Genomic DNA, 288,358 nt, shown 5'->3' with positions numbered 1-288,358 from the left:
AAAAAATTCTCCTGAGAATTTTTCAAAGTTTTTTAAATTCCTTTTTTTCCCTCTAGCTACAAAATGCATTTATTTCCAGCCAGATAGAATTCTCCAACTAAGTATGTGTGCACGTATTCTGAAGACCTTCTTGGATACATATCCTGTTCATCAGAGCCAATTCTGATTATTCAAATGTATACTGAGCATCTCTGACTCTTAAAATATAATGGAGAAAACCATGGGGGGGTGCACCAGGGGCTCAGTGGTTGAGGGTCTGCCTTCAGCTCAGGTTTGATCCCGGGGTCTTGGGATCAAGTCCTACATCAGGCTCCCAACAGGGAGCCTGCTTCTCCCTCTGTGTCTCTGCCTCTCTCTGTGTCTCTCATGAATAGATGAATAAAATCTAAAAAAAAAAAAAAAAAATACCCTGTGTGTTAACGCGTAAGCTCTAGGTCTGTCATTGCCATGAATGGCACGCGATTCTTCACGGATGAGTCCAGAGCAGTATCCACACATCACCCACTCCCTTTTGAGACTGTTTTAACAAGAATCTTTTACAACTGTCTCTTACAAGTCCTGGTTCCTCTGGCAGTTTCCTTCCTGCACCCCCGGCAAGGCAGAGGTCACCTCTCCAGGGCAGAATTTGTTCTTCCAGCCTCTGTAGCTCTGGTTCTTCTGCAGGGGCTCCGGGAGACAAGAGGAAAAATTATCAACCCCAGAGGAGTGAAAACTGAGCTGTTTTGCTTATCATTTAAAATAAGGGGTTTAGGGCACTTGGGTGGCTCAGGTTATGATCCCGGGGTCCTAGGATTGAGTCCCACATGGGGCTCCCTGCAGGGATCCTGCTTCTCCCTCTGCCTGTGTCTCTGCCTCTCTCTCTCTGCCTCTCATGAATAAATAAATAAAATCTTAATACAATAAAAATAAAAGAGGGGGGAAACGAGGCAAAAAGAAATCATTTGCTTTTGCCTGACTCTACACAGCTAGAGAGCAGTAGGACTCCAGAGCACTTGGCCTTCACTGTTACTCTTCCAAGCTCTCAGGAAGCAACATAAAGCTGTGTGCAGCAGCGAAGGGAGTGAATTCAAAGTCACAGTCAAGTGTAAACTCTGTAACCTGACAGCCAGCAGTGTATTTGGCAGCGCATGCAACCTATCTGAGCCTCTGTTGCCTAACCTCTATAACGGGGATATTCATGTTTGCTTTGCATACCTCACCAGTGTGTTGCGATGCTCAAACAAGATGTGTGCTAAGAGACCAGCTAAAACAATAAAGCTCTGTGCACAGACTCTCAATTGGCAGTTGACACAGAGTAGGGGCTTAGTACTGAGGATTGAAGGAACACAGAGGTCCTGTCCCATGCCCTCTGCTGACACTAACTGCACTTGGGGGTAATTTTCTGTTTGGGAATCCGTCTCCCCCCCTAGGCTGCTTGCCAAGGGCCAGGACCAGAGCTTGCCATCTGTGTCTCCACCGCACCTCGCTCGGTACCTGGCCCGGAGGGAGCACTCGCAAAATGGCAGAGACGGTAGAAGCGACAGCGCTAGCAGCACAGCGGGAGCAGCCCCTGCGGCGGCGGCGTAAAGGAGGCACCTCCCGGGCGCCGACAGCACCAGGCTGCGGCCAGCAGAGAGCAGCAGAGACCCCCGAGTCCGGCCCCCTCTGCGCGCAAGCCCCCACCCCACCCCCGCCCCCCAGCATCCGGGCCAGGCCTCCTTCCATCTCTAACCTTGCACCGCATTTGGCCTCTCTCCAAAGGGGTGGAAATCGGGCCCGGTTTGACTAAAATGTTTCCCCGAACCTAAGCAGTTTGCAAATTTCGGCCTGAAACTAGGGCAACGGGAGCACTTTTAGTCACCAAGGCCATTCCCAGTGTTAACGGCGGCACAGCATCCATGCGGTCTGAAACTCTGCGGGGCCGGACCGCTTACCACTTGAATGCGTTTGACAAAAGGTCTCACGGAATTTGGAAAGAATGCCTGGCTTTAGAAGATTGAGAACTGGAGAGTTCTGCTTTTTTGTTGCTGTTCAACGGCGCTTTCAAAGGTCCCTTAGAGGGGGCTGCCTATCTACATATAATTTGATGTTCTACAGTGAAGTAGAGAGCCGAGTGAAAGCCGCCCCAGCCCAGGTTGGGAGTCATTAAAGTGGCTGAATGAACAGTAATTATTTTAGCTAGCAGAGGGACGAAGGACCCAGCATATTGGTAAAGTGGATCACCGGCTTTTACTAACTGATGGGCGGACCTTATTATCTTTCCCATTTGACACCAGAAGACCGCTGGAACTAATGGCCTTTCAAGAGAAAGCAAAAGCTTTCTATTTATTTACTTTATTCTCTGGCTTTTACAGGGTTCCATTTTAATGCTTTTTAATTACGCTACAGCTAGCCGTTGAGTGTAGGGGTTAAGAGTATGGGCTTTGGAGGCAGACAAAACCGGGCTTCCATCCCAGCTCTGCAGCTTCCCAGCTGCGTGGGCTGGGTCACTTGCTTGAGCACTCCAGAGTTTTATTTTCCTTTCTCTGCAAAAGAGTGACTCTAATTCATGACTCGTAGGGTTATTGTGATGATTCAGTGAGCTGATGCATCTAAAGCACTTAGCCTGGAACCGTAGTGCTCGGTGGGTACGTGGTAAATCGGAGCCGTTATTACTCAAATATTTTAAGAATTTTACGCACGGCGCACGCGTGCATACATGCATAGAGTTATGAAATCACCTTGAGGGTGGTCCATGGCAGTGATAAGATGCTCACAACAAACCCTGACAAAGAAACGAGGCTCAGAGGGATGCTGGTCATAAAATGCTGGAGATGAATGGCAGACCCTGTGTGTCTGAAGCCAAAGGCCTTACTCCTAATGACAAGAATGAAATCTCCCCTGTCAACTTTTTTCTAGAGGGACAACCTGTTTTTCTCCACAGCTCTAGCTCTTTCTGAGCCCATGTGTAAGGGAAGGCCCAGTGCCCACTTGAAGGGCCATCTCTGAACTCAGCATTCTGACTGAGGCTGGCTCCCAGAAGCCAAGTTATTTGTCTAAGGTCACACAGTTAGCTAAGCAAGGAGACCTGGAGAAGGAGTAGTAACTCCATTATTCCTTAGCCTTGACCTTATACTACTGGAACATGGAGTATGATTAATATCCTACGCATTCTGTTATTCATAGACATGGCACTGGGAGTGTGGTAATGGTCAGGTCAGAGCCAGCTCATGGTCTGGTGAGGACCACAGACAAGGGAACAGTCAAGGAGGATAAACACGGAGTGACCAGTGCTGTAATAATGGAAGCCGAGCAAGCTGTGGGAGCCTTGGGTGGGGGTGAAGGTGGGGTTCCAAGAAGGATCCGTTAAAGTTCACTTGTTGTCCTTGTCAGCCAATAGTAATAGCAATTGGTCAGTGGCAAAATGCTATTTTCATTCATTTATTTATTGGACAAAAATGTACCAAATGAAGTCCCTGTGTCAGGCGCCATGCTGGGCATGATAAAATACAGAGATGACTCAGACATGAGGATTGCTTTTCTGAAAGCTGGCTCTTTTCTTTGGAAGTGGCAGCAGTAATGCTGTTTGGTTTATTCAGAATGATCAACTGGATCCACTTCAGGTAACATAACACCAGAAGTAATCTGAAGATTTCATTGGTTGGATTTCTATCTGACTTAAACATCCATTGATTATTTGTCCTTTTTGCATCCCAAAAGGCTTTGGTTCTTGAGTAGGAAAGTGTACCTGAATTTCTAGGCATGGTTGTATTTACGATATTAGCTAATGGAGTCTTGAAGACCAACCTCCAGCTTTTGAGTGTGAAATCAAGTTCAGTGTCAGTGGTATGAGGAGACATGTTAACACTGAGGTTTGTCTTTTTGTTTTTTGGTTTCATTTTTCATTTTTTAAAGATTTTATTTATTTATTCATGAGAGCAGAGAGAGAGAGAGGCAGAGACACAGGCAGAGGGAAAAGCAGGCTCCCTGTGGGGAGCCCAATGCAGGACTTGATCCCAGGACCCCAGGATCACCATCTGAGCCAAAGGCAGATGCTCAACCACTGAGCCACCCAGGCGCCCCTGGTTTCATTTTTCAGTTCTAGTCTTATGCCTTTTAAAACCTTGGCATTTTATGCCATAGGTTTGTTCTGCCTGGCTTTTTTTTTTCTTTTTCTTTTTTTTTTCTGTTTTTTTTTTTCTGCCTGGCTTTTGTTTTTAAACTGTATATAAATGGAATCCTGCTACTTCCTCTTTCAAAACTCCAAAGTATTTCTTTTCAGTACAAATGACAATATCCTTTCAAGGTACCAGGCTCTTCTAACCTAGAATTGGAAAGCCTTCTTTCATAAGTTCAATAATTCTAGAAGCTGCTGAGGTGAGGCCAGTTAGAGTGGACATACCACCATTGCAATTAAAGTTTTGAGACACAAAATCCCAACCAAAGGGCTGAAAATTTTTGAAAATGAATCCCAATTGTCTTCCCCCAAAGTGCTATTTTTGTCATTGGCTAGCTGAAAGCAAACTAACAGATGACAGATTCACAGTACTCCAAATTAAATACACTGCTGTTGCCTTCACAACGTGAGCAAATCATTACCAGAAATCTAGGTTTTTGTACCATCTAGTGGTGCATCCCAATACGGCTGACGTGTAAATGTTTTTTAAGTTCATGATTCTTGATGAGAACCTCTGAGGGCTCAGTGGGTTGTTTCAAATAGAGGTTACAGGTGCAAGGAGATGGTCAGCTTCCTCACCCTGCTCTTAATCTGAGTTTTGTGGCTTGATTCATCACCTGTCACAAGTAGGATAGATTCAGGCCTACAATCTGCAGATTCCAGGTCTGCACTCACCACAAGAGAAAGACCATGCGACAGCAAAGAACAGAACGTGTTCTCCACCTCGCTCTTTTTCTTCCTTGGACACTGTTTAAAAGCACCCAGAGCTCTCTAAGGGGTTTTTTAAAACCATTTTCTTCAATGTGGTCAAAAGCATATAACATAAAATTGACTATCACAGCCATTTCTGAGTGTGCAGTTCAGTGGTATTAAGTATGTCCACATTGTGCAACAGATCTCTAGAACTTTTCATCCCACAAAATGGAAACTGTTTCTGGGGAAACACAGCCCCCAATTTCCCCTCCTCCACTAACCTCCTTTACCAATGGATCACTCCGGAGGCAAACATTTCTCTAGGGGCCCATGTTTTTACCATACTTATTAAATTATAATATATGTGAATAATGAATAATTGTCATGAGAAAGCAGTCATTATCACAAAAAACAAATGGTTCTCTCCTATTCCCCGGCCTGCTACCTTGGGAACAAAAGGATGATTCTGAAGTCATGATTCCTTATCTTTTGTTAACCAAATATCTGAGCTGAGTTCCTGTTTGCCCACCGTTCTTGCTCAGGAAGGCTGGGAGCAGGGGTTTCAAGACCTTTAAATGCAGGATTCTATAAAAAGAAAAAGTTAAAATTATTTTTTTAATTGCAGGATTATATCAAAGGAACTCCAGGCTCTCCAGGGAAAAGCTAGGGAGATCTCTGTGGGCTAATGGAAGGAAAGGGCCAAGTTTCCAGCTGTGTGGCTGCTATAGCCAGAAGATTTTTCTCTCTGCACCCCGCCCAATTTCTAGGTGCCCCCCCCCCCAAACTTCTAGGCTTTAACCAAATCCCTGAGTAGTTAGTGATGGTATTTGGAGGTGGGGCCTTTGGGAAGTGATTAGATCTTAAGGGCAGAGGTTTCATGAATAAGGAACTGAAATGTTAGGGAAGAGACCTCAGAGAGCAGCCTTGGCCCTTCCCCCTGTGAGGACACTGCGAAAAGATGGCCACTTAAGGGTCACCTAGGACCCAGGAAGCGGGCTCTCACAAGCTACCAGATCTGCCCATGCCTTGAACTTGGGCTTCCAGGCTCCGGAACTGTGAGACATAAATTTCTGTGGTTCATAACCTATCCAGTCTGTGGTAATTTTTTGTGGCAACTCTAACGGAGTGAGACAGGGGCCTTGAGGTAAATTAGTGAGCCTCTGACAACCTCAATTTCCTCATCTGCCAGATGGGAATGACAATGCCTACCTGTTGTGAAGCTAAAATGAAGTAAGTTATATACCATCACCGGCACATAGGAGGTGCCCATTAAATACATTCCCTCCTCTCTCCCATTTTTGGTACTATGTATACGTATCTCCTTGAACCTCAGTTTCCTTATCTGTCAATTGCACAGGTCCCTGTGAGGTTCAAAATGAGGCGATGCATGTGCAAGTTAACTTCATAACAGACGAGATTTTTTTTAAAATGTATTTTTATGTCTACAGAGCACTAACTAATCAAGAAAGAAAACTCATTGAATACAGGTGATTAGTGTTCCCCAAAGAAGGTTATTAATATTGTCCTCATAAGCAATGATTTGTCTTGAATCACTTAAATACTGTATACCTCTGAAGGCAGGGGCCTGGCCTGGCCCGGGTCATCTCTTGAAGCTGTGTCTTCCCCCGGGGAGTATATCACTCTCTTCCAGTCTCACAAAGGGAACAGGACTCAAAAAGAGAATTGCTCTGGGTTATCAGGAAAGCTTTGAAAGAACCAAACATATGTTGCTGCTTCACAATGTTCACACCACTCAGAGAGAACCACTGTTCATTTCCTAAGAATGTTCTGCATAGGGACACCTGCGTGGCTCAGCGGTTGGGCGGCTGTCTGCCTTTGGCTCAGGGCGAGATCCCAGCGTCCTGGATGAGTCCTACATTGGGCTCCCCGCAAGGATCCTGCATCTCCCTCTGCCTATGTCTCTGCCTCTCTCCGTGTCTCTCATGAATAAATAAATAAAATCTTTAAAAAAAGAATGTTCTGCATAAGACATGTATGAAATAGTATGAAAACTATTTTCTCATGAAAATGACACATACTTGTAAAAGGCTCAGAGACCAAAAGAGTATAATGTGAAAAGTCAAATTTGCCTGACCACCACCACCACACACAGATGTATACTACATACACGCATCAGCTCCCCCAACCCACTCCTCAAAGGAAATCACTTTTGAGGTGTCTGAGTGGCTGAATCAGTTAAGCCTCTGCCTTTGGCTCAGGTCATGATCTCAGGATCCTGGGATCCAGCCCCACATCAGTCTCCCTGCTCTGTGAGGAGTCTGCTTCTTCCTCTGCCTCTGCCTGCTGCTCCCCCTGCTTGTGCTTTCTCTATCAAAAAAATAAACAAATAATCTTTAAAAGAAAAAAAAGTAAATTACTGTACACAGATTGTCTGAGCCTCTCCCAGTAATTATCTATGTAGGTTCTACACATGTACAAATACACGTATACTAGATACATATATACATACATACATGTGTGCATGCCTGCATACACACACACACACACATCCTGTGTTTCAGAGAGAGCCTTAGTCAGGTACAATATCATGATAAATGTGAGTAGTTACCCTGAAATTGTGTAATCTTGTGCAAAGCAACAACCTGCCCCTCACCACCACCATGCTAACAACTCCTTTTCCAAAAAGCACAGAGAGATAATACCAAACTGGCTATTTTGAAACTTGCTTTTTTCAATTAATAATATAGCTTTCCATTTAAGTGTACATAAGTCTACCTGACTGTACCTGCTCCCCAGTGTTCAATTGTATAGATGTATTATAATTTATTTAGCCAATTTGTTGTTGTTGTTTTTTAAAGATTTTATTTATTTATTCATCAGAGACACACACAGAGAGAGAGAGAGAGAGAGAGGCAGAGACACAAGCAGAGGGAGAAGCAGGTTCCATGCAGGGAGCCCGATGTGGGACTCGATCCCGGGTCTCTAGGATCAGGCCCCAGGCTGAAGGCGGCACTAAACTGCTGAGCCACCTGGTCTGCCCTGTTGTGTTTTTTTTTTTTTTAAGATTTTATTTATTTGAGAGAGAGAGCACAAGCAGGGAGGAGAGGCAGAGGGAGAGGGAGAAGCAGACTCCCCGCTGATCAGGGAGCCCTATGTGGGGCTTGATTCCAGGACCCTGGGATCATGACCTGAGCCAAAGACAGATGCTTAACTGACTGAGCCACCCAGGTGCCCCTAGATAATTTGTTTTTGACAGAAACTGGGGCCACTTCTAATTTTTTTGCTACTACTAATATTGTAATAAACAATTATGCCTATTTGAATTATATGTGTATATTTCCCAATGAGCTTTGAGTACCTATGTGTGTGCGGTGAATGTGTGGACAGCTTTTTAACTTAATATGCATTTTCATGACGAAAGATCTATTGTGTCATTTTTTAAAGTTTATTTATTTAAACGCAACGTGGGGCTCAAACTCACAACCCCAAGATGAAGAGTCGCATGCTCCACCGACTGAGCCAGCCAAGAGTTCTATAGCACCATTTTTAAAGGCTGTATAAAAAAAATAATAATAAATAAATAAATAAATAAATAAATAAATAAATAAATAAATAAAAATAAAGGCTGTATATTGGGACACCTAGGTGGCTCAGTGGTTGAGCGTCTGCCTTTGGCTCAGGGTGTGATCCCAGTGTCTGGGATCCAGTCCCACATTGGGCTCCTTGTGAGGAGCCTGCTTCTCCCTCTTCTTGTGTCTCTGCCTCTGTGTGTCTCTTATGAATAAATAAAATCTTTTTAAAAAATAAAGGCTTATATTGTATAGTATTGGATGAATGAAACATAATTTGTTTCACAGATGCCCTGCTGTTGGGCATTTATATTGTGCCTGATTTTTCACTATTAGAAACAATGTAGTGGGGCAGCCCTGGTGGCGCAGCAGTTTAGCGCCGACTGCAGCCCAGGGCGTGATCCTGGAGAACCTGGATCGAGTCCCGTGTCGGGCTCCCTGCGTGGAACCTGCTTCTCCCCCTGCCTGTGTCTCTGCCTCTCTCTCTCTCTCTCTCTCTCTCTGTGTGTGTGTGTGTCTCTATGAATAAATGAATAAAATTTAAAAAAAAAAAAAGAAACCATGTAGTGTTGAGCGCCTATGTACTGAAATCTTTGTGCATTTGTCGAATTATTTTCCACGGGTACACTCCTAGAGGTTAAGTTGCCAGGTATAGGGTATGCCTATTTTGAAGAGTAGCTGCTTCATTTAAAAGAAAAACTGCCAATTCTCTCATGCAGATTTGCTACGCAGAGGTCCTCAGATATGATAGCCTCCGAGGGGAAACATGTATATCAGATATGTAGGTGTTTTCCAGACCTGATATGGCAGGGCAGGATAATAGCCCCAGCGAGGTCCTCATCCTGACCCTCAGGCCCTGTGACTGTCTTCATTGACAGGGCAAAGGGAAATGAAGTGTGCAGATAGTATTAAGGTAGCTAATCAGCTTAATGTAAAACAGGGAGATTATCCTGATTCTTTGTTGCCCAATGTAATCACAAGGATCCTTGACAGTGGAAGAGGAAGGAGGCTCTGAGAGTTCGGGGTGTGGACTTTTTGGGGGAGCCTCAACCTGTGAAAGATACAAGGGGGGGAGGAAGCAGAGGTGAACAGAGACTCAGACCATCATGGGGAATCTCTCAAAGTCTTGGCCAATTCAACAGGAATCTGGAACAAATATCACCCAGTAGAGGAGCCCCACAATGGGCAGAAATGGCCAGGCACCAGTACCTCTACAATGCTTGGTTACTGGTTGGGAGCTACCCACAAATAGCATGGCTGAAGCAGATGCTAAGTCTCCAACAGGTAGAGACACTCAATGAAGTGCACTTCCTGCAGCTGAATGGCAAATCTGGGGCCACCTCAATTCTTCCTTCTGTTCTTCAGCTGTCCAGACCCTGGCCTCTTCTTTGAGCCCTGGTATGGCAACTGTTGATAGGCCTTTTTGAAAATACATTTATTTCAAAAAAGATTTTATTTATTTATTTGAGAGAGAGACAGTGAGAGCAGAGGGGAGGGGTAGAGGGAGAGGGAGAAGCCGACTCCCCTCTGAGCAAGGAGCCCATTCAGGGCTCCATCCCAGGACCCTAGGATCATGACCTGAGCCAAAGGCATATGCTTAATCGACAGAGCCACCCAGGCACCCCATAGATACATTTATTTCAAAATGTAGGCCATCAGAGCTGGAGATGACTTTAGGGATCACCTCATTTTCCACAAAGAAAAACTGAGACCTAGCAGGGTAGGGGCCTATTCAAGAGAACAGCTAGCACCAACAGCAGAGCCAAGACTGGAACACAGGGGTCCTCATTCAAGGTTTGCAGTATCATTAATAAAAGGCTGGTCAGGGGCACCTGGATGGCTCAGCAAGTTAAGGGTCCAACCCTTGGTTTCAGCTCAGGTCACAATCTCAGGGTCCTGAGATGGAACCCCCCTATGGGGCTCCCGGCTCAGCTGGGTATCTGCTTCCCTCTCCCTGTCCTTCAGCCCCTGCCCCTACTCACATACTCTCTCTCTCAAATAAATAAATAATTTTTTTAAAAGCCTGCTCATTTGGAAAGATTAGTAGAGGGTCACCATTTTCACCAAAAAAGTAATGGTCACTGCTATAAATAAATACTCAACTTGCGTCAAAGTACAGAATCATTAAAAGGAAAAAACATAACCAGCCTGATCTTTGAGAAGACCTTTGAGGTTTAAATTAATCTTAATTAAGTTTATTAAAAAATAGCGATAAAACTCTAAGCCTTATAAAAATGTTAGAGCCCACTTCATCCCCACTAATCTGCAAAAATTCAGTGACATACAGTTTTAAAATCTTACACAGTAAGGGAATTAAGATGGGGTACTGCATTATTACTGCACGGATGGAAGATACAAATGGTTTACTAATTATTTTCAATTTATGATATCAAGCTAGGGAAACATTATGGAAAGGGCAGAAATTATGTATATGGGAAAGAATGATTATATTCTAGTTAGCATTTACTTGTGGAGAGATGACTTTATTTCCAGTGTTACCGGTGGAGTTGTAGACTGGAAAAGTGCTCCAAACCCGTCTCAATTGGATCTGCAAACAACATTCTTATTTGGAATTCTTTTTTTTTTTTTAATATTTGTTTGTTCTTTATTTTATTTTTTATATTTTTTTAAGGTTTTATTTATTTATTCATGAGAGACACACAGAGAGAGGCAGAGTCACAGGCAGAGGGAGAAGCAGGCTCCATGCAAGGAACCTGACGTGGGGGACTCGATCTGGGGTCCCCAGGATCACACCCTAGGCTGAAGGCGGCACTAAACCGCTGAGCCACCCGGGCTGCCCTGTTTGTTTTTTAAAGTAGTCTCTACATGCAACATGGGGCTCAAACTCATGACCCTGAGATCAAGAGTCTCAGGCTCTTCCAACTAAGCCAGCCAGGTGCCCCTCTTCCTTGGAATTCTTAAGATGGTCTTTGCTACTAGAAAAAAGGAGTTGTCACTTTTTCAGTACAGGTATCATTCAAGTATGAGAGTTTCCCATTTGAAGCAATTCCAATTTTCCCGACTGTCAAGTTCAGAAATGGGTGTGTTTGGGGGGAGGGACGGCAGCCAGTGAGTCAATCAGGTCACTTGTCCATTTCCCAAAATTGTAGAGAAAGATGTGAATGAGATTTGTGAACTCAAGCTCTGTTGGGCCCTGACTTCCCTGGTTCAAACCTCGATCCATCTGCTAATTCTACACCCCCACCCCTAAACTAGCATCTCACAAGATCATCAGCTAGGAGTGTAGATAAAGCCAGGCAACACATGGGGCCAGCCACCCCACCTTTGTGTGTGAAGAGTGACACACATCATGTGCGTGCATGTGTGTAGATTTTTAATTCCAAGAGTAAAATGCCAAAAGTGAGTCAAAGAAATGTTTTTTGAGTTAGCTTTTTGGAAATGAGGTGGGAAAGGAAACAAAGGATGGGTATAGAAAGTCAGGAATCTAAGACTAGGATTAAGTGGTTGATCTGCGCAGGGATTTCCCAGCATGTGTCAGAGAAGCAGGGGTCTCTCAGAGGCAGGACGCCTTGTCTTCCCCCTTTATTACAGTGGGTAACTTCAGTACAGCTTTCAGTTTCATTCAAGAGAGAGCTTCGGAATTTGCAAGGAAATGTTATCAGATTTTACCAGGCTACAGAAGATGCCAGCCTTCTTGGAATCATTTCTTCTTTTTCCCTAAAGAGTATATATTAAGGGTTCAATCCTGATGGCACATATTATCTTTGAGCACAGATGAATCTTTCCAGTGTGAGCCAGAAGAAATACACACTTGGATAATTATGCATCACAAGCCTCCACCCTGAACTTCTCTCAGCCATCACCTAAAAGAGAAATGGCTTTTGAAGGTAACTTTGAGAGAACCTGTATTAGCCAAGTTTCTTTTCTCTTACTAAATCTAGGAAACAGAGACACCTGGGTGGCTCAGTGGTTAAGCACCTGCCTTTGGCTCAGGGCATGATCCTGGAGTCCGGAGGATCAAGTCCCACGTCAGGCTCCTTGCATGAAGCCTGCTTCTCCCTCTGCCTGTGTCTCTGTCTCTCATGAATAAATAAACAAAAATCTATAAAAAATAATAAAATAAAATAAAGTAAAATAAAATAAATCTAGGAAACATATGTAACACAATGTCTTGAGACCGAGTTACTATTATTAAACTGCCAAGGTCATGGACTCACTCAAGCAAGAGCTGTGGTCTTTATTTACACAACAGATGGGAGGAAACATATCCAAGAGCCATGCTGATGTTAACCCTTGAAAAGTCATATGGTGGGGAGACCTGAGCAGGTCATTTACCAATGCTAAGCCTCAGTATGCACATGGATTACGTGGAGATAATACCAGTCCCAGGGTTACTGGGAAGTTGGCATGAGATTACGGATGTGAAAGAATTTGAAACAGAGAATAGCATAATCCAAAAAAGTAGTTTTATTGTTTATTCACCCTCCGAGCTATTACATAGGAGCAAGTAGGGGGTGCTGTGTGGACAGCCAACACTGCCAGCAGGGGATTCTGAGGTTGTCACAGGCTACCTGCCAAGCTCACGCTGACTGCAAGGCTATCTACTAGATTAGAGACATGAGGGAGTTCAAAGAAATTTGTCATTTTATCTGGAACAATCTGTAGGGAGGTCCTGCTGCCACGTCTTGGACTAAGTCTTGTCTTTCACCTCCAATTTGTCTAAGATGCTGTGGGTACCTATTTGGGTTGGCCCCAATGGCTCTGTGCCAAAAAGAGAGCTAATGGCTCCCAGATGTCACTAACAGTGAAAGAGCTAAGGGGCAGGCTTCATGGTTTGTAGAAGCCAGTAACGTGTCACCAAGGTCCAGATAAACACCTGCAGGGGGGTCAGATGCCAGAGTCCTCATCCTCAGAGAGAGGGCAGAAAGCAGGTGGATCCACAGCTAAGAGATGCTCTTGGCACAGAACTGTCTAGGCCCAGCTCAGGACAGGGCAGTCTGTTCCCTAACTTCCAATAAGTCAGCTCTCAGGTTTCTCAGCAACTCTATTTGGAATCCCTTTTTCAGAACTGAAGAATCAAACATTCCCAGCGAAAGTACTTCATTCATGAGAGCCCTTCTGAACCTTTTCTGCTTCTTTCCAGACTCTGAGGATGCTGGCAGAAAATGCCCAGCCTCAACTTCCTCAGTGGGTCTTGCCCACCCCTGTTCTCGTTTTGCCTTTGGTGGAGGCAGGAGTGCAGCCCGCCACAGTCTGGGCTCAGGCTAGAAAGCTTCAGGCCATTGCTGGTATGTCGTCCATTCAGTTGGCAAAATAGGACAAGCCCATAGGACACCACACGGTCAGTCTCGGTCTGAAAGACTCTGCTGGTAGGGGGTAAGGAGACTGATTTCTAAGTAGGGAGGCAGCAGGTACAGGGAAGGTAGGATAAGCAAGCAGGGGGCCCTCTAAAAGTTCCCATCACTGAACTGCTCTTTTAACCATTTCATATGCTGAGGAGTCACTGATGTTTGAAAAATTCTTGCCATAGGTCACAGGTGCCAGGGAAGAAATGTGTAGAATTTTAGGGAGAACATCAACTTGCTCCTGGCGCAATGCTCTTTAGTGACGGAAAGAGAAAAAGGCGGTGCAGTCTCTAGGCCCTCTAGATTCACAGTAGAAAATCATGAGCAGGTTTGGAAAAAAATTATCTTCTTCGTACTGAGGTTCAATAAAAGAACACATCTCTTCTCTCTGGAGACTGGCTTTCTGAAAAACAGGATAAGCATGATGAGGAAGAAGCTGGCTCTGGGGTCAAGTGAGCCCAGATCTGAATCTTGACTTCACCACTGCCTAGTTGTGTGACTTCAGGCGAGTTACCTAGCCTCACATTCTCATCTGTTAAATGGGACTACTAATGCTACCTTCCTTCCCAAGATCCTGGAAGGGATTAAGTGAGTTATTTATTTATTTATTTATTTATTTATTTATTATTTATTTTTTATGATAGTCACACACACACAGAGAGAGAGAGAGAGAGAGAGAGAGAGAGAGAGGCAGAGACACAGGCAGAGGGAAAAGCAGGCTCCATGCACCGGGAGCCCGACGTGGGATTCGATCCCGGGTCTCCAGGACCGCGCCCTGGGCCAAAGGCAGGCGCCAAACCGCTGCGCCACCCAGGGATCCCAGGGATTAAGTGAGTTAAACACATGGAAAGCCCTTCAAACAGTGCCTGGAACATGTATGCTCAATAAATGTTAGCTATTATTTTGAAAGAGGCAGTGTTGGGCAGCCCGGGTGGCTCAGTGGTTTAGCGCTGCCTTCAGCCCAGGGCCTGGTCCTGGAGACCTCAGATTGAGTCCTGCATCGGGCTCCCTGCATGAAGCCTGCTTCTCCCTCTGTCTGTGTCTCTGCCTCTCTCTGTGTGTGTGTCTCTCATGAATAAATAAAATCTTAAAAAAAAAAAGGAGGCAGTGTCTTTGGGGCACCTGGGTGGCTCAGTTGGTTAAGCATCTGACTCTTGGTTTTGGCTCAGGTCATGATCTCAGGGTTATGAAATGAAGCCCAGTGCTCAGCGGGAACTCTGCTTTTGATCCTGTCTCCCTCTCCCTCTGCCCCTTCCCCCTAACCCCGAATGTGCATGCTGGCTATCTCTCAAGTAAATAAAATGTTTAAAAAAAAAGAAAGAGAAAGAGAGACAATATCTTTATATGTAGTGGAGTAGAATTAGCTTTGTAGGGAAGACCAAGGATTTGGAAGTCAGAGAAAGCAGAATCTGGCACTCACTCAACATTGACCTTGGGCAAATTTACTTAACCTCCTTAAACCTCAATTTTCCTATCCTGTGAATGAGGATAAAAATAGTACCTGCCTTGTAGATAGCTACTGGTTCTTATTTTGCTTCACTTCCACGAATCTTATCATTCTCCTCATCTCTAATGACCTTTTACTTCCTTCGACCTCAGCCAGCCATTCCCATGGCCACACACTAGACTTTGTCATCACCCACACGTGGTACCCTTGCCATTTCAATTTCAAACATCTACTCTCCACCCACCACCTCCCACATTATTGGTGTAAGTAGTCTTAGCACTACATGTTTCCATAACCTAATGCTCTGGTCCATCAACCTCCACTACCCCTCTTCCCCATCGGCCTCCTCCTTCTTTGTGCCACTCAGAGACCAGGCTCCCTTGTTACAGTCACTCATTTGCAAATACCCTCAGCAATTTTTCCTCTCACCCCATCCATCACGCTTAGCTGCCAAAGCCAAAGCCTCCATCCCAGATGAACCTCGGATGAACCTCACCATCTTCCTTCTATGCATCACCCTAACCAAACAGCACTCAGGTAAATCACACCACCCAGCTCTTTCTACTTGTGACTCTTGACCTCAAACGTCAGCTGGGAACTCAAGAAGCTGACAACTTTCATACTTGCCCACCTTTCAACACTCAGATTCATTCTCAGCTGATGTTCTTGCCCCAGAGTTGATGGAAAAAACAGAGGTCATTTGATTAGTACTCTTCCAAATCCCTACAACAAACATGCAAATTGACTTGTACCTGTGTTCTTATTCTCCTTTTGTACAGTTTCAGTGCTACTATGCCCCCTCTTTCTAGCCATGTCAGTACTTTCACATGGCCCTTCTCTGGTCTCAATGACCCCCCCAACCCCACGAAGTTATCCTCATCCTCCTCCATCATTATTTGATCTCTTCATTTTCGTTTGATCATTCCCATTACCATACAGATAAAAGGCAAATATTAGAGCCTTTAAAAAATATTTTATTTATGCATTTGTGAGAGAGCCGGGGAGGAGCAGAGGAAGAGGGACAGCAGACTCTACACTGAGCACAGATTCCATGACCCTACAATCATGACCTGAGCCAAAAGCAAGAGTTAGACGCTCAATGGACTGAGCCACCCAGGAGCTCCTGCCTTCTTTTTTTTTTTTTAAAGACCCTCTCAACCCCACTAAGTCTCTAGCAACTACATTTCTACTCATTTGGGGCTAAACTTCTCTGAGGGGCTGCTGGTACCTATAATCTCCACTTTCTCATCTTCCATTCAGTCTGCCAGTCACTGCTCCCATGAGGAAAACTGTTCTTTTTAAAAAAAAAAAAAGATTTTATTTATTTATTCATGAGAGACACAGAGAGGCAGAGATACAGGCAGAGGGAGAAGCAGGCTCCCTATGGGGAACCCAATGTGGGACTCGATCCTGGGTCTCCAGGGGTTAGGCCCTGGGCCGAAGGCAGCGCTAAACCACCAAGCTACCCAGGGATCCCAGGAAAACTGCTCTTTTTTTTTTATGATAGTCACACAGAGAGAGAGAGAGAGAGAGAGAGAGAGAGAGAGAGAGAGAGAGGCAGAGACACAGGCAGAGGGAGAAGCAGGCTCCATGCACCGGGAACCTGACGTGGGATTCGATCCCGGGTCTCCAGGATTGCGCCCTGGGCCAAAGGCAGGCACCAAACCGCTGCGCCACCCAGGGATCCCTGGAAAACTGCTCTTAACAAGGTTATCAAAATCTGATGCCACAGGCAAGAGAAATTTCTGTCTGTATCCAGGAGAATTTTCCCACTCTTCTTGAATATCTCAGGAGCCTAGGGCAGCCCAGGTGGCTCAGAGGTTTAGCACCGTCTTCAGCCCAGGGCATGATCCTGGGGACCCAGGATCAAGTCCCACGTCAGGCTCCCTGCATGGAGCCTGCTTCTCCCTCTGCCTCTCTCTCTCATGAATAAATAAAATAAAAAAAAATCTCAGGAGCCTTTGACCCAGTGGATCATTCTCCCTGTTTTGAAACATCACTCCTCAGTATCCTCTGCTGGTTCCTCACAGCCCCACCCTCTGAACATCTGCACACTCTTAGTCTCTCTTCTGTCTTATCTACACTTTCTGCTAAGGTGATCATTCAGCAACTTGAAGTACTGTCAATTTATATATTGATCAACCTCAAAGGTTTACCTAGGCTTCCCTTCTGAACTCCTCACTTATATACACAACTATTTAAGAGACATATCCCCTTGGATGTCTTATAGGCACCTTAGACTTACACGGCCAGAGTTGAATAGAGTCAACAGAATTGTGTTCCCCTACAATTTCCCTTGTTTTGATGCATGTACCACTATCCACCCAGTTGCTCAAGCAGGAAACCTAAGAGCTATCCTAGATTCTTCTCCTTTCCTCAGCACTCCCATCTAAACCATTAGCAAATCCTAACAGCTAAACCTCCCACATAGGTCTCAAATGCATCAACTTGTCTCCATTGCAGCCACGTAAACCAAGCCGCCATCTTCTCAGGTGTCTTCCCTCCTAACTAGTCTGTTTTCTTTCTTGCCTTCCTCCAGTCTGTCATTTCCATGATGGCTGAGGTGACCCTCGTAAGTACAAATTGGATCACACTTAAAATCTTCCCATGGCATGGCTTACCAAGTCACTTAGAGCATAAAATCCAAACCCCCAATATGACCCATTAAGATCACAGGTCACCTGGCTCCTGTCTACCTCTCCAGCCTGGTCTTGTGCCACACAGCCCTTTCTCACCAAACTCTGGCCACACTGATCTTTCTCCATTCCTCACAGACATCTAGGCCTTTGCATGGCAGCTTCCCCCACCCTCTCCATCTCCATGCCAACTCTCCCTCAAGCTGGCTCTCCCCTCCCCCTTTATTTGGGCCCCTGATCACACATCACTGTCTTAGAGGAGCCCTCTGACCACCTTATCCAAAGTTGGTTCCCATTTTCCCATATTTCAACACCCTGTAGTTTTCCTTATAGCACTTATAACTTGTAAATATTTTTTTCCCTTTTGGGGAGAGTGAGGTCTTGCCTTCCCCACTAGATTATTAACTCTACGAGGGCAGGGACAGAGAGGGTCATTCACTAATATCATATATGTACATTGTAACACCATGCCTGGCAGTTAGCAATGTCAATGAGCAATATTGATGTATTATTATCTGTAGACATTAAAGCAATACAGTGTCTATTTCTACAGACCAAAAAAAAAAAAAAAGCAAATTTGCTAAAAAATTTTGGCACCAAAGTTTTTGGGACTCACCTCCAGAAAGGTCTGACTACTTTTCTGGCTGATTGCTCTGCTCCACACGGCTCTGTTGCACAGAAGGGTGACACATAGCACAGGGTACTGAGCCCATGTGGGAGGGGCAGGAGACTCTACCCTCCTTCCTTTGACAAATCTTTTTCTGGGGCCTCACTCAGGAAATCTTCCATAACTACCGGAATTCCTACTGAAAGGTTCATCCAGTTCATTTTGAAACCAGCTTCATATAAATTATACAAAGAATCAAACACATAGAAGTAACAGAGTTCTGTGCCAGATCTATTGTAACAGGAAGTGAGGATGCAGAATCTGTGCATTTCACAAGCTCCCCCAAGATACTCACCATCAGTCAAGACTGGGAGCCTGGCGCATGCTGAAAAGCAGGAGCTTTGCTGGAGTTCCTGGAGGTGGCTCCCTTTCCCAGTTCCCGTGCCCTGCTGCCTCCCTCTGCCCAGAGCCACAGTGGCAGGATAGCTGCCTTGGGACTGTTGGCATAGCCAGTAGCCACTCACCATCTCCCTTTAACTACTCTCCCTTCAACTACTCTCCCCTCGGGGAGTCCAACGCCTTGCCCATTTCCATAGGTAATGTTGTTCCTGTGCCTGCTTTCCAAGCATTCCCTCCCCTTATTCTAGGACAGTGTCCAGGCCACAGATAGTGAATCCAGATATAGTGGAATGATTTTACCAGTTGCCAATTCCCACTGTTGTACACTTGATTTAGGTTGGAATTGTTTTTTCAAGATTTATGTTTATTGCAATTTAGGATTGGGGATGGCTTCAAGACTGACAGCAAAAGAGAGTAGTACCCCTGCCACCTATTGCTGTGTGACCTTAAGGCAAGTCCTGTCACTTGTTTGAGACTCAGTCTCTGTGTCTATAGAATGAGAGTATCTATGCATCCATTCAATCCCTATTTACCGAATATCTGTTGTGTTAAGGCACCTAAGATACATACATACATAATTCACAAAGTCACTGTGGGCACTGAGCAGGAAGGCATGCATGGGATCCGGCTCATTGTCCCCACCCATACATGTTGTTGCTGTTGTTTTTGGCCTGTAAACAATTTAAAGCATCAAGTTTCCAATAATTCTAAGGCTTAACATTACCAAGTGTATAAACTATTAACAAGTACTTAGAGAAGACTTTATTATAATCCTTTCATTAATTAGTAGGCTAGAAAAGCTCCTCTTGGGTAGAGATTAATGCGAAGCCTGACTCAGCCATGCTAAAGCTCTTGAACCAGCCCTAAATCCATCTCCTCACTTGGGCATGACAAATTAATCACCGAGGGTGGTTTATGGCTTTGTCTGTTGGTCTGTCTTACAAAGGGCTTCAATCAAAATAATCTGTACTATACCGGCAGATGTATTTTTACTCTTTCCTTCTTCAGCATTCTTCTATTGTTCCCAGGATTCACTCATTCATCCACTCAACAAATATGCATTCACCTCTGTTCCAGGCTTTGTTGCAGGTGCTGGGATGTGGGTGTACATCCCTCAAAGTCTTGGCCCTTGAGCAGCTGACATTCTAGGGAGGTCTACTATTGCCCTCACCCCACTCTACACTAGACTGTAAAGTATTTGAGATTGGGGCCATGGCAGCAGCTCTTCCCTTCCTTATACACACAGCTTGGAGCAACCTGAGACACACAAAATACCCTCTCCTCCCAAAAGTCACTTTTTGATAGCTTACTATGTGCCAGTCTTATCCTGTGTGTTTGGTGGCTCATTTTTTACGGCTTACTGTGACTAATTTACAGTGGAATGTCAATCCTCAGCATTTACATATATTATTTTATTTAATCCTCACAGAAACTTGGGGGGAGGACACACACAGTATTTTAACCCTCAGTTCACAAATGAGGCAACTGAGGAATGGAGAGGTTAAGAAATGTGACCAAGTTTCTGAAGCTAGTAAGTAATGAGCTCAAATTCGAACCCAGGCCATAAAGACCCCCAGGCCTTCCCATCCAGATTGTTCCGTTTGTAAGTTCCTACTGACACCACTTAAACATTGAGTGTGGAGCCCAGAGTCCTGGCCTTTAGCCTCAGGTGACATTTTCCTCCCGCAGAGTCCTGGGGTGGCCCTATGTTCCAGGCTGAAAAGTGAACACCTGGGACAAGTAAACTCCCCCTCATGAATTTGTTCATTTTGCTGAGTCATCTGGGTTAAATCTAGCTAAGGTGAAAGAACTCAATAGAGCTACTCGGATAGCAAAATAGAGAAAGAAAGAGACAGAGAGAGAGAAAAAAGAAGAAAATGGCCAAGACATTTTATAAGGCACCAAGTGCATGTGCTCTTTGACACTAAGATGAAACAAATTACAACTATGAAAATACTAAATAATAGAGATCAAGGTATTTTCAGCTGAGGAGCCTGGTTTTCACATTGGGAGCTTCTCAGGTTTTGTTCTCAAGATACAGAAACGTAGTATCAAAGGCAGAACCAGATACCTACTTTCACTTGCAAGGTTGGCACTGGCAGGTCCACCATCTGGGGGGAAATATATTTTCTTATCTAGAAAGGAAGAACACATGATTAGAAATCTCCAGGGACCCCAAATGGCCTGTCCCTATTTGTTCTTTTTTTTTAAGATTATTTATTTATTTTTTATTTGAGAAAGGGAGAGGAAAAGAGCATGAGCAGGGAGAGGGGCAGAAGGAGAGGGAGCAGCAGACTCTCTGCTGAGCATGGAGCCCACAGCTCCTGCGGGGCTCTATTCCAGGACCCTGAGATCATGACCTGAGCTGAAGGCAAATACTTGACTGAGCCACCCAGGTGCCCCTGCCCCTCAATTTATAGACTCTGGGCAGATTCTCTCTTGTCAGAAGTCACAAAAACAGAGAAGCTTCTGTTTTTAAGGTACCTTGGGTCTTGTTCCCATCTTACAGGCAGTGTTCCTGACTTCCCCAACAGATCCTAAGAGCATCAGGTCAATTAATACTACTGACCTCAATGTTAGTAGGAGAGTATGAAGTTCGCAGTAGTCAGACTTGGTGATAAAAATTTGAGAACGGGTCTACAGGTTTCAGAAATAGGATCACACCTGCATCATAATTTTGCCATGATGTGCCTGGCATATAGTAGATGCTCACTAAATATTTGCTGAATTGGGTTTGAACTGTATAGTTGTTATGTTTGGGAGGTGAGGATTTGAGCCATCTGTGTTCTAACCAACTGTTGAAACGGGGCTCTGCTTTGTGTATGCACAGGCATATATGCAGACACAGTTGGCCTAATTTTTCCTCTGAATCTGGGAGGACAGATTTTTGAAAGAGTACAGGGATGGGAATTTTCATAGGTTTCCCAAGCATGACATTTTTATGATTTACTCTTGAAGTACATTCCTAATCAAACTCTGGAAATGACAGAGTGGTGTTTTAATGGGAAATTTGTTTTCAACATTAGGCTGGAACACAGTGCCTGACTTAGGTAGGCTATGCTGAACAGGCCCTTTGTGTACTGTATATTTAGTTCAGAGTAAAGGCAGCTTCTAGCAATTTCTTTCAGGCATGGAACACTAGAACTACTGACACATACGGACTAGAGGGCTGTAAAAGAAAATTCGTCCAGAGTATAGAATGCCAGAGGATGCAGACTTGGCCCATTGAAACCATAAAATATATATTATTACCAATGTTTCACATAAAGGCAAATTTTGTAGCAGATTGGGTTGTTCTGTTGGTGAAAGTACACTTCAGACCAATTCTTTTACAAAGAAGGGAGTCTTATTTTTTGGTAGGTATTTAGCATCTAGTAGGCACTAATTAAATAGTTGTTGGGTGAATGAAGAAGTAAATGAGCCTTAGGGGATTTTAGTTCAGGGGTAGGGGTAGTGTCCAGGGAGCAGGAACCCAAGGGAGACTGCGCAGGAGGGGCCCAGTTCACAGGCACAAGCCACCGACAGCCAGATGCTGTGGCAGTCTCCAGGCAGCAATGGGACCACCTCTATGGTGGCTTTGAATTTTAATATTTGGAGCAGATGGTTGGTATACAATGCCCTTGTTTTGACCCAGGAACCTGGAATCACTGCTAGTCACCAACCTGTTTAGAGGATAGAGTTTGTGCCTGTGGGTATGTCACAGAGTTCTGTTTTACAAATGGATTATTTGGTGGCTTATGTGGTGAGGGAAATGCAGGACCCTGTGAGTTTAGGTAGTAGCCTAAATCATTTTTCTAGAATAAGTCCAAGTCAACAGACTGGGGTGAATATTCGGGGACAAGTCCATCTGGTTGGCTATCTATGTAACCCTTAATCATTAAACTGTGAATGTCGATGAAGCTTAGTGAAGATCTATGGAAGTTGAAGCAGAGCATTCCATATCTCGGAAACCCCATGTCTGAAGCGGGAGCAATTAGCCTTAGCACCCCTTCTCATTGTCAACTCCCTCTCAACTACAACCAATCAGAGACCATCTTCCAAGTATCCGGAGGCATTTTCTTACAGTGGGCTGAGCTGGGAGGCAAGCTGCAGAGCAATCCTGTGCTTCCGGCTATCTGGGTAGAGTTGCAATCCTCCCACACTGCAGACTCCTGAGGATGGGCTAGGTGTCGATCTTGCTGGAGGAGACTTAGGAAGGGCTCATAGTTCCCATTGGGTTGGGGCTCTGGGACCATGTGCCCACTGGAGTAGGCCTGAGGGTAGCCAGGCTCTGAAGAGCTGGGGCTGGCTAGGGAGGGGTAATGCCATGGCTCGTCAGACTCAACAGGGGGGCTCCCCGCCAGGGACGCTGGGTACTGATCCATAGTCATGAGACTAGGCCCATTCAAGTTGCAGTTGGTGGCACCATATGCAAAAGATGCTTCTGGCTCTAGCTCTGGCTCTGGCTCTGGCTCTGGCTTTGTCCACTGAGACGAGAAACGCCACTGGTTTGGAGGCATGTCACTATCTGGGAAGGAAAGATGTACAAGACACGTTAAGTGTTGTTTTCAAAATGGAAATAGCTAAAATTTTTTTCTGGTTACTACACACTCTATTTTTTAATGTCAATAAAATGTAGAAAAAGTAAAAACAAAAACAAAAACAAAAACAAAACACCATGCTACCTATAATATCCAGAGACCACCACTGTCCACCTTTAGGTATACTTCTTTCTAGGATTTGTTTCTATTCAGGTCCACAGGGTTTTCACATTACATAGGATTTTTTTAAGATTTTATTTATTCACGAGAGACACACACACACACACACAGAGAGAGAGAGAGAGAGAGAGAGAGAGAGAGAGAGAGAGGCAGAAACACAGGCCGAGGGAGAAGCAGACTCCATGCAGGGAGCCCGACGTGGGACTCGATCCTGGGTCTCCAGGACCACACCCTGGGCTGAAGGCGGTGCTAAACCACTGGGCCACCTGGGCTGCCCATCTTCACATAGGATTTTTAAGGCAGCTTTTGCATCATTAAAATACCACAAATATCCTCCCGTAGCAATGAACAAAGCCAACACCAGCAGAATATTCAGTTATGTTAACAACACTGCGATGACCATCTTTGTATACACATTTTTGCAACGATGTCCAACGAGCCCCTCAAGGAAACTTTTCTAGAAGTAAAATTGCTTGATTAAAGGTGATTTGTGTTTGGTTGTTGCTAGCTGACTTTATTTTATAGCCAGTGGCTTGAATACACCAAATAGAAGGATGCCAAAAAACTTTGTAAAGGGTTTAACGCCTGTGTAAGTCACTCATACAAGTCTAAGTGTTCAAACCCCATTTTGTAGAGGCATCGGGGGCATGGGGATGCTAAGACTGGACCAGGTTAGCAAAGCAGATTAGTCAAGTAGGGAACTGAGCTAGAGCAATAAGTGATGGGTAGGGAAGTGATTGCTCGGACCTCTTCCTGCAGAAGCAAAAATGCTCAAGGTCAAGCAGTGATGGAATCTCCTTTGGTCATATAGATACTATTCTAATTGTGCCTATGGTAGCAGCTGAATCTGAGTGTTCAAAAAGTCTAGGGCAGTTCTCAAAATGGATGGATGTTTTCCCCATTCGCAACACCCACACAGGCAAGAAGGGAGGAGGGAGAGAGCTCTGGCAGATGGTGCTTAAAGCCTAGAGCCTCTCATCTATCCAAGATAATGAAGGGGGGCGTGGGCGTGGAGACAAAGGAAGATTGGAGGGCTGGAGAGACTGTCTGATCCCCTTCCCCCCCAACCACGTGTGCCTCTCCCAGATCTCCTGAATGTTCCACTTCCTTGGGTTTTGTACAAGTTAAAAGCATCTTGAGTGGTCTGCACAGGGACACTGCAGCAACCCACCCTCCCATCATAGCTTTTCATGTAATACAGATGATAAGGGCAAAATAAGCCCTACCCTATGTGGCATAGACATTCTACCCAACATTTCAAATCACTTACAATGAGCGGAGGGCTATGGTTGGCCTCTTTTAATGAAACCAAGGGCAAGGAAACATATTAAGATTTGTTCCTGGGGGGGGGGGAGATTTGTTCCTGGGGATAAATGCTACTTTTGAAAATTGGTATCTGCAGACCGGTAGCGGTTCAGGGCACTGTGTAGCACAAATAGAGCGATTAAGTGGACTTAGTATAATCACTCTGCGTGCTTCATGTTGAATAAGGGTACTGCATGTTCTGAGCCCAAGTTAGAAACAATGTGTAGCCTGACAAGCGGGCAGTTTCCATCTGAACTGGCCTTACAGATCTCATACATATGACCTAGAAGCTGAATGCTTGAAATGTGCAAGGCAGGGCCCCAGTGGTTTTTATTTATTTTTTATTTTTTTTATAATGATTTTCCTTTTTTTTAAATTTTTATTTATTTATGATAGTCACAGAGAGAGAGAGAGAGAGAGAGAGAGAGAGGCAGAGACACAGGCAGAGGGAGAAGCAGGCTCCATGCACCGGGAGCCCGGCGTGGGATTCGATCCGGGGTCTCCAGGATCGCGCCCTGGGCCAAAGGCAGGCGCCAAACCGCTGCACCACCCAGGGATCCCCCCAGTGGTTTTTAAATATTTCTTTTAACTGCTTTCCTTCCAGAATTTTCTTTTCATTTTTTTTAGGCCATCCAGAATTTTCTTTTATTTTTTTTAAGTTTTATTTATTTAGGGATGCCTGGGTGGCTTAGCAGTTGAGCATCTATCTGCCTTTGGCTCAGGGCGTGATCCCAGGGTTCCCGGATCGAGTCCCACATCAGGCTTCCTGCATGGAGCCTGCTTCTCCATGCAGATGAATAAATCTTAAAAAAAAAAAAAGATTTATTTATTCATGAGGCAGAGACATAAGCATAGGGAGAAGCAGGCTCCTGGCAGAGAGCCTGATGCAGGACTCGATCCCAGATCCCAGGATCACGACTTGAGCTGATGGCAGATGCTCAACCCCTGAGCCACCCAGGCGTCCCATAGGCCTTCCAGAATTTTCTGATCAAAATGTTAAGGGGAGTGGGTGGTGTGTCACTGTCCAAGGACCACTTTGACCCTGAGTGCATCAGAGCACAGTTTGGATGGCAGCATGTGTGTGTGTGGGGGGGCAGTGTCCCAAATCCCAAATTCACAGCAACCTTATAGTGGGCCTTGGGTCACCTGGGGAAAGCCATGTTTCCAGAGCAGACTTGGATGCTGGTGTCCCAAGGAATGGAGGCCCTGAATTTTGGGGGGGCCACTCTTTCCAGCAACCATGCTCATCTAGCCTGTGAACTATGAAGGTATTTTAAGCCACAGCCCTTGCTGCCTCAAGGTGGCTGCTGCTGCTGCTAAAAGTGACCCTGGTGACACTTTCTTACCCAAGGTCCCCCCCTCTCCTAGTTACCTCTAGAGATGAGAGAAAGGGAGCCCCGGGGAAGACTGCTGCTATACCAAACCCCAAACTATATTAATGAATAGAGACCAGTCAAGAACATTTTGGTCCTGCGACATTTGAGGCAGCCTGGATTTTCCTTTCGGTGGATACAGAAGGCTTCCATCCCATATACTCCTAACTCTGAGCACCTAGGCCCTGCCTCTCGGTCCCATCCCAGCCTCAGAGAGTACTGGCCCCATTCCCCACCCCACCCCTTTAGGGTGAAAGTGGCAGGCCATTCCCCTGCCTCCTAAGCAAACACAGACAGGACCCTCACATCCACCCAGATACACTTCTTTTTTTTAAGATTTTGTTTATTAAGGAGAGAGATAGAGATAGAGAGATGAGAGAACATCTCATTATTATTATTATTATTATTATGTAATTGCACTTATAATTATTGTAAATTATTGTTCTCTCAAAGAATAAGCAGGGAACTAGCAAACTCCTGGAGCAGGGAGCCCAAAATGGTGCTGGATCCCGGGACCCTGAGATCACGACCTGAACCTAAGCCACCGAGGTGCCCCTGGAATAATCATTCCTAGTGTTTTTTTTAAAAAGATTTTATTTATTTATTCATGAGAGACACACAGAGAGAGGCAGAGAGACAGGCAGAGGAAGAAGCAGGCTTCTCACAGGGAGCCTGATGTGGGACCTGATCCCGGGTCTCCAGGATCATGCCCTGGGCTGAAGGAGGCGCCAAACCGCTGAGCTACCAGAGCTGCCCTCATTCCTAGTGTTTATTAAGTGCACTATGCTTTATGTGTATAAGTTAAAAAATTCAAAATGCTAGTATTTTATATTTTTTTTACATACAGGAATGAGAATTTCAGAAGTTTCAATCTACTATTATCACATGAAATTCTAACAATTCTATAAGGTCAGTAATACATCCTGTCCACTTTACAGATGGGGAAAGGAGACTGAGAGAAGGTCAATAATGTAGCCACTTGGCACAGCCAGGCTTTGACATTGGATCTGTTTGATTCAGGAGCCAGAGCTTTTCACCTCTACACTATGCTGCCCTCCTAAGTTAATGTCACTACCTCCCACCCTGCTGTTGGTTGCCCCAGGGACCACGTCGTCAATTGCTAATATATTCACTTAAAAGCAGAAATGTGGACTTCACAAATTCAGCAGTTCTAATGAAATCGATTATACTCATTGTGTAGCCTTGATCTGAAGTGTTAAAATAATTCCTATGAAATTTCTTAAATGAAAAGTTTTTTAAAAAACGATTTTATTTAGGGCAGCCCGGTGGAGCAGTGGTTTGGCGCCGCCTGCAGCCTGGGATCGAGTCCCGCGTCGGGCTCCCTGCGTGGAGCCTGCTTCTCTCTCTGTCTGTGTCTCTACCTCTCTCTCTCTGTGTCTATGAATAAATAAATAAAATCTTTTTTTAAAGATTTTATTTATTTATTCATGACAGACACACACACAGAGAGAGAGAGAGAGAGAGAGACAGAGAGAGAGAGAGGCAGAGACACAGGCAGAGGGAGAAGCAGGCTCCATGCAGGGAGCCCGATGCGGGACTAGATTCCGGGTCTCCAGGATCACACCCCGGGCCAAAGGCGGTGCTAAACCACTGAGCCACCAGGGCTGCCCTACAATTTCTTTTTAAAATATATTTTATTTTATTTTTCTTAAGTAGACTCCACACCCAATGTGGGGCTTGAACTCACAACCCCAAGTTCAAGAGTCACATGCTAATATTGACTAAGCCAGCCAGGTGCCCCTCCTAACCTGCAATTTCTTTTTTTTTTAACATCTTTTTTTTTAAGATTTTCTTTATTCATGAGACACACACACACACGCATGGAGAGAGAGAGAGAGAGAGAGAGAGAGAGAGAGAGAGAGGCAGAGACACAGGCAGAGGAAGAAGCAGGCGCCACGCAAGGAGCCCGACGTGGGACTCGATCCCGGGTCTCCAGGATCAGGCCTTGGGGTGAAGGTAGTGCTAAACTGCTGAGCCACCCAGGCTGCCCATAACCTGCAACTTCTTAATTCACTCACTCACTCACTTGATATTCCCCACTAGCCAGGAAGCTTGGGGAACATAGAGAACTTTTCTCTTTTGTTCACCATCATACCCTCAGGGACTTGCACAGTGCCTGGCACATAGCGGGCCCTGACTGAACACTATTCTAAGGAATGCAGACACACACATGCACTCATATGCTTGCACATAAACACACATGCACACTCACAAACACATATCCCCTCTCAGAGACCTGCACACTCAAGCATACACTCACATCCCCACTATATCTTTCTATATTGAGGTGACCAGTGTGCAAAATGGCTAAGGACACAGGCTTTGAAGTCAGAGAGGCTTCTCCCCTCTTCCTGGTCCAATCCCAGCTCTGCGACTTTCTAGTTGTGGGACACTGAGCACATCTCTCATCTCCTTCCAGGATTGTTGGGAGATTGAATGGGATGATCCTCGATTCCTGTGAAGGGCTTAGCACAGTGCCTGGTCCCTAACGGCCCCCACTCCCTCTACCCCGGCCATTGCTATTGTTGATTATTACTGATCCTTATCTGGGTTCATACTCATGGGCTTCTTTCCTGGTTTGCAACACTCCATGTACATTAGCCCAGCCCAGGAAAAAGGAAAATGATAACGGCCAAGGTCTGAGGGTCGCCCCCTGCCATTGGTCACCTAGTCCCAGGGAAGGGAAGAGTGCAGGGCTGAGCAGAAAAGCCCGCAGCAACAGCAGCAGGAGCAGCACCTGAGGGCTGAATGTGGAGGGTGGATGGTATAGATAGTGGATGTAGAAGAGAATTTTCGGAAGCCATTGCTCAGTGCATGTCCATTTCCAGGAAATGATACACCAGAGGTGGGCTGGAGCAATTGCAAATCCACAACAGTTTTGTTTACTGAGCACTTACTATAGGCCAAGCGCTTCACTTAGCACTCTGCCCACATGAGCTCATGTGATCCTCACAGCAACCCAGATGACAAAATAAAGACTTGGAGTGGCTAAGGTAACTTGCCTAAGACCACAGGGTTGGCAAGCACTCTGGCTGGCTGATTCCAAAACTTGGCCCTTAGCAGCTATGCCTCTCTGGTATTGCAAAAATGCAATGAGCTGGGTGCTCTCACATACTCCTGGTGTTAGAAAGTGGCAGGTAGGCATAATATTTCTGGGGGCAATTTGTATGCACCCTTTGATCCAGTCACTCCCCTTACAGCAACTTAGGGATATAAGCAATGATGTGTGCAAAAAATGTAGCTATGAGGATATTCAAAAGGATATTTATAATATAGTGAAAAATTGGCAACAACCTAATGTCCAAAAATTGTAATAGATTTAGTACATCTATAAGAAGGATACTCTGGGGCAGCCCCGGTGGCCCAGCGGTTTAGCACCGCCTTCAGCCCTGGGTGTGATCCTGGGATCCCGGGATCGAGTCCCATGTCAGGCTCCCTGCAAAGGAGCCTGCTTCTCTCTGCCTGTGTCTCTGTCTCTCTCTATCTGCATGTGTGTGTCATAAATAAATAAAATCTTTTTTTAAAAAAGAAGGATACTCTGGAGCCATTAAAATGATGTTGTAGGGGTGCCTGGATGGCTCAGTTGGTTAAGCATCTGCCTTCTACTCAGGTCATGATCTCAGGGTCCTGGGATCGAGATTGGTATAGAGCTCCTTGCTCAGTGGGGAGTCTGCTTCTCCCTCTCCTCCCTCTGCCTCTGCCCCTCCTCCCACCCCACTAGTGCTCTCTTGCTCTCAAATAAATAAATAAAATCTAAAGAAAAATGATGTTGTAGGGATGCCTGGGTAGCTCTGTCAGTTAAAAAGTGTTTGCCTTTAGCTCAGGTCATGATCTCGGGATCCTGGGATTGAGCCCTGCTTCTCTCTCTCACCTGCTTCTCCCTCTCACCTGCTTATGGTCTCTCTCTCTCTCTCAAATAAATAAATAAATAAATAAATAACAAATAAAATCTTTTTTAAAAATGATGTTGTAGTAGAACATGTAATGGCATGGAAAGAGAGAGAAAGAAATACGACTTACATACAAAATGATGTTACATTGTAAAACTTACCATGTGTGCATAGATGCACATGTGGTTATGTCCTGAATGCTTACCTTTGTTTTCTAATTTTCAAAAAATAACAGTACTTTTGTGATTAGAAAAAGTTATTTTTTTAAGTAAGAACTGAGGAAACCACTTGACTCATTGAATCTGAGTCATGGTTGTAAAAGACCAATCCAAATTGCTGGCTTTCCTTCCACCCATCCTTCCTTCTCTTCCCCTTCCCCTCTCTCTGTCTCCACCTCTAGTACAAATCCTAGTTTATTTTATTTTTTAAAAAATATTTTATTTATTTATTTATTCATGAGAGACAGAGAGGCAGAGACACAGGCAGAGGGAGAAGCAGGCTCCACGCAGAGAGCCCGATGTGGGACTCGATCCCAGGACTCCAGGATCACGACCCGGGCGGAAGGCGGTGCCAAACCGCTGCGCCACCCGGGCTGCCCCAAATCCTAGTTTATGATGATGTTAAAACCAAGCACCCTCCAGACACACACTCACACCCTGCACTTTGACAATCCAACCTCTGGCCTGTCTGATCTGGACTCATTGACTCTCCCTTCTCTGCCTTCTTGGCTAGTGGCTCTGGCCTCTTATTCATTCACCCCAGAAACAAAGAGGATACTGTTTGTATTAGACGAGGTTGAAACAACACTGGAGACAGAAGGACAGCTTACGGGACACAATCCTGTTCCAGGGCAGCCTGCTTGATCCCACTGCCTCCTTTACTGTCACCTCCCCGGGGTATCCAGTCTTTTGCTGATTATCCAGGGCCTTTTCCCAGATGAAAATGAAGATGAAACACAGAACATGTGCAGTATTTGAAAGTGGCTAAGAGCTCAGGATCTGAGTCAAACTGGCCTGGTCTCAAATAGCCACACTACTAGATGTGGGATCTTGGACAAGTCACTTGGCTCTCTGAGCCTCAGTTTTCTTTCCAAGATAATGGGCACTGTGAGAGTTAACCAATAGCTGGTGTGAGAATTAAATGAGATAATCCTCATGAGAGCTCCCAGCAAAGTGCCCCCCCCCCCCGGACGTGCTCCATAATAGTTAGCCATTGTCAACAGTATTAGCTACAGTCCTTCTGGGCATTAGCCCTTTCACTGGGGGTGCTGTCATGGTCTACAAAGGCAGGACAGTGGACTAGTAAAGAGTCCAGTGGACCTGAGTTTCCATCTCTAGCTCTCTCTCACTGGCTGTGTGACCCATTTCAACACTTAACCCTATTTGGGTTGCTTTTCCTCCTCTGTGAAGTAAGGATATTGATACCCCTTGTAAAGTGGGTAAAGTGTGAAATACAACAGGCATGCAGGAAAATACACAAGTGTGCTGCTGGGGGGAATGTTCACGAACTGGGTAACGAGGACCCAGATCAAGGAACAGAACCCGGCCGCCACCCCAGGAGCCCACCTCCCCAAAGGTAATTGCTCTTCCTTCTTCTAACACCATATTCAGCTTGCCTATCTGTGACCTTCGTAAATCACAGTGGCTTTTGAGGACTGAAGTGGGTACAGTCACTGTAGCAGGTGCCTAGCACCCAGCGGGGACTCCCTCTATGGTGCCCCGGATTCCTCCCCCTCTCCGGAAAGAAAGATACAAGAAAGATACGAAGTTCACAAGGGCCACAGACAACTAGCATGACTCGATCTCAAATGGATAGTCACACTTAAAGAAGAAACCAGTGTTTCTTCCCCACCTCCACTGGATTATGGTTGAGGGGAGAGAGGGGAAGATGTGAGCTTTTGGGTCTTGCTACAGAAGATCTCTGGAGGGGCACCTGGGTGCCTCAGTGGTTGAGCATCTGCCTTTGGCTCAGGTCGTGATCCCAGGGTCCTGGGATCAAATCCTGCATCACCCACGGCTCACTCTGCCTGTGTCTCTGCCTCTCTCTCTCTGTGTCTCTCATGAATAAATAAATAAAATCTTAAAAGACCTTTGGGTGCTCAGGTACACATTCACTCACCTTCTCACAGCAGCCCTTGAGCAATGCTGCCAGGCCTGGGGCTGGGGCGAGAAGAATATGGAGTAGGATGGGTACACCCAGACCCTGACCCCCGTGCCCACCTCCCCCCCCGGAAGTGGTAACTACTGAAGCTTCTCTGGTTCTCTGGGGATACTCTGAAATCCCCAATGTCCTTTTTAAAGGGGAGATAATCCAAAAATACCTTCAGCCTGTGTTTTCTTTTCTAAAGTACGGCCAGTATAAAATATACATAAGTCAATAAAAAAATCATTTGGACTTGGGAAAAAAACAGCCAGGAAATTTGATGGCATTTCTTAGCCACATGGGCCTCTGTGTTTGGGTTTTGCATATTTGGCTTGACAGAGCTCTCTTAGAAAGTGGCTGAGGAGATAACTGGAGACCGTGAATGGGAGCCTGTTCTGTTGGGCATGGTTCAGTCAGGGCTCGGTGGCCTGGGGCCGGCCTGCAGGGAATGAGAGGATGCTAACGGTCAGTAATGAATGGCCACTTTATGGATTTCCCACCATTTCCGAAGGTGCACGTCTCTCACATAACACCTCTTCTGAGAACCACTGGGGGGCTGGCCTTCTTTCATGCCCCACCCCCAACCCTGAGGCAGCAGAGCTTGTGAGAAACTTGACTCCTCACCTTAATGAGAGGTCTTGAGGAAGACAGGCCTTCCTTTGCTCACTCAGCTGAACCAACATTTGCCCAGCCCACCCTGCTCTCTTGTGAAGAAAACATCTTCACAGTCAAGGGATCCATGAGAGTCTCAAAGGGTAGATGCAACCAAGGAAGTAGTTGGTAAAGATGGCCACCTCTCTGTTTGGCCTGGAAAGGTTGGCATGGGCAGGAAACAGGGCCATATTAAGTTGCCTTCATGCACTGGGGCATCACAAGATAGAATGAAGTCAGAAGGCATAGGAAACCATACAGCTGCCACAAGGCAGAAGCCCCTCGAAAACATGCAGACTTCCAAGAGGGGCCTGCTGCTCTCTGATCTTAATGTTTTGAATGTAGTCCCTCATATCCACTCTAACCACTTAAAAACGTGTCAAGCTTTCATTCCACCACACAAAAATAACGAACACCTACATGTCACTAAGTGTCAGTGGACATGCATAATCTCACGGACTCCTCCTATAGTAAAATAATACTCAGTTTTAGAGAGGGGGAAGCTGAGGCACAGGCAGAGGACATGATATGCCCTGAGATCACATTGTTAATAAATGGTGGAGCTCACTTGGCCCCAGGCTGCCTGGTTCTAAAGCCATACACCACATGGTGCTCACCCTCTGTGGAAGACATCAGTACCCTGTGAGCTGAATCACAATTCCATTCATTTAAGCGATATTTACTGTGCACCCTCCATGTGTCAGGCTTTGGGTTAGGTACTTGGGAAGTAGCAATTAACAGAGTCCCTGCTGCCATGGAATTCAGAGTCTAAAGGATGGGAGGAGACAAGAAAGAAAATACATAAATATATAATATGCCAAGTGGAGACAAAAGCTAAAAAATAAATAAAATAAAATAAAATAATAAAATAAAATAAAATAGTGTAAGAAGACAGAGGGTGACGGGGTGGGGGGGGCACTTCTTTTTTTTTTTTTTTAAGAGGCTGTGCAGAGAGGGCCTGGCTGGAGAGGTGACATTCCAATGGAGACCTGAATGAAGAAAAGGTAAGTCATGCAGTTATCTGGGGAAAGAGCGTTTCAGGGAGAGGGGTGGGGAGGTGCAAAGGGCCTGAGGCAGTATCATACTTGGCATGTTCTACAAATAGCAAGGAGGCTGGGTTGGATTAAATGAGGTAGGAGGGGGCACCTGGGTGGCTCAGTTAGTTGGGTGTCTGCCTTCTGCTTGGTCATGATCCCAGGGTCCCGGGATCGAGCCCCACATCAGGCTCCCTGCTCTGCTGAGAGCATGCTTCTCCCACACCCTCTGCTTGCCACTCCCCCTGCTTGTTCTCTCTCTCTCACTCTCTCACTCTGTCAAATAAATAAAGTCTTTTTAAAAATGAGGTAGGAGGTGATAGGATATGAAATCAGAATGAGAACAGGGCCTCATTCAAGACAGGATTTGATCCCAAGTAAGAGAGGAAGCTACTGGAAGGTTCTGAACAGAAGGGATATAGGATGAGAATTTCCTTTTAGTGATATCATTCTGAAAGATATCTTGAGAACACACTGGTGGAAGGTGAAAGCAAGGAGACCAGTCAGGAAACTACTGCAAAAATCCAGGGGTGAGCACTGGGTGTTATGCTATATGTTGACATATTGAACTCCAATAAAAAATATATATACAAAAAAATCCAAGGGTGAGATGATGGCTTCCTGGACCAACACAATAGCAGCAGAGGTGGGGAGAAATGGTCAGAACTTGGATATATTTTGAAGGTAAAACTGACAGAAAATTTCAAAGGACCGGACATGAGGTAGGGGATGAAGAGGAGTTAAACATGACTCCCAGTTAACTGGAAGGGTGCAGCTGCCATAATTGAGATGGGGTGACGGTGGACATAGCAGGTCGTGGAGGAGATTAAGGGCTCAATCTGAGACTCATTTAGTTTGTGATTTCTAGTAGATATGTGAAGGGATCAGGTGGGCAGCTGGATAGACAGGACAGAAATGCAGCCTGGGCTGGAGGTAATGCATTTGGAATTGATAGAGATGGTACTTAAGACCAAGAGACAGAAGAGATCCCTTAGGGAAGGAGGGAGTGTACATAGAGAAACTGTCTGACACCCAAGTACTGAGGCCTCCAAACATTTATTTAGAAGCTGAAGAGAAGAGGATGTCCAGCAAAGGAGTCTGAGAAGGACTAGTAACCCAGGAGGAAGGAGGAAAACCAAGGGAGTGTGATGTTATGGAATCCAAGTGAAGGAGGCATTTCTTTTTTCTTTTTTTAAAGAATTTCATTTATGCATGAGAGACATAGCGAAAGAGAGAGTCAGAGACACAGGCAGAGGGAGAAGCAGGCTCCATGCAGGGAGCCTGACGTGGGACTCGATCCTGGGTCTCCAGGATCAGGCCCTGGGCTGAAGGCGGCGCTAAACCACTGAGCCACCGGGGCTGCCCAAAGGAGGCATTTCTAAGAGGAAGGAACAACCAACTGCAGCCAGTGTTGCTGACAGGTCAAAAAGAGATGGAGGCAAGGATGGAGACCATTGATTTGGCAAGTGGAGGTCACTTGCTAACCTTGATGAGGGTGGTTAAAAAGTGATGAGGATGAAAGCCTGAGAGGAGTGAGTTCCAAATTGCAGGGAGGGATTATAATGAATCCAAGCCAATGTGTTCAGAACTAAACCAAAGTCAAATAGCCAAAGTCCATGCGTGTGAAGTCCCTGCATGAAGAGCTCGAGGTTTTGACTCTTCCAAGGAGCTGGAAAGAACCTCTGAAACCCGCTTATCCCATACTTCAGCTCTTACTATATGCCAATTCCCCCAATGACTCAGTTGGAGTCATTCTTGCTCCTGCTCTGAAGTACTCAACAGACTCTTGAACATCACTTCCCCACCCTCCAGCCACCCCACTGAGCCCATTGCAACAGCAAACTCTACTACATCATTTCCTTTAACTGTCTGCTGCTACCACACCCCCTTCCACATGTTTACTTAACTCACCAGAGTCTCAGAAAATCACATCACCTGAGTGGAAAAATAATTTCTAGGACAGAAGTAAATTCTGCAAAGGTGAATACATGAGATATACACCAACACCCCGTTCAGGCCAAAAGAGCAAAGCTGGAGTCATGGTTTCTGAAGAGAGGGGAGATCTTCCCCCCGCAAGCAGATGTCCCACCTGGCAGCTTCATACAAAGCAAACAACCATTTGGAGGCATGTACATCCTCCAGTGGGGGCCAGGCATTCAATGTGGGTGCTGGGCAACTACACCAGTGAGTTCTTAAAAATCAACCAGACCCTGGTTTATTGCACATTTCAAAATGTTGGATGGATTTCCATCCACCTGGTAAGGCAACTTCTCCATTAGGCACAGCAGATACAGTGCTTAGGGCCCACGGATACTTTCAGGAGCCCTTGAAAATGTTTTAACATCCTTTAAAATGGGAAGAAAATGAATATAATAAAATAATGAATACATAAAAATGAATCCAGCCTATATCCCTTCTGTTCAGAACCCTCCAGTACTTAAGACCAAGAGACAGAAGAGATCCCTTAGGGAGGGAGGGAGTGTAGATAGAGAAACTGTCTGACATCCGAGTACTGAGGCCTCCAAACATTTATTTAGAAGCTGAAGAGAAGAGGATGTTCAGCAAAGGAGTCTGAGAAGGACTAGTAACCCAGGAGGAAGCAGGAAAACCAAGGGAGTGTGATGTTATGGAATCCAAGTGCAGGAGGCATTTCTAAGAGGAAGGAACAACCAACTGTAGCCAATTTTGCTGACAGGTCAAAAAAAGATGGAGGTAGGGATGGAGACCATTGATTTGGCAAGTGGAGGTCACTGGTTAACCTTGATGAGGGTGGTTAAAGAGCGATGAGGATGAAAGGATTAAAGTTGTTTTTATACCAATGCAGTCACAAAATGTCCTTTTTCTTGGCTGTACCAAGGAAGAGGCCCTTAGAGCCAGACATGTCTAGGTCCATCAAAGTCCTACTACATCCCTGCCAGCTTAATTTTTATAGCTTTCTCCAAACTTGGGTACTTTGATGAACACTCTTTGACATAGCTTTCTTGAAATAGTTGTTTAGAGATGTAAAAATGTTTGTTTATTTATTTAAGAGAGAAAAAGCACACACAAGTGGGGCAGGCAGGCAGAGGGAGAAAAAGACAGTCTTAAGCAGATGCTGAGTTGAGCACAGAGCCTGATGCGGGGCTCGATCTCATGACCCTGAGATCATGACCTGAGCCAAAACCAAGAGTTGGACACTTAACAGATCGAGCCACACAGGGACCCCAAAAATGCTTAATTTAGAAAAAAAAAGTCACCAAAGACTGTGTGCAATTGATGCCCAGATACTGTTAAGGTCAGGGAGGCAGTTCTGTGAGACACTTCTTGGATTCCTCTGGAGCCCTACCCTTGCTCACCAAATCATCTGCTATTAGATGAAAGGAGGCTGGGTGCACCTACACAGGACTCCCTGTCAGGCCAGTAGTAGTAGGAGCAGTAATAATAATAATAATAATAAAGGCAAGGCACCTAGATGGCTCAGTCGGTTTTATCTGACTTCAGGTCATGGTCCCAGGGTCCTGGGATTGAGTCCCAAGTCAGGCTTCCTGCTCAGTGGGGAGTCTGCTCCTCTTTCTCCCTCTGCTGCTCCCCCTGCTCGTGCTCTCTCTCTCTCTCTCTCTCTCTCTCTCTCTCTCTCTCTCCCTCAAATAAATAAATAACAAAGGCTGATAATAGTGAACAGTCGTGGCGCTCTTACTGGGTACTAAGCAGTGAGCCCAGTGTTAAGGAAACAATGAAATAGGTGAACAGGCTTGATTAAACAGTGTTGATTTTCACACTAGATTTCTAAAAAATGGGTGCAGATTCTTACAGTGTGACTTGCCTTCTGCAAATACACACACACACACACACACACACACACGTCAGTGCATCAAGGGCATCGGAGAACTGGTCTTTCCATGATAGCCTTGATAGGGAGTTCCAACATGCTCACCATTCCTCAGGATCACGTCTGCACCCTGGCTCAAGGGGCTCAATCCCTGAGGGCTCCTGACATTGCTCAGAGCTCTGGAGAAGTGTTCGTCCACTACGCTGCTGATGTCTCCTTGGAAATAGGTGAACAGGACACACTGGGGGTTCCACTCGGTCTTTATAGGTCTCTGTAGCTGGATATCTGTTTTCTCCATTTCTTCCATTGTGAGCGACACAGGTAGGTGATAGCTGCGGATCAAACACAAAATGTTAACTGCCACTGTTTTCAGCTTGGCTGTAGTTTGGATGAGAGGATGGGGGCCTGCAGTATAATTGCTCACAGTGGTTCTGGGAAGCCACTAAGCACCTGAGTGATGCCAAGAAGCTCACCAATCCCACCATGCTGGGCTGAGTGAGGACCAGGTGCTGAGCCTTGACTGATCCATGCTCAGGGAACAAGACAGAGCTCTACAAAGTGCAGAAGGGGCCCTCAAGAGCCTCACATAAGAATTATCTGGCAACTCAAGCAGAAAAACAGCAGGAAGTTTTTTTAAAAAGGCCATTGAGGCCAGAAGAGTAACTTGCCTTCTGGGAAAGTGCCTTCCTCCTCCAAAACAAATGAGCCAAGACTGACCCAGAATTGCATTTAGATGCCCCCAGAACTGCACGTAGATGCCCCTGGATGAAGGCCTGGCCCAGCCTGGAGAGCTTGACTAAGCAATCCAGTGGGTATTCCACTTTACTTTTCCTTAAAAAGGTTGCTTTCCATCTTGATCACTCGCGTGTGAGAAAAAATTCTCCCACTTCCCTGTTGCTGTTGACCTCTGTACAATGGTGTCCTACACCCACCACCCACCCCACGCTAAAAATGGGTAATTGCAAATACCAGTCCTAAGGCCTCCAGACAGATGTACCCTGAACCAAATAACAGATCTCAAAAACAAACATTCTTTACACTAACATATATGGCAACGTTGGTGAGAAGTTCCTGAAAGATTGTCAGATTGTCAACCCTGGCCACCGCCATATCCTCCGCACCTAAAACAGTGCCTGGGACAGAGTAGATGTTCAATAGCTGTTTGCCGAATTGCCTTCGACTTGGCTTCCATCATAGTATCCTAACCATGAGCTCCTGTATGATCAGGGGCTGTGCTCTTGCACCAAAGCCAGGACGGGGCACATGGTGGGCACTCAAGACATGCCATGTGGCCTTCCTTGACTCAAGAAGTAGCCTGTCCGGATGCTTCTGCACCATTGGCCACTCGACCAAACTTGCCAGAGTGCTCGGGCTAAAGGCACCTTTAGTCTATTCACTCATTCATTCAGTTGCAATGCAACTGTTTAGAGTTTAATAGTCTCTGTTCCGGGATGCCTGAGTGGCTCAGCGGTTGAGTCTCTGCCTTCGGCCCAGGGCATGATCCTGGAGTTCCAGGATCGGGTCCCACATCGAGGTCCCTGCATGGAGCCTGCTTCTCTCTCTCTCAAATAAATAAATAAATAAATAAATAAATAAATAAATAAATAAATAAAATCTTTAAAAAGATAGTCTCTGTTCCACTCTAGTCCCTGAGGGTGGGGGCCATTTCTTATTCATTTCTTTATCCCTAGCACCTAGCATAAGTAGGTCAGTAAACAATGGCTGAATGCCTGAGTGCCATTTCATGCAGAGAAAGCACAATGCAAGGAAATCAGACCAATTAAAAGTCAGAGGACTTGGGGTTTTCCTCAGCTGCAAGAGTTTGGGGGAAGCACATGGCCTCTCTAGGATTCAGATTCCTCTTGGGTAAAATTAAGAGGCTGGAGAATATGAATTCTGCAGCCTATTCTTTCATGGTCTGGCTAGAAATGTCAGGAAGGAATCTGGCAGTGAGCAGGGGACCCTTCTAAAAAGGTCTCCTTTCAGACCCATTTCTGGCCCCAGTCATGACTAGGCTCTGCTGTCTACAGAAGCCTTCCACTGAGCACATCACTGTTTCCCCCGGTTGACAGCCATGCTAAGCATAGCCAGGCACTACCTGAAAAATGAATCCATTGTATCCTGATTCCAAAGGACATGCAAACAACCACTTTGGCAGTTTCTTACAAGGTGAAACACACGCTTACTATTTGACCCAGTAATCCTACTTCTGAGTATATATAACCAAGGGACACGAAAACGTATGTCCGCACAAAGACTTGTACATGTTGTTCATAGTAGCTTTATTTAAAATAGACAAAAGGTGGAAATGAGCCAAATGCCCACCATTGGAGGGATGAATAAACCAGCTGCAACACTGTCATATACCAGTCACTGAGCAATGAAAAGGAACAAACACTAGCAATCCACACAACAGCATGGATGAATCACAAAACCACTATGTTGCATGAAAAAAGTCAGACACAAAAGACCACCTATTATAGGATTCCACTTAACACAGGGCAGGCACGACTAACCCATGAGGATAGATATCAGAACAGTGGCTGGCTGTGGGGTGGAGACTGGGAAGGAGCGTGAGGAACTCCGGGCAGTGTTGGAAACGTCCTACATCTTGAGGAGGGTGAAGGTTATACATGGTTGCACACATCTGTCAAAACTGATCAGGTTGTACACTTAAGATCTGTGCATTTCACTAAAGGTAAGTTATTCCTCGATAAACACACACACACACACACACACACACACACATACACACAACACATGCCATATATTCAGATTCTCAGAGTTGTAGAAATAAAGCAAAGGTATCATCCTTGAGTACAATATAAAGAGTTCAAGAAAGACAAATACCATTAACCCTTGAACAACGCAGGGGTTCAGAGTGTTGATCCTACACAGTCAAGAAATCTGCATATAACTTGAATGCCCCAAACTTAACTCACAGCCTACTGCTGATTGGAAGTCTTATCAATAATATAAACAGTCAATACATATTTTGTGTGTGTATTATACACTGTATTCTTATAATAAGGTAAGCTAGAGAAGAGAAATGCAAAGAAAATCCTAAGGAGAAAATACATTTATAATACTGCACTGTAAGATATTCACGTACAGTCAAACCCATGTAGATCAAGAGTCTACTGTATTTTATAATATCACTTCTGTGTGGAATTTTAAAACAGCAGAACTCGGAGTAAAATGGTGGCTACCAGGAGGATAAGGGAGTGGGGGGACCAGGCAGGTGTTTAGGGTACAAAGTCAAGAACAGTAAACAGTCCCTAGAGATCTAAGGCACAGTACAGTGAACATACACAACAATATCGTAGCATAATCCTCCAAATTGCATAGAGATTGGAACTAAATTATTCCAGCTACTAAAAAGAAAGGATAATGATGTTAGGCGATAGAGGTGCTAATTATCGCCACAATGGCAATCAGATCACAATATATAAATTTATCAAATTAACACATAACACCTTAAATTCACACAGTTATACGACATATCTGTTTTTGAAACACAGCCCAAAAAGAAAAAGAAAGCGGAGGTGTTACAAATTATAAAGTAATGATAAATGTTGGAGCCAGCACTTTTCCAAAAGCCTACAGTTTACAAAATACCACCTCTGTGCCAGAAGCTCTGCGTACATTTTTCTCTAGTCTTTACAACTCTCAATGTAGGTACTATTATCTCCATTTTATAGATGAGCCAATTGGGGCCCAGAAGGGGAAATGAACTGCCCATGCCACCCGGCTAGGTGGGGGCCGAGCTGGGCTTTGAACCCAGGGCTCTCTGGCTTCAGTGTCTGTCCTTTCCCCACCGTCCCTTGCGAGTCTCTGGTGAGACTCACAGAACCCCTCTATGAGCTTCAGTCTCCCCATTTATCAAATGTGGAGGCTTGATTTCCGATCTCTGAGGAAACCTTGAGCCAGGCCCTTAGCCGGCCATCTGGTTTCCTCTAGGGAACGCAGGCAGAACATCTGTCCACTCCCTCCAGGCTTCTTAGAGCCTCCGCTTGCAAGGGCTGCTTAGCACCTTTGTAAGATTCGCGGTTTTACCCTTGGAGATGCCAGTGGCCGCTGCTCTAGGCTCAGGCTTGACACAGCTTGCAAATCTATCTTTGCAGAGACTCCTGGAAGCTACAAAGGAGGCAGCCGGCCAGACCCTTGGGACATCAGGGCTGTGGAGCACGCTCCTACTCTCCTTGGGGAAAGACCATAGAGACCACAGGCCACCAGCCATAGGCAGGAAAGGTTCAACAGGGAGAAAGTCAGAGGCAACAGTCTCATCCCCATCACCTTGGGGGGCTCAGACCTTAGACAACCAGGATGATGATTAAAGCTACAGATGCCACCTCTGCCCCTTCTCTTCCTCCCCAAATGCATGGGCACACCTCCCAAGGGAAATCCATGGTTTACTTATCTGGATCTAGCTCACAAGCAATTCTCTAGGCTGCACTCAGACCTCAGTAGAGAGGATGTGCATTTGAGAGCTACTAAAATTCTTAGAATGGTTATCGGCCACAGCCTTTTTGCAGAGCTGCATCTCGCTGCACCCCTGGAGAAAGAAACATGGGCAGTCCCATCCTCGAGTGAGCCCTCTGTGTGAGGTCTGATGCAGGCGTGAATTAGCTGAGGTCCGGCTCAGGAGAACGGGTGCTGCAAAGCTGGAACTGAGGGGGCAGCTGTGAGGCAGAGGGAGGGTAGGACTTTCCAGGAGATGTTCCTGACCCAGTCCCTATCTTGTGATAAAAGACTCTTGCAGACAAAACCCTAAGGTCAAACTTTGCCAGCTATTCAGTTAGAACGGCATAATTACCAAAGTACACTGTAGTTCAGAATCTTTCCCCAGCGCACAAATTATAAAGACACCTAATGCTCCACTTCGACCTCAGAATGATGGCCAAAAGTCTGCACAAATATTCTAGCATGGAATCCAATGCCAGCAGTTTGGCCTCAACTCTACCACAGTCAGCCTGCAAGGACACGATTACCACTCTTCTGCAGAGAGGTTGTCACAGTGATCACTTGGAACGAAAGCCCCAAAGGGACCAGATTGTATCGCTGTGAGTAAAGCATGTGATGCTCACCGCTCCACACCGCACCCCCCCCGCCCCGATTCCTTCCCAGTTGAATTTTCATCCCTCCCTGCCCCCCCAAAAAATGTCTCCAGCTTCTCCTACCTTAATTCCTGACCATCAACTGAGACAGCCAAGATGCCACAGCTGAGCAAAGGCGTGTAGTACTGGTCAGAGTTCCCTGGCCCCCTTTGGAGGAGCTCAGTGCTTGCGGAAGCAAGTCCTGGGGATTTTGTATCCTCCCCTCGCTACTTTCTATCCCTCTAGCCGGGGCTATAAGAGGCATTTCCTGCTGGCTATCTATTAAGAATGCAGAAAATGCGCTCCAACAAGTCATTCGGGTTGGGCACCTGCAGGAATGAGGAAAATAGGTAGCTCTTTTTTTTAATTTCTTCTTTTTGCATTAAAAAAAAGCACTTAGTGATTTTGTCTCTTAAAGTAGGTGGTCAGTTGTTTGCCGGAAACTACACACACAGTCAATAATGTCTAAAACATCAGTTATAGGGCTCGTGTTAGACTGCTGTCACCTTCACTCTCAGAAACTGGGAAAGTCTGTTGGGCTCATCACAACTTTCTCTCTCTCTCTCCCCGTGGCAAGAGAAGGGGAACCCAGACTCCTAGAATTCTGGACGTGTCATGGGCACGGGCCCCAGAGGGAGGGACTGCATCTCTGAACCTGCAGCTCAGAGACCGCAGCCAGAGGTTTGGAGCAAGGGGGGCCTGATGCTCACTTTGAAAAATCTCCATTATGGCCTTGGGTTGGTGGCACCGTCATTCAAGTCCCAGACCCTAGAGCCATCCTTTGCTCCATTCGTTCTCCATTGCAACAGTATTTAGCAAACTTTTAGTAAACACCTACTGCATGCCAGGCACTGTTCTGGGTGTTGTGTTCTATGGTGAATGAGACAGACCAAGTCTTTGCCTTTGGGGAATAAACACACACACACACACCGCTTATGTGCCTGGGTGTTCATATACTGGTGTATGGTATTTGTGTATGTCAGATGGTAGTCAGCGCAACAAAGAGGAATTGGCCAAGAAAATAGAGCAGGGAAGGGGAATATATAAGATCATCTGATAACGTGACATTTGAGCAGAACCCTGAGGGAGCAAACCATGTTGGTACCTGCTCTCCTGATATCCGAAGGAATACGAAATGCAGAAGCGCTCTCATGCTTGGTCTGTTCACAGAAGGGTGAGGAGGCCAACGGGGCCTAAGAGGAGGGAGGGAGGGAGGGACGGAGGGAGGGAGGGGAGACAGGCCTCACGGGCCCTACTGAGGCTTTTGACTTTTGCTCTAATGAAAAGGAAAACCCACTGGAAGATTTGGAGAAAACACATGAGAAAATCCCGAAAGTTCTACCTTCAAACTGCATTCCATCCTGTGCTTTCTCACCACCTCCTCCAGGCTCACTCTTGTCTGAGCACCCATCATTTGTCCTGGGCATCACGCCAGGGCGTAACGATGCTCCCTACTTCCACCCTGGGCCCTTCTCAACTCGTTCCCCTCCTGACAGAGCCAGTGATCATTCCAGAATGATCCAGTCACTCCTTGTTTAAAAGCTTCTAACGGCTTCTCTTCCCAGGTTTTGGCTACAAGGCCCCAAGGGGATGACCTGCACCCCCACCCTCGATCCCGATCTCACCACCCTCCCCTTCGCTCCACTCCAGCCCCACAGGGTTCCGGGCAGTTCCTTGAATAGGGTCAACATCCTGTGGTCTTCACCCTCCCACTTCCTCTCCCTGGGATGCCCATCCCCCACACGCCCTCCGGACTTGCCCTCTGGTTGCATTTACATATCTGCTCGGAGGCCTGCTCCCAGAAGCCTTCTCTAACCGCGCTTTGCGAGTCAGCAGCCTCCTGTAGCCTCTGCCCTATTACCCCGCTTCCCCATTCTTCACAGCACTTTTCACTGCTTGACGTCATATTGCGTATTTATTTCTTTACAGTGTGTTGCCTCTTCTAAAATAATGCCTGGCACACAGTAGGGGCTCAGTACATGTCTCTTGAATGAATGAATGAATGAATGAATGAATGAATGAATGGTGGGGGAGAGAGAGGTTATTCAGTCACACAAATAAATTTAAAACTGCAATGGTACTAAGTCAGTATCTGGTACTAAAAGGGACTCTGATAAGAAGACCTGGCTTTGGAACACCTGGGTGGCTCGGTGGTTGGGCATCTGCCTTTGGCTCAGTTTGTGATCCTGGGGTCCTGGGATCGAGTTCCGATTCTCCACTGCCTACGTCTCTGCCTCTCTCTCTGTGTCTCTCATGGATGAATAAATAAATAAAATATTTTTTAATAAAAAAATAAAAATGAGGGGTGGGGAAAAAAACCTAAGACCAAGCCTTGAGTAACCACAACATTGACTGGCAGGTCAATGTGACAAGCCAGCAAACATTACGGAGAAGGGATGGGCAAGGAGATGGGATGAAAGACAGGAGGGTGTTAGCATCCCAAAGCCCAAAGAAGAACAGGTTTCATGATGCTGGAGCTGGTTACCTGGGTGCAATGCTGCTGAGAACTGGGAGGATCTGGTACCTGAAAATTTTCTGTCAGATTGAGTGGCATGGAGGTCACACATGATCTTAACAAGGGATGTTTGCTGGAGTGATGAAGCCAGAGGCAGATGCAAGTGGGGTGGAGGAAGAGAAAAGCACTGGCAGTGGGGAGGGTACTTTGCAGGAGTTTGGAGGTGAAAAAGAGTGGAAAGATGGAGCAGAGTCTAGGGGTGCAGGGAGGGGTCAGATAAGTTTATTGTTCATTTTTTTAAGATTTTTTTTAAGTCATCTCTATAGCCAACGTGGGGCTCAAACTTACAACCCTGAGATTAAGAGTTGCATGCTTCCTTCTGTTGCCTGGGTGGCTCACTGGTTTACTGTCTGCCTTCAGCTCATGGCCTCATCCCAGGGTTCTGGGATCGAATCCCACACCAGGCTCCCTACAGGGAGCCTGCTTCTCCCTCTGCCTATCTCTCTGCTTCTCTCTCTGTTCTCTCATGAATAAATAAAATCTTTTAAGAAAAAAAAGAGTTGCATGCTCCCCTATGCCTACACCTGCTCACCACCCCACAGACTGATCCAGCCAAGTGCCCCTGTTGGTTGCTTTTTCTTAAAAGGATAGATTTCGACATGATTAAAACAGATCTGGTTAGGGCAGCCCCGGTGGCGCAGCGGTTTGGCGCCGCCTGCAGCCTGGGGTGTGATCCTGGAGACCCAGGATCGAGTCCCACATCGGACTCCCTGCGTGGAGCCTGCTTCTCCCTCTGCCTGTGTCTCTGCCTCTCTCTCTGTGTGTCTATGAATAAAATAAAATAAAATCTTTAAAAAAAAAAAAAAAGATCTGGTTATGGGCAGCCCGGTGGCTCAGTGGTTTAGCGCAGCCTTCAGCCCAGGGCCTGATCCTGGAGACCCAGGATCGAGGCGCACGTCAGGCTCCCTGCATAGAGCCTGCTTCTCCCTCTGCTTCTCCCTCTTCCTGTGCCTCTGCCTCTGTGTGTGTGTGTGTGTGTGTCTCATGAATAAATAAATAAAATCTTAAAAAAAAAGATCTGGTTAAAAACAAGGGGTTGAATATACTACCCAAAGAAGGTATTACTAATAATATAAAATGCTGAGGAAAGCAGAAGAGGATGGGATGAAAGTCCTGGTGGAAGGATTGGCTTTAGGTAGAAGGTGGGACTGTTCTGTTGTAAGGGAAGGAAAGGGCAGAAGATGAGCACAGACGTATACTTAATTACTTATTTTTAGCGGTAGGGAATTTGGCCTAGGAAGCAAGGATCTCTTCCTCTAAATAGATCCGCAAACTTGGGGAAGGTATTTTTCTTTTCTTTGCTCATTTTAAAGAGAGATGGTCTCCAAGGGTTCTTATAGTTATGTTGTTCTAAGTAAACAAAGAATGTGAAATTCAAAATGGCAGAAAATTAACCACCTAGAATGTTCATTTTTACTGTTTTTAGAGGCAAGTGCTCACGTCCAGTTCAAGGTGATGGACAGAGTTCATGTATTTCATCTCGTCTTCCTTCCAAAATCCCACTAAAATGCCATAAGAAATATAAAAATAAGAACAAATCCAGAGCGGTGCTGGAAAACCAGAAAAGGTCTCACTAGCAGACCAGAGAAATGTAATGGCTGATAGTTATTCAGTGTTTCCAAAGGGCCAGCCACAGCACTAAAGAATTTACATGTATTAAGCTATTTAAATAATTCTACAAAATAGGTCCTATTATTATCCAAATTGAAAGATGAATAAACCGAGGGGGATGGGCGAAAAAGGATTAAAGGATTAAAAGGTACAAATTTCCAGTTACAAAATAAGTAAGTCAGGGGTATAACATTCTGAATAGGGAATACAGTTAATAATATTGTAACAACATTGTGTGGTGATAGATGGTAGTGAGATTTATCACGGTGATCACTCCATAATGTATATAAATGTTTAATCACTAAGTTGTACACCTAAAACTAATATGTCAACTACACTTCAACAACAACAACAACAAAAAGGAAACAAAAAGAAAAGGTGTTTGTTGATTCTAGGGCTAGCCCAATGAGGCAATATCAATAAAATAAAATTTAACACTGTAAAAACAATTAGTAAACAGAGCCACAGAGAGGTTAAGAGCTTGTCCAAGCCAAGGAGTCTGACTCTAGAGTCTGTGCTCTAAACCACTGTTATGTGACCCCTGAAAACATTAAGAAATTTCTGGAGATTATAATGTGGACCCCCACAGCCTACTAGCACAGGAATAAGAGGAGGATATTGGAGAGATGATTATGAATCTTCCAAATGGACCCCCAGAAAAACCTCTGAATTAGTAGGGACTAGAGTGAGTCATGGAGCAGAAAGCAGAGAAGTTAGTGAGAGGTCTGCCAAGGCAAATGGGCCCTTCTCCAAATCTGTGTACAGTGTCTTGCTGTAGTGTTCATCCCTGGCTACAGCCAGTGAGGACAGCTTTCTAAATAAAGCACATCTTGTGCCCAGAGAGGGGGCCCAGCATGGACTCTGTGCTTGGAGAGAGTAGGGAGTGCCCAGGTGATTGGGGGCCACCACAGCTATAAGAATGGAAAGACAAAAGGCATCCTGGCAGGACAGTTAAATCCCCCCAAGCTCTATACATCTGGTAAGACGCTGATAGCAACCTGTTCCATATGCAGGCTTCACACCCCCGGATCCTCCTGGGGCACGCTCCCCAACCATTCACTGCACAGCTCTGCCACATTCAGAGAGAAAAACTGTCAGGTGAGCAGGGATCTTCACAACTGCAGAGGACCCCAAAAGCACTTACCAAACTGTAGCAATCTAGTCCTTCCTGTGAATGGCCAATCACCAGACATTTGAGCAAAACCAACAGCACAGCCGAGAAAAACTACAATGTGCAAGCAAAACCACTGACTTTTGAGGGGGAAAGTTAATGTGGAAAATGTTTTAAAATTTCAGATCAGTATCTTGAGAGATGTCCAAGAGAATATTGCATCCATAGAACAAATTCCGTCTGCTATGAAAAAGAAGTAATGGAGAGAGTAAGACAGAGTGCTCACAAATTGGTAAACATAATTGCTGAAATAAGGTGATTAACAATGGACATAACCTGCAAACTGTCTTAGCAACTTGGAACTAGTTATGGAAGATCAGTGAAACAATCTGTACAGGACACAGGGTGGAATTTCTTTTCTTTCTTTTTTTTTTTTTTAGATGGAGACAGAGAGGGAGTAGGGTGGAAGGGGCAGAAGGAGAGGGAGAGAGAGAAAAAATCTCAAGCAGGCTCCACACACAGAGCCCAACTCAGGGCTGGATCCCATGACCCTGAGATCATGATCTGAGCCGAAACCAAGAGTCAGACACTTAACTGAGCCACCCAGGCGCCCAGAAAATTTCATATTTTTAAGATTTTGTATCAGTAGGGAACAGATGAATTAATCAATTGATGATATTGAGACAATTGCCAATTCATTTGGCTTATCCTAAACCTCCATTATCCCCTTTCTCTCCTGCTTCTATTTCTCCATCTCTACTGGAGCATTTCCATTGTCGTTTAAATATGCCCACGTATCTCCTATTTTTCTCAACTGCTTGCCTCCACTTCCATTCCCCTGTTCCCCTTCAGCAACACTTCTTGAACTTGTTGTCCATGGCTGGTCACTATCTCTGCTTCCCCCCTTTCTTTTCACTCTTAAAACCCCATTTTAGGGGAGATTAAACACATTTGCACACTGCTACTCTGAGTGGTGGTGTGAGTTTCACACTTCTGGAGGGCAATTTGGCAGCATCAGTGGAAACATAAAATACACATGAGTTATGATGCAGAAAAGCTACTTTATGAATTCAGTTTTTTAAAGATTTTATTTATTTATTCATTAGACACACACACACACACACACACACAGAGGCAGAGACACAGGCAGAGGGAGGAGCAGGCTCCATGCAGGGAACCCGATGTGGGACTTGATCCCGGGTCTCCAGGATCACACCCTGGGCTGAAGGCAGCACTAAACTGCTAAGCCACCCGGGCTACCCTATGAAGTCTATTTTAAGGAAATACTAAAAGATATGCAAAAAAATTAAAATAAAAAAATAAAAGATACACAAAAATAAACTTGGATTTAACAAAAACAGATTTTTTATATTAATGCTTCATTTTTTGGGAAGCCTGGGTGGCTCAGTGGTTGAGCATCTGCCTTGGGCTCCGGACATGATCCTGCGGTCCGGAATCAAGTCCCACATTGGGCTCCTTGCAGGGAGCCTGTTTCTCCCTCTGCCTATGTCTCTGCCTCTCTCTCTCTGTGTCTCACATGAATAGATAAATAAAATCTTTTTAAAAAATAATGTTTCATTTTTTTAAAGGAGGCTCCATATCTAATGTGGGGCTTGAACTTGCAACTGTGAGATCAAGTCTCACACTCTACTGACTTAGCCAGCCAGTCGTCCCCAAAACAGATTTCTGATTTATAATAAGATAATTGCAAGGCAACTGCGAGGTTTCAACATGAACACTGTTCATCTGCATTAACATCCAGAGAGAATTATAGCACTGTTGGTCTTTGCTTTATTTAAAAGCAAGATAAAATTAAACCAAGCTAAAGAATGTCAATCTATAGGGAGGTACAGCAAAACTCTCTTCATCAGGTGGGTAGAGCCTGCAGCTATAAAATAAGGAAAGGTTTGGGATCCCTGGGTGGCACAGTGGTTTGGCGCCTGCCTTTGGCCCAGGGCATCATCCTGGAGGCCCGGGATCGAGTCCCACGTCGGGCTTCTGGTGCATGGAGCCTGCTTCTCCCTCTGCCTGTGTCTCTGCCTCTCTCTCTCTGTGTGTGTGCCTATCATAAATAAATAAAAATTAAAATAAAATAAGGAAAGGTTTTCTGGAGGAGGTGAAGTGGATATTTATCTAAAGTATTTATTACAATTTTATTACGTTTTATAGTAGGAAATGAAACATGTTCATGTCCCTCCCTCTTTCTTCTCGGGTAAACGAGTTAGGGGGTGCCTGGCTGGCTCAGTTAGAAGAGCACATGAATCCTGGTCTCCAGGTCATTAAGTTCGAGCCCCACGTTGGGTGTAGTGATTACTAAAAATAAATAAATAAATAAATAAATACACTTTTTAAAAAGTGTTATAAATGCATTAGGATTCCCATAATCTAGATTCACAGTACAGAAATAATGAAGGAACATTCAAATCTTCCCCCATCATATTTATTTACTAAAACTAACACATCCATTAAGATCACATCACCTGAAATTAGTATTTCCTTGGAATGGTTGCCAGCACAGCAGATGTGTTCATTATATTTGTGTTAACAATCAATGTCAATTGCCACATGATCAATTTGGTTTCAGCTGCCAACACCCCAAAAAATAAATGCCCTTCAACTCCTCCTGGTGTTAGCATGCCCAAAACGTATACATCTTTGCAGCTCACATACCTTGCCTGTGAAGCTTTTTCTGATCTCCTCCACTGAGGAGGATTTGTGTTTCTTTGTTCGCGACTGCTTGCAGGCCAGACTCCTATCAAGGCCAGCAGGAGCAGTGGCCCTTAAGAGCTTGTTAGAAATGCAGAGTCTCAGACTCTACCGCAGACCTATTGAATCACAATTTCTGGGGAGGGAGTCCGGTGTTCACTAGCCCTTTGGAGTTTGCATGCTAATGTTTAAGAAGCACTGACTTAAGAGCACTTCACCAGAGCCTCATCAGTTTCTGCGTACAAATGAGGTCACATTGACATTAGTGCTCAAATGACCTGAGCTCCCTTGATCACCTACATTTGCAGGACTCTGAAATCCTTTTCAGGTCTGCTTCCTCCCCCAAGAGTATTTCTGGGAGTCCTGAAGGTCTGCTCATACATGCAGCAGAACTGATCAGGATTGCTGCTCACCTCTGCAGTCGTTACTGATCTCCACTGCTATACAATACTTTCAAGCAGACAATTCTGCACAATCCACTTAAAAGCTAGTCCAGTCCCCAAAGTTATAGAAAGTACAAAATGCATTTTGGCCTGGGTAGGGTGAGATGAGGAAACTACTGGACACAATGTGGAGCTATACATGATATTGGCCGCCAGACAACTCACACCAATCTATCGAATTGCCCAGCCAGAGGCCACTTGATTGCATCCCTCCAACTGAAATAGCCTACTCCAGGGCTTCAACTCGGCTATTCTCCTCCCTTCTCCTGTACATCCATTCATCCCTTCTGCAACTTCCCAGCAGCATACATGTGATTTAATATAACCCACTTAAAAAAAAAAGATTAAAAAAAAAAAGGATTCTTCATGCTGTTCTGGCAAGTTAAAAAGCTTGGAAGTCACCACTCTGTCCTAATAACAAGCAGAAAGCTGAACAAACTGAAAAATCACCAACTCTTCTTAGAGAAGATAAGTGGGGTCACAGGGCAAACTGCTGTCCCGAAATTGGAGAGACTGACAGGCAAATACAGAGAATCACAACTTACTGGAGCAGAAAGCTCCAAGGGATGCAGTGCTGGGCAGGAAACCCTGAAATGTAATTGACGCATTGCTGGAGGCTCGTTGTGACAGAGACCAAAGACTCCAGGGGAACCCAGTCATCACTGGGTCTCCACAGTCTTGTGAGTTTTAGCTCTAGGAGCTTGATCAGGTTCTCACACTGAATATCCAAGAAAAATCCCACCTCCTGCTTCTGGCAGTGGGAGGGGAAAACGAACCACTTTGAACACATCAGAGCATTCTGGGATTTTTGTTTGTTTGTTGGCATTGTTTTTCTTAACAAGGTCTGCCCTCAAAGAAACAAAAGCAAAAATGAACTATTGGGACTTCATCAAGATAAGAAGCTTTTGCACAGCAAAGGATACAGTCAACAAAACTCAAAGACAACCTACAGAATGGGAGAAGATATTTGCAAATGACGTATCAGATAAAGGGCTAGTTTCCAAGATCTATAAAGAACTTATTAAACTCAACACCAAAGAAACAAACAATCCAATCATGAAATGGGCAAAAGACATGAAGAGAAATCTCACAGAGGAAGACATAGACATGGCCAACAAGCACATGAGAAAATGATCCGCATCACTTGCCATCAGGGAAATACAAATCAAAACCACAGTGAGATACCACCTCACACCAGTGAGAATGGGGAAAATTAACAAGGCAGGAAACCACAAATGTTGGAGAGGATGCGGAGAAAAGGGAACCCTCTTACACTGTTGGTGGGAACGTGAACTGGTGCAGCCACTCTGGAAAACTGTGTGGAGGTTCCTCAAAGAGTTAAAAATAAACCTGCCCTACGACCCAGCAATTGCACTGTTGGGGATTTACCCCAAAGATACAGATGCAGTGAAACGCCGGGACACCTGCACCCCGATGTTTCTAGCAGCAATGTCCACAATAGCCACACTGTGGAAGGAGCCTCGGTGTCCATCGAAAGATGAATGGATAAAGAAGATGTGGTTTATGTATACAATGGAATATTCCTCAGCCATTAAAAATGACAAATACCCACCATTTGCTTCAACGTGGATGGAACTGGAGGAAATAAGTCAATTGGAGAAGGACAAACATTATATGTTCTCATTCATTTGGGGAATATAAATAATAGTGAAAGGGAATAGAAGGGAAGGGAGAAGAAATGGGTAGGAAATATCAGAAAGGGAGACAGAACATGAAGACTCCTAACTCTGGGGTGGTGGAAGGGGAGGAGGGTGGGGGGTGGGGGTGAATGGGTGACGGGCACTGAGGGGGTCACTTGATGGGATGAGCACTGGGTGTTATTCTGTATGTTGGCAATTTGAACACCAATAAAAAATAAATTTATTATTAAAAAAAGAGCAAGGATAGAATAAAGAAATCTTCAGGTTTTCAAAAATAAAAATAATAATAATAAAAAAACAAGGTCTGCCCTCAAGAGAAGCAAGTTACTAGGATTTTTATCAGAGCCTAACTGACCTTGGGGAATGGAAAGTTGATTCTTGAACAACATGTGTTTGAACTGCATGGGCCCACATATACATGGATTTTTTTCAATAAATATAGTACTGGAAATGTATTTTCTCTTCCTTATGATTTTCTTTTTTTCTTATGATTTTCTTAATAACATTTTCTTCCCTCTGGCTTTACTTTATTGTAAGAATACAGTTTATAATACGTAGACCATACAACATGTGTGTTAGTTGACTATTTTATTGGTAAGGTTTTCAGTCAACAGTAGCCTATTAGTAGTCAAGTTTTGAGGGAATGAGGGGTGCCTGGCTGGCTTAGTCAGTGGGGCATGCCACTCTTAATCTCAGGGATGTGAGTTTGAACCCCACAATGGGTGTGGAGATTACTTTAAAAAATGAAATCTTTTTTTTTTTTACATTTATTTATGATAGTCACACACACAGAGAGAGAGAGGCAGAGACACAGGCAGAGGGAGAAGCAGGCTCCATGCACTGGGAGCCCGATGTGGGATTCGATCCCGGGTCTCCCGGATCGCGCCCTGGGCCAAAGGCAGGCGCCAAACCGCTGCGCCACCCAGGGATCCCAAAAAATGAAATCTTCTAAGAAAGAAAAGACAAGAAGAAATTACAAGACATATTAAAAGGCAAAAAGCAGTTTGAAGAGAGAGCAAAGAGAATCAGAGTCAAATATGTCAGGAATGTTGGAAGGCTGAAGACTCCTCATCCAGGCCCCTGGCTTTAAATATCATCTCAATGCCGATGTCACCAAATTTAAATCTCCAGCTCTGACTTCAACCCTAAGCTTTATAGACATATCAAATTGCCTGTTTGACATCTCATGCAGATGTCATATAGACAATTCAGGCCATGTGGTTGGGACAGAAGCCATCGCTTGCTCCCCTCCAAGAACCCTTCCCTTCCCTACTCTTCCCTGCTACAGCTAGGAGCACCAGCAGTTGCTTGCTTGGCCAGGACAAAATTGTATAAAATCATTCCTGATTCTTCTCTTTCTCTCAAGCCCACATCCACTCCATTAGCAAATGCTATTACCTCTACCTCCAAACTATATGCAGAATGAATGCAGTAGTTTCTCACCATCTCTACTGCTATTTGTTTAGTCTGAACTATCACTTGTCAGCTAGACTCCTGCCCTCGCCTTCATTGTTTTCATGCTCTCCAGTCGCAGTGATCTTTCTTTTCTAAATTAAATTTATTTTATTTTTTAAAAGTAATCTCTACACCCAATGTGGGTCTTGAACTCATGATCTCAAGATGCAGAGATGCATGCTTTACCAACTGAGCCAGCCAGGCGCCCCACAATGATCTTTCTCGAAGCATAAACCAGACCACATCACCCTTCTGCTTAAAAGCTCAAAAGAATTTCTTTTGTAGGGATGCCTGAGTGGCTCAGCGGTTGAGAGACACACAGAGAGAGAGGCAGAGACATAGGCAGAGGGAGAAGCAGCTCCTCGCAGGGAGCCCGATGTGGGACTCAATCCCTGGACCCGGGATCACGCCCTGAGCTGAAGGCAGATGCTCAACTGCTGAGCCAAAATTTCTTTTTTTTTTTTAAAGATTTTATTTACTTATTAATGAGATACACAGAGAGAGAAGGGGGGTGCAGAGACACAGGCAGAGGGAGAAGCAGGCTCCATGCAGGAAGCCTGACATGGGACTCGATCCCTGGTCTCCAGGATCACACCCTGGGCTGAAGGCGGCGCTAAACCACTGAGCCACCTGGGCTGCCCCCAAAATTTCTTAACATCCTCATCCCCCACGTTATACCTATCTCCAAAATATGTTCTGAACCCAATCATTTCTCACCATTTCCACAGCTATGACCTTTACTTGCTTGGACTACCAAAATAGTCTCCTTTCTACTCTTTCTTCTAGTTCATTCTCTACACAGCAGTTAAAAAGATCTCTTTGAAACAGAAGTCAGGTTGCATTACCACTCTTTAAAAATCAACTCTCAGGGATCCCTGGTGGCTCAGTGGTTTAGTGTCTGCCTTTGGTCCAGGGCGTGATCCTGGAGTCCCGGGATCGAGTCCTGCATCAGGGGCCCTGCATGGAGCCTGCTTCTCTCTCTCTCTCTCTCTCTCTCTCTCTCTCTCTCTCTCTCTCTCTCTCATAAATAAATAAATAAATAAATAAATAAATAAATAAAATCTTTAAAAAAAATCAACTCTCAGGGCACCTGAGTGGTTCAGTGGGTTAAGCATCCAGCTCTTGATTTCTGCTCAGGTCATAATCTCAGGGTTATAATCTCAAATAAACTCTAATGGAGTCCCATGTTATTCCAAATAAACCCATGCCTTTCCCATGGCTCTCAAGCCATGCCTCAGAATCTTTTTGGTCATTATTCCCTCTGTCTAGAATCATCTTCTTCAGCTCTTCACCTAGCAGGTTCTTTCTCATCATGTGGGTGCTGTCTTAAATGTCACCTCCTCAGCAACCTTCTCTTCTTACCACCCTGAAGAATGCTCTCCTGCTACCAAATTGTCTGTAGCAAATCATCCTGATTTGTTTCTGTGCTATCTGAATTTATGTTTTAAAAATATCTGAGTATTGTCTATTTCCCCCCCAATTTCCTCTTGTTAATCCCTGTATTCTCAGACCTAAAACAATGTCTGGCCCATAGTTTGGGTTCATTGAACGAATGAGCAGATGAACTAATAGTCCAGAAAGTTTTTTTTAAGACTTTATTTTCAAGTAATATCTATACCTAATGTGGAGCTAGAACTTGATCAGAGTTCCAGAGTTGCATGCTCCACCAACTGAGCCATCCAGGTGCCCCATTTCAGAAAGTTTTATAAACAAACTCCCAATTGCATGGGACTCAGATATAAAAAGCCTAAGATTTGTAAACCTGCTCTTGTATTCCATGCATATACTTGGACACTTCCACTCATTCATTTGAAGAGGTTCATTGCCTTCATCTTATCCCTATCATCATTCTGGGTGATTTCAACATCAAAGTGGTTGATGAATTTCACTACCTTGGAATTGAGATAGTGAATTTCTAACAGAAATATAAGTAAATCTATGAATAAAATATAGTCTTCTTGCCAACTTGTCCAAATCCCTATAGTAGTGCTGGCATCTGCATTTGAATCTGGCTCTCATTTCTTCATTGTCATCAAAGATGAAGATAATTCTAATGGTTAATGATAATGTGTCTAGTCAAACTGGAAGGGACCCAAACACATTTGTAAAGTCACAGAATTTTGGTAAAATTTTCCAATTTGTGGAGCAGGTGGAGAGAATAAATAACAGAGAGGAAGAGTGTAGGGAAGTTAGAGAATCAAGTCATTTTAGACATCAAATCAAGGTATTTTCCAAAGGAAATTTTATATAATTCATTTAAGAAAGACATTTTATATCCAGTAAGATTTCCAGAAATGTGGATTCCATAAGCTCCCCTCTGAGAGGCCCTAGTGATTGTTAGAAAGCTTAACATGTCTTACCAAGGCCTTTTACTATAATTCAAATCCAGTTCTCCATGAAGATAATGAACAAGAATATAATGAAACAGTAATAATATAATCTTTATGTCCCCAAATGGTGATTAACTCTACCAGTGAGCCTTGTATTTTCAAAATCTTATCTCATTGGTTTAGTATTATAGATAATTGTTCCTACTCCCCTTCTTTTGCCCTACTTAAAGTTCTGCACATTTCTCTAAAAATGTGGAGCTCCTCACAGAATACAACACATTCAGGATGAATTATTCCCAACCCTGAAGAAGTATTTGATTGTCTATTATATGCCGGTTACTGCTCTAGGCCCTGGAGAGACAGAAGAGATCAGGAGAAAGCCTGGCTATTGTGGAGCTCACATACTGCTACGGTGAGGGGAGGAGGGGACGAGACAAGTAAACACATAAACCAAAGAGTATTAGAGTATATAATTGCTCTGGAGAAGATTCCACAGTGGAGGCTTGGAGGGGGAGCTGGGTGGAGAGGAGGGGCAGGGGACCACAGGACGGTCAGGATTTCTAAGTAGGTGATACTTAAGTAGCCTGAAGGATGACAAAGATGTAGCCTGGCTGGGGAAAGGGCATTCCAGGCCAAGGTACATGCAAAGGTCCTGATATTGGGTGAGAAACAGCTAATGCCCACATGACTGAAGAGTGGTACAGTATACTAGGGAGAGGCACTCTGCAGTGAGTCTGGAGGGGCAGGCCACAGTGAGGAGTTTGGATTCTATTCTAAGAGCTATTGGAGCATGGTAATAGAATGCTACTCAGGGTATTTTTTAGGCAGTGAAGTTTTAATTGCCCTGGTTGTCATGTAAGAAAATCCTTGGAGGGGGACAAAAGTACAAATGGGGAGTCCAACTTGGAAGCTCTCTGATGGGGTTATGGTGCTTTGTACTACTGTGGTAGGATGGGGGCATGGGGAGAAGTATTTAGATTCTGGGTATATTTGGACTTCGAGGCTCTGTCAGGGCTTGGATGTAGGGAGTGAAGGAGACAGAGAAATCAATGATTCCTAGATTTTTGGTTTGCACAGCTGGGCTGTTGAGATGGGAAGACTAGGGTGAGGGTGGGGGCTGGTTAGAACAGCATTGTTTACTTCAACACTGAAACCATTAAGAATGTTTTTTTTTTTAAACACTGAAACCATTAAGAATGTTAACAAGGTAATGGTGAAGCCAATGAACTTCATTGATGATGAATGGGGATATGCAAGTATATCTATAGTATAAATGAATTCATCCAGCAACTATTGAGCCTCTAGTATGCAGCAGGCACTGTTCTAGACTCTGGAAATGATATTGCTGGATCAATGCCACATTTTGGGGGGGCTGCCTTATCTTGACATAGATTACAACTGCCATTTGAGGAGGGTCTACACCTAATGCTGCCTTTATGCCCACTGCCCTACCTCTTCTAGCATATTAATGGACATACAGTAGTCTAATCTCTACTTGCTAATATAACCAAATTATATTAAACAGATGCTGTATTAAATCTAAATCAGTAAGACTAAATCAATAAGACTAAATCAATAGTCTAACACTACTAATATCTCAGTATGGTAATAAATATATTTCCAGTAAACAGTGCTATCAAAAGCATTGAAGTAATGTATAAATTTTTGAGACCCTAATCTATAATTTCTTAAGTATCACCAAAAAACCCAAAGTTTATGGGGCACCTGGCTGGCTTAGCTGATAGAGCATTCAACTCTTGACCTCAGGGTCCTGAGTTTGAGCCCCATGTGGGGTGTAGATTACTTAAAAAAAAAAAACTCCCCAAAGCTTACATTGTTTAAAAGCAATATAAGGGCAGCCCTGGTGGCCCAGTGGTTTAGCACCACCTGCAGCCCAGGGTGTGATCCTGGAGACCCGGGATCGAGTCCCACATCAGGCTCCCTGAATGCAGTCTGTTTCTCCCTCTCCCTCTGCCTATGTCTTTGCCTCTCTCTGTGTCTCTCATGAATAAATAAATAAATAAAATCTTTAAAAAAGCAGTATAAAATACTTTAAGAAAAAGAGAGGTCAAGTTATCATTATCACATTTTCAACTTTAGACATATAGTTGAGTCTAGAAATTTGATGTTGATGCTGCAGGTTTATCATCACTATTATTTTAATCTAATTTCTATGAAAAAAGTTGGAAATGGCCAATCAAAAAATTTATTTATTAACAGATTAAAAATAATTTTTTTAGTAATCTCTACACCCAGTGTAGGGCTCAAACTCATGACTCCCTAGATCAGAGTCACATGCTCCACCCCCAGCTGAGCCAGCCAGGCATCCTCAGGTTTTATTTTTTTAAGTTCTTCATTTCAGTATAGTTAGCATACAGTGTTATATTAGTTTCAGGTGTACAATAGAGTGACCCAGCACTTCCATACATCAGCTGGTGCTCATCACAAGTAAACTCCTTCATCCTCCCCCAACACACCCACCTCCCCTCTGGTAACCATAAGTTCTCCATAGTTAAGAGTCTTTTTTGCTTTATCACATGGTATTTGTCTTTCTCTAATTTTCATTGTATTATGCCCTCTCGCTCCATCCATGTCATTACAAATGGCAAGACTTCATTCTTTTTTATGGCTGAAGAATATATATACTACCTCTTCTTTATCCATTCGTCAATCGACAGGCTGCTTCCATACTTGGCTATTGTAAATAATGCTGCTATAAGCATGGGGGTGTATGTATCCCTTTGAATTAGTATTTTGAATTAGTATATTTGTATTCTTTGGGTAAATATCTAGTAGTATGGGGCAGCCCGGGTGGCTCAGCAGTTTAGCATTGCCTTCGGCCCAGAGCCTGATCCTGGAGACCCAGGATTGAGTCCCACGTCGGGCTCCCTGCATGGAGCCAGCTTCTCCCTCTGCCTGTGTCTCTGCCTCTCCCTCTCTCCTCTCTGTGTCTCTCATGAATAAATAAGTAAAATCTTTAAAAATAAATAAATAAATAAATAAATAAATAAATAAATAAATAAATAAATATCCAGTAGTGTGATTGTTGGGTCATAAGGTAGCTATATTTTTAACTTTTTGGGGAACCTCCGTACTGTTTTCCACAGTGGCCACACCAGTTTGCATTCCCATCAAAGTGTAGGAGGGGTCCTTTTCTCCATGTCCTTGCCAGCACCTGTTGTTTCTTGTGTTGTTTTTAGCCTTTCTGACAGGTGTGAAGAAATGCTTTCTGCTTAGAGCTTTACTCTTCTCACATCACCATTGCTATTTCAGCAGAAGCATTTAGAAATAGTGCAAATGCTGGCAGCAGCAAAGCCACCTTCGTGCTGCTGCTGGTCTAGCTTTCCTTACCCAGTCCAGGACTAGCAGTGCATCTTAGTGTCATATCCTGGAAGTTCTACAGATAACCCAACTTTAAACACAAGCTGCTCCGTTTTTGCTTTCTATGTGCATGTAATGCATCTGTCATCCCACAACACCAGAATCCTCAGTTCCAAATGAAAAGTAAGACAAATCTGTGGGACTCGAAATACCTAAAAGTAAACCTTAAACCATAAAGTAGGGCACCTGGGTGGTTCAGTCGGTTAAGTATCTGCCTTCAGCTCAGGTCATGATCTCAGGACCCTGGGATCAAGTCCCACATGGCTCCCTGCTCAGCGGGGAGTCTGCTTCTCCCTCTCTCTCTACCCCTCCCCCACTGCTCGTGCTCTCTCACGCTGGCTCTAATAAATAATAAAAAAATCTTTAAAAAAACATTTTTCTCAAGCAATTGATCTCTGTGATAACTGGTGTCCAGGATTTTAGGCTATTTGCAGTTACTGATTTGTGAACTTAGGGGTAATTTTAACTTTAAAAAATTATTTATTCATGAGAAACAGGGGGGGGGGGCAGAGACAGAAGCAGGCTCCACGCAAGGAGCCCAATGTGGGACTTGATCCCGGGTCTCCAGGAACACATCCCGGGCCAAAGGCAGGCGCTAAATGGCTGAGCCACTCAGGGATCCCCTAACTTTTGTTTTCTTATATCAGACTAGTATTTCACTTAGATATGAACAAGCCAGTCACGTTAATGAGGTGTGATAAGAGGCAAAAATCATCTGAGTGTTCTGATCTTTTTATTTTTTTATTTTTTTTATTTTTATTTTTGAGTGTTCTGATCTTAAATGAAGTGACTAAAACAAAAGCAAAAACAAAACAAAACAAAAAACAACCCAGCATGCAATCAATTTATATGTGACTCCATAAGGAAAAAATAATCTTTAAGAATACTGACAAATAGGGATCCCTGAGTGGCACAGCGGTTTGGCGCCTGCCTCTGGCCCAGGGCACAATCCTGGAGACCTGGGATCGAATCCCACATGGGGCTCCCGGTGCATGGAGCCTGCTTCTGTCTCTGCCTCTCTCTCTCTCTCTCTCTCTCTCTCTCTCTCTCTTTCTCTCTCTGTGACTATCATAAATAAATAAATTTAAAAAAAAGAATACTGACAAATACTCACAAGGGCCACATTTATAAGCCTTTTCCTATTCTCCAAGCCATGGCTCTGTTCAAATGAATTAAGAGCACTTCTTGGCATTATATTGAAATGCTTGGTTCACTTTAAGATTCACATTATTTGAGAAAGGTGTATTCAGAAAATCAGCTGCCTCCTACCTTTTCTCCAAGCCTCAGAATACACAAACAACTTATACCAGAAGAACAGATTCCATTCTTAAAAGGAAGAGGCAGTGGCTTTCAAATGGACCAGATATGGTCACTTTGGGCTTCAGAAAGAGCCCAGAGTTACCACAAATGGAGAAGGAAAACAGAGACCTTTGAACCAAATTGCCCCAATTTTACTCTATCAGGTTTCTTTTGTAGAAAGCAGTAGTAACTTCAAATGTCTCATGAATATTGCAAGGCCAGTAACATCTTTTTTTGCAACATGGAGTTTCAAGTTTACTCCTATACAGGGCACCTGTAGACTCAAGAGAGCTGGCACTCATACCATTTGAAGGCATCTTTGAAGCCACTTCTGGTTCAGGCAATCAGGGTGGGATGTGTTAAGTAAGCAACATAGCCTTAAGGAACATTAAGCTTAGACTTTGTCAGGTAGTTAAGCATTGCTGTGCTTAAAACCCATCCCTGTATTGTTCTTTTCTTTTGCTACCAGGACATATTGTTGCCTCGCAATAAACTCCGTCAGGACCAGTAAAACCCGACTTAGTAAACAGGTGACTGTGTGTGTGTGTGTATGCGTGTGCTTCATGAGCCTTGATGTCTTGTCAACATCACCTCACAAATGATTTACCATTTTTACAGCTATTTGTGACCTTTGCTTCCAGGGTGTTTATATAAAAAGAGTGTGTTTGATATCAGCCAAATTAATGAGCAGGGGAGAAAAGAAGTCAGAAAGAAAACAGCCCCCTTCTAACGGTCTTGGAGCTTGTCTGTGTTCTAGTCATGTGTTCCAGCCATTGTGTATGAAGAGAAACAGCAGCCTGCCGCTCAGGAAATCAATCCTCCAATAAATGGGACGTTTAAATGCTTCTGGCTTACCTTTAAAGGAGCACTAGTTTGGTCTGCAACTTTTCTATATTTTAGTTTCTTTAGCTCCTTTATGGACTTACCCCTGGTGAAAATCCTGAGATTTTAAGAAATCCCAGCGACCACAAAATTCTCAGCTTTGGCGTGAAATATAAGAACACTTTTTTTTTTTTTTGTCTGAAGAGGGTTAATGATTACACTTACAGACGGTATAATGAAAAAGCACCAATGCAGTTTATTTTAATGCTTCTAATTCACGAGAGTTACTTCTTAATTCTACATCAGAAGTCATTTCACCAATACTCAATTTGGAAAGCACAATCAAGAAAGACTCCAATTTTTATTCGGACTACACAACTCAGCACAGTACTAGGCATCATGAATCTAGAACAAAAAATCGAAGTATGCAGGACACAATAGATCTTAAACTCTAGGGATCCATGAACCTCTGGGAGGTGTATACAAAAAAGCTGTGTAGTGTGTGCTTACATCTTTCTGAGGAAAGCTCCAATGATTTCAATCAGCTTCTAAAAAGGTACCCAAGCAGTACCCAGGAGAATTCTCATCTCCTCCATATTTCCAAAAAGGAAAGCCGGGACTTCAGGAAGTTCACTTTCTCACATTTCAGAGTCAGTTTCCACAGGGACAGAGGGTGGAAAAGAAAACAAATGAAAGTAACTTGCAAGGACTAGGCAGGGAAAAACTCCAGAGTGTTATTTACTTTATAAGTTTAGTAACATGTTCTGGGTTAGGGAGGGGAAATGGGGATGTTAAGTGCTAAGGGCGGTGGGGAGCAAGAAGACTCCTAAAAGGCTTTTTCAAGTCCTCACAAACACCACACTTGAGTATGAATGAAGCAACAGCAAGAATTTCAAATGCAATGTAACGCCAAGTCCAATTCTTCAGTTTCAGCATATTAACAACTTATTTTTATTTTTGAATATCACAAACTTCAATCAGAATACTTTAAAAAATATTATTCTGCATGCACTTAACAAATTGGACAAAGGACAAGTATCCAGCTGACTTGCATTATACTATGAAGTTTTACTTGAACAGCCAATTAACACAGATTTAAAATCATTAAGTACAGGTGACAGTGAAAACTTCAACGCATTACTCTGCTGGCATCCTACCACTAGGCACACGTTCATGTAACACTACTAGCAATTACCCTGGAGCGCGGGCAGAATGCAGATGGAGGAAGCTCCCTACAAAGCAAGTTTAAGGGATTAAATGTCATCATCGACATCGTCGTCGCTACTGAGGACAAAGCTGCTGCCTGTGGACAGGGGCCCTTCCTCCTTCACGTTGCCCACACCCCTCACTGTCCCTCTCTCATCAGAGTCGTCAAACAGCTTCTCACTGGAATCCTCATCGTCATCATCAAACAGCTTCCCGTTGGAATCATCCTCTTCAAACATCTTATCATCCACGTCCTCACCTTCCTTTATCTCTACTCCTTCCTCATCTTCTTTGTCATCCGAGTCTTCAAACATCTTCTCATCAACGTCTTCAAGCCCCTTTTCATCTGCGTAGTCTTCATCCTCTCTTTCGTCTGACTCGTCATCAAACACCTTTTCGTAGGTGTCTTCCCCTTCTTCCTTGTCATCAGACTCTTCGTCAAACTCCCTCTCAGAGACTTCCTCCTCAAACACTCTCTCAGAGCTGCTATCTCCAAATTCTGATTTGTCAGAGTCATTGTCTTCAAACTCCCTGTCAAGAATGTTCTCACCGAACTCCTTGTCGGAGGCATCCTCATCAAAATCCTTCTCGAGGCCATTTTCTTCAAATTCTTTCTCAGAGCCGTCTTCAAACTGCTTTTCAGAGAAGTCTTCTTCGGATTCCCTTTCCGAGTCATCTTCTTCAGACTCCTTTTGAGGGCTCTCCTCCTCTTCACACTCCTTGCTGGGGCCATCTTGGTCAGAATCCTTTTCAAGACCGTTCTCTTCATAATCATTTTTGAGCCTCTTCTTTTTGGATTCTTGTTCGGGGCCATTCTCTTTGGACTCTGCTTTAGGACCGCCCTCTTCAAACTCTTTTTCAGGACTGCCTTCTCCAGACTCTCTCTCTGGGTAGTCTTCCTCACGCTCCCTCTTGGGGCAGCCTTCCTCAGACTCTGTTTTGAGGGAGCCTTCTTCAGATTCTTTTTGGGGGCAGCCTTCCTCAGCCTCTTTCTCGGGACCACTTTCTTTGGCATCTTTTTCCAAAGCATCTCCTTCAAATTCTCCCCCATCTTCGGTTTTTTCAAACTTCTTTTCATCGATGGGTTCTTCAAATGCCATTTCCCTTGTGGCCTCTTGTGCATTCATTTTCGATGTGCTAGGGCGCTCTGAAAAATGCCTTACCCTAGAAGGCCCCGCCCTTTCCGAAGCACAGATGGAATTTGAACGCCGAAGGCTTCTGTTAGCTTCGGGAGCATTAAGGAAAGCCTCCCATCCTCTCAGCCTTTCCTCCCTTTCTCTTGTGGTCTCTTCCACCTATGGAGAAAGGGGAGTTGCCATTAAAATGAGTTTTAGGCAAAAATAAATAACAACTTCTCTGCACACTTCTGATACTGACACAAATACCCTGATTTCATACAGCATCTCTTCTTAGGAAATCAGAGCATTTCCCTATATTCAGTTTTCAAAATTTTACATCTTAATTAACGGGAGTTGAGCTTAAGATCATTTAAACAAAAGCCCAACACCACAGTCCTGCAGAATTGTTAAATTAAGAAATCAAAGAAAAAGTTAATACTTGAATGCTCTCCATCCTTTACTTACCACTATTCTGAGCACGCCTCAAAATTTCAGGCTTATAAACTGAAAGACTAAAACATTTTTCTTTCTATGCTCTGGATGCAAAGTATTATTTAGAAGAACTGTTACATTAAACAGATTAAACTGAGCCCAAAACTTATCTGAAGGACCACTAGATCAGCATTTGTTGGTAATGTTACAATTTATGTGCCCTTGATAGTTGCAGAATTTACCTGATAATCTGTAGTCCCATCCCACGCCTGGGCAGTGATTTGACGGCCACCAAACCACCTTCCATCAAGAGTTTGTATACAATAGTCAGCTTCCTCGGGATCCCTGAAGGACACAGAGGCCACACCATCGGGGTGTCTCTAAAAAGGGAAGAAAGAGCAGCAATGAATGATAAAACTAAAAATAAAACATACACATTTGACAAAATAAGTATGTAGTGGAGTTCTTTGATAACTTAAGCTTCAAGATTTTATGTATGAAGCCATTCTTCCTTTTTACTCCAGCCAGTAACTTGAAGCTAGCTGCTTCTTTTTTAAAAAAAAAAAAAAAGATTTTATTTATTTGAGAGAGAGAGAGAGAGAGAGAGAAAGCACGAGCTGCGGAAGGGGCAGAGGGAAAAGCAGAGGGAGCAGGGAGGCCGATGCAGGGCTCGATCCCAGGACCCTGGAATCATGACCCAAGCGAAGGCAGTCACTTAACCAAATGAGCCACCCAGGCACCCCAAAGCTAACTGCTTCTTTAGCTTAATCTTGTCTATCAAGAACCAAGCATGATGTCCTTGGAAATGCTTCTACCACTTAGCAGCTAAATGACGTTGAGCAAGGTGCTCACTCAATCTCTAAACTCCCAGCTTCCTCATCTGTAAAATGGGTAGAATAGTACCCACCTACCTCAAAAGATCATGAGAACTAAATGAGGTAACATGTAAAAGTAGCCCGTATGCAATCAATAAATGGCGAATCTTTTAGTATGTGTCAATCTAGGAAGTAACAGAGTAAGAAGGGGAACATAGAGAATATTTTGTTTGATTATTCTTCAAATATGGAGGAGGAGAATAATTCACCAAGAGGGGTAAATGGGGGCAAATAGGGAACCACAAGATCTCACACGTCTTTCTTGTACTCCTTTCATCTGATCACACACTCTAGAGTAATAAAGGGAAATCACCAAGGCATACCAAGTCTAGCAAGCCCTGACTTACAATCCATGTTCATCTAACTACTGTTGACAGATGACTACTACTAGATAGCAGCCCTACTATAGAAAAACATCAATCCAAAATTTGAGGCATACTGACCTCTGGGAATAACTTCTCAAAGGGAAAGAATGCTTGGATTTAGGAATCATTTGTCTAAGCCACGAACTTACATCAAAGAGAAGAAGCTTCCTAATTTGTCCAAACTTTGAACACTCTACTCGAAGGTCTTCTCTGATTTCATTCAGCACCAATGGATCATCCTGCAAACATACACATGATTAAAACAGGTTTGCCCCCTTTAAATACAAACCCTGAGAAATCACATTTCTTGCTTTGACAAGCCAACATATCGAAAAAAGTTTTACTTAAAAGTAGTCTTGTCTGAGGCCTACAAAATCTTAAAAAGTCAAAAGGGATTAAAGTTAGATCACCAAGATTGCAGTCACTGCTACAGGGCGGCCCTGCTTTCAGCTTGAGGAAAGGGCTGAGAATGGCGGGCAGCAGGACTGTGCTGGAGCAGAGGGGAGGGGAAGCAGGGAAGGAGGACCGGGAATCCCCAATAACAGCAGCTGTACGGGCAGGAAAAGTCCTCTGACATATATGCAATCAGACACTGCTCATTCCTCTGTCCTGCACGGGCATCATGAGTGTACTGACCAGAGCCTTCTGCTTTGGGTTTTGCATAGATGCCTATTTACAGAAATGCTGTCATGCAGAGAGAGATAGCCCTTTCATTGACTAAGTGTTCTAAGATAGTTCTTTGTGCTTCCAAGATTCTATTTTAACTTACAGGGTAAACCTCCCTTATAAGGGTGCCTGTTCATCTTGTCTCCTGCCACATCACACCAGAACCACACAAATAAAGCACTGTTAATAAGCACACGAGAAAATACATTCTTAGGGTGTCTGGGGGGCTCAGTAGGTTAAGCGTCCACTTTCAGCTCAGGTCATGATCCTGGAGTCCTGGGATGGAACCCCACATAGGGCTCCCTGCTCAGCAGGGAGCCTGCTTCTCCCTCTTCCTCTGCCACTCCTCCTCCCCCCTCCCTCCCCCCACTCTGCCCTGGCTTGTGCGCGTGCGCGCGGTGTGTGTGTGTATGCTCTCTCTCTCAAATAAAATCTTTAAAAAAATAGATTCTTAGCTGTTGCTTTCTTACAACTATAAGTCTATTAAGAGCACTCAAGAGCTGCTGCTTCTGGTGGTCTTGAGTTCAAGTGGACCATCTACCCCACAACAAAAGCATTTAAGATTACCAATAGGAATTAACAAACCTTTCCTCAAGTCCCAGTGCATGGAAAGGGCTCAAAAAATGTTACATTATCCACTTGAATTTTAACTACATAAACATATAAATGAAACATCCTATATATGAACTTCTACTGAAGTAGACTTAATGCTTTTTAAGAAACACTTAACTTCATCTTGCTCACGAGTTTTTATTTTCCTCACCAACTAAAGAAGAACTGCAAAGAACAAAAAAAAAGTGTCTTTTCCCTTCTAAAGTTCTCTCAGAAAGCAAAAATAAAGAACTGATAGGTAGTTACTGATATCAACTTTAAAATAAAAGAATGCCCTACAAATGAGCCTTCTAAAGGCACAGCTGGCAGCACTCTGGATTTCCCCCACTTACAAAATCTCATTTTAGAGAAGATGCTGTTTGTTTTAGATAGATTTGTCAGACCTAAGAGGAATGGGAACCAGAGCATGAAAGTCATATGGTGGCCTATAGGGATGTGTGCATGGTTGGCTCCTACTGGACTACATGCTTTCTAAAGGCGGGAATCTTGTTTGAATGAGTTTCATATGACTCACAGAACCCAGCACCGGTGTTTCCACATGGTGAGCAGTCAATAAAAAGCTTCTTCAAGATAAACAATTGCCAATACCTCAAAACTTTATTCACCAAGGGAAATCAGGATTATAGTAAAACCACACAAAACTGTCACAAAATATTCAACAAATTTAAGTGTGATTCCATTGTGGGGGAGGGGGGGAACCACTCTATTTCTGTACCAAAGTCTCAGTGCTTTTCCTACAAGGATGTCAGATTTTAGCCAAAATCTTTGTACATTTCTGTTTTCATTTATACCAGCTTGAAAAACTAATCTAGCCTCACTGCTGTATAGTGGCCTGAAGCGTAAATATAACAGTCCCCTCCTCTTGAAAATTCTTTAACATAATTAAGAATGGAAAGTTTCTAAACACAACACTTTGCAAGCAACAGACTTGAGACGAAAATCAGACAGATGAGTCGAAACCTCCTGTTCAACACTTAGTTGTTTTTTTTTTTTTTTTGCCAGGGTGGTGTTTTGTTTTCCCAGGAAGAAATAAATCATGTTTCTCATTCCTTTCCAATCTAAACTTACACTGGTCATGACGGTGGCCACTAACCACATGTGGCTACAGAGCACTTAAAATGTGGCTAGTCCCAATTGAGGTGTGTTCCAAGTATGGCATGAACACCAGATTTTGAAGATTTAGTACCAAGGGGGAAGAAACAACAATGTAACTCATGAATATTTTTATATCACATGTTGAAATTAAGAATATTTTGGATATACTGGGTTAAATAAAGTTCATTATTAAAATTAATTTCCCCCATTTCATGTTATAGTTTAACCATAGCTCCTGGAAAAATTGTAACTACACATGTGGCTCACATTCAGTTGTTTTGCTGTTGGCCAGTTCTGTGTACGCAATGAGAAACCTAACACGCTGGCATCACAGTTTTGGTTCTTCATCTCCTAGGACGCAAATTTGCCAGGCATGCCGTTTATTTTTTAAAGTTCAATGATTGATTTTTTTTAGTAATCTCTATACCCCACGTGAGGCTTGAGCCCACAAGCCCGAGATCAAGAGTCACACACTCTTCTGACTGAGCCAGCGAGGCATCCCCAAGCATGCATTTTTAAGTAAGGTGTTGAATTAAATACTGAAAACCCTCTGAAGTTACATGAAAAATATTAGCCTTCGCATTGTTCACCCTGACACCAAAGAGTATTTTTAGGTATTTTGCTTCTCACACTGGTCAACTATTTAGAATAAAAATATATTCCACCCCCCCCCCGAATCTGATTTCATTCTGACACCCCAGGAAACCTGACCATCAGTTTTTGTTTCCCACAACAAAGCTCAGTGCTGATGACTATTCTTTAGATTCACATGGAATCTTTAGTCAAATCAAATACTCTCTCCAAAATGCCCAATAGCATGTTCTCCTGCTGCACTCTATGACAAGCCATACAGTGTCTACACCAGCAGTGTCCAACAGGACTTCCTGTGGTGACAAATGAGTATCTGCATTATCCAAAATGGAGGCTGCTAGCCACACGTGGCTGGTCCAACTAAAGAATTCCATTTCTAATTTTCTTCTATTTCAGTTAAATTTAAATAAGCACATGTGGCTAGAGTCGACCCTATTGGACAGTCTACTATGTTGGACAGATTTATACTGATACACTTTGAAGTTCAAGCCCATAGAGACCCAGAACAAAAGACAAGATCCCTCTATTCTTTCTCTCCCTCTCCCTCTGCCCTCCCCCTGCTTGCGTGTTCTCTCTGATCTAAAATAAATAAATCAATCCTAAAAAAAAAAAAAAACACCAAAGAACAAGATCCTCTGACAGGCTCTTATCAAGCTGGCAGGCCACACAAGAGCAGGCAGGTAGGCGAACAAGGACAGCACCCAAGAGTTTTTCCATCTGTGAGCACTAAAGCCTGTCCCTGCTTTCTCAGCTTCTGTGGCACAGTGTCTGAAAAGAACATTTTCCTTCATTTGCAAAGATGCTCAAAAGAAAATGTTTTATCCATGGAGTGAAGCAAAAGACTCTGCCTTGTGAGTAACAGGGCTCTCATTCAATCATTCTTTCACTTTTTCTTCATATAAATATTGAGGGTCTGTAAAATAAATATATATTGAGGGTCTACTGGATGCCAGGCAGAATTCTAACCACTGGAAATATTATAGCACACAAGGGAGGCAGAGCCCTGACTCTCATGGAGCTCACATTCTGGTAGAGGACATCCAATTATTCCAGATAATAATAAATGTTATGAATAGTTTTTCAAACCAGCATAAATGAAAATGAAAGTCTAAGATGACTTTGGCTCTAAACAGGGTAATTTAAAGACTTACTATAACTCAAAGTAAGGTTTACACTAAACCAGTGGGAGTGTTTGAAAAAAGAACAAAGAATTTACAAGCATGAAATGTCTATCTTTAAAACTATCCACTGGAGGGAATTTGTAGGGGTCAAAGTAAATTAGATGTGGCTTTCTGGAGCAAAGAATACTCATTAAGCTAGGAGAAACTAAGTCTGCACAATGTGATGGCCAGATTAAAATTAGGTGGCTCAATGAGCAAGGCAGGGAGCAAAACACAAAAACAGATGTAATTACACAACAGACTTCTACTCACAGAGGTTCCAGATAATTTGAATTAAGTTTGCATTAATATTCACATTCAAGTGTTAAGAATATGGAATGCATGCATCAAACCAAGGACATTAAGTCATAGACATTAATAGGTCATGTAATTTTAAAAAGCCATTTAATATTTAAATGAGATGAACTCTAAGAAATCGGGAGCCATACCTAATAGATAGGATACCCTGGGGTCCATCTAAATTCCTTTCAAATCTCTATTTGGCAGGGGAACGGTTTCAAAAAGTGTTTCAAGAGGAGTCAGGATTCTACTCAGTAGAAACATCAAATGTTACAAATTGACCACATGTATCTCCCCAGTGATCTCAAAAGATGCACAGACCCTATGGGTGCACAGCAAACTCTACCACATGACTCTGGGCTGGAGCTCAACAGACCCCGTGGGGGTCCTCTCCAAGGGGGCTACAGTGAAACTGCCATGCTCACTGTTTCAATGCACAGGATTGAGAAAGGTCTTTGGTTGCACCTAGATCATTTGTAAATCTGGAGTTTCACATTATGAACCTTTTTTGTTGTTGTGTGACTTATTATTTTTATGTTTACTTATATTGACTTGTGGTCTTTATCTATCTTGTGTGTAACTGGTTGTCATTAATTTCAGATTCCAGGGAGAGGAGAAAGACCTAATGCCGCACAAGTGCCGTCTGTGGTTTGGATAAAAGACTAGCCCCAAGGACAAGAGGCACACCAGCGCAAGGTGCCCTGGCGGCAAGCTATACCTTGCACACTTCTTGCACCTGTCCAGCTCTTCTTTCCTCTGTTCACTTTTGTTTGCTGTTCTTAGAATTTTACCTGGACACTAAATATTTATAAAGTCCCCCTAATAGCCACAAAAGCATTGTATGAACATCAGGTCTCGAAAAACCACCTTTAGTATTTAAACACAAGGAGCTGTATTTCATTAACCTGAGGGTTTTTTTGTTTGAGGATCAAATTTGTGGTACTAAAGTGAAATTCTCATTTGCCAAGTGTAAAATGACTCCCCGCCCAAACTGGCCTGTGCTTGTTGAAATGCACTCAAAATCCATAAGCAGCGCCCAGAAATCTTTCAGTGATTATATTTTTAATGATTTCCCAAAGTAGCTGCTGTTTACAGCCGCAGTGTGGGTGTTAAGCAGTGTTCCCTGGGGGACAACTAAAAGAACCCTAGACTGAATGTGGGAAAATTTAAACATTTTGATGCACTCTTAGCTCTATTTTCCTACCTTGACAACTACATGGAGGGGTAGCATGTGACATGTGAAAACATGGGGTGAAGCAAGCTTGGGACTCCCTTGAAAGAAAACACATCAGTGTTTCCATCAGTGGGAATATCACCTCCTACCTCAAAATCCATCGGATGAAACATATTTTTGATGATGACAACTCGCTCGTGGCGCATCCGAGATGGGCCGGCTCTTCTCTCAGGTCTCCAGTCCAACTGCCTAATGCAATAAAGCAGGAACAAGAAACTGAATTTTGTTTCATACTTGCAGGACAGAAAAAAAGGAGTTGTTACAATCAACCTTTATTGAGTATTTAGTGATGCTAATTATTCGATTCTCAAACAGCAATATGTATTTCTGGAGAACTTTCGGAAGTAAAACTAATGGGCAGGTGAAAGATGGACCCAGTGTCTGAAATCCCCAGAATGTATCTTTTTTCAGGGCTGCTGTCTGGTTACAAATGTTCCAGTAAGATTCCTGTAAAGAGCCAATTATTTAATATTTATGACTATCTGGTATCTACGCCTACACTTTGAGGGCAAAAAATACATTCTAATTGTATTGGTTTTGAGGCATTTTATGATTATAAAGACCAAACTACATTGAAATATGTAAAACTACTGTTACATAACCAAAAATTTTATTGCTAGGTGTTTATAAAATTGGTAGGTATCTAGCCTATTCCTGTAAAAACTATAGGACATCACAACTCAACTCCTTTATCAGCACTGTTATCATTAAGTGGAGTGCAGTGTTAGAAGTGTTATTAGAACTCACTGTGATAGAAGAAAATACTTATCATTTCAGCCAACTTCTTAAAACCAGCATATTTCAAAAAAACTCATTGACATGAATGGATTAGTAGACATTTGATGATGTTTACTGTACACACCGTGTACAACCCTACCAAATACAGTCATAAAAGCTGCTGTTTCTAACTCCTACTAATGAGCCTACACAGACGCCTTAGCTCCTGGCGTAGCTGATGTCAATTCACATTAGAAATGAACTAATGGCTCTGGTAAACAAGCCTCAACTATTTTATTTAACTTCATGTTCAACTTCTTCCAGAGATGGCCTTCTCATCTCACTGAAGCCCAGGTTATATTACAAATTAACACTCCAGGAAATAGACATGCTGCCACTGCCAGATCATCCTGCAGTAGAGATGACTGAAGGTTTCTGATGATCTAATGAAATTCTTTGAAAATAACTTCTGCATACATTTGATGGAACACAACTAAGGAGCTTCACCCAAAACATAGTCTAGGATATGTAATTGAAATCATTCAAAAAGGGAAAAATAATACAAACTTCTGTTGCAGAGACAGCTTTTTCTTGTAGTCTTTGCACTTCTTCTTCTTCTTTGAGGCATCATACTCTCCCTTCAGTTGAAACTTGGCCACTTCGACATGCAATTTGTAGCCTCTAATTTCATCTTCGTCCAGAAGCTTTAATGCGAGATCCACAGATTCCCTCTTTATAAAAAGGTAAAATGAGATAGAATTTCCATGCTGAAATGAAACTTGGGGAGGTTTTTTAGACAAACAATAACTATATGGACAATAAAGATTTCATCACAACTACCTCCTTTGAGATAAAGAACTCTAGGCTGCCTTATCAGGAAACCTGCACTCTAGACACAGCTGTCCTCAACCAGTTTTGTGAACTTGGGCAAGTTATTCAATTTCTTTATCTGTAAAATGGGAAGAAAAAATGCCTTCTTTGCAGGGTTCTTGACAAAATCAAACGAAAGCACACATAAAGGATAGGGACTGGCATATAGAAGGTACTTAAACTGCATTATTATTGGAATAGGAGTATTACCTCTTGGTAGTCTTGATTTCTCAATGAGGCAAATGGACTCGTGTGACTTTTAAGGTACAGTTTGTATGTATGTATGTATTTATGCAGATGCTCAACTACTGAGCCACCCAGGCATCCCTACAGTACAGTTTTAAAATTCTCAAGTACTACTACTTAAAAGACTACATGACTCAAGGAACTGGGAATAACATAGCCAGCCGTTAATTTTTTTGTTCACCAATTAAAATGTAGGTCTGTGATGTTAAACGAAGATGATTATATGATGGCTAGTACATTAAGTACATTTGTGGATTCTGGGTTCTACACAAAAGAGGCAGTTGTCAGACCTATGCAGACCTAAGGAAAACACAAAAAAATACCTGAATTAAGCTGCATAATCAAATATGGATCTTAGAACAATTACATATTTTTAAAAGATTTTATTTATTTTAAAGGGAGAGAGAAAGAGCACTCAGGAGTGTGTGTTGGGGGAAGTGGCAGAAGAAGAGGGAGAGGGAGGACTCCACACTGAGTGCAGTGCCCGATGAGGGGCTTGATCCCAGGACCCTGAGATCATGACCTGAGCCAAAACCAAGGGTCACATGCCAACTGACTGAGCCACCCAGATGCCCCTTAATTATATTTTTTTGGAACTTAATATACTGGTTGGCCAATCTTGTTCTTTTTATAAAGTTACTCAGAACTCCATTTTTCTTTTGAAAAAATTATAAAATTGAATCAAACTCCCTAAGAATCTGTTCAGATTAATAACCCTTTAATAACTAGTAAAACTCTCAAAATCTCCTTGTATTTGAAAATTAATAACTACCTATAATGGCCATACCCACATGTAACTCCATTATGTTCAAGAAGCAGATTCAAAACGTGTCTTCCCCAGAGCTGTCGGCTTAACCCTACCCCTTCCTGATTTCAATGAAATGTTGTACACTCACAACACACCTGTGGTATTAGTACTGTTGTTTAATCATTTTGATTTTACTTTGTTTTTTAAGAGGATTTATTCATTTGAGAGAGTGCACACGAGAGAGAGAGAGAGAGAGAGAGAAAGAGAGAGAGAGAGAGAGAGAACAGATGGGGAGGAGGGACAGAGGGAGAGGGAGAAGCAGACTCCCCACTGAGCAGGGAGCCTGACGTGGGGCTCGATCCCAGGAGATTGTGACCCAAACCGACAGCAAATGCTTAACTGACTGAGCCACCCATGCGCCCCTGATTCTACTTTGTAATTATTTTCACCTTCCCTGACATAGGTACATGTCATTGTTGTGCATATTTCTTCTGTATTCTGCAGTAATGCATAAAACATGCTTCTAAGGTGAGAGACGTTCTAGAAATGATGACTGCCTTTGACACTGAGCTTTCCCTGTGCAATTTATGGTACCATGAATACGTAAGGTTTTGCAAATTTCTATTAATACCACTCTCTCTTCTCTTGCATTCAAAATACATTTCAAAGCAGTAAGCATAGCTATCATTACATTTATGCTCTAATTCAGCGCTCAGAAAACTTTTTTTTTAATTTTTATTTATTTATGATAGTCACACAGAAAGAGAGAGAGGCAGAGACACAAGCAGAAGCAGGCTCCGTGCACTGGGAGCCCGACGTGGGACTTGATCCCTCAGAAAACTTTTGTAAAGGGACAGTTAAAAAAAAAAGTAAAGGGACAGTTAGTAAATATTTTAGGCTTTGTGGGTCACGTGGTGTGTGCTGCAGCCACTCAACTCCACTGCTGAAACACAAAAGCAGCCATAAACAAATGAGTAAATGAATGAATGAATGTGGCCACGTTCAGTAAAACTTTACTTATAAAAATAGGCAGTGGGCTGGAGTTTGCCAAACCCTGGTCTAATTCATTCCAGTGGGCAAATAAAATGTTACTGGCTTTCTTTTCTTTGTGGATTTTTAAAATGTGTTCTGAGTTGATACATGCATATAGTCCTAAAGTATATATTCTTTGCAGTGAGAGTTCTTTTAAGACAAAAGCAGCACTTCAGTCACATAACTTACATAATACCTTGACCTGATAACATATTTTCCTAGAACAAGTAAATAACCTCATCAATGCGATACACACAGGCACAATCTGAAATTTCAGTTTTCTTCACATCCTGTTTTGAATAGTTCTCAGTCTTAGTTATCATCTATACAAAATTATAGCCTTGGTTCCTGAGTTAAAAATGGAAATACAAGAAACTTATTTGACCACATAACTAACCTTCAAATAACAGCAAAGACCATCTCCTTTAAGATTTCCTTGATTATCTTTGTAAAGTTTGACCTTAAATTCTTCTGTTTGAGGATCTCTCATAATGATGCCAAACTTGGACATGAGCTGTATAAATTCATCCACTGTAATGTCTGGAGGCAAACCTGGAATATTAGGGAAAAAAACTATAAAGGCACATACAGTAACAGCGAGGGTTACTTAAACATTCTACCAATTAGAAATCTGCAACTCAGGGATCCCTGGGTGGCGCAACGGTTTGGCGCCTGCCTTTGGCCCAGGGCGCGATCCTGGAGACCCGGGATCGAATCCCACGTCAGGCTCCCGGTGCATGGAGCCTGCTTCTCCCTCTGCCTGTGTCTCTGCCTCTCTCTCTCTCTCTCTCTATCATAAATAAATTAAAAAAAAATTAAAAAAAAAAGAAATCTGCAACTCAGATGAACATAATTTTGATTTTCTAAACGTACGTAAAAAATCTCACATCTATAGAACTGAGGAAATTTCACATTTTAATGTATTCAAATATACATTAAAATCACATTTGCTTAAGTCTTGTATCACTGTAGGGGCAAGCTGCCATAAGTTACCTAAAGCAGACAAAAAGGATATTATACAAAATTACACACTCTTAACTTTTCTTAGTTTTTTTAATAAAAAAAAATTTTCCTTACAAATGTAAATAGACTCCAAAGAAGCTGAAAAGTAAAAATCATATGTTCTCTACTCTAAACTTGTTTAAAAGAGGAAGGTGGGGGGGATGGTTCCTGGATGGTTCAGTTGGTAGAACATGTACTCTTGAGTTCAGGGTCATGAGTTCAATCCCCACGCTGGGTATAGAACCTACTTAAAACAAACAAACATAAGAGTATACATACCAGACACATATACATTTGTATTTCTGTCTTCTTCAACATGAAACCATCCTAAAAATCAAAATGAAAAAAAAAAAAAACACATACGAGGAAAGGTAAGAGTCACATTATGAAATCTTGACAATGTAGCAGTTTCTTGAAACTTCCAGTTTTTTTTACCCTTAGAACAAGAGAAACTAACCCAAATCACTGTCCAGATTTCAAAGTACTTGAATCTTTTGACACATAATTAGTTTCAGAGACTCGTCTGAAAAAGGATGGCTAGTGGGACACCTGGGTGGCTCAGCAGTTGAGTGTCTGCCTTTGGCTTAGGATGTAATCCTGGGGTCCCAGGATCAAGTCCCACACTGGGCTCCCTACATGGAGCGTGCTTCTCCCTCTGCCTATGTCTCTGAACCCCTCTCTCTGTCTCTCATGAATAAATAAATAAAATCTTTAAAAAAATGAAAAAGGATGGCTAGTTATGTTGGATATTAATGATTCTGATACTACCTTAAAAAAACTCATCCTTGCACTGACTTTGGGCCTGCATGCATAAATTGCTTCTGACTTCAATCTACTGTGTTGGATATGGCCAAGCTGAGGCAACACTGCCTTGAGATCAATTTAATTAAACTCAAAAAATATCAGAAAATTACCTTTAAAAACAGAATTTCTGATGATCTCCTAATAACAGCTCTATTTTACAAAGGAAGAAACTGAGGTACAGAATTGAAATAGCCTCCCCAATGCCCACAAGTTAGTGTGCAAGTCAATGGATAAATCTAAATAATAATAATAAAAAAATCCTTCATCTTATGATTCCTTCAAGACTATTATAATTCTTCAAACAGTAATCATATATACACATGCTAACATTTAACATTTTACATTCATATTTTGCGAGCTAAATCCACTTGCCTGGTTCAGCCTTTCTCTTTTCTCCCCTCTTTTTGGGATCATTGGGTTCAGGGGTTTTTCTTTGTGGTGGTTCTTCTGTAGTCCTAGCACTGACTTCTTGCACATTTGCAGTAGAGCTAGATGCCCCCTCATTAGAAAAGCCATAATTGGCCTGATATGTAGCAATGAAATCTTCAGTGATCTAAACAAAAAATTCAGCACACACACATACAGAAATTCGAAAATGACTTCTTCCCATAAAAAGTGTACATTGTGATAAATTTCTGCATATTTGGTTATACAACCGAACACAGAAATGTTTCTGCAGATAATGGCTGTAGTAAATAAAGCGTAAATGCAAGAATAGTCATGTTATACAGAAAATGTGCATAAAATGACAAAAAAATAAGATGGGTATTTGGATTATCAACACAAAACTCTTAAGGATACTATTGGCACTATAAGTGGTGTTGGCGCATTTTCTAGTTGTTTCATTTATAAATCACTACCTCTCTAGAGTCTACTTGACTAAGGTACAAGTACATACAATAAAGGAAGTACCAGATAACAATATAACAAAAACCAACAGTCAATAACCTAACAACAGTCTCTTTTGCTACAGAGATACACAAAAGTATACACGCATTAAATATTTGAGTGTCTGTATGCAGAGAGCACCCAAGATGAAACTGATTTAGTATGTAGAGAATAGAGCTAACAATTGTAAAACTAAACGCTTATTTTCACTCTCTCACTAATTAAATGACACTATCATTTAGTGTCAGAACAAACTAAGAACAAATTCAACTCACATCCATCTATCCTCCTGGCTTTTAGGGGAAAAAAAGCCTAGTTGCACAAAGAAAGAAATAGGAGTTCTGCCTTCATTCTGGTCAATGTTACGCACATACAGGAGTGGGGAATATTTAAACTCAAAGTTTCAAGAGTTATGGGTTTCAATAACATAAAAAGATAAGAGTCACAAATGAATCCATTATCAGACTATTGTTAAAAGTCCTCAGGAAACCAAATCTGCTCTGGAGCTGGGATGACCAGAACCAGCAAAATAATAAATGTAACAATGTAAAGGGAATGAAGTATACAGAAACACAAAAGGGAAAATAAAAAATTGAAACAAATAATTTTAAGAATAACAGTCAAACTACACAATGGAGACATGGTTTATATTACCAGCTTGCAAGTTGATTGCTACTGGTATCCTTTCCCACCCACATGAGACTTCGATTAACAGGGTACTTTTGCTGAAAAGTTTGCAGAACCAAGGTAACACCGGTTACGTTACTTACAACCTGGAATAAAATACTTAACAATTTCCAAGCACTCTACACAAATATACACAGATATCTTCTATCCATATTCCATGCCTGTGGTTGTATAGTTCGAACACACATGCCTAGGGACAAAATGTGATAGGAAAGAGAGGTGCAGACCAAGTTCAATCTATAAAGGGATATAAATGGCTATTTTTTTTTAGACCAAGAAGCTGCATTTTGCACAAAGTACATAAGCTAAACAAACATCAGAATTCCTAGGGTATACGAGGTTGGCTATCCGAGACCCACAGCTACTAAATTGGCTCTCGGTGTTTTTCCTCTTTGCAATAAAAAGCAGTAACCAATGCAATAACCAACTATGACCTTCACAGACAAAATTAATAAGGCATAGAAGAGATTTAAGAATTAAATTACATTCGAGACATCCCGGTAAAGATCTACGTTTCTCTAACATCGGTTCGGCAACAGAAACAACAAAAAGAAACGTCACTATCCATGGGGCTCTAACTCAAGACCTCAGCAAAGCAAACGGAAAAGGGGCGCCCCGCGAGGCTGGCCAGGCGGGCCCGCTCTGCAGTGGCGCCCGTGCCACCGTCGTACCTTGGGGAACCAAGCCTTCTTGTCCAGGTCCCACTCGTACGGGGTGTCAGCCGGCTGCTGCCCGAAAGAATCGGGTTCTCCACCGGGATCTTTCTGGGTGTCGCCGTCCTTGGCGTCGCCGTACAATTCTTGCATTCGCAACTGCTCATCAAACTCGTCGTTCCCATCCAAGTTGTTGCCGCTCATGTTGCCGACTTAGGCAAGGGACAGGGTCCGCGCGAGCAAAGAGGCCGAGATGCAGCCGGAGGCTACAGAGAAAGGGAGGTCAGTCGCACTGGGCCCGCGTCCCGCCGCCCCCCGGCACGCCTCCCCGCGGCGCCCCAGCAGCCCCCGGGAGGTCGGGGCCGACCGGCGCCCGCGCCGCCCCCTGCTCCGCCCGCTCTCCCACCGCGCGCGCGCGCGCGCCGCAGGCTGCAGCCCTGCCGCGCCGCCGCCCACCTGGCTCGCTCCACCGGGCCTCGGTGCCGCGGCTTGACCCAGGGCGTGGCGGGAGCGCGCACGCGCGCCGCCGCCGCCGCCGACCGGGTCGGAGTCGCCTGCAGCCCTTGCGACCCCCGCGGCTCCCGCGGCTGCCGCGGCCCCCGTGGCCCGCGCGGCAACGTCAAGAGGTTGCCGGAAAACTGAGACCCGCTCAGGCTGACGCAGTCGCCATTGTTGGCACGTCGAGACGTCGCGGGCCGCGCCGACACGCCTCCAGTGGCGTCAATAAGCGCCGACGCGGGCGGGCGGTGCTGGGCCCTAGGGGCGGGGCGTCTTGCGGGGAGCGCGGCTAATCGCCCGCCGCTGCCCACCCGGGCCTCCTGGGCGGGGCGGGGCGGGCGGGGGCGCGGGGGCAGCTGCGCTTGGGGACCTCGGGCCCGGCGGAGGCCGCGGTGGGCGGCAGCCGGAGGCGTGGGAATGTTCCCACTGGGCGCGCGCCATCTTGGGGGAGTGGATGGGGTGTGGGCGGGACGGATTTGTGTTCCTGGGAAAAGACAGGCCTCCTTCCCCCGTTCCGCTTGGGAAACGCGACTTTGGCTTATTTCTTTATGATTTCCCTAGGACGGGCGCCGGCTCTTGTTCAGCTTCTTGGCCTAAGCTCCCAGCCCAGGGTGTGGTGTCTAGTGCGTATTGAATGAGCGAGTGAGCAAATGAATGAATGAATGAACGAACGACGGGTGGGGACCAACCTTCTTTTCCCAGCCTCAGGCCCCTCCTTTATCTCTGGTACTTTCTCAGGCTGGAGATCGACTCTGGAAAGGCGGAGGGGGAGAGGGGGGAGCAATAGTTTTCTGCCTCTTGTACGCCACGATTCAGAGGTGCTCAAGCTCCAAACCTGAAACTTAAAACATCCAAGTATAAGCACCAGCTTTACTGGCCCAGCAACTTCGGGTTTTTTGTCTTTCTTTGAGAAAAGTACAGAATATTTTCCCTCTACACAGCTTTTTATCAAATTACATATTTATCGTAGAAAATAAAGAGGTCTGTCTGTATATTTTTTTTAATAGGGCAGATATTTATTGAGCAACCAAATGCCAGGGACTGTGCTAGGCTCTGGCGAGCCAGCAACCAACAAGACAGGCACAGCTCAAGGGAGACGTACTTGTTTATGTAGATGATTCTTATCAATATTTGTTATAGTCAAAACAACAGTTTAAAAGAGTTTTTAAAAATCCCTTTAAAAATAACGAGAAACTTCTTATGTACAAACGTAAAATTTTATAAACCAGACCTGAGGGTAGAGAAAAGCTTACCAGAAGAAATTAGTTCTGCTATCCCAGTGATCTTTTACTTCTAAATATAGCAGTTGCGTATGGGCTCTAGAAAATCTTAACTCCCCAAATACCGACTGTGAGAATATGGTTTCAAGCCTTAAAGCGATTTTTAAATAGTAGCTTGGGTTTGAGTTGGGTTTTTTTTTTTCAAATACATTTCTCTTTCATGAAGTTCTTGTTGGAGAACTGAACTTGCATGTGTTTTTTTTTTTTATAATATAGATAACATGAGTTTTATTAGGCTCACTTATTTAAGCATTGCTAAGTATTTCTTCCTGGATCCCAAAATAGTGTACAGCTGTTTTCAGCAATGTGTTATTGGGCTCCCATTTCATTCCTGAGTGAGTTCACAGCATAGGTGATAATACGTTACACAGCCCTACTACTGCTCGTCACCCTCTGAATGTCTGCTGTATCCACAGGCCCCTCTGAACAGGTGGCCAAAAAAATTCCTTATGGGTAGGTCCCATGTGACCCAGCCACCATGGCCCACAGGCTGCCCAGAGGCCTGTGAGGTGACCTGATAGGGTAGCCCTGCATCCTAGACTGAATTTGGCTATAGGAGCCAATAAACTGCCTTGTCTAGAGACTAGAATGAGTATGGAATGGGCAGGGATGTGGTCAGAGTAGCACAGAGGCAGGGAGGCCCACATCGGCAACTTAATAAGCAGAACAGAGGCCTGCTGTGAAGAAGTTCCCCAGACGTGAGAAGAGAAGCTGAGGAAGGGACAGAGGGTCACTGAGTCACCATAATAATGGAGCAGTGGATTTGGGAGCTAAGCACATTTGTACCTACAGTGGCATTGTTTGGCCATGAGACCTGACTATTGTTTTTGCTTTAACAATGCTATTGTCTCTATGAGGACTGGTTCCTGTGTGTTATCTCCCTGTGTACCCATAGAATTAACTCCCTGGTAATTGAGGTAGTCTGTAAGCCTCTCTGTATTCTTTTTCAAGATTTTTTGCAAGTTACAGAAACACTCAAGGTAACAAGCAAAACAAAACAACCTATATATTTCTTACAATGATGAAGATAGCACCTGAAATTGAAATTCCAGGATTGAAATGTAGGTGACTCTCATGAGGGGCTACTGGACCCAGGAAGCCTAACCAGTTCTCAGGACCTGGAAAGCCAGCTTCTCTGAACATCTTCATCTTTCTCTCTTTGACCTGTGTTAGGGCACTATGTGCTGTACCCCTGGCCTAATAGGCCACGGCCTTCTTGGTGGCTAAAAAAATACATTAACTTGTAAAAGCAGAGACTCCTTGGCCAAAGAAGTCTCCTGCCTGGGTTAGGAACGCTGGAGAATTACTGAAATATACCAAACTAGATTTTTTTTTAAAGGGCCTATTCAAGTTCATTCTGTTGCCACTTCCTGTAATCTCAAGGTTTAGTGGAAACAAAAGTAACTCCTTTTACAAAGTTACAAAAGAGTGATGGATCCCTGTACCTCAGAGGTTTGAAACTGCAGAAAGTCTTTAACCTCAAACTTGCTACTTTCAGTGGATATGCCAGTGTTAAATGTTTGCCAGCACTTTCAGCTTCAATGACAAAGACTCACCCATTGCACATTTTGGGAATGCCTAAATTTGTGACTTTGTTTTCCTGTTTTGTAACATAGTATTATGGTCCTGTATCCTAAGATGGGTTGGGGCAGACCCTGAGCAAAACTGAGACATATACAGAATTTGTTTTTCATGTACCGACCTTTTGCCCATTTAGGGCCCTCTGCAAAGAAACAAAATCTAGCATAATAACATTCCTGGCACCACAGTAGGCAGTGTGAAAGCAATTGTGGACATTGGGGTCTACTTATAAGGTAGGTTAGGACCATCTGTTTAAAAAAAAGAGAGACCACCCCCTCCAAAAACAAAATCAAAACAAAGCCATAGATTTTAATCCCAATTCCCCAACTCTGGATGGGGGAGCTGATGCCCTATAAAACCATTTAGGGAATTATTTTATATCAGAACCCCAAGTCGCCTACAGATTGCTAAGAAGGAAGAAAATGAAAGTTCTTTGAGTTCTAGTTTTATCAACTGCTAAACAGCTTTCTTGGCTTTTGTTATCTGGTACTTTTATCTATTTCTAAAATGCTATGTTTAGGAAAGTAAAGATGTAGTTTTTACTTAGAGTGAGGAAACAGTAAAATATCTGGGAGATTTATGACTTGAAAATAACTAAGGGGCGCCTAGGTGGCTGGCTCTTGAGTTTGGCTCAAGTCATGATCACTGGGTCCTGGAATGGAGCCCTGCATCAGGCTCCAAGTTCAGTGGGCCTCTGCTTGACATTCTCTCTCCCTCTGGCCCTCCTTGCCCACCCCCCACCCGCTAGCATGTGTGTGTGTGTGCTCTCTCTCTTTCTCAAATAAATAAATCTTGTTTTTTTTTAAGGACTTAAATGTTATTATTAAAATGGGTTCTCAGTTATATTCTGTTACAACTATTGTTTCTAGAATATAAAGTTACACAAAGTCATTTAAAGCTTTATTTCATGTTTGTTTCCCACCACTTATTACAATGTCCAACCTAATACTAATACAGTATTGGCACCCCCACTTTCAGTAAAACAATTTTACAGAAATGTAAAGTTTAGTGTTAATATATATCCCCTTTTTGAGCCACATCATTAGCAAAAATTCACAACTACACAAGCCATTTAAGGAAAGCTCAAAATTGCCAAAAGCATAACTCTAAAATCAAGTTTTTGGAAATAGAAATCTAACTATAGTACCAAACTTTAATTTGCCCCAAGAAAACATTTTCTAAGACCACGAACCTATATTTGACACATTAATTGACAAAAGTTTGTCTGAAATAACAATTATTAAGCTTATAGAGTTAGCAAGTAGGAGCAGAGGTTAGAAAATCAGAACCTTCCATCTGATTCCCAAGGGCAGAGTAATTAGGTCACACTCTCACAGGACTTAGGCACCCATCAGGTTTAAAGAAGTCAAGCAGGAAGATGACCTGGCAATAATTGCACACCCAGATGTTAGGGATTTCATATGGTACTTCACCATTTTTTAGAAAGAGGGCACTGCTTACCAGAAAGAAACGAATTCCTTAAAGGAAGAATTTCAGACATTGGCAGGTTCACAGATTTTTTTCAATGGAGGTCCTTCTCTGGGGCCTTTAAATGACAATAAATATGGCCACTTTGTGAATAAGGCGAGTTCGTCACAGTATTTATGAAAGATAGCTTTGTTCAGTTATCAATCAGTTGTAGTCGTGAGTAGAACTATATTAAGTCAGTGTTGACCCAGTAAGGCAAACACTCTGCCTCAGATCCTTACTCAGAACTTTATACTCGCTGACCCCCAAACATTTCCATTGTAATTGCAGAGCTTTACTTATAATGGAATAGAGATTAATGGAAAAGAGCAGTCAAAAAACCCTGCGAAGGTTTATTTTTTAGGGCTTAGTTTCTTAAGAAAACTACAGAAGAGAAGTTTTATCTCTTTTTGATCCCCTTTTCATATGCAAAGCACAATCTCTAGATTTACACCACATAATAAACGCAAACACAGTTTTACGAAAATCACAGGAGTATAGGAGAAATTAGAAACATGGATGTGATGGGAACAAATAAGATTTTCCAGTGTCATATTGTTTATTTCACTCTCTCTCCTATTCAACCTCCCATAGGATTCATTGACATACAAACGTGTCTTTCTACACTTAGTGGGGCTTCATTTTATTTAGAAAGCCCAAAGACAATGTATGTTGACAAAGAATCATGGTTTGTCTTTTACTTTGTAAGAATCTTTCACTCCTAAGATTTCAGCACAATTCACAAACAACAAAAATCCTGACACCATACACCTACGCATAGCTCAGAGTCGGATACACATGCTGGGAGGAAAAATACCATTTTTAATTGAAAAGCTAGACTCTGTCATCTTCCTTCTTTACACTACACCCAGTGAACAAGGTCACACTAATTTCAGACACCTGTGAGCTTCCAGGGCCTGGGACCCTTCCCATCACAGCCAGGTTGTTAAGAGGGGTATCGGTGGGAGGAGGGTCCGGCAGCTCTGTCTTGCAACAGAATAACTGAGCTTTAAAATGCTGCTGGAAGGTTTTGCTCAGCCAGTAAAGAGCAAAGGGGTTTACACAAGAATTGCTGAAAGCCAGAACCCGAGAGAAAATGGTGACAATAAAATGAATGGCAGAGGGGTCCACGTAGGTTTGATAAGAGAATGAGTGGTAGAGATACAAGAGGTGATTCGGCAACCAGCAGAGAGCAAACAGAGCCACCAGCACCAGGACGGTTTTGGCAATTCTCTTCCGGGATTCAATCTAGAAGTGGGGAGGAGGAGAAAAATGACCACAAAAACAATCATTTAGCTGGCAGAGATTTTAAAGCGCCATTCTCTAGGTTTACATAGAAATTTACAGTTAACAGGCTGGAGTCCCTTTGAGCATGTGTTTGTGAAAGAACTGCTTGGAAGGTGTGGGAAGGCAGCCTGTGCCTATAGAATACAGCCAGTTAATTGGCATGGTAACCCATGATCTTGGTCTCATTAGTTCTAATACAGAGACTCCCAGCCCTGGTTTTGAGAGACTCTAGGATGTCTCCAATTACCTCAACGGTGTTGTAGAATTCTTGAAATTTTAATTTGATTAGAAATAGAGGCTACACAAAACTGCTTTCTCCACCAGCAGAGGCTGACTAGGTTAGAATGTTCTTACGGGGTTCATGGAAGTTGCCAAGTCGGTACCAAAAATGGTTTATGATCTATAGGAATTCTGACCATATAGTGAAGGAATAAAAACCAATGTGTCATCCTACCTACAAGTGAGAAAATATACCTCTTAGTGAGAGAAATGAACCAGATTGAGTAAAGTCATTGCCTATGGTCACAGAGCAAAGAGAACTATTCATGTGGGTATGGCCAATGGAACCATCTCCCTCCTCGCCCCAGAAAGATAGAAATCCTCTTGTGTGTGTGTGTTTAATCAAATGGAACATTTTGGCAACATTCTTTTTATCCTGTTCATATTTCTGGAAGGAGGGCACACCTGGCTCTTGCAATGGTCTTAAGCTTCTGTGAGTCTCTGTGTTCTCTGCCACCAGCACCTACTTTATCCCTTGAGCCCTCAGTTTGCTCCTCTGTGTGTAAGTGGTTTGCATTGAATAATGTTAGGGCGTCTTGCCAGTTCTATCATCCCGTGTCTTTCTATCATTCTGTTACACTTTCTAAAACAAAAGATGCTTCCCTTCGTAGTCTCACCTTGGGTGCTGTTCCTCAGTCTTCCACAGGATGAATAATTTTGACTTCTCCCAAACTTCAGCTGTCCCCTTTCTACCAAAAGCAGTCCTACCATGTATTGAATGCTCACTGTGCACCAGGAACTAGGTTGAGCACTTTATATATATATCACCCAGTCTCCATCTTCATTTTACAGATAAGGAAATAGGCTCAGAGAGGTTAAGGAACTTGCCGAAGATTGCTCAGTTAGTATGTGGTACAGCCAGAATGAAATCCTGGGGCTGACAGACTCCAGAGCCTGTGACCCTAACAAAAATACTGCACTGCTATTGCACTTATCGCTCACAGGTGAAGCAGAAATTTCATTTCTATATTGATGCATGAGGGGCTCCAGGGTGGCTCAGGTGGTTAAGCATCTGCCTTCATCTCGGGTCATGATCTCAGGGTCCCGGAATCGAGCCCCACATTGGGGTTCCCAGCTCAGTGGGGAATCTGCTTCTCCTCCCTCTTCCTTTCCCCCTGCTCATTCTCTCTCTCTCTCTCTCTCTCTCTCTCTCTCTGTCTCAAATGAATAAATCAAGTCTTTAAAATAAATAAATTAATTCATGTATGAGTCCTGATTAATACATACCTGCTTGCGAGCATGGCTCTGTTCCTCAGTAGGTATGTTCAGGGTGCTTTTGTAAAGAGTCCTGGCAATTAGAGAATAATAGACAGAGATAATCGAGAGTGGAATAATATAGAACACTAAGAAACACAGCAGAGAATGTATCTCCTGCATGAGCTTCTCAGAAACAGGATAAGAAGTACACGCTTCAAGTGTCATATTTTTGTCGGGATCTTGTAAAGTATACACATTTGAAAATATAGCCTCTGGTAGAGCAATTATCATAGACACGATCCAGATGCATCCAGCTTTGGCACAGGTCTTCAGGATGGCATTGGAGGGCTGCCGCTCCAGTGGCTTCACAACTGCCTTGTATCTAGAAATACACAACCATAGGCAAAAATCAAAATAAATACCAAAACTATAGAATCTTGGGGTTAGAAGTGACCTTAGTGGTCCTCCAGTTCTGCCTCCTATCCACATATATATAACCAAGTCAACATCAACCAGCTGAAATTATTATGATTTCAAATACATCATCCACCCCAATATTTTATATTTATGCTAATCATCCTTTTCTCCTATTCCCTAATAGGAACTATTTCAGATTTCCAATTTTAGAATTTTGTGTGTAGACCCTCTATTTAGGACGAATGCATTTTTTTCAGCATGATTTTTTGGTATGATTGAGAGTAATTCATTACTTGTGTAGAACCTTACATGTTCTAAAAGACTTCCTTTTTGCACAAGTGACTGCTTTTAAACCTAATTCTCCTTCCTTCTGAGGGAACAGTCGTCAACCTTCCCAGAAAAGATTTCCAAGAGTTTGTGCAGTGAAGAGGGTTGATTTCTTCCCTGTTCATAAGAGCTACTTTGTTGCCCAAGCTGATCTGTGGGTAGATTTAGAGCAAGGCAAGGGTGAAACCGGACACCCTTTGCCCGTACAAAGGTGCCTCCTTATGCTAACAAACCTTAAAATCTACAGCCTTTAAGTAAATCTGCCCTCAAATAGAATATAAAGCCAGTCAAAGCAAAAATCCATAAAAGACACAGGGAAAGCTTTTCCTCCTCTCAGATTCCAGAATCTGAAGGAGCTATTCCTTCTGGCACGCTAGGCATTGATTAGTTACAGGCTTCTAGCAGGCTTTTTTAAGCATCACTTTTAACATTTGGAGCCTCAATTTTCTCCCCTGCTTTCACAGTTATTCTACACTAGGAACACAGAAAAACACAGTACGTAGACCAAAAATACCCTAACAGAGCCTGAATACACGGACTGCCAGAGGTTCTCACACACTCTATCCATAGAGCTCTAAAAGTCAACCGTATTAATTTATTTCTCCGGGAACAAGACTGTCACCGAATGCCTATGGAGAAAACAAATACAATTAAGTGATGACATTACACTGAGTTACCAGGCAGCCGAAAACCTCACCGTTTTTCTGCCACTGGCTAATTTGATGAATTTCAAATAAATTTTATGCATGCGTCTTTTTACCATTCTTCCGGTGGACAATAATGTATATGTGGTCAATTTCACACCTATGCTGATGTTTTAATGTTAACAATATTGCACCACTAGGCTGCACTAATGTATAAAGCATGAATTGTTTTTCTTTTACACCTGGAACGGTTTGCCTTACTTACTTAATAAATAAACGGGGAGGGGGGAAACACTGTTCCGTATTCTTTCAAGCAAACAATTACACTTCAAAGAGAATAAATTATTCCTAAAGCACACAATTTCAACCTTTCCTCCGATGCTAACACAGGAATTTTAACATTCTTACACCAACTTTTATTTTCAATGCCCTCCCTCCGATTTTCTAATCTTACATCCACGTTGCAGACTGTAAGAAAAGCAGAATAGTAGCCTGTGAATGCTAAGTACAAGCTTTCCTCTCTCTCTCTCTCTCTCTCTCTCTCTCTCTCTCTCTCTCTCTCTTGCCTAATTTCACATCCTGACAAATAAAACTGAGAAAAGAAACCCACCTGTCAGCGCTGAGAATGGTTAATGTGAACACTGATACACCAACAGAAGTGAGCCGGATAAAAGAAAGCACCTTACAGCCAATTCTCCCGAACAGCCATCCTTCTGCAAGGTAGTGGGTTGCATCCACTGGCACACAAGTTAGCAGAAGTAAAAGATCCCCAAAAGCCAAGCTGGTGATGAAAATATTTGGAACTGTTTGCATGGATTTGGTCTTGAAAAAGACTTTGATGAGAATAGCATTTCCAAGGATGCCCACAGAAATGATCACAGCATAAGTGATGTAGATGGCACACAAAGCTTCTATTCCTGGAGAGTTGTCTCCGGTCCGTCCTTTATTTGTGGTATCATTAGGAACGAGAGAGCTTGATGATTCTGTGTCATTTGTGATTGGAATTAAAGTCTCATTAGGTGACTGAGGCTGTCTTTGAGACATTTCTTCTGAAGACTGCCTTTAATATTTCTTCTTCTCAGTTTAAATGTAGTTGATTGTCACGTCTAATGCCTACGTCTAGTAACGAGATGGTAGAACAGAGCAGAATGGCAAGCAAATTCAAGACACCCGGATCCTCTTTTCCTTCAGTTGTTCTGTGTCTCCCAGCATGCTTGGCTAAATGCTTACCGATCCTGGCATTGAAGGGTGGGAGGTGGAGGAGTTTTATTGGCGTTTCCGTGACACAGGGAGGGGGGTTTGGGAAATGCTCTGCAGTTGCTTGTTCTTCCCCTGTTGGGGAATCTTATGAATAACTAGTTATTATAAAATAACACTTACTGTTTAGTAGAATCACCCTGTTTCCTTGTCTGGCCACGAAAATCTGTATAAGTCTTGTCCGTTTTTTTCCCAGAACTCATTCATGTCTCTGCAATCAGAAGATGGTCTAATGCATTTTCTTTTACATGATAAATAAGTATGTGTGTCCCCTGAAGCACAAACTTGAATCCACTTCTCTAGATTTAATATTGGAGAGGCGCTGAAGCAACAAATCATTCACACTTTGATGGGGCTGATGTCACTTCCAAGGAGGAATAATGCAGGTGACCCTAGGCTTATCACCTAGCTCTGACACACAGTAATTCCCCACTCTGTGCACGTTACCAGGGCCGTGCTGCAGAAGAGCACAGCAACCTTTAAGAGACAAGAAAATCCAAGCAAACCACCAGTTGCTTTGTCTCTGAATGTCCTAATCAAGCAGTTTTTTTTTTTTTTTTTTTTTTTACTGTTTGACTGTTTCAATGCCATATGCATCTTTAAAATGCTGTCGAGGGTTTCTCTCCTCATAAATGGTTAAAATGAACATGTTCTGTTCCAAAGCAAAATAATACAGGACCCTGCTCAGAGGTCCTGACACAAAAGGACTTGTAAGAATGAAAGCCATTCGGGGCACCTGGGTGGCTTGGTCAGTTGAGTGTCTGCCTTCGGCTCAGGTCCTGATCTCAGGGTCCTGGGAATGAGCCCCATATTGGGCTCCCTGCTGAGCAGGGAGTCTGCTTCTGCCTCTGCCCATGACTCTCCCTCTATCGCTCCCTCTGCTCCTGCTCTCTCTCTCAAATATATAAATAAAATCTTTTTTTAAAGGATGAAAGTCATTCTTTTCCAATGAAGGAATGTGGCAGGTGACTCCAGAGATGACGGACATGTAGATGATGTTTACATCAAGTGGAGAAAGAATAAAAGGAAAGCAATCACCTTAGTAGCAGCAAGAAAAGCCCCTTGTTAAGGAGGATGTAGGTATGTGAATTCTGTATGTGTTTGTGGGGTGAGGGATTGCTTGGGACTGGAAGGCCAGCAGTCTGAAGGCATTTAATAATAACCTGCGAAGAACTCCCAAAAATGATGAAATTCAAAGGATGATCTCTCTGTGTAGTGAATTTTTTAATAAATATGTCCATATCAGAGTTAGTCTGGGAAGTGAAATGAAAAACAGCAAAGTATTTGGCTAGCCAGTGAACGGGAGGAGCAAGCAAGGATTGCTCTTTCTACCTGACAGAGTACGTGCAATAAATTCTACGGGGAAAGTGAATGGGATGAAGTGAATCAATTATCTGGTTAAATTGAGGCCCCCCCCAAAAACCACACCCATCCCCCCACCCTTTGTAAAACTACCCCTACAGCTTGAATTACTCAGCCATAAAACCTTTTTCTGATGGTAATGGGGAGGGGAAGTATTTGGATAAACCCAACTCCCTTAGCTTTTAGGTATACACACAAATAGTTTCATGCACTGGGCTGGCTCTTTAAGATCATCTCTACAGAAAACAGCTCTATATACAGTTCATATCTTGTTCTCACAAGCCAATGATAAAATCTCTCTGGGATTCCTGTGTGTCATGTAGCAAAGAGCAAACAGTATCTTCCAATTCACACCTCGGCTGATGGCCACACAGCACTGTTTCGTAAGAAACAAACTCTTGCGTATGAGTTCCAAAATTATCTGAATTCCAAAGATCTCAGGGCATGCTTTCATGAGGCTGCAGCCACAAGCTTGCCTTTCTTTCTCCCTGCTCCTCCTGGGCAGAAGATAGTAGTGGTGTTGGGGCGCTGCTGGAGCAGTGGTGTTCTTGCATCTCTAGAATTCCAGAATTCCAGAATATTGGAGATGGCAGTGAACTCAGAGATGCTGAAAGCAAATCTTCTATTTTTCTCAGATGCAGAAATGAGGTTCAGAGAGGGCAAGTATCTCATGTAAGGTCACACAAGTACTCAGTAGCAGAGCTGAGATGAAACAGGTTCTCTTTGAATTCTGAAAGGTTGAAAATCAGTGACAAGAGCAGAGCAACATTTAGTTCCTGACAATGAGCCATATTTGCTCATTTGGCATCAGAGACTCTGTATTTCTGCATGTTCTGTTAACCAAAGGACAAGGGGTTTCCAGACTAGCAAGTAAACGATGATAGATGATTCATGTGCATTTGCCTCTCTATCTACTTACTTTACCTTATAACTCATCCACAAAGCATAGCAATGTCTAGTTAATTATTCCTAGTTAAAGTTGCAGGGCACTTAGCCTAGAGAGAAGGATGGAATCCTTTGTTGTTCATATTTGGTGCATAAATGGTAAGTATTAGCATCCCAGTTTCTCAAAACCAATGACTCCTTAGAGATTGAGCAATTATAATATGATCCTAATGTAGCCTTTTAACCCAGGTAAGTGTTGGATACTGAACAAATAAATTGCCAGTTTTCTGAAGTTGGGTCTCCTGATTTGGTCCCTTCAGTTAGTGTTGCTAAAATCCTTTTTAAATCTCCAAAGAGCTGGGCCTCTAAGGGGGCTGCAGAGCACTTTTCTGCCTCTGCGGTGGCGGAGGAAAGGGATGAGAGGGCAGTTGCTGGAGAGAGGTTGTAGATTTGGCATCAACGTTCTCAGTCATCAGTGAATGGTTCCCAAAGTTTGGCTTGTGTCTGAATCACCCCGAAGGCTTATCAAAGCATATTACTGGATCTCACCTCTGGAGTTTTAGTTTGGGTAGGTCTGGGGTGGGGCCCCAACATTTGCATTTCTTTGTTGTTGTTGTTTAAAGGTTTATTTATTTATTCATGAGAGACACACAGAGAGAGGCAGAGACATAGGCAGAGGGAGAAGCAGGCTCCCCACAGGAAGCCTGATGCAGCCTCCCCCCAGGACCCCAGGATAATGCCCTGAGCCAAAGGTAGCCGCTCAACCACTAAGTCACCCAGGTGCCCCTGCTGATTTTTTGGTAAGATTTTTAAAAAATATTTTATGTATTTATTTATTAATGAGAAAGAGAGAGAGAGAGAGAGACAGGCAGAGGAAGAAGTAGGCTCCATAAAAAAAAAAAAAAAAAGAAGAAGTAGGCTCCATGCAGGGAGCCCGACACGGAACTCGATCCTGGGTCTCTAGGATTATATCCTGGGCTGAAGGCAGTGCTAAACCGCTGAGCCACCCAGGCTGCCCTAAGATTTTATTTTTAAGTAATCTCTACACCCAATGTGGGTTGAACTCAAACCCTGAGATCGACTGTCACGCTCTACCTCTAGCCAGCCAGGCACTCCCCCAATTTTTTTTTAAGTAAGCTCTACACCCAGTGTGGGGCTCAAACTCACAACCCCAAGATCAAGAGTTGCATGCTGTACTGACTGAGCCATACAGGAGCCCCAAACATTTGCATTTCTAGCAAGTTCCTAGGGGATACTAATGCTGCTGGTCAGGGACTACATTCTGAGAACCACTGATGCAGGACAAGAATAATCCAGCTGTTCAAGAGAATCATGGCCTTTCCTGATACTGAGATCAAAGAGATATTTCTGTGGGTCTTCATTAAAGGCAAGGGAATTGTGTGATGTGATGAATACTTCACGAATCCTGCCTATATCTCTCAGTCCCTGGTAAGCCCTATTTCCAAGTCACCCAAGGGGCTTAGGGTGATCTTTCCAACAGGTGAAAGATGAAGTGGTTAAACTTTGTGCCTACTACTCGAGCACATTTTGTATATTTGAGAACTGACGAATGAAAGAAAAAATCAGAATTATCAATCTGTAAGTCTCTAATTACAGAAGTTCCCTTTCAAAAAATAGTCTTATGCTGGAAAACAGGATGGATTTGTTACTAACTAACTGGGCTAGATCAGTTGTGAGAGGAAACAATTTGACTTGTGGGTATATTTGGATCTATGTAATAGTGACTCTTGTCACAGTTCTCTGTTCTCCTTCACAACTTCTTGCTTCAAATTTCATATTTCATATTTAGTTTCATATTTCAAGGGGAAACTGCTATTCAGAATGAACTCTGCAGAGACCAGACAGAATAAAAACTAACCATGCAATGTTAGGCTCTACAAAGAGTAGAAATTCTAATTAACTCTCTTAAGTGGAATTTTTTGGTTAAAGCTAATTCTTGTCATAATTAAACTTAATGTCTTCCTAAAAGTGGACAGCCGTGTAGGCTGTTCAGATTTAGGTGCTTTTATTGTTGCCCTGATCACTGTACCTAACCATGCACACATGCTCGCTAGTGTATGCTATGGTTTGCATGGAGTTCCACAATTATGATAGATTGAGGCAGTTTGACATCAGATAAAATGTTTAGACTTCCTGACTACTGAGGTATAAATTATGAAGTAAACGACACTATCTCTTAATGCATTTCTACCTCTCTTCTCAGTAATTCCCTTTCCTAAAATTCTTTTGCATAAAAAAAATTATCTTGCATATCCCGAATTATATGTCCCATTCCCACAGGGCTTTGTGTCAGCCTCCTACTGATTGATCCCATGGTGCTTCAGATCAATAGAAACCATACACTTACCATGTGGCCCCACAGAGCCACTCTTATGTATCCACCCAAGAGAAATGAACACCTATGTCCACCCAAAAACTTGTATGCAAGGGCACATGGAAGCATTATTCACAAAAACAAACTGGAACCAACCTAAATGTCCATCAGTTAGCAACTGGGTAAACAAAATGGGACTTCTCCATATAGTGGAATACTACTCAGCAATAAAAAACAACAAACCGCTTTTTAAATCCAGGTCATTGGTTATCAATTTTACTATTTCTTAAGTGACATACAGACATTAGCATTGTGTGTCTATTTCATTAGCAATATGAATCCCTTTCGCAATCTATAATTTGCAGTGGGAATTGTTCCAGATAAGAATAATAACTTGCAAAATTGAAAATCGCGGATTATTAGAGACACAAATGATTTTTTTAATTGGTGTTCAGTTTGCCAACATATAGAATAACACCCAGTGCTCATCCCATCAAGTGCCCTCCTCAGTGCCCGTCACCCAGTCACCCCCACTCTCCACCCACCTCCCCTTCCACCACCCCTAGTTCGTTTCCCAGAGTTAGGAGTCTCTCATGTTCGAGACACAAATGATTAAATGCATTTTTGTGATTTCCCTCTCAGCCTCACTGCATGACTGAAATAACTTGAGAAGGCTGGTTTTCCTGCGTATTAACACTAGACTTTTATGAGTTCAGACTAGTCACGGTACATGTTACAACATGGATGAATCTCAAACATATGCAGTGAAAGACACCACATCCTCTGTATGATCCCTTAATATGAAATTTCTAGAAAAGGCCAAACGCTAGTCATGGAAGGCACATCAGTGCTCACCTGGGTTTGGAGGTTGGAGCAAGGGTGACTGCTAAGGAGCACAAGGGAAAAGTTTAGGGATAATGGTAATGTTCTGAAATGATGTAGTGTGATAATAGTTGCATCACTGTGTAAATTTATTAAAACTCAAACTCTACACTTAGAATGGATGAATTTATGGTACATAAATTATACCTCACCTCAAATAAGCTAAAAAATGAGCAAATAGTAAGGCTAGATGCCTTCAAGAGATAGAGCTGAGGAAGATGGTAGATTGGGGCAGTCTCACCCATGCTGGGAATGAGTCTGCTCTGTCCACACGAGTCTGCTCTGCCCACATAGCTGCTGCCCCAGTGGGCATCATCAGACTTTGCCCTGCAGCATTCTGCCAGGACTAGTGCTCATACTTTGGGGAGATATGAAGATTAACAGAACTCAGCACTTTTCCTCAAAGAACTTAATGAGAGAGAGAATGTAAGGACAAAAATAAGCAAGAAAACCAAATTTCTCTGGCTCCTACACATACTTGTTCACACAGGATCTTTAGCTTCTTGTGACGTCCCTTACCTCAAGCACTTCTGGCAGCCCCTGAAGATGAGGGTCTTACCTGTAGTTGGGGATTAAGGTTGTGCTAGAGTCAGTGGCCATTGGAACTATACCAGACCATTAGACGTTGCTCATGCCTTTGGATCTCAGAGGGCTGTGTTAGCAAGAGGGGGTCAGGATGTCATTCCCTTTGCCACCATGACAATCCTTCCTAGATACAAATAGGTGCCTGGATAAGACACAGACATGCATCTAGGGAGGCTGGGCTGGGGTGGATTCAGATAATAGCCATCATATTGTACCCCAATTTACTGCTTCCTACTTCAGACTTGGATTTTGTGCCTGATCAGCTCTGTCATGCTTTGTGATTCCTTCAGGAGGATTTTTAAAAAAGATTTATTTATGTATTTTAGAGAGAGTGTGAGCTGGAGAGGCAGAGGGAGAAGGGAAGGGGGAGAGAAAATCTCGAGCAGACTCTGCACTGAGCATGGACACCGACCTGGGATTCGGTCTTATGACTGTGAGATGACAACCTGAGCTGAAAACCAAGCATCAGTCACTTAACTGACTACACCACCCAGGCACCTCAGGAGGATTTTTTAAAAAGATTTATTTATTTATTTCAGAGAGAGAGAGAGAGAGAGAGAGAGAGAGAGCATGAGCTGGAGGGGCAGAGGGAGAGGGAGAGAATCTCAAGCAGACTCCCCATGGAGCACAGAGCCCATGGACCCTGAGATCATGGCATGAGCTGAAATCAAAAGTTGGAAACAAGCAACTGAGCTGACCAGGAGTTTCCCCATAAGGAAGATTTATCTCCTCACCACTGTTCCCTCAAGTTACCCTTCTGCCAAGTGTGTCTGAACCCCAGCAAGGGTTGCAACCTTGGCTGAAAATAGAACCCATGTCACAAGTAAGGTAGAAAATAAATTCTATCATGGTTCAAAGGGAAAAGAGATCACATCAAGGTGGGGGAGACTGAAGTATTTAAGTAGATAGAGATAGGGGACAGGAAAGAAGTTGATAAATAAAAGTAAACAGCAAAGACATAGGGGTGGGTGCATATGGGGGCATGTTCAGGGAATAAATTGTCCAGTTTGTTTGAAGTGTGGATGTGAATAGGGAAGCAAGATGTAATAAGCCTGGGAAGAGAGGTTGAGGTTAATGTGTGGAAAACAGCTGAATGCTGTGGGCTCAGACTGCACTGAATTCAATGGGCAATAAGTGGTTAATTCGGGCCCCCTCTTCACAATCTCACACTGGAACCCCAGGGGCATTCTCCTAGCTTTTGATTGGCAAGTTAGGGATACAGCAGCCACACCACACTTATGGCTGGGCTGTGCAGTTGGGCAAATTCAAGTAGGTATCTGGATTATCTTGGCTTCTTTAAAAACATACAAGGCATACCTTGTCCTTCACGAGGAGCACTAAACCATGGTAGGCTGGTTGGAATCATTTTTGAATATCACCTTGACCTGTCCATACCTCATCTTATCTTTTTTTTTTTCCCTCATCTTATCTTTGATCACATTCTCTCCTTACTTGGTTTTAAAATTGAGTCTTGTTTTGCTTTTCTAGTTCCCCTTTTTCTTGGTCCATTTAGGACATGCAGGGCTTGTTGGAGTACAGTGAGGGACTGGAAATGAGGAGCTTCAGAGGTGGTTTCTTTTTTAAAATAGATTTTATTTATTTATTAATGAGAGACACAGAGACATAGTCAGAGGGGGAAGCAGGCTCCCTGCAGGGAACCAGATGCAAAACTCCATCCCAGGACCCTGGGATCTCGCCCTGAGCCAATGTTCAAGCTTCATTGAGCCACCCTGGAGTCCCTCAAAGGGGGTTTCTAAAGCCACACCAATTTAGAAAGAAGCCTGTTTGCTGGAGCTGATGGTGGAGGAGAGAACCCATATAATTGTGGAGAAATGCGTTCTGGCTAAAATAAAAATAGTCCCTGGGTTCAACTATAAAGAGCAGAATATACATGTCTTTTGTCTTCTTATTTGACCACAACCAGCTTTACACTAGGTGGCTTGATCTGAGGAGGATCAACAGCCACCACGCACTACTATATGCTGGGTGCTATAAAATATGTCATCTCATTTAATCCAGAGACAGCTGTGGGAGGCAGATGATATGCTTTTGCATTTTAGTGGTGAAGAAACTAAGGCTCATAAGGTAAAGAAATTTGCTTAGATTCACACACACATTTTTAAGTGGAAGAGCCAGAATTCAAATCTGGATCCTGCTGGGATGAAGTTCTACTTTCTTTTTATCCATCTACAAGGCCTGACAGAAAAGGAAGAAGCCTAAATATGAGCTGGAAACAAGACAAAAATCAGATGCAAGAAATGGAGGCCGATAACATTTGGGTCTGTGCTAAAGCATCCCTTTTCTGGGCAGGTACCTGGTACACAGTAGAGGGATAGGTGTGGCTGTTTAAAACGTCTCTAGAATTCTCCTTTTTTTAAAAAAAAAAAAAGAAGAAGCCATTTCTTTTTTTTAAGTTTATTTATTTATTCGAGAGAGAGAGAGAGAGGCAGAGACAGAGGCAGAGGGAGAAGCGGGCTTCATGCAGGGAGCCCAATGTGGGACTTGATCTCGAGTCTCCAGGATCACACCCTGGACTGAAGGTGGCACAAAACCGTGAAGCCACCAGGCTGCCCTAGAATCCTACTTTTTGAGTAGTGACTTGAATGGTCTTCAACAGAGATTCCTTTGGCACTGTCTTGGGAACCCCCTGTTCCCTTATGGGCAGTTTTGACTGACTGGGTCTGGCCTGGTTTCTGAGTTGGGCTCATTTTGAGGACACGGGTAGATAATAAAGCTAAGCAGTTAAAACTTCTTAATTGATTCTAGGAGGAAGGAGAGTTGTGTATGTATGTCAGAGAACATGGGATACATAAAAGGGAGAGGATGAAGATTGGTGATCTGGAGCTAGTTCAGGGAATCTTCCAGAATCTCACAGTAACATTTCAAACCTATGATTCACCCACCTCCACCCCCGACCAAGAAACAAGAGAGCTCCCCATGGAGGGAAGAAAACAAATGGTATTTTGTAAAATTATCAAGAGAAAGATTTGGACAGGCCCACCTCAAGAAGCAAGAGAAGTCAGAAATACACAACTTAGCCTTACACCTAAAGGAGCAAATAAAGCCTAAATCCAGCAAAAGAAGGGAAATAATAAAGATTAGAGCAGAAATAAACAATATAGAAACAAAAAACCAGTAGAATGGATGAACAAAACTAAGATCTGGTTCTTCAAAAGAACTGATAAAATTGATAAAACCCTAGCCAGACTTATCAAAAAGAAAAGAGAAAGGACCCATATAGATAAAAATGAAAGAGGAGGGAAGCCTGGGTGGCTCAGCAGTTTGGCGCTTGCCTTCAGCCCAGGGCGTGATCCTGGTGATTCGGGATCTAGTCCCATGTCAGGCTCCCTGCATGGAGCCTGCTTCTCCCTCTGCCTTTGTCTCTGCCTCTCTCTCTGTGTGTCTCTCATGGATAAATAAATAAAATCTTTTAAAAAAATGAAAGAGGAGAGATCACAACCAATACCATAGAAATACAAATAATTATAAGAGAATACTATGAAAAATTATATAGAAGAAATGGACAAATTCCTAGAAAGTTGCAAGCTACCAAAACTGAAGCAGGAAGAAATAGAAAATTTGAACAGACCCATAACCAGCAAAGAAATTAAATTAGTAATAAAAAATCTCCCAACGAACAAAAGTCCTGAGTCAGATGGATCCCCAGTGGAATTCTTTTTTTTTTAAATGTTTATATATATATATATATATATATATATATATATATTTTTTTTTTTTAAATTTTTATTTATATATTTTTTTTAAATTTTTATTTATTCCAGTGGAATTCTACCAGATCAATTAAAGAAGAGTTAGTACCTGTTCTCAAATTGTTCCAAAAAAAATGGGAATAGAAGGAAAGCTTCCAATCTCATTCTACCAAGCCAGCATTACCTTGATTCCAAAACCAAAGACCCCACTAAAAAGGAGGATTACAGGACAATATCCCTGATGAATATGGATGCAAAAATTCTCAATAGAATATTAGCACATTGAATTCAATGGTACATTGAAAGAATTATTCACCACAATCCAGTTGGATTTATTCCTGGGCTGCAGGGGTGGTTCAATATTCGCACACCAATCAACAGGGTACACCACATTAATAAAAGAAAGGATGAGAACCATATGATCTTGTCAATAGATGAAGAAAAAGCATTTGACAAAATACAGCATGATTTCTTGATAAAAAAACCCTCAACAAAGTATAGATAGATGAAACATACCTCAACATCATAAAGGCAATATATGAAGGACCCACAGCTAATACCCTCAATGGGGAAAAACTGACAGCTTTTCTCTATGGTCAGGAACAAGCAGAGATGTCACTTTCACCATTATTATTTAACATAGTACTGGAAGTCTTAGCCTCAGCAATCAGACAAAAGAAGAAAGAAACAAAGGAAGAAAGGAACCAAGAAACAAAGAAAGGAAGAAAGGAAGAAACAAAGAAAATGAAACAAAGACTGAAACAAAGGAAGAAAAGGCATCAAAATTGCCAAGGAAGAAGTCAAACTTTCACTATTTCCAGATGACATGATATTTTATGTAGAAAACCTGAAATACTCCACCAAAAAAAATGTTAGGATTAATACATAAATTCGGCAAAGTTGTAAGATATAAAATCCATGTGCAGAAATCTGTTGCATTTCTATACACCAATAACGAAGCAGTAGAAAAAGAAATCAAAGATTCGATCCCATTTGTAATTGCACCAAGCAATAAGATACCTAGGAATAAACCTAACGTAAAGAGGTAAAATATCTGTACTCTGAAAACTGAAAGAAAGAAATCGAAGAGGATAAAAAGAAATGGAAAAACGTTCCATGCTCAGGTATTGGAAGAACAAACACTGTTAAAATGTTCATACCACCCAAAGTAATCTACACATTTAATGCAATACCTATCAAAATACCACTAGCATTTTTTCACAGAGCTAGAACAAACAATCCTAAAATTTTTATGGAACCACAAAAAACCCCTAATGGCCAAAGCAATCCTGAAAAAGAAAAACAAAGCTGAAGGCATCACAATTCCAGAACCCCCCCACCAGGGGAATACTAACATTTATTTTTTTAATTTTATTTTAATATTTTATTTAAATTCAATTTACCAACATATAGTATAACACTCAGTGACAATTTCAGACTTTAAGCTATGTTACAAAGCTGTAATCATGAAGACAGTATGCTGCTGGCACAAAAACGGACACATAGATCAATGGAACAGAATAGAGAACCCAGAAATGAACCCTCAATTATATGGTCCACTAACCTTTGGCAAAGCAGGAAAGAATATCCAATGGAAAAAAGACAGTCTCTTCAACAAATGCTGTTGGGAAAACTGGACAGCAAGATGCAGAAGAATGAAACTGGACCATTTTCTTACACCACACACAAAAATGAATTCAAAATGTATTAAAGATCTAAATGTGGGACAGGAAACCATCAAAATCCTAGAGGAGAAAACAGGTAGCAACCTCTTTGACCTCAGCCGTAGCAACTTCTTACTAGACATGTTGCCAGAGGCAAGGGAAACAAAAGCAAAAATGAACTATTGGGATTTCATCCAGGTAAAAAGCTTCTGTACAGCAAAGGAAATAGTCAACAAAACTAAAAGGCAGCCTATGGAATGGGAGAAGACATTTACAAATGACATATCAGATAAAGGGTTAGTACCCAAAATCTATAAAGAGCTTATCAAATTCAATACCCCCAAACCAAATAATCTAGTTAAGAAAAGGGCAGAAGACAGGAACAGATATTTTTCCAAAGAAGACATTCAGATGGCCAACAGACACATGAAAAGGTGATCAACATCATTCATTATCTGGGAAACACAAATCAAAACCACAATGAGATACCACCTCACACTCATCAGAATAGCTAAAATTAACAATACAAGAAACAATAGGTATTGGCAAAGATGTGGAGGAAGGAGAACCCTCTTGTACTGTTGGTGGAAATGCAAACTGGCGCAGCCAGTTTGGAGAACAATATGGAAAACAGTATGGAGCTTCCTCAAAAAGTTAATAGAGCTAACCTATGATCCAACAATTGCACTACTAGGTATTTACCCAAAGGATACAAAAATACTGATTCGAAGGGGCACATGCACCCCAAAGTTTATAGCAGCATTATCAACATTAGCCAAACTATGGAGAGAACCCAAATGTCCATCAACTGAAGAATGGATAAAGAAGAGGTGGTATAGGTATATGTAATGGAATATTACTTGGCCATCAAAAAGAGAAACCTTGCCATTTGCAACAATGTGGATGCAGTTAGAGTGTATTATGCTAAGTGAAATAAGTCGAGAAAGACAAATACCTTATGATCTCACTCATATGTGGAATTTAAGGAAGAACAGATGAACAGATGAACATAGGGGAAGGGGAAAAAGAAAAAAAGGAGAGAGGGAAACAAACCATAAGAGACTCTTAACAATAGAGAACAAACAGAGGGTTGATGGAGGTAGGCTGGTGGGGGACGGGCTAGATGGGGAATGGGCATTAAAGAGGGCGCTTGTTGTGATGAGCACTGAGTGTTGTATGTAAGTGATGAACCACAGAATTCTACTCCAGAAACTAATATCACACTGTATGTTCACTAACTAAAATTAAAAAAGAGAGAGGGAGGAAGATTTGGGCCCATGTTTAGAAAAGGTAGGGAAAGGTACGGTTGAGGTCATTTAAATTAAGTACAAAGGCAGAGCCACAACAGTAAGAAGCTTGAAGCCGAGCCCAGAAAACTGACCTGGAGCTTCTAATATATGGCTGTGTCTTAAAGCCAGTACCACTCTTATGAACTGGGAGCTGGGACAGAATGCACAAGTGGGGGTCCTATGGACCCAGAAATAGTCCAAGAAGGTGACAGAATCTGTTCTGCTCCTCTCGCAGGCCATAGAAAGCGATTGAGAGTCTGGTGCAAGAAACGGGCTCCTGTGGGCCATGCTTATCCCCAGAACATCCCTTTCTCAGAAGAGGCACTCCCAGGCTCAAGGGGCCATGCCCTTGATGCCTTTGCTGTTGAGTGTTATTTGGGTTAAGTAGAAGTACAGAGGACCCGAACAATAAATCATCTCATACCATGAGAAAAAAAAAAAAACAAATATCAATCCTAGGAAAACAAACATGTAGTTGAGCTGAGCTAATAGTTGCAAGTGATAAAGATAATGTGAAGCCCTGGAGATGCACATAAATAATAACAAGTGGACCATGGACTCCTGACAAGCAAAACAAATTGCTTGGCATTGTGAATTGGCAATTATGTTTCAATTCACATTTTCTTTTGTTAGTTATAAGATGCTATTCCTTCAGATTTCATACTATCCACTTTCTCTCCAGCAGAATGCCATGGTAAATAGCTCTCTGTACAACCTGGGGTGTGTAAGAGCAAAGGGACCTGGCCTCTGTCCATTCCCAGGGGAGAGCACATGACCCTGGTACCAGCAGGGGGCAGTTAGGAAGGGCTAGGCCTCGGCTGGGGGTTCACTGCTCAACTGGCCTTTACTGCTCCAAAGCTCACCTCACCCAGGAGATGGCTTCCCGTTGCGCTTTGTTAGGCAAACCCAAGTGTTCATTCTTCCTTCCTGGTTAGGATTCCAGTCGGCCTGGCCTGCCCCTTGAAGCTCATGCCTAGGAGGCAGTTCTGTGTTCCAGGCCCCTTATCAGGACAGCTGCATAGACTTCGATGCCAATCTGAGTCTCCCTGCCCTTAGCTAACTAAGGTTCCATGGTGGGCATGAGATTGGAGAACAAACATCCCCAGATGAACCTGAGATTGGTTAACGGAGGCAAAGTAAGAAAAAGGCCGCCCTTGGGCAGCCCGGGTGGCTCAGCGGTTTAGTGCCACCTTCAGCCCAGGGCGTGATCCTGGGGCCCTGGGATGGAGTCCCACGTCGGGCTGCCTGCATGGATCCTGCTTCTCCCTCTGCCTGTGTCTCTGTCTCTCTCTCTGTGTCTCATGAATAAAAAAATAAAATCTTTAAAAAAAGAAAAGAAAAAGAAAAATGCCGCCCAAGCAAGCTTCCCCTGCGCCTCCAATGTCCCTGTAGTCTAGAATACGTAACAAGCCTGCCTTAGTAATGTCTGTACAAGGGTAACGAAATGAACTGTTTTATGGATCTCTCTCATACATACCACATGTTTGAGTGCACATCTATATGCAAAGTTACTTACATAATCTCGAGGATATCTCTTGGAAGGCTTTGAAAAGATTATATGGCTCAAAAAAAAAAAGATTATATGGCTCTGACAATCCTGAATGTAGAAGGGGGAGACAAGTTGGTAAGCATGGAACAATTTACCAATACAGCCACTCTGGAGTCCTTTAGGGTTGAAGACTGCACTTCTGACGAGCCTGGGCACTCAAGCCTGTCTCCCTCACCCCATTCTGGAGCTCCCTTGTAAACCAAAACAGTGATGTTTGGGTCTTTACTGGGCTAGAGTGGAGGGTCTAGGTAGCATTTTACACTTTCTGCTCTATCTCCCATGGACAAGTTAACGCTACCCCTCTTGGTTTCTTTTTTTTTTTTTTTTAATTTTTTTTTTTATGATAGTCACACACAGAGAGAGAGAGAGAGAGAGAGAGAGAGAGAGAGGGGCAGAGACATAGGCAGAGGGAGAATCAGGCTCCATGCACCGGGAGCCTGACGTGGGCTTCGATCCGGAGTCTCCAGATCGCGCCCTGGGCCAAACCGCTGCGCCACCCAGGGATCCCTACCCCTCTTGGTTTCTAACACGAGCAAGTCGGGACGAATTTTTGGCTCTTTGGCAGTAGCTCAGTGGAGTATAAAGATGAAGGATATGTGGTCGTGATTTTCAGGAGTATAAAAGCAGAAGCCAGAAAACAAAGATTCAGGCTTCTCTTAAACCAATGAATCCACTTTCCCCAAGGATCGATGCACCGTCTGTCTACACACTCTCACATTCTGTTTTCGCCTCTCTGTCCTGGTCAGTCCAGACTTTAGGCTCCTCAGACCCCCTCCTCTCCATTGGATAGACCACAACTGTGCAGTTGCCTTTTTGTGCCTTCACGGAAGCTGGGAAGCAGAGACACCAGCAACTTTTCCATTTTCCCAGAGCCGGATCTCTCTTCAGTACAAGGAGTCTGATATCAGGGGGATGGATAAAGACCCACCCTCCCCTTGCTAGGGAGCTAAGAGGAAGCCCAGAGAGAGACTTGGTGGACCAGCCCAGACAAAGAGGTCTGGTATTTGTCCAGAGAAATGGTGGAATGGCAGGCACAAATCTGCTTCCCTGTCCACACTAGCTTCCCTGTTGTAGGTGTTACTCTGATAAGAGAGAGGCTGAGTGTGAAGGCCCACACGGGGAGCTCTGACACTGGTCCTCCAGAGTATGGTAGACATAGAGGAAAACACGTTTCGGCTTCGGACCAGCGGGTGTGGAGATCCCCTTTCTGGGATATAGCAGCTGTGTTCTTGTCTCTACAGAGGCAGGTGGCTGGAATTACTCATAGCATTTCTATCATCCTTGAGCTTTAACTGTGTAGAAGGGATACGTGTGGGTGGTGATTTGCAGTAGAAAAATTTGCATCAGTAGTGATCCTTGCCTTGTGTGGTGGGCTGGAATAGAGCTCAGAGCCTGGCTTGCCAGAGGCTGGGCCTATATAAGGGCCTCTGGAAGTATTCTGTGGAATGGTAGGACCAGCACTGGAAAAGTTATGGCCCTGTCCCCACTAGCACCTCCTTCCTGGGGAGTTTCTTTCTTTCTTTCTTTCTTTCTTTCTTTCTTTCTTTCTTCTTTCTTTCTTTCTTTCTTTTTTTTCTTTTAAGAGTTTTATTGGGACACCTGGGTGGCTAGCAGTTTAGTGCCTGCCTTCAGCCCAGGGCGTGATCCTGGAATCACGGGATCGAGTCCCACATCGGGCTCCCTGCATGGAGCCTGCTTCTCCCTCTGCCTGTGTCTCTGCCTCAATCTCTCTCTCTCTGGGTCTTTCATGAATAAATAAATAAATATTTTTAAGAAATAAAGATTTTTATTTATTTGACATAGAGCTGAGAGAGCACAAGGTGGTGGGGAATGGTAGAGGGAGAGGGAGAAGCAGGCTCCCACTGAGCAGGAAGCCCGACATGGGGCTTGATCCCAGAGTCCTGGGATGATGACCTGAGCCAAAGGCAGACGCTTAACTGACTGAGCCACCCAGGCGCTCCCCTTTTGGGAAGTTTCCAAAGTGCCAATAGACTCACGCACTCTACACCTGCACATCTTGCTCCCTTTACCAACACTTCTGGAGTTTTGCCTTATGGACGCAGGGGCCTGGAGAATCTAATGTCCTTTCCACTTTTCTGCTTTATCGTTTTCGGAGGGAAAACTATGTGTTGGTTCACAAGGGCAGTGGATTAGTTCTCAGATGACTTCTTCTAGGGTTTTAAAAAAGAGCCCATGGGAGGGAAGAGACCAGGGATACTTGACTATTTACTTCAGGACTGAACCAGCAGTGGTAGAATTGAAGTTCGGCCAGGTAGTGAAAGTGTGATTGATTTGTGGTTCAGTCTTTTCAGAGTGCACCTCCACTGAGCCCGCAGAGGCTACAACTCTTTCTGAGCCCTGGTCAGCGATAGCTGTGCCGCCCCTCACCCCACCGGCGTCCCTCGACTCTCACCCCATCCCATTTTATCAGAGAATCTCAAAAAATACAACCAGCCAAAAGTAAGAGAGCTGGAGCTCAGAAGGAACATACTCTCTGGTTGTTAGGGAAAGCCCTCTGCCTCCCCACCCTCACTCGAACCTCCATTCCCCTCACCTACATCACTCCCCAATGCTCCCCAACCCTTTTTTAATTTTTTTAATTTTATTTATGACAGGCACACAGTGAGAGAGAGAGAGGCAGAGACACAGGCAGAGGGAGAAGCAGGCTCCATGCACCGGGAGCCCGATGTGGGATTCGATCCCGGGTCTCCAGGATCGCGCCCCGGGCCAAAGGCAGGCGCCAAACCTCTGCGCCACCCAGGGATCCCTCCCCAACCCTTTTTGAATGATGGCTCCCATGTAGGGCCATTCCTATTCAAATGAGGTGTGGCCTAGGGTCCAAGGGCAAGGCCACCCTTCCCTAACCTTAGCCCAAGCCCACATCTGCTCTTCCTTCCTCTGTGCTAAGGCTTTGGGGAGCAGGAAAGGGGGAGTATTCATGTGGGAGAGCACAGGATCTGGCACAGGCACTAGCCTCCAGGGACCCCCCCTACCTTTAGGTTAGGTCCATGCCCCCCCCCCATCTATGAGACTGCCTCTTCTCAGAGAGCAGGCTCCTTGGTCCCCATTGACTGCATCTGATGGAAGACAGCACCTCAGGCCCCCTGGCTGACCTCTCTCTCTTCTTCCTTCCTCTTCCCTCCCTTCCTGCCACTCTCCTACTCTCTCTGCCTTCCTTCCTTTCTCTTCAGGTCTGTGAGTTTGGCTCTCCTAGAACAGCAGGCTGAGGCCCAGGATTGGGCTTTGGTGCCTTGGCTGGGGACCAGAGGACCCACTCCAGGGGAGCAGCTCACTTCCTCTGGTATAAGGCAGCATGTGCAGCCTGCCTTAGCTCTTGTTGGCTGTGTAGCTGGTGGTCTGGTCTCCTCACCCCAGAGCAGGACTTCCTGTAGGTGGGTGGGGCCTTGGTGCTTTAAAGAGGACCTTCTCTGTCTGGCTTTTTCAGGAACATTCTCTCTTCCTAGACTTGGTGCAAAAGTTGGCTCGGGTTGGGTGGGTGGGTGGGGGGTTGTGGAAAATCTTGGAAGGCCTGGTATGTGTTGACTTCTTGGGTGTGCTTTAGCTGCCCTGAGCTGGGAGGGTCTGAGGAGCAGCACCAGAGAGCTACTGTGGGAGCAGGAAGACCCAGACACTATCAGAAGCAGGAGATACTTGGAACTGTTTAATGCAAACATCTGTGTTTTCTTTACTTCAGGCCTGATGGTAAGGCCAGGCCAGATGAGCAGTCCAAGAATGACAATAGACAAGTTTAGGATTACTTTGAAATAAAAAGGAAAATTAAAAAACAAGAGAGAGAAAAGAAAAAAAAGTCGAGGGAAGGGCCTCATCTAGAATCCAATAGTCCCTAAAGGGGAACCCTATCTATCTATCTCTTACGTGGGGTTTTCCTGGCCTGACAGAGAGCCCACCCCACCTCACCAGGGCAGTACTCAGTACTAGTGTCCTTAGTCTCTCAATCTCATTAGAAGAAGGCAGACCACTGTTGAGCAGAATCAGTATGGTCCAATAGGTCTACCATCCTGAGGAACACCTAGAAGGCAGAAATACCCCCTTAGCCTGGAAAAGGCCCCCTCGGGTATAGATACTTTACAACTCTTTCTTGGGAGTGCTCCCTCAAATTACAGGGTGTGTTTGCTGCCCCTAACGGGACAAGCAGCTGCTATAACAAGGACCCTTGAGGGATCAGAATTACAGTTGGTCAGGATGCTGTTCCAATACTTCAGTCCCACCCAATTCAAGTGCAAAAGAAGCCTTTTGAACAAGAAGGTACTAATAAGGGCTTCCGGGGCCAAAACTGCAGGACCTCCAGCACACTCACTGGCACTGGAAACTTGGAAATTTGGGCTTTGCCAACCACTAAATCTCAGTACAAACCATCTTGGAAGAACAGTACATCTTAGAATTGGCCCTACGAATAGCCTGATGGACACACTGCCAAACCAAAACTGTTAACAAGATAACTAAGATTTCACACGAGATGCCCTTAATTCCCACAGGCCTTTTCTCCTGGGTGATCCCTGCCCTCCCCTGCACCCCTACCTAGGGATTCCTCTCGCTTTTGCCTGTTGCTGGGTAAGAAGACCCACTGGTTAGAAGGCTCTGTGATGTTCAGGCAGAGGAAAAGAGAGTAAGTGCCTGGTCTTCAGGACACACATACACACACATAGGACAGGATCCTACCTACAGGATTTTTGAATGATGCTGGGTACTCATTGTGGTGTGGGGCAGAGATTGGGGGAGAGATTAAAAGAATCAGGGCAGTTTATCTTATAAGGGACCTATTGGGTGAAGTGAGTACACCTAGGGCTTCTGACAGTTTCTGACGTGACAGATGTAAATGGTTTGGTCAAATGTCATTTTCTAGGAGTGATTACTTAACTAAGCTCAACTCCATTTTCCTGCCAGTTCATCCCTGACATTTGCTTCACCCTGCCTCACCTCTTGGAAGTATCCTTGCACATACGTGGTGCTGGTTTGCCATGTCTAGCTAAGTATGTAAGCCTACCTGCTAGCAGGAGGGACCCTGGAAAAGAGGCACACCCAGGAGAATTTATTCAGAGTTGTTTTCAGGAATATGATGGGAATGAGGGAAGAAGGCTAAAGTACCCCAGTCCCTCAAGCTACCTCTTGACTCAAACACTTTGTGAGGATAAAACAAAGTAACAGTGTGTGTAAAGGATTTACTACAGTGCCTGGCAGGTAGTAAGTAGAACCTTAACAAAATCCAGTTATATAATTTGGTCCACAAAGGAGAGAATTACGCCACAATGATCACCAGGTTGGACTGGGTTTACAGTGATTCTTAGTTCTCACTATGGCCCAGAAACATCTGGGGGAGCATGTAAGAGATACCTATGCCTAGGCCCCAGCCCCAGAAGCTCTGAATCAATTGATCTACTTTGGGTCCCTAGCATCTGTATTTTTAAAAATCTCACAGTGATTCCTAAAGTGCAGCAAGGGTTGAGAACAATGTTAGGGACTGAAGATATTGCTAAGGCTACAGCGGGGGGTCAGATTATTATAGCCTAGGAAGAAGGGAGCCCTGAAGGCCCTGGATATGAGCCAGAACCTTCAAAATTACGGGTAGGGGGATGGTAAGTGACCACATGTATCAAACCACTGGGTGTTCCCTTTTCCTTCCTTTTGTTGTGAGGTATAGCATTGTGTCAATAGAATGATACCCACAGTGTTTTTTCTCATGCTTTTCACAGTTGAAATGCCATCTCATAAGATACTTTGGGAACCCACTGGTTAATTGAATGAATAATTCAATCTTCAGGAAATTAGAAGCAGCAAAACATCCTTTTTAAAAAAATTTCTACTTTGAGCTCAAGATGTTGCTTGGCAAATGCATTTGAGACTATATCTATCTTGTTTATTTCTGAGTCCACAGTCATGTATTCTGGTGACTTACACAGAGTAGGTTCTCAGTAATTATTTATTGAATGAATGAATGAATGAATGAAATGAACATGGCTCCCATGCTGATCAATGGAATTGAGTTTATCTGCTAAGACATATTCTAGTTTAGAAATGCATACATGAGAGGCAGGTCTCTTGTCTTTCTATTAGAGAGCTACTGTTACTTTAAAATAAGTTATTGCAACAAAGATTCTCATGTGTGCTGCCTCCCTCAGAAGACTTGAGTGAAGAGGAGGTAGAATTATGACTCTGAGCTGGTCTATCAATAGTTCTGATACTTCCTCCTTGAATATGTGCCACTAGATCTGTGCAAGCTTGCATATTGATTATTGAAAAACTACCTGGGTCAGAGTGTATACAAAATACCAAGGAATTAATGAAGAAAGCTTGTAAGATTATTGAGTTAGTAATGTTGCAGGATACGAGATCAACACGCAAGATTCCTTCACATCCTTATGTGGTAGCAACATACATGTGGAATTAAATTAAAAATATAATACCATTTTTAATCACCCCAAAGAAAAGGCAATACTTAGATGTAAATCTAACAAAATGTGTATAGGATCTCTATGCTGAAAATTACAAAGTGCTGATATAAGAAATCAAAGGTTTAAATAAATAAACATATCTTGTTCACGGATTGGAAAACGTAATAAAAATGTAAATTCTCCCCCTAGTTGGGCTGTAGGTTTAATACATTTCCTCTTTTTCTTTTTAAATAGGTTCCATATCCAGGGTGGAGCTCACAACCCTGAGATCAAGACCTGAGCCAAGAACAAGAGTTGGACACTTAACCAACTGAGCCACCCAGGCACCCTACTTAATGCATTTCTTATCAAAGTCCCAGCAAGATGTTTTGTACATATAGACAAGATTATTTCAGAAATATATGTGGAAAGGCAACGAAACTAGAATAGCTAAATTAGTTCTGAAAAAGACTAAAATGGAAGGAATCATTCTACCTAATATTAAGACTTATAGCCACAGTAACAAGACTGCTTATTGGAACCGAATAAGGATCCTAGAGTAGACAAACTCCAATATGACCAATTGAGATATATATATATATATATTTTTTTTAACGAAGATGCAAAAGCAATCCAAAAGGGGAAAGGAGGGATCCCTGGGTGGCGCAGCGGTTTGGCGCCTGCCTTTGGCCCAGGGCGCGATCCTGGAGACCCGGGATCGAGTCCCATGTCGGGCTTCTGGTGCATGGAGCCTGCTTCTCCCTCTGCCTGTGTCTCTGCCTCTCTCTCTCTCTGTGACTATCATAAATAAATAAAAAAAAATTCAAAAGGGGAAAGGATAGCATTTTCAACAAATGGTGCTAGACCAATTGGAAGTCTGTATACAAAACTAAAATGAACCTCAATGTAAACCCCATGTCACTTTCAAAAATTAATTCAAAGTGAATAATAGATTTAAATAAAAACATAAGGGCTGGCCCGGTGGCACAGCGGTTTAGTGCTGCCTGCAGCCCGGGGCCTGATCCTGGAGACCCAGGATCGAGTCCCACGTTGGGCTCCCTGCATGGAGCCTGCTTCTCCCTCTGCCTGTGTCTCTGCTTCTCTCTCTCTCTCTCTCTCTCTCTCTCATGAATAAATAAATAAAATCTTTAAAAAAATAAATAAATAAAAACATAAGATCCTTTAAACATTTTTTTAATTATATTTTTTAAAGATTTTATTTATTCATTTCTGAGAATACACAGAGAGGAGAGAGAGAAGCAGAGACACAGGCAGAGGGAGAAGCAGGCGCCATGCAAGGAGCCTGACATGGGACTTGATCCCGGGTCTCTGGACCAGGCCCTGGGCCGAAGGTGGCGCTAAACCGCTTGAGCCACCCAGGCTGCCCCCTTTAAACATTTTTAGAAGAAAGTATAGGAGAAAAATCTTTGGGGTCTAGGAATAATAGGCAAAGAGTTTTGAGACATAATGATAAAGGCATGATCTAGAAAAGGAAAAACTTAGTAAGTTGGACTTCCTCAAAATTAAACCTTTTCTCTGGAAAGACCCTGTCAAGACAGTGAAAAGACCGGATAAAGACTGGAGAAAATATTTACAAACTGGATTCATTTACTAAGGTTGCCATAACAAATCACTGCAGATTTGGTGGCTTAAAACAGCAGAAATTTATCATATCACAGTTTTGGAGGCTAGAAGTCCAGGACAGAGGTGTCAGCAACTTTCTCTGAAGGATCCTTCCTTGCCTCTTCCTGACTTCTGGTGCTTGCTGGCACTCCTTGGCACTCCTTGGCTGTAGACATATCGCTCCAATCCCAGCTTCCTTTGTCACATGGTGTTCTCTTTATGCGTCTGTGCCCAAATTTCCCCCTCTTATTGGACACCCATCCTAATCCAATATGACCTCATTTTAACTTGATTATATCTGCAAAGACCCTACTTTCAAATAAGGTCACATTTATAGATGTTGGGGCTTAAAACTTGAACATATCTTTTTGGGGAATACAATTAAGTCCATGACATAAACTATATATTCAATGAAGGGTTTATAATCATGGTATATAAAGAACTTTCTTTTTTTAAAAAAGATTTTATTTATTTATTCATGAGAGAGAGAGAGAGAGAGAGAGAGAGAGAGAGAGAGAGAGAGAGAGGCAAAGACACAGGCAGAGGGAGAAGCAGGCTCCATGCCAGAAGCCAGATGTGGGACTCGATCCTGGGACTCCAGGATCGCGCCCTGGGCCAAAGGCAGGCGCTAAACCACTGAGCCACCCAGGGATCCCCAAGAACTTTCAAAACTCAACAGTAAAAATGCAATGCATCCAGTTATAAAATGGGCAAAAGACATCAACAGACATTTCACCAAAGAAGAGACATGTCTGGCAAATAAATGCAGGAAAAAATGTTGAATACTACTAGCCACCTGGGAAATGAAGGTTAAAACCAAAAGGAATGATCACTACACACCTATTAGAACAGCTAAAATAAAAAATAGTCACAGTGCTAAATGCTGGTGAAGATGTGGAGAAATTGGACCACTCATGCACTGCTGGTGGGAATGTAAAATGGTACAGACACTCTGGAGAACAGTTTGTCAGTTTCTCATAAATGTATTTATTTTTTTAAAGATTTTATTTATTTATTTGATAGAGAGAGAGAGGGGGGGGAGAGAGAGAGAGAGAGAGCGAGCACAGAAGGAGATGGAGAAGCATGCTTTCTGTAGAGTGAGGAGCCTGATGTGGGGACCCTGGGATCATGACCGGAGCTGAAGGCAGATGCTTAACCTACTGAACCACCCAGGCACCCCAGTTTCTCATAAATTTGAACACTTAAACCATATGACCCAGCAATCACACTTCTGGGCATAAATAAATGGAAACTTCTATCTACACACAAAAAAGTGTGCACTGTTATTCATAGCAGCTTTACTTGTAATAGTCAAATATTAGAAATGTTCCAACATTCTTCTGTGGGTGATGGTTGCACAAATTCTAGTATATCCGCACAGTGACATACAGCAATAAAAAGAAATGAACTATTATTGATAGACACAACTTGGATGGACCTCAATGGTATTTTATGTTTAGTGAAAAAAAAAATCCCAAAAGGATATATGCTATCTGATTCCATTTATATAACATTTTGAAATGACAGAACTTTAGAGATGGAGAAGAGACTAATGGTTGCCACGGGACAAAGGATGGGAGTTAGATGCAAATCCACAGAGGAAGCATCAGGGAGTTATTTTGTAGTAATGGAAACGGTTCTGCATCTTTGTAGGAGTGGGCAGGAATCTATACTTGGGGTAATATGCACACATAAGTGAATGCAGGTTTAAAAATTCTGAAAACTGGGGCACCTGGATGGCTCAGTAAGTTAAGCATCTGACTTTTGATTTCAGCTCAGGTCATGATCTCAGGGTTGTGAGATCAAGCCCCAAGTCCAGCTCCATGCCCAACATGGGACCTGCTTAAAATTCTCTTTCCCTCCACCTCTGCCCCTCCCCCCACTGCTCACTCGCACTTCTTCTCTCTCTCTCTCTCTGTCTAAAAAAAATAAAAATAAAAATTGTGAAAACTGAATCAAGTCTTTAATCTAGTTAACAGTATTACACCAATGTCAATTTTCTGATTTTGATATTATACTACAAGTAGATAAGCTGTCACCATTGGGGGAATCTGGGTGCACGGTACGCAGCTCTTTCTACTCTTTTTGCAACTTCCTATGAGTATATAATTATTTCAAAGTATATATATATTTTTAAGGCCTGCATGCTAGGTGTGTGGATTCTAATCTAGTATCGTAATCATATTTAGCAGGGTGATCAGAGGTGTTATAAGCTCTAAGTGGTAATAATAAGGATTTACTGAGCACTTAGTATGGATGAACCACTATGCTAAGCATTTCACACTCATCTCATTTGATCTATGCCAAAGCTGGACCAAGAAGTAGATAGCATGTCACCTGCCTTTTACAGATTAGGAAACTGGAAATCAGAGAAGTTCAGTAACTTGCCCCAGATCACAGAGTTCTAATCAGCAGAACTAAGCCTTGAATCTAGGTCTATCTAATTCCAAAGCTTGTGATTAAAAATGCAATGCTATAATGACTCTGTAGTTGGGCAATTGGGAGACCAAAATTAGGCCTCATGTGTCAAGTGCCTAGCTCCGTGTCTGGAACATAACCAACACCCAGTGACCAGCGTATTTTTCCTACCATCATCTTCATCACTATTATTTGCTAACTGTGATCTTACCCTTAGCATTGAGGGGCATCTCTCTGGTCCTGAATAAGTGCCAAAAGAAAAGTCCAATCCTTACTGGTAAAATAATAAAAATGCCTACCACACAGGATTATTGTGCATTTTGAGTAAAATTAACTGTGATAATATATGTGAAAAGTGCTCTGTAAACAGTGAAGCTCGCTGCATGCTAGCTGCATTGCATTTTGTTCTATTACCTTACCTCTAGCTTGGCAGCTAAAAAGCTTTTTGCCTCTCAGCCATGCTGCAATTCACAAGCTCATCACCCCGCTCGCTCGCTGTGTGTTTCTATGGCATCAATCACCATAGTTTCTAGATTCTCTGACAGAAATATTAGGTGAAAGGCAGTTTAACAGAAGGAATCAGTGAATTTGATTCAAAGAACTCCATTCTCCCTACCTCGAAGCAGTGTTTAGCTGAGCAGCAGTGGGTCACATATTCAGTGCTTTCCCATTCACCACTTCCAGATTTCTTTTGCAAAACTTAAAAATAAAGTGAGGAATTTAGAGTTATTTGTGAGGCTTTCAATAATTAATAGGTTTCTCTAAAATTAACTTTGCTCCCAGGATAGAATTTCGCAATGGTTCCTTTACATCAGGGGTTGGCAAACTATGACCCATGGGTCTAATCTGGCTTGCCCTCTGTTTTTGTATGGCCCTCAAGCTGAGAGTGGTTTTTTAAAAATATTTTTTAATGTTTGGAAAAAAAATTTTTTAAAAAGAATCCTACTTCAAGACACATGACATTACATGAAATTCAATTTCAGTGTCCTTCCATAAAGTTACATTGGAACATAGACTCCCATTGTTCAGGCGAAACTGAGTAGTTGTAAAGCTGAAAATATTTCCTATCTGATCCTTTACATCTAAAGCTTGCTGATCATTGCTCGATATAAGAACATCAGTGACCCGATATGGAGGCCAAGAAAGGCTAACTAGGTCTACACTCAACCTACGTTAATCCCCACTCCTGCCCCTACACATCGTTCTCTTCACACACACCCACTCCCATATTTTTAAGCATACCTCTCTTCCACACTATGCCACAAGCTCTTTGGAGGGAAGGATGCATTTTGTCTTTCATCTTTGTATCCCACAAGGTGCTCAACACAGTGTTTCACTCTTAAAGTAAAGAAGATCTAAATATGCCAGAATACCCAAAACCACAAAAGAAAAGAGTGATGCATTTGACTATACAATAAGACGGAATTTCTACATGGTAAAAACCACCTAAACAAAATCAAAAGACAAACAAACTGGGGGGCCGGGGGGTTAATATTAGATAAAGAGCAGATTTCCCTAAAGGAATAGCTTTAACAAGTGAATAGGAAGAAGACCAACAAGCCTTACAGAAAAATAGGCGCAGGTGAATGAGTAGTTCACAGAAGAGCAAATACACATGGCTATTGACATACGAAAATGTGTTCAGCTTCAGTAATAATACGACAAATGCAAATTTAAATTCCACAATGATACCATTTTCACCTATAACACTGACAAAGCTTAGTGGCACATTTCATTGACAAAGGTCTGGGGAGACAAGCAGTCGCATGCATTGTTGGTGGAAGTATAAATTTTCTCTATATAAAAATACTCATCCCTTTTGACTCAACACCTCCATTTCTAGAAATTTATTCTACAGAAATACTCATGTATGTGTTCAATAATTTACATACAAGGCTAATGACTGCAGCATTTTTTATAACAGCAAAATATTCGAAACGACCAAAATATAAATAAGCAGTTGGCAGGTTAAATAAATGGTGCTAAATCCATACAATAAAATACTAGGCAGCCATTAAGAAGAGTAAGGGAGTGTTTTACAGACCAGGGGCAGGAAAATGGTAGAATTTTCTCATATAATCTTTCATAAATTTGGAATTTGTTCCATGTGATGCATTACTTGTACGAAACTAAATTTAATTCTTTAAATGTGTGTGGATACTTTCGGGGTTGTTTGCCATTCCTTATGCTTATGGCATACATTTCTATCTATTCAGTAGTTAATGAAACCCATTAAAAATAAATGTCTATTTTGAAGGGTAAGGACTTTTTTATTCTTTTTTTAAGATTTTATTTATTTATTCGAGAGAGAATGAGAGAGAGAGAGAGAGAGAGAGAGAGAGAGAGAGAGGCAGAGACACAGGCAGAGGGAGAAGCAGACTCCATGCAGGGAGCCTGACGTGGGACTCCATCCTGGGTCTCCAGGATCAGGCCCTGGGCCAAAGGTGGCGCTAAACTGCTGAGCCACCACGATGCCCAAAGGGTAAGGATTTGTTAATTTAGGGAAGAGTGTAGACTATCGGACAAAAATGTTAGCAGATAAAAATTGAGTCTGGGGCTTTGCAATGAAAATCAAGATTTGTGGAAATAGAAACACATTTTCATTTAGTCTCAGCACTGATGGTGATGCATATAGGCAAAACCTCTCACTTATAGTGAATCATTAATTTTGACAATAGAAGTGTAAATAGGACCATAAATAGAATTTCCAATTATTCTCCTGTGCCAAATACATCAGATAGGGTTTAATTATGACATATTTATAATGAGCTATATTTCTCCCTTATTTTCTGCATCCTGTTCTGTGCAGCCGAGTATTGATCACAGGAGAATGAAGGACTCTGTCCCTCCCCGGGTCTGTTTGGTTTGTCATCCTTCCAGACAAATATCAAAGAAATTGGTATCATTAATGACTGCTGCATAAGCTAATGAAATGAGAAAAATTCTTTATTCTCTGAGTGTATTGTTTCTAGGGATGGCATTTGATTTAAAGCACATCTATACACATATAAAATTAACTGTTGGGGCACCTGGGTGGCTCAGTTGGTTGAGCGACCAGCTCTTGATTTCAGCTCAGGTCATGATCTCAGGGTGGTGAGATGGAGCCCCATGGGGCAGCTCCACGCTCAGTGGAGAGTCTGCTTGGGATTCTCTCTGTCTGCCCCTTTCCCCACTCTGTCTCGCTCTCCCTCTCTCTCAAATAAATAAAATAAAATAAAAATAAAAATTAACTGTAATAATAGTGATTAATTTTACTTATGCTGGCTACTAGATCTGAACTTCCTTGAGGTCCAGTGTAAGTCTCCAGTATCCAAATAATATACTACATGATTTTAAAACTCTAGGACTCACCACTGCTTTCCAAAGACACTAACAATATCACACCCCATCGTAAGTGTTGCTTCCAGTTTGCTGGGCCACCTTCCCTACTAGCTAGTGTGCTCTATGAGAGCATGGATGGTGCATTTTGTCATCCTTTCAGCTTCCTGCTCTAGGTTCCCATAATTGTCGCCATAGGAAAGATATTCAGTCGGTTGTCAAATGAATGGATAAGTACCTCCTCCCTGTTGTTTTCTGCCACATTTTAAAAAGCAAGAGTAGAGACATTATTGTGTAGGTTTTGGGGTAGAAGTAAGGGCAGAGAGCAAGCAGGACTCCCCAGGAGTGCTTTATTGTGCCTTTGAGCCATTGACCAACTATGCCCTAAATCATGTGGTCTCCAACTACGGACACTCAAAAAGAATCGAGTACAGGAACCTGAAAGAATACCTAACCACTAAGTTTGAATCTCTGCACTCTTGACTCCCACACTGATTGGTGCCTTGTTAATTTTATTTCAGTTTCTTGCCACACTATAAACCAGAAGTGGGCAAACTGTGAGGCATGCCTGGGCACGTCACCTGTCTTTGTAAGTAAACTTTCATGGGAATGTAGACACATCCATTTATTTATGTCTGCGGCTGTTTTCAGTTTCATTTCAAATGTTTTCATTTCAGCAGAGCTGAGTGGCTGTGACAGAGATTGTGTGGCTCACAAGCCTAAAATATGTATTATCTGGACCTTTACAGAAAAACTTCCCTAATTCCTGATATTTCTGCATGATCATGTAACTAAGGATCCAGAGAAGGGTACATTCCCTCAACAAATAAGTAATGTTGGGCAGCCCCGGTGGCTCAGCGGTTTAGCGCCGCCTTCAGCCCAGGGTGTGATCCTGGAGACCCAGGAGCGAGTCCCACATCAGGCTCCCTGCATGGAGCCTGCTTCTCCCTCTGCCTGTGTCTCTGCTTCTCTCTCTCCTCTCTGTGTATTCTCATGAATAAATAAATAAAATCTTTAAAAAAAACAACTAATGTTTACCTGAACTCCACTATGTGCCAGACACTAGGAATTCAAAGATGATGAAGATCCTGCGAAGTGTTTGTACAAGAGCTACTTTCGGCACCAAGGGAAGTACATATTCTCCTTTCCGATGACAAGGTAAACAATGCTGCATTTGGAATCTAAATGTTACAACAAAGAGCCACCAGACATAGGATGGAGATCTGAGGCAGACTCATCTGTTCTGCCCCTCACGGAAGCAATTACATACTTTCTAGAAACCTAGAAAATGTCACTCATTTCAGCCGAGATATACCGAACTCAACCAACCAATGTACTGGGAAGCACCTAGAACTAAAAGTGGGGAGGTTCCTAGCTCTGCAGCTAATTCATACAGCATGTGTTATATGCCAGGCACATGTATCAACTCATCCAATGCTCATAAAAGCTCTATGCATTAGGGGCTTTTTAAAAATTGAAGTTTAGGGCAGTCCCAGTGGCTCAGCGGTTTAGCGCCGCCTGCAGCCCAGGGTGTGATCCTGGAGACCCGGGATGGAGTCCCACATCAGGCTCCCTGCATGGAGCCTGCTTCTCCCTCTGCCTGTGTCTCTGCTTCTCTCTCTCCTCTCTGTGTATTCTCATGAATAAATAAATAAAAAATCTTAAAAAAATAAAAAATAAAAATAAAAAATAAAAATTGAAGTTTAATTCACATATGATATTATATTAGTTTCAGGCATGCAGCGTAGCAATTCAACAATTTTATACATTTCTCAGGGCTCCCCATGATAAGTGTAGTTCCCACCTGTCAACAAATAATGTTATTGCAATATTATAAACTATATTCCCTGTGCGCGCACACTTCACACATAGGGAAACTGAGGTGCAGAGAAGTGAAGCAACTTGTTCAAATCACACAGCTAGTAAATGGGAGTAGGGATTTGAACCCACGTCCTCTGGCTTTGAGGTCTGGGCTCTTCCCCACTGGTACTGCCTTTAACTGATTCTTTGACTATGGACAACCTACTCCATCTCCCTGAGCCTCAGTTTCCTCATCTGTAAGATGAAACTGTGGTCTTGATTGCTCAGGTGCTTATAGCTATAATATTTGAGGATTCTTAGTTTTAAGAGACATTTACACGTACCTAACACTGTTGCAATGACAAAAGACAGTATAAGATACACATTATCTATTCAGTGAACAATTAATGAGTCTCTACTATGTGCCAAACTGTTTAAGTCATTGGGGATAAAGAAGTGAACAAAACAGAAAGCCCTGCTCTTGTGGTGCTCACATTCTAGCAGAGTGCAATAATGATCCTGACAAACGCTGGTAGACCACTGACATTGTGCTATGTCATTTACATGGCTTATCCCTTTTAATCTTTACAGCAGTCATGAGCCCTATTGTATAGATGAGAAACTAGACTTGGAGAGGTTAGGTACTTAGCAGAGGTCATAGCTAGTTAGTGGCAGAGTCCAGATCTATCTTCTTGCAGAGTTCACATGCTAGCTCATGTTATGCTATTTTCCTTGTCAGGACTTTATAACAAATTAACTGGCTAGCATACAGTTATAGTGAACTGGCTTAAAAAGAATCTCTTGGTGCTCTGATCATTTTTTAAAAGTGAAGCAAATAATCTGCAGAGTCACATCAGAAACTCTGAGTAGACCAGCCAGAACACAAGGATTCCTATCTATAATGACCCCTGGCCTCTTGAGGGAAATCACAAAAGGGATTCAGAGATGGACAGTCCCCCGCATTAGGATTAAAATTCCGAGCTAAAGCGGGAAGGCATAGAGTGTCCTCACCTCTGGTAGAGTGGGGTCATGCCCCAGGATGACAGGGGGTTTATGCTAAGAGAAAAGATAGAGTAAGAAGCAAGCAAACAAGAGAAAATACTTGTGGTGATTTGGGTCTTGAGTTTGAAGTCATCAAAGAATACATTGTGACCCAAAGTGGTCTCAATCAAAGGCTTTCCAGCCCCAATCCCAGAGGAATTACAGAGTGTACTGCAAAGCAGAGAACTGCAGTTTCAGTGGCAAAACTGTACAAGGTCTCAGAGCCCAATTTTGTGAATGTCCTCAGGTTTGGTGGGACATTAAGAAATGATGTTCACAAAACCTGAATAAATTTGACCCTTAGTGGACTTTAGGAGGTCTTTAGGTCTTTAATACTTGTGGGTCTCTAGCTAAAATAAAGCTAAAGGCTATAAAAGTATCCAGTGACTTTAAAACATTCCATTGTACAGATGTCTTAATCTATTGTTGCACAAGGGATTCAATTGGCTGGGTAGATGCTAGGATTTGGCTCTGTCAATGGGATGTACTTGTAGGGAAGGTCATTCAGGTTTGAATCTAAGTAAGGACTCAGACATGTCTACATTCTTTGACCTCATGGAGACCTGTAATCCACTGCTCCATTGCCTTTCTTCTCAATTCTTAGCTTTCTCTCAACCTCCCTTCTGCTCAGGTTCCACGAACCATTATTTTTTTTTAAATTTTTTTTATTTATTTACGATAGTCATACAGAGAGAGAGAAAGGCAGAGACACAGGCAGAGGGAGAAGCAGGCTCCATGCACTGGGAGCCCTACGTGGGATTCGATCCCGGGTCTCCAGGATCACGCCCTGAGCCAAAGGCAGGCGCCAAACCGCTGCGCCACCCAGGGATCCCTCCACGAACCATTATTATAATCACTTCTTTACAACTTAACAACCCCTGGGTCTCGTTCTCTCTCTCTCTCTCTCTCACCCCTCCACTCCACTGTAGTGTTCATCTGGCAAAGCCCCAACTCTGATTGAACTCAGCACTTGAGCCACTAAATGTTTCTGGACATAATCACAGAATTGGGATGCCTGCCTTCACTTTCAAGTCATGATCACAAAGACCGAATGTCATTTAAGCCTACCAGGTAATCCTGGTACATTTCCCTGGTAAATTAATTTTCACACTCTCCAGAATAATTATATCATATTATATCATATCTTCTCCTCTCTTTTCTCAACCCTCCTACACTCCTCATTCTAATCTGGTGACTTCACTTTGTATTTCATTGAGATAATGGAAGCCATCCTGAGACATTCTTCCCTCATATTCTTATAGGTCTCTGCTCCTCAGAGAGGCCTTCTGCGGATACCCTTGAAAAAATAACCACTTCATTTCCCCATGCACACAACTACCCACTAATCCTTTGCCCTATTTTATGGCTCTTCATAATGCTTCTGTTTCTGAAATTCTATTACATATGATGTGTTTTAAATTATTTATTATATGTCTTCTCCCTTGGAATGAAAACGTCATGCTATGAGAGTGGGGACTTTGCCTATTTCACAGTATCCTCAGATATAGCCCCAAACAATGCATGGTATGTGTTCATTGAATGAATGAGTCTTCTCATCACCAAATCCATGATTCTCGTCTGCAACTGACTCTCCTTCCTCTTGATATGATGAAAGACATCTCCCTCTTCCTAAAAAAAAGACTAAACTCGCCACTTGTGACCTGAATCCCAACTCTTCCCACCCACTCACTCCATCTCTAGTAGAACATTCCCATTCAGCATTTGAACATACTCTATTATTTCCCTTCTTAGAAAAATCATATAACCCCACATCCCCTCCAAGATTTTCCTGCTCCCCTTCATGGCAGAAGTCCTTTAGAGTTGTCTTCACATGTGCTATCTCCACTTCTTGACCACCCATCCATTACTCAGCTCCCTCAGGATATGGCTTATTTTCCCATCACTCCATTGAGACAGCCCTGAATAATTTTGTCAACAATCTTTGTGTTCCCAAATTCAATGAACACTTTAGAGTCCTCAAAGTACTTGACCTGACGGCAGCATGCAAGACCATTGACTACTCCTTGAAATTCTCTCCATTCATGGTGTCTATGAGTCATATCATACTTTCTGCTTTTCCTCCTACCTTACTGGTCATTCTTTCTCAGTGTCCTTTGTAGGCTTCTTCTTGTCTATCTGACCTCTGAATGTCATGATTCCTTAGAGTTTGGACCTAGGCCCTCTTTGTCTATGCACACTCTCTGACCAGGTATTATTATTTGGTCCCATGGCTTTAAGGACCATCTATGTGTCAATGAGAGCTCTTGGAAGGCATTAGGGCTTAACATCTCTATTTTAATTTCCCCTTCGATAGGGTGTAACAACAGAACCAAAAGAGAAGAGACATCTCTTCTCCCACTGGGAAGCAGAGTAGTATAGCTTTGGTATGCTAGATGCAGTGGAAGATAGTCATGACTACTACATATTTTCTATCTGGTGCTTCTCAAGATATTGACGAGTGAAGGAGGGGCAAAATCTGTGTCTGCCTCTGACTTGCAAAAGTGCTTTTCACTACTTGCCCAGCACTACTAATAAATAGAAGAGAATATTAGTTGCTTTGCAATCAGTATTTACTTGAGGAAATTTTAAGGAACATAGTCAGTTGGCAAAAAAATAGTTATGAGTCAGTACATTTAGTCCATTAGTTTGCAAAGCTTTCTAAACAACTCAGATATGATTAGATAACCACTCTAAATTAAGTGTGGCCCTCTACTTTGATCCATTAGCAGTGGCTTGGGATTTTAAAAACTGATATTTTCAAGTAAAAGTTTCTGTAATTTTATCAAAGGACCAATTACCTGGGCCAGATTGTCTTCCTTAAGACAAAGGAACAGGGCCCCTGGGTGGCTCAGTGGGTTAAGTGTTTGATTCTTGATTTTGGCTCAGATCATGATCTCAGGGTCCTGAGATCGAGCCTGTGTTATGCTCTGCACTGGGCATGGAGCCTGCTTCAGATTCTCTCTTTCCCTTTCCCTCTGCCCCTCCACCCCTGCTCTCCCTCTCTCTCAAAAAGAAAAAAAAAAAAGACAGAGGAGCAATCATGTCCAACAAAAGTCATTGCCAGTGCTATTAGATGAAAGTACAAGAGAGTATCAAAACTTTTTTTTAGGGGATCCCTGGGTGGCTCAGTGGTTTAGCACCTGCCTTTGGCCCAGGGCATGATCCTGGAGTCCCGGGATCAAGTCCCATGTCGGGCTCCCTGCATGGAGCCTGCTTCTCCCTCTGCCTATGTCTCTGCCTCTCTCTCTCGCTGTGTCTCTCATGAATAAATAAATAAAATCTTTAAACAAAACCTTTTTTTTAAAGATTTCATTTATTTATTTGAGAGAGAGCAAGGGAGAGCACATGGGTTGGGTGGGGGGGAGAGGGAAGGGGAGAAGCAGGCTCCCTGCTGAGCAAAGAGCCTAACATGGGGGTTGATCCCAGGATGCTGGGATCATCACCTGAGCCCAAGGCAGATGTTTAACTGACTAAGCCACCCAAGCACCCCGAGTATCAGACTTCTGTGCAGAAATCCAGGGGTATAGTGACAGCTCCCTTGAAACTATGGAGCCTTAAGAGATTATTAAAGTAACTCTGGCCAATGAAATAGGCATTTCCCGTTTAAGTCTACAATATTTTTTTCTGAGCTTTTTATTTATTTTTTATTTAAATTTTAGTTAACATACAGTGCAATATTGGTTTCTGGAGTAGAATTCAGTATTCATCACTTACATACAATACCCGGTGCTGAGCTTTTTAGGTATACAAGGGGGGGAGGAAGTTTGGGGACATGTCACTGATATCTTTGGGCATCCATCACTCCTGGATCATCTCTTGGGGATAATATCAGATAAATTCATGGGAACATGGTGGTCAATGGTTGTTGTCTAACTGATGTCAGTTACAGTACTAAACTTTAAAAAATAGATTTATTTATTTATTTGAGAGAGAGAGAGGGAGAGAGTGTGTGCGTGAGAGCAGGGGGAGGGGCAAAGGGAAAGAATCTCAAGCAAACTCCCCACTGAGCACAGAGTCTGATGTGGGGCTCCATCTCACAACCCTGAGTTCACGACCTGAGCAGAAACCTAGAGTCCAACTCGTAACCTACTGAGCCCCCCAGGCACCCCTATAGTACAGAACTTCTAAATAGAGATGACCAATGACCTTTATACTTCAATCTGTGAGATCTCAGAACTACTTTTTCTTCAGCCATCCTAAACTGGTCACCTTGGGGATAACACTTTAAGAATAGAATTGAGAATGTAGATATCAGGGATCCCTGGGTGGCGCAGTGGTTTAGCGCCTGCCTTTGGCCCGGGGCGCGATCCTGGAGACCCGGGATCGAATCCCACATCGGGCTCCCGGTGCATGGAGCCTGCTTCTCCCTCTGCCTGTGTCTCTGCCTCTCTCCCTCTCTCTGTGACTATCATAAATAAATAAAAATTAAAAAAAAAGAGAATGTAGATATCAGAAAAAACATAATGAAATGACAATGATCACAATAACAACGACAATGACAAATACTTACTGAATAGGCATTTTGTATTGGCACTGCGTGGAATGCCTCATGTGCATTATCCCATTTCATCTCCACATCTCCTATGAGGTGAGTGCTACTTATTGACTCCATATTAGAGGAGGAGACATTAAAGCTCCAAGAGATGAAATGACTTGAGTTCATGGGACTAATATGTGGCTGAGCCTGAATCCAAATCCAGATCTGTCTCACCCAATCCCACATTATGTGGTGTTCACTGTGCTAACCTGGAAGGAAGGAAATGGAAGTGAAGGCGAATGACGATGGATAAAACATAAGCTGTTATACTGAAATGTATGAAGATATCAGTGATGTGTCTCCAGACTTTCTCTCTCCCTCAGTATGACTAAAAAGCACAGGAAAAATAACTATATTTAAGACGAAAGTCAGGCCTCCACAGAAGTCAAGAGTCAGATACCTAACTGACTAAGCCAGGTGCCCTAAATTCATTGCATTCTTATTCTGCCTCTTGGGGGTGATCTTTGGTGCAAGAACTCCTCTCCCCCAGCCAAGTCTCTAGTTACGGCAAGGTAGACTGCACAGGAAAGCCATAATGGTCCTGCAGCACTGTGCAACCATCAGGGCTCCTGTCTGAGCACCATACTCTCTGTCCTTCCTTGCTAGTGCAGGGAAGCTGGAGATGAAAGCAGAGAATCAGTGAGGATACTGGCCAAAAGTGGTTGAACTTGAATCCCAAGGGCTAGAGGCTATGATGGGGCATTTCCCAAGGCAGCCAGGAGTAGAAAGAGGCAGAAGGATCAGTACAAGTCTTAAATGGGTACTGAGAACCAGGCTAAGGGAACAGGTGCAGTCACTATAGCCTCGTCCCCACCCCTACACTCACCCTCATCAGAAGTGGGGAGGAATCTGGGAGACAGACGGAATGGAATGGGAAGAAGGCTGGGAGCCAACTGAGAAGGTCCCCAAGGGCTGAGTAGTGCTTACAAACACCGGAGTTCAACATTCTGGGGGCATCCAACTTCCTTTCCATCTCCCCTCACCTAAGCGCAGGAATCCTACAAGTACTTCTGCACCTCTTAGCCTTTCCAGATGCTATTCCCTTAGCCTGGAATACCTTTCTTGCACACCTCGGTCTGGAGAAACCAACTCATCTTTCAAGGATCTACTTAAAAGCCACCTCCTCCGAGAAGTCTACCTCATCCTCCTCAACCCAGAATTAGTCACCATTGCATCCCATCTGCCATCATCAGCTTTAATTGTATCCTTCAGGACACAGAAATCACACGTGATTATTGTTATACATAAGTTATTGTGAACATGTCTATGTCTCTTACTCATGGTGAACTCCATGAGGGCACTTTTGTTTCTCCCTTATACACCGTTCCTTGAGGACAGGGACTTTTTATCTTGTCCTATCTTTGTGTCCCCAGAGCCTGGCAGAGGACCTGGCACAAAGTGAGGCTCTTGGGACACCTGGGTAGCTCAGTGGTTAAGTGTCTGCCTTTGGCTCAGGGCATGATCCCAGGGCAGGCTCCCCACTGGGAGCCTGCTTCTCCCTCTGCCTATGTCTCTGCCTCAATCTCTGTGTCTCTCATGAATAAATAAATAAATAAAATTATTCATGAGAGACATACACACAGAGAGGCAGAGACACAGGCAGGGGGAGAAGCAGGCTCCATGCAGGGAGCCCAATGAGGGACTCGATCCCAGGACTCCAGGATCACACCCTGAGCCAAAGGCAGGCACCAAACCGCTGAGCCACCCAGGCGTCCCAATAAATAAAATCTTTTTTTTTTAAAAAAAGTGAGGCTATTGCTCGATGTTTAATGAATGAATGGATCTGAATGATGAGCTAATGAATGAATGATAGAGGCAAACTGTGGCATGTAAATCGCTAAAACAGCAGATAAGACCAACTCCCCCCCCCACCCCTGCTCAACAAAAAACCTGTTTTATTTGCACACATTTTGTTTCCCAAAAGAATTTGATGTAGCTTGAAAGTCATGTATATTTAAATCAGGGCAAATATAAAATTAGGATGTTGCTGAAGAAGACAGCAAGTGAGTGATTTTGTTGTAACAACTGATCTCCTAGTTTAACAGTAAGAAATAAAAATCCATCTTCCAAATCCCATTTTCTGCTTTTTCATTCTTGGCAGAAGCGCACTAGTCTCAGCTCGGATACACAGGATACGAACACACATTGCCCTTTCCATTAAATTTTTGTTATTCCTTTCTCAGAGCTAACTGGCAGCATACATAGGTGAGAAAACAAATGGCAAGTAGAGATGAAGAAGAGAAGTGTCAAAAAGAAATAAAGACTCAAGGAAGATGAAGTAACCTTTGCCCGCTGGGATATGCTGTTGGGTGAGTCAGCTGGCTTTAAACCTAACTTCCAAACCAACTTCATTTAAACCAACTTCTAAAGAGGAGTTGAAGGGGCTTACTGTGTTACTGTGTGTGTGTGTGTGTGTGTGTGTGTGAGAGAGAGAGAGAGAGACAGAGACAGAGACAGAGACAGAGACAGACACACACATCCAGAAAATATATACCCAGATCAGTTAGAGGAAATATAGAAGGAAATATCAGCAACTCCGTCAGGAGAGGAGAAATGGGGCAGGGACTGTAGGAAGTTACCACCACAGTAATTCACAATGGCTACAAATCTCTCCTTGTCTAAAAACATGGCACTGAGAGTCATCAACTCCATTAGTTGTCTCTCGGAAGGAGGACGGCTCTGTTCGAAGCCCTCCCTGACCGTGGCCAGCACCCTTTGTGAGCTGTGACGCATACCCACAGGGTTGGCTGTGACCTCAGGGTGGGGTGGAGGATCGAACATTGCCAGCTCCACGCTTCCCACCCACTGACCTGCCCAGCCATGGACTTTGACAAGTGGTAGGTAAGAAACATACCCACGAAGAACCATATTTTTAAAGCAAAGATTAATATTTAAAATGCAAACGTTTTGATTATTTACCTTGGCTTCCTTTTTAAAAACAAATTCTTGAGAATTACAGTGATGGTTTATTTCACTTCTCAATTAAGAAAACCTTTGCAGAAACAGGGAAGTAATAACTGAAATTTTCTATTTCTTAATTAACTTTCCCCATTGCCAACAACTTAAACCTAATCCCCTCCTCCCCAGAAAGACAAGTTACAGCTAATGCTTAAACACTCATCTCCCCCTCCTAATTGCTGTGTAGGAGTACTTCTGTGATTCTGGAAGGAAACTTCAGTGAATAAATGAACGACTCTCTCATTTGCTATTTGGAAGTTATAAAAATTACAAGACATCATTCCATTATATTCTCTCATTTCCTTGTCATTGGAAAAGGTTCCAACCTTTCATCATATTAAAAAGCAATTATCAAAATGTTTTATTCCATAATAAGTTTGACTACTAGGAGAGAAAGTATTCCGAAATCAAAATAAGGGGGTTCTTTTTAGCATATAAACAGGTGAGTCAAACCTCCAAATTTAAAAAAGAAAATTTCTTCGGAACTTGGTGTCTTTACTTTGGTGTCTCTCTACTGCCTGTTCCCTGTGTCACTGTGTTTGTGTTACAGACATTGTCCTCTTGCCCACTCTGCCAGCCAATGGAGTCGAGTTACACTTCCTTCCGAAGTTGGCATGCCTTGCTATTCACCGAGGTAAGCTGTGCTGCTTTAGAAAGAATGTGGAGAGGACTCGCTCCTGCAGCTCGTCAACCAGTCGTGGGCTCTGAAGCCACCTCAGACAGGGCACCATTCTTCGGAGCCAGGGAGAATTACAAAAGGATTTAAAGATATGCCACCTAACCCCTTCGTAATAATCCTTAACATTTGTACAGAACCTTACAATTTACAAAGGGCTTTCCCCTAGGTTATCACTTTTGATCCTCACAATAAGCCAGAGAAGCCAGTACAGCAGGTCTTGCCAATCCTCATTTGATAAGTGAGGAACCAAGGCTCAGAGGGTTTATGCGTCCTGCCTGAAGTCATGAAGTGAGTAAAAAAGGAGCCAGGGCTGGAGCTCATGTCCTGTGATGAAGAGTACAGTGCTCTTTTACATCCTGCTGCTCCCTTCATATCAACAAATGCAGGGCACACATGACAGTGGCAGAGCAAAATCCAATTGTACACAGAATCATCAACCTGAATGATGGGTCAGAGGGAGCAAATGACAAAGGGTGCAGTGGGCTGGGTTATCACCCATGGCCAAGGTGGCTAGACTATATGGCACCTTTCTATGAATTAGAGAAAAGTTGCTTGCTTCTGGTGGGTGCGGTCCCGGGGGTGCAAGGAGCTTCCTGAGGCTTTGCGGGTGGCAGAGACAAAGGGGTAAAAGTGCCCTTTCCTTCCAACACATGTGGCCAGTACCAGGGTGCAGGGCTTGGTGAGCAGGGTTCAGATTTCAACCCTCACCATCCTCCTTAGCTGGCTACCTTGGTAGCAGGCATCTCTACCTGACGGTACCCGGCAGTCCTGACTCCAATGACAAGAAGGCCTGAAGATAGGGAATGCCAGCTAAGTCTTCACTGCTCAAAGTGGGATCCTTGGGCTAACAGCATAGGGTTCGCCTGGGAGCTTGTTGGAGATGCAGACTCTCAGATACCCCTTCTAGATCTTTCCAGACTGCCAGCCTGAGCTGTAATAAGATCCCTAGCTGACCTATGTGCCCATGCAAGTACGGGAAGCTCTGGGCCACAGACAGACAGGAGGTAGGCCAGGAACAGGATTTCTGCGAGTTGCCAACGGGTGAAGAAATGATTGTTCAGGGAATGGCGGGCAGGTTAGTCCGGCTGCAGAAGAGGGTGCTCAGGAAAGAAAAGCCCCTGGCCCTCCGACACTTGGCTTGCAACTCTGTTCAGCATCAGCTTTTACTGGTCTCGTCGCCCTGCTAGAGCCATCTTGGGTGCACTAAGCCCTGTACGTCTCATAGTCCCAGTTCTCGAGGAGGTCACTGTCTCAAGATAAGAGAGAATGTCCAATTCAATGCAACGAGCACCCCCAATGAAGTGTACAAAAAGCGCTGGGGGTGGGGGCACAGATGAGCAGCAAACACCTCTGCCTGTGATCTTCAAGGTGGGTGTTGAAACCTTAGGAGTTGCTCAGACAAAGAAGGGTATCTCTCTAGGCAGAGGTGTCCAAGGCCCCTGCTGACCTGTAGACATTTTTGTGGGCACTTGGTTTGGGGACTGCTCACTCTCCTTCCCCAAAATCCAGGCATAGTGCTGGGGCAAAGGTGGGTGGTCAATGTCAGAGCTGTTAACTCAGTTTAGGGTTTATTAACCCGCAGGCCAGCTGAATGAGTATCTGGCTTGGGGGGTGGGGAGGAGCCATGCAAACGCAGGCTGTGGAGAGACCTTATAATTGCCCAAGAATGAGGTAATTAAGATCTGCATTGGGGTGATGCCTGGGGAAATGAGGGAAAAGTCTAAGAAATACTGTAGGATGCCAGGATCTCTCATCTGAAAGAAAAAAATGTAACAGTGAGACAAAGACATTTTTAAAATACACCTTTGTTAAATCTGAATACTCCTGAACAATGAGCTGAGCGAACCGCAATCAGATCCATTCTCTCCAAATGGGTTGAGTGGAGGGCGCTGGGAAAGGCCGCTGTCAGGAATTAGACCTGCTTTTTCCAGCTCGCTGCAGGGTTCCATTTTTGCTCTGGGTGAGAGAATGGGCATTTTCTTTTTACACACCTCCATTGCACAGAACAAGGCAGGAGTCCCCTGAGTGAAGTCCAGCCATTAGTCTTCCTTTTATGATCTGCATAATACTTCTGGGGAGGGGCGGAGGGAGGCTGTCCCAGGCGGAGGAGCCAGGGACCCAAAGGAGCTCCTCCAGGCCCTGTTAGCACAACGCGCACATTGCAGCCCACCAGCTGGGGGGCCTCCTTGTACTGAATATTCAGTTATGTAGCATAATTGGCTTGGAGCCTGCATATACTGTAGGTTGAACACAGATGGCGTTTTCTACAATATAAGAAATACATTTCAGAAATATAAGTAAGTTAGACTCTGCTCCTTAGCGTAAAAGATGACCAGACATTGGGGGAAGGCCATGTAGTTCAGTGCGGTTGCAGTCAGCAGATTTGGGGGCCGGCTGGGAGGGGCAGGAGGGACTTCGAGGGGAAAAGATGTGGAGACCCTGAATTCATCGATGATACCTGTAGAAGAGGGGAGGGAGTAAGGAATCCGGAGTCATTTCAGAACTGTGAAACAAATTAGATGTGGGCAGCCAAATGTTGGAGCCACCAGAGATGGACTCCCAGCTGGGGCTGAGGGGATGAAGCTAATGAGTTTGGACGTCAACACATCGAGTTTGAGGTATCTATGAGTCATTTAGGTACAGGTGTCCAAGAAAAGTTGGAAATATTGGGCTGGACTTCAGTAGAGAACTTTGGGCTGCAGATACAGACATGAAAATTATAAGCCTCTTGCCTACAAGGAAAGCCTTGGAGGTGAAGTCTCTCTCCCAGGGAGAATACACAAAGCAAGAGAACGAGAAGAAGGAGAGGGCCCTGGGAAAAGCTGAGAGAGAGCCAGGATAGAATAGTTGTCAAGGAAGCTGAGGGAGGATGATATGTCAGCATGGAGGGGTCGTCACTGGTTTGGAATGATAGGAGAGATTGGAGAGGATAGAGGCTGAGAAGGAGTCATCAGATTGGCCAATCAGTTCATAGGTACCCGGTGATCTTTGCGAGAACAGTTTCAGTGGTGCAGGGGACCACAGAGCTGGGTCGCAGGGGAAGAAAGAGTGGGGACTGTGAGGGGTTTGGTGTTGGCAGAAAGAAGAGGGAGCAGTGGCAGGACAAAGAGCCAGGATCTGGGGAAGGATGTTTAGTGTGCCCACGCTTTGGGCTGGGCGCTGTGAGCAGAGAGGGACAGACTTGCATCACAAGAGGTAGGTCACTGAGGGGGTAATGCGAGGGTGTGTGTTAGAAAGGAAGAACTCCTATTTGAAACAGAAAGGAATTGGGGCACTGGGGTGGCTCAGTGGTTGAACATCTGCCTTTGGCTCAGGTCATGATCCCAGGGAGCCTGCTTCTCCCTCTGCCTATGTCTCTGCTTCTGTGTGTTTTTATGAATAAATAAATAAAATTTTTAAAAAAAGAAACAGGAAGGAATTCACAAATAAACACAACACAATAGAATGTGGTGTTTTGGAATACATCCTCATCATCGATAGAAATATTAGTGCCTGGAAAATTAACAGAGGAAACATGCAATCAGACTTGGCTGTATCAAAGAATAACTAATTCAAATCACTCATGCCAACTGCTCACCAGTTATGCCTAATGAACATACGGCACCCTCACTATTCTGTGTACCCATACGTACTCATCAGGTTCACTTTGTTTTCAGTTGTGTTTTCCTTCACAATTCACTTCTCTTCAGGACTGCACAGTCTTCATAACCCATAGCTTATGTAATGTTTGTTCACCATCTTTAAAAAAAAAAAGGTTTAGAGGGAGCATCAGCTTGGACAGAAAAAAAAAGTCTCAGATGTCAGTTTACTTCTCTGGCACTTAACTTGGCAATTAGGGGATGAGAGAGGAAAAATATTGTATGTACAGGAAAAAAAGGAGGCAACCTTATGGCCTTGTGATACTCAAGAGACATGCTGGCTAATAGAGAGGCTTGTCCCATTTTGAGAGAAGATTGTGTTTTCAAAAGAAGCCTTTTTCTTAGGCCTTTGGTAGTTACATATAATTACTATATCCTAGGGAACACAAATGTGATGAAAACTCAGCAGATGTGTTCTTTGGAGGTCATCTTGTGAGATGTGGTTTGATGTGCACTACAGCAAAACTTATTCTGAGATTTGTGTTTGTTTCCCTCACACAGTGACTCATCTAAGACATGAGTCTAAGACATTAAAGTCTGTATTATGTAAAAAGGTATCAGAGCATGCTTTCATTTCGATTCTAGTATAAAAAATGTAAAGATAGTGGCTGCCATTTATTGAGTACCTGCTATGTGACAGGCATGTTACATGTATTGTTTCAGTACACAAAATCTTTCTGTTGAATCTCTTAATTTTTTCGATAGCATTGAGAGAGGGGTGCCTGGATGGTTCAGTGGGTTAAGCATCTGCCTTTGGCTCAGGTCATGATCCCAGGGTCCCTGGATTGAGCCCTGCATCAGGCTCCCTGCTCGGTGGAGTTTTCTTCTCCCCCTGCACCCTCTTCCCCATGTACTCTCTCATTTGCTCTGCTCTCTTCTCAAATAAATCAATAAAAAATCTTAAAAAAAAACACTGAGAGATAGGCAAGACAATTAATCCTTTTTAATAGAGGAGAAAGTTAGGGCTTCGTCTGCCAGCTACCACCCATTTCTTTGTTCCCATTCACAGCACATTTGAAGAGTTAAAGAGCTGTCTCTATTCTCTGTCTCCACTGTTTTTCTTTGAGCCACTTCAATTAGGTTCTTGCCTCCACTATTCCATAAAACCTACTCTAGGTAAGTCACCAATAGCCTTCGCATTGCCAGCCCAGGGGCCAGTTCTCAGTCAGAGTCTTTTCTTGATCTATCAGCAGCATTTGAGATGTTGGATCACTCACTCCTCCTTGTTGCAGTCTCTTTCCACACTGTCTTGGTTTTCTTCCAACATCTCTGACACTCCTTAGTCTCCTTTGTCATTAGGGTCCCTCTTCTGACTTCTCCTGAGGCTGTGGGGCCTCAGGACTCAGTCCTTGGGACTCTTCTCTTATTTCCACTCACTTCTAAGGTGTTCTAATCTAGTCTCAAAGTCATCTCTATACCAATGACTCCCAAATTTTTATCTTTCACCCTGACTTCCCACTTGAACTTGTGTATCCAACTTCCTACTCAACATTGTCTCCACTAGGATTTCCAACAGACATCTCAGTGTGTCTGAAACACTACCCCTGACCTTTCTCCATGATGAAAAAGTAAGAAAAAAGAAAAACCTGCTCCAAACTATACTCTTTATCAGATGTAGGCAGTATCTCCATTCTCATCGTCCAGGCCAAAAACCTTGGGGTCATTATTGGTAGCTTTCTTTTTCTTTTTCTTTTTTTTTTTAGCTTTCTTTTTCTTAATTACCATACCCAATCTGTCCTGAAATCATAATGGATCCATCTTTAAAATATATCCAGAATTCAACCATTTCTTGCTGCTACCTCCTTGTTTCTTGATCTTGCCAGGAATACCTCTCCTTACCACAGGTAGCCATGTGGCTAATTCCCTTTTCTCTTTGTTCAGATGTCACCTTCTCAGTAAGACCTACCCTGGTCACCCCATTTAATAAAGCTGCCACCTGCACCCTCTCCTCAGCAACCCAATGCCCAAACATCCTTCTCACCTTCTCCTTTAGCCCACGACACCACCTTCTACCACATCACATAATTTACTTACTTAGTGTGTTAATTGTTTGCTGCCTACTTCCCCCTACTACAATGTCAGCTCCATGAGGGCAGGAGTTTTCATCTGTTTGGTTTGCTACCATACCCCCAAGGACCTGGAACAGTATACCTTGCATATCGCAGACCCATTAATGTTTGTTGGCTCAAATTAAAAACCTTAAGTATCTTGCCTAAGGTTGGTTACATGGTGATAGGTCTCATATCTAAACTCTGGAGTCTCTGATACTAAAGCTCATGCCCTTGAGGACTCTATTCCACTATATCCCATTGCTGCCTAGAATAATGGCTCTCAGCAGGTGTACCCTGAACCCTTCTTGTGTGCCAAGAAAGGAATGTAGTTTTGCTACAATTGAGCATACAAAATGTTATGATGATGGCTATCCTAAAGGACATTGAGTTGAGTAGGTCAAGCAATATAGAATGAACTGGAATTCAATTTGTTGCAAGGAGGAAGATGCATAGGGCAACATCAAACAGCATTAAACAACTGTTGCAGAAAAGCATCACCTAGGTCTCAAGAAAGCTTTCATGTTTACTTGTCTCCTGGGTATATAAGTAAGAGTGGCAAGGACAGAGAACTGTTCTACTCAAACTGTGACCCAAGGTTGACATGTGTTGAGAAGCACATCGATAAACATCATTATGCTTCCTCAGGCCCCGTGAGGCATTGTTATAATGCAGAAGGGATTGCATTGTCATTATTACTGACTTGCTTAGTACACTTTTGAAACTCCTTGAAGCATACTGTCAAAAATCCTAGTTTTCAATAGTATACCATAAATTAAAAAAGAAAGAGTTGAGAATTAGTGCAATCAGCTAGGTTTCACTGGCTCTATGTTGACAGGTCAGGGCAGAATGCTTTTTTCCTGCTTTAATTTTTAAACTTAAGAAAAATATGAGGGAAGCAGAAATGACAGGATGGAGTTGAATTCATTGAAGAAACAAACAACAACAGCCAAACACAGGAAAATTCTCCTGAGTGGATACATATGTATCCACTCCCTTCAGTAGAAGGGAGTACTGGGCTCAGGAGGCCTGGATCTAGTCTAAGTTTTGCAGCTGAGGGTGTGGCTTTGGCCTGGTCATTTCTCTTCTTGGGGACTCAGTGTCCCCATCCATAAAATAAATGGTTAGGGGAGGGCAGCCCTACATGACCTGCACACTCTCCTCCAGCTCCCTCTCCTGGGGGAGCCTGTTATTCTGGTTTGGAGATAAAGGTATTGCTTAAAATAAAGTCTTCTGAGAGGCCAGGCGTTTGTTTCTATATCTCTGCATTTAGTTAATGGCTTAGGTGCAGAGGGTGGAGTAAATCAAACCCAGCTCGTGACAAATTTATCATCATTGGTATCTGGTTTTATTTATTTATTATTGCCTGTCATCCCCGAGACCCCATTTACATTCTTTCCTCTCCCTCACTGGCAACGTTTCTCTTCTGCTTAATTACTCTATTTTTCTTTGTATGTGTTTTTACAAAGTATGTATTCTCACTTTCAGTAAATGGCTTTTTAAATTTCTGTAAATGATATTGCTATATATATTATTCTGTTTCTTGCTATTTTTTTGTTTTACCCAGCACAATGTTTTAAAAGCCTAAGCATGTTGCTCTATGTACATTGAATCCCCTGTTTCTAATTGCTGAAAACTACTCCAGAGTATGCACCCAACCACATTTTTCCTCTCCACTCTCTTGGTGATGAATACCAGATTGCCTCTGACTTCCTGTCACCATAAATAATGTTGCAATAAGAATCTTTCCAATTTAGAACAGAATTGTAGGTGCGGAAGTGAATAGGAAAGGGGCCACTTCTGAGCTGTGACCAGAATGGCAAAATGCTTCTGGTAGGACCTCCTTTGGGTGACAGAATGACATGCAAATGCTTCAGCTAGGGCAGTAAATAGAATTGAGGGTCTTGCGGTGCCAAGAAGCTATGGGAGTAGGTTTTCTGCACTGAATCTATCAATCTAGTTTGTCAGAGATTTTGACATTGGTTAGACTCTCTACCTCTATCCTTACTCCCAGGAGATGGCCTCCCACGATCCCGCAAAGGACGCAGACCATGGTCCTTCACTGCAAGTGGAGCTTTAAGGAGGCCTACAGATTCTTCTGTTTCTCTCAGCGCTTCCTCCTGTTCTCCATCTTATCACTTCTCCCCACACTCTCAGCAGGTTCTATCACCTCCTACTTTATGGAGAAAATAGTAGCTATCAGATGAGAGCGCCCTTGAATTCCTTTTACCAACTCTATTGGTTTGCCTGCATCAGCACCCACCCTCTCCTTCCTTCCTTCCTTCCTTCCTTCCTTCCTTCCTTCCTTCCTTCCTTCCTTCCTTCCTATAGATCCCATCCCCTCCTTCCTTGCTCTAGTGGCTAAATCACACCCTGTCTCCCTCAATATTTCAGTCTCTACACTTCTACTAGCTACTTCCCATCACCATGTCAATGTGTTCAAGTCTTCCTGATTTTAAGACTACATTTAAAAAATCTCTCTCAGGGCACCTGGCTGGCTCAGTCAGTAAAGCTTCCAACTCTTAATCTCAGGGTTGTGAGTTTGAGCCCCACATTGGGTGTAGAGATGACTTAAAAATAAATTCTTTTTTTTATTTAAAGATTTTTGTTTATTTATTCATGAGACAGAGAGAGAGAGAGAGAGACAGAGAGAGAGAGACAGAGACACAGGCAGAGGGAGAAGCAGGCTCCATGCAGGGAGCCTGACGTGGGACTCGATCCCGGGTCTCCAGGATCACACCCTGGGCTGAAGGCGGCGCCACACCTCTGAGTCACCAGGGCTGCCCAAAAATAAAATCTTTTAAGCATCGTATTAAAAAATCTTTCTCAACCTCAGTCCCTTCCAGTGACCATCATCTCTACCACCAACTCCTGCAACTTAGCAACTAAATTTATTGAAAGAGCTATATTTGCCCCCAAACTCACACAACCTCCTGGATGTCACCAAAGCTCTCTTGTCACTAAATCCAGAACACACATTTCTCTGCTTATTGTATGTCCATTTGCATCAGCATTTGTCACCATTGAGTACTGTGTCCATCATGAACTTCTCTTTCCTTGGCTTGCATGACACCATACTCTTGATGTTCTTCCTACCTGCCTAGCCATTCCTTCAAGGTATGCTTTGCAAGTTGATCCACTTCTGTCTGCTCCTTGATGTTCCTCATTTCTGGGCTTTGATTGCCATCCATATCACTGAAACTCGATCTCCACCCTGATCGCTCCCCTCTGCCCCATCACCTGCCTTCCAGATATCTGCACCTCAAAACCAGATGTCTGAGACTGAATTCATCATCCTTCTCACGAACTCCCCCCCTTTCAATCACCTCACTATTATTATCTTAGTGAGTGAATGGCATCGTCAGCCATTTGATTTCCCAAGCCAGGGAAACTCATAGCACTGTATATATTGCAATCATTACCAAAATTGTAAATTACAAAAGATATAGAAGCTTGTTATAAAAATGAAAACAGTACATAAGTATTTAAACTAAGAAGTGAAAGCCCTCACCACTTACTCTCCCCAGAGGTAAGCCTCTATTGACAAGGAGGTCTGTGCCTTTATAGACTTATCTTGCTGCGTGTATATGGATAGCATTCACACACAGTTTTGTTTGTACACATACTTTATTATACTATATGTGCTGTTTGGCAACTTCCTTTTTAGCATAAAAATATATTGTGGATATCCTTATATTTTTAATCATATTGATATAATTTATTCTTTTTTTTAAAGATTTTATTTATTCATAGACACACACACACACACACACACACAGAGAGAGAGAGAGAGAGAGAGAGAGAGAGAGAGAGGCAGAGACACAGGCAGAGGGAGAAGCAGGCTCCATGCAGGGAGTCCCATGTAGGACTCGATCCCAGGTCTCCAGGATCACACTCCGGGCTGCAGGCGGCGCTAAACCGCTCCCCCCCCCCCACCCCGCGCCGGGGCTGCCCAATATAATTTATTCTTTTTACCAGCTGCATCCCAGATTATGTATAGGCCACATTTATTTACCTATTATGATATTGCTGGACTTTAGTTTATTCCCAGTTCTTACCATTTCAGGGTTTCAGTGAATGGCTTTGCCCATGGACAAAAGAAGATAAAGGGGATTAAGAGGTACAAACTTCCAGTTATAGAATAAATAAATCATGGAGATGGAAAGTACAGCAGAGGGAAGACGGTCAATAATATTGCAATATCATTGTGTAGTGACAGATGGGGACTATACTTATCATGGTGAGCACTGAATAATATAATATATAGAATTGTTAAATCACTATGTTGCGTACCTGAAACTCACATAACATCGAATGCTAATTACATTCAATTTAAAAAAAGATGAACATATAGAAAAATAAATAAAACTGAGAAAAACCTTTGTCCATTAATCTTTGTATTCCTGTGCTGGATAGAATGTTAGAAATGGGATTTCTGGGGCAAGTATATATACATACTTTTGGATGTACATCCATTTGGATGGATACTGCAAAAGTACCCTCAAAAAAAGTGTGTGGCTTTTTTCTTCTCACTTTTCAACTGAGACACAGCATATGCACAGTAAATGCATAAAGTGCACTTTTTAAACTGTGCAACTGGATGGACTTCTCTAGGTGTATATACCTGTGTGACCACCATGTAGATCAAGATATCCCCCATTTCTAAGCACCCCAGAAGTTCCCTTTTATGCCTTCCCAGCACATACCCCTCCCCTAGAGATCACCACTGTCCTGACTTCCATAATTATCAGTTATTTTTGCCCTTATATATAAAATCACGCACTATATTCCCTTTTGTGTCTGGCTTCTGTGACTTGACATATTGTTTATATTTATCCATGTGGTTATGTGTATCCAGTGTCCATTCTTTTGTTACTGTTACATAGTACTCTATTGTATGAGCATCCCAGTTTGTCTCTCCCTTCACTTTTTGGTAATTTAAGTTGTTTGCACTTTCTTGGCTGTTATGAATAAAGTGGCTGCAAACCTTTGTGAGCAAGTCTTTTGGTGGACTTATGTTTACATTTTCCTAGGAGTGATATGGCTGGCTCAGAGAGTGTGTTTAACTTTTTATTAGAAGCTACAAAATAGTTTTCCAAAGATGTCAAACCTGTTTGTTGTCCCACCAGCTGTGTAAATTGGAACCCCCACTCATAGTGTATAAGAGTATCATACACTGGATTGTGATGCATACTTCACTTTCTGTCTCCCCGAATGATTATAGGAACTGTGTCTGTCTTATTTGGTACCTATCAAGGCAGATGCTCAATAAGTATTTGCGGAATTAGATTCATAATTAAGGGGCTACTGTGTATTATGCCTAAAGGTCTCTATCACACAATTTGAAGAGTTAACATATGTCACTGTGGACAAATTGTTACAGGTGTGGATGTGTCATTACCCTAAAGATGGTCCCAGTTTGTTATGGTAGAACTGTGGCTTATTCACTGTTCTATCTTCTATGGCATAGAGCTGGGCACAGAGGAAGTGCCTGTAATGCCTGACATTCTATACGTGGTAAGATAATGGGTAAAAAGAATGTCAGACCTTCCTTAAACTTTTACTCACTGTCACTTCTGGACTGGGGTTGAAAGGAGGCAGAGAGGGATCCTCTTTTACCACTCATTAACTACACAGCTACTGGCCCTCATATTAGGAAATATTCCCCCCAACCTCTGGTCCACAACCTGATTTCTGTTTTTTTTTTCCCCCACATGTATAAGGTGATGTATTGCAGCATTTATTTGGAAGAGCAGAAGTTTGGAAACCATTTTTAGGGAACCTGCTTTGAAAAGTTATGGTACTACCATGGAATACAATGCAGCCTTTGAAAAAAGGAAGCTCAAAAAAAAAAAAAAAAGAAAAAAGGAAGCTCTTTGTATCCTGATGTATTGTTGAATGTGACACGACAAAAACAATAACAAAAAAGTCAAGGTGCAGAAGAGTATGTCTTGTACACTACCATCTGCAGTCAATAAAGGGTGGGGAGATGACTTGGGAAGAATATTTTCTGGATGGAAGACAGCTAGAATCTGAGCCAGCTCCCTATGAGTCTTCTACAAACTCATTTCTTCAGTCCATGAAAGGCCCAGATGATGCTGGGTGGGGAAGTCTGACCCACAAAGTATCCCCCTCTGTCTCTACTCCCAAAAGGGCCAGTGTCTGAAGATTGGATGGAGCCTGTTACACTAGGTCTTCATTCTTCCCTGTAACTGTTTCTAAAGTTTTCCACTCCTCTGGGAATTTGTGGGCTGAGTAATTTTTTAAATCTTTCTTGCATGAACTAGGCCTTCATCAAAATTCACTGCAACTCAGATTCATTTCCATTTCTAGTCCCATTGCTGTCTACAACCAAGCATGATGGATGAGTTGGCTAACATTTTAAAGGCAAGAATGACATCCATCTACCTGTGTATCTATCTACTTGTCTGTCTGTCTATCCATCCACCCTTCCATTTTATCTATCCATTCATCCATATAACCATCTATCCAGCCTGTCCGACATGAGTGCCTCCACCCTGTTAATGGAGCATATCCTTCACTCTTGCCTGTTCCCCACATCTAAGTGTTATGTATGGGGTGTAAGCAAAAATCCTCAACCTCATTTTTATGATGAATACTAGGTTAACATAAGTAAATCTTGGAAACTTGGGAATTTGCCAGTCCCAAGTTTTTGTTTAATTTACATAACTATTTGCATAGGATTGCATATGTTAAGGAAACATCTGTAGTTTTTTTTATATATTTAGATGAGATGAATTTTCTCAATATTTGAAGTTACCACTTACTCGTGTCTTCTGGGTCCTTTTTTTTTTTTTTAAAGATTTTATTTATTTATCCATGAGAGACACAGAGAGAGAGGCAGAGACACAGGCAGAGGGAGAAGCAGGCTGGGAGCCCGATGTGGGACTCGATCCCTGGTCTCTAGGATCACACCCTGGGCTGAAGGCAGCGCTAAACCACTGAGCCACCCGGGATGCCCCTGGGTCTTTTTTTTTATACTCGCACCAGAGTCCTCCAGTGCAGGGCCCTGAGTGCCATATGCCTCCCCCTTTTCTATGAACCTCACTTTGAGAATACCCTGCCAATAGTATGGTGAGCTGGAGAATGGAAGCAGGATTCCTTCTCATTTCCTTTTCCAACAACCAAGCCCTCCCTAATTAGAGCCGAAGGGTCCTAGAAGTTGGGATCACAATATATTTTCAGATATATGGGGGAAATTTTAGAGAGCAATAGAGTGAAGCAGCTTTACTGAGGAATGTAATGAGTTGTGAAGTCTTCTGGAGAGATGTGGCAACAACATAGACAACCAAGCTCGGTTTTATATATTGATTTTCCTCAGAGTAAGGTCAACCTGTGTACCTAAGATCTCTTAAAGTCACCATTTATAACAGCACTCTTCTCCATCATTCTGGGATGCTTACTTTGAACTCTCAACATGTCCTGATATACCTTAGCCTTTAAAAAACAAGTGAATACATGAATGAGGCATGGCCGGGATTAGGGGGGCAGAATCTCCTCTTCCAAGCATTGTTGTACCCTCATTGAAGAAGTATGTGACTGAATGAGCCCTTCATTCAACCAAAATACATTCAGCCCTGTATTGTGCATAGTGGGCAAATGTGCAATTCCCCCCTCTGCCACCTACTAGTCCATTCTTAACAGCATCCTCATTTTTTTTTGCAGAATGACTTCTCTCCCGCTGGGGGATGTTCTTGGTGGGATGGTAAATCCAAGCTCCTATCCTATCACTATCAAAACCAGAAGACTTGGGACACCTGGGTGGCTCAGCGGTTGAGCGGTTGAGTGTCTGCCTTAGGCCCAGGGCATGATCCTGGAGACCGGGGATCGAGTCCCACATCAGGCTCCCTGCATGGAGCCTGCTTCTCCCTCTGCCTGTGTCTCTGCCTCTTCTCTCTCTCTCTCTCTCTCTCATGAATAAATAAATACATAAAATATTTTTTATTTTTTTTATTTTTTTTTTTTTAATTTTATTTATTTATGATAGTCATCGCAGAGAGAGAGGCAGAGACACAGGCAGAGGGAGAAGCAGGCTCCAAGCAGGGAGCCCGACGTGGGACTCGATCCTGGGTCTCCAGGATCGCGCCCTGGGCCAAAGGCAGGCGCCAAACCGCTGCGCCACCCAGGGATCCCTAAAATATTTTTTAAAAAAGAATGTATGTAAGACCAAAAGGCTCCCTGAAGGTTTCTTCTGCCACATTTCTCATCTGACTGCTTAGTACAGCATAAAATTTAAGCCCAGCTGATCAGAAGCAGTCTCGCGAGACTCTGAATCTTAAACTGACAACATGAGGATAGAAGAAATTACTCTTTATTTTTCTCAGGTTTGATGCCCTTACAAGATGTTTCTTGGCTAGGAAGCTACCTGTATGGTTCCTGATTTGTAGACCTCTTTTTTTCAAGCCCTATTCTTTAACCTTCCCATAACTTATATGAGTTCCCCAAACTCTTTCCACCAATTCCCTTCCCCTTGGGTAACCAGAACTGACAATATTGTCAATTTAAAGACATTTTGTTTGTTTCTGGCTACCAAAGAACCTTTAATGAAACATTGTGCCAAGCACTGACTGTATCGCAATTGACAAGGCAGACAAGAATTCTGCCATCATGAGGCTCATGTATGAGTGGGTAACATCGGTTTACTTAGCACTAAGATAAGAAACCCTAGGGATGCCTAGGTGGCTCAGTGGTTGAGCATTTGCCTTTGGCTCAGGGCGTGATCCCGGGATCTGGGATCTAGTCCCTCATTAGGCTCCCTGTGGTGAGGCTGCTTCTCCCTCTGCCAATGTCTCTGCCTCTATCTCTCTGTGTGTCTCTCATGAACAAATAAATAAATCTTTAAGAAATAAAAAAAAAGAAATCCTAGATAAGGGTCACCTGAGTGGCTCAGTGGTTGAGTGTCTGCCTTTGGCTCAAGTTGTGATCCCAGGGTTCTGGGATCGAGTCCTACATTAGGATCCCCTCAGGGAGCCTGCTTCTCCCTTTGCCTATGTCTCTGCCTCTCTCTGTGTGTCTCTCATGAATAAATAAAATCTTTAAAAAAGAAACCCTAGATAAGGAAGTCAGCTATTGCTTTCATATACTCTGTATTGTAGACCATTCATTCATTTACCCATGCATATGATGAATATGTATGGTATCAGATATTCTAAGAATGAATTTAATCCATCTCTTTGTTTTGTCTAATCAACAGAAGTATAACTAGGTCCTTTCTCCATTGCTTCAAACTCATCATGTCCCCTAAATACTTGAGGGTCAGGATGAGAAAGACATCGATTAACCATAGGCTTGAGCCGTCAAAGATACAAGCCTTACCTCCTCTTACCCTTCCAACCACCGACCCTCCCATATTTCTGGGTTCAGGGAGGTGGACCATCTGGACCATCACACATGGTCACCATCACCTTTGGGATTTCTGACAAAACGAGTAAAGATTCAGGTACCAGGCAGGAGCTTCCTCAAACTTGGTCCAGATACAGTTTAGTACTGTTTAGCATTTTTGGGCTTGCCCACAGGGTGTCTAAGACATAGCAGAGAATAAGAAGACAGAGCCCATACCCTGAAGCTCCAAAGGGCTTTTGTAGATTTTTTGGCTCCTACTTCATACAGAGCATTTGCCTGTGATATTGAGAAATGAGATCCTGCCTTACCAAAGCTGCCCCCTTCCAAACCTAGAATACTCCATGTTGGGCTGGCGAGACTGGGAACCTCAAAACAGCCACCCCAGGCTGGCAACCTCCCAATAATGCTGCCTTGCCGCCCCACCCCCATCTTCCCACCAATGCTGCCTTGCCACCCTACCCTAACTTAGTTTACAAGACCTGTAACCCTTGCCGTAATCATAATGCTGCCCTGCCCCCATCTTCCCGCTGAAAACTTTTTTTTTCAATGTACAATTTATTTATTTTTATTGGTGTTCAATTTGCCAACGTATAGCATAACACCCAGTGCTCATCCCGTCAAGTGCCCCCCTCAGTGCCCATCACCCAGTCACCCCCACCCCCCGCCCACCTCCCTTTTCACCACCCCTTGTTCGTTTCCCAGTGTTAGGAGTCTCTCATGTTCTGTCTCCCTTTCTGATATTTCCCACCCATTTCTTCTCCCTTCCCTTATATTCCCTTTCACTATTATTTATATTCCCCAAATGAATGAGAACATACACTGTTTGTCCTTCTCCGATTGACTTACTTCACTCAGCATAATACCCTCCAGTTCCATCCACGTTGAAGCAAATGGTGGGTATTTGTCGTTTCTAATGGCTGAGGAATATTCCATTGTATACATAGACCACATCTTCTTTATCCATTCATCTTTCGATGGACACCGAGGCTCCTTCCACAGTTTGGCTATTGTGGACATTGCTGCTAGAAACATCGGGGTGCAGGTGTCCCGGCATTTCACTGCACCTGTATCTTTGGGGTAAATCCCCAACAGTGAAAACTCTTTATAGCCCCCCCGCCCCGCCCCGCGGTTTGCCTGGGCATGACTTCCCCCAGCCCGAGACTTCCCGGCTCTCTCCCTCCCCTGTGGGCTGTGGAACCTCGCCCGAGAGCGCGTCCCAGTAAAAGCCTGTTTTGACCAACTTTGGCCTGGCCTCTCTATTCCATTTCACTACCGATCGGATTAAACCTGACACTCCACCTTCAGCTTGACTAGACACTGCATCAGTTCCTGCCTGTGAAGCACTACTCTTCACTGTATCCTCCCTACTTCGATCATTGGCTATTCTAGTGTGTGTATCTGGTCTCCTCAAGTGGATGGTAAGCTGCTGGAGGTAGTGACCTATGGATGACATGTCTAAATCTTTCTCTCCATATTATGGCTCAGTGAATACTTGGGGGTGGATTGTTGATTGAAAGCAGCACAAAGGTTCTAGGGTCTCTTTTCTATAATCATGCAGGCCTGCCTTCACACAACGTCAGCCATTTTGTGGGCCCAGGAAGAGCAAACCAAAGGATGCCCAAAGGACGCTTAATCAGTGTTTTCCCTAGAATTTCAAATTGTCTAATTTGTGGAAAACCCATGTTTTACTAATTAGTAGGAGGAGTCATGACAGGAATCATGAACTTTTCTATGAAATAAGGTTTCTGTTCTTGACAGCATGTCAGGTCATTAGAGACAGGCTGTATATTCATCACTCCAGCAGGAGCAGAACAGTCAGGGGCACTTTCACAGCCAAAATGATTCTCCAAGTCAAAGCATTTGCAGAATGTATATATTTATAGATTTGTTCATTATATTGAAGTCCTGTCCCTAAATTTGTTTTCAAATGAAGGTGAAAATATTGTCAGTTCAAAGACATTTTCCAACATTCAAGACACAATTTTTTCATTATTTATGTTAGTCCTTTCACACACATATGCACACTCACACACTCACCTTCTCTTACAAAAAAGTACACATATAGACCCACAGATAACAATCGTTGTGAGATTACCTCAAAAACAAAATTTCATAGGCAAGGGAACTGACTCTGAGGCAGGTATCTGGAGGCCTAAGGGCCTGCCTACTTTTTTTTTTAATGTTACTTCAGATGGTAGAGGGGACAAAGGGGAGTCTAGGAGCTTCATACCAGTGCCTGGCGCCAGTGCTCTGGTCTATTTCGTAGTCAGCATTAACTCTTGCTTACCGGATCCAATGTGATACCACATCCAATGGGGAGATATGGCAGGTGGGCCATGAAAGGGTGAGAGGTAAGTGGATGTGCATTGTAAAGAGAAAGTGGTTAAGATTTACTGTGTTTCACTGTATTAGAAAATGCGTAGACTTCATGTAAGTCTCATTTGAACTTTATAATGAATGTGCTATTACTGTTATTTCCCTGAGTCTCAACTCTAAGAAGTGACAAAGCTGGGATTTGAACCTAGCTCTGCTGTTGCCCCAGCCCACTAGCGGTACCATATGTATTCCCAAGGATTATGGGGGATTTGATTTATGGTATTGAAACCCAAGAGTTCACTTTTCTTTCTCATTGGAAAGGTCCAGTTGTCCATATTTATGTATGTATTCATTCATTTATTGTATAAAGAGTAATATATTCTCTCAATACAATATTCAAAGATATCAAGAGGTAGAGGGTGAAAAGTATGTCTCCCTTCTTCCCAGATACCCAGTTCCCCTTCCTGAAGGCAACCACTGATAATCAGTTGCTTGTGTATCTTTCCAAAATGTTCTTCTCCATACTTCTTGCTACCCAAGGCCAAATGTGAGCAACCTGCCTAGCTAGGAAGGCTCAGTAGCAATATTTGGGAGAGAATTAAGAAGGCCACGCACTATGCTTACCCACAGAGCAAAAAGCAGGCAGAATTCATCCTCAGCGCTCACTCTGTTGCCTCTGGGTGACTCTTTTTCACCTCTATCCCGGCACTGTCCAGTTCACCCTGACTTGTCCTTTCCTCCCTAAGGAGAACCACCATCTTCAAACAGCTCCTGTTCTGTCACATTCCTCAGAACCCTGCTTGCTGTCCCCTCAGGGACTGTCTTGGCTAAGAAATTCATCCCCACTAAGGAGTTCACTGGTGTCTATGGATTGATGAGCCACCCTTTTCACAAAACATGTTTACATGTCAACAAGGGGATTCAATCAAAGAGTGACTTGAATAATGGGGATTTCAGATGCTTTGTCATGACAGGCCAACAGGGTATTTTTTTTTCCAGAAGGTATGACCTTGTGACTCTTTCTACTTTCCCCTGTGGGTGTCAAGCTCACTGGATATCCGAAAACTTTGGCAGCCTTAAATTATTTCATTCACAGTGCAGTGAGGACCCTGAACCTGATTCTTTTCTTTCAGGATGGGACATTTAGAATTTTTGAAACAAAATCTCCAGTACTGTAGACATGCGTCCCATAATATATTATAACCATAGGCTCAAATCTCATCTGGAAAAAGAAAGAAACAGCTATAACAAAGAATAGGAGAAATCTTCTGACTTTAATATCCACTAAATGCTATTTCACTCTGCTCCTTCCAAAATAATATTTAGAATACAAAGTTGGAACAGATGACTTCACAAACTCAACATTTTCTCTAATCTGGAGCAGGGGGAGGTGGGTATCTCTGCTGGGAATTATTCAAGAAATCTCTGTTTGTGAGTGGAATTCATTTTGACTTCCACAGGTAATATTCTTCTCACATAATTAGGCACAACTTCGCAACTCAAGGGAGAGAAACAGTAGGGATCTTCATCAAAGTCACCTGCGTTAAAGAAAGAAAAAGGACATTCTCAGCAGTGGCACTGGGGATTTCACAGATAGTAGAAGCATCAGATAATTTTTACCAAACGAAGGAGTGAATAAGAGGAATTAGGAAGTAAAGGTTGTGGTGTTTTCCTTGGGTAGTTTCTACAGATCCAGAGTAAATTCATTCATCCTGACAGCACCGTTTAGGCAATCACAAGTGCATATGTTCTTCCTGCATTGTTAATAACAGGCTGTGTTATTCATAGTAACCTTGACCTAGGGAAGGATATTCATGGACAAATGTTGAATGCCTTCAGGAAGGGACCACACAAACTGGTGACACACACATATCCACAGCCCCTGTGAATCAAATATTCTTGCTCAGAAGCCTTAGCTGTTTCTAAAGCCTGAGAGTGCCCAGTGGTACAGAAGGCAAGCTTCACTCTATGCTAATGGAAATTAAGCTGCCTGGCTCTGACTGTCTGTTGGCAACATCCAGACTGCAGATTTAGAACCTCTGGCCCAAGAGGCTAGACTACCTCCCCCACCAGCCAGGTCTTGGTCACAACTTCAGGCCCCTCAGCTCTCTGGATCTATTGCTTGGTACAACAACATTAAAGTACTGGGCATGGGGATACCTGGGTGGCTCAGCTGTTGGGAGTCTGCCTTCGGCTCAGGGTGTGATCTTGGAGCCCCAGGATCAAGTCCTGGGATTGAGTCCCACATTGGGCTCCCTGCATGGAGCCTGCTTCTCCTTCTGCCTGTGTCTCTGCCTCTTGGTCTGTGTGTGTCTCTCATGAATAAATAAATAAAATCTTTTAAAAAAAATCCTGGGCATAATATTAAAAACAACCCTAAAATCCTGGGCACAGGGGGCTACCATCTCCCCCCTGAGGAAAGACACGTACATTCAAGCCATATATTTGCTAATGAAACAATATCCCTCAGGGACAGCAGGAGAGCCAATACTAATTAACCCTTGCGCAAAACTAGTTCCCTATCAGCTTCAACTATTCTCTACTAAGCAGCTTCCACAACTCCTGCCCTCTGTTATATGCTATGGCTCCCCCGTGCCTCCATATGAGCAGCAGAGCATATCGGCAAGTTAGCTGGCCAGAGTGATAGACACTTGTGGGCATGGAACGAGTCTTTCCATACACACCAACTTCCCCATACAGAGAAGGAGCCTGAGACTGCACATAGGCCAGTCAAGCCTAAACTAGGAAACAATGCTGCCCCACACAGTCCTGAAGCTGGTAGGCACTTTGGAGATTAACCATCCATCCTAGCATCCTCATGTTGAAGGTAGAGATAATGCAGCTTCGTGTAGGGGAGTGATGTGCCCTAGGTCACAGACTTAGTGACAGAGCTAGGACTTGAACCAAAGGACCTGAACCTTCATTTTTAAGAATGTTTATTTATTATTATTTTTTTATCATTTAAGTAATCGCTACACCCAACATGGGGCTTGAACTCATGACCCTGAGATCAAGAGTCCCATGCTCTGCCAATCAAGCTGCCAGGTGTTCCTTGTTGCCTTTATTTTTTTTTACTCACCATGCTGATTCCAGATTGGCCACAGCCCTTGGAAATAGAACTGCTGTGTGGAATCAGCATGATGTAAAATACAAGCAGATAAGGCAATTCTACCACCGGCAATGAGAAAGTGTGAGAATGACAACAGTCAGGCCACCAAAGGTGTTCTAGATGTGTGAACTGGAATCTACTTTGGTCCTTAAGAAAGGCAACCAAAGGTCACTGCACCATTGTCCAACTGGAAGTACACAACACAGAGGCATCACAACATAAGTCTGAGTTCCTAAGTCCTTGTTCCCTTTGCCTTTCTCTTCACTTTGGGCCTTTAGATCAATCCTTTCCCTACATTTTTTCCCTCCCAATACCCACCTCCACCTCAACAACTGCCTCTGTACCTAAAAATCTGGCTTCCTGTGGAAAAAGCTGAGCCTCTAAGAGTGTCGTGCAGCACATTTGGTGCTCTTGGTGGTTGGTGTGTGATGTGCGCTAGCCTGAGAGCCAGGAAACCTGAGTTCTGGCCCTAGTTCTGCTGCTGATGGTGAGTGAGTGGCCATAGGCATTTTCCTTTCCTCATTTAAGGTTCCTCATCTGGAAAACAAGATCACACTAGACATTGTCTAAGGTTCCTTCTGGGTTTAACCATCTCTGACAACTGTTTTGAATTACACATGAATTTGTTTTGACCTTTAGTCTCTTCCCTACTGCCTGAGTCTAATAACCCACCAGGTTTGCACATACTAAGTTCACTAGGTTCTTCTATATGCGTGCTCTCAGCCAGGAATGAGCCCAGGTATATACATGCACATGTGCTTTTAGTTTTGAGGAGGAAGGATTTCCCAAGACCATGTATGTGGCCTCACATTAATTCAATATTTCTGGAGTGTAAATGTAGACAATGTAGCTTTTTGCTCACCATTTGGAAAGCATATTTCCGAAAGAGTGCATTGTGCAGAGCCTAAAGATTTCAAAGTGGAACTCGTCATAGTTGACTTGAGGGATGGTGTCAACAATTTGTTCTGGAAGGTTTTCTTCAATCTCTCTTGTTTATACCCAACATGTAGCCCACACCTGCTGTCCCTGTCTGAAATGACACCAGAAAAATTAAAACCATAAAACCCATCACATTCTATACTTAACATGGGAGAATTGTATGATGTGTAAATTTTACCTCAATAATCCTATTAAAAACAAGCTTAATGCACAGAGCATCTGTTCTAGGTACCTCAAGGAGTCAGTTTCTCTATGAAGTTGTGAGAAGTAGATTCATACTGTGATGTGTGATACAGGCAGAGCTAATTCATTTACCAAGGATGCCTGCTCTCCTTAGAGCCTGGCACAGGAACCAGCAGGTTACTGACATTCCCAGCATAAAGGAGGGAAATCTCTGTGCTACTTACAGCATAAAGGAGGGAGATTTCTGTGCTACTTATAAAATCTTCAAGTTCAAACATTTGCCTTCCCTAGAAGAAACAGACTGGGCTTTGCATTGAGACTGAGAGAAGCCCTCTGAATTGTATGGAAGAGCCTTTTGATACATAGAAAATCCATTTGCCTGGACTATTCTCAGAGGCAGCACCGGGGTTCACCACATCTCCTGCTGTGCAGGATGGTCCATCACTCCATCCAGCAAGGCTTCTCCACTATTGCTCCTTGCTTCCCATATCCATTCAACTCACTATTGGCTATAGGCCAGAAAGCCCCTGTGACCCAGGGCCTGAAACACAGTAGGGCACTCAATCAACATTCTTTTTAATTGAGTTGAGATTGAGGTGACAGCCAGGACAAGCAATCCAAGGAATCTGGGCCAAAAGAGAAGCTTCACTAAGTTAAAATATGGCCCAAGTCACATTCCTCACTTGACTTCATTCATCTCAGCACAGAAGTACAAATCATTTTCATGACGTGGAAACAGCCTCCACTTTGATACCAATGCTCTCTGAACTCAAGTCAGGAGACAAGTTAATCAGATCAATTGTGTGAAACCTCTAAAATTCAAAACCTTACCCAAACTGGCATCTTACCAGAAGAGTTATCCAGTCGTAACCACCCACAACAGAAGTGTATCTGCCACTGCTCCCGCACACTCTCCTTCATTACGCAGTAAAACATGAAAATGAGGAATCCTAAGTCAAAAGAAGGTCAGTGTGTTTCAGCTTCTTTTGCCAGTGGCCACCAATGCCCAGACCCAGGTCTACTCTTATTACCATAGATACTCCTGCTAAGGAACCCCAGGGCCATTATGGCTTTCTGAGTTCATCTTTCTAGCTTCCCTCTCAAAGGCAGTGATGATAAGAAGGTATGTATCAAGACTTCATATCAACCATAGTTTCCCCCCTGGGCTACTGTCTATTCTAAAGTTTGAGAGAGCAGCCCTGCAATGGTAGTCTACCTCTGAGATGGCTCTCAATGATCCCTACATCTTGACATTTGTATCTTTGTGTCATCTCCTCCTACACTGTATCAATAGAGTATGGCAGAAGTGATGGCATGTCACTTCCAAGAATAGGTAATAAAAGACATTGTGGCTTCTCTCTATCTCTGATTACTCCCTCCAAAGGAATCCAAGTGTTATAACTTGACAACACCATGCAGCCCCATGGAGAGGCTGACATGGTGAGGAAGTGAGGCTTCCAGTCCACAGCCATGTGAGTGAGGCTTCCTGGAAATGGATTCTCCAGAACCAGTCAAGTCTCTACATGAGTACAGCCTTGGCTGACAGCTTGACTGCAACTTCATAAGAGTCTCAGAGCCAGGGGGCACCTGGGAAGCTCAGTCAGTGAAGCACCTGACTCTTGATCTCAGGTCGGGTCTTGATCTCAGGGTCAAGCCTTGTATTGGGCTCTGACATAGAGCCCACTTAAAAAAAAGAGTACCTGAGCCAGAACCACCCAGCTAAGTTGCTCCTGAATTCTCAACCCTTAGTAACTGGGTATGATAATAAGTGTTGTTGCTTTAGGCTGCTAAACTTTAGGAGTAATTTGTTACACAGCAATAAAAAACTAATACACATGCTCTTTGGCACAATTACACTGTGTGGAATCCATAAATTTGGTGCCTTCATTTCCCACTGCCAGCTTTGATTTTGTCCTGAAAGTGGAATAGAATAGGGCTAAGGGTATCCACCAGCAGTGCTGGCCATTTCTCATTCCCACCCTTTAAAATATCTCCTTGGGAGAAAAAAGTAGGACTTGAGGTTTTCCTGATGGCAAATGCTCTGGAGGGCCAACTGGATCTCCTGAAGTTTGAGGGTGGAATTGGCAGAAATAACTCCCATTAACAAAGCCTTTCTAGGTACCTCAAACTGAAATTCATTTTTCCCACTTCTGAGCTCTGATAGCACTCTGTTTCTTATACAGCTTGCTATTTGTGGCCATGGTCTCTGTGGGTTGCCCATTTCTCCACCCAACTGTAAAGTCTTTTCATCTTCATATCACTTTTCCCTTTGCCTCCAGTTCTATGTGTAGCAGCCCAACAGATGTTTATTGACTTGAATACCAAGGCACTCGAGACACAAACTCTCACAGTTTTCTGCAACCTTCATATTATCTTTTTGGGCCTCAAAATCTTTCTTTTGGCCCAAGTGCAGTTTGTAACCCTTTGTTTTTTATACAAGGTTCAGCTTGCCTCCTTACTGGCCAGTTGTGCTTAAGTGAATGATTAGTAATGGATCAGAGTGGTCCTAACTCATTGCTAGTTGAGCACAAGTCATTAGTAAATGCCCCCAAAGCTCACTTCAGCTAGGGCATTCGTGGAAGTCAAGAATCTTGGTTGAGGCAGGTGAGAGTCTCCTGCCATCCTGCCCCAGTTTGGCTCTTTCTCCTACCAGCACCATATTCAGTTTGGGAGGCTTGGTTTTAAAGTGATGATGACAAATAGAAGTATTCAAGCATAGAGAAGACTTGGAGTGGGAACACAAGGTGAGGAGAGATGGTAGCTATAGTTGCAGATCTGAAAGGCCTGTCATGAAAAGGACAAATTAGGCTTGTTCTGTGTGGTGGCCAGGTTAGAACCAGGAGCAATGGGGTGGGGGGAGCCACAGAACCACCACATGGTAACGTATTGCAGCTAGTGTTTACTAAGTAATGACTATATCATAGGCATTGTGCTATTAGTCTCATTTTTATAGATAAGAGACCTCAGAGTCCAAGAAGTCTAGTAAATCTGACCAAGTCACAGGGTTAATATTGAGGTGCCAGTGTCAAGACCAAACATAGGCAGTCCAGCTGGAAAGCTCAAGGTCTTAACCACTGCACTATACATTCTGCCCTCAGGAAAGGGTGATCCAGATAAGATGCAGAGCCGATTAGAAGCTACAGTGGTAATCATATTACAATACATCAGTGTATCAAATCAACATGTTGTATGCCTTAAATTTGCACAATGTTAAATCTCAAATATATTTCAATTTAAAAAAGAGAACAGTTGAATGGTCTGCTTTATAGAATGGTGAGCTCTCTGTCTCTGGAAAGTTTCAGGTAGAGGCATGTGACTTTCTGTCACTTGATGGAAAGTTGGATTGAAAGATATTGGGTCCCCAGCCCCAGCCCTGAGACTCTCTGATTCCAGGTGGGAGGCAGCAATCTGGAGGCTAAATGGAATGACATGTCTCACTAACTCCCCCGAGGGCTTTATCTCCGTGTAACCAAACAACTGTGGTGATGAATCGAGCAGCGCTCACTCTTTCGGAGCAGCAACCACCTGGAAGGCGGTGCAGCAACCTGGTGAGAGCAAACCCCAGTCTTGGAGCATGTAAAACTCCTCCAGCTTCAGCAGGAACAAGGGGCAACAGTGACAACAAGCACCTATTACCGTTCTGATTTCCTGCATGGAGTTTATTTTGTTCTCAGACTTAAAGGTTATTATGTGAATTCCAATGAGCTGCCTGCCAGCTCTCCTTCTCTGCCTGTCAGCTTTCCCTTTTCTTTCCAATAACAGATTGATTTGCTTACTCACTAGAACATAGGCATGAGGGAAGATGTCAGGTTTTTGTCACCTGCATTTTTATTTGTGCATCCCTCCTTCAGAAATGGCTTATCCTGCACAGAATTTTTTCACACCTGACCATAGGGCAACCTCCTTCAACCAAAATTGCAAACTTGCTATCTGTCTTTTAAATGGCTAATTTGTTCACTTGTTTCATTGCATTCCTGCTCTGAGTGTGCATGCACGTGTGTGTGAGTGTGTATGTGTGTGAGTTGAGTTTGAAACTCAAGGCTCTGCAAACCCCTCTCTGTAAGATGGCACATTCTATCTTGTAAGGCAGGATGAGGAACTAGAAATGCTTGGTGCTTGGTTGACATAAAGCGTATCTGACAGACAGAGACAGCTTGGCTCTGTTGATGCTGGATCTGTGGGATTTGGGGGGCTTATTCCTCAGGAGATCCCCAGCTGGATTCTGCTTCTAAGCCATGGAGGCCTCTTGCTTAGATACTACTTCCCCTTTCCACCACAGGAATGGAGCACTTGCTGTTCTGAAGATATTCCTTCTTCCTTTGTAAGTTCTAAACAGCTTTGCTTTCTTGTTCTTTTGTCAGCTTCCTTGTTAGCCCCTCTTTCCAGAGGGTGAGTGTGTTTCTTCTCAGAATTAGTGAATGAACTTATTGCTGAGGAAGAAATCTGCCTGGGCATCTGGTTCCAATCCACTTCTGCACACATCCTACTCCCTGGCATTTGGCCTTTTAGCATTCCAATCAGAACATGCTTGGAAGTATCTGGTGGGGCAGAAAGTTTCAGCTGATACACCTCATTGCTCTAAAATAATATGGTTTCTTGACATGAGAGCAAAAATTGTGCCTTATTCTAGATTGCTCCCCCATCTCCCTGCAGCACCTTGCAAATGTCTGGCATCGAATAACTACATACCAATTCACATTCCCCAAGATTCCTCAGGGGTTAATAACCATACAACAAAGTGCTCTAAAGTTTTTAAAATACAAGGTTCAAATAAATTTTTAAAGGTTTTTTCCTCCCCCAGCAGAATTTCTCAGAGCTTTTACCATGATGATATGTATTGTACCATTTTAAGAATGAGGGAATACAGTTTGCTGCATTTCCCAAACTTCTTTGACCATAGAACTCTTCTCTGGCTGGGGCATCCTATGGATCACCAGTGGACTGGAGTCTGGTGAAGAGGTTTATTGAGTGGGTAAATGGTTTGGAGTACTAAGGGAGGCCCTGATTCAATGCACTGCTCAAGTTCACTCATAGCTGCCCCTGTGGCTTGAATGAACTGGGCCAAATTTGAGGACAAGAAGAACACGGAACAGAGTTTGAGACTCTCAGGAAATCATTCTGCATGTCTCCTCCTCTGAAGATTTGTAATAGGCAAAGTCAGATTAAAATGAACATCAACAATTAGTCAGAGGCATATTAACTGGACCCTTCTCTTTTACTTCTCATGACATCTTTGGCCTACCAATCAATTGCCTACCACATTACTATCATTTCCTTCTTTCACCAGAAAATGGGGATTAAATTAAAGAGCTATAGAGACATTAGTTTATGATCATCTAATCCAATCAGTTGTGGTGACTCTTCCAAGGTCAATTTGTAGCAAAACCAAGACTAGAACCTTGGCCTCTTGCCTTGACCCACTGCTCTTTGCTCTTCATCTTCATTTCTTTATGACTCTCCAATTTCCTAGCCTGACTCCTTCCCAAAATATTTGGATCTCTGTCTGATGTAACCAAAGTCTAGGGGGTCAAAAGTTTAGTGTTTCTACTGTCCAGTAATTATTGTGTTCGACTGGATTGCGCATTTCAGAATGACAACATAAGTGCACATCTGTACACTTACGAGCACAACGTGGTGATTCAATGAATACTGTAGAATCACCAGTCAGTGTTTAATACAAATATTGCCGACTAACTGGAGTTGAGTTAGCTCTCTGGGCTTTTCTGTATATCCCAAAGTAAGAGTGAGCTCATTTAATGAAGTCCTAATATCTGGGTAATATTTCCAATGGCTGCCTGTCAATCCATTGATAGTAGAGGCCTCTTGGAGTATCTTTCCCTCCTCTCAATCCCCAAAGGGTAAGATTATTTTCCAAAGCAGCAAAGCTTTCGTGGAGGTTTGGCTAGCCACAGGAAGTACAAAGAAGCAGAAGTTACCTTGCAACGTGTTGAAAATGGCAAAAAGATATAAGAAAAAGATCCTTACAGGTCCCCAGGCAAAAAAAGCAAACCCCCAGGTGAGGCCAAGTAAGAATGTCAGGCTCGTTGTGCCTTTAAGGTCATGCAGGATCATCTTCCGCCGGGTCCTGCGGCTTTGGGAGTTCATGGAATTCAGTTGAGCAAGAACAGTGCAGAACATGGAGAGATTCATTAGAAATATGAGGCAAAAATAAGCCACAACTGAGGTGTAAAAGATAGAATCATCTTTAATCCAACAACTGTAAGAGACAAAGAAGAGAAGGCCATTGTGAGATAGATAAACTTACAGTTTTCAGTCAGACACTCAAGATCACCTTATCAGTTTTAGTTCACCTGAGAGCATCTGTTCCTAGAGAGAGGAACTGTCTTTTTTTTTAAGATTTTTAAAATGTATTTATTTGAGAGAGAGAGAGAGAGAGAGAGAAGAAGTGGGAGGGGCAGAGAGAGAGGAAGAAGCAGACTCCCCACTGAGCAGGGAGCCCCACGTGGACATGGGGCTCAATCCCAGGACCCCGGGATCATGACCTGAGCCGAAGGCAGATGCTTAGCCACTGAGCCCCCCAGGTGCCCCAAGAGAGGCGCTGTCTTGACAAGAGTTCACTCACACTCATTAGGGGCAGAGTGGGGCTCGAACCCCAATCCCCTGAGCCTCAGTCCAGGGTTCTTTCTAATACCAGAAATCCTAAAGGAAATGCAGAAACTTCTCCGTCCAATTCCCTAGGAGGCTATTCTGTTCCTCAACAGCATAAGAACAAATTATGTATTTTCCTCCAAAGTGGCTCTCCCCCTACCCCGCCCCACCACTTTACACCTGAGCTTTTGTTTGCAGGATGAATTCTGCTTTGCATGATAAATATCACAGTAAAAGGACATGAGCAATGACAGGCTTTCCTGAATGCTATATCAAACAATGAAGAGATCATCAATGTTAATGATGTATATTTTAAACCTCCCTCTGCAGCCTCAGGTTTGGAAGACAAAAGGCAACACTGACCACTGGACTCTTAATGGCTCTACTGTTTCTATTAAAAAAGAAATATGTGATGATTCATATGAACAAATACTTCATCTAATAGCATTTCCAATTACCAGGGGCATTACCTCTGAGTTTTGAACATGGACAAGCTTAACTAATTTAACTGTGTGTCAATTAGCTGAGACCTCTTTTCCAGAACAAGGAAAAGTCCTTGTGATTATATTGTTTATATTGGTGTGGATACTTTCATGTTTGTGAGTTTGTGTGTGGTTTATGTGTATGTTGGGAGGGAGGGAGGGAAAAAAGCATTTAATTTCCCTAATAGGGATGCCTGAGTGGCTCAGTGGTTGAGTGTCTGCCTTTGGCTCAGGTCATGATCCCAGGGTCCTGGGATCGAGTCCCACATGGGGCTCCCAAAAAGTGAGCCTGCTTCCCCCTCTGCCCATGTCTCTGCCTCTCTGTGTCTCTCATGAATAAATTTTTTTAAAAATCTTTAATTTACCTAATAAAGTCTAATACTTAGTATTTTCTGAATATCATCTTAAACCTTAAAGGAGGCTATAGAAGACATTTTAAAAGGGGCAGCACTATATGTTTGGATACAGAATCATCTCTAAGACACATTATTAAGTACCAAACAGTGTATATCTACCATGTGGATGACAGAGTGTACAGGAGAATATCTATACAAGTCTGATTGTTGGTAATAAGAATTTCATCAAGGAAGAGAGATGGCATGGCTGGGGGTTGGGAGCAGGGCTTACTTTTCATCCTCTACCCTTTTGTGTGTTTGAATTTTGTACCACGTGCATGTATTACTTCTTCAAAATATAATTATTTAAAAAAAGCTTTTACAGCACTCTGCCTCTTACTAACCAATTCACATATGAAAGGGCTCTTTTCAGGAGGAGTGGAGTTGGTTCTGTTCTGGTTTTGCTTTTGATCTTGAAGAAGAATCACCAATAGATAGACACTGGGGGCCCTTTAAGTCACAGAACAGGCGAGGAGCAAGGATGGAGGAGGAGATGAGAAGCAAAGGAAGAGAAAATGGAGAGAAAGAAAGGGTAACAATAATTATATAATTAGAAGGCACCTGCTGGAAAGGACAATATAATTTTGACACCCCAGAAACTGTCATCTCAATGTAAAAGATGGAGGAGTCTGGGGGGCTGTATGTGAGACCTCCTACATTTGATTCTAGTCCAGTAGGAGAGGAAATCTGTAGTTAAAAAAAACAACCCAGCTTTAGAGGCAACAATAAAGAGAATGAATCTAAGTAAGTAAAAAATAATCAGAAGCGTGAAAGGAAAGCATGCAGTCTAAAGGACTATATGGTAACTAGCTACATGCCTATAAAAGAAGGTTATGGAAAGGCAAATGGCTACTTCTCTGTGGATGTGGATGAGAGAACCACAGAGATGGGCTTATACATTGGGAAGAAAACAAAAGATGGTAAGCAGGGCATAATTTATAAACTTGTCCAATCACTAAGTTGGACAACCATAGCTAATGTAACATTGTGTGTCAACTGTACTCAAATAAAAATAAATTTTTTAAAAAAAGAATAAAAAGGAGATAAGAGAAAAAGAAGAAAAGAAAAACAACAGGACAACAACGCTGAACCAATTTACAAAGGGAAGCAGTGGAGTCTTTCAGGGGAGATGGTTGTTGACAGGTAGAAAATGTCTTCCAACCGTCTCCATATTTCCTTACAGTGGTCACTACAACTCCCCCCACATCCTGCAAGCTTTCTAATCATAATCACTGCCAGTTATGTAGCCCTTACCATGGAACAGGCCACATGCTGAGCACTTTATATATGTGATGTCATTTTAATTTGCATACTACATTGAGACCAAACATTATTGTCCCCATTTTCCAGGGTAGGAAATGGAAGAAAGAGGTAAAGTAAGTTGTCCAAGGTCACACAGAGCCAAGGTACCTAACAGTTATATGAGTGCACCCATGACTGTGTTTAGGCCAAAAACAGTGAGGCTAAGTGTCCCCCTGAGTGGTCGCCAAGACCAAGCTGCAGGTCAGGAACAACCCGCCCCCCACCATTTCGCAGCCCCTGATGGTCAAGAGCATCACCACCTGAGTAGCAGAGATGCCAGTACTTACAATGGAGTCGTTGAGCTCAGCGTTCCATACAGATCTTTTTTCACACTGAGTGTGATTGCCACCATGACCCCTGGGATTCCTAGAGTGGGGAAACAAGCCAAAGGAGTCCCATTAGGAAGCAGGAGAGGTCCTGATCATTGACTGTGGGCCCTGATACACCAAGACGCTGTTTAAATGAGCCACAGATGTGCGGGCATCAAAATACCATTGTTTGCAAAATGTTTGTGAAATTTTCCAAGTTAAACATTTCTAGGAATGCTCCAATCTGCTAAACTAAACAGCATGCCAAAGGCTCCAATACAACGCCCACTGATTATTAAAAATAACTCAAGTGCCAAAAAATCAACTTGGCATTAGAAGTATCTAGTTCATCGGAATACAGGTTCGCATCAAGCATTTCTTCCCAGATGATGGGCTGCCAATTTTTTCTCCTTAGTTCCCAGGATCTTTTTGTCTAGGTCATCTTGGAGGAAGGGCACAGGCAATCAGCTGTGGCCTTCAGTGCTTTCTGACAGGGGGGCTGTTTCCACACTCGTTACTAGTTTGACATTTTGACTAGATCGACCAGTTAACGACCAGTCAATTCAACCAGACTATAATAAAGCAATCAGTTTACTCAAAGTGGTCAAACGTGATGTGAGTATAGACACAGGATTTAAAAAATCCAATTTCATGTACATTTGCAAAACTTAAATGATTTCCTTATTTCTAACCAATGTATTTCTCCTAAACTAAGAGCATTGCACCTGCACACATTTTAGGGGTTTCGTAAGGTGCTTTGCGAGGCTGTTCTAAACCCCGGAGTGCCAAGTCTCTTGAAAAATCCTCTGCTGTCCTGTAAATAGGACAGTTCCTTTTGATCTGTATATCACACACTTAGCACAGTGCCTAGCATGATGTAGATATTTACAAAAATATCTGTTGGAAAAAAAACAGGAACAGACTCATAAATACAAAGAACAAATGGTTGTGGTGAGAGGAGGGGGATGATGGTGGGGGGGACATGGGTGAAGGGGTGTGGAAGGTATAGGCTTCCAGTTAATGGAATGAGTAAGTCACGAGGATGAAAAGAACGGCATAGGGAATGTCGTGAATGGCACTGTAATAGGGCTCTATGGGGACAGGTGGCTGCTCACTGTGATGAGCACAGTATAATGTAGACTTGTCCAATCACTATGTTGTACACCTGAAACTAACATAACATTGAGTATTAACTAGACTTCAATTAAAAAAAATTGCTTTAATCTGTTGGAGGCCAGAAAGGAGGGATGGAGTGAGGTATCACATTTACAGTGGAAGCTGTGAGGCAGTCCCCAAGCTGTGTTTATACTTTGGTAATTAACAAATTAATAAATTATTGATTAATAAACAAAAAGATCCCTACTGGTTAAAAAAAATGTGGACCAATCTACTGCCTTGGACAGAGATTTAAATGCAGGAGTAAAACCTTTTCAACAGGTTGCTTTGGCATTAGGAAGACAGAACTTCAAACATAAAGAGACGCTAAGTTTGTTTTCCTTGCAGTTGATTGCATTTGTTTAATATTTAAATGCTCCGAAAGTGCCCATAGCTGGAAAGCTCTGCAGTGGCTCCCTGGTGACCTTGCAGGTAGCCACCTAGGCAGAGCAGGTAAAGGCTTGCCCAGAATCTGATCTGAACTTGGACAGAATGTCCCAGGATCCCACATGAGTTGGAGAAGATCGCGGGCGTGTGAGGTGTACTCTGAGGCCCTCCCCTACTCGCCTTTCCATCTCCTCCAGGAGGCCATCAGGAGGCAGGTTCTCATCCCTCCCAGGTTCTGAGGAGGCGTGGGGCTTTGCACCCTGCCCCCCTCAGAACAGAGCTGCAGAATACAAAAATGCACGCCTCGGCTTAGAACAGGCTCTTCAGCGGCAGGGAATCCCTCAACCCTCATGGCAGCTATCTGTTCCCTTTGTTTGGGTGTCGTTCTTTTATAGTGTGTGGGACAAGGACTTGGGAGCTGGCACCTCTAGTTACTCTTCCATTCACCACCATCTCTGTAAGTAAATCAAGTGAACCTGAAAGCAGCTTGTAGCATCCTGACCAGTGGAGCCAGTCAGGCTTGGCCTTGGCTGTAGTGTGTACTTGACACCCCAGCCAGTGTGTGTAGAATGAGATTATCCAAGAGACAAGAAGGAAGCCCTGGGGAACACCACCATTTAAGGAGAGAGTGAAGGAGGAGGAGTCTGAGAAGGAAGTCAAGTAAGAGAGATGAGAAGGGGGAAGGAAAGCCAGCACGGAGTTTTTATCTACAACCCCTTTCCAGTTAGCCATATGTGGGTTATCTGCTTTGGGGATTATTCATGAAGCCTCTTCCACAACATTTTTCAATCTCCCAGTTGACTTGAGACGAGGGCTGCCAGGCACAGGAGGAGTGTACTGACAGCTTTGGGCTCTGTGTTTCTGATGGATTGTAAAGTGTGCTGAAACAATTTTAGATTATGCTCTGCTTGGTGTTTGCCTGTCTCTGGTCCCCACATTAGCATTGGATAATAGCACTGACTGTGGATCCAGGGAAAGCATGTGCTATGTTAATGAACTCATTAAAAGGATGAGTAGCTAATTGGGAAGCTATTGTCTTTACAAAGGCAGTGTAAGATAAAATCTATCCTCACATGGATCCTATGTGTCCCCTCTTCAGTGTACCTCCTGTATATCCAACACATTCTCTGAACTCAAAATCTGTTTTGAATAGGCAAGGGGGGGCAGGGAGGCACTGAGCTGACCTTGTCAGAAATACAGGACAGCAAACCAATGAAATAACATTTAAATGAGGAAATTTTCGTGCTGGGTTCCATTCCTGGCTTCTTCCATCGGGGAGCAGTGACAGTGACCACCATGAGGTGTGGTGGGTATCTGGGCGTCTGACCCAGCACCCCTTCACACCTTGCAAGTCCTTTCCCTGTCCCTTCAACAATATGGCCATATCGCAGAGGTCACATGCCCAAACTATGGAGCCAAATCTCTGGTTCAAATCCCAGGTGGGCCATTACTAGTTATGTGCATTTTGGCAAATTACCCAATCTCTCTGCCTCAGTGTCCTCACCATTAAATGGGATTAATGATGAAATTTTCCTCATAGAGACATTGTGAGTGCTGAATAAGTATGCAGAGCACTTAGAGCAGTGTTTGGTACTTGTAAGTGCTACTACACAAGTACTACCATACACGTAAGTACTGGCTGTGATACTACTAAGTATTTGTTGGGGTTCTAACTTCTGTAGAGGGAAGGATAAAATCTGACCGGTTCCTTTCAGTAGTGCTTGCGTTTAACACAGTACACAAGCAGCTGCTCAATAAATATTCGTGGACCCATTCCTCACCATAGAGGTTAAAAGTTGAATTCATAGAGCAATAGAGGCAGAAAAAGAGATGCACACCCAAACACCAGTGAGGCAATCCTTAATTCCTTACTGATGATAATACCAGATAATAACAGATAATATCTGAATAATGTGTCTAATGAAGCTGGAATTAGAAATGCACACAGGCTCAAAACAGAGAGACATCAAGGACAAGCAGATATACTTACCCCAACCAACTAGACAAAATTTAAGTATATAATTGGGGACATATATGTTGAAGACTCTGACAAGAGACAAATACATGTGGACCGCCTCCAGGCCCATCCAAGTCAAGGAAACGAGCAGGAAGTAATGAAGGGCCATGGCAGCTGTGACACACAGTCCAGCTTTCTGAAATGACGATGACCAGGAATTGACCAGAAAGGTCAGGTTTAACATCAGTAGTGCTGTGCACAGGTTGATCAGGATTTTGGAAGGATGATCTTTTCGAAGTTTGCTAAAAGAAAAGGCATAGCGTTTAGGTAGGCAGGGTCTCTGGTTTTAATCAAGCATTGCCACATCTTATCTGCCTAATAAGTGGAGGAAAAAAAGAAGTGCCTAGGGGCACCTGGATGGCTCAGTCGGTTAAGCAGCTGACTATAGATTTCGGCTGAGGTCATGAGATTGAGCTCCAAGTAAGACTCTACACAGTAGGGAGTCTGCTTGAGGATTCTCTCTCCCTCCCCGCTCTGATCCTTCCCCCACTTTAAAAAAATAAATAAATCTTTCTTAAAAAATCAAAGAAAAGAAGTGCCTATTAAAATTAACCTACTCCTTCTATCTTAAATGTACTGGATTTTTTGAGCTCCCTACCCTTTTTCCAGGTGGAGTCAGAGTATCCTAAATACAGTGACCTTCACTAACAGGAATAATAGTAGCCTCTCTGAGCTAAGCAGCATCCTTTTTTCTTTTTCCTTTTCTTTTTTAATTTTGGGGAAAAGAAAGGAAGGAGTTTTCTGGACACCACCATTATGTCATCACTTCTTCAGCAGACTCAGGGCTGGATCTACTTGTTTCTTGTGTTTTTGATTTTAGTCATTCTGACAGATGTGAGGTGATAGCTCATTGAAGTTTTGCTTTGCAGTTCCCCAATGAGTGATGACGAGCATCTTTTTGTGTATCTGTTGGCCACCTATATATCTTCTTCAGAGAAATGTCCGTTCATGTCTTCTACCAATTTTTAATTGGATTATCTGATTTTGGGGGTGTTGAGTTTCATCATCTTTTTTTAATTTTTTTTTAATTTTTATTTATTTATGATAGTCACACAGAGAGAGAGAGAGAGAGGCAGAGACACAGGCAGAGGGAGAAGCAGGCTCCATGCACCAGGAGCCTGACGTGGGATTCAATCCCGGGTCTCCAGGATCGCGCCCTGGGCCAAAGGCAGGCACCAAACCGCTGTGCCACCCAGGGATCTCATCACCTTTTTATATGCATTTTTAAACTATTGAATTGTACACTTTTAAAAAGTTTATTTATTTATATTTTTAGCAATCTCTACCCCCAACCTGGGGCTCAAACTCATGACCCTGAGATCAAGAGTCGTGTGCTCCATCGACTGAGCCAGCCCAGTGCCCCAGTTTTCTATATATCTTGGGTACTAACCCTTTATCAGATATGTCATTTGTAAATATCTTCTCTAGCGGGAATATTTTCAAATCCCGGAAGGCTCCTTCAATCTTTTTCCAATTCAATAACCTCCCCTCGCCAACACACACACAGAAGTAACCAATATTCTAGCTTTTGTCCTCATAGATTAAGTTTGGCCTGTACCTAGAACTCTGTATAAGTGGAACGATGCAGTATGCTCTCCTCTTTTTCTGACTTTCTTTTTGTTCAATTCTACGTCTATATGATTTAGATGTTATGTTCTGCACTGTACAGGAGTAGTCCATTCTTTTATACTGCTGCAAAGCATTCCATTTTATGAGTATACCACAATTTATTCATCCAGTCAACTGTTAATACACATTGCAGTTGTTCCCAAATTGGAGTCACTATGAATGAACCTGCTGTGAATATTCTTGTATATATGTTTCAGTGGACACATGTACTCATTTCTCTCTAATAGTGAAATTTCTGGATCAATAGCCAGATATGTATTGGTCTAATAGTGAAATTTCTGGATCAATAGCTAGATATGTACCTACCTTCAGTAGGTATTGCCAAAGAAATTTCTAAAGCATTTGTGCTATTTTACATTCCCACCGCCAATGTATAAGTGTTCCAGTTGTTCCACACCCTTGTTGGCACTTGTTCTTTGCAATACTTTTTATTTTAGCCATTCTGATAGGTGCATAGACATATAACTGTGGTTTTCATTAGCATTTCTCTGATAAGTAATGATGTTGCAAACACTATTGTATGGTTATTAGCCATTTGGGTAAGGATTAGGGTTAGGCATGAATATCCTCTTTTGTGAGATCCCTTTCAAATTCTTTGCCTAATTTTAATTGTATTGTCTATCTTTTTCATTTGTATGTGTGTATATATATATATATATATCTGCATAAAAGTCTTTTGTCAGATATATGCATTGAAATTATCTTCTCCCAATTTATGGTTTGCCTTTTCACTACCTTAATTGTGTCTTTTGGAGAAAAAAGTTTTTGATTTCAATGAAGTCTAATTTATCAACTTTTTCGTTTATGGTTAGTGTTTTGTATCCCATTAGAGAAATCTTACCATACCACAACCCTCTCACTTTTTAAAAATCCAATTACAGTCTCTTTTTCTCTCTCTCTTTTTAGAGGAGCCTTGGTTGTTTCTTTTTTAATCTGTCCACTTCATAATCTAATGGATTTGACCTCTTCTTATTGTGATGAATAGGAACATTTTATTAAATTAACAGGTTACAATGACAACAGCATCCATCAAACCAAATTAAACCTACTGAGAGCAAGACTTTATCAACTTACTGAAAAGCTATGTATGTCACCATTGCAACTCCCAGGAAAATGGAGGAGATTCCACATCCAATGTATGTTATAAGCACTAATATCTGTTCATTCACTGCATCCACTGCAGACCTGGATAAATCCTAGGAAATGCAAATATGGTATTTTATACATTTGCCAGACAAGTTCATGGTAAAACACTTCCGGAGCTCACTATAGGAGGTCCTCAGGATATTTATAACATCTCTGCTATAGGTCTTTTAAAACCAGACTATGCAGATGAATATACAGTAAGACTGTATATTGTTTGTTGAATATGCTTAGTGCAACTTACTGTGTACAGGTCATGGAGAGCCATTAACAGCACTAGAAGAACATTTAGTCCTTGGCTTTATTGTCATTAACATGTTCCACACTTAAAATATAACCGAACTAATAGATGTGAATTTGGGATGCAGAGTGAATCATTATTTGAACTAAGCATCCTAAAACACTTCACAGAACCTCAAATTTTTTTCCTTTTCCTTAGGCCTTAAATAACTTTCATAAAATTAAGAGGCAAAATGGACCTTAGAGATTACATAATCCCAAAATTTCTTAACCTGTGGACCATAAAAGACCTGAAATGGGATGCAAAATCATTTGAATATTTGTGTGCATTGTTCTGGGGAGAAGGTCTATAGCTTTCCTCAGATAGCTATAGTTATAGAGATTCATGAATCCTAAAAGGCTAAGAAGCACTGGTCTACCCTGGTAGTTCTCAGCTGGAAGCAATGTCTCCCCCTGGGACATTGGTACTGTCTGGAGACATTTTTGGTTGTCACTACTGGGGAAGGTGCTACCGGCATCTAGTGGGTAGAGAGGCCAGGGATGCTGCTAAACATCATGTAATGCACAGAACAGTCCCCTACAACAAAGAATTATTTGGTTCAGAATATCAACAATGCCAAGCTTACCATGAGTAGGAGAAACAACTTGTGCACAACACATTCAGATGACAGTATAGAGTATATATATTAAGGTAACTCAAGACAACTAAGAAAGTACTTGGAGAGGGGTAGAAAAGAAGTAACACATTTGAAAGCCATTTTCTTTTTCTTTCTTTCTCTTTCTTTCTCTCTTTCTTTCTTTCTTTCTTTCTTTCTTTCTTTCTTTCTTTCTTTCTTTCTTTCTAACTAAACCTTGTGCCCAACATGGGGCTTGAACTCCTGACCCCAAGATCAAGAGTCAGGTGTTCTTCTGACTGAACAGGTGTTCTTCAGCCAGGTCCCCCTTTGAGAGCAATTTTGAAGGAAAACTCAGCAACTTCTCATGTTAGGGAGGGCTGTAGACCACTAAAGAGATGGAAGAGTTAACTAACAATGACTGAAGCTCTAAGCCTGAATACGAGAATTGATGAGCTGACTCTTGTTTGGTTAAGTACTGCAAGAATTTTAAAAATATATCTTTCCTACAGTGCAATCTGACAATTAAAATATTTAATGACCATACTCTTTGACCCAGAAATTCTGCTTCCATTAATTTATCCTACAGAAATAGTTACACCAGTGTTAGAAGAGTCATGAAAAAAAATGTGTATTACAGCATTGTTCATAATGGAGAAAAACAATAACAACTAAAATGCCTGCGTATAGGGGATTGGTTAAATTCATCGAGTTAAATCCACACAAGAGAATTCTATAAAGGTATTTTGCAAATTGAAGTAGATGGATATGTATTTGCCTGAAAGGTGTCCCATTATATTGTTAGTGCAAAGCAACTGGTAAACAGTGTGAATAATTTGATCTCATTTTTATAAAACAAAAACATATTAATGTATTAATATACATATAGGAAAAGAATGTGAAAGAATTTACATAAAGTTGTTAAAGACAGTGGTCTCTTGGGTGGGGGATTATAGGGACCTTTTCTGTAATGTTTGAATTTTGAAGAGTAAGAATTACTTTTATAAGGAGAAAAATAAATATTTATTTCAATATGCTCTACGTTGGATTAACAAAGAAGGAGCTGTTTCCTGCTCACATGCCACTTTTCCATAACAGTTCATGCATGTATGTCTGGTCTGTAATCTAATAAAATTTGCCCAAATTATATCAAGGAGTGGTTAAGGGACAACTTACCAATAAGACTCCAAAATGGGTGAGGTGGTCACACTGACAGATTGTGTGATTTTCATTCGTTTCCTTTACTTTACAGCCTGATGAATTCCATCCACCTTGCCCATCTGCAGGAGACAGAAGGAAATTTTAAAGCAATTTGGTTTTTCTCAGAAATGTTTAACTTTTCATTATATGCACCTTCCGAGCGTGTGTTATAATTAGTATGCTTTGTTAAGAGAACAAGATAGAAGTATAGTTGAACATGGAAATAAAATTAAGCCTAATAGGCGAAATTGACTTTTTGGGGACTTTGTGCATGGCATACTTTCTGTAGCTCTCACTTCCTGTTCCTGCATGGGGAAATTCTACAGATTCCTTCTAAGATTAGGACAGACTCTAATCATCGCTTCTCAGCCTTTTAGCTAAGATCAAGTGTAGGACAGACTCTAATCATGAACAACAGTCCTGCCACCATGCTGAAGTGACAGGGTGAGGATTATTTTCTTAAGTAGCACAAATAAGAACAGGTAGATCTAGAATTTTCTGAAGGACATAAGCTATGGAATATAGGCTGACATTTGGACCCACTTGGTGGCCCTGGAATAAACATCTGAAACAACTAGTTCAAGCCAGATCATGGTCTGTCTGTCACTCCTTAGGGTCAATTAAAGTCTCTTGTTTACTTGACACTTGCGTAGTTTCTCTCTCCTGCATTTGTTCAGGATTCTAAAACCAACTTCCATATCTCCCCGTAACCTGTAGACCTTAGATTTTAGACCACATCTAGAATAGAATCTCCAGGGTAGCACTAGACTAGAGAAGTTATCATAAGGCAGGTGGATAAATGTGGTCAAAATTGGTCCACCCAGGATAACTCCATAGATTCCAGAGGTTCTGGATCCATGGACAGATGGTGGGGGCAAAGGGTGGCTTGGGAAGTCTGGCCACTGACATTGATGAGCAGGTGAATCAATTTATTGAGGCTGTCAAGTGACAAGGCTCATCATTTTACAGTAATCTTATCCTGGGAGACTTGGAGAAGACCAGAAAAGGGCATGCTATCTCTCTGTTGTAGGGAAAGAGTAGTAGTCCTACATCCCAGGGAGTCAAAGAGAAGTATGATTTCCTTTTCCTCCCAGAATTTCAAGGATACTGGAAAGGGAAAAGTTCCCAGGCAGAGGGGCACATAGCCACTCCTGGCATTTCAGGGAAAACAGATTCTAGGTGGGAATACTTTGAGATTTGGCAATATCCCTGGATATTCCAATGGAGAAGGCAAACCTAAGAGGAACCCAGTCAGCAATCCTTGTCCCTAACCTCTTCTCTTGCTGTCCCCAAAGACTCATACTTAACCAAGAAGGAAGGGCCCTTTGAGACCAACCAGGAAGTCTTATCCCCTCAAAAAATTTGGGGCCCTAAGAGAGTAAACAAGATCACACAGTCAGTCTAGAAGATATGAGGGAAAAAAGGAAAAAGATAGTAGATGTTGCAAATCTCCATGGGAAAACACAGATGAAATGCCTGGTATTCATTTCTCAACTTGCTTCAAACAGCTCAAGGCTACTCTGCACTGGGTCTTCCAAATTACCTTATTCTTGAGATGTACTAGGAAAATGGGGAGGGGCAAAATATCATTGAAAACTGAACACAAAGCTTGCTAAGAGAAATACTTACCGTTACTCCCAAAATCCCAAAAGGCACAGTGTACTTGATCATAACTCTAGAGAAAAGAACAATCAGAGGTTAATGCCTCTCCTTGTGACCATGACCACACAATGACAACTACACACAAGTGTTTTCTTCTCAATGTTTTTATAAACAGCAGACACACACACACACACACACACACACACACACACACCATTTACGAGCTGGTTTTAAGACTAACCCAAGTGACTTGGGGTTTATAAGTGAGAAAACACCCTGTTACTGCATGGCTACGTGTTCTTTAAAATATTTGGTAACAGGGTCACCTGGGTGGCTCAGTTGGTTGCCTGCCTTTGGCCCAAGTCATGCTCCCAGAGTCCTGGGATCCAGCCTCACATCTGGCTTCCTGCTCAGCAGGGAGTCTGGTTCTCCCTCTGTCTTTCCCTCCCACCCTCCTTTTTTTTTTAAGATTTTATTTATTTATTCGTGAGAGACACAGAGAGAAAGAGAGGCAGAGACACAGGCAGAGGGAGAAGCAGGCTCCATGCAGGAAGCCTGATGTGGGACTCGATCCTAGGTCTCCAGGATCATGCCCTGGGCTGAAGGTGACGCCAAACCGCTAAGCCACTAGGGCTGCCCCCCTCCCACCCTCCTTCATGCTCATACTGTCTCTCTCTCTCAAATAAATAAATAAAATCTTAAAAATTAATTAATTAATTAATTAATTAATTAATTAAATATTTGGTAACATCAAAGTAATTGGAGCTTCTTCCAGAAGTACATCTTCCCTTCTGTGGATTTTCCTCACAGCATGGCCCCCAAATGTCCATCTTCACTCCTGACTCAAAGAAACAGAGTCTGCCTCCTGCCTCTAAGCCGGAGAGATGTTGACCTCTCAGCTCTTGCTGAAGGGAGGAAAAGAGCAGCAAGAAGTGATTGAACATATGGATGAAGCACAAAATGAAATAGACTTAATGAACAAGTCAGTGAGATTTTGAAAGTAGAACAGAAATACAACACACTCCACCAACCATTTTTTTTTCAGAAGAGGTCAGAACTGATGGCCCAAATCCCAGATTTTGGGGTAACAACACTCGTCAACCATCCACAAGTGTCTGCATTGCTTGGGGAGGAGGATGAAGAGACGCTGTGTTCTTTGGCAAGAGTTGAAGAAACATAATTTGAAGCTATTAACTCAGGTTACAGAATAGATTTTTATTTTGATGAAAACCCGTACTTCAAAAATAAAGTTCTCTCCAAAGAATTTCATCCGAACAAGAGTGGTGATTCATCTTCCAAACCCAGTGAAATCAAATGGAAATCCAGAAAGGATTTGCTGAAACATTCAAGGCAAATGCAGACTGGAGCCAGCAGGAAGAGACAGCAGGAGGAACCAGAGAGCTTCTTCACCTGGTTTCCTGACCATTCTGATGCAGGTGCAAATGAACCAGCAGAGGTCATCAAAGATGTTATTTGGCCAAATCCCTGACCCTACCACTTGCTTCCCCATATAGACGATGAAGGGGGAAGGAGAAGAAGATGATAATGAAAAAGGATCGAAAGATACTGAAGAGGAAGGAGAAGCTGAGTAATGGAACACCAATGGATTTCAAACTTCCTTTTTAAATGTTCTACAGTCCTTGGCAGCAAGTTGCAGTCTTTTTCTCCCCTCTTCTTGTGCTCATTCGCTCTGTTTTCTCAAGTCTCTTTTCTCTCCCTCTATACCTTGGTTCTCAAATTATTTTGGGGGGAAATGTCCAGAGCAGGATGCAGTGGGAAAAGAATCTCTACCCTTTCTGTTCCAAATTCATTTTTATTCCTTCCTGTCTCAACAAGAACTTTCTGGAATCAACATCACTGTACTCTGGGGGGGGGGAGGAAGGAACCCTTCTGCTCCCTTAGCTCTGCTGAAAGCTGAAGGGTGCAAGGCCCCTGTGCAGTAGTGCATAGAGTTCTAGTTTTTCTCCTTTCTCTGGATATCAGGCTCAGAGATTACACTGCATCTCTATGTGAATATGGACAGTTAGCACTAACCAACATGCATCTGTCTACTTTCTCTTGGTTAAGGAAAAGAAAAAAAACTTAAAAATGGGGTTCTGGGGGGCTCTTGGGTGGCTCAGTGGTTGAGCATCTGCCTTTGGCTCAGGTCATGATCCCGGGGTCCTGGGATCAAGTCCTGTATCAGGCTCCTCATGTGGAGCCTGCTTCTCTCTCTGCCTATGTCTCTGCCTCTATCTCTGTGTCTCTCATGAATAAATAAATAAAATATTTTTTAAAAATGTGGTTATAGAAGGTCAGCAAAGGGTGGATTTGAGATGTTTGGGTGGGTCAAGTGGGCATTTTGACAACATGGCTTCTCTTTCGGCATGTTTAATTGTGATGTTTAATGGACATCCTTGCAGTTAAGAAGACACTTTTAAAATAAAATTCTCGGGATCCCTGGGTGGCGCAGTGGTTTGGCGCCTGCCTTTGGCCCAGGGCGCGATCCTGGAGACCCGGGATCGAATCCCACGTTGGGCTCCTGGTGCACGGAGCCTGCTTCTCTCTCTCTCTCTCTCTCTCTCTCTTTCTGTGACTATCATAAATAAATAAAAATTTAAAAAAATAAAATAAAATTCTCTCCTAATGGTGATTTGAGCCCTGCCACTTGATGGGAGAATCAGTAGTACCTGTGCGATCATATTTGGAATTGACATTCTCTATTGTAACTTTGTTCCTATTTATTCCTAAATTTTGTTTCACTGGAAAGGAAAGATGATGCTCAGGGTTTTTGTGTGTGTTAGTTTTTAAGATTTTATTATTTATTTGAGAGAGAGAGCATGAACAGGGAGAGGGGCAGAGGCAGAGGGAGAAGCAGACTCCCCCTTGAACAGGGACCCCAAGGTGGGGCTCGAACCCAGGACCCTGAGACCATGACTTGAGCTAAAGACAGACAGATGCTTAAACGACTTGAACCACCCAGGTCCACTTGATACTGTTTTAAATGTTAAAAGTATACACGTTGGGGTGCCTAGGTGGCTCAGGTCATGATCCCAGGGTCCTGGAGTCCTGCATCAGGTCCCTGCTCAGTGAGGAACCTGCTTATCCTTTTCCCTCTGCCCCCCGCCCTGCCTGTGCTCTCTTGCTTTCTCTCTGTCAAATAAATGGAATCTTTTTATTTATTTATTTATTTTTTATTTATGATAGTCACACACACAGAGAGAGAGAGAGAGAGAGAGAGGCAGAGGGATAAGCAGGCTCCATGCACCGGGAGCCCGACGTGGGATTCGATCCCGGGTCTCCAGGATCGCGCCCTGGGCCAAAGGCAGGCGCCAAACCACTGCGCCACCCAGGGATCCCCTAAATTGAATCTTTTTAATAAGGTGTACAAGTTGCTTTGTTGCAATAAAACTAAATGTGTACACACACACACACACACACACACACACAAATATTTGGCAACATTGGAATTTGCCACACCCTCCTAGTGTAAAGCCCAGAAGGAGGCTGTGGATGGTCCATGCAGGTCCAATGTAGGCAGGTGTTCTTTGCAGAACTTTGGTATTTGGGGCTCACAGCTGAGATCTGGCCTTATGGATGCAAAGTTGAGCTGCTTGCTCACTAGGCCTAGTGAGCATTCCCGGGGCCTCACCAGCTCCTACAACCTCCAGGGAACTGGAAGCATGAGAAATTGGTTGTTGGAAAGCCAAGGCCCTTGCTGGAACTGAGAGATCTTAGCCATCTAACATGTTTCATTCATTTTCTAACATGTTTTTTCTTACATCCCTCTTGCACTCTTCCTTCTTCCCTCCTAGAATTAAGACCTGTGAAAAATATGCTGTACCATATGGTCTTTTATATTGGGAATGAAGGAAGCTATTAAGACTTCACACTGGACATACATTAACATCAAAGAATGGAATAGTAGTTCATTCTTATATTACAGCTAAATTTGATCATTTAGTAATATATACCGTATGTTATGCCATATGACTATGGTTTTAATTCTTTGGTGGTAATTAATACATATTTTAATGTTCTTTGTGGCAATTCAAAAGGATCAAAATGTTCAATTATTTTAAATTGTTTGCCTCACTCAAAAACAAATGGAATTTAAATATCACTTAGTGTGATGGGACAACCAAAAGACCCACCTGCCCTAGTCACGCCTCTGCCAATCTGTCACAGTGCTAGAAGCCCACCATTAGTTACCCCTTGAAGCAATGGCATTATTTCTAGAAGGCCTCAACTACAACACACCTCTACTGCCTAGAATGGGACAATCTTCTTCAAGTCTTGGAATCACATCTGTTAACTAGCCCCTTATCTTTAACAGGAAGTTCAAGGAGGAGTTCAGAGGCCTTCCTGTTCTGAGATGAAAATGGGTATGTTACCTGGTTTCCTTCCACATGCTGCAGAGTGATTACCACTGGCTCAGCCAAGTTTTGAATAGACATATCTGAAATGCTGGCACTCACAACGAAGGTGCTTAATGCTTTTGTGACATTTCTGGTCTGTGGATGAAACATAAGGAAGAGGAGTTCAAATCCTAAATTTCCAATTTCTTGCATGTCAATAATCAGTTCAGAATTACTAACGCATGGCAGGAAGTAAGGAAATATGGAAAATCAAATCACAAGCTGAGAAGAAATGTTATTTGTATTTATTTATTTATTTTTAAGATTTTTTATTTCTTTTTAAGTAAACTCCACACCCAGCGCGGGGCTCAAACTCATGACCCTGAGATCAGGGGTTGCTTGCTCTACTGACTGAGCCAGCCAGGAGCCCCTGAGAAGAAGTTTTTGGAGGCCATTTGGTTCACCTCCTGTCTTCACATAAGGTCTCAATTCTACCAAGCTAGAACAATGCACTAATCCCAGCCCTACAACCAAATATGTACCCAGCAAGCACTGGCTTTGTTGCTACAACTTGGTCGTTACTTGCTACTCAGGAGCACACCACAACAAAGTAAAACTATCCCCTACTTTCCTAACCCTGAACCCTGACATTTCACAATTTACCTTAGTTCTAACCTCAAACCATCCTTACTTACTTGTAAGAGGCCCCTCCTCATAAGAAACATAAATTCATCGTGGGTTAGTTCTAAGCCACCCCATTTCATCGTCCCTGAAGGTGGAAGCAGGTTGATAAACGTCCAGCTTGAAATAGGCTCCTGAGGACCATCATTTCAACCCTAGGGGACCATGAATTCTCAGGTCAGAGCAGAGGCATTTGTGGCCTCATGTCCCCTGCATGGCCTGACATACAGCACATATTTTGTCTTACACCCAAAATGAGCCAGTTACATTGTTCAATGCTTTCCACATGCACTATCTTCAGTCCTCACTGAAACAATATAAACATTTTCCGGATAAACCAAGGGTCGGGGAGGCTGGAAGGCTTGGACAAAGATCAAACAGCTAGTGCATGATGGGGCAGGAATGCCTAATAAATGTTGATTCAAAGGAGATCAAGTAGAATGTGGCTGTTGGGATGTGGACCTTGCTAATTCACAGGGCCAAAGTGCCATAGGCCAAGGCCCCAGGGGGTGCGAGGCAGCTGGGAGACTGCCTCTGCTGGGGCACACATGAAGAGGCAATAGGTGAAGACAGGAGGGATGGGAAGAAAGTCCTCTGAGGACTTGCCAAGAAAGCCTAGATGAGGTGAGCCCAGATGATGTCCCTTGGAGAGCCTGCCGGGCCACTTTCAGGAGATGCCAAGTACCCATATTCCAGAGTCCTAAAGCCACTGAGAACTGGGTAATTGTGAACACAGCCTGGGGTTCCGTTAGGAAGCTACTTACTTCCTGTTCCTGACCAGCTCTGTTCATCCAAAACCAGCCTGTTTGTTCAATACTGCCTTCCCAGAGCATTTTCCCTGTGGTAGCCTCATGCAGAGGTGGATCTACAACACAATATGGTGGCAAGGGCCCTGGCTGACCATCAAAAGACCAAGTGCTAGCCCAAGCCCTCTTGTTCCTTGAAAGTCTCTTCTTCTCTCTGGTACACTGACAACGGGAAGAAAAGTGGACCAGGTGATATCTAACAACCCTTTCAACTTAGTCTAAGAGATAAGAGTTTTCTGGAGTGGAAATGCCAAAAGAGGGGAAACACACAGCCACCCAGGACTTAATCTGTCTTCTGGTTTTCTTACAAAATGGCGGCCAAGCAGAAAAAGGAGCTATGTCATTTCTCACTCTTCTACTCTTTGGCTCAAGGCTCAAGTTTTACCCGTTTTGCTTCTGGACCTTTTAGAGAAGCTGTTCTCTTTGCCTGAAGCACTCCTCCATCCTTGCCCCTTTTCATCTCCTAGCTTCTACTCAACCTTGGGTTTCAGCAGACACCTCTCTAGGCCTTTCCTGACCTCCCAGACAAGAATGGGTGCCCTCGTCTATGCTCCCAGAGCCCCTATGCCATGTTGTACTTGCTTAATGCTTTGTCCTTCTCCTAGAGAACTGCCACTGGTGGAGGAGGAGGTATGCGTTTTCCAGTAATGGTGTCATATCAACAACTTTTTCTTAAAGATTTTGTTTTTAAGCCATCTCTACACCCAAGGTGGGGCTGGAACTCACAACCTTGAGATCAAGGGTTGCACACTCCCCTGACCAAACCAGCCAGGTGCCCCTTATCAACACTTTTTAAAGTAATATGTTGTGATGGCAGTTAAGATTTTGATCAAAAGATGTTGGAAGAAGCAACATGAAAGCAAGGCTGTGAGACTTGGGACTTAGGGGAAAAGGTAGTTAGAGGATGGCATCTCTTATAAGTATTCCCTCCCCAACAATCAGTGGCACAGGACCCAAGCTCAGGTCATGCCCTTCAAAGTTAGGATCTGTGGGTTTCTGTTCTCCCCCATCAGACTGTAAGTTACATGAGGGGCCCACACTATGTCTGTCTTGCTCACTGTTATACCCCCATCACCCAGCACCACATGGGACACATAGCAGGATTTTGATAAGTATTTGCTGCCTGAATAATAACTGTATGACTGAATAAATAAATTGTGTCACCTCTAGCAAGTCCCTTCCCCTTTCTGAGTCTCAATATCCTCACTGGTAACTATGAGTTACAAGGGCCCCTCCAGTTCTGAATGTGATGGCAGGCTACTTCTAATCCATTATCTGGTACTATGACGTCTGTAGGCTAATTTTGGCAAAGATCTTTAATCCCCTTCAGTGGAAGATGTTAGTGAATAAAAATTACTTATTAGGTGTGAAATCTATGCAAAATAAGTTTATCTTTTATTCTATGAGACAAGCACAGCCTTCTAAAGAGAGAAATTAAGACAAAAATAATGGCATGCCAGATGATACAGAGAAATTTCAAGTTTACCAAAAGGGTCAGAGAGCTATGAACCACATTCTTAATTTTTATTAAAATTTTTGTTCACTAACTGTCTTGTCCCCGTTATAACCACTTTATTTTCACTTAAGAACAAGGCTTAATAAATATGTATCTACTAAAAACACGTCAGGTACCTGTGCCATGAAAATAAAACATGCCTGACCCATGACATCAACCACAATCTACTTAGGGAAACCAGACTAGAAACTAGGTGGAAATGTAAGACAAGAATGCAAGCAGGGGGTGGGGATGAAAGCAGGGGCTCATAAACTCCAGGCAGGCTTTCTGGGTGTGATTTAAGCTAAACCCACAGGAACAAATATAATGTACATAGAAAGGGGAGCCACTAGGGAACTCCAGGAGAAAAAAAAAAAACATCCTACAGATATAACTGGAAACAATGTATTATACTTGAGGTGGTACGTAGCATATTTAAGTTGGCCCTTTGCAATCTCCCTGCAATAACTCTGCATATTTGACCATTATAAATTCCTTCCTTTGGATAGCCTCTCTAGAAAATGAAAACACACATAGCTGTTAATGTATGGACCTCTTAAATACTTGAACTATGGAGTCAGACAGCCTTGATTTGATTACTAGTTATGCCACTTCCTAGCTGTATAACATTGAGCAAAATCACTTAGCTTCTTTGTCTTAGTTCACTCGAGCTGTTAGAACAAAAAATCAGCCTGAGTGGCTTATAAGTAACAGAAATTTGTGGGGGATCCCTGGGTGGCTCAGCAGTTTGCCTGCCTTTGGCCCAGGGCGCGATCCTGGAGACCCAGGATCGAGTCCCACGTCGGGCTTCCGGTGCATGGAGCCTGCTTCTCCCTCTGCCTGTGTTTCTGCCTCTCTCTCTCTCTCTCTCTGTGTGACTATCATAAGTAAATAAAAAATTTAAAAAAAAAAAGAAATTTGTCACAGCTCTGAGGGTTGGAAGTCCAAGATGAGGGTGCCTACATGGTCAGGTTCTGATGAAGGTTTGCTTTCTGATTCATAGATGGCATCTTCTTGCTGTGTCCTCACATGGAGGAAAAGTCAAGCAAGCTGTCTGGGGCCTCTTGCATAAGGGCACTCATCCCATTATGACGGCTCCACTCGCATGATCTATCTCCTCCCAAAGCCTCCACCTCCTAATACCATCATCTTGAGTGTTAGGGTGTCAATGCATGAATTCTGAGGGACACAGACATTCAGACCACAGCACTCTCTGAGTCAAGGTTTCTCATAAGTAAATGAGATAATAAAGTGTGAACCTTAACGATTAATAGTGATCATCGACCATTTCATGCTAGCTCTGACTGCTGTCTTCCCCACAGCTAGATGGGACAGAGTGGGCCGAATAAATGAATCTTTTATTAGGCAGAGCCTCCAAATAGGCAAATAATAATAGCAATGCAAACAGCTACCTGGTGCTTATTACATGCTAGGCAATGTTCTAAACACTTTATATGTATTAACTCCTTTCATTCGTCAACAGCCCAGTGAGGTACTACTATTAACCTATTCTACATAGGAGGAAATGAAGGCCCATAGAGGCTGAGTAACCTGCCCAAGGTCACACAGGTAGACTATGACATAGCCGGCTTTAAATTCAGCCAGTCTGGCCCCAGAATCCATGTTTATAGCCACCATATCATACTGCCTCTTTGTTTTAACAACAGGTGAGGACCAGAGGCCTTTGAGAAGGTTCTGTGGAAATGGTGGGAAGGAGCAACAAATGCTGGAGGGCAAGTGTCCTACTGGACACCACTCAGCTTCAAATGAATTGGCACAAAAGAGGGGGGATGACGGCTTGGAGGAGCCAGGGAAGATTCAGGAAGAAAGCACCAAGAAGTTGAAACAACACTCATCAGGAGAACTTGCTGTCCTTTTCTGGTTTTAAAACATCTTAAGGCCTCTATTTGGTCACCACATGATCTTTAAGGTCCCTTGCAAAGCTGAGAAGCTGTGAAAATTAAAAACTGCAGAACATCATTAAAGAAGACGTTGAATCATGTTGAGGGCCAGGGGTTGTGCCAGGAGACTTGCAGAATAAATCAGAGAGCATATTCTAAAATAAACAGAACATCATGAAAATAGAAAGAGCTCATAATTACAATGAGTCATAATATGTCAGCTCATGGCAGTCACCAGAGGCAAGAACTTACCTTAAACAGTGAAGTTTGGCCAAAAAAATTAAACAAGATGGTCTGCAAGCTGCTAAGAGGAATTCTCTCCCTCAGTGATTGAGGCAGATAGATGGAAGCCAAAGCCCTTCCCGGAGGGACTTCACCAAGGTAAATCTGCCAAGGCAAGCCGGGAAATGGTAACTGGAATAATCACCCATGAGCCTGGAGCCCTCCCTACCTCCCACCCCAGCCCCAGCTGCAACCCCGGAGTATCACGCTGGAAAGCTGAAGGCTGGGAAGTAGTTCCACAAGGTATGCCACACCTTTTATGCACACACACACAGGTACATCCTCACTCAGATCATAAGACAAGATGTGACCAGGGTGCACGTGCACACACACACACACACATTCCTTTTTCTTCCCAAACTTATCCCTGACTTTCTCTCCTTCTGGGTATGCATAGAGGTGGAAAGGGAAATGACAAGTCACATGATTTGCCATGATTCTCAGAAATAAAGGCCAGTCTTTGAAAGCAGTCCTCCTTCACCCATACACCTCTGAGAGGAAAGAAAAGGAACAAAAAACAAATACAATAGCATTAGGCATTGGCCCATATTTTATGGGGCAATGCTTTTGTTGAAAAGTAAGGCAGGGTGGGATGCCTGGGTGGCTCAGCAGTTGAGTATCTGCCTTTGGCTCAGAGCATGATCCCAGAGTCCTGGGATTGAGTCCTGTATCAGGCTCCCCACAGAGAAGCTGCTTTTCTCTCTGCCTATGTCTCTGCCTCTCTCTGTGTCTCTCATGAATAAATAAAATCATTAAAAAAAAGAAAAGTAAGGCAGGAAACAAGGCAGTAAGGCCTTAGGAATTCTGTTAGAGGCTCACTAGTAGGAAAATTTGTTGATTTGATTGAGAATAGTATTTTATAAGCACTAGAACATTTTTGAAAGTGAATGGGGACCTTTAAACTGGGACCTAAACTCTCTCAGGGTATATGGGCACCCTTACATGTATTCACTCATTTAAACCCTCTATTAGCTCTGAAATGTATGTTGCATTATGGTATCAGGAAATGGTGGCTCAGAGAGGTTAAGTGACTTGTCTAGGGTCACACAGCTGGGATGTAGTTGAACAAAGATATATGTAAGTTGGGCCTCCATTTTCCCCATTATCCATGTGTCCTATCAAGGAACTATCTAGCTAGCTGTAGACGTAGAGGAGATGAGAGTTTATAATATTTCTAAAAATTATTTGTGAATCCCAAAGCCAAATGGCTCTTCTGCCAGCACAAATAAACTCTGCTAAGGCAATGAAGTACCATGGAGAAGTTATGATTTAGATTCAATGTGCAAGGGATCCCTGGGTGGCGCGGCGGTTTGGCGCCTGCCTTTGGCCCAGGGCGCGATCCTGGAGACCCGGGATCGAATCCCACATCGGGCTCCCGGTGCATGGAGCCTGCTTCTCCCTCAGCCTGTGTCTCTGCCCCCCCCCCCGTGTGTGTGACTATCATAAATAAATAAAAATTAAAAAAAATAAAAAAATAGATTCAACGTGCAAGCAGTTCGGTACTGAGAACATGATTGGGGTTGGTTGACTTGCTTCTCCCCCAAAGTCTATAATAGAAAATCCCACATGTAACCAAACTACAATGGGAACCCAACATCTGCCTCCAGCATGACTGAGTAGCTCCGAATGGACTTGACTCTCCTACCTATAACAACTACAGAAAATAACCACAACTCAAAAGCACTAGAAAATGAACAAAAGCAGGCCAATTCTGGATAAGACTAGACACTTGGAAAAAGATAACATTACAAGGTGAGTTACCTGTTCTTACAACTCTTAACCTGATGGCAAGGTGAAACTAATGTTGTGAAGAACACTGAAAACTCTGATAGAAAACCTGTAGTCTTAGTGGCATAAATAACCATAAAACAAAGGTCAGGGTAACCACAGCATGTTACTAGAAAGTCAGGGCAGTGATGGTGGGGGTGGGGGGAGGTGGACAGGAAATTGTGGAAAGGAGAAAGCTGGAGAGGAGGAGCCAAAATTTTTTCTTTTTTTAAAATTAATTTATTTGAGAGAGAATGTGCTCCATCCCAAGATCTGGGAATCATGACCTGAGCTAAAGTCGATGCTTAACCGACTGAGCCACCCAGATGTCCCATCAGGAGGAACCAAAATTCTTAGTAGAAAATCTGCCTGGCAGCCTGGGTGGCTCAGCAGTTTAGTGCTGCCTTCAGCCCAGGGTGTGATCCTGGAGACCTGGGATCGAGTCCCACATCGGGCTCCCTGCATGGGGCCTGCTTCTCCCTCGGCCTGTGTCTCTGCCTCTCTCTGTCACTCATGAATAAATAAATAAAACATTAAAAAGAAAAGAAAAGAAAATCTGCCTGGCCTCTGAACCACCAATGTACAGGACAGACTCCAACTAAGGATAAAGGAACTTAACTGAGCTTTAAGCTACCATCCAAGAGATGGAATCTACAGTCCATTTCCAACAGAGTCATTTGCCTGGTGTAACAAAAGCCAATAGTTTTCTGAAGAAAATAGTAGAATCCAGAATCCCCACAACATTACCTTCACAATATCCATATCCATGACCCAGATGTTGGAATCTGCATACAAGGATTTTTAAGCAGCTAGTGGAACCATGCTCAGGTATTTAAAAGAAAATATGCTTGCAATTAATGTCAAAAGAGGAAATAACAGCAGAGAAGCAAGCAAAAAAAGGACAAAATGGAAATTCTAGAACCAAAAATAAAGTATCAAAAATTTTTAGTTTCACTGAATGGGTCCAAGTGTAACATGAAGATGACAGATGTCAGTGGACTTGAAGAGAAATCAATAGATGTTATACTATCAGCAAAAGAAATAGTAAAATGATTAAAAGCATGAACATAGCCCCAGGGACCTGTGGGGCAACATCCAAAAATCTTATATGCATGTAATTAGGGTACCAAAAGGAGAGGAGAGAAAGAATGGTAAAGAAGCAATATTTAAAGAAATAATGATGGAAATTTCCCCAAATTTGATAAAGGATGTAAATTTACAGATTCAAGAATCTCACAAACCTCAAGCAGGATAAATGCAAAGAAAAACACACCTACACGCATAATACCAAATTGCAAAGAAACAAAGAAAAGATTGAAAGCAATCAGAGAGGAGCGCCTGGATGACTCAGTTAAGCATCTGACTCTTGATTTTGGCTCAGGTCATGATCTCAGGGTGGTGGGACTGAGCCCTGCAGGAGGCTCCATGCTCTGTGGGGAATCTGCATCTCCCTCTCCCTTTGCCCTTCCCCCTGCTTGTGCTCTCTCTCTCTCTCTTTCTCTTTCTAAAATAAGTAAACCTTTTAAAAAAGAAAAAGAAAGATATTCTCAGATAAATGAAAACTAAGAAAATTCATCACCATCAGACCTGTACTACGAGAAATGCTAAGTAAATCTCTTCAGGTTGAAGGGAAATATTACCAGATGGAACTCTGACCTTTAAATAAGAATGAAGATCATTAAAAATTATAAATATCTACATAAATATAAATGATAAGCTTTTTCTTTCAATTTCATAAGGCTCTTTAAAATAATAATAACATCATCTTATGGTGTTTCTAAACTTAGATATAATATATATGACAACTATAACATAAAATATAGAGGGTGTGAATGGATATGTATGGCCAAAGTTTCTGTGTTTTACATGAATTGATGCAATGTTGCCTCTAAGTAGACTGCAAAAATATTAGAGGACGCAAATCATAATCTCTAGAGCAACCATCAAGAAAATAATGCAAATAGATAAAATCAAAGAGTCAATAAAAATCAAAATTCAATTGTAATAAATATTAAAATAAACCAAAAGTCATCAGGGAAAGAGGAACAAAAACCAGAAGGACAGGTAGAAAATAAAATAAAATAGTAGTCCTAAATCCAACCAGATCAAAAATTACATTAAATGTTAAAGAACTTATATACTCCAATTCAAAGGCAGAGATTTTCAGGATGGATAAAAAAGTGAAACACAAACTCTATGCTATCTATAAGAAGTGCACTTTATTTTTTTTAAAGATTTTATTTATTTATTCATGAGAGATACAGAGAGAGAGAGAGAGGCAGAGGGAGAAGCAGGCTCCATGCAGGGAGCCCGACGTGGGACTCGAACCAGGGTCTCCAGGATCACACCCTGGGCTGAAGGGCCGCGCTAAACTGCTGAGCCACCCAGGCTGCCCCAAGAAGCACTTATGGAACTTAGTACGGAGCCCCAGGCTCACACAGGCTAATTAATATGAAGAAATCGGGCAGCCTGGGTGGCTCAGTGTTTGGTGCCACCTTGAGCCCAGAGCGTGATCCTGGAGACCCAGGATTGAGTCCCTGCATGGAGCCTGCTTCTCCCTCTGCCTATGTCTCTGCCTCTGTGTGTGTGTTGTGTGTCTCTAGTGAATAAATAAATAGAAGCTTTTTTAAAAAAATGTTCACCAGACAGAAACCACCTGTGACATACAAAGCCTGAAATATTTACGACCTTTTACAGAAACCCTTTGCTGACCACCCCTATAAATCCTATAGACGTTAAGAAATAATTAGGAAATATTATGAACAACTATTGTCAACGAGCTTGGCAAGTTAGATCAAATAAAGCATTAGAAAAATATAATTACCAAAACAGACACAAGATGAATCAGAATACCTGAATGGCTCTACATCCATTAAATTAATTGGGTTTGCTATCAAAATACTTCCCAAAGAAATTCCAGACCCAGAGAGTTTCCTAGTGAACCCTATCAAGCTTCTGATAAAGGAATAACACCAGTGTCACACAAATGCTTTCCAAAAGTAGAACAGTGACCATTTCTTAACTCACTTTTAAAGTTGGCACAACCCTCATCTAAAGCCTGATAAAATTAGAAAAAACTCCAGGCCAACAACCTTCATGAGCATAAGTGTAAAAATACTTAAAATATAAGCAGGTTGAAAATAGCATTATACAAACACGATAATTCAGATAATTCATCATGACCTGTAGGTTTTCTCCCAGAAATGCAAGATTGGCTTAACATCCTAAAATCAATGTAATTCACCATATTAGAAGGATAAAGGAGAGAAGAAGCCAAATGATTGCTTCAAGAGATACAGAAAAAAATTGACAAAATTTGACAACCATTCACAATAAAACCTTTCAGCAAACTAGGAACAGAAGGTAACTTCCTCAATCAAATAAAGGGCATCTAAAAACAAAACAAAACAAAAATCATGCCTAACATCACAGTAATGGTAAAATAGTGAATACTTTTTCTGTGATATCAAGAACAAGACAAGGATGTCAATTTAACTACTTCAATTCAGCATTTTTTGGGAAACACTAACATCAAAAAGGCCAAAAGAAAGAAATGAAAGGAATAAAAACAAGAAAGACAATTAAACTGTCTCTATTGCCAGATAACATTACATAGAATGTCCTAAGGAATCTCTAAAACAACTGCTACAACTACTAAATTCATAGGATCCAAAATTAGGTGATAGAGACATAGAATATCAACTTTATTTTCATATTTAACAAAATACATGTGATACTACTCCACTTAAACTATAAAACATTTTGATACTATTCTGCTTAAAACTATAAAACATAGGGACACCTGAGTGGCTCAGTTAACTGTCCAACTCTTGATCTCAGCTCAGGTCTCAATTTCATGGTGATGAGTCCAAGCCCCACATTGGGCTCCATGTTAGATATAAATAAATAAATTTATTCCTAAATATTTTATGTTTTCTGATGTTGCAAATGGAATTTTTGTTAATTTAATTTTACAATTGTTTGCTACAAGAATATAAAAATAAAGTTGATATTCTATGTCTATCTCTATCATCTAGGAGTAAGTACACTTGTGATGAGCACTAGGTGATGTATGGAAGTACTAGATCACATTATTGTACACCTGAAACTAATATAACACTGTATGCTAATGAGCTAGAATGAAAATTAAAACTTAAAAATAATAAATAAATAAATAAATAAATAAAGTACAAAACTTGGTAAGGGAAATTAAAATCAACCTGAGTAAATGTTCCTGGATGAGAAGACTTAATATTCCTAAGAAATCAATTCTCCCAAAGTTCATCAATAGCTTCAACTCAACCCCAATCACTTTTCACATGTTTCTTTTTTGCACACATTGATAAGCACATTTGAAAATTCTTACGGACACAGGAAAGGCCTACAATAACCAAAGCTATATTGAAAAAGAACAAAGTTGAAGGGCTCACACTACCTGACTTCAAGACTACAGTAATCAGGACAGTATGATAATGGCATAAGCATCTACAAAAAAATTAATGGAACAGAGTAGAAAGTTCAGAAACAGACCTACATCTGCATGGGTATTTGATTTTTTGTCACCAAAGCAAGCCAATGGGGAAACAAAGGTCTTGAATAAATGGTGCTGGAATAAGTGGGTATCTATATGGAACAAAATGAACTTGAAACCATATGCTACACTATATCTCCTCACATCATACATAAAATTTAATTCAATTAAGTTTATAGCCCTAACCATTAAAGCTGAAACCATAGATTTTTAAAGGAAAGCATAGAATATTTTCATGACCTACTAGTAGGCAAAGATTTCTTAGACAAGTCACAGATTGTTTATAAAAGAAAGAACTGATAAATTATACCCCATCAATGGTAAAACTTATGCTCATCAAAAGACACCACTGAAGGCGTGCCTGGGTGGCTCAGTTTGTTAAGCATCCAACTCATGACTTCACCTCAGATCATGATCTCAGGGTCATGAAGTGGAGCTCCATGTTGGGCTCTGCACTCAGCATGGAGTCGGCTTGAGATTCTCACCTTCTCTCTCTGCCCCAACCCCCCCCCATCTCCCAAAACAAAAAAGATAACACTGAGAAATGAATAGGCAAGTCACAGAGAAAATACTTTCAAAACATATATCTGATAAATGCCTTGTATCCAGAATATATAAAAAAAAATACTTACAACTCAATAAGAAGACAACAATCCAATTTAAAAGTAGGCAAAAGATTTTAACAGATATGTCACTGAAGAAAATACCCAAATGGTCAATACAAAAATGAAAACTCAAACTAATGCAGCACTGTGTGTCAACTGTACTTTGATTTTATTTTTTTAATTTTTAAAAGATATTTATTTATTTATTTATTTATTTGACAGAGAGAGAGAGAGCATAAGCAGGCAGAGTGGCAGGCAGAGGGAGAAGGAGAAGCAGGTTCCCCACTGAGCAGAGAGCCCAACGTGAGACTTGATGCCAGACCCTGGGACCATGACCCGAGCCAAAGGTAGATGCTTAACCAACTGAGCCACCCAAGCATCCTATACTTTAATTTTTTTAAAAAGAAAAATCACTCCACAATCCACTTTAGAAAACAACATGAAAGGTTCTTACAAATTTAAACTTATATCTTATGAAACAGCAATCCCATTCCTAGGTATTTACTCAAGATATATGAAAATATATATCCATATAGAGACGTTTATATGAATGTTCAATGCAGTATTTATTGTTCATGATAGCCAAAAACTGGAAACAACCCCATGGCCATCAGTAGGAGACTAGACAAATAATCTTTGGTAAATCCATACAATGGAATATTATTCAGCAATAAAAAAGAATAAACTATAGAAACAAAAGAATGCTACATGAAAGCAATCTTATATGAGACAGTACATATTATATAATTCCATTTATACAAAGTTCTAGAACAGGCAAAACTATGGTGGAAAATATCAGAACAGTGGTTGCCAGTGGAGGTAGTAGCTGTGGGGATTGTGGTGTGATGGAAAGGGCCCAGACTTTAAAGCCAGGCATAGGTTGAATCTTGGCTCAGCCATTAGACTCTGTGTCCTTGAGCATGTTACTTAACTGCTCTATCTCCTTATCTGTATAGACCATAGCTCAATGCTCCAACATATAATAAGTACTCCAGAAATGGTAGCTAATAATAAAGTAACATGAGATGATTTTGGGTCACAGAGCCAAAGGTGGTGTCATTGCACACCTTGTGGACACCATTCAAACCAAAGTGTTAGCCTACTAAAGGTTCTATCTGAATCTACCCTAGGATATTTGTATTTTCATAGGGGTCCCTTGAAGACTAAGATCTTTAAAAAGTATCTCCTCTCCCTCCCAAAGAAGTTTTGCAATAGTGCTTGCCTGATTTGTTCTCAGTTCCCTGGGCTGGACTCACCTCAGGGTCTGTGCCTTCTTCATAGGACTGAATGCTGAAGGCCATGCCTTCAAATGTGTGGTCCACCCGCAGGACAGCCAATGCCAGCCTGGCTACCATCAGATTAGCTGTCCTCCCAGAAAACTCCATCTTGTGACCAGCACGCTCAATTATCCTCAGAATTCTGCAAGGAACCGCAGGGAGAAAAGAGCACTCCTACTGCTTTAATATAAAACCTATTCTCCTTATGAGATTTCCTCAATGTAAGACTTTTCCTTTAGGTTTATTCACTGTCTTTATATTGTTTAGGAATTATTAAATAAGAGCACTGGCTTTGGAGTCAGACAACCTGAGGTCTAAATCTTAGTTCCTCTAATTTCTAACTGCGTGGGCCAATAAAATAATGTGGTTGAGCTTCAGTTTCTTCACCTGCAAGCTGGAGGTAATACTAGCACTCCTCTCACAAGGTGGTTCTCAAGATTAAATGACATTGTTATATATAAAGCTAGATCCTGCATGGCCCCATAGGCCAAGAAATTTGGATTTTATTCTATGTGTAACAGAAAGCCACCGAGGGGCTTTAAAAGCAAAAGAATGACATGATCTGATATGTGCATTAAAATATCCTTCTGGCTGCCATATAGAAGAAAGACCATAGAGAAGCAAGCATAGAGGGGAAGGAGCCCAATTATGAGGTTACTGTAGGTCAGCTGAGAGGTATGAGGCTGGGGACTAGGGTGGTGGTGATGGTGGGGATGGACACAAGTAGATGGGTTACAGGAATATTCCAGGGCTTAAAAATATCACATCCAATGTCTCTTACAAGACTTGGTTTTTGATTGGCTATGAGGTAGAGAGAGGTGACTTATTATTCCCAAGCTTTTTGCTTGAGCACGGGGTGGATGCATTTTATAGAAATTGGGGGACCAGGGATCCCTGGGTTGCTCAGCGGTTTAGCGCCTGCCTTCAGCCCAGGGTGTGATCCTGGAATCCCGGGATCAAGTCCCACATCAGGCTCCCTGCATGGAGCCTGCTTCTCCCTCTGCCTGTGTCTCTGCCTCTCTCTCTCTCTCTCCCTCTGTGTGTGTGTGTGTGTGTGTGTCTTTCATGAATAAATAAATAAAATATTTAAAAAAAAGAAGTTGGGGGACCACCAGGACTGGGAAAATAGAGTGGAGGTTTGGCTTGAGGCAACTATCTATTTGAAAAGCTGCTGTGATTAAGGTTCAGTTAGAATTTTGTGATGCGGGATGCCTGGGTGGCTCACCAGTTGAGCATCTGCCTTCAGCCCGGGGTGTGATCCTGGAGACCCGGGATCGAGTACCACATCGGGCTTCCCGCATGGAGCCTGCTTCTCCCTCTGCCTGTGTCTCTGTCTCTCTCTCTGTGTGTGTCTCTCATGAATAAATAAATAAAATCTTTAAAAAAAAGAATTTTGTGATGCATTCTTCACAATTGAGATTTGAGTGGATGACCTCATTGCATTGTAATAATAACTCAGCTTTCTATGCATAGCCACCTGACCTTGAAAATTTGGTGGACTGTATGCAAAGGAATGAATAACAAATATTATACATGTTATGAAATAACTTATTTTACCAAAGTATTAGTACTTACTCATTTCTTACTTCATGCAGATCAGATGCTGAATTGTTTTGCTTTCCCAAAACAGCATTGATTATTTGTAATATAACCTGGGTTAGATTCATACTTATCTCATGACATTGTGAAACATCAGATACTTTAGAAACAATAATCTTTGTTTCTTCTTCATCCAGAAGAGGGGATTCATTTATTAAATTAAAAATGTGCTCTGCAACATCATCCACATTCTCTGGGGAAAGAAAATTGTAATAGAAAACCTGCATTACTTAGTTTGAGGCCATGCTGGTCTACTTCCTTCCCTTTAAAAAGTAAAGGCAGTCAAATGCAAATATCTACCCAGGCAGCAAAATTTACAGTAAAAAAATGCTGGACTTCAATTTCTACAATAGGCAGAGTCCCAGAAAATAGCACATAAGTCAAGTTTTTATTCATTAAATCCTTTTAAAAATACACCAGGGAAACCTTTTTGTCACTGAAGATCATCTTGCAATTAGATTCTAATTAAGTTAAGACTTTTCAGTATTGGATTGAGTTAAGTAGATCCCACCTGTACTAAAATATCAGCAAACACTCAGTCTGTGTTTTCATTATCAAGGGTGGTGATGATATTTGTCTGTCAAGAACCAGCAACCACAGAAAAGAAAAGTAAATATGGACCACATATAATAAAGAGCATCTTAATTTAGATTTTTTTAGAGAGAGTAAGAACAATAGATATTAACTCGCCCACTTTTTTCTTCACTTTTTATTATGGAAATTTTCATACATGCACAAAAGTAGAAAGAATAGTATAATGAGTCCCCATGTACCTCATGAATCACCTAGCTTCAACAAGTGTCAATGAAGAGCTAATCTTATTTTATCTACACTCTCACCCACCTTCCCCCAACCCCAGAATATTTTAAAGCAAATCCCAGACATATAATTTCATCCATAAATACTTTAGTATGCATCTCTAAAACAAAAGACCTGTTTGTCATAACCATAGTGCCAGTATTTGTTAAATTAATACAACACAAATTAAATTCTAGTTCAATATAAGCGATATAAAGCTAAGCTCCTTGTGGTGCCCTCTTAGCTTAAAGCATTCACACTTAAGTCCAGTAACCAAAATACAATGGAAAATAATCAAGAAATAACAATGCATTGAGAAAAAGTCCAGAGAGAGATTTACTCATAACACACTTAACCTGGATTACATTACAAATAACCAAGTCTGGGGACACCTGGGTGGCTCAGTGGTTGAGCATCTGCCTTTGGCTCAGGGCATGATCCTGAATCCGGGATTGAGTCCCACATCAGGATTCCAGCATGGAGCCTGCTTTTCCCTCTGCTTATGTCTCTGCCTCTCTCTGTGTGTGTGTGTGTCTCATGAATACATAAATAAAATCTTTTTAAACCCCCCCCAAAAACAAATAACCAAGTCTATTTGAGAAAACAAGATAAATTACCAAAATAAAATAAAATAAAAAATAAATTACCATAAACATCCTCCTTTTTCTCTCTCCCTTCTCCCCCCCCAAACAACTCTCTGTCCTTGTCAATGTAAATTAAGCAATCTTAACTGAAATTCTATCAATTTCCCCCCCTTAACAATTTACTTCAATCTGCCCAACAACGGCCTCCCCTAGGAACTTAGATGGAAGAAAGAGGGAGGTTGAACAAGGTTGTAATTACTTCTAAATTAATATTTTGTCCTTGTTACATCTATCTTCTGGTCAGTTAAAGAAACAGAAAACAAGAAGACAGGGAATGGAAGAAAAATGTAGCACTCTCATTCACAGATCTTTCTTTTTCTTAAGATTTTATTTATTTATTCATGAGAGACACACAGAGAGAGAGAGGCAGAGACACAGGCAGAGGGGAAAGCAGGCTCCATACAGAAAGCCTGATGTGGGACTCAATCCCAGGTCTCCAGGATCACACCCCGGGCTGCAGGGGGCGCTAAACCACTGCGCCACCGGGGCTGCCCATTCACAGATCTTTCTATCACTCATTAAATCTTCAGGCTTTCCTGTAAATGGGAGAGCCAGAGCTGCCCACCTGGAGTATTCTTTGGACCTCAGTGGTGTGACTTTACTTCATGCAGTCCTTGCTGTCTCAGAAGGAAAGTAAACAACAGGTCAATGGGAGACTAACTATATTGTGGAAAGTAATTGTAGAGTTATATGTTTTTTTAAGTCAAATTCAGGACAAATTACTCATTGTGTAAAAATTTTAAGTCCTCAAGCAAAAGCAGCAAAAACAATCCTCCCTTATTTGCTGTAAAATAAATAGACCCCCCCCATTGCTTCAAATAGTTTCAATTAATCTGCCAATAATTGCAGCAATCAAAACAATAATATCTGTTATTTATTAATTTCTATGAGTCAGTATTGCAGTTGTCTACAGCTGCATAACAAACCACCCCAAAACATCACAACTTCAAACAAGAATTCATTATTATCCCTCACGGTTCTGTGTGTTGACCAGTTTCAGCTGCGTGGTTCTGATTTACAGTCTCTCATCTGGTTGCAGTCAGATGGTAGCTGGAATTAGAGTCATCTGAATACTAGACTGTCTGAGACAGCTCACTCATATGGCTGGCAGTTGATGCTCATGGACTAGTCACTTGGGGCTGTTGTCCTTTGAGGGTCAATTGAGGCTGTTCCTGACACATGGCCTCTCCCAGCGGCTTAGGCTCAGTGGTATGCTGGATCCAGCCTGTGGTATACTGGAACCAGCTGCTATCAACTTGTCAGAACGAATTGTAAATTTTCGGGAATTTTGTGAGCTGGTTGTTAAACACAACCATTATTGAAAATTAAATTATATCAACTTTTAATTAAATAAATTTTATGGTAAACAATGGTGATACTCAAGAATCATCACTTCCTAATAATTCTGCTACATTTTAATAATCTATGCTTTGGTAATTATTTATATCTATGGTACCTGTGTATCTCTTACCAACTTCATGCTCAGTAATTGCATGTTGTAGTTTGTATTCAGCCATCAGGGGATATTACACCAAGGAAACCAACAGATGGAGCAAAATTACCTTTTTTTGGCAGAGATGGTTGTTAACTATTTTCTAGCACACCACTGTTGAGGCTTCTTATAGCATGGTGTCTGGGTTCTGAGAGGAAGAATCCCAAATGAGAGCATACAAGAGAAAGGAAGCAGAAATTTCCAGTCCCCTTAAAAGTTAGTCCCAAAATTGGCACAGTGTCACCACTGCCAAATTCTACTGGGCTAAGTAGTCACAAGGCAGCCCTGATTCAACTTCTAATTGACAAGGAGGGAATGAGTTGATGGTGGGCATTTTGGAGACAAGATACCCCAAGACATTATACATACATTCTCCAATTTAATCATCACGATAGCCCTGTGTGATGGGTACTAATATTATTCCCTTTATACAAATAAGAAATTATGACACAGAGATTCTAACTCAGGCCTCTTTGATTCCAAAGCTAGCGTTTTTAAATATCACTTTCTACTACAGCATCTGTGCCTTTGTCCCTTTTCTCCACAGTTTGGGGGTTGGAACAGCTGTGCTTCCCAGTTCTCCCTGTCATCCTTGGAATTACATCGTTCTCTCTCTACCATGCACTGTCTTACCCCAGCGGCGGGATGGACACACACAAGAGACAGCTTTGTGGAAAGCTCCAGGCAGCTTCGTTAGAGTGTGATGCATCTTAAATATTTTGAAGGTCACAAAAACTGGGCAAAGAATCCACAGACCTTTGAAATAAGATACCTTTTTGAACTCTGTGATATTAAGGAGTTACACGAAATGAGCATTTAACTGGGGAACTGACAAGTTTTTCTCCAACCAAGATATCTAATGCTTGTCAGCAAGATTGAAAGCTAAAGAAAAATTGTTACAACGTGAATGCATTTTCTTTCTCTGACATTGTACTCATTTTTCATGAACTTCCTAACTTACAAGGAGAAGCATTCCTCCAAAGTGAATAAATCTGATCACTTATTTTTTAGTTATGTACATTACAGCCACCACACGACTGTTCTCATCCTCTGCAGATTTTTTTAAATAAAGTGACTTTTGACAGTTAATTTTCTAAAAATCCTAACCCAGTGCCATGCTTTTCCTATTGTTATGGTTGTTTAACTTTTTCTCCTATGGAGAAAATTCTATTAACGTGTCTAGGAAAAATGTGTCGCCCAGAGGAGGGAGGTCAGCACAAAACACAGCCCTCTCTAACTTGTTGTGCACTCACTTCACGTTGCAACCCTTCCTAGTGTCCTGACTCATGATTTCAGACCTAGAAACCATCAGACCTGTGCTTACTTTTCTAATTTTTCTGCATATTCCTTGGCAAGGATCTCAAATTTCCATCTTCTGCAAGGAAGACAAGTCCGAGGAGTTCACTGCCTCAAGACAATTCCCTGTCCTGCAAGGCACTGGAATGCCTGCGCCTCACTTTTCAACTAGTCGAATGGGGGGGGTGCGCTTCACACGCTAGAGCTATGCCTGACAAGATATGTACAGACTGAAATCCGATGAGGGAAACTACCCACGCTTTCAAAACAGTGATAAGGAAGGGCAATACTTTAAGAATAGGACTGCAAGGGGAGGTTGGGGGAAAGTTCACAAAGCGCTCTATCTATTACACTGGTCAAAATTAGCAAAGACAATCATTCAAAGTCGGTGGAGGTGGGCAGCCCAGGTGGCTCAGTGGTTTAGCGCTGCCTTCAGCCCAGGGCATGATCCTGGAGTCCCGGGATCGAGTCCCACATCGGGCTCCCTGCATAGAGCCTGCTTCTCCCTCTGCCTGTGTCTCTGCCTCTCTCTCTCTCTCTCTCTTTCTCTCATGAATAAATAAATAAATAATCTAAAAAAGCCCCACAAAGTCTCTGGAGGTTGATTAGAGATCTTACAACCAATTGAGATGTATTTTATCAATAAAATCTCTGGAAACTTGGTCAGTACAGTGGGAAACCATAGCATTTGAGCTAGGAACTGTGGCCGTCTCCCAGAGCTCTGCCTGGTGGAAAAATTGCTCCATTGGGCTAGGCAGCTGAGTGGTAGTTACCATCTCCCCCAGGTCCCTGGGGTAGAAGAACTATTCTCAGTGGATTATGAGGGCCAGTGAGCATTGGAAGTTCCCATATTTCTGACTCCAGTCTATGGAAGATCCATACTGGGCAGTGGCAGCAGCTGACTGCCAGCAATTAGTCCCCATCCCACTCACACTCACACACAGCCCCTGTTCCACAGGGAAAACCCAGGTGGAGGATCTTTTGAAGGAAACATTCATTACCCCACCATCTCCCAAGCTCTTCCCCCTTAGGACAGATATTTTTTTCACAGTGAAGGGTAAGAGAAAGCTTCAAAGACTGGCAATATTCTATCCCTGCCAAAGGGACAGGCTATAATGGGATCAGATTCTGGAGCAACTTATGCCCCAGGGCTTTGTCAAAAACAACAAAGCCATCAAGACACCTGGGTGGATCCCAGGATCCTAGGATCAAGTCCTGCATCAGGCTCCCCACAGGGAGCCTGCTTCTCCTTCTGCCTATGTCTCTGCCTCTCTCTGTGTGTCTCTCATGAATAAATAAAGTCTTTAAAAAAAAAAACCCAGAGCCATCAACTAGCAATTAGGAGGCTAACAGCTGGGTGTGATACTGAGACACGTGAACCATCCAGAAGCTTAGCAGAGAGATCCAAGAAACAGAGAGAACCTAGCTAGGACCACAGTCATCCCTGGCATCCAGGGAGAATGCTTACAAGCCCAAAGCTGCATCTTCTAAGGAGAAGCATCAGAAGATGTACACTTCAGGGACAACAGGCTTCACTGAACTAGTCCAGCCAATGGTATCTTTTGTAGAAATAGAAAAGGCAATTCTGAAATTCATATGGAACCACAAACACACACACAAACAAAATAGTCAAATCAATCTTGAGAAATTCAAACAAAGACATCAAACTCCTCGATATCAAGATAAATACAAAGCTACAGTAATCAAAACAGCATAGTACTGGTATAAAGACAGACCAGGCAGCCCGGGTGGCTCAACGGTTTAGTGCTGCCTTCAGTCCAGGGCCTGATCCTGGGAGACCTGGGATCGAGTCCCATGTCAGGCTCCCTGTATGGAGCCTGCTTCTCCCTCTGCCTGTGTCTCTGCCTCTCTCTCTCTCATGAATAAACATAATCTTTTTTTAAAAAAAAGACAGACCTATAAAACAATGGAACAGAATAGAGAAGCCAGAAACAAATCCACAATATACCATCAACTGATCTTCAATAAGAGAGCAGATGAATGCCTGGATGGCTCAGTGGGTTAAGCGTCTGTCTTCAGCTCAGGTCATGATCCTGGGGTTCTGGGATTGAGCCCCATGTCGGGCTCCCTGCTTAGTGAGGTCCCTGCTTAGTGAGGAGCTTGTTTCTCCTTCTCCTTCTGCCCCCTGCTTGTGCTCTCTCTCACTCTCTCTCTCTATCTCAAATAAATAAATAAAATCTTGGGGTGCCTGGGTGGCTCAGCCGGTGAAGTGTCTGCTTTCAGCTCAGATCATGATCCCAGCATCCTGGAATTGAGCCCTGCATCAGGCTCCCTGCTCAGTGGGGAGTCTGCTTCTCCCTCTCCCTTTGCCCTTTCCCTCTCCCTCCTCGTGCTCTCTCTTTCTCTCACTCTCTCTCAAATAAATAAATAAAATCTTTTAAAAAAAGATCTTTTAAAAAAAGATTTTATTTATTTATTCATGAGAGAATGAGAGAAAGAGAGAGAGGCAGAGGAAGAAGCAGGCTTCATGCAGGGAGCCCGACATGGGACTCGATCCCGGGACTCTAGGATCACGCCCTGGGCCGAAGGCAGGCACTAAACCGCTGAGCCATCCAGGGATCCCCCAATAAGTAAAATCTTTATTAAAAAACACAATGAGGGCTGCCCGGGTGGCTCAGCGGTTTAGTGCCTGCCTTCGGCTCAGGGTGTGATCCTGGAGACCCAGGATCGAGTCCCACGTTGGGTTCCCTGCATGGAGCCTGCTTCTTTCTGCCTGTGTCTCTGCCTCTCCCTCTCTCTCTCTCTCTTTCTCTGTCTCTCATGAATAAATAAATAAAATCTTTTAAAAATAAAATTAAAATTAAAAACACAATGAGATATCACTTCACAACTGTCAGGATGACTATTATCAGAAATCAAGAGATAACACAGTATTGTCAAGGGTGTGGAGAAAAGGGTATCCTGGTACACTGTGTGTGGGAATGTAAATTGGTGCAGCCATTATGGAAGACAGTATGGAAGTGCCTCACAAATTAAAAATGGAACTACCACATGATCCAGTAATCTCACTTGTGTATGTATATTCAGAGGAACTAAAATCACTGTCTCAAAGAGATATCTGCACTCACGTGTTCATTACAACATTATACACAATAGTCAAGTTATGGAAATAATGTAACTGTCCATCTAGAGATAAAGAAAATGTCACACACATACACACACATTGGAATATCATTCACCTTCAGAAAGGAGGAAATCCTGCCACTTGCGACAACATGGATGTACCTGGAGACACTATACTAAGTGAAATAAGCCAGACACAGAAAGACAAATATTGCATGATCTCACCTATATGGGGAATCTAATACAGTCAAACTCCCAGAAGCATAGAGTTGAACCATGGTTGCCGGGAGCTGGCGGAGGAGAAATGGGGAGTTGCTAATCAACAGGCATAAAGTTTCAGTTAAGCAAGATGAATAAGTTCTGGAGGTCAGCCTTACAACATTGTACTTTAAGAATTTGTCAAGAGGATAGATCTCATGGTAAGTGTTCTCACTACAACAAAATAAAATTAAAAGAAGAAAGAAAGTGGATTAGAGGTTTCCAGGGGCTGCAGGGAGAGGGTAATGAGAGTGCCTGCTAATGTGTATGGGGTTTCTTTTTGGAGTGATCAAAATGTTCTGGAATTAGCAGTGACTGTTGCTAACAGTCTAGCGAATATGCTAAAAACCATGGAATTATACCTGTTAAATGGGTAAAATTTTATGATATGTGAATATCTTCAAAAAATTTTTAAACTGCAATGAGATATCAATTTCTACTTATCAAATCAGCAAAGATCCAAAAATCTGATAGCATACTGTGTTGATGAAGGTATCTGGAGACAGGTGCTTTCATACCTTGCAAGTGGGAGTATGAACTAGTGCAAGCATTACAGAGAGCATTTTGACGCCATCAAAGTATGACTGACCCAGCAATTCTACTTTTAGGAATTTATGTTTCAAGTATAACCCACTTTTGCAAAATGACATATGTACAATATCCATTACAGCAGTTTTGTAAGAATAAAATGTTATTAATAGCTTAAATGCCCACCCACAGGAAATAGGTTAAAGAAATAAATTGTGGCATATCCATGCAGTATAATATAATGCAGTGATAAAAAGCATGAGGAAGCTCTTTATATACTAAAATGATAATTTCTGCAATATATTGTTAACAAAAAGCAAGGTGCAGAGTACAATGGATACCAAGCTCCACTTTGTGTACTAAGAGGGAGGGAGAATATACATGTATATGTATATGCATACATATGGTGTGCGTATGTGTAAATTTCCTCATAGATACATGAAATATTTCTGTGGATATTTATTAAATGCCTGGTGTCAGCAATAAGAAGATGTTTCACTGTATATCCTTTTTGGTTTTGCAACATTGAACTATGTGAAGAATTACCTATTAAAATTGTTTTGAAGGATGCCTGGGTGGCTCAGCGGTTTGAGCATCTGCCTTTGGCTCAGGGAGTGATCCCAGTCAGGGGATCAAGTCCCACATCGGGCTCCCTGTGAGGAGCCTGCTTCTCTCTCTCTCTCTCTGTCTCTGTCTCTGCTTCTCTCTTTGTCTCTCAGGAATAAATAAATAAAAATCTTCTAAAAAATAAAAATAAAATGGTTTTGGTTTTTAAAATAGTTTATTTATTTATTTATTTATTTATTTATTTATTTATTTATTTGAGAGACAGAAGGAGGGAGGGGCAGGAGGAGAGGGAGAGAACCTCCAGCAGACTCCACACGAAGCTCAGAGCCCCACTTGGGGCTCAATCTCACAACCCTGAGATTGTGATCTGAGCCAAAACCAGGCACCCTACTGAGCCACCCAGGCACCACAAAACTGTTTTTGTAAAGATTTATTTATTATTTAAGAGAGAGAGAGTGGTGTGCAAGTGAGTAGGTAGAGGAGCTAAGGGAGAGGGAGAAAGAGAGAATCTTAAGCAGACTCTCTGCTAAGCATGGAGCCCGAGGTGGGTTCTCTCTCACCACCCTGAGATCATGACCTGAGCTGAAACCGAGTCAGATGCACTCAGGCACCCCCCTATTAAAACTGTTTTAGGGGCACCTGGGTGGCCCAGTGGTTGAGCACCTGCCCTCGGCTCAGGTCATGATCTTGGGGTCCTGGGATAGAGTCTTGCATGGATAAATAAATAAAATCTTTTTAAAAACGGTTTTAAAATGAAAAATAATAATTAGCCAAAAATTATATAATAAAAAACACTAGAAAGCAAAAAACACTGATGGTCCCAACTTAGCATGCCCCACTCCCACCAACATTAAGTACCTAGTTTCTGAAATCGGATCTTTGTGAGGTAGATTTTCCTACCATGAGGCTTGCCTGTACCCTCTCGTCTCAGGTCAAGCAGACGAACTAACCAAGGTTCCATTATTTCATTAACGTGTACAGAACAGTCTTACCATCACTGATAGTAATGTTAGCAAGATCCATGATCTTATCAGGAAGTCCTTGAAGCAGTTTGCATTGTTTCAACTTTGGTTTTTCCCACTGAGATTTGCCAGTATTGATATTGATTGAGCTGAAAAAGAAAGGAGAGAGGCGCAAAAAGCCTTCTCATTGGAGAATGAGGCCAGAATAGTCTTAAAGTAAACAAATAAGGGACACCATGTAGCTTTGGCATGCCTCCCCTCTGCCCACTCCCAGCCGCTGGGCTGAGATAGGGTAGAGTCTGGTCTCTGAAGTAGCTTCTCGAAACTTGGTTGTTCCAGTCTGTAAATGTAACTACATTTATTAGGCAAGGTAGAAGTTGAAACACTGTATCAACAGAACTGAATCTATCAAACCACCAAGCAAGGAGAACTTATTTGCAACTTTTGAGCCAAGCTGGACGCTAAAAGAACAGAGACGGAGGGGGATCCCTGGGTGGCTCTGCGGTTTGGCGCCTGCCTTCAACCCAGGGTGTGATCCTGGATTCCCGGGATCGAATCCTGTGTCGGGCTCCTTGCATGGAGCTTGCTTCTCCCTCTGCCTGTGTCTCTGCTTCTCTCCCTCTCTCTGTGTCTCTCATAAATAAATAAAATCTTAAGGAAAAAGAACAGAGATGGAGAAAGGCTCCCCTGCCCTGAAGCAGAGCAAATAGCACAAGCAGAGAAAGAGACACAAGGAGGCACCCATTGGAGTCCAGAATAGCAAATGGCCCTTTTTGGCCGGCATGCATGGTAAAAAGGGAGCTTGCAGGTCTTGAGCACTGTATTTTGGAGTTTGGACTTAATACTTGGGGCAACATGGAACCAGAGCAGGGGGAAGGTGAGGAGACTGCTCTAATAGTAGACAAGGGGTAATAGTAAGAGTCTGCACTGGGGTCGTGGCAGTGGGGATGGAAAGGAAAGGCTACATGGGAGCTCTGACTGTGATCACAAAACCAGCATGATTTGCTGACTGATTAGATGTATGAAGAGAGTAGGACCCAGTCCAAGATATTGCCTTCCAACAGAGAGCTTTTAAGCCTCTGTCAAAACCTGCTGCCCTTCTGGTCTGCCTACTTAAGTTAATGGCATAAACCATTAACAGCAGAGAGTCAGAGAAGAGAGACTGATGATTTAAAGAAGGAAAATGATAAGGCAACAATAGAAGGGTGATTTAGTAAATTATTATGGCCCATCAACGAGGTAGATTCTGAAGCAATTTTTCGAAATGGTCATTAAGAAGAAGAACAGAAAACATAGAAAATGTTTGATCAACTATTGAGTGAAAAGGTAAATCACATTATTGAGATGAGGATGGTGATTACTGCTACATAAAATTCCATAAAACTTAAAGGCACACAGGGAACAGAGAGATGAAAAAAAAAATCTGCCAACCTAAAGCCAGCTGTGTTCAGGTGGCGGGATTGTAGGTTACTTTTTCTCTTTTGTCTTCTTGAATATTTTTCTAGAATGCTCTTAGGTTACCTGCGTATACTTAAGTCAGTCCAAAGGGTGAAAGAAGGCGGGATGGAGTAGAGGGGAAGGCGGGAGCCCGCTCAGACAAATGACAGAAGCGTGGCCCCAATTAAGTAGATCTTTGAGTCTCTGAACCAGCAATTAGAACTTGGCCAATACGTACCAGATTCTAGTAGCATTTCCATTCCTGTTTTTTATGCATCTAGTTTGGGCTGTCTCAGTAGGGTTGGTTAAGAGCCATTTATAGGTTCCTTTGTATTTAGAGACTGTCTCCTGGGCTTCACACTTTCCCGGCTCTACAGAGAAACACCACAAGTAAACACCAGCAAATAAAAGAGGAAACTTTTTCTACCAGGCCATTTAAACCAAGGCTTCACTGAAAATACATGAAATGCTGCCTTAAAAAAAAAGCCTCCCAGGTGGTGCCTGGGTGGCTCAGTAGGTTGAGCATCGGCCTTCCACTCAGGTCATGATTCCAGGGTCCTAGGATCCAGCCCTTCATTGGGCTCCCTGCTCAGTGGAGAGTCTGCTTCTCCCCCTCCCTCTGCCCCTCCCCACTGCTTGTGCTTGCTCTCTCAAGTAAATAAATAAAATGTTTAAAAATATAATAAAATAAAATAAGCCTCCTGGGAAAAACTCACACTTAGCCCTTTTCATTAAAACCACAAGTTGAGGGTCCCTGGGTGGCTCAGCGGTTTGGCACCTGCCTTTGGCCCAGGGCGCGATCCTGGAGACCCGGGATCGAATCCCACATCGGGCTCCCGGTGCATGGAGCCTGCTTCTCCCTCTGCCTGTGTCTCTGCCTTTTTCTCTCTCTGTGTGTGACTATCATAAATAAAAAAAAAAAACACCACAAGTTGACAGGACAGTTTTTTTGTCTTGGTTTTTTAAAATGCTACATTTTGGGACACCTGGGTGACTCAGTGGTTGAGCTTCTGCCTTTGACTCAGGGTGTGATCCTGGAGTCCTGGGATTGAGTCCCACATCAGGCTCCCTGCGTGGAGCCTGCTTCTCCCTCTCCCTGTGTCTCTGCTTCTCTCTCTGTCTCTCATGAATGAATAAATAAAATCTTTTAAATAAATAAAATAAAATAAAAATGTTGCATTTGCATTGAAAAAAATTCAGGCCACACACAAAAAATCTTAAGTCCTCAACCTGCCAACTGCCCTCCTTCTGAGGTATCCACTGTTAGTGACAGGAAACCAAAGGGTGACTTCTCCTTCTGGGTAGTTCCTCCCTTCCTAATGCACTCTGGGGTGGATTTGGTTTTAGTAAACCCAGTGTATCTGCCATTGCCAATATTAGACACAAGAGCTCTGCTCTGCTGGTGGTGTGCCAAAGGCAAGGTATTGCTGCCAAGTGTCACATTAAGGGAGAAGTGACCTGGGCTAAGTGTGTGGTAAGTTTCCAGTTTCTACTGACCACCCACTGGGTTTGTGACCCTGATTCCAGAAATCTTTTCTTCAGGTATTGACAGAGTGGCCAGGAGAAGTGGCCCAGTCAGCCTCGTCTGGCCATGCCAGCTTCCTCTGAGGACAGCCATCAAAGCCATTTGCAAGGTGGGCTCTGCCTGTGGCTTCTATGTTTCTCTGCCTCCCATCTCACTGTCACTTGGGATCACAGCCTGCCCTCTGCTACCTAATCAGTTTGTTGCCAAGGATTGTGTGTTCTAACGCCTCTGTGTGTTATCTGGGTTAGCCTGATGTTTTTCCTGCAGTCCACTGGGGAAAAGTAAGAGAGCTGGCAGCCATGGGCAAGGAGATTGGAGTGGTCTAATAGCCTTCCTCTTTACCATTAAAGGAAAGAAATGCCCGTGAGACAAATTCTGGACTGTTCCCAAATCACTTTACTGGATGAATAGCCTGGCTATATCAATCAATAAATTAGCAAGCATCTATTGGACAACTATCGTGTGGAATGAGGAAGCTCCCCAGGCCTCTGGGTATTTATACAAGAGAGACAATCCTCCCACTCTGTTGATAGACTGGCCACTGCTGATAGCCAGAACTGACCAATTGTCTCTGGTAACCCCTTCGTATTTTTCATCAGCTCTTCCGGGTAGGAAGGTTGTCAGGGCAACTGAGCACTGACAATGTGGAAAGGAACATGAAGACAATCCCCCCCCTCCCCGCCTTGTCAGAACTCAGGATGTGTTACTATGCATGCATTATAACCTTTACAATAATGGGAGTGAATGTGTATGGAATACTACCCCCCCCCCCCAGTTACCTAGTTTTTCCACAACGTGTTCAGATTTCACTAATAACGTTAGTTGACCTTGGGTGAAGTTTCCATGTGTGAGGTTGTCATGTATTTTACGTTTGATCCTGCTCATCAATTCGATGGCTGCTAAAGAAGAGCTGGCCTTTAGGATAGCCCGACAAACATAGCTAAAGAGCAGAGCAGAAAAGAACCATGTTGCAGAGAGTCAACATAGTGCCACTTGGCCCGTGGTGCTGAAATTCTACACAGATGACTAAATTGAGAGTCCATAAATAGCAAACATTTTACATCTATTAAGTGGCAAATCTTAAGAAATGATGGAAGACAACATATTGAAATCTTCTGATAAATTTTCATATGCAAAAAAACAAAACGCATTTTCAAAAGAACAGTCAGCAACATTTGCATTATAATAAAATCAACTTGCGGCACCTATGTGGCTCAGTTGGTTAAGCCAGGCTCTTAGTTTTGGCTCAGGTCAGGATCTCAGGGTCCTGGGATCAATCCCAACTCTCAGGCTCTGCACTCAGTGGGGAGTCTGCACAATCCCTCTGCTCCTCCCCCGCTCAAATAAATAAATAAATAAATCTTTAAAAAAGCAAACTAAAATGAAATAAAATGAACTCGCCATTCGTTCTCTAGGAGCTTGTGCTAATTAATAGAGAAGATGGAGTACTCAGGATTTATTACTTCGGAGAAAACCTTTTATCCTTCTGGTCTCCAATTTATCCATCATTACTGCAAGAAGGCAAATGGCACATGCTCAATTAGTCTCTAAAGATGTGTTCTGCAGAAGGCCTATTTCTATAATAGAATAATAATGGAGATAATGGTAGTGATAGTAGCTAACATTTGTAGCACTCTCGCTCCCTGTGTTTTGACTCATGTTACCTACACAACAGCCTTATGAGTAGCGCTATTATGGTCCCCATTCCACAGATGAGGGAGCTGAGACTTAGCCAAGGTCACAAATACCTAGTATATCCCTAGAGTATTCTGTCCACTAAAGGATACATTGAGAAAAAATAGGGCTGTGCTTGACCTTAACTGCTGGAGCAAGGTCCTCAGACATTCTAATTTTCTCTGCTATTCCATTATGGAGCATTTTTTAAGATTCAAAAGCTTAGGGGCACCTGGGCAGTTCAGTTGGTTAAGTAGCTGACTGGCTCAGGTCAGGATCCTGGGATCAAGCCCTGCTTCCGGCTCCCCACTAAGCAGGGAGCCTACTTCTCCCTCTCCCTTTGCCACTCCCCCTGCTCATGCTCTCTTTCTCTCTCAAATAAATAAAATCTTAAAAAAAAAGAGTCACAAGCTTCCCTAGACCTTTTCCCCATTTGTTTTTGCCAATACATCTTTTGGAAGCACACATTTCCTACGTTTCCTACAGCTGTTGAAAGTTAGACGTGCCTGTGTTAACTGAAAATTTCTCTTTGTCCAATCTAAGTCATGTTTCCCTCTCCACTGATTCACGGTCAGTAGAGTCCTTGTCGCCCCACCCTTCCATGTGGAGCCCATCTCTTCCCAGCTCTCATTTTGTCAATCTAAAGAGGACTCCTCACTTTTAAACCTCTCCCTTTCCTGCAACAGACTCTTTACTCTTAGAACCCTGAACATATCAGTGACCTTCCCGTGAGCCCCTCTGAGTTGCACCAAGCAGGGCAACAATAGCCAGCATTCTAGGAAGAGCCGGACCATGGGTCTGAACAGGACCAAGGTTCCTTGCCATGTTGTTTTTCCACTTCCCTGCTCGGTATTTCATGGACTTTTTGGATGACAACACTTTATTCTCCATCCCCAAACAATGGCCTCTTTGAACCCCATTTTCTCTTCACTACAAAGAGGCAGGAGGCAGGCTGCTAGGCTGCACCATGACCAACTGAAACAACTTATTTCTTGAAGGCAAAAGCCCAATTACAGCATCTGTAAAATAACCAGCATGTACTTTGATCTCCTTCTGACAACTCTGACCGACAGGCTGAAAATACAGAATTAAATGGAAGGAAAATCAGAACTAAATGTACCAGCTATGAATAAACTCAGCTCCTACCTGGATAGTACATGGGAAATTGTAGCCATTCCTTGCCCTTCTCTCTGTTCCAAAATAATGCAAAACAAAAGTACATGGTCACTGAAATCTTTAAACAAATATCACATTTGAGTACAGGGCTTATTGTTAACAACAGTAATCATAATCATGCTTTACATTTATGTAACTCATTGCCATTTGCAAATCACCTTCAAAAAAAAATCAATGCACCTAGTCCTCATATTACCCATGTAGTGTGGGCAATGCAGGATTTATCACCCCATTTCCTAGATGATGAAGCTAAGTCTCAGAGAAGTTAAATGATCTGCCTAGTATCACACAACTGGCGAGTCACAGAACTGGGAACAGAATCTGAGCCTTCTGGATCTGGACCCTAACATGATGATGATAATAGTAAACACTATCAAGCATTTACTATGTTCCTGTGCTAAGCACTTGGCATAAATCATCCCATCCCATCTTTCCAACAGCCCTATGAGGAATGGTAATATAGTCATCCTCATTCTAGAGGTGAGAAAACTGAGGCACAGAGTGTTTAATTAGGTTGCCCAAGGTCTCCCAGTCAGGAAGTGGAGGAACAGGGATTATAATCCGGGCAGCCTGATTTTGGGGACCACGTTGTCACCAAAAGGCTTTTTACACCTATTTATTTGAGAGGACTTAGGTCAAGTTATCTATAATGTGTTAAATTAAGAAATTAAGACTCAGTTCTTTATAGAAAGCATTTTAAATGCTGGCAGATTATTTGGAAGGCATTGTAGGCTTGATTGTACTTTGTAAAATCAAAATATTTATCTCATATCTAAATACCTTACTAAGTATGTGCTTATTGATCCTTTTAGAGTCTATCACAGTAAAGCTTTGAGGCACTGGAATAAGTACTGAGTATTGGGGCAAGAATGATGGGAGATAGTTTTATCACACTCTGATTTCAAATCTATACAGATAAATGGTAGATTTATTATGTGAATGTCAGTCTTGCAAACAGTTGTGTCATTCTTGGGAGAACCAGGCTTTTGTCCAAGATGTCTACAACCAAGAAATTCCATTTGCCATTTATAATCTCCAAGTCACTCCACACTCCCATAGCCCACAAAATGTACCTCAAAAAACTGCCCTGCAGGGAGTTCAGAAAAGCAGAAGATGGTTTTCTTACTGGGTTCTTGTGCAGATGCCAAAGAAAGTAATGTAATTTGACCCTCAATGACCACAATTGAGCTTTGCTTGATGTACACTTGGGTAGAAGCACTATTTTACTTACATCTACTCACTCAGGTATTGAAGGAATCACAGGTAGATTCATTTTGAAAATTACTTACTACAGTTTGGTCCATGGTTATTTCTCCCTCAGAAGTGCTTCTGTATCAAAAGCATAAAAAAAATGGTGCCAAATACATTAGTACAAAAGCTCAGGAGAAAGACAACTGTGAGGAAGAACAAGAATTCCCCCAGCTTGGAATTCAAATACTCAGGCTTTAAGGAGACACTTCAAAAGAGCCTGGTCATTATCTGCATACCAAAATGGTAGTAAGTATTTGACTAAACAACCCCACTTCCAGGAATCTATCCCATAACAGTACAGTAAGGGTGCATACAAATATATGTACAAGAGTGGAAATAACTGAAATGTCCCTCACTAGGTAATTGGATATATACATTGTGGTACACCCATGCAAAAGAATCCCATGCAGTCATTAAAACGAATAAGCTAAATCTGTACATATTGGCCTGAAAAGATGTACATGATGTACTTTAAAGCAAGAAAAGAAGGCTTTTTTTTTTAAAGAAGGCTTTAAAACAATATATGTGGAGTAGAATCCTACCCTCTTAGTAAATATATGGCAACAAATCTAGAGGTATAAACCAGAGTTCTTGGACAGGGTAGGGAAAGGCAGTTCTCTTTGTCATGGACTCCTGGATACTACTCAATTCCTGCCAGTTGCACTGCAATCACCTCTCCAAATTTGTGCCCCAGGCAAGTCTTAGACTAGTCAGCGTTCCTCATTTTATTTATTTATTTACTTTTGCATTCCTCACTTTAAACATTTCAAGTTCCCTTTGGAATTTCTAACTCCTAATGAAAGTGCATTATCGGAAAATAAAGGGTCTTATAAATCTTCACCATTGGCCGTTCCTAACCTTCATCCTTTAAGGCATGATTTTTCCCCTAAAGTCACAGAATCATAGCATTTTAAAGCTAAGAGGGGCATTAAAGGTAACTGAATCCAATTCCACCGTTTCCTCCATTTATTTTCTTCTGTTTTGTTCTCCCACTGGCTTTACACCCTACAGAGATAACAGAAATTTCTTCCATATTCTAAAGAGAATCTATACTCAGAAAGGAAGATGCAACTCAAAATGCAGTCCCTAAATCTCAGAAAAAGACCCAGAATGCCCTCAAACTGCCTTCCTCCCACAATATATGACACTCACATACCTGCTTTTAATTTGAATAACCAGATTAGCAACAGCAAATTCACTGTCCTGAAATATAGAATTCAACTGTAAAAGACAAAACATATCAGTTTTAGTATTTTCCCTCCTCTGTCTTAACCCAGGAAAATTACCTGAGACAATGTCATCATTAAGTTGAATTTATTATTTTGGTTAGTTCAACATTTCCATCTGCTCCAGTCAGTTTTTCAATTTTGGGGCTGGATTGTGTCCCCCGCCAAATTCACACGTTGAGGCCCAAACCCCCTAATGTGATTACTTTTGGAAGTAGGGCCTTTAAAAGAGGCAATCAGGCTAAATATGGTCATAGGGTGGAGCGCTAATCAGATAGGACCCGTGTTCCTATAAGAAGAGGAAGAGACCCCAAGATCTCTCCCCCCTCTCTCTTTCTCTCTCAATCTCTGTGTGTGTGTGTGTGTGTGTGTGTATGGTATGTGAGGACACAATGAGAAAGTGGCCATCTGCAAGCCAAGGAGAGAGATCTCAGGAGAAATCAACCCTGCCAACACCTTGATCTTGAACTACCAACCTTCAGAACTGTGAGAAAAGAAACGTCTGTTGTTTAAGCTCCTCAGTGAATTGTATTGTGTTATGGCAGCCCTAGTGGACAAAAATATACCTGTCTATTTTCAAGCACTTATAATCATGTCATATATACTTGCAAAGAAATGCTGGTGGGGAAAGAGAGGAAACAGACATGACATCACCTGTCTGGGAGGCCACTTAGCTCTAGCTTTTAAAATGTAAAATGCTCCTGTCTTTTGATCTAGCAATTCCAGTTCTGGGTATTTATTCTATAGAAAAACTCAAGTGCCTCCAATATTTATTGCAAGGGTATTATTGTCAGCATTGTTTCCAAATAGAGAAAAAAAATAAAAGCAATCCAGATGTCCACCAATGAATGGCTGGATCTAAAAAAACAAATACTACATTACAATCATCTAGTGAAATCCTCTGTATCTGTTAAAGGATATGAGGTAGGTCAATATTTGCAGCATGAATATGCTCAAAGATATACGATTAGGGCAGCCCCGGTGGCCCAGCGGTTTAGCGCCACCTTCAGCCCAGGGCGTGATTCTGGAGACCTGGGATCGAGTCCCACGTCAGGCTCCCTGCATGGAGTCCACTTCTCCCTCTGCCTGTGTCTCTGCCTCTCTCTCTCTCTCTGTATCTCTCATGAATAAATAAATAAAATCTAAAAAAAAGATATACGGTTAAATGAGAAAAAGCAAGTTGCAGAATAGCATAATTATATGGTTCCAGTTATTTTTGTAAAATAACATACATGAATCAGTGTTATTGCAGGTATAGGAAAAAATCTGAATGAATATAACTCAGACTGTGAAGAGGAGTCAATACAAGGAACAGTATTAGAGAAAACATTTACTTTCTGGGTCTCAGATTTCAGTGTCAAAAATTTTTACAGAAAGTATCTGTAAATTATCAAAAAGAAGTAAAGATAAATAAAACATTTCTTGTGGAGGAGAGAAATAATTTAAAATGCAGGAAAAAAATGCAGGAAACGAACATTTGTAAATACAATAGCATAGACTTTGTTATCACTGTTCTCCTACTTTCTCCAAATAGGAAAATTTGACAAAGGCCCAGAATTTGTGTCAGTGGAGGGAAATGTACAGTTCTAAACAAATTAAAATAATAACATCCCATCAAAGCTTTCAGCATTGGCACTGTGAAAGAGAGACCACATACATCCTTATGGTGTTACTTACAGAGTAGATAAATTTGTGGCAAAAAAATCAAAACCAATTAGCTGTGGAATGTATAATGGGTAGAAGAAAGTAAAGCCTAGTTTTAATCTACTCAGTTCATATTAAATATGTATACATATCATATATATATATATCTTCACATATTTTATATGTACCATAAATATTTAAAAGATTATTTTACCCAATTTTCTGCAAATTCATTTACATCACTGATAATAGGGATCCTTGGCTCTTCATCAAACACAGAGAAGCTCATTTCAATATTGTAGAAGGAAACTGTAATTAAAAATGAGATTAATTTCATTCACTTAGTCCAAGAAACTTAACTTCCATAATTTTGGTCAAAATTTCTTGTCATTTTAAAGAGACTAACAATGAAGTCTCATTCTTAAATTTTGCTTAATTTAACTCCAAGGTCAAGAACCAGCACTTTTGGCTCCATATCCAAAAGCAAAACAGATGTACCATTACATTTTTGCTTTAATTATTTGGGCAGTTTCCTGATTGCTACACAGTTGATGGACATTCTGCAAATCCCCCAAATCCTCAATTTTCATTAGCCAACACATTTCCAGTCCTTTTAATGGTCAAGCTGAACAACATCTCACAAGATCACCCTGAGGAAATATTTATTTCTTCCTGTATCTTTTTTTTCCTGTGCCTTTTTTTCTGCTTCAGGTTTTCTCTCTTTTCCTCTTTCTCTTGTCTATCCTATCAGATTTCAATTTGGGAACGTTAAAAGTTGAAGGTATATCCAGTATTTGAGTGAAATGGAAGCCAAATACTCCCTGGCTATGGATCAGCATTCTAAGCTGGCAAGAAGTGGTGACTGGAGAAGCTGAGGCCTGTATAAGAGGAATTCAAAAAAGGCAGGCTAGAGTATCTCCTGGTGTTTGCTGCTATGCCATATCATTCTCTCCTGGGAGAGAGTGAAGTTCCTGGTCCATGTTCACATTGCCAGAGACAGAGCATCAGGAACAAAATGGATGGAAAGGGTGTTAAGAAATGTCATGTTGAATGAAAAGATATATTTGCATTATATTTCAATAAAGCAAAGCTAAGCAAGAAGGCTAGAGAATTCTGTTTGGACAAGGTATCCACTGGACCCACTGTCTGAAGGAGATAAGAAACATCTGTATCATTTATCCTTTTCTGCCTTCAGAGAACTGGCCGCCTTAGAGAACACATGACCTGTTGTGCATGCATTCTGTTAGTGATTAACTGCACATGTTGTGGAACATACCTGTAGACTTAGTGGCAATAAGTGAAGTTGATGTTTCCATAGATAGAAAAGAAGACGTGGGGTCCAGCCAGGTTGTCTCAGAAGAGGAAGAAAGTAGTGAAGACACAGTTGCTGTAGAAGGATGTGTTACTCCAGTGGATGTGAGTGGAAATGAGGCTGTGGTAGCAGTAAGTGTACTGGCGGTTATATTTGGAAGGGAGTCCAGTGTGGGCTTAGGAAGAACTAAAGTAGGGGATGATGATGCAGGTGAGATTTTACTCCATGCAGATGTTACTGTGGGGCTAGGCAGAAACGTGGAACTCATAGATAGGGTGTGGTCAGTTGTAGGAGGCAACCTACTCATTCTGCTAAAGGGTAGAGGTTGAGACACAGTCCTGGAGTTGGCAGTCACAGTGGTTCTGGAAGATGCCTCAGCGAATTTGGAAGTGTATGTACTGGCATTTGTGATTTTTATAGACATAGGGAGAGAAATTGTGAAGCCAGCAGTGATACTGCCCACTGTAGGTGCAGGAGTGGTTTTGGTGAGTGCCGTGCTTATGGCAGCAAAGGGTAGTGTTGTAAATTTAGTGAATGAGTGCGTTGGTGTAGTGTCAGAAGTCAGAAATGTGGACTTTGACACTTCTACTGTAGGAGTTATGTGAGGACTATTGGATACAGTCACCAGTGGAGGACCCAAAGGAAGCGTAGATAAAATCCAAGCCAGTATGGGTGAACTGGTAGCCTCTGAAAGCATAGATCCTGAAGTGGCGCCAGAAGGATTCAGTGTGAGTCTGGTCCCAGGAGTTACAGATGTAGCTGTCTTCTCAAATGTGTGCTTAATGTCAGCCAACGTGATAGGGATAGATCTTGAAGATATTGATGATGAAGGGCTGTCAGACATCCCCAAGGTAGGAAGACTTCCAGGCATGGAAATTGATTTTGCCATAACATCTTCAGATACAAGACCAGTCTGAGAGGCTGTGAATGTCAACAAAGACCCAGGAACAAGGTATGGAGTCTCTGTTTCCACTTTGTGGGGTGTAGGTATACGAGTAGTGGCAGAAATTGGAAGTTGAGATCCTTTAGCTGTGGGTGTGTCCCAGGTAGTCATAAGCAGAGATTTGGTGTTACTAGATGTGATTCTTGTGCCCAGAACTGGAAATTCAGCCATTTGGGATGTAAGAAGAAGAAAAGTCTCTGGAGTAGAGAACTTGGGTGAAAAAAGAAATGATGTCAAAGAGGGTGGAGTTGCAATGGATGGAGTCCATAGAGGATATGAAACAGGGGTATCCACAGATGTAGCACCTTTTGTTAGTTCAGCTGCTGAAGAATTTTCTGACAAGGAAGTCATCTTTTCTGTATTCAAAGAAAGGTAAGTGGTGGCTTTGACACTTTTTGTGGGTCCAGGAATGCTCTTGGAGCTAGTCAAAGATGGAGAAACCTCAATATTCAACGAAGTATGGAGATTATCTGATGGAGTAGATGAAAGCACACTTTCTAGGGCAGCAGTTCTAGAATAAGTATTTGTGAGAGCAGTTACTATACTACTGCTCACAGGAGATAAGGAGCCATTAGTAGTCCCAGATAATATGCCCAGAGTTGTAGTCTCATCTCTTTGTGACAACTGTTGAGTTGTTGATTGAAATGGTGAAAATGTGGTCTTTGAAATGGAAGAAATAGCTCCAGTGTTCCTAGAACTGAGCAAAGAGGAGGCAGTGGTGCCTATGGATGGAGTCACTATCCCCGCTGTAACAGTGGCTGGAATGGTTTTCACAGAGGGAAAAGTTGACTGTGTCAGAGAGGAAAAGGATGTAGGTGTGATCCTGGAGGACACCTCTGTCATTTCTGAAGTAATGGAAGCAGAGGAAAACAATGTGCTTTTTGAAGTAGGCCCAGGTGCAACATCCAATGTAGATGCTTGTAGGGCCATAGTAGTCCTAGGGGTAGTTGAAGATAGTAACGAAGAGAATGGTCCAACTGTTGTGGACGTGTCAATAGAAACAGCAGGAGGTGAGAAAGCAGAGCCATTAACTGACATTGAAGGCATCTCAGACACAGGCCCAGAAGTGGCTGAGGGACTTTTCAAACAGTCTGGGTGTGCTGTTTTAGAATATTTAGTTATTAGTATTGTGGGAGTGGCAGAAACTCTTTTGGAGCTGACAGCAGTGACGCTAACTGGCAGTGAGGACACCTGGTCAATAAGAGTGGATGTTGCCACAGGGGTTTTCTCAAGAAGTGCTGTAGGTGCATTTGGAGTAGAAAGGACTGTAGTGATCCCATCAGTAAAGACAATTGTAAAATTGGCATGAGAAAGTCCAGTCGTGGAAAGAGACAAGGACTCAGGGGAGGTCTGCGCACTTTCAGAAATGGAAGAGGCAACTGAAGTCATCTTAGTTTGAGTTTTCAGGGAAAGCAAGTATGAAAGAGTTGTGTTGACATTTACAGGATTGGATATTCTGGTTGTCCTGGAAGTTACGGTGTCTACAAATGAGGTATCCTGGTGGTATGAGAAAAGGTGAGTCATAGAGGTGGCACTTACTATCATTTTCTCAGTTCTGGGAGTATATACTGAAAGTGTACTGATGCTTTCTTTTTCAGGAGACAAAAGTGTGGTGATTGTCAGAGCTTGTGAAGGGAGGGCTGTTTTCCCAAGACTGGTAGACATTTCTGGATTGTGAGCATCTACTGAGTGACTTAAGATAGAGGTAGGTATAGTCTGTGTGGTTCCAGAAATGGGAGATGAAGCTGAAATCCTGTCAGGTGAAGTGGCAAGTGGAAACTCTGAAGGTGAATGTGTTTGGTGACTGGAAATTGTTGTGGTCTCAGCAAATCCTGAATGTGTCATTTCCAAGGATGAAGTACTCTGGGAGTCTGAAATAAAAGGATTCTCTGATGGGGACATTTCTGTCACCTCCACAGTTCTAGAGGTGTTTCCCAAGGATATGGTCATCTGCTCTTTGTCAGAAGATAAGGTAGAAACATCAGTCACTAATAGGGTGGCGACCAGTGTGTTTCCAAGACGTGTTGAAGATTGAGAAGTGTGACCATCTACTGTAAGCTTATTGGTAGAGGTGTGTGAGGGCATGGTTTCATCAACAACAGAAGTTTCTATGGTGCTAGTAGCCAAGCTAACAACATCTCCACTGCTGTTGAGAGTGTATGGAAGGCTAAGAGCATGGGTAGAAGTCTCCTCCCTTTGAGACATGGGTTGGGTTGCTACTGGTGTAAACACAGTTGAGATCACATGGGTGGAGGACACAACAGGAATGTTGTCGGGGAGAGATTTAGAGCAGACAAGAGTGGGTGTAAATGGGGTTACTGTGTCAGCCGAAGGGAAGAGAAAGGTGGTCTCAGCCATAGTTGCCACAGGAGCGGGAGGTCTCCACGAGGGGACCGGAGTATCTGTCAGAGAAGGAACTTTTGTGGGTGTCATCCCGACAGAGAACACTGTGGCTTCTGAAGTGGTGTGAATCGAGTGTCTGTGGGTAGGCACGGTATTCCTGGTTGTGGAAGCAGTCTGATCCAACGGTGACACCGATGTTGTGGTCACCGTAGCTGATGGTGCAGGGGTTGTTGAGGAATGGGTAGCTGTATGCTGTGGAGGTGAGACACCAGCAGACAAGGACATGGCTATCATGTCTGTAAGGACAGTGGCAAAACTGGTCCCCACTATCCTTGTGGTAGAAGTTCCCAGGAGTTCAGGGAATGTCTGTGTGCTCCCAAAAATGGGAGATGGATTTGGATCCCCCACAGGTGGAGCCTCTGAAGTCCAATGTGCTGTGTGGGTGTGAGTGGAATTAAAGATTTCTGTGGTTCCATCGTAGGAGCTCTTAGGTGTGGTTGTCATCAATTTTGTAGGAAGCCAGCTTCCTCTCACCTCAGTAGTTGTAGTTTTATTATCCAACAGGGTGGTCAACTTTTCAATGTCAGGAAAAGGGGAAGCGGTGACAGAAGCTGTTACCATTTGCGCAGATTCATCTGTTGCTTCCAGCATTGTTGCAAATGGGGAAAGCTCAGTTGTCACCGCTATAGTTGATTTTCCCTCAAGATAACGGGAAGTTGTTTCTATCCTTATCACAGGATGACTGCACCTTTGTGTTGTTGCAGACTCTGGGACAGGGGCTATTGTCTCTCCAAATGCAACTGTGCCATTTGTCTCTATTACTGTGGTCTCAGAAGCACTCTCTTCAGTAGAAACATTTGGTTCAACGTTAGCAAGGGTAGATATTACACCTACTGGTGGAACAAATGTCTCCCTTGGCGTTGAAGGAAGTTCACTTCCAGCTGCTATGGACAGAGGGGTAGGTTTTAGTTGTAAAGTGGTAAGTTTAAACTCAGGCTGTTGGGTTATAGATGTGGTTCCCAAAACTGTGGAGAAATTAGCATACCACAAAGTAGTCAATTTGGATAGAGGTTTTGCGTATCTGTCTGTAGTAGTGCCTGCAGTAATACCAGCACCAGTGATAGTGGTAGCCTTGCTTTCTGAGGGGGCTTCTGGTGGGATAATAGGAGTGCTAGTAGTGGATGAATGTCCTGTATTAGAAGCGTGGAATGCTGATGTCAACAGGGTCTGGTCTGGCCTGGAAGTCTGTGTAGTTTCAATGGTGGAGAACAGATGAGTACCATCATCAGTTATTGATGTGGGACCAGACTCAGAGGCCTTGAATGTGGAAGCTGATCTGGTGGAATTCAAAGGAAGCATGTTTCCACCACCTGTGGGTATATCCTGGGTATATATTGGCCTAGGTGTTATGGGGGGAAGCAGAGTGTCAGTTGCCATGGGGGCAAGTGTGACCCCAAGAGTCAAGGCTGTATGTATAGTCTCAGCATCAATAACTGGCTGTAAACTCTGAGTTCCAGAGAATGGGGTTGATGTCCTGAAAGAAAGGGCCACAGAAGAGGCCTTTTTTGGTATGGAGGTAGATACTATATCCTCCATCCTGGGTGAAGAGACGTCTTGGAAATTTGTAGATGTCAATTTTGTTTCAGTTGTTCTTAGCACAGGCATCATCTCAATAGGCCTGGTTTGGAGCGTTTTTGAATGAACTGGAGATGCTATTTCCATGTTGGTTGTTGCCAACGTGGATGCTGTCTGATTTCTAGGAAATACCGAACCTTCTGGAGCAACTGTGGAGATGTGCACAGACTCAGGTATGAATGCTGATGCAGTACCAACATGAGTGGTTGTAGCTGAAGTATGTTCCACTGTGGACCTAGGTAATGTTCCAGCAGCTGTAGAGGCAAGAAACTCCTGTCTAGCTGTGGAGATAGAAAGTGCCTCAATACCTGTGGATTTGTGTTTGAGCCAAGATGTTGCAGATATGGATGTCAACTCAGCAGATGAGAATAAAGATGTCTTCATAATGGTCGACTGAGACTCAGTCACTGAAGTTTTGGATATAATTGAATTCTTGCTAAGTCCAGATGTGTATAGAAAATTAGCAGCTGTAGTCGGATGCAAGGTCTCAGTAGCAATGGCTTCAGCCATTTTTGTCGTTCTTGTGCTGTCTGAAGATGGAGGTTTAGTTACTTTCATGAAATTGGTAGTAGTGCCTATGGAGGTACTTTTGGTAGGCGGAGTGATGGCTGCTGAAGTAGACAAAATGTCTGCTGTGAATCTGGTTGTCTCAGTTACAGGTGTTTTTAAAAATTTCGGTGCAGTTATTGCTTCTAGAGGTGGAGATGTTGTGTTGGAATATGATATGGCTGTATAATCAGCTGCAAATACAGGCATGCTTTTAAACATTGTAGAAGAGTATATAGTTTCTTGTGGTTTTAGTCCAGTAACTTGGGATGGAGTTGTCAAATCTATTTGTTGTGAAAGAGTTGTACTCATTTCTTGAATTGTTATATTTTCAGAAACAGCTGGAAAATTAGAAAGTATGTGTTACTTTGGATTTGGCTTTAGAAATCAGAGACAATTCTGTTAGAAAGAGCTCTATAATTTTTTCTCATGTTTTTAAGAGGTGATAAGTATCAGATATAATCAAGCCACTTGATTACTTGGTTTTTCTTAAGATGATTTTCTACTTTCTAAAATCTCAATATGGTTCTCAAAATGCCCTCATTATGTAACAAATAGAAGGACATCCATTTCAAGGGTGCCTGCGTGGCTCAGTTGGTTAAGTGTCCAACTCCTGATTTTGGCTCAGCTCATGCTCTGAATCATGAGATTAAGCCCCACATTGGGCTCTACACTGGGCATGAAGCTTGCTTAGGATTCTCTCTCTCTCTCTCTCTCTCTCTCTCTCTAGCTCTCTCCTATGCCCTTTCCAACCCCACTCGCATGCTTTCTCTCTCTCTCTCTCGGAAAAAAAAAAGAATTTCGTGTACAGGATGGATAGGAATGGGAAGACACTGAGAGCAAGGAGACTTTTTAGGAGGCCGGTAGACTCCTCCTCCTCACCTCACTCCCACCAACTCTGTGCCAGCCCAACTTTCCATCACCTCCATACCTGCACTTGAGCAGTCAAGCACTGCTGGACACAGTCACACATATGTCTATAAATTCATGATCCCCAACCCCAAATAAGCCTTTCATACTGCCCAGCCATCCCACTACTTTTATCTGGTCAATTTTTGCTACTGCTCTCTGCAGTAACTATTTAAAACCTCATTATCGAACTCTGCCCCCACATGTTTATTAAGGAACTGTGCCCCTTACTTCACAGGAAAAACAATTGAAGTTATCAGAAACTTAGCTGTGCTACCACCTCAGTTATCCCTCACCAATAATTATCTCTCTTTTCCCTAAGGGCCTTTCCTTCCTGATTTAAAACATCTTCCAGTCTTTTACAATAAAAAATAAGAGTCCCACATCTCTTCAGGCACGCCCTATCTCCCTCCTTCCCATCACATCCACTGTCTCCACCTTCCTCAGCCCCATTCTTAAACCCACACTAGTCTGGGTTTTGTAATCATTCCACTGCACAGCACGCACTAATGTCACCAGTGGCCTTCATGAGGACATATACTATGGATACTTTTTCAGTCTTTGTCTTACTTGACCTCTCAATAGGCTTTGACAATGTTGACCACTCCATCCTTCTTAAAATAACTCTTTTCATTGATTTCCTCGACATAGCCCACTCTTGGGCTTTCTCCTACTCCTACTCCTCTGGCCACTCTTTTTTTTCCTCTTGGCAGACCCATCCTGTTTAACCCAGTCATTAAATATTAGAGTTCCTCAATGCTTGGTCCCAGAACCTCTTCTCTTCTTACCCTGTGGTTCCTCCACACCCCTCCATATTTGAGTTACACCTGTATGCAGATGAATGTCAATGTTACATCTCTAGACCAGAACTCTTATTCTGAGTTCCACAATTGCTTACTTGACATCTCTTGGATATCTCATTAACTCCTCAAACTCAATATGCCCCAATTTGAACTCATTGTCTTCTCTCCAAACTGGGTCCTCTTTCAGTGCTCTCACTCAGTGAATGGCATCATCACACATTCAATTATGCAAGCCAAAACCCTCTCCCTCAACCTCCTTCCTTTTCTGTCTCACCCGCCATAGCCAACCCATAATTTTGTCCTATGACTCTTATCTCCCAAACAGCTCCTGACTCCATCTGTTTCTCTCCATCTTGATCACTTATTGCCCTCACCAAATCATCATCAGTTTCTTACCTGGATTCTGCAGTAGCCCCCCAAATGAACTCTCTGCCTCTGCTCTTGGCTCCTCTTCCAATCTGTTCCATAATTCAATCAGGATGATCTTTTCAAAATGCAAATTTGATCATGTCACACACACACACACACACACACACACACACAAACTTAGTTCCCTTTAGTGGCCTTCCATTACTCCAGGATAAAAAAAAAATATGTGCTTCTTAGTAGAGCTTATAAAGCTATGAACTGTTTGGTCCCTACCCACCTGTCAGGCCTCACTTTGTGTGAGGTTTCTGCCTTGTTTTTTGGGCTTCAGCCCTCCATCCTCATTTCAGTCCTCTAGTACTTGGCATTCACTTTCTTACCACAAGACCACTACCTACACTGTTACCTGCACTTGAAATGTTCTTCCTGTCCCTTTTCATCTGATTAACTTCTCCTCATCCTTCAGATCTCAGCTCATGGATTGCTTCCTCAGAGAAGCCTGCTACCTTCCTCAGCTTCCATGATTGGGCAAAACCAATGCATTCTAGGCTCTTTGGACACCCCATACCTTTTCTTCATAGTAGTTGTCACAGCTGCAGGTTTACATTGGTGTGTGTTTATTACTGTCTGTCTTCACCACTACACCGGATGCACAGGGATCCCACCTTTCTTTGATAACCAGTGTATCCTTAGTGCCTAGCATAGGGCCTGGCACACAGTAGATGTCCAGTAAATATGTGCAGGCTGACTGAATAAGTGGATGATGAGAGCTTGGAATGAAATAAGAGTAGTGTGGGGATTCCTAAAGGAAGAATTGACAGGTTATGATAACAAAGAAGCTTACAAGATGAAGAAGACAGAGAAATCTCAGAAAATTCAAATTTTGCTCTTGGACAACTGGGAGAATAGCAGTGATACTCATAGGAAATAGGAAAATTAGGAAGGTGGCCTCTCTCAGGAGAAAAACATGCACTTCTGACTTGGATAAGTGGAATTTGGGGTGATAGAACATCCAAGTGAAAATGGTGCAGAGTAAAATTCAAGACTGAGTCATAGTTTTTCTCCAGTGCAGATCACCCAGAATGAAATCATGCGTATTTACCATTGGGAAATTAGCATTTTGAATTTATCCACCCGAGAAGCTTATTACTTAAGATGTAAAAATAATTATGGTGGTAAACAATCTACTAACTTGTTTCACTGTCTTGAGCATTAGAATTACTTTTAATTTGCATATATAGAAATTATGAGATGTATGTAGGATGTTCTTTAGGATTTTGCAGCCATTAGCAAGTGGGATGAATGACACTCAGAAGCCTGCAACTGACTGTACAGATAGAGTTAATGAAAGTCACACATGCATAAAGTCACAACACATGTATGTAAGGGCAAAAGTCAAAGTTATATAAGAAGTACTCCCCCACTGAATTTTACAATATAGTTTCAACAATCAGAGATTCGCATTTTGTTAGGCCTTATCAAGAAACTGCTATATTTCTGCAGCACAAAATTTGTTTCAAGCTTTCTACCTTCAAAACTACAAGTAGAGGGAGAATTGTCAGGATTTTAGTTTCCATTTTTACAGATGGCTTTACACAGCCAACTGGCTTAGCAAACTTGTTAAAGGGTCACTTATGCCACATTTGAGGAGTATGGCATCCCAGAGCCTGAATCACTCTCCAAGAATACAATAATTCCCACTTCTTTACAAAAGATTCATGATGGAACTGCACTTAATTTTTGGAAAACAATAAAATACCAAGTGCCACAAAAGTCCAAGTTATTTTATTTAATACAATATTCAAAGAGCACTATTACAGGAGTCCTAATGAGTAAGTGGTAACTCAGAACACAGAGGTTGGGAGTTAGGTATGGTATTTGTATCTAAAGATGGCTGAGTTGTGGATGTTAATTGTTATTAACATTTCCAGTAACCATCTCAAAAAGAAGCGTAAAACTTAGGAAAGGAGGGACACATGGCTGTCTTAGGGGAGTGTGGGACTCTTGATTTCAGGGTTCTGAGTTCAAGCCCCACATTAGGTGTAGAGATTACTTAAAAATAAAATCTTGGGATCTCTGGGTGGCTCAGCAGTTTGGCAACTGCCTTCAGCCCAGGGCATGATCCTGGAGTCCCAGGATCAAGTCCCACGTCGGGCTCCCTGCATGGAGCCTGCTTCTCCCTCTGCCTGTGTCTCTGCCTCTGTCTCTCTCTGTGTCTCTCATGAGTAAATAAATAAAATCTTTTAAAAAATGAAATAAAATCTTAAGGGGTGCCTGGGTGGCTCAGTTGGTTAAACATTTGACTCTTGGTTTCAGCTCAAGTCATGATTTCAGGGTCATGAGATCCAGCCTCTCATCAGGCTCCACACTCAAGACAGTTTGCTTGAGATTCTCTCCTTCTCCCCTCTCTGTCCCTCCTCCCACTCTCTCTCTCTCTCTGTAAAATAACTAACAACTAACTAACTAACTAAATAAATAAATAAATAAAATCCTTTTTAAAAGCTTAGAAAAGGAAAAATAAATGAGTTGAACAAAATTGCCAAGCAGGTAGTATTTTAAGTACCAAGTATTTCTTAGAAAATAATGCAACTTACATTGCCTCACTTTAACCCAAAGCCTGGATTTCTCTACTTCAGCAAACCTCCTTTTGAATCTTTCAGATGAGAGGTTTTTTCCAGAGGGATTACTGTACCAAGTTTTTCCTCTAACATCTTTATTAACAAAGACTCAAGTCTTTTTTAATCAAAATCACAGAATCATAGAACTAAGTCTTGGAGATTGTATTCAATCCTTTCATTTAGAGACTAGGCCCAGAGAGGTACAGTGTTGACAGGATGAGATTTCCAAAGATAAAACATGTAGAGACAAAAAAAAAAAAAACATGTAGAGACATAAGACAGTGTGTGCCAGTGTTTTATTTTTGATTTTTGATTTTGTTTTTTTATTCATTTTTTTAATTGGAGTTCAATTTGACAACATATAGCATAACACCCAGTGCTCATCCCATCAAGTGCCCCTTTCAGTGCCGGTCACCCAGTCACCCCCACCCCCCGCCCACCTCCCTTTCCACCACCCCTTGTTCGTTTCCCAGAGTTAAGAGTCTCTCATGTTCTGTCTGTGCCAGTGTTTTAATTATCTAGTACCCATAAGTGCATGCCCTCAATTTACACAGAACCACCACAAACCTAGGAGAAAGAAGAGACTCTACCTTAAAAAACAAGGAAAAACAAACTTAGATAATAAAAACCAAGTTCTGCAAGTGCTGAACAGCTCAAGAATAAGTAATCATCCTAAATAATGAGACATAAACCCTAGAGGAGAGTATCACGGTGATAAAACAAAATGTGAAGGTGCTCTTGCAAGCCTAGGCATCGAAACCCAATGAGGATCCCAAATTACAGCCATGCACTAAAACAATATCTGCCTTGAAGAAACATTCATATCTCAAATAAAGCCAATCCAATTAAGTGTCAGTATCTTTTAAACCAAGATTTATAGGAATTAAAGATTCTTTCAAACCTCAAGCCTCACAATTAATTACATGGGTTAGGAAACACGTTCAACTGATACAGAAAAAGCACTTGACAAAAAATCACAAGTACAGGGATGCCTGGGTGGCTCAGCCATTGAGCATCTGCCTTCAGCTCAGGGCATGATTCTGGGATCCAGTATGGAGTCCCACATCAGGCTCCCTGTGAGGGCCTGCTTCTCCCTCTGTCTATGTCTGCCTCTCTTTCTCTGTCTCTCATAAATAAATAAATAAAATCTTTAAAAAAAATCCCATGTACATCCATGATAAAATCCCTTAGCAAGTTAGGAACATGGGATATTTATGTCAATTTATAAAGATCATCACCAAGAAACCTACATTTAAAATCAACCAGGGATGCCTGGGTGGCTCAGTCGGTTAAATGACTCGATTTCAGCTCAGGTCATGATCTCAGGGTTGTGAGTTCAAGCCGTGAGTTAAGCTCTGCACTCAGTGGGAAGTCTACTTAAGATTCTCTCTCTCCCTCTCTCTCTGTCCCTCCCCCTTCTTGCTCTCTCTCTCTCTCTCTCTCTCTCAAATAAATAACTAAATCTTTTTAAAAGAGCAATAAAATCAACCATAATAGTAAAAGACTGAATGTCTTCCCTCCAAGACTGGGAACAAGGCAAGAATGCCCACTCTCACCACTTTTAGTCAACATAGTACTGGAAGTTAGAGGCATTCCAGCAGGAAAGGAAAAGAAATAAAAGGCATTGGAAGGGTGCCAGGCTGGCTCAGTCAACTGAGAATGGAACTCTTGATTTCAGGGTTGTGAATTCAAGTCCCACATTGGGGGTAGAGTTTACTTAATAAAAAAATTCTTCAAATCATTGCAGATTACATGATTGTCCATGTAGAAAATCCCAAGTAATCTAAAAAAACCAACCTCTTGAAACTTAGAAGTGAGTTCAATATAGTTAGAGGGTACAAAATTAGCACTGAACAAAGAGTTCTTCGACTTGACACCAAAAGCATGATCCACAAAAAGAAAAACTGATAAATTGGACTTTACCAAAACTAAAAGATTTTGTTCCATGAAAGTCCATGTGAAAAGGATTTTAAAAAGCAATATAGAGACTAGGAGAAAATATTTGCAAAACATATATCCAACTAAGGACTAGAATATATAAAGAGCTCTCAAGACTCAACAGTAAAAAAATGCAATTTAAAAAAAAGAGGGCAAAAACATGAATAGACAGTTTACTGAAGACGATGTACAGATGGCAAAATAATCATAGGAAAAGAGGGATCCCCTGGGTGGCTCAGCTGTTTAGCACCTGCCTTCGGCCCAGGGCCTGATCCTGGAGTCCCGGGATCGAGTCCCGGGATCGAGTCCCACGTCGGGCTCCCGGCATGGAGCCTGCTTCTCCCTCCTCCTGTGTCTCTGCCTCTCACTCTCTCTCTCTCACTCTCTCTCTCTATCTCTATCATAAATAAATAAATAAATCTAAAAAAAAACTTTTTGAAAAGATATTCAGGGGCACCTGCGTGGCTCAATCCATTAAACATCTGCTTTCGGCTTAGGTCATGATCACAGGGTCCTGGGATCGAGCCTTGCATTGGGCTCCCTTCTCCACGGGGAGTCTGCTTCTCCCTCTCCCTCTGCCTGCCACTCTGCCTACTTGTGTTCCATCTCTCTCTCTCTGTCAAATAAATAAAATCTTTAAAAAAAAAAAAAGAAGAACGAAAAAGATGTTCAATGTCATTAGGCACCAAGGAAATGCAAATGAAAACCATAATGAAACAGCACTACATACTTACCAGAATGGCTAAAATAAAAAGTAGTGGCAACATCAAATGCTGGCCACAGCCACAGCCTGACAGTTTTATATAAAACTAAATGTGCAACTACCATACAGCTCAGCAATTGCATTCTTGGGTCCTTATCCCAGAGACATGAAGATTTCTGTTTACACAAAAACCTGTACACAAAGATTCATAACATAATGTAGGTCTCTTTTAGGGAGAGGGAGTGGATATAGCCCCAAATTGGAATCAATCCAAATGTCCTTTGACAAGTGAATGTCTAAACAAACTGTGGTTCATCCATACCATGGAACCCTACTCAGCAATGGAAAAGGACAAACTATGGATACATACAACTTGGATGAATCTTAAGGGAATGATGCTGAGTGGAAAAAAAAAGTCAATGCCAAAAGATTACATACCATCTAATTCCATTTACTAACATTTTTGAAATAACAGACTTTTAGAAATGGCAGACAGATTAGTGGTTGTCAAGAGTTAGAGATGTGGGGAGCAAAGGGAAGTTGAGAGAAAGAGCAGGGGGAGATGCTTGTGTTTATAAAGGGCAACAGGAGGGATCCCCAAAGTATTGAAAGTGTTCACTGCCTTGACTGTGGAGGTAGATGCACAAATCAATACAGGTGATAGAATTATATAGAATTTAATACACACATGCAAATAAGTACAAGTAAAACTAGAGAAATCTGAATAAGATTGCTGAGTTGTATCAATATCAATATTCTGATAGTTATACTGTAGTTTTGTGAAATGTTAGTCTTGGAGGAAACTGGACAAATTGTACAGGGATCTCTAGCCACATGTGAATCTACAATGATCTCAATTAAAAAATAGGCAAGTGCAAAAGCCCACATCATGAAAGTAGTTGAGTGATAACTGAATGTCCATCCCTACTGGAGGGACCACAGAAACTATAGAGTCTGGCCTCTGTCTTTGAAGGACTTGCAAACATGTTTTGCCACATTCATTCTGTTCCCATTTGTGAACACGTGATCATTTGCACAAATGATTTGCATGAGCTTTGCTATCTCTGTATTTTAAAGTGGGGATAATCCATGCTAATTCACAGGGGCCTGTGGGCTTAATTGCCATTTGCTCCTTCACTCTAGACAAAATTGTATTATTGTAATCATTGGGAGCTGGAGAACAGAGGTATAGAGTAGCTGAATATTTATGAGGCATTTTGTTGCAGATGTACCTGCCAACAGAATATTAAGTAGAACATTTGCTAAGGTACCAAATTCTGCGTGTGATTTGGGTATATCACCTCATATTAAATCCTTGTGTTTTTCTAGCCTACATATTGCATCTGTTTTTTTCTCTCAATCATGACCTTTGGAAATATAATTCAGAGTGTGTTTATTAGATTTGTTAGAGATAATAGTGACCAGAAACTGCTACAGACAGATTTGCCTGTGGGGCAGAAAAAATATGAAATGAGTATCTTTAAGATGATGAGAAAATATATATGTATTTTTCAAAATGGTGTCTGTATTCTGTTTCCAGGCAAGGACATGAAAAATGAATTCTGAGATAGGAAGAGAGACAGGCTAGAGTTTCCATCTCTGAATCTATAGGAGAATGTCACCCCATGCAGAGGAATACAAATAAGGAGGTTCGAGCAAACTACAAACTGCTCCTGCTTATCTTTCGTGATAAAAAATGAGGATAGCACAGAGAATTACATACAAGGGCCAAACCAAATTACCTTTTACCTAGTAGAGCTCATCGCTATGGAACCTTTCCTATCAGAGCTGATAATTGCTTAGAGGGCTTCCTAGTGGGCCAAACAAAGGCCTTAGAAAGTGCATAAACTATATAATCAATCTCTCCATATTCGAAGAATGGTTAGTTCATAAAGTAATTCAAAGCAGCTGGACATGAGATCAATTAATAAATCTTAGCAAATCAATAGCTCCACAGATACAGGGACCCTGGGTTTTGATACAGTGCAGATTTCCCAGGATGGACTCAGTTCATGTCATTTCATTCTTTCCAAAGGGGATTTCTCAAATGCATAACTAGGAGTCATTTCACCTGTGTATCTTTAGGAAGACTTCGTCTTCATATATCCATAAGTCAGAACAAATCCTTTGTTGGATCATGTGTCTGAGCTAAGATTAGGCAATTATGCTCAACATACCTAGAGAGGAATTTTAGCTTGTGATTGATCAGTCCCTAATGGTCACTTCAAGAAATTCTTGTCACCATCCATTTATTTTCAAAATACTGTAGACTTTTGATGCAGCTAAAACCTGGAAACAACTTAAATATCCTTCAAAGGGAGCTCACTGAATAAATTACAGGAGATTCCCACTCTATCATTCTAATCAGCATTCTCCCCCCCCCCCAATAATCAGGTAGTTCTATTTTCTGTATTTTCTGATATGAGAATGCCTCAAAAATATATTATTAGATGAATAAAAAAAAGACTTTGTGTATAATGATGATCCCAAGTTTGAAAAAGAAAAACAAAGACTATTTTCACGTAAACCCAAGTTTTAAATTGTTCCTGCAACGATACATAAGAAATTGTTAACAATCATCACTTTTATGGAGAGGTGCTTAGGGTAAGAGATTGGATGAGAAAGGAGGCTTTTACTTTTAATTTATATCTTTATGCATTGTTTGAATTTTTACCAGCATATCTATTATTTTTACTTTTAAAAAATCCATTTTAATGAATAGAGTAACAAAATAGCAAAAATGATAAATTAATTAATTTTTTTAAAGATTTTATTTAGTCATGAGAGACAGAAAGAGAGAGAGAGAGAGGCAGAGAGGCAGAGGCACAGGCAGAGGGAGAAGCAGGCTCCATGCAGGGAGCCCGATGTGGGACTCGATTCTGGGTCTCCAGGATCACGCCCTGGGCTGAAGGTGGCGCTAAACCGCCGCACCACCCGGGCTGCCCTTGATTTTATATTATAGTAAACACTGTATAATAAACAACCATGATGTGTTGCACTTGGAATTTTAAAAAAAAATTTTTAAAGACTTATTTATTTATTTATTCATGATAGACACAGAGAGAGAGAGATTGAGGCAGAGACACAGGAGGAGGGAGAAGCAGGCTCCATGCCGGGAGCCCAATGTACGACTCGATCCTGGGACTCCAGGATAGTGCCCTGGGCCAAAGGCAGGCGCTAAACCGCTGAGCCACCCAGAGATCCCCAAGACTTTATTTTTTGAAGGGGCACCTGGGTGGCTCAGTCAGTTAAGCATCTGTGTTTGGTCCAGGTCATGATCTCAGGATCCTGGGATGGAGCCTTATATAGGTCTCCCCATTCAGCAGGGAGTCTGCTTGTCCTTCTCAAGCTCCCTGTGCCCCTCCCCAAAGTGGTGAGCACTCTCTATCTCAAATAAGCAAATAAAATATTTTTAAAAGATTTTTTTTCTTTTAGGTAGGCTCTACACCCAACTTGAGGATTGAATACACGACCCTGAAATCAAGAGTCACATGCTCCACTGACTGAACTAGCCAGGAGGCCCTAAAGATTTTGTCTTCAAGTAATCTCCACACCCGATGTGTACACCAAATTTACAACCCTGAGATCAAGAGTCACATGCTCCACTGACTGAGCCAGCCAGGCATCCCCTGCATTCGTAAGTTGTAAAAATAAAGAAAAGATGCTTAAAAACAACTCCAAAACTAAATTACTAATGACTGGCAACTTTGCTGTTGTTATTATTTATCACTGTGTTGCTTAAATATTCCTGAGACATCTCCAACTATAGTGAATACTTGTTTATTAAATCTAAGTAGGGTTCATGGTTTTCAGCAAATGTTCCCCAAAAGCCTTGTTCTCATGAATATATAAATATATACATATATAATTTACGTGTAAATAGATTTATTGAGATTTGTAACCTAGCGATGTGCTCATTAAAATTTATTTTTAAAGGTCATAATCCTTCTATGGACCATAAATACCAATTTATTAGGCAAAAGCTGAAGCTAGACATGTTGTAATCACTCCTATTTATTTATGTAATTTCCCCTCTTTTCCCCAGATGTCACAAGGCTAGGCTAGGACTGTGATAGAAGAAATTCTGTGGTGTTACAGCTCCTTCAGTTGTGAGCAAGCAGTGACTGCAGCTGGTAGCCTAATTTCCCCAGGTGGGTTATTAGCACCAGCAAATCCCTTCAAAGGAAGCTTCTAAAACAGCGGTCATAATCTTTTGGGGGCCACAGATCCCTAGAGGTAGTCCTGCATGGTGTGGGGGTTCAAAGAACATGAGCTTTGCAACTGGACAAATCTTTGCTCAAATCCTAGCTCCACTGCTTATTTAATAGGTGACATTAAGCAATTTACTTAACCTTGTGGAGCCTTTCTTTCCTCATCTATAAAATGCCTGGCATGCGGCAAGAACTTCATAAAAGGTAGCAATTATCATATTATTTCTGAATATGATGGAAACTGTAGACGCTGTCCTCAGAGAAAAGAATCCATCTTGCATTTTTAGTATGTTGCATGCAATTTCAAGGGCTTTGAACACCCATCAAGGCCATTCTGGACCAAAGGTTAGAAACCCCTGGTCTACGGTTTAGAACGAACATATGAAGAAACCTGAACAGTAAAAATAATATTTTCTACTACTTTTGCTGGTTGTCATTTTAGGTTGTGTTTTCTTTTCCTTTTTGCCATGTTGGATTATTTGTGTGTTATGCCTACCGGGTCCCAATCAGACCAAGAGGATACATTGTACATTTAAAGAGTGTACAAAAGAGCAAAGTAAATGAGGGTTGTCTAGCACTTTAACACATCAGTTAGTTACCAGCAAAGTAGTAGGAAAGGCCAAGTCATTCATGCCAGATTAGGTTTTCAAAGACCACTGCTAAGCATGTGGATTTAATAGAGCCATGCTTCCGGTTCTTTAGATCAAAGATAAAGTTACTTTAAACTGCTTTGGGTGAGCTTTTCAGGCTTAACCTACTAGTCCCTAGCTCCGTTTTGTAATCGGAGCCAGCTAGGACTATTCTCTTTTATTTTCAAGGCTTCAGAAAAGAGTAAAACCAAATGCCTTTAGGTAGTTGCTCAAAGGAATAGCTTTCTTGTTCCTTTGCATTAGTCTGATCTCAAAGAAACACAGAAACCCCCTGGAATCTACCTTTGCCATTAATTCAAACAGCACCCAGACTGCTGGTGAAAATATATCTCCATAGTCTGTGGGAGCCTATTAGGCATGGATCTAGCCCTCATTTCTTCCATAACCACCCCCCAAATTCATAAAACCTAAGAATGAGTGAACATTTCAGGAAATGAAAAAAAATCCCATCTTGATGATATTATCACTGACTTTACCCATGCTCAGGACTGCTGATGCTAAGGGTGGAAAAGATTGGATTTGAGGAGAGAACAGGGTTGTACAGAGAAAACCAATCCTATATTTTCCTGTTGAAATTGGAAAGAAGGAGAAAAATACATGTGTCATTCCAAAGAGCCAGTTTTCTTATAAGAACTCCATCCCAAACAGTTCCTAACATCATCATTGCTCATGAAAGAAAAATGAATTGGTTTATAAATCCCATTTCTTGCTAAAAGGAACCAGAACTCTCTGGTAAAATTGTTGATTCTTGTGCCAAGAAGAAAAAGTACAAGATGAGCCTATAACATCTTATGCTAAAAGTAAGGGGGTACTCAAAAAATGATGTGAATGTGTCAAAAGGACACTAGAGCCAGTTGGAAGGACTCCCACTGGCCCAAACTGGGCCAATTTGAACATCAGAATAAAAGCAACATATTGTAACCCATGGAATAAGGTAGGACTCCATGAGTTCATGCTGGTATAAACACATAAACAACTGAAGGAATATAGAAGTAAATGTGGAAGAAGAAAACACTCTTCCTTGCAATAGAATACTAACTAATAAATGCTGAAAACTGATGGAGTTTTAAAAATCAACATTTTGTGACCATTGTATAAACCATTGAGGCAAGTATCATCAATAGATGAAAAACTTTTGGGTGAAAGTTTGATAACAACAGGGTATTTACATAGCTTCCAAATACTTCCCCAGAAATTAGTTCTTTTCTAAAGATTGACTCATTTATCTAGGAAAAAGAGAAAGAAAGTGAATGGGGAGGGGCAGAGGGAGAGAATCCTCATGCAAATTCCTGGATGAGCACAGAGCTCAACACAGAACACAGTCCCACGGCTCATGAGATCATGACCTGTTCTGAAACCAAGAATAGGACGCTTAATCGACTGAGCCCCCCCCCCCATGCACTCCTTCCCAGAAATTAGTTATTTTTTAAGATTTTATTTATTTATTTTAGATAAAGAGTGAGAGATAGAGAGCATGATGGGGGTGTAAAGGAAGAGGGAGAAGCAGACTCCCTGCTGAGCAGGGAGCCCAATGCGGGACTTGATCCCAGGACTCCGGGATTATATTATAGTAAGAGAATGTCCTTATTCTAAGGAAATACTCACTGAGATATGTAGGGGTAATGAGACATTATGTCCACAACTTACTCTCAAATGATTAAGAAATAGTATATGTGTGTGTGTGTGTGTGTGTGTGTGTGTGTGTGTGTGTGTAGGGAGGAGGAAAGAGAGAGAGAGGAAGACTACTAAAATGCAGGGAAAATGTAATAGTCGGTGAACCCAGGTAAAAACATGTAGAAGTTCCTTGTCCTGTTGTAATTTTTCTGCAAATTTTAAATCATATCAAAATAAAAGAAAGAAAAGAAAAAGAAAATGGTATTTGCTCTACATTAAAAAGCAGATGACAAAATTGGCAACCTTGGGCCCCTCTGAGGAAGACAGAGCCTTGGACCACAATGAGTTATCCAGAGTAGAGAGCAGGAGACCACATCAAGGACAACCCTTGCCAAGGAGGACAATTCAGAAGTTACTCACAGCAGCGCAGTCTCATGTCAACAGTTGGAATGATCTTGTTGATGAGCCAAACATCTTCTTCCCAACTAACAACATTTCCACCCAAACACTTCATAAACTCCTCATTTTCCACGATGTGGTCCCAAAGTTGAAAGTAGTACAAGCTGCCAGTGAAGCCAGGCAGTGCACTTTCAACCTGGCTGTCCCAGTTCATAAGAGAGTGTCCTAGAATCAGAGTCCCATTAGGTGTCAGGTTTTGTGGTTGATCCATCATTACAAGTATCCTTTCTGTATTCAGGAAGAGCTCTAATCTGCCCTTCACACCATCCCACATCAAACAGACTGTATACCATTGAAACGGAGTCAGGTGGTAACGGATATAAAAGGTCTTGCCCAAGCTGTGTAGTATTAGCTGCTGATGGTCTCCTCCAAGTCCAAGGTTTATGTCTTCTCTGCCCAGGAAGGCATTACTGGTAATATAGGAGAAGGCCATCCAATTACTTGATTTGTCATCCACGAATACCAGGTCAATGCATGCTGTGAATCGAGTGAGTTCAGGAATCGTGTTGGTCAGGCTCACGTACATGTCAGCTCTTCCATAAAAATCCAGTCTTTTTCCTTTTAGTGAAAGTGCATCTGTCCAAATTTGGAGAAGGGGAAAGAGAAAGCAAATGAAATTTCAGTAACAAAAATTCAATTTTATCATCTTCTTTAGCCACATAGTCCATTCCGGATTACACAATGCTATCATGAGTCAATACTGGTGCAAAACAAACAAAAAAGAAAGCCCAAATACTGGATATACACAAATCATCTCTATTTGACATTGGCATGTGACATTTTCTGGCAGAAGAGTTTCTTCCTAATTATATTTTGCCTGGGCTAATATTAAAAGTCAGATTAGTGTTCCCAGAGCACACACCAGCTGGACAGTTTGGGGAGGCAGTTAGAAGTGTGTAGCTAGTTGGCAGGGAGGAGGCCAAGAAAAAGGCAGCTTGGACTTAAAATCTGCTGCACATAATCTTCACTCGTGTAATCAAAAGATAGCTATTTCCATCCACCTAACTGCCTTATTATATTCATGGTGCAACAGCAATTTATTTCTCCAATGCCTTTTCCTGAGCCAAATTACTTGATTTATTCTGTCTCTGGAGACTGCTTCTCACTGAAGGCACCAACAGGGACCTGGGGGATGACCAGTTGGACAATAGTGAAGCTGCAAGGCTTCTGTTTGCACTCAGGAATGGGAGGAATGGCACTGCCCTGAGTGTACCCTGATGCCTTCCTTCCAACACATTACGGAGGGAGCTGTATGTCTTTAAGAGCTTCTAGGTGGCAGGTTTCTGGGTGGCTCAGCTGATTGAATGTCTGACTCTTGACTTTGGTGATCTCAGGGTCCTGAGATTGAGCCCCACATCGGCTTCCCACCCAGCGGGGAATCGGTTTGTTTCCCCTCCATTTGCCCCTCCCCCTGCTCATGCTCTCTCTCTCTCTCTCTGAAATAAAAAAAAAAAGGTTCTGGTGGCCATGGACCCAGTTACCACCAGCTCTGAAGTCAAAGAGCCTGCACTGGAACCTCAGCTCTGACATTCGTCAGCTGTGTAACTTTGATCAAGTAGCTTAATCTCCCCATGCCTCAACGTCTGCCTCAGTATGCACACACAACTCAGAGGATTACTATTTATATTATAATTTATACCAGATAATAGCCCTATCTACTGATCATACAAGACTGTTTGGAAAATAAGTGAGATGATGCATGCAAAACCCTCTCAAACGTTGCTGAAGAACATGCCCATCAGTACAGTCATTTGGTGGGCAATTTGGCAATATCTATGAAAATTTAAATTGGGGCAGCCCGGGTGGCTCAGCAGTTTAGCGCCACCTTCGGCCCAGGACGTGATCCTGAGGACCTGGGATTGAGTCCCACATTGGGCTACCTGCGTGGGTCCTGCTTCTCCCTCTGCCTCTCTCTCTCTGTGTGTGTGTGTCTCTCATGAATAAATAAATAAAATCTTAAAAAAAAAGAAAATTTAAATTGAGTATGCCCTTTGTTTCAATAGGAAGCTATTGGTGAATCGTGATGCAATCATCATGACAAACCTCACACCCCAGGCCCTTAGGCAAATATCTTGAGAACTGCTGAACATCAACCTAATTCCAGCGCCAGCACAGCCCAAGACAAACCAAAAAGAGCTTTATGACAGAACGGAATTCCAACCTCCCTCTAAATTAGGGGCATGACATTGGGACCACCACTATAAAACTGATAGCCAGAACAGCACGCTACAAAGGCCGGCAGGAAGTGGCCACTTCCCTGCTTCTGAGAGATATCCCCAGGTGCAAGCTTCTAGATATTCTCTAGCCCTACAATATTCTCTCCCTCATTCCTCCACTGAATATCTTTCAAAGGCAAGCAAGTACATGCCTGCCCACACACACGCATGCGTGTGCATGCGCAACCCCCCCCCCCCCCAAGTGCTGGAGCCCTTACCATCCACCTGCCAGGGAGCTATTTCTGAACTGTCCATGGTAGATGAGCAAATGTTTATTTCTGTCCCTGGCTTATGTGATTATATTATCTTATCATCTTTCATGTGGCTAATAAATCAAAAGGTAACCCCACAAAGTGATAATCACTAAGAAACCCAATATTGATCATGGTTGGCTAACTGCTTTTCTGTTCAGCCCTCCAAAATGACGTCAAATACAATGTTTAAGAACGAGTTTCAGGGATCCCTGGGTGGCGCAGTGGTTTGGCGCCTGCCTTTGGCCCAGGGCGCCATCCTGGAGACCCGGGATCGAATCCCACATCGGGCTCCCGGTGCATGGAGCCTGCTTCTCCCTCTGCCTATGTCTCTGCCTCTCTCTCTCTCTCTCTCTCTCTCTCTCTCTCATGTGACTATCATAGATAAATAAAAATTTTAAAAAAATTAAAAAAAAAAGAACGAGTTTCACGGTGCCCTCCAAAATGACGTCAAATACAATGTTTAAGAGCAAGTTTCATGGTGAGCATAAAATACTACGTTTAAGAACAAGTTTTATGGGATCCCTGGGTGGCGCAGTGGTTTGGCGCCTGCCTTTGGCCCAGGGCGCCATCCTGGAGACCCGGGATCGAATCCCACATCGGGCTCCCGGTGCATGGAGCCTGCTTGTCCCTCTGCCTGTGTCTCTGCCTCTCTCTCTCTCTCTCTCTCTCTCTCTCTCTGACTATCATAAATAAATAAAAATTAAGATTTAAAAAAAAAAGAACAGGTTTTATGGTGAGCATAAATCTCCAGGGTTTATTTGTCCCTTAAAAGAGAATGTATCATAATCCCATGTTGTCTACTGGGTTTCTCCTCTCTACAATACTCTAATATAAAGCCAGTTGCCAAAGGACACAAACAAGCAGCTTACTAAATGAGAAATACAAAAAGATGGCCTCTTACTATTTTTAAAACACAAGTTACAATAAGATACTATTTTTACGTTTTGAAATTATAGCATTTTAGACGGAGAATACCCAGCATGGACAAGCTTGTGAGGAAACAAGTCATTTTAATACACCGTGGGAAGACCAATTAGTACAGTCTCTTTTTTAAAACCTTATTTATTTACCTTTTAGTCTTCTCTACACCCAATGTGGGGCTCCGACCCCCGAGATCAAGAGTCACGTGCTTTACCGACTGCACCAGCCAGGCACCCCAGTAGTCTTTTTTCTGAAGGGCAATCTGTCAGTGTCTATGAACATTTTCATTGTATATGGCTGTGTATATGCTTTTTTTAAAGATTTTATTTATTTATTCATGAGAGACACACAGAGAGAAGCAGAGACACAGGCAGAGGGAGAAGCAGGGAGCCCGACGTGGGACTTGATCCCGGGTCTTCAGGTTCTGCCCTGGGCTGAAGGTGGCACTAAACCACTGAGCCACCTGGGCTGCCCTGTGTATATGCTTTGACATAGCAATTCTGTTCCTTATCAATTTATTCTAGACAAATCTACATGTATACAAAGATGCAGGTACAAGGATATTCATTGCAGTATTGTTTGTGATTGAGCAAAAGTAAGAAGATCTGTATGTCCATCCATAAGTGACTAGTTAAGCAATTCTTACCTCTATATAATGGACAATTAAACATATAAGGTAGATCTACATAGTCATGAAGAGATTTCCAAGGCTTGATGCTACATGAAATGGAAGTTACATAAGTGTAGATATAGTATTATCCTGCTTTTTATCAATAGAGAAAAATATGTGCATTAGCATGCATAGAAAAAATCTAGAAGAACACACATCAAGCAGTTAAGAATGAGTATCCTTAGATGTGAGATTTAGGGGGTTCTGGGGTCTTGCTTTCTATATTACTTATTTCAGTAATATTTGCACTTTTTATACAATCCTGTGTTAAATTTATAATCAGAAAAATAAGGATGGATGGATGGATGGATAGAACCACTTGTGGCCATATATGAGATTCTGTGGGCAGAGCTAATTTCTACATAGATGTGAGCAGAAGTGTGGGGCAGTGGAATCCAAAAAGCTGCCTTTGAGTCCTGGTTCTGCAGCTTACTAGCTGCATCAACATGGGCAATTAATGAACGAGAAAGCTTTTAGGACAGTGGCATTTAGTGAGCACTGTATGAAAAATAAACCCATGTCACTTCTCTGTGTCTTATTCCTCCATGCTAAGATAGGAATAGTAATTACCTTCCTGGCGGGGCCATCATGAAAGATGAGGCTGTAATACAACTGCCATTTATGTTATGTATGTGAAACATTTATAAACTGTGAAGCCCCAGGTAAATGTCAGCTGGCATGTTCACCACTATCACGATTAGAAGTCTCTTTCTTCTCCCACAACCTCTTTTGTACCCTTACACAGCCAAGCACATCTGCATTGAGCTCTGCTGCAGCCCTCGGGGCCCCCAGCAGGGCTCAGAGGGGCCCAGGCTGTGACAAGGCAGGACAAGGGCTTTGCCCTTCTGTTTGGCCAGGCAAGCAGCATTCTCTGCTGGGCCTCTCCAGGGCCTGCTTCAAAGGCCACTTGTGTCTTTGCATATGATTTAACTATCCATTGCAGATGTCTGCTTGGACGTTGCCATCTGTTCCCTGGCAATTTTCAAGTCCAAATTGCATGATTGCTCCCCTGAAGCGTGTTCTCTCTTGATTTGGCTCCTCTGTGTCTCCTCGCCTCTATCCTGCTTCCTTTTATTTTAAATTACATTTATTGTTGTCCTCGCTTTAAAAAAAAAGGTGTTTCTTCCATTATAAAAGTGATACTGTACATGATTTTTTTTAAAAAAGGAAAATATTAGAAAAGTAAAAAGATGAGAACAAAGTCAGCCAGAGTCCTACCACCCATAGACAACATTTTGGTAAATTTCCTTTGGCGTTTCTTTTCTTCTGGGCATGGGTTTTGTTTGTTTCTACGTGGCTGAGACCATATTGTATGGAAAATTTGGTATCCTGCTTTTCTCACTTAACGTGATGACATAAGTGTTTTCCATGTTAGGAAAAACTTATCATAAGCCTCATTCAAATGGCTATGCTACAGCCCTCAGAGTGCCAGGCACCATTTGATTTGCACTGAGAAAGTTCGCATAACACAAAATTCACCATTTAATCATTTTAAGGTATACAATTCAGTGGTATTTAGTAGATTCATGATGGTGTATGACCATCACCATTATCTAGTTCCAGAATATTTTCATCATCCCAAAAGGAAGCACCATATTCATTAAGCAGCAGCGGCCCTTCCCCCCACCCTCCCACTGGCAACCATTAATCTACTTTCTGTCTATATGGATTTGAGTATTCTAGACATTTCATATAAATGGAAACATAACAAGTGACCTTTTGTTTCTAGTTTCATTCACTTCACATAATGTTTCCAAATTCATCCATGTTTTAGCACGCATCAGTACATTATTTTTTTAAGATCTTATTTTTAAGTAACCTCTATAACCAACATGGGACTCAAACTAACAACCTTGAGATCAAGAGTTGCATACGCTACCAACTGAGCCATCCAGCCACCCCAGCACATCATTATTTTTAATGGCTGAATGATATTCCATTGTGTGGATAGACTATATTTTGTTTACTGATTCATCTGTTAATGGACATTTAGTTTTTTTCTACCTTTTGGCTATTACAAACAGTGCTGCTGTGGACATTTGTGCTATTTGTTTTGTTTGAACGTACTTTCACTTCTTTGGGGTATATATCTAGGACAGGTCATTTAGTAATTCTGTATTTCACTTACTGAGTAACAGCCACTGTTTTCCATAGGAGCCATTCAATATTCCCACCAACAGTTTATAAGGATTCTAATTTCTCTATCTCTTCACCAACACTTTTTTTCCATTTGTTAAATTAGTATTATAACCATCACAGAGGGTGTCGAGTGGTATTGCATCATGGTTTTGATTTGAATTCCCCTAATGACTAACGACATTGAACATCTTTTCATGTGCGTGTTGGCCATCTGCATATCTCCTTTGGAGAAATGTCTATTCAAGCAAGCCCTTTGCCTATTTCTAAATTGTGTTGTTCAGGATGTCTGAGCATCTGCCTTTGGCTCAGGGCGTCATCCTGGGTCTGGGAATCAAGTCCCACATTGGGCTCCCTGTGAGGAGCCTGCTTCTCCCTCTGTCTCTATCTTTGACTCTCTCTGTGTGTCTCTCATGAATAAATAAATAAAATATTTTTAAAATAAATAAATAAATAAATAAATAAATAAATAGTGTTCATGTTTTTGTTGTTGAGTTGTAAACACTCTTTATATATTCTAGATACTAGGACCTTATAAGACATGTGAACTGAAAATATTTTCTCCCATTTTCTAGGCTGCTTTTTCACTGTCTTGATGGTGTCTTTTGATGCACACATCTTTAATTTTGATAAAATCCAATTGATCTATTTGTTCTTTTGCTGCTTATTCTTTTGGTGTCTCTATTGCTAAATCCAAGGTCATCCAAGCCCAACGGTCATTCAAGACCAAATCTAAACACATGTCTGTGCTTTCTTCTCATTTCTATAGATGTAGTTCTTATATTTAGTTCTTTATATTTCATTGATTTTGACTTAATTTTTGTACATGGTATAAAGAGGGAGTCCAACTTCATTCTTTTTATGTGTTTACATGTATATGCATGTATACATGTGTAAATGGATATGTATTTACACGTCCAGTTGGGCCAGCACCATTTGTTGAAGAGACTATTTCTTCCCATGGAACCTTCTTGGCATCCTTGTGGAAAATTAATTGGCCATACATATATGCATGAGTTTCTTTCTGGACTCTCAGTTCTGTCCCATTAATCTACATCGATCCCTATGCCAATAACACAGTTTTGATTATCATAGCTTTGTAGTAAGCTTTGAAATCTAGACATGTGATTTCTCCAACTTTGTTCTTTTTCAAGATTGTTTTGGCTATTCAGGGATCCTTGCAATTCCATATGAATTGCACATCACCCTTTCCATATCTGTAAAAAAAAAAAGCCATTGGATTTTGATATGGTTTGCATTTGAATCTGTAGATCTCTTTGGAGGAATATTGACATTTTAATATTAAAACTTGTTATCTTTTATTAAACCCGTGAACACAGGATCTTTTCCATTTACTTAGGTCTTCTTTAATTTCTTTCAGCAATGTTGGTAATTTGAGTGTAGAAGTCTTTCAACTACTTGGTTAAATTTATTCCTAGGTATTTTATTCTTTTAAAGGTTATTGTAAATGAAATTGTTTTCTTAACTTTATTTCAGATTGTTTGTTGCCAGTGCATAGAAAGGCCACTAATTGTTGTATTGATCTTGTATCTTACAACTTTGCCAAATGTATTTATTAACTTAAATATCTTTATCAAGGGGATTCTTTAGGATGTTCTATATGTAAGATCATATCATCTACAAATAGAGATAGTATATTTTTTCTTTCTACTTTGGATGCCTTTTATATCTTCTTTTTGCCCAAGCACTCTGGCTAGAACTTCCAATATAATGCTGAATGCAAGTGGTGAATATGGGTGTTCTGGTCTCATGCCTGATTTAAGGGGAAAGCTTTCAGTTTTTCACCATTAAGAATGATGTTTACTGTGGGTTTTTCATAGATGCTCTTACCAGATTGAGGAAGTTCCCTTCGATTTCTTTTTTTAAATTTTTTAAAAATTTATTTATTCATGAGAGACACAGGCAGAGGAAGAAGCAGGCTCCACGCAGGAAGCCTGACGTGGGACTCGATCTCAGGTCTCCAGGATCAGGCCCTGGGCTGAAGGCAGCACTAAACCGTTGAGCCACCCAGGCTGCCCTCCCTTCCATTTCTACTGTGTCAAGTGTTTTTATCATGAAAGGGTGTTGAAGTTTTTCATACTCTTCTCCCTCACCAATTGAGATGATCATGTGGTTTTTCCCCCTTTGGTCTATAAATGTGATGTAGTATATTAATTGATCAATTTTTACATGTTGAACCACCTTTGCATTCATTTGTGGGATAAATTCTACTTGTTCAAAGTATATAATCCTCTAAATATATTTCTGGATTCAGCCTGCCAGTATTTTGTTAAGAATTTTTGCATCTAGGGGCACCTGGGTGGCTCAGTGGTTGAGCATCTGCCTTTGGCTCAGGTCGTGATCCTGGGGTCCTGGGATCAAGTCCCACATCAGGCTTCCCGCAAGGAGCCTGCTTCTCCCTCTGCCTATGTCTCTGCCTTTCTCTGTGTCTCTCATGAATAAATAAATAAAATCTTTAAAAATTTTAAAAATAAATAAAACTAACAATCAAAAAATAATTTTTGCATCTAGTGGCTCAGTCGGTCGAGCATGAAACTCTTTTTTTTTTTTTTTTTTTAAAGATTTTATTTATTTATTCATGATAGTCACACAGAGAGAGACAGAGACACAGGCAGAGGGAGAAGCAGGCTCCACGCACCGGGAGCCCGACGTGGGACCCGATCCCGGGTCTCCAGGATCGCGCCCCGGGCCAAAGGCAGGCGCCAAACCGCTGCGCCACCCAGGGATCCCCTGAGCATGAAACTCTTAATCTCGGGGTTGTGAGTTCAAGCCCCATGTTGGTCATATTAGCTTACTTAAAAAAAGGAATTTGGGGGGGCACCTGGCTGGCTTAGTTGGGGGAGCATATGACTCTAGATCTCAGGGTTGTGGGTTCAAGTCCCATGTTGAGTGCAGAGATTACTTAAACATTTTAAAAATCAAAACAAAATTTTTTTAAATCCTCAAGGAAAAAGAATTTTGCATCTATATTCATAAAGGATATTGGTATGTAGATTTCTTTTCTTGTGATGTCTATGTCTGCCAGTTAACATTTTTTAACTCTCTAGCAGATTGCTATAGCAAAACATTGTGCTCCAGGTCTATCTCTGGCAGAGCCTGGGGAATAGGAAAATAAAACTCTTGCCACAGTGGTTACTCAGTATGTAATTTTATTTTTCCTTTTGCCAAGTTCCCAAGCTGCTTTGCCTGGTGATGCCATGTTTACACAATTTTAAGCAGAACTGAATTCACTGAGCATTCAACAGTGCCAGTTTTTCCCAGAATGCTTCAATTTTTATATTCTCTGATTTTTCAGGGCAGTGGTTTAACCAGAGTCTTGCCCCCCCTACTGCCAGTTTCCAGTGCCCAGCATAATGGTTGGCACATAGTGGGTCCTTTCTAACTATTTTCTGAAGTGAGTGAAGCATTGGGCATAGAATGGGGAAAAGTTCAGGGGGAAAGTTTCCTCTTCCTTTCAGACCCCAAAAGTAATAAATACATTCATTTTATTTTTTTGAAAAAAATTTCTTTATTTGACACAGAAAGAGAGAGAGAGTGAGCATAAGCAGGGGGAGTGGGAGAAGGCAAAGCAGGCTGCCTGCTGGGCAGAGAGCCAGACGTGTGGCTTGATCCCAGAACCCCAGGATCATGATCTGAGCAAAAGGCAGATGCTTAACCACTGAGCCTCCTAGGTGTCCCAATACATTCATTTTAAAAGTCAGTGAGGAAAAGGTTTAGAACCCTAAGAGATAGGCAATCCAAATGATGTGGGTTTTTTTTTTTCAGCAAAGTCCCTAATTTTCTGAAGACAGCATTGAGTAATCATCAGATATATTCTGCATTTGGTTCTCTGTCATCTCTGTCAAGTTTCTCCTTGCAATGTTAAAGTGTTTCAAAGGTTAGGGACCGAGATTCTGCATGTGCTGCCCTGAACCATCTCAGGAGGAGCAGACAAATGAAGTTCATAATAGTTGGACAATGTAGGTGTGACCCAGTCACTGTTTCTCCCCCAGAGGTCACCTGCTTTCCTCTATTTTATTCCAGGTTTCTGATTCAGAAAGCCTGACCGAGCAGGGGTGTCTGCATATATTCATTGCATGAAGTACCCCAGACTGGTTGGGTTAAACAACAGACAAATATTGTCCCACAGTTCTGGAATATACGAGCTGAGATTAAAGTGTCGGCAGGGTCTTTTCCTTCAAAGGGCTCTGAAGGAAAGATGTATCCCATGCCTCTCTCCTAGTTTCTGGTTCACTGGCAATATTTGGTGTTCTGAGGCTTCTGTTGAGCCTCCCCATTCTCAGCCTTTATCTCTACAGGGCTTTCTCCTTGTATGCTATGTCCACATTTTCACCTTTTATAAGGACACCAGTCATGTCAGGTTACAGGTCACACTATTCCAGCTTGACCTCATCTTTCCTTAACTACTTACACTTGTAATGACCCCATTTCCAAATGTGATTACCTTCTGAGGTGCTGAGGGAGAGGACTTCCACAGATGAATCTGGGGGGACACAATTCAACTCATAATGCTGCATAAGGCTCAAGGCCCAGCTAAACACCTGGAAATACCTCCTATTAGAAGAGGGAGATAAGGGACGCCTGAGTAGCTCAGTGGTTAAGCATCTGCCTTCAGGCCAGGGTGTGATCCTGGGGACCCTGGATCAAGTCCGGCATTGGGCTCACTGCTTGGAGCCTGCTTCTCCCTCTCCTGTGTCTCTGCCTCTCTCTGTGTGTCTCTCATGAATAAATAAATAAAATCTTAAAAAAAGAAGAGGGAGATAAAAAAAGAGCAAGTTTTAGGGAAGGGACCCACCAGAGGCATTGGCTACATTTATACTGTCAAGAATCTGGCCATTCTGAGGATGGGCATTCTGCCAAGGGTACACCTCAACATGCCTGCCTCAACTGGGAAATGTCACCACTCACTCATAAAAGGGGAATGGGCAGGGGCACCTGGGTGGCTCAGTCAGTTAAATGTCCAAATCTTGATTTTGGCTTGGTCATGATCTCAGCGTCCTGGGATCAAGCCCCACTTTGGGCTCCCTGCCAAGTGGAGACTCTGATTCTTCCTCTTCCCCTACCCCCCACTTGTGCTTGCTCTCTCTCTCATAAATAAAATATTTTTTAAAAAGAGGGGGCAGTGGGCAGACACTCATTTCCATAGTACACAAAACCTATATCTGCACAAGGGGTCTTCTGGCTCTTAATATCACAAATCCTTGCAAATGAATGATCAGGAGCTTTGAAAAATTTTGTAGACCCAGTCCTGGTCTAGCAGATCCATGGCCGCCTGAGGTCATATAATGGATAGGTGATTGATACTGGGAACTCCATTACCCACAACACTGTGGTCATCATGTGAATAGCCACAGAGAACTGGAGTTACTGTCTGCCACCTACTGCCTACAGTTCCCACTGGTCTTGTGGGTAACCAGCTATCTGATATTTATTTATTTATTTATTTATTTATTTATTTATTTATTTATTGTTTTTTGTTTTTTGTTTTTTTTTGCTAATCTGATTTTAGATAAACCAGATCTGGCATCTATAAAAGCATCCATCTTTGAGCTTCATTTCTGTCTCACTGGTCACTGAGTTATCTAACACATCCCCTCCTTCAAAACCTAGGCAATTGACCACATATGTAGCTTGCCAGGCATTCTTCTCAGAATAGGAAGCAGAAGAATTATCTCCACATAGGTAACGTGATTGTTCCTTCAAATTTTGGGTCCAAGGCTCATGTCCATTCAAAAAAAAATGGATGTCTTTACTCATAAAAGCAGAAGCACCCTGGAAAATTTATTTACTCCACAATGATGGTCATTGAGTACCAACTATGTGTCAGTGCTAGAGTCCAGCAATAGAGTAAACTCATGTTCATACCAGGTCCTTGGCCCTAGTCAGCTTTACATTCCAGAAAGAAAGGTAGTCAATAAACAAGTAAATATAAGAATTACAAATTGTGGGGTACCTGGCTGGCTCAGTCGGTAGAGCATGGGACTCTTGATCTTGGAGTTGTGAGTTTGAGCTCCATATTGGGTGTAAAGATGACTTAAAAATGAAACCTGGGCAGCCCGGGTGGCTCAGTGGTTTAGTGCCACCTTCGGTCCAGGGTATGATCCTGGAGACCCAGGATCAAGTCCCACATCGGGCTCCCTGCATGGACCCTGCTTCTCCCTCTGCCTGTGTCTCTGCCTCTCTCTCTCTCTGCATGTGTGTGTGTGTGTGTGTGTGTGTGTCTCATGAATAAATAAATAAAATCTTTAAAAATAATAAAATAAAAATAAAACCTTAAAAATTAAAGTAACTGGGACTCCTGGGTGGCTCAGTCGGTTAAGCGTCTGCCTTCAGCTCAGGTCATGATCTCAGGGGCCTGGGATTGAGCCCCACATCAGGCTCCCTGTTGAGCTTCTCCCTCTCTGCCATTCCTCAGGCCCTCCTCACTTGTGCTCTCTGGCTCTCTCTATCTCTCTGTCAAATAAATAAATAAATAAAATATTTTTTTAATGAATGAATTAAAATAATTTAAAATTATGAAAAGCCCTCTGAAGGAAATTAATATGCTGATGAGTTACCTAATGGGATGGAAGGGATGAGGTAAATGGGAATATCTATATTAGATAGGATAGTTAAGGAAGACCTCTCTGAGAGAGGGTCCTTTGCACTTAGTTCTAGGAGACAGAAACAGCTAGGGTTACAAAGATATGGAGTAAGAGTGACCCAGACATGAGTAGTAGCATATGAAAGCATACATAAAGGCCTTAAAGTAGGACTGTGCTTGGCATATACAAGGAATAAGAAGGAAGCCAGTGTGTCTGGAGTGGAGTGAGAATAGGATGAAAGGAAACGAGTCTCAAGAGGTAGTGGAAGACCAGATCATGCAGTACTTTTTAGGTCTTTTTTTTTAAGATTTTATTTATTTATTCATGAGAGACACAGAGAGAGGCAGAGACCTAGGCAGAGGGAGAAGCAGGCTCCCTACTGGGAATCCAATGCAGGACTCTATCCCAGGACCCTGGACCATGACCAGAGCCAAAGGCAGATGCTCAACCATGGAGCCACCCAGGTGCCTCTGCTTTTTAGGTCTTATTAAAGAGTTTGGATTGTATTCTAATTGTCATGGAAACTTATCAGCAGGTTTTGAGTAGAAGAGTGACATGATCTGACTTGACACATGAAAAGATTGCTCTGGCCACTATGTTGAGAAGGGGCTATAGCAGAGCAAGAGTGGAGGCAGGGAGGCCAGTGAGGAGGCTATATGAGCTTCAATCCTTATCTCCTGGGATGCCTGGGTGGCTTAGTGGTTTAGCGCCTGCCTTAGGCCGAGGGCGTAATCCTGGGCTCCCCAGATCCAGTCCCACATCAGATTCCTTGCATGGAACCTGTTTCTCCCACTATGTATATGCCCCCCTCTCTCTCTCTGTGGCTCTCATGAATAAATAAAGTCCTAAAAGAATCCTTACCTCCTGCTCCCTTCTGCACCTATTCACTTCCTGACCTGTCCTCATCCCTTCTTGCTGGCTCTGTTCTCAATTCTTAGACTTTATGACAGAGTTGGGTTTCTTCTTGACCCTTGATATTCTTCCAAGAACATGGTTTTGCCCCACATTCTGGCTCCATCCAGTTAGAGCATCTGAGTCACCCTCTGCCTGATCTAGTGTTGACCCTAGCCCTCTATCCCACAACGACTCTCACAGTTGGGAAGCTGGTGACTTATCTGAAGCCCGAAGGAGACTAAAGCTTTAGTTATACCGTTGTTTCAAGGACAGAATCTTCCCCACCCTCTAGACGAAAATGATGAGTGAAGAACAATTAGAATTATTTGTCTGATAACCTAGAAAAATCATTGTTTTGACCCATGGCTTTGAGACTTAGTCTGTAAAACCTTGTGACTGTTTTAAAGTGACCTCTTCAGGATTCAAATCTGCACATTTATCATAATTTCCATTGACCAATGACATTCCTCACAAACTCATTCTAATTTTCCAGTATAACACACTCTTCCACCTTTTCTTTCATGACTACACTACACTTCTAGGTCCTTCTGTTCTTAGATCCCTCTATTTCATGCCCCATGAGCTCTCAAAAAAAACCCCACTTAGAGTCTGTGTCACATATACTGATACCATACAGGTGTTCAAAGTTTTTATTTGTAATTTTAAATTGCATCAATTTATTAAATAAAACAAATCTACTAAATCAGCAAATGTGTACTGAATACCTAATCTGTGTGTCAAGACTTGTGCTGGATGTTTGGATAAAGAAATGGAGAAAACAGTTTTTTGCATTTGAGGAAGCAAACGGGGGAAAGATAAATCAACATCTTAGCAGGTAGTCAAGGCCAAGTGACAGAGTTGCCACTGTGACCCATAGGTCCCATTTCAAGCTTTATTATGAGAAACATGGTTTCCCATCAGGCCCTGCACACAGCAAGAAGCCAGTCAGTGTTTGTTGTTGATGGTGATGATGATTTGGTATTTTTCCAGAAGATTAGCTCTCAATCTGAGGGCTATTCAAATTAAACCCCAGGTCTATTTCATCAGGGGTTGTCATTCACTGGCATGTATGACCTTTCAGCTAAAGACTGATGTGCTAAATGAACGATGTTATCAACTGAATTTACTTGATATGGATGAGATTGCAGTTTTCCAAGGCAACCTTTTCCTTAAGTCTCCAAATTATCAGCTACTTCAGTTGAACTATCTTAATCATCTATTCACTGCAGAATCGAAACAAAGACAGAATCTATCTTCATTCTTGTCACAGAGCCTAGGCAAGGTCTGGGCCATTGAAGAACAGATGCCTGTTTGTCCCTGTGAATCAGTGATCAGCTTTTGGCATACCTCAGTTTCCCCATCTCTGTTTTATGTATGTTGCTATATACATATATAGAAAGATGATACCATGATAAAATAAAGTCAAATACAAGAAAATAATAATGACCACATAACACAATAAAATAATTATTGGATTTAAAATATATATCTTAGGGGTGCCCGGATGGCACAGTTGATGGAGCATCTGACTCTTGGTTTTGGCTCAGGTTGTGATCTCAGGGTCGTGGGATTGAGCACTGCAACTGGCTCCCTGCTCAGCACAGAGTTTGCTTGAGATTCTTTCTCTCTCCTTCTCCCTCTGCCCCTCCCTGCCACTGTGCTCACTTTCTCAAAATAAATACATAAATCCTTTTTTAAAAAATAAAATATGGGGATGCCTGGGTGGCTCAGCGGTTGAGTGTCTGCCTGCAGCTCAAGACATGATCCCAAGATCCAGGATCAAGTCCCACATCAGGCTCCCCTTGAGGAGCCTGCTTCTCCCTTTGCCTATGTCTCTGCCTCTCTGTGTCTCTCATAAATAAATAAATAAAATCAAGAAAGAAAGAAAGAAAGAAAAAAGAAAAAGAAAGAAGAAAGAAAGAAAAGAAAGAAAGAAAGAAAGAAAGAAAGAAAGAAAGAAAGAAAGAAAGAAAGATAGGTCAAGGACAGGGGCACCTGGGTGGCTCAGTGGTTGAGGCTCAGCTCAGGTTGTGATCCCAGTGTCCTGGGATCGAGTTCCACATTGGGCTTCCCAAGGTGAGCCTGTTTCTCCCTCTGCCCGTCTCTGCCTCTCTCTCTCTCTCTCTCTCTCTCTCTCTGTGCCTCTCATGAATAAATAAAATCATAAATAAATAAATAAATAAATAAATAAATAAATAAAATCTTAAAAAAGAAAAAGAAATGTTAAGAACAGAGCCTGGCTAGGTCAGTTAGTGGAGCATACAACTCTTGATCTCACAGTTCTGAGTTCAAGCCCCATGTTGGATGTGGAGTCTACTTGAAAGAAAGAAAGAAAGAAAGAAAGAAAGAAAGAAAGAAAGAAAGAAAGAAAGAAACAAAGAAAGAAACAAAGAAAGAAACAAAGAGAAAGAAAGGAAGGAAGGAAGGAAGGAAGGAAGGGAGGAAGAAAGGAAGAAAGAAAGAAAGAAAGAAAGAAAGAAAAGAAAGAAAGAAGAAAAAAAGAAAGAAAGAAAGAGGGACGCTTGGGTGGCTCAGCAGTTGAGCGTCTGCCTTTGGCTCAGGGCATGATCCCAGGATTCGGGATCAAGTCCTGCATCGGGCTCCCAGTGAGAAGCCTGCTTCTCCCTCTGCCTATGTCTCTGCCTCTCTCTGTGTGTCTCTTATGAATAAATATATCTTTTTTTAATAAATAAATCTTTAAAAAAAAGAACAAACAAATGTCAAATAGTCCAAACTACTGTCTACTTGAGGCCAGTTTTTTTTTAAGATTTTATTTATTTATTCATGATAGTCACACACACACAGAGAGGCAGAGACACAGGCAGAGGGAGAAGCAGGCTCCATGCAGGGAGCCTGATGCGGGACTCGATCCCGGGTCTCCAGGATGGCGCCCCGGGCCAAAGGCAGGCGCCAAACCTCTGCACCACCCAGGGATCCTTGAGGCCAGTTTTCTATCAGACTTCAACAATCCTGGGGATCCCTGGGTGGCTCAGCGGTTTGGCGCCTGCCTTTGGCCCAGGTCGTGATCCTGGAGTCTGAGGATCGAGTCCCACAGCGGGCTCCCTGCATGGAGCCTGCTTCTCCCTCTGCCTGTGTCTCTGCCTCTCTCTCTCTCTCGCTCTCTCTCTCTCTCTCTCTCTCTCGCTCGCTCTCTCTGTGTGTGTGTGTGCGTCTCTCATGAATAAATAAATAAATAAATAAATAAAAGACCTAACACAATCCTGAGTGAATGGATTCACTGACTAAAGTTTCAACCTGTCCTACAGTCATACTGATCAAAAGGAAGCTGTGGAGAGACAGCCTCACAACCTTTCAAATGGCTTATTTCTAACTATGGTATATGAGACATTGAAAAAAAGCATAAGAATCCATTTTCTTACCTGAGAGAAAGATAAAGCTCAACATGAGAATCAATCCATAAAGCCTCTGACATCTGATGTATTCTTTCATTGTGTAAACCTGTGTTCAAAAGTCAGAAATACGCCCAGCTGAGAATCAGAACAAACAATTTTTAAGTGCATGTGACCACACTTCTTCCCATCCAATGCAAGGCTTTTTCCAATTGCTTAAAGCCATGTCCACCAGCCACAATATTGAAGCTTGCCTGAGTTATGCAGCCTTGCTGAAATCTCACTGATTGATTTATTTGCATATCCTTCCAACCAAACTTTGCTGAGTGCCTACATGTGCCAGACACTGTGTTACACACTGGGAGTACAGTGCTGGGAAGACAAGTTAGCCCAGAGGGGAAGACAGACATTGAATGCAGGCATAATTACAAAGTGGGATGAATTCAACCTTAATGCACACGACTTCAACCCAACAACTTGCAAATTTAACAATCCTAAACATTTTTTCCTTTTTTAAAAAACTTCTTTCCTTGATCGATTGATTGATTGATTGATTTTCATATATTTTTTATTGGAGTTCAATTTGCCAACATATAGCATAACACCCAGTGCTCATCCCATCAAATGCCCCCCTCAGTGCCTGTCACCCAGTCACCCCAACCCCCTGCCCACTTCCCTTTCCACCACCCCTTGTTCATTTCCCAGAGCTAGGGAAATGTCTCTCTTGTTGTCACCCTCACTGATATTTCCCACTCATTTTCTCTCCTTTCCCCTTTATTCCCTTTCACTATTTTTTATATTCCCCAACAATCCTAAACATTTTGAAGAAAGCACCATGCAAGAAGACTTTACTGGTAAAAGTAATCCATCAAATCATTTCTATTTTCAAAGTAGATCTGTTTAGGGGATCCCTGGGTGGCTCAGCGGTTTGGCGCCTGCCTTCGGCCCAGGGTGTGATCCTGGAGTCCCGGGATCGAGTCCCACGTGGGGTTCCCTGCATGGAGCCTGCTTCTCCTTCTGCCTGTGTCTCTGCTTCTCTCAATATATATCTCTCATGAATAAATAAATAAAATCTTTTAAAAAATAAAGTAGATCTGTTTAGAGAAACCTGATCATCTCTTTACATTTACCCAGCTCCACTCCTTTAAAAAGTGTAATTAGGGGAGTGCCTAGGTGGCTCAGTCGGTTAAGTGTCTGCCTTCTGCTCAGGTCATGATTTCAGGGTCTTGGAATCGAGCCTGCATCCGGCTCCCTGCTCAGCAGGAAGTCTGCTTCTCCCTCTCCCCCTCTTCCCTGCTCCTGCTCTCTCTCAAATAAATGAATAAAATATTTATAAATAAAATAAAAAGTATAATTAGGGGCACCTGGGTGGCTCAGTCGGTCAAGCATCCAACTCTTGGTTTCACCTCAGGGTTGTGAGATCAAGCCCCACGTCAGGCTGCATACTCAGCAAGGAGTCTGTCTGAGATTCTTTCCCACTGCCCCTCCCTCCACTCTCTCTCTCTAAAAAAAAAAAAAAGTGATTTTTTTGAAAGTGTAATTAAAGCTGCTTATTTGGGAAATACACTGGAAATCCCCTTTTCTCCAGGCAAAACAGTGTTAAAACTACAAATCTTACAGAACTGTATTACAGAAGCTTGGCAGTAGGGTGCTGATGAGCCTTTTCTGATTTTAAATAAAATATACTTCTGAATGATTTACTACTGATTTAAACGTTTCTTTTCCTATAGGATAATGCAACATATTGTATTTCTTACCACTTCTAAGTGGGACTTGGAGTGAATAGACTCATTTTACATTTAAAGTAACAGAACTAATTAGGATATCAAATGAATCTTGGGCTTGCTATGAGTGCCAGCCATTGATACAGCTCTTCATATTTACCAAGTGGTCTATTGCCATTCTCATTAGAATAATAACAGAATTTGTATGACTTGGATGGATTTTCTAAACTATAAGCTTAGAAGTCAGGGATGTCTAAATCTTTATGACTTGCAAGATGAAATTCAGCTTAAATTTACAGTGCTGTAGGAGGACCAGACTGAGAATCCATAACTAGCTGTGAGACCGTATTTCTGTTCCTTCATTTCCCTGGGCCTCAGTTTCCTTATCTGTAAAAATGGAGATAATAATCTGCTTATTTCCCAGAGCTGCTATGGAAGAGGATCAAATGAGGTGATATTTCAAAGGCAATTTTCAAAGTCTAAAGTGCTATAGAAATGGATATGATTGCTATCTATAAAATGGAATTTTCAGTAGCAAACAATCCAATTTATATCTGTCTTGCATTTCCCCTAAACTTTTATAATAATTCCAATGTATGTTTCAGAAACTTACCTGGCATCCAAGAAATAACTCATAGGACACACTACAGAATATTATGCAGCCATTAAAAGGAATTAGGTAAGTCTATATGTTTGTCAGGTATGAAAAAAGTGAGTGGGGAAGGGGGATGGGCACTGAGGACTTTCCTTTATATACCATACAGCTCTGTACTGCTTGGTTCTTTTATGATTATCATCCATTACCTATGTAATTTTTAAAACTGAAGTAAAGGACACAGGAAGGGAGGGAGTAAGAGAGGAAGAGGACAAGATAAGAAGGAAGGAAGAATGCATACTAAATAGGTTTTCTGTATGGCTAATACCATTCTGTACTGTTTGAGTATTTTATACTGAAAGTGCATTACTTTTAAAATTTTTACAAAATAGTGATACCTGGGTGGCTCAGCAGTTGAGCATCTGCCTTCAGCTCAGGGTGTGATCCTGGGGTCCTGGGATAGAGTCCCACATCAGGCTCCTGGCATGGAGCCTGCTTCTTCCTCTGCCTGTGTCTCTGCCTCTCTCTGTGTGTCTCTCATGAATAAATAAATAAAATCTTTAAAAATATATAAAAATAAATAATTTTTTTTGCAAAATAGAAGAAGTGAAGGAGGAAAAGAAGAGAAAGAGAGAAAGAAAGGGTAGAGATTAAGGACCTTTGTTTTATACCTCCTACAATTATATGCAATTTGGTTCTTTTGTGATGAATATATGTTTCTTTCATCATTTAAAAAATTTAAAGGCAGGAAGAAAGGAAGGAGAGAAGGAAGGAAATAGAGACCTCGGGCAGAAAGGAGTGTGGAAGGGAGGAAGAAAGACACTTACCTAGGAGCTGGATTCCTTTAACTTTCCACCCCGTGTCACCATGGGGTCCAGAAGAATTTGCTTTACGAATGACCAGATCTGGTCTCCAAATCCCTATGTTTGATGTGAAATGGAACGAGCAAAATGCAGGAAGGCTCATTATCTGCTGGCCATGCCTCAGTCACTTTTTTTTTCTGGATCAACTCAGCCTCTCTGCTCTTAGCTTTATGGGGCTTATTGACCAGGGCAGATCCTCTTTCTGTGGCTTGCCATACGTCATGGGGCTGCTCTCCCGAGCATGAAATCAGCCTGAGCAAAGTTCTCCGGTTATTACATATCTGCAATAACCCATTAATTTGAGGGCTCTTTCCCAGTGTTCAATAAGGATTATCTGCAGTTGCTAGTTGATTATCACTTTAATTAAATTGGATATATTAAACCGGCACTTGCTCACTTAACTAAGGCTCATTTCACTTTACTGAGAAAATGGGGATGGGGGATAGTATTCAGAGCTATAAGCAGAAATCAGAGGCCAAGGAAGTATTAACACGTTCATGTCTCACACCATTAATGAGGTAGAGCCAGCTATTTACCCTCACTGCCGGTCCATTCCTCAGATTGCTTTGAAAATAGATTTATAGAACTGGTTTTGGGTAATTCTCAAGGGAAGGATGTATTTTTTGCCATGGAAGGCACCATTATAGCCCTTTGGAATGATGGGAATATCACCAAATCTCAACAAGCATCCAGGGATGATCCTTGCCAGCCTCCGAATTTCCAAGGTCAGGACCCTGAGTTCAGAGGGTACAGTGACTTGCTCAAAGTCACAGAGATTATGAGAGGCAGACCAGAAGTTAGGATTGAGGGCTCCTGGTTCCCAGGCGTTTTCCTCTCCATCTCAAACCGTAAATGGAAAAATTCAGTCTAATAACGAACGGAGTATTGCTTCTTGGCCTCTTGGCTAAGATCAACTGTAATAGGGATCCCTGGGTGGCGCAGCGGTTTGGCGCCTGCCTTTGGCCCAGGGCGCAATCCTGGAGACCTGGGATCGAATCCCACGTCGGGCTCCTGGTGCATGGAGCCTGCTTCTCCCTCTGCCTATGTCTCTGCCTCTCTCTCTCTCTCTCTCTCTGTGTGTGGCTATCATAAAAAAAAAAGATCAACTTTAATAATGAACGGAGTCAACCTGTTATAGGTAGGCCAGTGGTTCTCCACAGGGGAAAGGGGAAGAAGAAGATGTATCAGAATTATCCATTACTCAGCTCCAAGCCTAGAAACTGTTATTGGTGTGGTGAATGAGAGCCCAGGCTTTCCAGAAAGGTGGACTAGACTTTGGTTCTCAGTTGTATGACATAGGGCCAGTTCCTTAACATCTTCAGAACCCCCAGTGTCCTCATTTGTAAAATGTGGCTAGTGGCACTCACCTCATGTCCCTGTGAAGATTACATGAGACAGCAGGTGTAAAGGGCTTAGCCCAGAGCCTGGCTCAGACTCCCAGTGCCACTGCTCCTGCTAGAACACCACTACTTTGTCTTCCCACTGTGTGCAAGACTGACCTTTTGTGACCTTCTCCCCACATGGTCCACACACCTTACAAGAGGGTGTGAGGCAATTGCCAAGGATCATCTTAGCATTTCCTTGACATTGGCTTCTGTTTCACATCAAGTCTACTCACTGATCTGCCTCCCCCATCCCCATAATACTTGAGCTCCAGAGGGACAGGAACTCCATGTTATTCAGTGACTCACACAATGCCTGGCACATAGAGAGCGCTCATTGAATATCTGATAAATAAATGAATACATGACTATGCATTTCCCCCCTACCAAACCGTGCACTTACTGAGGACAGGGAAACACATCTTTGTTCTCCTCATGCCCTGCCCCAGGAGTTGGCACAGTGCCTGGCACATAGTAGATGCTTTATGCATATTTGTTGAATTGAAAAAGAATTTAGAAGAGAATATATTTATATGTACTTGGATATGTTGGGAAAATTCTGTGGGAAGAGACCCTGGTGAGAAAAGCTGATTCTAGAAAAGGAGACTGAGAAGGGTTTGGATGGGAGGGAAATTTACCTTTCTCTGCATATGCTTTTGTTATGTTAGAATCTTCATCATTTGCATATGTTACTTTAAAAAAAAACCCACTATGTTTATTTTTTTAAAAATCCAATGTAGTGCAGAGCACCTGGCTGGCTCAGTTGGTGGAGCCTGTGACTCTTGATCTCTAGGTCATGAGTTCAAGCCCCACATTGGGAGTAAAGCTCACTTAAAAAAAAATCCAATGCAGTGTAAATGAAATAACTGACTGAAAAATGAAATGTGCAAAAAAAATGAAGAGGCTGAAAGTTTTTGGCCAGGAAAAAAATGTCACCTGAGAAGGGAGGGCTTCAATGGGTATTTTCCATTCTTTGGAAGGTTAGAAGGAGAAAGTTGACCATCTGTTCTCTGTATCTACAGAGTAATAGGAAATGGGCTGAAATTGTAGTGGGAGATGTGAGTTAAACATAAATAAGTCATTACTGCTGATAGGAGTTGATAAACACCAGAAAAAAACTGTCACAGAATGTGATGACCCATCCTAGAAACTTGAAGGTATAGAGAACTCCTATGGCTCTGCTTGTTTACTTGTCCTCCCACAGAGAGAGATGGCTAAGTATATTGAGACTTTGTCTCTGTTTCTGACACTAGAAGAGACCTTTAATCTGGTGAAGGTCCATGCTGTCATCATTCCATTTTCCCTTCCTGGTGTGAGCATCCCACCAGCCCAACTGAAACTCTGGCAATTTCCATACACATGGCCCCCAACCACAAATCAGCTATTGAGTTTGGGTCTCAACCATAGAAATAATGAAAGGGTCCAATGCTGGGGGAAAAATCATCTGTGTTGAGGACTTGCTAAGAAATTTTCAAGGGCAATTTTTTTTTTAAGGCAATTTTTTATTTTATTTATTTATGATAGTCACACACACACACACACAGAGAGAGGCAGAGACACAGGCAGAGGGAGAAGCAGGCTCCATGCACCGGAAGCCCGACGTGGGATTTGATACTGGGTCTCCAGGATCGCGCCCTGGGCCAAAGGCAGGCGCTAAACCGCTGCACCACCCAGGGTTCCCTCAAGGGCAATTTTGATTAGGTCTGCCTACCACCTTGAACACTACCATCCAACTGAGTCCCTGCTGGTTGTCATTCCCATCATAACTTCATACATTTGCTACATATGTAGGCATCCTTTATCAACATGGTTTTAGACATCACATAAATGTACATGCTTTTAAACATGCCATAAAAGACACTGTACTACAAGAGAGGCAGCTCAACAGAGTAGTTAGTAAAAAAAGACTCTTAAACCAGACTCTCTCCTATCTCACTGCCTTAGCTTCTTCAACTACAGAATGAGGATGATGAGGATAATGATGATAGTATCCACGTCTACTGTTTTTTATGGTATAAATGAGATAATATATGTAAAGCACTTAGAACACTGCATGGTACCTAATAAATTTATTTTTCAAGGTCAACAGTAGTCATTTAGTCAGGAACACTTGATGATTCTATGCTTCTGGGGAGTCAGCAGTAAACAAAACATATAACTCTCTCTCCTCATAAAATTTATGTTTGGATGTTCTAGAAAGAGTGCTGAGGCCAGTCTGCCAGGAGCAGAGCAAGCTAAGGGGACAATAGAGAGAGAAATAAGAGACATACTGGAAAGCCAAATCACACAGGTTCTGGTGGGCCATTTTCAGAACTTTGGTTGTACTCTGGAGAATTACCGAATTTTTCAAAACTTGTAACTTCGAAATGACATCAAACTTGCAGAAGAGTTGTAAGAAAAATGCAATTGTTAACATTTTGCCACATTTGCCTGATCATCTCTCTTTATATTTATTTTTGAAACACTTAAGAGCAGGGGCACCTGGCTGGCTCATTCGGTAGAGCGTGGGATGCTTGGTCTTGGGGTCATGAATTTGAGCCCCACACTGGGGGTGGAGATGACTTGAAAATAAAATCTTTAAAAAAAAAGAAACACTTAAGAGTAATTTAGAGTTATGGTGCCCCTTTACCCTGAACACCTCAGTTGGCGTTTTCCTGAGAACAAAAAGAGCTTCTTACATAACCAGAGTATAATTACCAAAATTGGGCAATTTACCTTGATGTAATCCTATCTCTTCTATGGTCCATATTAACATTTAGCTGACTGTCTCACTAATGCCATCTATTACAGTCTTCCTTTCTGATCCAAGAGCAATCAAGGATGACAAATTGCTTTTAGCTGTCATTATTTTTTGGTCTCCTTTAATCTGGAAGCATTTCTCGAACTTACCTTGACTTTCATGATGTCAACATTTTTGAAGTGTACAGGCTAGCCATTTTACAGAACATGCCTCAATTTGGGTTTGTCTATTCTTCCCTCATAGTTCCAGTTATGCATTTCAGGCAGGAAGAGCATAGAAGTGATGTTGTGTTCTCAGGCCATCACATTAGGACACACATGATGTCACTCTATCCCATGATTGAAGATGTTAACTTTGATCTGTTAATTAAGTTGACATTCACTAAATTTCTCCAGTGAAAAGTTATAATTTTTCCACTTATAATTCATAAGTGATCTGCAGGAAAATACTTGGAGTCTGCATAAATATCCTGTTCCTCCTTGTCTTAGTGTTTTTGGGCTGCTGTAACAAAATACCATAGACAGGGTGACTTATAAACAATAGACAGTTATTTCTCACAGTTCTAGAGACTGAGAAGTCCAAGATCAAGACACTGGCCAATTCAATGTCTGGTGAGGGCCCACCTTATGGTTCATAGATGGCCATCTTCTTGCTGTGTCCATACAAGGCCAAAGGAATGAGGGAGCTCTTGGGGGGTCTAATCCCATTCAGGAGAGCTTCACTCTAATGACCTCCCAAAGGCCTCCAAATACCATCACACTGGAGATTAGGATTTTGACATATACACTTTGAGTTCTGTTAACAATAGTGGAATTAAAATTTTTAAAGAAAGCATGGCATTGCAAAGAAAGTCCTTCCAAAGCCTGGTCCCTGTGGACTTCTCCCTCTCCATCCCCCACTACTCCCCTTCCTTAAATCCTATACTTTACCTATACTGAACCATTCAGAATTCCCCAAATGTCCCATTCTCTTTCATTCTTCTGTGCTTTTGCAAATGTTGTTCCCTTTGCCTAGAATATTCTTTTCACAGCTTGGCCCCCACCACCCTTAACTACCTGAAGATTCTCCACTCATCCTTCAAGACTCAACACAGTTATTTTTTTCTTCTGTGAACCCTTCCCTGAGCCATTACTTCCCCTTGCATCCCATCCCAGGTAGAAATCATCATTCAAGCTATTGTGGGATGAAGAGTTTCTCTCCTTTGGCCACCTTTGTGGACTCCTAGGAGAGATAAAAGTCACCTTTTCAGGTTCTTTTTGTCCTGATGTATCAAGGGTAATGGTTGGCTCCGTTGATACAAGTGAAGCCCCAGTGATGGAGTGCTGGGATCCTTGAGGCTTAACAGTGATAGGATTCTCAGGAGAGCAGAGGCCTGCTCAGATCACCCTGGGTATATGGATAGGCCAGAGCTCAAAGGAGCCTGGGACATAGGGAAGAGAAAGACAGGCTTAGTTAACTAGGATACACAACTCAGTTGAGTTTTGAGGCTTCTATAAGAATACTGCTTTCTGGGCAGCTCGGGTGGCTCAGCAGTTTGGCACTGCCTTCGGCCTAGGCCCTGATCCTGGAGACCCAGGATCGAGTCCCACGATGGGCTCCCTGCATGGAGCCTGCTTCTCCCTCTGCTTGTGTCTCTGCCTCTCTCTCTCTCTCATGAATAAATAAATAATTTTTTTTAAAAAAAGAATACCCTTTTCCTTAGTGGCCTCCAAATATCTTATATTTTTTTAATGTATCCTCTACACCCAACATGAAGCTTGAACACACGATCCCAGGGTCATGAGCTGCATGGTCTATGGACTCAGCCAGCCAGCTGCCCCTGTACCCTCCAGATCTTCCTCTTTCTTCTTCTTTTTCTTGTTATCTGGTGGTGAGCTGAGATCATCCAAGTAGGTCACACCCTTTAAATCAGCTGGAAAACTGTATAACTTAAGGTCATCCTCCTGCAAAGGTTTGCTTCCTGAAACATTTCCTTCAGGGTTTTTGGAGATGAGTCTCATTAACAGCTCTTGGGTCCCATCAATGTACTCCAGTGTTCAGAGCTCTCCAGTCAAAAGCCACTAGGAAGGAACACATCTGTATTTGGACAACTTGAGTTTATTACTTGTTGCAACAAGGCAAATGACACACTGCGGGAAACTGTGAGGCAACTCAGTAAGAGAGAGTTAGGAAAGACTTCTGACAGGATTTGGCCTTTGGTTGGGTAATTTGGGGGTGGTTTAAGGAGGTAAGGGTTTGCTTTAGATTGGGTGCTGTCAGAAAGCAGGGACAATTCTGATTGGGTATCTCAGTAAGTCTAATCTACAGTGAGAACCCACTACAGTGAGGATAAAGCTATAGGTGTCCTCTCTGACCCATAGGGGATCTATTCTGACACCTCCAGTGGATGCCTAAAACCATGGATAGTACTGAACTCTACATAGACTATGTTCCTACACATATATATCTATGATAATGTTTAATTTATACATTGGGCATGGGAAGAGATGAACAACAACAATAATAAAATAGAACAATGATGACAATATACTGTAATAAAAGTTATGTGAATGTGCTCTCTCTCTCTCTCTTTGAAAATATCTTATTGTCCTGTACTTACCCTTCTTGTGATGATCTGAGATTACTAAATGCCTATGGATGAGACACAGTGAGGTAAATGATGTAGGCATTGTGACGCAGCATCAGGCTACTATCGGCCTTCTCATGATTCATCAGGAGGATCACCTGCTTCTAGACTGTGGTTGACCATGGGTAACAAACAGTGGAAAGCAGAATGGACATTAAGGAGGGACTCCTTCACTGCATTTCGTAGAGAGGCAGCAGTCACTCACATTAGCCAGGAGAGGGAGATGTTTGGCATTTTGTGGACTACATAGTGATCCCATTTTTGTCTGCACGTAGACAAAATTGTGAAGCAGCCTTCTTTGAGCTTACTCTATCATGGTCTTATAGTAACTTTGGCTTACACTGATGTTCCATATGATTGTTTATGTCTAACAGAAAACGTTGTCCAGCTGTGAGTACCAAGCCAGCTTGTACCAACACTAAAGCCTAGCTGGGAGCATCAGACCACTTCCTGGATGACAGGGACTGCTTCTTTACTTTCTCTCTTGGCCAAGAGATGATGAAGTCCAGCTATAAGACACTACTTCATGATACCCAGATTTCCCTACTGCTGATCAGGATGGCTATCTAGAAAACAAAGTCTGTAGTTGAGTTGGAGTTAGTCTCTCCTGCTTGCTACAGGATGAACTGTTGTATTTTCTGATATGAAAGTGACTGCACAGTCAGAAGTCAGTGTAAAAAGACTGGGAGATTTGTATCAGTCAATGTAACACAAGCAATTATCCAAAGCAAGTATCAGTAACAGGTCTTGAAGTCAGGGGCCTAAGGTTATGAAACCCAGCTAATGAAAATTTGTCTCAGAATCCAATCAAGTCTGTGTTAGACTAGAAGGTGGCTTTTTCTTTTAGCTTAGTCACAAACTCTTCTTCTTGCCCTGTATTATTTACATAAAAGTAACAAGTAATATTTGCTGTAATACAAACTCTCCCTTGGCTGGCTAGGAGGAAATTGAGGGGTAGGTGATTGTCTGTGACAATACTAGCTAATGAATTTAGACAAGTCTGTTGGGCTTCCAGAGAAGAAGTATGTCATTTATGACTTCTATTAGTGATAGAGACAAGTTTGGGGCCACCCATCTAGTTGTAGTCCTCCACTTTATGGGATTGCAGTTCATAGTGTAGGTGTAAAGAGGGAATCAATTATCCCTCTTGCAAGTTCTCCTGGATAACCTGTGTTTGCCTCATGTGAGAGGCTTCTGGGCGTCCTTCTCAAGGTATAAGTCTGATGTCCACAAAAATGTAGTACTTTAGTGAAGCACAGATTATATTAGAAACGTAACTATTATTTACTACAAGAGTAAGCCAATTTGTGTCTCTCGATATGGAGAAATCCCTTTAGTGGACTTAAACAGTTTTCACAAAGCAGTTGGAAAAGAAACAGGCCAGGACAACTGGAAAATCCCCAATATCAGTGCCTACTCCTGGTTGACTCTAACTTGCTGATAAGATTATAAGGACTTCAGCAGAAGCATTTTGTTGATGTGAGGTCAAGGTCCAATTTTTTTAAGATTTTATTTATTTATTCATGGGAGACACAGAGAGAGGCAGAGACATAGGCAGAGGGAGAAGCAGGCTCCATGCAGGAAGCCCAATGTGGGACTCGATCCCAGGACTCCAAGATCACGCCCTGAGCCAAAGGTAGACAGACGCTCAACCGCTGAGCCACCCAGGTGTACCAAGGTCCAATTTTTAAAAGACCAAAAGTTGGGGCCAACACTGTGAAGGAGACAAGTCCCAAAAGGAACCTATAAAAGGGAACCTACCTCCTGTGGTGTATAAAGGAATAGCTATTGAATTTTTGTCAGCAGGGATAGGTAGGGGGTAACAGATCCAGCAGTCAGCTAAATTCACTTAGTGGTTACAGAAAAAAAAAAAAAACATAAGAGAATTAGGATTTTTTCTCTCCAAAGGCAGAAGGAGACATAAGGAGGCAGAAATAATCAGATGGGAACAAAGGATGTCACATTAGTGTTCTAAAGGGCACCAAAGTAGAATAATAAGCAAAAATAGTGGGAGAATAAAAGAACAAAAAGAGTGTGTTGGAGAATCAGAAAATTAATCTTGTTCTGTCATCTTGGGCAGAAACTGTCCACCTCTGAAGTCAACAGCTTCTGGAGGATTCCTGAGAATCTAAAGCTTAAAGTGTCCAAGTGGAGAATGTCTGGTGATCAGGTTCAAGTGACATACATCTTTTGAGTTGGAAAACAAGGATGAGTTGGAAAACCTTGAATGTTTACTGCTATGATAGCTGTTAATGGGACCTAATAAGGTCCTTTTTGTGAAAACTCAAGAGCAGTTTTTCTTCAGTCTTTTCCAGAAGACAAAATATCCAACTTGCAGAGAGCAAATAGAGTCTGTTTAGGTAGATATTTGAAATGTGGCTTGCACGTATTGGTGATAAAGCCTGAGGTACAGTATGACTGTCTCATATGAACTAATCATATCTGCTTGTAATAGGGTAAAATCCAAGGCTGGGGAGGAGGTAAAATTTCCAAACACATAGGACTTATTATTTCTTAAAATATTTTTTTTAATTTTTATTTATTTATGATAGTCACACACAGAGAGAGAGAGAGAGGCAGAGACACAGGCAGAGGGAGAAGCAGGCTCCATACACTGGGAGCCCGACGTGGGATTCGATCCCGGGTCTCCAGGATCACGCCCTGGGCCAAAGGCAGGTGCCAAACCGCTGCACCACCCAGGGATCCCAGGACTTATTATTTCATTAATCCTTATTAATTCATGAGATAACTTGTGGGTCCCAGCAGGTAGTTGATCCTATAGACATTAAAGCTAATGGTAATACTTTAAGCCATAGAAGTGTTAAGGTTTCTGAGAGCTTTGCTAGTTTTACTATTGGAGTTCCACTAATTCTCTTTACTTTTCATGAGGACTCTGGATGATAAGGACAGAGGAGTTTCTAAGTAAAAGGGAGACATTTACAGAGCTCCTTAATAACAGTGCTAGTAAATTAGTTTCCCTGTCACTGGAGAGATAAGTTGGAATGCCCCAGATCGGAAAAAAAATGAAATCAACATTTTATTTTGCCGCATTAGGGCCTGTTATGTGTTGAATTGTGCCCCCAAAATTCATATGTTGAAGTCCTAACCCCCAGGACCTCAGAATGTGATCTTATTTGGAGATAGGGTCTTGGCAGATATAATTAGCTAGATTGAAATGAGGTCATCAGGGTGGGCCCTAATCCAATATGACTAGTGTCTTTACAAAAAGGAGAGACTTGGACACAGAAACAGGCACACATGAGATGCCTGGGTGGCACAGTGGTTGAGTGTCTGCCTTCCGATCAGGGCATGATCTTGGAGTCCTGGGATCAAGTCCCATATCGGGCTCCCTGGGGAGCCTGCTTTTCCCTCTGCTTATGTCTCTGTCTCTGTGTCTTTCATGAAAGAAAGAAAGAAAGAAAGAAAGAAAGAAAGAAAGAAAGAAAAAGAAAGACACAGAAAGGGAAATTGATGTGAGAAAACATAGGGAAAGGCAGCCATTTATAAGTCAGGGAGAGAGGCCTGAAACAGACCCTTCCCTCAGGAAAAACCAACCTGGGGTACCTGGCCAGCCCAGTCAGTAGAGCACATAACTCTTGATCTCAAGGTTGTGAGTTCAAGCCCCATGTCGGGCATACAGCTTACTAAAATCAATCAATCAATCAATAAAAAAGAAGAAGAAACGAACCCTTCCTTCATCTTGATTTCAGACTTCTTGCCTGCAGAGCTGTAAGACAAGCAATTTCTGTTATGTAAGCCACCCAGTAAGTGGTATTTTAGTACAGCAGCCCTAGAACACTAATACAGGGCTATTCTCTCTGACAGGACAAGCTTTAACCCACCCTGAAAACGAACAATAACCAGACATATTTATAGCCTATTGAGGAGACATTTGTATAAACTCTATTTGGAGGTGTTCAAAGGGCCCTCCAGTCTTTGGTCTCCATCCATGACCCACTTTATAGTTTACCCAGGATGGTGTTGTTAGCTGATAGACCATGTTTTGGAAACATTTTGACAATAACTCTAAAATTACTCCCACCAACAGTAATGTAATATCATGGCCAATTTATCTCCGCTGTTGTGGATAATATCATGAAGAATTCTTGCTAAAATCCATTTTTTTTCTAAAATCCATTTTAAAGGATTTGGCACTACCAAGTAGCCTCACTGACAGTGCCAAATACTCTCTTCATGCAATGAGCCTTCAAGTATTTCCCAGGTATCTTTTTCTCCAAATTAAAGGCTAACAACAGTTAATGACAATCCGTTTCTGACAGTTAACAACAATCTCAGAAGAATCTATTTATTCCTCCAAAGTCCTCTCCTTTCTGAGTGATCACAGGAGCAATCATCTGGGCCAAAGGTACTTGTTTTCTTAGGAGACTCTGGGTCCTTACACTTTGAATTGCGCTCCCCTTTTGTATTATAGCTATTTCCTTAAGTTAACAGCATCTAAAAGTTGTTGACTTGGTCCGTTTTTACAGGTGTTTCTGTCCAGGTCAGCAAGCTTCTTTGCTTCAAAGCTTTTTGAAGTCAGATTAACCAAAACCATTCATTGTCAATATAAATATCCCTTATCTCTTGGCCTTTGGTCAGTCTAGGCAAAGACAACCAATTAAGCCATCTGAACTGATTTAGGAGGAGCCGGATGAGGGACTCCATCCCTGGATCCCAGGATCACGCTCTGAGACAGACAGACGCTCAACTGCTGAGCCACCCAGGCGTCCCTGTCTTTCTCTCTTAAAAACAAAAACCCAAAACCAGTGCTCACTACTTTTTAGCTTGTTACCTATATCCCATAAGGTGTTGCTTTCTCCTTTGGACACCACTGCCCATTGCTGCAACACTATAAACCCAGCCTCCTTCCTTTGCTTGAGAAAAGATACCCAACGACTTGTCTCTGTTAAACAACAACTATCCATACCCTCACAGACCTTCTAGAGTCTCCCTTGAGTAATGCTGATTTAACTGTGCTTGTTAATTGTTCATACATGAACAGCAAAAACCTGAAATGGACAAATAGGATGTGCTATCACAGACTTAAATTTACTCTTAAAATATAAACTTATCACAAAAATTAAATCAGCACTTGATCTCAAGATCCTGAGATCATGACCCAAGCCAAAATCAAGAGTCAGTCGCTTAACCAGCTGAGCCACCCAGGCACCCCCAAGTGAGCGTCGTTGTTGTTGTTGTTTAGTTCAAGAGGGTTTTTAAAAATATTTTATTTAAATTCAATTTGCCAACATATAGTATAATACCCAGTGCTCATCCCATCAAGTGTCCTCCTTAGTGAGCATCACCCAGAGGGTTTTTTATTTTTATTTTTTTTAATATTTTATTTATTCATGAGAGACACAGAGACAGAGGCAGAGACAGAGGCAGAGGGAGAAGCAGGCTTTCCTCAGTGGAGGGTCGATGTGGGACTTGATCCCAAGATCCTGGGATCTTGACCCAAGCGAAAGGCAGATGCTCAACCGCTGAGCCACCCAGGCGCCCCACCCAGAGGATTTTTTAATACAAAAGCATGAAGAACCATTAGGTTTAATTAGAACTTACCTAGCTGAAGTTTTTACATGTTTAGCTACTGCTCTTACAGCTCTGAAACAAGGGGAATGTGGCTGGGCTACTGGATGTGACAAAAGACTCAAATAAGCAATAGGCCTCTGACGAGTGTCATGGAGCTGGTAAGGCAGCAGCCCTCGCACCTGTTCATGCTCTTTATGAACAAAAAGAGAAGCAGGATTGTGAATCCAGAATTCTGAACAGTTTTGTGGGAAGGTTATTTTATCAGTCTTTGTGCTTATACATGATTATGTTTCTTCTACCTTGAAAAGTATTCAGTCATTGAAATATATTCGTACATAACGGAGTCCTGGTTCACCTATGTCATAGTGCAGGCCAGGTCATAATGGGTTGGTTAGCACATAATAGTGCTACCTGGGCGTGGCCTGGGTATAAATACAGGCTTAGTCCCTAGGACAGCCCAGACACTGGAGAAGAGCCTAGATGAAGACATCAGAAACCCACCTTCGTAGTGGCGAGGCTTATATCCAGAGAGCTACCAACATCCATCCACCCTCCAGGTTAGCGGTCACATCATAAGAGCAAGGCAAAGGGAGGTGTGGGGGGTGAGGTACATAGAACAAGTAGCACAGTGGTCACCAAGCTAGGGCTTAGAGGGGGAAGTCTCTGAAAGAGACTATTTCTTTACTATTCATTTATTCTTGGAAGGTAAGTAGCACTAGTATAGGTGGAGATGAAATCACAAACATTTCAGGCCGAGGGTAAGCACTGATACCTACACACCCAGAGCACAGATGGTGGGAAGGAGCCTGGGTGGGGGGCTGGAGGGGACTGGGACTGAGCAAGCCACATGGGGTCCTGAAAGCCTGCTAAGGAGCGGTTTCCAAAGGCTCTGAAGTATGAAAAACTGAGATATGCCTTAGAAAACACGTTGGATCCATAAGGTAAGTGATGTGCCTCAATGACTGCATGTAAAACCCTAGGTATGAGAACAGGCATGGGCAAGGGTCTTTCACAAGGGGTATCTGGTTACTGTAATATAAGGAGTCTATGACACCACAGAATAGCAGCAGGGAGACTAGGTGGGGATACCAACGCAGGAAAGATTTCAGGGACCTCTTAGTTGATAGTGGCCCTATTTATTTGTACTTCTACCCCAAGAGAAGCCATTCAGAGGGAGAGATGAAGTCCCTGACACTACTATTCATGTGTCAGCACAAGGTGCTCTCCTGTGCGGCTGAGGGACTCATGGCAGAAAGGAGCCATTATGTATCCATTGTGAGGTGTTGATGACCTAACAAATGAAGGACTCCCCTAAGTGGAAGCTGGCCAATGGTTGCCTCCTACTTAATCACATACTCTGTATTAGCAACCAGTGTGCTTGACTCCCATCTCAGCACCCATATCACAGGGTAGGACTGGCAAGAGGGATAGGGATGGCCCTAGAAGATAGTGCTCCCCCATTAACATTTCTACCTCACACACTGAATCCTGCTCTAGGGGAAAAAATGAAGGGTAGCATTAGCCACTTGGGAGGGGCAGTGGTGGGAGAACCATGATGCCTCCATTGTGAGGTATTGATGGCCTTGAAAACGAAGGTTTCTCATTGGTGAAAGCTGGCTCAATAGCTGTATCCTACTTAATCAAGACCTCCATATCAGCAGACAATGGGTTCGATTTTAGTTGTAGCGTTCCTTAACTGTAGGTTATTAGGAGTACTAAGGGTGGCCTTCAAAGGTAGTAGTTCCCCGTGACATATCCACTTCTATGCACCAGATCTCATCCTAGGAAAAGGACTTGAGAGGGTAGCAGAAGTCATCCTTGATGTGACTATTCACATGTCAATACAAGGTGCTCTCTGATTGGCTAAAGGACTCATGTAGGGGAGAAAGATGCCTGTATTATGAGGTGTTGTCAGCCTCTCAAACTAAGATATCCCATTGGTGGAAGCTGGCCCAATGGCTACCTCCTAGTTAATCATGTCCTCAGTACTGATTGATCCCCGCCTCAGTACCCACATCACAAGGTAGGGCCATTCAGGTAAATAGGGATGGCCCTAGAAGTTAATGCCCCCCCACCCCATAACACGTCCATCTTCACACTAAACCTAGTTCTATGGGAATGAGTAGAAGATATCTTAAGTCATTCCTGACATCACTACTCATATGTCAGCACAAGGTGCTCTCTGAGTGGCTGAGGGGACCCCCTGGTTGGGAGGAGGAGTCATGATGCCTCCATTGTGAGGTGTTGATGGCCTCTCAAACTAAGGTCACCCATAGGTGGAAGCCAGCCCAATGGCTACCCTTCTACTTAATCACTAACACTGTATCAGTAGCCAATGTGCTCATTTACCGCCCAAGCATTCCAAATCATAGGGTTAAGCCATTAAGAGGAATAGGGGTGGCCTTGGAAGGTAGTAGGCCCCATGACATATTCACTTCCACCCACTAGACCTCATCTTAGGAGAAAGTCCTGAGAAGGTAGCATTAGTCATCCCTGATATCACTATTCATATGTCAGCAAGAAGGTACTCTCTGAGTGGTTAAGGGACCCACTGTGGGGTGAAGCTATGATGCCTCCATTGTGAGGTGTTGATGGTCCTACAAATGAGGCTTCCCCTTGGTGGATGCTGCCCAATGGTGGCTGCCTCCTGAATCAAATGCTCCTGTATCAGCAGCCAATGTGTTTGTTTACCACCCCAGCACCTCAAATCATAAGATCTGGCCATTTAGACAAGTAGGGGTGACCTTGGAAGGTAGTGCTTCTCCCATAACACCTCCACCTCTACACAGCACAATCCGCCCTGGGGAAGGAATTCAGAGGGTTCCAGAAGTCATCCTGACATTACTATTCATATGTTTGACCAAGGTTCTCTCTAATTGGTTGAAGGGGGCGAAGAGCCATGATGCCTCCATTGTGAGATGTTGACTGGCCTCTGAAGCTATGCATTCCCATTGGTGGAAGCTGGGCCAATAGCTATCCTCCTTCGTAATAATGTTCTCTCTCTGCCAACCACAGTTTGTGTTAGATCTAAAGGTGAAAAGGTCTCTCCCCCATTACCACTCTCCTGAGTATACAAAAAGCATAAGTGGGTTTTAATGAAGGGATTATTATGTCTTGAGACATTAAGTGATAAATGTCATTGAGAGTTTGTGGAATAGGAAAGACAGTATCACACAAAATGGGAAAGTAATTTTTAAACCTTTCTGTATAATTATATGTAAATGTATATAATATATGATCTATATAATTTATATATTATATAAACATATAATGTAAAAACATTGCCAGTCAGGAAAGGTATGGGCCTTTTCCTGACCCCATTTAAATTTGTTGAAAGGGATTTTAATTTCCTTTTGGGATATATATATGAACTGGGTCGTGGTTGCTATGGAGACCTCAAAGCTCATCCTAACTTCTCCGTGGTTATGTCTGAAATTATGTCTTTGGGGAGATTCAAATTATGAGAATGAGGACTGTGGGTGTCTGCCTCTCAAGATGCCACTTGTTATCAGCTCCCCTCATCTACTAAACTAGAAAGACTCCTAGATTCCCAATCTTAATAGATGATTACATTTCATAGTAGATCTTTTATCCTGTCAACCATCCTGAATAACATACCAAATTAATTTAGGGGCATAAATGGATGTGCTTTTTAGGAGAGTTTGGCTCTATTTTCAGCTGTGAATTATGCATTAGTAAGAATTATTTGGACAGCATTCATCATCATTTCCGAAGTTAATGAAATTCCATTACACTTCAGTACATTTTCATTTCACCCAGTGGTAAATTAATTCTCTCTCCCTCTTTTTGTCTCTGTCTCTTGCTCCTCTTTTGCATCATTTACAGTAGTTACAGAGTGGGAACATGGAGAGGCTTCCTAAGTAGAATAAGTTAAATAAAGGCCAGGAAAGACAGATGTTACTGACTCCCTCCATAATGATGATGTGCTCTATAACTCAATGCCAAGATGAGCAAGCCTGCTTGTTTTCACAGCTGTCACTGCTGTTCCACTGCTGGAGAATTCAGAGCAGGGTCTGGGTTCAGGGACACAGCTAGGCTACAACTTAGAAGTCTGACATACAGCTCATCTCCTTAACACACAGCTCCTACATGTGAGCTGCCCACAGCAGTGCATGCCACCCTGTCACATCCCTGAGTAAATTGCTTGACCTGGGGGAGCTCTTTGGGCCAAGGAGAGGACCAATAGTATTGCCAGGTCTAGCTTTGCCCCACGCAGGAGAAGCAAGCCTGGAGCTCTCCTAGGTGCTGGATATTTCCCTTTAATTGCTATTGGTCTCATTCTTTCTGGTCCCACCAGCTTCCAGCCTAGTCGTGGCTCAGGCCAAATCCTCTTCTTACAGGTCCCCTGCCCAGTCGGCAATAAATCTGTTCCATCTGGCTCTCTAGCAACTGATCAAACTGTACCCTGGAAGCTACTTTGACCCCCCACTCACTGAAGGCTCTGCATGTTTCTACACTCTTCTTCTGGCTAATGGTGCAGTGGTTAAAAGGGAGTTCTGGCTCTGAACTCAGAAAGACCAGGGTTAGAGTGCCTTGGACCTCCATGGGAATACTGCCAAAGTCTGTATCAACATGAGTCTTAGTTTCCACAGCACGAAATGGAGATACCTCTCTTACAGACTCATTATGAGTAAGATATGAGATAATGTATGGGAAAGTATGGAGCATGGGGCTTGGAACTTGGTAAATGGTAGTTATTATGATTATTACTAGCTCATTCTAATGATGCTCAATGACTGCTTTCTGATTTCCTGCACCTTTTCCCTTGTATTTGCTGTTGTGCACAGCCTCCTGCCCATCCCCCATGAGGCTTCGAAGGGTAACAGTAAGAGCTAAAGCAGGCCCAGCCCCACTCATACCAACAACCCCCAGCTTCCCAGTCTAGGCCAGCTTCCTTCCCCATTCTTCCTCTCTCATAAGTATACCCAGCCAGCTTTGTTTACATCGACTATTTGGAGGTTGGCATTCTGCCTCCAGAAGGCAAGGGAATGGTAGGGCCTCTCCTAACTGTTCCATTCAGCCCAGCACTGAGCCCCATCAGGCACTGTGCTAAGCAAAGAAATATTTATTGAGTGCCTTTGATCGGCAAAGTTAAACATGGTCCCCAATTTCACAGGACAGTCTACTAGGGGAGGAAGATATTAATAAAATAGACATGTTAATGATTTAACAACTCAAAACTAAGATAGGGGCTTTGTAGAAGGAATTTTACCATAAATTTAAAACAGCTCATGAAGCTTCAGGTCAGCTTTAGGGCTTCTCATTTGAACGGGGCCCTATAAGTGTTGGGAGATGCCAGGAGTCAGAGTGTTCTAGATGATAGATATGAAAGTCACCCCCAAGATGCTGCAGGACTTGGGGCAAAAAGGTCAGTCATTTCCAGAGTGTTTGGTGATTTAATTATGCAAGTAATTGGCTCCATTAGGCAGATGTATGTTTTTTCTAAAAAAGGAATGGAACCTTTGAATCATTTATAGAGGGAAAGGGCTCCAAATTCCTAAATATTAAAACCATACAAAAACAAGTCTGTTTCCATGGGTGAAAAAATCCTCAATCAATCAATTCTGTCAGAACAATTAGAAATGATCACAGTCAGATGGATTGTTTTCTGGTCAATGGTATTTGGCCAAACTAACCGGAATGAAATCAACCAGCTGGCATCCCTATTGATTGCACAATCATTGGTCATTTTCTAGTCTAAAAAAAATGACCTCCACATGAGCAATTCAGGCACGTAATGACAACACACTCTTGCTTCTCTACAGTAGTCATCACTTTAGACTGACTCTTCAGCTTGATATAGTTGCCCTGTGTAACACAATGTATATTTATTCAGATTATTTGGCCTTCTTTATTTCAATTAACTGCAGACAGGTCCCCTCCAGAGGTAAAAGGCAGAGAGCATAAGTGTATTTACCTACATTAACCAAATTGGCAGGTAGTCCAGCAAACAGAACCATGGCAACATCTGTCTAGAAAGCTGCCCGGAGCTCTCAAGCCAGGAGGGTGATTTGAGTCCGGTGGAGATAAGAGCATAACCTTGACTGTAATTCATCGTTGTCAGGGAAATGGCAGAACTGAGGAGGTGCCCTAGTCTTGCTGAAAGCAGAAGCCATTAATGCAGGGAAGTAATTAGTATTGATTGAGAAAGGTACAGTAAATCCTGGGGCCACGTGCATCCCCTTATCAGGAAATGGTTTCCAAGGGTCACCAATCCTAGGAAGCTTAGGTTGCTGGGACTCATTTGCAACACAGTAAATCTGTAGGTAAACCTGAGGGCTAAAAGGCTGCAGGAGGCAGTCAGAGGTAGAACTGAATTCAACCAGACACCCAGAAGCTCTGCAAAGGGAGCAGAGCACCCTCCCTCCTTTTGTCCCTCCCTCCCACCCACCCCCAATTCCACAAACTTCTCCCTATTAAAAGCAATATATAGAAGTGATCAGTTTCTTTTTAATTTATTCTTATTTTTTAAAAAAAACATTTTATTTATCTATTCATGAGAGACACACAGAGGGAGGCAGAGGGAGAAAGAAGCAGGCTCCCTGTGAGGAGCCCAATGCTGGACTTGATCCCAGGACCCTGGAATCAGGCCCTGAGCCGAAGGCAGACTCAACAACTGAGCCACCTAGGCATCCCAATTTCTCTTTTTAAGAAGATTTTATTGGGCAGCCCCGGTGGCTCAGTGGTTTGGCGCTGCCTGCAACCTGTGGTGTGATCCTGGGGACCTGGGATCGAGTCCCACATCGGGCTCCCTGCATGGAGCCTGCTTCTCCCTCTGCCTGTGTCTCTGCCTCTTTCTCTCTGTGTCTATGAATAAATAAATAAAATCTTTAAAAAAAAATAAAAATATTTTATTTACTTAACAGAGAGAAAGAGCACCAGAGAGCATAAGAAGGAAACAGCAGAGGGAGAGGGAGAAGCAGGCTCCCCGCTGAGTAGAGAGCTCCATCCCAGGACCCTGGGATCATGACCCAAGAGGAAGGCAGATGTTCAACCCACTGAGACACCCAGACACCACCCCAAGAAGTGATCAATTCCTGGGGCTCCTGGGTAGCTCAGTCAGTTGAGTGTTTGCCTTCTGGGGTCATGATCTCAAGGTCCTGGGATCAGACCTGTATTAGGCTCCCTGCTGAGCAGGGTTCTCCCTCTCCCTCTGCCTCCTCCCCGCTGCTCATGCTCTGTCTCTGTCTCTCTCTCAAATGAATAAATAAAATATTTTTAAAAAACTAAAAAGAAGTGACCAATTTCTTAAAATTGAAAGGAGACCTGTATTGTCTCAATGGTGGAAATTAGGTTTCCAGAGGAGTGCTTGACTGGCTCAGTTGGTAGAGCATGCAACTCTTGATCACAGGGTGGTAAATTCAAGCCCCACGTTGGGCTAGAGCTTACTTAAAAAAAATAAAATAAAATAAAGTAAATTTTTAAAAATCTTAAAAAAAAGCTTTCCGGGGCATCCGGCTGGCTCAGTCAGTGGAGCACGCAAGTCTTGATCTCAGGGTTGTGGCCCCTTGTTGGATGTAGATTACTTAAAAATAAAATCTTTTAAAAAATTAGTTTTCCAGAAGTATGTAATTCTAATAGAGAGAATGTCAAATAAACTTCCCGTCTTTGGGCTGAGACCAGGAACTTAAGTGTTTCTCCAGAGTTCTTCATTTTACTCTGGAATGATCTAGTCACTACATAACACGTGGCCACTACTCTTTTTAGCTACTGCCCCAGTCAGGACCTGCTTATAATACTTTATTTTAGCCCTCAACAGGAAAAGGTCCATTCTAGACAAGAGACGAAATTAGTACACGTTTTCATCTTGTTCTCCTTGAAGATTTCTCCTCTCACCAGCAATATTCCAGGGGTCCAAATAATCTGCATCCTTGTGAGCATTTTGATAGTATCAGTTTTGTTTTTGCTTTGTTCCTATTTTAGTCAACCTGATCCGGTATGCAGTGGTATCTCACTGTGGCTTTAATTTGCATTTCCTTCATGACTAATGAGGTCGAGCATCTTTTCATATGCATGTTTGCCAGCATTATGCTTGGCACATAATAATTGCTCCCTGCCAAGATTTCAGGTGGTTTCTACCCTCTTCTTTCCAAATGCATGATTTTAACAGAGACCACTAGAGATCAGATTTTAGCTCCCCACTGGGGGTTTTAAGTAGCTGTCACAGGCGGTAGGAGGAAGGCTTGGGGGGAGCTAGAGAGATAAAGGTGTGTCTTCTCACACACCACGTAAGTAAGCACAGCCTCCTGGTAGTAAGAATTGTCCTAATTCTAAAAATTCTTTTCCATACTAAAAATTCTTTTCAATTCTAGCTTCTCTCTCTCTCTCTCTCTCTCTCTCTCTCTCTCTCTCTCTCTCACACACACACACACACACACACACAGAGGCAGTCTTCTCTTTTTAATTAAACAGTTGTTTCCGTGAATTGTACACTACAGGTAGACGGCTGGATTGGAAGGTGGCTGTAACCAGCCACTGAAGAGCGGCCCATGCTGTGGCTGGCTGCATTATTACAGCTATGATTCATATAAAATGAGATGAGAACATCTACTCTCTTTACAGCCTCCCCTTTACACTCAGAAAGTTCCTCATTTCTTTTGCTGTTTAACAAGAAGAAAGCCACTTGATTCTTGAAGCCTGGAACCTGATTACATTTTGACTCAATATTTATTGAGCATCTAAAACATGCTAAAACTAGGCTAGAAAACCGGGGGGGGGGTTATTTAATGAATGTGAGATAATCTCAACCCCAGGAAAACAATTTGTGGTCAATATACCTTGGGCTTATTTCAGGAAACAGCTGAAAATTCTGCTTATAGTCCAGACTTGGTGCATGGGGCCTAGGCATGAGAGGCATGGCCTCTTTAAAAAAAAAAAAAAAAAAGGTCTTTTTTGATGACCCTCCCAACACAAAGTTTCCTTTAGTCTCCGACTCACTTCCTCTTTTTAACAGCATTCTCAGCTTGTGTTCAACTGTTTCCTGTTCACATTTTCCAAATGCCCTTATTATTCCCCGCCTTAAAAAAACTATACAGAGACAGCGTAAAGTGTTCTATAAGCCTTAGCACGTATTCTTAGCCTAAGGAATCAAAAAGAGTCAAAAGCGTGGGGAGAGGTAGAGCGAGGGTAATATTACTATTGTGCCTATTCTGTTCAAATTACAGAGATGTATATGTATTAGAGAGATGGATGATAGATAGATGTTATTGTTTAAGGAAGCTCTTCGCCTAATTGATAATTTAATGGGAGGAGGACGGGATTGTATCTGCCAACAAACACTGGAAGGAAGTCCATCCTTTTCAGCGAATAATTCTGTGCATGCTTGTTTATTACCAAAGAGAATTTTATGTGAGCGAGGAAGGTTTGAATCACTTAACTACATGGTCAATTCTTAATTATCCACGTTAAGAGAGAGAAGCAATTGCTCTGATAAACTGAAACAACAGATAATCAAAACTTCTTTCCCTTAATTAGTCACTTGTCCTCCTACAGTCTGTCTCCCCCTTCACCCGTGCCCAGCAAACATTTGTTGTAAATTAGGGAAAATGTTTTCCCGAGGTAATCTCTCCCCCTACAGGCAACTAGCCAGCAAACCAGTGGATCAGTTCCCCAAGGAGAGGCTGGATCACCAGAATGCCCCTGCCCTGGTCTCCGGTGGGGTTTGCAGGGGGTTGGGATGGGCTGGTGAGGACAGACTCCTTTCTACGAGTTGGAAATGTGCGTGTCCACTAGCCAGAGTGCACACGCGCACCTCCTGCTGCCACTCCCTAGAGCTGGCAGGGAGGAGGGTGGTACAGGGTAGTAATCAGGGGCTCGAGAAAGGGGGAGCTGTGGGGCTCTGGGTACACTGCTCTCTGAGCCTCAGCTTACTCAGTTGTATAATCATTGTTACCTAATTGGACTGATGTCAGATGGAAATGAGACAATGCAAAGCCCCTGACTCAGTGGATGCCCTTGCTGATGTCAGCCATTTTAGCCTTAATGTTTAAGATTGTTGATTGTACAAGGAAGTATTACAAGAGTAAGTGGATCCCCTCAACTAGATGCAAGTGATTTATTGTCTTCGTTCTAAAAACTTTTGATTGTTTAAAATACATTCTAGCAGATGCAGGTTACCCTGTAATAGCCAATGCTTTCATTCTCACTTCTAAGAATTCTTTTCCGCAGGCATAGGGGAAAGCTAAGATTACACCTGGTGCCTTGGGAGCCCTGGGGTGGGAATGTCTCTCAGGAAATGGAGATTCCAGGCTGGGAGCCTCAGGGAGTCCCAGGGAGCACTTCCTTTAACATCGAACATCCTGTGGTGCTTAAAGCTGCTATAAGGGAGGGTTCCTGGGGTTTCTGGTCTGACCATCCTCTCTTCCCCACCGGAACTACTCAGGCTTTCTTTAAATATGTAAATATCATTGATTACATCTCCAAACCTTGCTCCAGGCCTGGGAGCTATTCTCTTGGGAAAGTGATTTTGCAAATAATTTAATCTCATCCCTTCTGGGCGGATTTTATCAAACCACCTTTCGGAATTCTGGGAATATGCTATTGTCACCACTGCCTACGTTAACTACCTCTGTGACCTCAGTCGAAACCCTTGTCCTCTGTACTATGACGTAGGTTGCCACAGAAATTCTCAGAGGATGGGTCCTACCTGCTCAGACCTAGGGTTCTAGGATTATAGTGGGAGTGTGGGTGTGGGAAAGGAGATAGGATAGGTACACTTGAAGGAGGCCAGAGATGGGTCATGAGTACTTAATAATATCGCCCAGAGAAGCTCCTCTACTACCTAATTTTATTTGTTTTTAAAGCTAATTTTTTTTTTGAGAAAGAGAGAGAAGGAGCAGAGGGAGAAAGAGGAGAAAATCTTAAGCAGGCTCCAAGCCCGATCTCAGGACCCCAAGATCATGACCTAAGCCCAAGTCAAGACTCAGTGGCTTAACGGACTGAGCCACCCAGGAGCCCCTCTCGTAACCTCATTTTATTTTATTTTTTTAAAGATTTTATTTATTTATTCATGATAGACATAGGGGGAGAAAGAGGCAGAGACACAGGCAGAGGGAGAAGCAGGCTCCATGCAGGGAGCCCCATGTGGGACTCGATCGGGGGACTCCAGGATCGCACCCTGGGCCAAAGGCAGGCGCTCAACCGCTGAGCCACCCAGGGATCCCCCTAACCTCATTTTATTTAAAAAAAATTGTTAAAGATCAGGACGCTTGGGTGGCTCTGCGGTTGAGCGTCTGCCTTTGGCTCAGGACGTGATCTCGGGATCCAGGACCGAGTCCCACATCGGGCTCCTTGCATGGAGTCTGCTTCTCCCTCTGCCTAGGTCTCTGCCTCTATTTATTCATGAGAGACACAGAAAGAGAGCGAGAGCAAGAGAGAGGCTTCCCCCTGGGAGCCTGACGCAGGGACTCTATGCTGGATCTCGTGAGCCAAAGGCAGATGCTCAACCGCTGAGCTACCCAGTCATCCTCCCAACCTCATTTTATTTTATTTTTTTAAAGATTTTATTTGTTTATTCATGAGAGAGACACACACACACACACACAGAGGAACAGACAGAGGCAAAGGGAGAAGCAGGCTCCATGCAAGGAGCCTGAGGTGGGACTCGATCCAGCATCTCCAGGATCACACCCTGGGCTGAAGGCGGCGCTAAACCGCTGAGCCACCTGGGCTGCCCTAACCTCATTTTAGATAAAGGGAGATATTGGCTTCCAGAAGCATAGTAAGGTTTAACATATCTGTGAAATCCCATAAATTAGCCTGTCAGTTGAATGATTTCTGCCAGTTTTTCCCTAGGCCAATACAGGGCCAGACCTGGCCCAGAGGCCATGCTCCTTTTCTTCACTAGGTGGCAGCAACACTTAGCTTTGCCAAATAGGAAAAGGGTCTATTGTCACTTGCATGAAGATCTCTATCATTTAATGTTTGATTTGGGAACATCGCCATACTTTCTGTTTCTATTTCTATTTTTATTTTGGCACAGGTTTCGGAGGGAGGAAAGCCATAAAAGAACAAAAGCAATAACTGGACAGGACCCTTTAACTTGTAGAGGTAGAAAGGGCTCTGGCCAAGGTCATACCAGTAAGGTGAAGTGGCAGAGTGGGAGCTAGAACTCCAGCCTCTTAACTCCATTCCAATCTCTTCCAGTTTCTTTGGGGAGATAAATATGCCCAGTGGTTTCATTTAGCAATGGTGAACCCTGAGGCAGATTAGTTAACGTCTCTGAGCCTGGAGTTCCTCATCTGTAATAAGGCCTTTAAGAATAGTATCGACTTCCTAGGATTGTACAAGAATTAGACACCAGGGGCGCCTGGCCAGCTCAGTCAGTGAAGCATGTGACTCTTGATCTCGGGGTCTTGAGTTGAAGCCACGTGTTAGGTGTAGTGATGACTTAAGGAAATTAAAAAAAAAAAAAAAGAATTCGAGACCATGCATGTAAGGGACAGAGGCACATCACACTCAGGGAGACATGTCACAGGCAGATGTATCATACCCAGGTATCCCTGAAGACATTCTGTTCCCAAATTTCCCCCATGACAGAGTCTGCTACACACGACAGTGCATACATTGCTAACAAAAGCAGTAAAGCCATCCTCAGGAAATTAGGAATGGGAGAGGATGTTCAAGGCCTCTTCCAAAGTCTCCTAACAGTCTCTGATTCAGTATGAAGATGAACTGTGTCTAACTCTCAATTTCTCCTCTTAGGGAAAGAAGTGGGACTGTGACTTCTTCCATTCTCACCCCCTAACTTTGTCATTTGCCCACTACAATAAGACCAGCTTGCTCGGAAGATGAGTCTCTGAGTACCACCTCCTGTTTAGCTCATCCTTTTGAAACATGCAAAACACCATAAGGAACAAGAACTTCAATTCAGGTGAGTTTCATCTTGCAATGTACAGGTCCCTCACAGAGAAGCACTGCCTTTGCAGATAGCATAGTGTAAATATGATCCGGGATCCACTCCACAGAAACTGCTCTCAGGATAGAAACCACCACCAAGTCTCTCCAGAAAGCCTAGGGCGGGGCTAGGTAATCCTGTTAGAGTCCTATAGAGTCACCTCAGCTAAAATCAATCCAAGTGATAATGCCTGACATTGATAAAGTGCCTACCCAACTTTATACAATGTTTTGTCTCCTCTTTACAAAGCACTTGGGGATTTTGGTCTCATTTGCTCCTTGAAACAACATTGAAGTCAGTGTGGCAGATGAGTCACCGGGTCATAAACGAGAGAGAGAGAGAGAGAGAGAGAGAGAGAGAGAGAGAGAGAGAGCTTGAGAGGCAGGACAAGGTCAAACACAAAGGCCTTTGAGTCAAGCAGATCTTGAGTTCATATCACAACTCAGGCAGTTCCTAGCTGTGTGACTCTGGGCAAGTTAAATATCTTTCTAAGCTCCCGTTTCCTCATCCATAGAATGGGGATGTTAACAGTGTTCACTCCAAGGGTAGTTTTGAGTATTTAAAGAAATGCTGCATGGAGGGCAAAGGGCCATGTAACTTATTGGGCAGCCCGGGTGGCTCAGTGGTTTAGTGCCGCCTTCAGCCCAGGGCGTGATCCTGGAGACCGGGGATCGAGTCCCACGTCAGGCTCCCTGCATGGAGCCTGCTTCTCCCTCTGCCTGTGTCTCTGCCTCTCTCTCTCTCTCTGTGTGTGTGTGACTATCATAAATAAATAAAAATTTAAAAAAACTTTAAAAAAATCTTTACAAAAAAAAAAGAAAATGTAACTTATTAAATCAGTGACAATTTGTAAGTGACAGAAGTCAGAATAGGCATCCCAAGCCCAGTGGGCCAAATGTTCAAATTTAAGCCCACAGATACATAGATCCACAGTTGGATTTTTTCTTTCTGAAATGGCAGACTTTTCTTTAAAACCCAAATCCTCTTTTTGTTTGTGATGCAAATTCACAAGTGAATCTCCAGCATTTGATTGGGTGCAGCTCTTGGGATAGCCGTGCTCCCTGTGAGGCTTTTGTTAGATTTTAATATAAAAAACTGTTCATCCTGTTCTGTATTAGCATGGTCACTTTTGCTCCAAGACACTGAGCAGGCGGAGGAAGTCAGAAAAAGGCCAAGAGAGCACTATCACTGCCAAGGGTACAGGGGTGGGGTGAGCGGGGTGGGGGTGGGGGGCGGGAAAGGAAATTTCCGGCAAGAATCCCCAGGTTCCTTTTCTATGCCTAGACAGAACAGTTAAACCACTTTTTTTTTTTTGCAATAATATATCTTCCCATCGCTGGTGACACACAAACACAGTCAACTGGTGGTATTTCTCTAAAGAGCAATCTGGTTTGAGAGCTTTTTCTAGGTCTCATTCCATTTTTGAGAACATATTCTAAGGAAACAACCCCAAAAGGGGCACGGGGGTGGGAGGGCGGGAAGCTATGTAAGATTGCTCTAAGCCCCACTATTTATAAGGATGAAAACCTGAAAACAACCCAAATGTTCAATAATGGTAAAGTGTCTAAAAAAAGTAGAGTCTACCGACCAGATGGAATGTTTTTTAGGCATTAAAATGGTAAGTATGCAGGCTGTGTTAAATGAAAAAAGATCACAATGTGGTATAGACATAAACATTACAACTATGTAAACCTAAAATATATGTGGATGTGAATATAAAAGAAAGAAAATGTGTGACGGCTAGAACATATTCATTCAGTTTTGTGTAGCTATGGTGCACTCCACTTTACAGACATTATCTCATTTAATCTTCACAGCAACTAATCATCTTACTAATTTCCACACACAAAAAGGCCCTCCTGCCAGGATTGGATTGTGTATAACAGAATTTTGAAAATGGGACATTTAAACACAGGACTCTGCCATTTACTAGCCCTGTGACCTTGGACAAGTCACACCCTCTAAATTGTTTCCTTTGTAAAATAAAGAGGAAGCTGACTAAGCTCTCAAAATGGGGAGTGCCTTTGAGCTATCGAATAAGTCATCATTTGAGTTTTTTTTGTCTCTGGTGCTTCTGAGAATCCCAGCTCAGAAAAGCTCATCCCCAGGTGTGTTCCTTAACTTGTTTCAAAAATGCCACCGGAAAAAAATATAACTGCCTTTCCTACTTTACAACAACATACAATTCCAAATATCATATTCCTGCCATTAATATTTCCATGAATTTTGGAGACCTGACTGAAAGGGCTTCCTTTATCCCACGCCTGGAGAATTGGCAGAGATGGCAGGGAGTGGGGAATGTGCTCAGAAAGAATTTGGAGCTGTGCACAGATAGTGTAAGTGAACAATGCTGAAATTCTGTGCTTGTGACAACCCCAAGGTCAAAGGGAAACTTGAACCTTCTTTGGTTTCATTTTGCATTAAAACTATCTTGTCGTGGAGGAGACACTATGTCCCCCATGTACAAGCTGTCTTTCCAGGATGGATTGAGTGCTGTGTGACCTGGGTTAACCCTAAGAGACCCAAGGTTCTTCAAGGCACATGTCCTTCCCTCTTTGTCTTTCTCCTAAAAGAACTGTTCTCTTCTTGCAAGATCTACTAAGGGCGTGTCCATTGGTAAGAAATGAGGGGAGTGCCAGTATCCTAGGGGTTCAATCTATGTGTTTGGGCTCTATCTGCTCTGTCCTTGTGCCTTCTTCCATGAGGAGATGTGTGGGTGGGTGGACAGGGTTTCTGACTGCAAGCCACCTCAAGGGAATAGACCTTACCCTGTCCCCTACAGCAGAAGAAAGCAGAGAAGAAAGGAGGGTGAGGAGCAGTGATGCAAAGGGTAGTGACACCGTGAAGCTTTAGTGTTCTGGTTTATTGTAAGATTTCAAGTGTAGGAATGATACCCATGTTTGTTTCCCCCAAACAAACCTCTCTGTTAGAGAGTTATACACAATCATTATTCTTTGCGTGAAAACTCCATCTCTGGTCTCTGACTGCAAACCCATCTTCAGGCATTTGAGCTCCAAAAATGCTTCTTCTCTTGGTCTCCTGTCTTTATTATCCTATCACATTGTGACACATGTCCAGCCTTCAGTCCAGAGCAGCAGACAGGGGCCAACTCATTGGGCCCAAATGAAAACTCGGTAGGGAAAGGTGTGGGAGGTGAATAGGCAGGATTAGAAAGTGTAGAATTGTCTTTTCCTTTTTTTTAGATTTTATTTATTCATGAGAGACACAGAGAGACAGAGAAGCAGAGATACAGGCAGAGGGAGAAGCAGGCCCCATGCAGGAAGCCCGACGCAGGACTCCAGGATCATGCCCTGGACTGAAGTCAGGCACTAAACCATTGAGCCACCCAGGGATCCTGAATTGTCTTTTCCAATATGAGCTGTGTGCTGTATTTATCATTATCAATAGTATTAGACATTTGAGGGGGTAATTCCACTGGCCTTGTAGCCTAATTGTCAAGAATAAGTGAGACAATGTGAAAAACGCACATAACTCAGTGCCTAGCATGTGATACGTGCCTCCAAAATGTTAGCTATTATTACTACTAATTATTTTATATTGAGCTCATACTGAGAACTGTACCTGATCCACTTTATCAACAGAATACTTGTAGGCAACTGTTCTTATCCTCATTTTACAGATGCAGAAACTTAGAGTCAGGTTAAATAGTCTTTTGGTGGCCGAACCAGGGACCCAAGCCACCGCACTGTAATGGGTAAAGGGCATGTTTGGGTAGTTGACAGGTTAGCCCATCTGTCACTCGCCTTAGCCAGTCACTAAATTTCGAAAGCTTATATAATGACAGCATTTCTCCCAGAACCAATTTTCTTCAAATGTCATTTCCTCCTTCTATAAACAGACTGAACACATCCCTGACTCACATTTGAACAAATTCATTTCACATTTTAAATTTTCTTTCCCCTGCAGTCAGCCCTATAGCAATTCCACAGGCCCAGGGCCAAATTCCAGCTTGTACTGGGGGATGTATGAATACCATAGGCTAGGAAAATAGCATGAGACCAAGTGACAGTGGTCCCCAAAGTGCCATCTTACCCAGCTATTCCCCAGCAGGCCGTGGATTAAGATATAAATGAAACATATGGAGATGGGAAAAAGCATATGTCAAGCCTGCTGTGGCTCATGTTCCTGTCAAGCACACGTACTGGGTCATTTTTAATCATGAAAACACCACCAAGCAGGCTTCCCAAATATTTCTACAGAACTAAAATTGAAATCAGTGCTTTATATCTCACACCTTCCTTCTGAAGTCAGGCTCAGCTACAGTATCCCAGTGTACACACATCCAGAAGGAACCAGAATTTGGCATACACCCTCCTCCTCCCATAAAAAGAACTAGTTACCTGGGTATGTTTCAGGCATAATAAATATCATTATTTAAAAACCCTCCACAGAACAGTGTGTCAAGTTCTGAGGGTCGCATATGTAAGAGTTTACCATCCGATAAATGGCAACCATTTATACAGCCCAGTTCTAGGAGTTACTTCTTCTCAGGCTATGCTGATGTTTGCCCATCTCCCGTTCCCACGCCCACTGCAGATTCAAATAGCAATTCGATTTTGCTACTCTTTTTGCCCTTGGCAGAGACTGCCAGGCACTGTTTTTAGCAGCCCCCTCTCTCACTCTGCCTCCTCCTACCTCTGGAAAGCTCCAGAACTCTGGAATCAGATTAGCCTGAATCTGTAGGGGAAGAGTAAAGAGGTGCTCATGAGCCAAGGTGTGTGGTTTTGCTGTGGCAGAAAAGAGTTCCCAGGAGGAAGTAATGAGGATTGAGTCCAGAGCAGCAGACAGGGGCCAACTCATTGGACCCTTCACAAAAATCACGCTTGTTTCAACATCCTTTACATGCGCCTCTGCCAACACTGCTGTATCTCAATGTGTTTCCCTCCCGTGTCCTTTTCCCGTTTCATTGGGAGGATATGGAGCAAATTCCAGCTGGATTACATAATGGTTCCCAGCACTGGATCAGCAATTCTCACTTTTTTTCCTTCCAATAGATTATCTGGACAGCCTTTTATGTGTGTGCAGGGGAAAAGAGCAGTAGCTAGGATTCCAGCTATGGAAGCTAGAGTTGAAGTGAAGGTCTAAACTTTGTGGCCTTGCTGGTCATCCCTAGCTCTCATGTTTCATGGCTGTCTCGACAATAGATACTAGAAACTACAGAAAAGCAAAGGCAAGGGTATGTGTCTTTCATGAAAGCAGAGAACTGTGGTCTATTTAGCCTCTGGCCTCAAGGATAACCTGCACATTTTCTCTTCACCCCATCCACCCTCCAAAAACACTCCTCAGAGGCCTGGAGAGGCTGACTATTGAGTGAATCTGACCCTGAGAAGTTTTGCTCTGTGTTTCTGAGTCCTTCACCCCAGCAGCACACATGGATGAGAACCCATTGGTGAAACTTTCCTGGGATCTTGGCTGCCCAAGTGTGCATTCCGCTAGACCAATGTGGCCTAAGGAGTGTGCACACAAGGTTCCCTTGTACTCTGGGGCCCTTTTTTCTGCCCCTAAAAGTACACATTCTCTAAATAGATCTGCGAGCTGGCCCTGAAGGAACAATGGGGTTTACAGTGCAGGCTTTCCACTATAAGTGTATTGGCCTGTTGACAAACAGTTGAGTTTGGCAAAGAGAAATTTTTTAAGATTTTTTTTAATGTTTAAGTAATTTCTATACCCAAAGCGGGGCTCAAACCCATGAAGAGTTTGTATGCTCTACTGACTGAGCCAGCCAGCACACACACCCCCACCCCCTGCCAAGGGAAATTCTCAAGAAGAGCCAGAATAAAGATGGCATTTTTTTAGAGAGGTAGAGAGAGAGAGAGAGAGAGAGAGAGAGAGAGCAGAGGCAGAGGGGGAGGGAGGAGAGGGAGAGAGAGAATCTTAAGCAGGATCCACGTGCAGTGCAGAGCCCAACAGGAGGCTTGATCTCACAACCCTGAGTCTCAAAGTCTTAAAGACCTAAGAGATTTTAGAACAGTATTGTAGTCCTAAATACAGCTTGATGATTAATGAAGTGCAGTATATAAATATGGGTGAGATTCCTTCCATCTGCATAACTTTCAAATGTCTAGATCAAACCCAAAGCAACAAGCCATTCCCTCTGCTGCAGAGGTATGAGTTTAGCACACAATGAATTAAGGGCTGAGTATAGTGGGTAAAGGGACAAGATCCACCCTAAATCTAACCAAAGTTCCCCGGGAAACGTCTATCTCTCTCTGTCTGTCTGTCTCTCTTCAGGAGAGGAGTGGGGTTTTTTTTTGTTTGTTTGTTTGTTTTTTTTTTTTTGCATTTCACTTCCTGTGTGTGATCTGGATGTGTCTCCCCTTGGTCTTCCAACTAGCTCCTTTTAAAATGTAGATGCATATGTGTGTACACTGTGCTGTGTGGTGGAGGGAAAGAGAAGGGAAACCCAGTATGTTGTGTGTTGTATCAGACTGTGGCACAGGAAACTGTGGTACAAAATGCCCTCTGGCATCCCTGCCATATCTCCTAGTGTGTGATGCCTCTCCCTCCACTGTGATGCCAATCCCTGTGTGATGCTTCCAGGCGTTGCCATGACAATACCTTGGCTTTCAGTGCACCATAGGGCAAAGCTATCTGCCTGCCCTTATTTAAAAAAAATATTAAGTATCACAAACTAGGAGATACTAGGTCTGTATTAGGATTTTTCATACTTATCATCATCAAAGCGAAAGACCATTAAGTACTCAGGTGTACTTGACATCACACTAAACGTTATTTGGTATATTCCCTAGAGGTACATGTTACACAACTAATAACACTTCTAGTATCAGAAATTCTGGGAATGTGGCCCAGCAATCTGCGTTTTAACAAACTATCCTGATTCCTCTTTTCTTCTCATTTTCTCCCATCTGGATTTCACCATTTTTTAGCTCTATTAGAAATTCCAAAGTGTCTGTAAAGGGCATTCCTTGATATTTTATGCTTTTTGGCATCATCTGAAGCTTCCTTTATATTACAGGCCTGTATTTAGAATGAGAAGGCCCAGCCCATGTTTGCTCTACTTTATTTGAAGTTAAGGGAGGAGAAAAGGACATTTTATTGCCCTTTTTAAAAAATTTTTTTAAAACCAGAACGTTTATTTATTTTTTTAAAGATTTTATTTATTTATTCATAGAGACACAGAGAGAGGGGGGCAGAGGCACAGGCAGAGGGAGAAGCATGGGACATGGGAGCCCGACATGGGACTGGATCCAGGGAGCCCGACATGGGACTCCATCCAGGGTCCCCAGGATCACACCCCGGGCTGCAGCCGGCGCTAAACCGCTGCGCCACCGGGGCTGCCCCAGAACGTTTATTTTGACTAATTGTTGAAATCCTTAAGATGAACTGGATGCTGCAACAGCTGCCCTCTTGGTCTTAGGTGTCGTTCCTTCACAGAATCCATGCCTGAATCTGCAGTATACAATTTTGGTGCCTCATTCCACCAGTCCCAGTGGTACTTCATCTTTCAGCCTTGGCACTCCAGTTACACTTTCTCTTCCACTTGGCAGGGTAGCCACATTGCCGCAGGTGGACTTCTGAAGGTGGTAGGCCTTAGAACCACAGTGGCAGCACTACGTGTGAGTCTTATTGCGATGCATTCTGAAGGATGACGTCCCCTTCGTCATCTTGTTTCCGTAGCAGATCCCCCAAAAAGCGCCCTTTAATACTTTTTAATTTCTTATTATTTTTTTCCTTTAATATTTTTTTAAAAAGATTTTATTTATTTATTAGAGACAGAGAGAGGCAGAGACACAGGCAGAGGGAGAAGCAGGCTCCATGCAGGGAGCCCGACTCGGGACTCACGCCGTGGGCTGAAGGCGATGCGGAACAGCTCAGCCACCAGGGCTGCCCGCCCTTTAATACTTTTAAGTCCAGACCTTTTCAACCCACCAGCAGCCATCCAAAATATTTTCATTTCTTCCTCCTTCAGTACTGTAGAGACTTTTAGTACTCTCTCTCATTCATTCAACAAACATTCATTGCAAGATAGACTACAATAGATTGGGCACATTTCCTTTTACACATGCATTTTGAATCCAGTCCTGAGTACTCAGCATATGTTGACTCTGCTGAGCCTTTCTAGAAGAAAGCTGCTTAAGAGGAGTCCTATTGATCTCCACTGCAAGACCTATATTAGACACCCATTTCCAATGGTTTCTTTTTTTCTTCTTTTTAAAATATTTTATTTATTCATGAGAGACACTCAGAGAGAGAGAGATAGAGGCAGAGACACAGGCAGAGGGAGAAGCAGGCTTCATGCAGGGAGCCCGACATGGGACTTGATCCTGGGTCTCCAGGATCACACCCTGGGCTGAAGGTGGCACTAAACCGTTGAGCCACCAGGGCTGCCCTGAGTCAAAATTTTTTAACAATTTATTTATTTTAGAGAGAAAGCACGTGGCAGGGAGGGGCAGAGGGAGAGAGAGAGAAACTTAAGCAGACTCTGTGCTAGGAGCACAGAGCCCAATAGCCAACACAGGTGGGGCTTGATCTCATAACCCAGAGATCACAACCTGGGCTGAAACCAAGAGTCAGCCATTTAAGTGACTGTGTCACCCAGGTGCCCTGGGAAAATTCTATTAAAGGCTTATGACAGCTACAGACACCTGGGTTGGGATATGTAGTTGTAGGAAGACTGCCAACTGTAGAAAGTGCAGCTTTGAAAAGGCTCAGTAGTCTGAGTATGGGGACTGGATCAATGAAAAACTGGAAGACAAAGACTAGGAATTAAGAGTGGACTAGAGATCATCATCTTCTAAACTGTGAGACACAGAGGAAGGATTACTAAATGTACATGGACTTGAGTGCTGGCTCCACCACATGCTAGTTGTGCTAACCATGGGCAGATTAGTCAACCCCTCACTCTTCTTCATCTTATTTTTTTAAGACCTTATCATTCATTCATGAGAGACACACACAGAGAGAGGCAGAGACATAGGCAGAGGGAGAAGCAGGCTCCACACAGGGAGCCCAATGCGGGACTCGATTCTGGGTCTCTAGGATCACGCCCTGGGCTGAAGGCGGTGCCAAACTGCTGAGCCACCCAGGCTGCCTTCTTCATCTTAAAATGAGGATGAGAATAGAGGATATCTCATAAAATTATGGTGAGAATTATGTGAAGTGATCCATGCAAAGCATTTAGCACAGTACCTGCCATTGGGTCGACACTGGACAAATGACAGCTCACTATCCACCCTAAGTATCCAAGACTCACCTACTATTCTGAGTAGAGGGCCACCACTGCCACCACAGCTTTCCCTTCTGAGGTTTGTCTGAATTTCCAGTTTGGAGGGAAATACCTCCAAACCAGAGTGGTGGCCTCTTCTTCCTTTCCTCAGAAGCTCACTGCCCCCACCCTGGTGAAGTCAGGCCATGACAATCAGCCCCCCAGACCACCCCAGGAAGGGCCAGGGACTCCCTTAAAAGGAGAAGGTACAAAGAGCAAGGTCATCCTGGTTCTCTAGGCAAAGAGAAAGGGGGAAGAGGGGTGGGGGGGTCTGTGAAAGGTCAGAGCACAGGTGGGGGAGGGTGCTGCTGGGGTGGGAATTCTAGAGCTTGGAAAGCTTTGAGAAATGACCACTCTGAGGTAAGCCTGTTACTAAGGGGGGGGGGAGTGAAGATTTGGGAAAAGAAAGGAAAATGCGAGTAGATTTGGCAAGAGAGGAGTCCAGAATGAAACCTCACTACCCCCCACCCCCAACTGCATCACAGCCAAGCTGCAACAACAGATGGGGAGGTAAGAGTCAGAAATGAGAGGTGGAGGAACTAGATCCCTGTCTCCTCTGTGTGCCTGATAGGTCAATCTGATAGGTAATTCATGGATGGAGAGGAAGAGCCATCTCATGGCTGTGAAGCTTAAAATGCACAGTTCAGTGCTGTGATGGTGACAGTTTCAAGGCAAATATGTTAGACTTGGTAAGTCCACCGAGTGTTTATTACATGTGAATTCAACTTTTAAAAGCTTCATCATTTTGTAGGAAAAAATAGGACAGATCCTACACCTATTGTGACTGTGGTTTCTGAATGTTCTTCCTGCTTGTGTCAGGTTTAAGGGGGGAAAATAACCAAGTGGGGAAAAAAGTGAGCAGCACTGCAGTTTTTTTTTCCTCACTGGGGAACATAGACTTTCCAAACACAGGAGGAGAGGAGCCGCCTGCCTTCTTTCCCAGCTGAGTCTGGGTTGGCTCCAGAAGAATAGACTATCTAGTTCCAATATTTTTCTGAGAAATATACAGTTTTGTGGGGCTCCTTAGAGAGCTGCTCTAGCCCCAAGGAAACCCCTAAGGGAGGCCCTGACCTCTAATAGTCACCAAGGAATCAATGGAGGCGGGGCTCCTTCCCAGTCTCTCTCCATCCTGCCAGACACAGAGTGGGTGGTCTGGAAGTTAGAGTGACTCCACCTATGGAATGAATGAGAAAGAAGGGTTATTTGAAGATTAAAAGGATTTATGCCATGTGTGGACCTTGCCTGGATTTTTATTCAAACATAGGAAAGGAGACAATTGGGAAAGTTGACCACTGATGAGATAGCTGATCATTTTATTTGCCTTGCACTGTGTTTTCCAAAGCTTTTAATGTTGTCATCATTTTTACAATAAGAAATTTTACATTAAAATCGAGATTTCCAGGGGCATCTGGGTGGCTCAGTCAGTTATGCGCTCTCTCACTCAAATAATAAATGAATCTAAAAAAATTAAAATAATATAAAATCCAGATTTCCAGCTTATTTTGAAAAATGGGAAGATGTGGCCCCCCACAGGCTGGGATGAAGGTGTGATTGCTCTCTTTTGGTCCTCAAGTTCAGAAATAAGTGCCAATTCTTCATGAAGGCTTCTTTGAGCACCCTAACCAGAAGTGATTTTTCATCCCTCTGAGCTCTTGGAACACATTTGATTACTCACCCAGCTGAAAACAGAAAACACTGAAAACACTCCTATTAGTTTTTTTTCTGTAGATCTCTTACTTCCCCTCCTCCCCGCTCCTCCCCACCACACCTGGGTGGGATTGAGGCATTTAAAGGCTCTAGATGCTGAAAAGATCAAGGAGGGTGCTTCCCCATATGTATTTTCAAATCAAATTTTATTTTATTCAAAGTGATGGTATTTACAAGTCAGCTGAGACCACACTTTCTAAATTGAAAAAAATAATTCTCCAACTTCTTATTGTGAAAAATTTCAAACCCACAGAAGAGCTGAAAGAATGGTAAAACAAACATCTATATAACCATCTAGAGCCATGATTTTTAACATTTTGTGATATTTGCTCTGGTTTTTCCTCTGAACTGCTTGATAGTAAATTTCAGACACTAAAATGCTTTGCCCCTAAACTTTTCAGCATTTATTTCTTTAAGACAAAGGACATTTTCCACAGTATCATTCTCACGCCCAAGAAGTTTGACCTTGATACAGTATTATCTAATACATGGTTCATATTCTAATTTTCTCAGTTGCTCCAACAATGAATGCTCTTTAAAGCTATTTTTAAAGATCTAGTATCTTTTTTAAATATATTTTTTAAAGATTGTATTTATTCATGAGAGATGCACAGAGAGAGAGGCAGACACAGGCAGAGGGAGAAGCAGGTTCCCTGCAGGGAGACCGATGTGGGACTTGATCCCGGGGTCTCCAGGATCACCACCTGAGCAGAAGGCAGATGCTCAACCACTGAGCCACTCAGGTGCCCTAAAGATCTAGTTTCTAATCAAGGACTGTGCTTCACATTAGTCTCTTTAGCCTCCTCTGATCCAGAACACTTCTCTGATGTTTATTTTTATTTTTTTAATTTTTTAAAAAGATTTTATTTATTTATTCATGAAAGACACACAGAGAGAAAGGCAGAGATGTAGGCAGAGGGAGAAGCAGGCTCCAGGCAGGGAGCCTGATGTGGGACTGGATCCTGAGACCACGGATCACGCCCTGAGCCAGGGGCAGGTTCTCAACCGCTGAGCCACCCAGGTGTCCCTATTTTTTTTATTTTTAAGATATTTATTATTTATTTATTCATTAGAGACAGAGAGAGAGAGAGAGAGAGAGAGAGAGAGAGAGAGAGATGGAGAGAGGCAGAGACACAGGCAGAGGGAGAATCAGGCTCCATGCAGGGAGCCGGATGTGGGACTCAATCCTGAGATCCTGAAATCCTGATCCCGGGTCTCCAGGACCATGCCCTGGGCTGAAGGCAGCGCTAAACTGCTGAGCCACCAGGGCTGCCCTGATGTTTACTTTTAATCTTTCATGATGTTAACATTTTGAAACATCTAGGCCAATTGTTGCATAGAGTGTGCCACAATCTGGATTTGTCTGAATTTTCCGCGTTAGTAGATGGGTTCAACATCTCACAGTGGATTCAATATTTTGAACATTTTTGCAGGAGATATAAAAGTGATATTGCATTTTCCTACATTGTCCGTTTGTGAAGTTCCAGGTAAATTCATCAAAGCTGAATTTATGTGTATGTGCTTTGCTGGTGCCTAAATCACACATGTGTCATATTAACAATCATGGCTACCATCTTGTGCATCATGCACAACATTGGTCTCTGTGTATATGCAGGCTTTGGGTACTTTATAATGCTGAACTTTTCTCAACCCACTCCTACCCCACCCCCACCCCCAGTATTTTTTCCCCCTCCATCCCCAGTATTAATCTATGACTTTACCAACACTTATTGTCCATTTTTAAAAATCGACTAAATCTGTATGTGTAACATGATATCTTGTGGGTTTTGTTTGCGTTTTCTTGACTGCTAAAGAGTTTGAGGATTTCTTCATATGTTTATTGATCATTTGTGATTTTTCTTCTGTGGGAGACCTGTTTATGCCTTTGGTTCATTTCTTGGAGATTGTCCTTATGTATTTTTAGATCTTTATGCATTCTGGATGCTAATCATTTGTGAACTGTATCTACATAAATCTCCACTTTCATGAAACAATATCGCTTAAGGCTAAGCACCGGAGACTACTGGTCAGACATTTTGGGTTCAAATTCCAGTTCTGATAGTAACTATGTGACTGTGAATAATTTAACTTCTCTCTGCTTTAGTTTCCTTATCTATGAGATGGGAGTGATAATGGTACCTACTTTGTCAGGTAGCAGGGGAATTAAATGAATGAATATAGATAGGTAATGCGAACAGTGCCTGGCACATAGTAAGAGTCAATAAATGTTTGCTGTTACTAGCTTCTTCCATTTTACAGGTCCCATGTAATTTTGAAATGCGGTGGGTTCATCAAAGTACACGTCCCACAAGTGGCCTCCTGTCCCATACCTATGGCCTCATCATAAACTGCTTTGCTACAACCATGTGCTACACCCCACTAATAACAGGGGTGCCTCGAGCTTGTATAGGCAAGCACCCAGGAAGTGATTTCTGCGCCTTAAAGACGCATCAGGTGAATTGTTTTCCCTTGTGAACGGGAAAAACATTTTGCAATCTTGAAGGACCTCTCCTCCAAAACCTAAGAGATTAATGCCAGCAGGCCCTCCTTCGTTGTAAAGACCCACAAACACCCTAGAGATAATTCATGCAATTTTGAGACCTAAGAGTGTCATGATTTATTTTGCAGCAATTTTTAAAGAAAGGGTGTACTCTTAGATTGGGCCGCTAGTATGTCACAAGAGCCTCTCACCCCCTCAACCTGTCTCTGGGCCTCTTCCCTGTAACTTGGACCTGTCTGTAG

The 288,358-nt window shown here is 42.6% G+C and overlaps 4 protein-coding genes and 1 pseudogene across 4 annotated transcripts; 1 reads left to right on the top strand and 4 right to left on the bottom strand.

The window, feature by feature from the left end:
* Positions 1 to 18,479: 18,479 nt before the first annotated feature.
* Positions 18,480 to 42,927, bottom strand: VGLL1 (vestigial like family member 1). The gene is made up of 5 exons (XM_055338122.1): positions 42,858 to 42,927; positions 37,783 to 38,009; positions 22,817 to 23,260; positions 20,825 to 20,888; positions 18,480 to 18,645 (listed from the first exon to the last, which is right to left on the bottom strand). The coding sequence occupies exons 2-5, from the start codon at positions 37,982 to 37,984 to the stop codon at positions 18,480 to 18,482; spliced, it is 876 nt and encodes a 291-aa protein (XP_055194097.1). The 5' UTR covers positions 37,985 to 38,009; positions 42,858 to 42,927.
* A 19,413-nt stretch (positions 42,928 to 62,340) lies between these two features.
* HTATSF1 (HIV-1 Tat specific factor 1) lies at positions 62,341 to 80,089 on the bottom strand. Its single transcript, XM_055338767.1, has 10 exons — positions 79,865 to 80,089; positions 79,427 to 79,674; positions 77,553 to 77,733; positions 76,656 to 76,703; positions 75,772 to 75,926; positions 73,046 to 73,209; positions 71,851 to 71,950; positions 66,253 to 66,342; positions 65,106 to 65,243; positions 62,341 to 64,608 (listed from the first exon to the last, which is right to left on the bottom strand). Exons 2-10 carry the CDS (start codon positions 79,610 to 79,612, stop codon positions 63,361 to 63,363), a joined length of 2,310 nt encoding a protein of 769 aa, XP_055194742.1. The 5' UTR covers positions 79,613 to 79,674; positions 79,865 to 80,089; the 3' UTR covers positions 62,341 to 63,360.
* A 4,979-nt stretch (positions 80,090 to 85,068) lies between these two features.
* Positions 85,069 to 89,429, bottom strand: BRS3 (bombesin receptor subtype 3). Its single transcript, XM_055339151.1, has 3 exons — positions 88,996 to 89,429; positions 87,028 to 87,379; positions 85,069 to 85,482 (listed from the first exon to the last, which is right to left on the bottom strand). Exons 1-3 carry the CDS (start codon positions 89,427 to 89,429, stop codon positions 85,069 to 85,071), a joined length of 1,200 nt encoding a protein of 399 aa, XP_055195126.1.
* A 58,012-nt stretch (positions 89,430 to 147,441) lies between these two features.
* ADGRG4 (adhesion G protein-coupled receptor G4) lies at positions 147,442 to 255,588 on the bottom strand. The gene is made up of 23 exons (XM_055338121.1): positions 255,414 to 255,588; positions 229,200 to 229,814; positions 209,465 to 215,308; positions 208,403 to 208,497; positions 206,475 to 206,539; positions 205,365 to 205,396; positions 204,038 to 204,098; positions 201,997 to 202,157; positions 199,931 to 200,063; positions 198,286 to 198,404; positions 188,603 to 188,819; positions 187,007 to 187,169; positions 178,818 to 178,952; positions 173,719 to 173,838; positions 169,373 to 169,418; positions 167,720 to 167,823; positions 165,621 to 165,742; positions 162,891 to 163,159; positions 159,338 to 159,416; positions 156,199 to 156,479; positions 151,111 to 151,212; positions 150,003 to 150,170; positions 147,442 to 147,569 (listed from the first exon to the last, which is right to left on the bottom strand). Exons 1-23 carry the CDS (start codon positions 255,586 to 255,588, stop codon positions 147,442 to 147,444), a joined length of 9,234 nt encoding a protein of 3,077 aa, XP_055194096.1.
* LOC129517642 (protein SET-like) lies at positions 170,230 to 170,937 on the top strand (annotated as a pseudogene).
* Positions 255,589 to 288,358: the final 32,770 nt, after the last annotated feature.

The sequence above is a fragment of the Nyctereutes procyonoides genome, unplaced genomic scaffold (assembly GCF_905146905.1).
Source record: "Nyctereutes procyonoides isolate TBG_1078 unplaced genomic scaffold, NYPRO_anot_genome, whole genome shotgun sequence".
Classification (NCBI taxonomy): Eukaryota; Metazoa; Chordata; class Mammalia; order Carnivora; family Canidae; genus Nyctereutes; species Nyctereutes procyonoides.
The sequence above is the reverse complement of the archived record's forward strand: the minus strand, read 5'-3'. Positions and strand labels throughout refer to the sequence as shown.

Bases quoted from the DNA above. Each gene is read 5' to 3' on its own strand.
- ADGRG4 (XM_055338121.1), bottom strand. From the start codon at position 255,588: ATGAGACTCATCTCCAAAAACCCTGAAGGAAATGTTTCAGGAAGCAAA. The intron at 206,540-208,402 runs GTAAAATAATCT...TGTCTTTTACAG, and splicing joins ATGAATTTGCAGAAAATTGG to TTGAATTCTATATTTCAGGA. The intron at 165,743-167,719 runs GTAAGTTGTCCC...TGCATTTCCTAG, and splicing joins CCCATTTTGGAGTCTTATTG to GATTTATCCAGGTCTGCAGT.
- BRS3 (XM_055339151.1), bottom strand. From the start codon at position 89,429: ATGTCTCAAAGACAGCCTCAGTCACCTAATGAGACTTTAATTCCAATC. The intron at 87,380-88,995 runs GTGGGTTTCTTT...GTGTATTTCTAG, and splicing joins ACCATTCTCAGCGCTGACAG to ATACAAGGCAGTTGTGAAGC. The intron at 85,483-87,027 runs GTATGTATTAAT...CCCCACTTCTAG, and splicing joins AGAGCCATGCTCGCAAGCAG to ATTGAATCCCGGAAGAGAAT.
- HTATSF1 (XM_055338767.1), bottom strand. From the start codon at position 79,612: ATGAGCGGCAACAACTTGGATGGGAACGACGAGTTTGATGAGCAGTTG. The intron at 77,734-79,426 runs GTACGACGGTGG...TTTTTTGTTTAG, and splicing joins AGAAGGCTTGGTTCCCCAAG to ATCACTGAAGATTTCATTGC. The intron at 73,210-75,771 runs GTTAGTTATGTG...CTTTTTATAAAG, and splicing joins GTCTTTGCTGTTATTTGAAG to AGGGAATCTGTGGATCTCGC.
- VGLL1 (XM_055338122.1), bottom strand. From the start codon at position 37,984: ATGGAAGAAATGGAGAAAACAGATATCCAGCTACAGAGACCTATAAAG. The intron at 23,261-37,782 runs GTGAGCATGTTG...TTTCCTTCCCAG, and splicing joins AGACGTGATCCTGAGGAATG to ATAGTGACATGCCTCCAAAC. The intron at 18,646-20,824 runs GTATCTGGTTCT...CTGTTACAATAG, and splicing joins AACCTTGCAAGTGAAAGTAG to ATCTGGCACAGAACTCTGTT.